At 49.2% G+C, this 274,945-nt stretch overlaps 20 protein-coding genes, 1 long non-coding RNA gene and 1 other non-coding gene across 57 annotated transcripts; 9 read left to right on the forward strand and 13 right to left on the reverse strand.

Annotated features, from left to right (window-relative positions):
• Positions 1-10,620: 10,620 nt before the first annotated feature.
• Sit1 (signaling threshold regulating transmembrane adaptor 1) lies at positions 10,621-12,848 on the reverse strand. Of its 2 annotated transcripts, none has more exons than XM_063288225.1 (5): positions 12,091-12,848; positions 11,830-11,873; positions 11,684-11,742; positions 11,499-11,560; positions 10,621-11,407 (listed from the first exon to the last, which is right to left on the reverse strand). In XM_063288225.1, exons 1-5 carry the CDS (start codon positions 12,093-12,095, stop codon positions 11,059-11,061), a joined length of 519 nt encoding a protein of 172 aa, XP_063144295.1. In that variant the 5' UTR covers positions 12,096-12,848; the 3' UTR covers positions 10,621-11,058. The 2 variants fall into 2 exon arrangements, with proteins under 2 accessions (XP_063144295.1, NP_001019515.1); NM_001024344.1 differs by having other exon boundaries at positions 11,830-11,968; positions 12,091-12,247.
• Positions 12,849-19,890: 7,042 nt separating this feature from the next.
• Positions 19,891-23,329, forward strand: Ccdc107 (coiled-coil domain containing 107). Of its 5 annotated transcripts, XM_039109982.2 has the most exons (7): positions 20,231-20,357; positions 20,484-20,598; positions 21,433-21,695; positions 21,805-21,868; positions 21,949-22,039; positions 22,117-22,229; positions 22,310-23,329. In XM_039109982.2, the coding sequence occupies exons 3-7, from the start codon at positions 21,687-21,689 to the stop codon at positions 22,510-22,512; spliced, it is 480 nt and encodes a 159-aa protein (XP_038965910.1). In that variant the 5' UTR covers positions 20,231-20,357; positions 20,484-20,598; positions 21,433-21,686; the 3' UTR covers positions 22,513-23,329. The 5 variants fall into 5 exon arrangements, with proteins under 5 accessions (XP_006238199.1, XP_006238198.1, XP_006238197.1 ...); XM_006238137.5 differs by lacking the exons at positions 20,484-20,598; positions 21,433-21,695 and adding an exon at positions 19,891-20,134 and having other exon boundaries at positions 20,206-20,357; XM_006238136.5 differs by lacking the exons at positions 20,484-20,598; positions 21,433-21,695 and adding an exon at positions 19,917-20,140 and having other exon boundaries at positions 20,206-20,357; positions 21,808-21,868.
• Positions 22,918-26,488, reverse strand: Arhgef39 (Rho guanine nucleotide exchange factor 39). Its single transcript, NM_001106676.2, has 9 exons — positions 26,334-26,488; positions 26,095-26,189; positions 25,765-25,885; positions 25,453-25,571; positions 24,835-24,905; positions 24,464-24,592; positions 23,951-24,180; positions 23,651-23,739; positions 22,918-23,529 (listed from the first exon to the last, which is right to left on the reverse strand). Exons 1-9 carry the CDS (start codon positions 26,469-26,471, stop codon positions 23,487-23,489), a joined length of 1,035 nt encoding a protein of 344 aa, NP_001100146.2. The 5' UTR covers positions 26,472-26,488; the 3' UTR covers positions 22,918-23,486.
• A 7,153-nt stretch (positions 26,489-33,641) lies between these two features.
• Positions 33,642-40,244, forward strand: Car9 (carbonic anhydrase 9). Its single transcript, NM_001107956.1, has 11 exons — positions 33,642-34,030; positions 34,931-34,960; positions 35,209-35,379; positions 35,483-35,625; positions 35,708-35,800; positions 36,920-36,986; positions 38,263-38,420; positions 38,557-38,692; positions 38,826-38,852; positions 39,272-39,353; positions 39,468-40,244. The coding sequence occupies exons 1-11, from the start codon at positions 33,691-33,693 to the stop codon at positions 39,532-39,534; spliced, it is 1,314 nt and encodes a 437-aa protein (NP_001101426.1). The 5' UTR covers positions 33,642-33,690; the 3' UTR covers positions 39,535-40,244.
• A 1,085-nt stretch (positions 40,245-41,329) lies between these two features.
• Tpm2 (tropomyosin 2) lies at positions 41,330-50,684 on the reverse strand. 4 transcript variants are annotated; one of them, XM_008763680.2, is made up of 9 exons: positions 50,059-50,684; positions 49,457-49,582; positions 46,384-46,517; positions 46,163-46,280; positions 46,001-46,071; positions 45,404-45,479; positions 45,167-45,229; positions 44,977-45,046; positions 41,330-41,484 (listed from the first exon to the last, which is right to left on the reverse strand). In XM_008763680.2, the coding sequence occupies exons 1-9, from the start codon at positions 50,170-50,172 to the stop codon at positions 41,402-41,404; spliced, it is 855 nt and encodes a 284-aa protein (XP_008761902.1). In that variant the 5' UTR covers positions 50,173-50,684; the 3' UTR covers positions 41,330-41,401. The 4 variants fall into 4 exon arrangements, with proteins under 4 accessions (XP_008761902.1, XP_008761903.1, NP_001019516.1 ...); XM_008763681.2 differs by lacking the exon at positions 45,404-45,479 and adding an exon at positions 45,771-45,846 and having other exon boundaries at positions 41,330-42,599; NM_001024345.2 differs by lacking the exon at positions 45,404-45,479 and adding an exon at positions 45,771-45,846 and having other exon boundaries at positions 50,059-50,344.
• A 7,663-nt stretch (positions 50,685-58,347) lies between these two features.
• Tln1 (talin 1) lies at positions 58,348-88,305 on the reverse strand. Of its 2 annotated transcripts, none has more exons than XM_063287730.1 (57): positions 82,302-82,437; positions 82,010-82,107; positions 81,442-81,571; positions 81,192-81,344; positions 80,862-81,004; positions 80,646-80,773; positions 79,916-79,976; positions 79,090-79,194; positions 78,627-78,782; positions 77,044-77,145; positions 76,820-76,896; positions 75,807-75,987; positions 75,545-75,658; positions 75,332-75,440; positions 75,003-75,211; positions 74,768-74,866; positions 74,329-74,379; positions 73,639-73,806; positions 73,172-73,466; positions 72,471-72,637; positions 71,604-71,732; positions 71,333-71,449; positions 71,134-71,247; positions 70,810-70,944; positions 70,553-70,681; positions 70,282-70,384; positions 69,969-70,177; positions 69,513-69,632; positions 69,158-69,355; positions 68,899-69,038; positions 68,648-68,741; positions 68,475-68,564; positions 68,242-68,364; positions 67,268-67,411; positions 66,571-66,732; positions 66,230-66,370; positions 65,960-66,141; positions 65,653-65,785; positions 65,256-65,357; positions 65,008-65,178; positions 64,773-64,922; positions 64,567-64,668; positions 64,368-64,487; positions 63,320-63,466; positions 63,036-63,202; positions 62,763-62,946; positions 62,548-62,673; positions 62,333-62,449; positions 61,402-61,587; positions 61,212-61,319; positions 60,737-60,842; positions 60,438-60,562; positions 60,200-60,325; positions 60,049-60,111; positions 59,757-59,939; positions 59,021-59,149; positions 58,348-58,914 (listed from the first exon to the last, which is right to left on the reverse strand). In XM_063287730.1, exons 1-57 carry the CDS (start codon positions 82,429-82,431, stop codon positions 58,789-58,791), a joined length of 7,677 nt encoding a protein of 2,558 aa, XP_063143800.1. In that variant the 5' UTR covers positions 82,432-82,437; the 3' UTR covers positions 58,348-58,788. The 2 variants fall into 2 exon arrangements, with proteins under 2 accessions (XP_063143800.1, NP_001034114.2); NM_001039025.2 differs by lacking the exon at positions 74,329-74,379 and adding an exon at positions 87,758-88,305 and having other exon boundaries at positions 58,349-58,914; positions 82,302-82,464.
• On the forward strand, positions 59,827-83,815 carry LOC134486933 (uncharacterized). Of its 3 annotated transcripts, XR_010066513.1 has the most exons (4): positions 59,827-59,961; positions 68,865-70,971; positions 82,884-83,002; positions 83,677-83,815. It is a non-coding gene; the product is annotated as an uncharacterized LOC134486933 (long non-coding RNA). The 3 variants fall into 3 exon arrangements; XR_010066511.1 differs by having other exon boundaries at positions 68,865-83,002; XR_010066512.1 differs by having other exon boundaries at positions 82,884-83,704.
• Positions 88,270-93,637, forward strand: Creb3 (cAMP responsive element binding protein 3). Its single transcript, NM_001395632.1, is given in 9 exon segments — positions 88,270-88,603; positions 88,689-88,845; positions 88,920-88,990; positions 89,096-89,185; positions 91,146-91,252; positions 91,351-91,419; positions 92,017-92,101; positions 92,188-92,272; positions 92,348-93,637. Coding segments are annotated over 9 exon segments (1,164 nt in total). The 5' UTR covers positions 88,270-88,426; the 3' UTR covers positions 92,671-93,637.
• Gba2 (glucosylceramidase beta 2) lies at positions 92,794-104,778 on the reverse strand. 5 transcript variants are annotated; one of them, NM_001013091.2, is made up of 17 exons: positions 104,101-104,432; positions 100,320-100,411; positions 100,047-100,162; positions 97,168-97,386; positions 96,657-96,896; positions 96,373-96,475; positions 96,055-96,208; positions 95,854-95,979; positions 95,499-95,671; positions 95,193-95,297; positions 94,896-95,003; positions 94,644-94,795; positions 94,419-94,525; positions 94,158-94,300; positions 93,963-94,078; positions 93,688-93,879; positions 92,794-93,337 (listed from the first exon to the last, which is right to left on the reverse strand). In NM_001013091.2, the coding sequence occupies exons 1-17, from the start codon at positions 104,430-104,432 to the stop codon at positions 93,101-93,103; spliced, it is 2,715 nt and encodes a 904-aa protein (NP_001013109.2). In that variant the 3' UTR covers positions 92,794-93,100. The 5 variants fall into 5 exon arrangements, with proteins under 5 accessions (NP_001013109.2, XP_038965511.1, XP_038965512.1 ...); XM_039109583.2 differs by lacking the exons at positions 100,320-100,411; positions 104,101-104,432 and having other exon boundaries at positions 96,657-96,891; positions 100,047-100,167; XM_039109584.1 differs by lacking the exons at positions 100,320-100,411; positions 104,101-104,432 and having other exon boundaries at positions 96,657-96,891; positions 97,168-97,408.
• Positions 104,779-104,870: 92 nt separating this feature from the next.
• On the forward strand, positions 104,871-113,490 carry Rgp1 (RGP1 homolog, RAB6A GEF complex partner 1). 2 transcript variants are annotated; one of them, NM_001399573.1, is made up of 9 exons: positions 104,871-105,093; positions 105,459-105,593; positions 105,967-106,103; positions 106,355-106,438; positions 106,536-106,685; positions 106,910-107,056; positions 107,242-107,369; positions 107,545-107,734; positions 109,000-113,490. In NM_001399573.1, exons 2-9 carry the CDS (start codon positions 105,478-105,480, stop codon positions 109,221-109,223), a joined length of 1,176 nt encoding a protein of 391 aa, NP_001386502.1. In that variant the 5' UTR covers positions 104,871-105,093; positions 105,459-105,477; the 3' UTR covers positions 109,224-113,490. The 2 variants fall into 2 exon arrangements, with proteins under 2 accessions (NP_001386502.1, XP_038966938.1); XM_039111010.2 differs by having other exon boundaries at positions 105,030-105,112.
• Positions 109,339-110,389, reverse strand: Msmp (microseminoprotein, prostate associated). Its single transcript, NM_001271322.1, has 3 exons — positions 110,260-110,389; positions 109,937-110,045; positions 109,339-109,616 (listed from the first exon to the last, which is right to left on the reverse strand). The coding sequence occupies exons 1-3, from the start codon at positions 110,387-110,389 to the stop codon at positions 109,436-109,438; spliced, it is 420 nt and encodes a 139-aa protein (NP_001258251.1). The 3' UTR covers positions 109,339-109,435.
• A 24,532-nt stretch (positions 113,491-138,022) lies between the features above and the next one.
• Rps20l1 (ribosomal protein S20 like 1) lies at positions 138,023-138,544 on the reverse strand. Its single transcript, NM_001402105.1, has one exon. It carries the CDS (start codon positions 138,428-138,430, stop codon positions 138,071-138,073), a length of 360 nt encoding a protein of 119 aa, NP_001389034.1. The 5' UTR covers positions 138,431-138,544; the 3' UTR covers positions 138,023-138,070.
• A 14,270-nt stretch (positions 138,545-152,814) lies between these two features.
• On the forward strand, positions 152,815-171,978 carry Npr2 (natriuretic peptide receptor 2). Of its 3 annotated transcripts, NM_053838.1 has the most exons (22): positions 153,560-154,298; positions 154,983-155,188; positions 161,588-161,701; positions 161,994-162,129; positions 162,352-162,446; positions 162,617-162,749; positions 162,977-163,061; positions 164,443-164,563; positions 164,728-164,802; positions 165,000-165,077; positions 165,522-165,626; positions 165,744-165,815; positions 167,900-168,059; positions 168,286-168,441; positions 168,521-168,689; positions 168,842-168,988; positions 169,457-169,580; positions 169,727-169,795; positions 170,836-171,010; positions 171,081-171,179; positions 171,445-171,536; positions 171,650-171,968. In NM_053838.1, the coding sequence occupies exons 1-22, from the start codon at positions 153,632-153,634 to the stop codon at positions 171,713-171,715; spliced, it is 3,144 nt and encodes a 1,047-aa protein (NP_446290.1). In that variant the 5' UTR covers positions 153,560-153,631; the 3' UTR covers positions 171,716-171,968. The 3 variants fall into 3 exon arrangements, with proteins under 3 accessions (XP_006238072.1, NP_446290.1, XP_063143136.1); XM_006238010.5 differs by lacking the exon at positions 164,728-164,802 and having other exon boundaries at positions 152,815-154,298; positions 171,650-171,978; XM_063287066.1 differs by lacking the exons at positions 153,560-154,298; positions 154,983-155,188; positions 161,588-161,701; positions 161,994-162,129; positions 162,352-162,446 and having other exon boundaries at positions 162,617-162,753; positions 171,650-171,978.
• Positions 171,979-172,068: 90 nt separating this feature from the next.
• On the reverse strand, positions 172,069-174,282 carry Spag8 (sperm associated antigen 8). Of its 2 annotated transcripts, NM_001173555.1 has the most exons (7): positions 174,224-174,282; positions 173,357-174,131; positions 173,078-173,252; positions 172,851-172,896; positions 172,662-172,776; positions 172,478-172,540; positions 172,069-172,384 (listed from the first exon to the last, which is right to left on the reverse strand). In NM_001173555.1, exons 1-7 carry the CDS (start codon positions 174,259-174,261, stop codon positions 172,193-172,195), a joined length of 1,404 nt encoding a protein of 467 aa, NP_001167026.1. In that variant the 5' UTR covers positions 174,262-174,282; the 3' UTR covers positions 172,069-172,192. The 2 variants fall into 2 exon arrangements, with proteins under 2 accessions (NP_001167026.1, XP_038966155.1); XM_039110227.2 differs by lacking the exons at positions 173,078-173,252; positions 174,224-174,282 and having other exon boundaries at positions 173,357-173,455.
• Positions 174,283-175,000: 718 nt separating this feature from the next.
• Positions 175,001-177,256, reverse strand: Hint2 (histidine triad nucleotide binding protein 2). The gene is made up of 5 exons (NM_001107955.2): positions 177,176-177,256; positions 175,678-175,818; positions 175,468-175,572; positions 175,290-175,362; positions 175,001-175,187 (listed from the first exon to the last, which is right to left on the reverse strand). The coding sequence occupies exons 1-5, from the start codon at positions 177,254-177,256 to the stop codon at positions 175,096-175,098; spliced, it is 492 nt and encodes a 163-aa protein (NP_001101425.2). The 3' UTR covers positions 175,001-175,095.
• A 3,479-nt stretch (positions 177,257-180,735) lies between these two features.
• Positions 180,736-189,957, reverse strand: Fam221b (family with sequence similarity 221, member B). 9 transcript variants are annotated; one of them, XM_008763669.4, is made up of 7 exons: positions 189,549-189,957; positions 186,651-187,563; positions 186,352-186,510; positions 181,777-181,887; positions 181,405-181,602; positions 181,174-181,293; positions 180,736-180,812 (listed from the first exon to the last, which is right to left on the reverse strand). In XM_008763669.4, the coding sequence occupies exons 1-7, from the start codon at positions 189,579-189,581 to the stop codon at positions 180,775-180,777; spliced, it is 1,572 nt and encodes a 523-aa protein (XP_008761891.1). In that variant the 5' UTR covers positions 189,582-189,957; the 3' UTR covers positions 180,736-180,774. The 9 variants fall into 9 exon arrangements, 5 of the variants coding, with proteins under 5 accessions (XP_008761891.1, XP_017448761.1, NP_001013956.2 ...); XM_017593272.3 differs by having other exon boundaries at positions 186,352-186,495; positions 186,645-187,563; NM_001013934.2 differs by having other exon boundaries at positions 186,352-186,495; positions 189,549-189,755.
• On the forward strand, positions 189,856-218,805 carry Tmem8b (transmembrane protein 8B). 9 transcript variants are annotated; one of them, XM_063287726.1, is made up of 14 exons: positions 189,970-190,101; positions 190,864-190,942; positions 195,302-195,491; positions 195,833-196,040; positions 202,160-202,293; positions 202,565-202,833; positions 203,456-203,781; positions 210,015-210,108; positions 210,247-210,370; positions 210,449-210,591; positions 210,761-210,939; positions 215,691-215,837; positions 215,957-216,073; positions 216,297-218,805. In XM_063287726.1, exons 7-14 carry the CDS (start codon positions 203,503-203,505, stop codon positions 216,630-216,632), a joined length of 1,419 nt encoding a protein of 472 aa, XP_063143796.1. In that variant the 5' UTR covers positions 189,970-190,101; positions 190,864-190,942; positions 195,302-195,491; positions 195,833-196,040; positions 202,160-202,293; positions 202,565-202,833; positions 203,456-203,502; the 3' UTR covers positions 216,633-218,805.
• A 3,551-nt stretch (positions 218,806-222,356) lies between these two features.
• Or13e8 (olfactory receptor family 13 subfamily E member 8) lies at positions 222,357-223,307 on the reverse strand. Its single transcript, NM_001000408.1, has one exon. The coding sequence runs from the start codon at positions 223,305-223,307 to the stop codon at positions 222,357-222,359; it is 951 nt and encodes a 316-aa protein (NP_001000408.1).
• An 8,469-nt stretch (positions 223,308-231,776) lies between these two features.
• Positions 231,777-232,715, reverse strand: Or13j1 (olfactory receptor family 13 subfamily J member 1). The gene has a single exon (NM_001000407.1). It carries the CDS (start codon positions 232,713-232,715, stop codon positions 231,777-231,779), a length of 939 nt encoding a protein of 312 aa, NP_001000407.1.
• A 20,014-nt stretch (positions 232,716-252,729) lies between these two features.
• Hrct1 (histidine rich carboxyl terminus 1) lies at positions 252,730-253,572 on the forward strand. The gene has a single exon (NM_001399053.1). The coding sequence runs from the start codon at positions 252,856-252,858 to the stop codon at positions 253,174-253,176; it is 321 nt and encodes a 106-aa protein (NP_001385982.1). The 5' UTR covers positions 252,730-252,855; the 3' UTR covers positions 253,177-253,572.
• A 1,848-nt stretch (positions 253,573-255,420) lies between these two features.
• Positions 255,421-255,527, reverse strand: LOC120103380 (U6 spliceosomal RNA). Its single transcript, XR_005505423.1, has one exon. It is a non-coding gene; the product is annotated as a U6 spliceosomal RNA (small nuclear RNA).
• Positions 255,528-255,808: 281 nt separating this feature from the next.
• Positions 255,809-257,868, forward strand: Spaar (small regulatory polypeptide of amino acid response). Its single transcript, NM_001399632.1, has 2 exons — positions 255,809-255,943; positions 256,542-257,868. Exon 2 carries the CDS (start codon positions 256,811-256,813, stop codon positions 257,036-257,038), a length of 228 nt encoding a protein of 75 aa, NP_001386561.1. The 5' UTR covers positions 255,809-255,943; positions 256,542-256,810; the 3' UTR covers positions 257,039-257,868.
• Positions 257,869-274,945: the final 17,077 nt, after the last annotated feature.

The following is a 274,945-nucleotide window of genomic DNA, read 5'->3' on the forward strand; positions in this document are numbered from 1 at the left end:
GTAACGGACACTACCGTCTAGGGATGCTGCTGCCCACGGTGGGCTGGCCCCACTCACGTCATTCATCAGTCAAGACAATCTCTCACAGACATGGCTCTAGGCCAATCTGATCTGGGAATTTGTCAGTTGAGACTCCCTCAGATGACTCTAGACTGTGTCGAGTTAACAGCAAAACTAACCGGGAGAGCTGACCGCCAGACAGAATGAGATGTTAAGACCCCTTCATGAAGTCACCACGTGCTCTTTTTGCAGTTTCGACTACTACTTGCAATAATAGACCCTTGGGATTGAGACTCCCATGGAAGAATGAGGTGGAACAGCTCATTGAACCCTAATCTGGATTCTAGCCATACCTACACCTCCATCCCAGCCTTGGATAATTCTGTACAAGCTGTTCTCTGGACGTGATGGAGTCTACACAGTGTGGACAGTCAACTGAAGTGGGAGCTCAAGTTTGCGGTTGAGACTTTTCAGTGATGTGGCTGCTTTGGGGTCACTCCTTCTCCTGTAGTGACCCCCACTCATGCTCTGTAAGTAAACCCTATAAACTCAGTTCCCCAACTCGAATATCAAAATAAGGTTGTATTTTGGTTTGTAGTTGATGGCCCCATTGAGTAGAAATTTGTTTACATTCCCCCCCCAAAAAAAATTCACACAAAAACTGATATTTTCTCACTATGTTTTATGGTGCTGGGTATTGAACCCAGGGTTTTTCTGCGCACTAGGCAACCACTCTACCATTGGAATGCACCCCTAGCCCCACTTCAGTAATTTTTTAAAAATAATCTTCATATGTGCACATGTTTGTATGTGTGAGTGTGGGTGTCCCATCTATCTGCAGGAGCCCTGGGGTTATAGATGCTAGCTGTCACTTTACATTCGGTCTGAGGATTCAAACTCAGGCCCTCAGGCTTGCACAAAAAGTGCTTTACCCACCGAGCCATCTCCTCAGCCCTCAGTCAATTTTTCAAATGTTTTTCAAACGTTTCCCTGCCCTTTCTTTAAGATTGGAATTTAAGGTTGGAACTAAGTTAACTATACACTTCGATTTTGGAAAACTGACGTCTTAAAATTATTTTTTGTCCTAGCCAATGAGATGGCTCAGCAGGCAAAGGCACTTGCTACCAAGCCTGAAGACCTGAGTTCTATCCCCCAGTATCCACATGGCAGAAGGCAAGAACCAACCACCAAAAGCTGTCGTCTGACCTCCACATGCACAGGCCTCCCTTCAAAGTAGATAAATAAATGCAATAAATTTTTAAAAAGAAAATGGGGTGATAAGTTAGTTCCATGGTTAAGAGCATTTGTTGTTCTTGTAGAGGACTTAGGTTCAGTTCCCAGGACCTACATGGTGGCTCACAATGGTTCATAACTGCCTTTCCAGGGGATCCAATCTGACCGTGGCAGGATTCGGGTACACATAAGGTGCACATAGCTACATGCATACAGAACACTCAGACCACAGAACAAAGTAAAGTAAAAAGGAAAGCTAAAAAGAAAAAATGAAAAAACATTTAAAGAAAGAAAAGAGAATTCTTATTGCATCTAAATTGCATCCGGTTTCTTGGAAGGCCCTGCCCCGCCCTCATGCCTGGGCTGTAGACTGAATTCTACTGACTTGAAGTCAACAGACATTTGCTTTTGTTGTTGGTTGTTTTTTTTTTTTTTTCCTCCTATCTCTCGCCCATATCTTCATTGGGAAACTTTATCACTTTGCTGTGTGTTACTCTTAGGTAAATATTCATCTGACTTTGATTTATGGAACAACTAGTCTCGCAGCAGCAGAATTCCGTTCACTTGGATTTGCTCTCCTGTGGGATGTGTTTGCTTCTTTGTATCAATTGGTTTCTCTTGTTCCCAGCACTCACAAGGCTGAGGCACAGAAACCAAGAGTTCAAGGTCAGCATGGGATACATACCAAGACTTTGTCTCAAAAAACTAGCAACTACAAAAAAAGTTCAGATAGTACAATCTGGGTGTATGCCGTCGGACACACATGAACTCTTCCAGTGTACAAAGATACAGGCAGCCCCACAATGTTATCATGTTACGATTATCCTCCCACCCCAAGGAAATGAGAACTTTAGATTATGTTCACTTTGCACCTTTCTCTGTCTCCTCACTTTCTCCTCTCTTACACATCTGGGGTGTAGTTTTCTCCCCAGAATCCCAGCCACCTGATCCCAACGTTTAATTGAGATCATTTAGTCTTCGTTAGAATTTCCCCTCCCCCATAGTGAGTTCCACCTGTCTTGAGTTCTTACTTAGCAAGTGTATTACACTTTATAAATAGGTTTAGATACAAATATATAAGTCATGGTTTGCTTCCTCTGCTTCTCTCTTTCCTCTCCATCTTCTGTCTTGACCTCTCTGTTCTGATTCATCCTCTGTTTGCTTAGCATGTTTTCTTTTTTTTTTTTTTTTTTTTGGTTCTTTTTTTTCGGAGCTGGGGACCGAACCCAGGGCCTTGCGCTTCCTAGGCAAGCGCTCTACCACTGAGCTAAATCTCCAACCCCCGCTTAGCATGTTTTCTTAAAACCTCTTCTCAGATGGGATACTTTGTGAAGTCTGCTAAGCCTTTACAGATCTTTCATCCGGTCCTTGGCTGGGTCCATGTTGGAGGCCGTTTCTCTCATTAACCCACATTCAATTTTGGTGAACTGGAACCTGCTTGCTGCCTGCAAGGGTATAAGACTTTGAGTTTTGACACGTGCTTTTTACTTGTACACGGCTGAGTGTGTTTCTTTTTCTATCTGGTCTGGAGTTTCAGCCCAGAGAAACTTCAGCTGTCATTTTTATAACCTTCGTGCTCCTTTCTCTCTGGGAACCCACAGCCTTTGCATGGCGAATTTCCTGGTTCTGTTCCAATCCCATCATTCACCACAGAATTTGCATGTCTATATTTTTGTCTCATGCTTTGAAATAGGCCTTTTTAATTTCCTCCGCTTGTTTAGGGAATTTCAGCAAAGACACTCTGCTGTCTTATCTATGGAAATTGTTAGCTTTGAGATCACTTTCTGTAGTTCACTGAAGGAGTTCCTGTTTGAGCTTCCAAACTCACATAATTTTCTGGCAAGGATTTACCCATCTCTGGTAGGTCCCTCTGCCCTCTGGTTTATTTGCATTCTCCTCATTACAGAGTCTGAGATATTCAACCGGTCAGTAGTTTGGGGGGAAGTCATAGAGACCGAGCCAACGTACTGGTTCTTATTGGAAGCAAGATTCTGTTAAGATGTGCTTTCTTCCAGACAGCCTTGGCTGGGGCTGTCCTCCAGAATTGTCTGCAGGAAATTCTCTCTGCTGGAGCCCGGCAGAGCTGGGTTAACCCTTGGCCTACAGTCCCGTTGTCAAAGTGGGTATAGAAGGGACAGTCTCATCACAGAGATCCACCCACTCTGCCTCCAGCACTGACACTGACGGTGTGCACCACGCTGCGAGGCTCTGTCTTAACTTTGAAACAGCAATGTGTGTCCATGAGCAAAGGAGGAAACACGAGGCTGTTGTGGGGGGGGACAACATTTGGTAAGGGGCAGGTTCATAAACTGGGAAGCAGGATGAACAGAAACACAGAATCAGAGATGGAGAAAGCTCCTGTCTCAAGGGAGGGGCAGGGCAGGAGCCTGAAGGCCTGCGCTACAGGTGCCAGTACCACAGTCACAGGTCTGTTCTATTAGGCCTCCAATTTGCCCAATTATCCTTTCAATGTAAATCCCCTTTATGTAGTCTATTCCTGCAAAGGCCTTTTGTCTGTCGTCTTTGTTCTGAATCAGAGTGTGGGAATGGAACCCCATTCACGTCTTAGACCCACTCTTCAGGAAGGATTCTGATCAAGGGCTCACAGATAACTACGAGGGTTCCATTTTGTTGACTTGGTACATCTGGGAAGAGGGAGTGGCCACTGAGGAATCGCTCCATTTGATTGGCCTATATGCAAGTTGGTGGGGCATTTTCTTGATTAATGATTGATGTGGGAGGGCCCAGATCACTGACGGGCAGTGCCACCCACCATGGCTCTGTGTTGTGTACAAAAGCAGGCTGAACAAGCCAATAAGCAGACTTCTTGGTACCCGCTTCAGTCCCTGCCTCCTGGGTCTTGCTGGACGAGTTTTTGTCTTGGCTTCCCTCGGTGCTTGACAGTGATCAGCACAAGGATGCTGAGCAAATCCTTCCTTTCCCATGATGCTTGTGGTTATGGTCTTTATCACAGCGTTAAAAAGTACCTGAGGTACTAGCCTGTCCCGTGACAGCACCGCCCACCGAACATCACGTTGATCTCTGGAACCCATCCCTGGTGGAAGTACAGAACTGACTCCCCCAGCCAAGCGGTGGTGGTGTACGCCTTTAATCCCAGAACCCAGGAGGCAGAGGTCAGGATCTCTGAGTTCAAGGCCAGCCTGGTCTACAGAGAGAGTTCTAGGACAGCCAGGGCTACACAGAGAAACCCTGTCAAAAACTAAAACAGAGAAAAGAGAGCGCTCTATTTGTGCGCTTGAGCACAAATAGAGCGAAGTTTTAAAATATTTTGTTTTAAAAAACAGAACAGAAAACCATTTAGGAAATTCTCTTTCTAAGAGTGGTTCCTCAGTCCCCCCAGGTTGTTACACACGGGAGGAAAGGAGGAGATTTCTCGGGTGTAGCTCAGCCAGCAGAACAGAAGAAAAGTCACAAGGAGGCAGACTCTAAAGTTCTCTGATTGCAGTGAATGGAAGTAAGTGCCTCATCAGGCAACAAAGTCCCCACCTCAGGAAATGTCGGCAGGAAGGCCTGGAGAGTCGTGCCTGTAAGGTGAGACCAAATCTTCCAACCTCTTTCTAACTCAGTCACTCTAGAAATCGATAAACTAGGCTAGAGAACACGTTACCCAACACATTAAACAAAACTACAATTTCCAGGAGCTGGAGAGACAGCTCAGTGGTTAGAAGCCCTGGCCACCCCTTTGAAGATACAGGTTCAAGTCCCAACCCCACACAGCAGCTCACAACTATCTCTAACTCCAGTCTCAGGGAATCCAATGCCCTCTTCTGGTCTCTTCCAGTACAAATCACACACACACACACACACACACACACACACACACACACACACACACAATTAAATGAAATTAAAATGATGTTACCAGAGTCTGAGGACAATGGGTGAAGAAACAAGCTTTAATCAACACAACCAAGAACAAATAAAGGGGTTCAGTGACTTGCAAGTTCATTTTCTTTTTTTTTTTTTAAAGATTTATTTATTTATTATATACAAGTACACCACAGCTGTCTTCAGACGCACCTGAAGAGGGCATCAGATCTCATTATAGATGGTTGTGAGCCACCATGTGGTTGCTGGGATTTGAACTCAGGACCTCTGAAAGAGAAGTCAGCGCTCTTAACCACTGAGCCATCTCTCCAGCCCGCAAGTTCATTTTCAAGGAGCTGATGGGAACTTTGAACTTTTAAAGGAAACAAGGTAGCCAGGGTTTGCACCTCTGGCATGGGTGGGGTAGGGGATGGTCTGGTTAATCACTGTCTCAGTTATGGCTTTCTAACGGGTTCTGAAGAAGCTGTCACTGGTGTTTTCAATTGAAGTCTGTCTCCAGGAGGCAGCCTCAAACTAGGGGTGACTGCCCTTACTCAGGGAGAGGGCCAATCTGCCCTGCAAGTTTTGCTTTTACTTAGGGGGTGTTTAATCCTCTTGTAATAAAGATGTTTACCAGTTAGTCTCTCCTTCCTGCTGTCTGCAGGAGAGGGTAACTCAGGATGTTAGGCCTAGTGATACAGGCCTGTAATCCTAGAAATTTAGGAGGCAGAGGCAAGAAGAACCCAAGTTCAAGGCTGGCCTGGACTTTGTGAGACGCACAAAAAGGGAAGAGACAGACTCAGAAGGAAAAAAAAAAATGCCGAAAGGCAAAGCGAGAGCAGAATGGAACAAAATTATTTTATCTGGTGCCTCTTTCAGTATCTTGCATCTTTCCACATCTTATCAGCTGCCGAGGACACTTGTCACCAAGCCTGGTGACCTAAGTCCTTTCCCCAGGATGCACATGGTAGAGGAGATAACCAACTCGGGCCAAATAGCATGGTAGTACACTTACGCCCAGAGCAGAGTGGCTCGTGGGGGAACAGAGTAAAGGGCAGAGATGTCAGAGGTGCCGCGTCTTTAGCGTTTTTCTCTGCTGCTCTTCCCACAGAGAATTATTCAGAACTCATGTGATCACAGGGTGGAACTCTGAAGCGAAACATGGAATCTATTGGTTTACAACCCCCAAACCCTCCAGAAGGCGGGTCTAGTTCTGCCCTGGTTAGAGCCAATGCATTAAGTGACTATGTCATCAAGACCTGGTCTCACAGGACCATCCTGCTCTGCTTCCCTCCTGGTAAGCAAAACCATCCTGGAGTTTAAACCCACTTGACGGACTGAAAAGGCCAGGCTAACAATGATGAGGCCTAGTACACACAGCGCCTGCCACAGCCTCAGTCCCTTACAGTAAGTGGTAAGGAAGTTCAGAACTTCCTGGTGTTCACGGGTCCAAAACCCTCTCCTTCTACTCCGAAGTTTTTACCTATCATCAAAGATGAGGTCAATAAGAGGGGAGCTGGGGCTGCAGAAGGCTCTGGTGACTTTCCAGAAACATCTGCCCCCTGGCTGAAATGATACACCAGGAGGGCAATAGAATCTCAAAGAAGGGAACTTGGAAGGGTAGACTAACCAGAGAGGTGTGGTTATGTTCCTTGGTTTAGGAACCAGAAAGGGAGTTGCCTTAGTTTGCTTCTCAAGTGGTTAGAATTTGTGCCAGACCAAAAAAAAAAAAAAAAAGGGTGGGGGGTGGGGGTGGGGGGTGGGGAGCCAGACATAGTGGCACACGCCTTTAATCCCAGCACTTGAGAGGAAGAAGCAGGTGGATCTTTTAGTTTAAAGCCTGACTGGTCTACAAAGTTCCAGAACAGCCAGAACTGTACAGAGAAACCCTGTCTTGAAAAACAACAAAACAGAGGGGGGCAGGATGGGAGAGAGGGAGGGAGGGAGAAAGAAGGAAGGAAAGGGAAGGAGCGTGGTTCAGCGGTAGATCATTTGCTTAGCATGAATGAGGTCCCTGGGTTTGATTCCTAGCACTGAGAGGGTATAAGATAAAGAATGCAGAGAAAAAACTGCAGGGATTGGAAGAAAAATTTCAGATCACACGCCACTGGGGCTATACATAAAACAACAACCAACAAACCAAGCAGACAAACAAATAAACAAACAGTTATGAGTGATGTTTGCCCAGCTTCAAACGGTCCTGGGTTAGAGTCATATGCAACTCCAAACCAGGGGACTACAATTCCCAGGATGCTAATGGTCCAAGCCGCATCCCGCCTGCGCAGAGGTGGTAGCGATGCCGATTCATGCCGAAAGGGGTCACTGGAACTTACTTGGTTTTGAGCGCTTTGAGCCCAGGCTGAGCTCAGGCTGGGGTTCTAAATCAGCTTCCTGTGTTGGAGCCTTGGAACACTCAGCCCGGGTTCCTGTTTGTACGTGTGTGCTGTTCCTATCAGCTCCTCTTCGAAGCCTAAACTCTCTCGCGTCCTTCGGGTGCGGACTCTGAACCAGCTTCAGAAGCACAGCCCCCCTCAAAAGCCCACATCCCGATGCTGTGGTTCTCTTCATCCGGTGTCTGCCCCAAAACCACCCTTCCTCCCTCCCACACAATTGCTTGTCCTTGATTGCGACCTACATATCCCTTAGAGAGACCCAAGTCTCTCTAAGAGACTTTGTGGGCTGGAGCGTCCTCAAAGCGCCCCACTACCAACCTTCTCATGGACACCCATGTCTACCAAGCGCATGGTTCCTTGTTCTCTGGTTGCAAATGGAAAGGAGCGAAATGTGGAAATGAAAATCTCTGTTTTCTCTTCTGTCCTTCAAGTCCCAAAACGGTCGGTCCGGCCAGAGCTCAGACTGAAGGCGATTCCTTCCCTCATCCCCCCCCCACCCCCACACTCCTTGTGCTGTGGGAGGCTGGAGATAAGAAGGAGCTCACCAAGTTGGACTTTTCGCCAGAGTGGAATTTGCCATCATAGATGGGCTACAGAAAGTTGGAGGAGAGCAGCCAATGACATGCAAGAATGGGTTAGACGGAGCAATATATTGCCACAGGGAGAACAGCTTAAGCAGTTTAGAACTGGACCATATTTCTGTGATGGCGCTTAGATCACAAAGATGGATGTGTGATGGATGAAACGTTGTTTTAAAACCTAAATATTTCTAATACATCACTTTGTCCCCATCCCTAATGCGACACTTTTTGACGTCTTTTGACGTCTCAGTAAGGGCCCTGCCTAGCTCCATCCTACAGGCCTACAGCGCACAGAGCAATCACTGGAGCTCGTTCCTTGCTTCACTCAGTGACTCTTTTCCACCTCATCAAAAGCAGGAAATCCAATCCTTGGCACGATTGGTTTCTGTCACACCATCAGACTCCTCTTGCTTCTTTCCTTTACCTCTGGGCCCCTCGGCAACTCTACAGAAGCCTCCCTTCCTTAGCCTTGTGGCGCCCCCTGCTGGACTATTTTCTACCTTTCCATTTTTTCTCGGTACCTGTTGAGTTACTTCATCTGTGAGTTCCTCCATAGGACTCCATGTTTTCCTCATTTTAATAATTCCTAGCGTTATTGAACATTCACAGTTTTAGTGATTAACATATGGTAGTTAACTTAAACCACAAAACAAGCTTTCTCTTTTCCTCTTTTCTTTTCTTTTCTTTTTTAGAACAAGGGTCTAGAGAATTGGCTCCGGATTAAGAGCACTCGCTCTTGTAGAGGACCCTGGTTTGGATCCTAGCACCCATATGGTGCTCACAACCATCTGTAACTCTAGTTCCAGGAGAAGCAACGCCCTCTTCTGGCATTTAGGGGACTGCACATACATACATGCAGGCAGAACAACTATAAACATAATAATAAAGATTAAATTGTTTAACAATTCTCGGGGGCTGCAGAGTTGGCTCAGTAATTAAGAGCACTGGCTCAATTCCTAGCATCCACATGGTGGTTCACAACCATCTGTAACTCCAGTTTCATGGGATCTAACATCCTCTTCTGTCCTCCCTGGACTCCAGGAACAAAAGTGGTACACAGGCAGACATGCAAACAGCGCAACCATCCCTACACATGAATGTTAATAAAAATAATAAGAATGTTTAAAGGGCTGAGAAAGGCTGAGACGATAGCTCAGGGAGTAAAGTGCTTGCTTTGCAAGCAGAAGGATCTGAGTGGGATCCGGGCATCCATGTAAAGAGGACACAATGGCAGGTGTTTGTATCCCAGAATGGAGGACTTGGGGACTGATGAATGGCTGGAGCTCCATAGCTGGCCAGCCTAGACTGCATCAGAGCTGAGTAAGGGACCCTGCTTCAAAAAAAAAAAAAAAAAAAAAAAAAAGGTAGGTCACAAAGTGGCTTGGGGGAGGGTAAAGCAGGGATGGGGGGAGGGTGAAGGCATTTCTGAAAACCTGAGCCCAATCCCCAGGTACCTACAAAGTAAAAGGAGAAAAACCAACTCCTGCGCCAATTGTCTCCCATCACCTTCTCCCACAAACACCATCACTACTACTACTAATGTGATATTAAACATTTGAAATCCAAGAAGAGAGACAGCGCCTGGCCTCCACATGTATGCACACACACATACACACGAGTCACATCGGTGCCCTCCCTCATAAACATGTACATACACACAGAAAAATAATAATGAACGACAAGAATATCTTCCCCATCATACAAACTCAGAAACTGAGGCCCAGTTACTAAGGAACACTCAGGCTATGAGTGGAAGGCGTAGACTTTGAACTCAGGCAGTCTGGCTCCCACGCCCACAGTCCTGATCTGTGGCCGACGTGCCAACAACTACAGCAAACCTTACAGAGCGGGAAGCGCAGGTTAAGACTAAAGCACTAGATGGGTGGCTCGCAGGGCAAGCTGGATAGAGGTTTTAAACTAGTGACAAGCAAAGCTATGGCCAGGACTGTGAGTGACAATTAAGAAGGTGGATTGGGGGCTGGAGAGATGGCTCAGCGGTTCAGAGCACTGACTGCTCTTCTAGAGGTCCTGAGTTCAATTCCCAGCAACTACATAGGGGCTCACAACCATCTGAGATCTGGTGCCCTCTTCTGGTGTGTCTGAAGACAGCTATAGTGCGGGGGAGGGGAGGGAACACTGGACCATTGCCATAGTGATGGGGAGACAAGAGACCAATAGAGGAATTTGGTAGACAGAATAAAACCATATCAACTGAAGTCAGTATAGGCATGGGTAGCCCCCATATGGGATGTGAGAGAACGGTTGCAGAAGCCGATGAAAGAGCTAGGCCAGAAGGTAGGGGCACAGTAATGGATAGAGTAGTTCAGGACTGGTGAGTTTTCAGACCCCACTAGCAATGGGGCAGCTCAGAGTATGAGTGCTGCAAATGTCTAGAATCAGGAATAGCACCTAGGTAAGGAGGTCTCCAGCCCTTCACCATCAGCATCTACCTCTTCAATCTTTTCCCAGCTAGGTACCCTCAGAAATGCTAGACACAATGCCAAACGAAGCTCACCCCCCTCACACACACACACACCCTGTAGAAGTCTGTTACAGACCTGCAGCTTCTGGTTAAAAGACAAACATGTTTTGAGATGCTTTATTCGAAAACCAGGAGACGCCAGAGGCCACAGCATGAAGGCTATTCTCTGTCCAGGGTTTTCGGGTCAGAAACCAAACCTGGGACCTTAGGAGCCTTCCAGCTGTGGGCTCCCATGCATGACAACCACCCACATCCTCCCTGGCGTTTACCCACTCCTCCCTGCCCACTTCCTGTGTCTGAGGAGACAATGAGGTATCTGGGTAAGCTTAGAGAGAACATGGGGAACCTTGTTAAACCCTAAAAGGAGCGAAAGGTGTGAACCAACGACTTTGGGGGCTTACAGGAGCCCATAGGAAAGGTAAGTGCGGAGGGGATCTCCCTTTGCAAATCTGTCCTCAGAAAACCCGGAGCATTCCTACTCTGAGATGTATGTATGTCGTCATCCAACTTAGGAAGTTCAGAGTAGGCCATCACCTGTCACTCAGCAAAGTCTCAATGTCCTGGAGATGGTTAGAAACCAGGCATACCCTAGCCATGGCAGCAGGAGTCCCTGACCCAGCAGCTGAGCCATGGGCGCCCACGGTTCCAGGTCCTCCTCAGCTGGGTGCAGGCTGGCTGTTGGCATAGGCTTGATCTGGGAATGAAGCACGGGCTCTGCGTGTCTGGGCACACACGGAGGCATAAAGTTCTGGCTCAGGGCCTGAGGCCTGGGGCTTTGGCTCAGAGTCCAGCACCACCTCGCAGTACTTGATGGGGGTCCCAGAGCTGGGGATCCGACCTTGGGCTGGTCGCAGCTGCAGACTCGTGTAACACGTGGCCTCCTCTGCTCCCTGGAGATGCGAGGCTGTTAGCTGGTCTCTACACCCTCGGGGATCATCCCTGTTTCCTTCCCTCCCCTTTTCTTCAGCCCGGCTGACTCACCCTGGCAAGGCCTCCGGAGGATGGGTCCTGCTCTTCTGACCTTGATTCTTCCGACAGCCGTCCTGGGACAAGGGCACAGGAATCTCGTCAACTTCTGATTGCCCCAGGCGTCTCCATTCCCATCTTCATCCCATGAACTAGGAGCCGGCCCTTGAGCCCTGTTCCTCCCCGACCGCATTGCCTACCTGTCTGTAAATAGTGCAGGTTCCCATACAGGGGAACTTCTTCCACGGACCTTCCAGAGCTGCAGCACAGAGTTTGGGAGTGAGTGGAGGACTTTTTAGTTAAGAGGGAGCTCTCAGTTAACCCATCCCCGTTATTCTTCACTCACGGTGGTCCCTGTTCCTCCTGGGTCCTTCTCCGACCACGGGTCCACTGGGACAAGAGTGCAGCCAATGAGATGAGAAGCAGCATTGTCACAACCCCAAAGAGGGCCCACAGTCCCCACGCCTGGGTGATGGAGGGAATCCCTGTGGATGCGAGTGGATGTGGGCTGTTACTACCCTACACAAACCCCTTCCCCAGCCAGTATCAGATGGAATGCGGAACCACATAACCCCTCCCCCAGGAGTCCCTGCCCCGCCCAGCTTACCCCATGCTAGATCAGCTGTGGTACAGTTGTTCTCTCTGCTCATGACTGCTGCTGGTGTGAGAGTCGGGGGTCAGTCCCACTTATGGCCTGACAGTTGTCACAGCCCCGACAACCCCAATGTCTCCTTAAACTGGGCCTCCACAGCTCAGCATCACCAACACTCACAGTGTTGCTGGTTTCCGGAGAGGAAGGCACAGAGGAGGGATGAGCAAAAGAACAAAGACCCCGCCCTGCGCCTGCACCTGCATCACCCTGAGCTCTCAAATCTCTGAAAGTCCCATGGCCCTGCGTCCCCTTCGCCAGGGAGCAGGCGCGGGCCTGAGTGTTCCGTACCGCCTGCAGCTGAGTCCATGGAGACTCTGAAGAGCAGCGGTTACTGAGACAGGACTAACGAGGACAGGAGCCCTTAGCCATGGGATGACCACCATTTCTCTCTGGCTCACATTGTCAAGAAGGAGATGTATGCCTCGGAGGGCGTGGCTTTAGAATTCACAGTTCCACTACCGGAAATGGTTGTGTTTGTTTCTGTAGCCCAGGCTGGCTTCAAACTCATTATGAACCTGAACTCCTGACCTCCCTCCACCAAGTTCTGGAATTACAGCCAATGGAGGACCATTATGCCCAGCTGAGAAATAGCTGTGTGTGTTGTTGTTGTTGCTAGTGTTGTAATCCGGAGTTGGAAGGTAGAGGAGGCTAGAGACCTTCCTTTGCAGTTATTCACTAGCTAGAGAGACTAGTAGAGGGCTCCAGGGCTCTGTTTCAGGGGTGGGGCTGGGGCTGAGTAGGGGCTAGCTCAGTCGGTGAAGGACTTGCCTAGAAATTGTGAAGACCCGAATTTGAGTCTCCAACACCCGCATAAAAACCAAGGTCAGTGGCACACTTCTGGAACTTCAGCCTTTCACGGTGGAGGGGAGACAGAGTGGATCGCTATGGCTCACCGTGGGCCAGCCAGTCTAACTGCATCAGTGAGTTCCCTGTTAGGTTAGAGGCCCTGTCTTAAAGAATAGAGGGTAAGAGAGAAGACATAAGAAGTCAATTTCCAGGACACACACACACACACACACACACACACACAGAGAGAGAGAGCTTTTTAATTGTTTTACAGATCTTGGTTCTAAATTGCTTTGAACAATGATGAGTTTCTATGGTTTGTTTGTTTCAGCTTAGCACTGGGGTGGGAGCAGGGTCTTATGTAACCCAGGTTCAATGTGCAGTGGACACTGGCCTTGAACTGCTCCACCTCCTGAGGGCTGGCACTGAAGACTTACTCAGCTAAATCCAGCTCTGTTGCTTCTCTTTTTTAAAAAATATTGTAAAACAGGTGTGTGGTGGCTTACGTATAATCCCAGGACACTAAATTAGAGACCGGCTGGACTACACATGGAGCTATAAACAAGTGAATAAAACATTGGTTCTATCTAGAACCTGATTTACAGAGCAGCTGGTTATGCAAGGGGCCCTTGGCACAAGCAGATCCCTCTACGTATGTTTGTATCTAGAATCAGGTCTTTGAAGAGTTTGAAATTGTTAAGGTTTGGTTTTGTTTGGTTTTGTTTTGGGCACAGTGCCTTCAACACCACAGATAACTAAATATTTTTACTCTTCAACCAGTCGATTTAAAATAACCAAGTCAAGCTGGACATGATGCCTCACGCCTTTAAACCTAGCATTCAAAAGGCAGAGACAGGACATTCTCTATGAGTGCAGCCTGGTCTGTGATAGAAAGTCCCAGCCCAGACAAGGCTACGAAATGTTTATATAGGAGCATCTATATATCCGTGAAATAAATAGGGATGGGCTAAGGGCAGCAGCTCACTGGTACAGCTCCTCCCGACTGTGTTCAGGACCTTGGGTTCCTCCCCAGCCTCAGCCCCTGGCTCAAAATTTAAGACAAATAAATTTGGGGCTGGCAAGATGGCTCAAAGGTTAAGAGCACTTGCTGCTCTTGCAGAGGACCCAGGTTTGATTCCCAGCAGTCACCTGAAGGCCAACAACCATCTGTAACTCCAGTTCCAGGGGGTCCGACATTCTCTTCGGACTGACAAGGGTACCGGGCAAGCACGTGTCATGCAAGCACCCATGAGGGCAAAAAATCCCAATGGCTCAGCCCTGTTAGGAGTGCCAGTTACTTTTCTAGAGGACCAGAGTCTGATTCCCAGAACCCATACGGTCGTTGACAACCATCTCTAAATCCAGTTCCAGGGGACCTGACGCCCTCTTCAGGCTGCTCTGGGCACCAGGCATGTAAGTGATACACAGACAGATATGCAGGTAAAACACCCATACCATTTATGAAATAAAAATTTTAAAAAATCTTAAAAAACAAAAATATTTGAAAACACTATATAAAATAAATAAATCTAAACAAACAAACAAAAACAGGGAAAAGTGAAGGTTGCAACATACAGGGACCAGGTCCTGGCTTCAATCCCCAGAGTCAGTAAATAAATAAAACTAAAAATTTTGGAATAGTGATTATAAATTTGAGAAAAAAATAAACCTGTTACTTAATTCCTAATTTCTTCATTCGAGGTGACCATTTGGCATTTTAATTTATATTTAAGGTTTTCTGAAATTCATTCTAAAATGTGAATTTTTGGCTAAATTTTTCCTTACATTTAAGACATTTTCTAGTCATTATTTATCTTGCTTCATATAAAAGAAACTTTTTAATAAATTATGTGTATGGGTTTTGTGTGGTGTGTGTGTGTGTGTGTGTGTGTGTGTGTGTGTGTGTGTGTGTGTACATATGCCTTTGGAGGCCAGAGGGCATCAGATCCCTTGAAGCTGGAATTACAAGTAACTTTTAGCCACCAGACCTACATGCTGAGATCCAAACACATATCCTCTGGAAGAACAAGAAATGCTTTTAACTACTGAGCCATCCCTCCAGCCCCTAAGAGAAACTTTTCCCTTTTTTTTTTTTTTTTTTTGTTCTTTTTTTCGGAGCTGGGGACCGAACCCAGGGCCTTGCGCTTCCTAGGCAAGCGCTCTACCACTGAGCTAAATCCCCAACCCCTAAGAAAAACTTTTAAAAGTGAAATTTAAGTGCCTCCAGGTAGCTCAGTAAGATTGTTATAGAGGCATGAGAACTTGGGTTTGAATCCTCAACACTCACCCCTGTGTTAGGAGCTGGGTTCTCTGGCCTGCCAGTCTGGACAAAATGGTAAGGAAGACATTCAGTGACCTTCTTACCTCCACTTGTGTGTGCATGGGTGCACACATCCATATACACTACACACAAAAAGAAATAAACTCTAAAAAAGCAAAACTTAAAACACTGCTCACCACTTCTGTCAACATGAAGATCAGCCTACTTTCTTTAAAATGTAATCATGTAATCACTAAAGTCATTAAGATCCATTACTGTTTCTTGTTCTGTAGTTAATTTAAAATTGCTAACTATATACATCTTTACACTATATGTATCTACAGAGTTCAATACTTTTAAGATTGTGTTTATATAGCTACAGAGTTTTTTATTATGTATACATGTTCGTTCTGCCCATATGCCAGAAGAGGGCATCAGATCCCAGTACAGATGGTCATGAGCCACCGTGTAATTGCTGGGAATTGAACTCAGGACCTCTGGAAGAGCACCCAGTGCTCTTAACCACTGAGCCATCTCTCCAGCCCCAGAGTTCAATATTTTTAAAATTATGTTTCCTATCTGTGTCTTGCCTGGTTTTTATTTTTATTTTATTGAAAATGATATTGCCACTTAGAGAATTTTTTAAAATATCTCCTCAGGACTGGAGATGTAACCCCATTGATAGCATACTTGCCTAATAAGCAGACAGGCTGGCGGTTGACAGCCAGTACCTAATGAATGCACACCTGCCATCCCAGCACTCAGGAGGTAGTAGAACCTAGAGGATCAGAAGTTCAAGGCCAGCTTTGCCTATATAGCATGCTCAAGGCCAGACTGGATTGCATTGACTTTTGCCTGGGTGTCAAATGCACTAAGTATAGCCTTGATTTTCTTATCAGCACTTAAAAGAGCTGATGAGAAAAGGCACTTGGGTGGTGAGATGGTGGGAGAGTGAGTTGGCAGCCAATTTGGGTTATGAGTTCGAATCCAGACTAAACTACATAGCAAGAACTTGTTAAAAAAAAAGGCAGAAGAGGAGGAGGAGAGGAAGAGTAGGAGGAGGAGGAAGAAGAGGAAGAGGAGGAAGAGGAAGAAGAAGAAGAAAGAAGAAGAAAGAAGAAGGAGGAGGAGGAGGAAGGAGAGGAGGAAGAGGAGGGGAGGGAATGAAATTTGAAAGCAAATGGATGGAGCTAGAAAAAATCATCCTGAGTGATGTAACCACACCCAGAAAGACAAACATAGTAACACAAGTGGACCTTAGCTGTTAAGTAAGAGATAATTATGCTACAATCCACAAACCTAGAGAGGCCGAGTAGTTAGGAGAGCTCTAAGCAGGGTACATGGATCTCCCTGGGAAGGGGAACTGGAACAGATGTGTTGGTTCTGTTGCTGAGGGTGGGTGGGGATGGGAGCAGGAGGGATCAGGTGGGAGAGGAATGGAGGGAGAGAGCACTGGGAGAGATGGTGAATTGGGGAGGGAGTGCACATTTCAGGGTGAGGTAGGAACCCAGGACAATGGAAACTCCCTGGAACCCATGTGGAGGGTGACCTTAGGGAGGACTCCTAGTAACTGGAGGATACAGAGCCTGAACTGGCCATCTTCTGTAACCAAGGCTTCCAGTGGAGGGACTGGGACACCAACCCAGCCACAACATCTTTGACCTGCAATCTATCCTGCCTGCAAGATGTGCAGGGGTAGGGGAAAAGCAGGCACAGACTTTGTAACAGTGCCAACCATAACTGGTGTAAATTGAGACCCTCTCATGAGAGGTAGCCCATGCCTGACACTGCCTGGATGACCAGGGACTAGAGGTTGGATAGCCCAGAGACCTAGCATACAGGGGGAGAAATCAATGAAGTCACTCCTAATTGTCACATAGCTAACACAATTGTCCTCTGCGAAGCTTCCTCTGGCATCTGATGGGAGCAGATGCAGAGACCCACAGCCAAACATTAGGCAGAGAGGCTCCAAATCGGAGCTTATCCAGCCCCTCCCCCTTGGAGCTCAGGGAACCCCTGAGGAAGAGGGGGAAGAACTGTATAAGCCAGGGAAGGGTCCAGAACACAAGAACACAGCCCACAGATCATCTAAGCAGGGCTCCCAGGGGCTCCCAGAGACTGAAGTAGAAATCACAGAGCCTGTGCTAGGTCCTTCACATATATGCCATGGTTGCTAACTCGGTGGTTTTGTGGGCTCCTAACAGCAGGAGTGGGGGTGTCTCTGACTCCTTTGCCTGCTCTTGGGACCCTTTTTCTCCTACTGGGTTGCCTCACCCAGTCTTTTTTTTTTTTTTTTTTTGGTTCTTTTTTTTCGGAGCTGGGGACCGAACCCAGGGCCCTGCGCTTCCTAGGTAAGCGCTCTACCACTGAGCTAAATCCTCAGCCCCGGCCTCACCCAGTCTTGATATGAGGGTCTGTGTCTGGTCTTGTTGTATCTTGTTATGCCGTGTTTGGTTGATATTCCTAGGAGGTCTGCTCTTTTCTGAAGGGAAATGGAGGTGATGGCAGAAGAGGGGGAGGGGAAACTGCAACCAGAATGTATTGTATGAGAGAAGACTAAATTTTTAAAATGAATAAGTAAAATTCTCAACTATTAATTTTTTTTTTAAGTTTGGAGACAAGGTTTCTCTGTGTAGCTCTGTCTGTCTTGGAACTTCCCTCTATAGACCATGCGGTCTTCAAACACAGAGAGAGATCCACCTGCCTCTGCCTCCAGAGTGCTGCAGTTAAAGCACGAGCCACTGTGCCCTGACGTTTCATAAAAATCTTGATCGACTGATTCTTTGGGGGTGGAGCCAGAGGTAGAAGATCTGGCAATAGTGGCCAAGAGTTCTCTAAGTAGCCATCTGAGCCAGGCATTGTGACACAGGCCAGAAAGCTAAGGCAGAAGGAGTATGCGTTTGGATCTAGCCTGGGCTAAAGCATGAGACCCTTTCTCAAACTAAAGTAAAACAAAGACAAGCAGCTGGGGCTATAGCCAAGTGGTAGACTATTTGCCTGGCATGTGTGAGGACGTTGGCTAGATGCCTCTGTACCATCAAAATGAAACAACAAAACCTTATTCCGAAGACCAGGCTTGGTGATACACAGTTATAGTCCCCGCACACGGGGAGAAAAAGCAGGGGTTTCAGAAGTCCTAGAGCATGTTTGGCTGTATACATAAGGAGTTCTGAGGCCAACCTGGACTACCTCACTCAAAACTCCGAAAAGAAAAGGCAGCCATCAGGGAGAATCATTTGTACCAGTAGAATGGACCTGAATTTATTCACCCCAAACTGGCAACAACTCCAGGTTTCCATCTCTCTTCTTTCCCATCCAAGCTATCTCGGAGCAATCAGACTTTAACAATTCCTATTGCCCTGCCCTGCCCTGCCCTGCCCTGCCCTGCCCTGCCCTGCCCTTCTGCCCCCCTCTATGGAAAAACAAGACTCCCTGTTTTAGTCATTTAGTCACATGTACCCCTTGCCTGGTGATTGCCGAGTCCTGGAGCCAGAGACGCTAATGGAATGTGTTTATTCCGTCAGAGAACTGTCGATCTAGGTGGGAAGATGGCCCTGTGTAACACAGGAAAACAAGGAAAGAGGGTGTGCCCGCCTCATCTCTAGTAAACCCAGCACTCCAGAGACTGGAGCAGGAGGATCTTGGGTTTTAGGCCAGTGAAGGCTGCTGAGACTGTCTCAAACAACACAGCGTGGAGCAGACAGTGTAACACTCTGTCTTAGTTCTTTGTTCGTTTTTGAGAGAGGGTCTCACTATGTAGACCGGGCCTTAAATTTATAGAGATCTGCCTGCCTTTGTCTCCCCACTGCTGAGATTAGAGAAAGTGGTGCCACATCTGGCAGCTCTGTGAATCTCGTGCTACTACAAAAATCCCAGCATTTGAGAAACAGAAGCACAAGGGTCAGGAGTTCTAGGCCAGCCTTGGCTAAAGGAGACCCAGAAGAACCTAGTTCTATTGACCTTTTGGGTCGTTGTGAACATTTATTCATTGTCAAGTTCTTCTAGCAACAAGTGACTAGGCTCGGACAGTAAAATGGGAAAAAAGACATAGTCCTACTCTCTTTGGACTAACACCCTAAAAAAAGAATTATAGCTATTAAAGAACGAATAAACTAGGTCAGACTTGTTTCCTTTTTCCAGACTTGTTTCCTTTTTCTTTCTTCTTCCTTGATTACTGTCATTTCCATCTGTACGTTGTATAAAAGAGCAGCCGCGCTGAGAATGAGCCCCGTGTGGTTGGTGCGTACAAGGTCGCACTGCCTGCGTCACTAGGAGAACTGACGGATGACACCCCGCCGCACGCCGCTCGGCTCGCCCCGGAGGGGTCGCTTCTTGGCGGGCTAACAGTGACTTGCGGGGGAAGCCTACGCGCGTGTGCACGCGGCACTCTCTGCCCATGGTCCGGGGACTTTCCCCTAGGCGAAAGGATAAGGAACAAGGTCCCCCGTACGTAGCCTAGGAAACAGGCCTTCAGAGCGAGCTTCCTTGTTTTGTTGGCGCGGCCATTTTATGGCTCTACGAGACGCATTATTTTATGTTTGTGGTGAGAAAATTGGTCGTTTTAGGTCTAAAAGCAACGAGCCATTGTTTTTAGGTATACTTTAGGCAGAAAGATCCCGGATACATAATTGTTTAAGAAAACTATAAATAGATAGGGCATTAATTAATGTAGGAAAGTTAGGTGGGTGTGGTTTATGCAAATATAGTTTAACCCACTCTGAGATGGGCGTGGCTACCGTGAGTGATCCAGAACCGGAGTAGTTGTGGTCTCCTGCGCGTGCGCTCTACGACCGGAGGCCCAGCGGTGGAACGCGGGGACCTCCGTGCACTATTCTGGTGGGCCAGGCATGGCGGGCGCTGGCCCGGTGTTGAGTATTCTGGGGCTGCTGCTTGTGTCTGCTCTGTTTGGCGTCCTCGGAGAGCGCCCCAACCCCGATCTGGGGGCACACCCAGGTACCAGCGAGAGCTGCTGGAGGGAGACTGGGACTGCCTGGTAGAGGCTGACCGATGGCTTTAATCCACAGAACGCCGCTCCCAGGTCGGTCCCGGGGCCACCGAACCTCGGCGGCAGCCGCCACCCAAGGACCAGCGCGAGCGGGCCCGGGCCGGATCGCTGTCTTTGGGCGCGCTGTACACCGCAGCCATCGTGGCTTTTGTGCTGTTCAAGTGTTTGCAGGTGCGGTACGGCTGTGGGTTGTGGGATTCCTGGGCCTTAATCTCCTGGGGGCGCCACGGTGCCAAGACACCGCTTCCTGACTACTTGTAAAATGAAGACTAGTTCCTTGGTTTTTCCATATTATAGGGGCATTCAAGGATCCAGAGAGGTAATGGATATAAGGGGGCTGAGAAATTGTAGCTAATAACCGTTACTTTTACTCCTCCCTCCAGTGAAGAGCGATTTTCATACTGGAGCTCATGTAAGTGAGATTTTAACCCAACTTGTATCAATATGCAAAAAATGAAGTTACTGATAAGGCACCAACCTTGGCCCAAGGGGTTAATCACTGCAGGAACAGTGTCTAGTGTACCAGACCACCAAGCGGTTTCGTATTCTCCTTGGGAAGGAAGCCCTGAAATGTGAACTGACAGTACATTCGGCTGGATTTGAAACTGTTGAAATGGTTTTGCCTCTGGTCAATTACTTGCAGTAGGAAATAGAGACTGAACTAATTAGTAACATAAAACTAGATGAGATTAACGAGCCCAAGCAGACTTGACAGGCTAGGATGAAGACTGGAATTTAAAGATAGATTAATAAATACTAGCGGGGCGTAGTGTTGGACGCCTTTAATCCCAGCACTCAGGAGACAGAAGCAGAAAGAGCTTTATGAGTTCGAGGCCAGCCTCTACAGAGCTGGTTCGAGAATACCCAGAGAAACCCTGTATCAAAACCAAAACAAAAATGTCCTATTCTATTCCTGTCTTATGGGGTTAAGCAGCCAGGAAGAAGAAGTTCAGGACCGGTGGAAGAGATCTAGGCATTGCAGCTGACGTTTTCACGGTGTGTTATAATAGCCCACTTTCCAATGAAAGGCTCTGAATGGAGGCTTGTGCTTTATCTACCCATCAGAACACTGGGAGAATTGTATCCTAAAAATAAACCATAGGGCACCGCCTTTAAGAGCAAAGAGCACTATATAGTTGGTTTTTGGGTTTTTTTTGGGGGGGGGCTTTTTGTTTGTTTGTTTGTTGTTTAATCTGTAATGGGGGTAATGCGAATTGAACAGATTGAGAATTTTTTTTTTTACCAGCAAAGACTGCAAGAACAGGACCTGGTGACACAGTCCTGTTATTCCAACTACTCTGGGGGAGGATTGTAAGTTCCAAGGCCTGTCTGGACAATTTAGCAAGACTCTATCTCAAAGACAGCGAAGGGTAGGGATGCTAAATAAGGAGGCAGGGATAGGAGCAGGCTTCAGAGTCCTACTGCAGGAATCTGAAGTTTCACATTCCGGAGCATGCTTCAGCAGTCTGGCCATGTGTGGGCATCCGGACGTGTCACTTCATGCTCTGGGTAAGCAGCTGGGCTAGAAACATCTGTGATTCTCTGTGGTGGGTGCCCAGAGCTCTCTCTATGGCTCCTCTCTCCACTGGCTCTTAGGTGCCTTTATCTGCTTCCACAGCAGGGCCCAGATGAGGCTGCTGTCCCCCGAGAGGAAAAAAACAAGAAGAAATCCTCACAGTCAGGTGAGCGATTAGTGGTGGTTTCTGGGAGTGGAGTAGATGGGAGGCTGCAGGAGTAACCATACCATTTACCTTTCTCCCAGAACAACAGCTGGTGCAGCTGACCCAACAGCTGGCCCAGACAGAAGAGCACCTGAACAACCTGATGACCCAGCTGGATCCCCTCTTTGAGCGGTGAGAATCTGTGGGGTGGGTGAGGTGGGAGCCAGGGAAACCAACTGAGCAGCCCCCCTGAGTGGATGTTTCTACAGGGTGACTACTTTGGTTGGAACCCAGCGGGAACTTCTAAACGCAAAATTAAAGACCATCCACCACCTTCTACAAGACTGCAAGCCTGGCATAGGGGTGGAAGCTCCAGAACCAGGTAAAAGGTTGGGAGGTATCTATCTGATGGCTGGGAGACAATGGCTGTGAAACTGGAGCAAGCTGGTATTTCCCTCACAGAAGCCCCCATACACTTTCCGGAGGACCTGGGGAAAGAAGACCAAGAGGATGCTGGAAACAGTCAGGCCTGGGAAGAACCCATAAACTGGAGCTCAGAGACATGGAACCTAGCTCCTTCCTGGGAAGTGGAGCAGGGGCTGAGGAGAAGGTGGCACAAGACAAAGGGTCCAGCAGTAAATGGGGGACAAGCACTGAAGGTTTAGTAAAAACAGTCGTCTTGGGATTGGGGATTTAGCTCAGTGGTAGAGCACTTCCCTAGAAACTGCAAGGCCCTGGGTTGGGTCCCCAGCTCCGAAAAAAAGAAAAAGGAGGAAAAACAAAACAACAACAAAAAAAAAAACCAGTTGTCTCATACTAGGTCTTCCTCTGTGCTTTTCCCACTCCCAGCTGTACACACACACACACACACACACACACACACACACACACACACACACGGTGCATAAGCCAAGCGGGCTTCCCTTATTAGGAAAAGAGAGACTGCCTTTCAGAATGTGAATGGAGAAGACAGACAGTGGGAGCTACAGTTCCCTTGTGTTCCCGAGGCTACCGATGTGCCAGCCACCGAGGCTCAAACTCGGTTTTCTCATGGTTTAGACAGAAAGGCCTTTGCAAAAACAAAACAGCAGCACTTTATTAAAATCCAGTGAGGAAATAAATTATAGAACTTTTACATCATAGGAGGTAGTTCAAGAGGATCTGGAGTTTAAGGCCACCCTGGGCTACATGAAACTTTGTCTCAAGAAAAACAAAACTATGTACAGTAGCCAGGTACGGCAGCACACACCTATACACCCAACACCTGAGAGGCTGAGGCAGGAGGCATTCAAGTTCACTGTCAGCCTGGGTCACATAGTAAGATCCTTTCTCAAAAATAAAACAAACCATAGGCAACAACAAAATGGCCTCCTTTACAAAGCCGCAAATGTGATAACAGCTGGCCACAGACCACAGGAGCTTTACAGCCCCGCCCCACCCCACCCCCAGTGGCATGGCATTAAAGGGGCTTGTTCAACTGAGGCTCAATTGAAGTGCATTCCCGTTTGTTCTTGGCTCTGCCCTAGCCCTGAGGATCCCGAGTTCTGGAATTGGTAAGATTCTTCGTAGGCATGCCCAGCTGCCACGTGTACCCCAGGATAGCTGTGAATGTGGCCCAGCACATTTGTAGGTGACAAGGTCATGTTGCAGGGACACTTCTGTGGGCTGAGTTCTTCTGGCTTCTGTGGGAAGAAAACAGTCTGGGCACTAGAACACGTGCTGTATTCACAGAGGTGGGGAGGCCCTGCTGTGAGAGAAGCTGCCCCCATCCCCTGCCCTTCACAGCACGCTCCCACGGCTTACCGAATAGCCTGAGTCAGACTGTGGTACCATTGTGACAGCTCCTCCTGGTCAGTAGACATAAGCAATAGCTTCTCGTGGGGAAAGGACAGCTAGGGAGAAACCACTTAGTTCAGAGCAAGTCAGGCCGAGGGCCTCACTGGTTCCATGATACTAACTCAGGGATGAGGCTATGACTACGTATGAAACCTTAGCCCCAACAATCCCCATATCCTCATGAAAAGGGAGCTAGCCCAAGTGATGGGCTGGTCTACAACTACTTCAGGTATATTTGGGGGCCCAGATGTCCCATCTACTACTTACACTGAGCAAACCACCACAAGGTCCTCCCGAATGGCCAAAGACCCTGCTAAGCTGGCACTGGGTCATAGGGTACAGGGCTCTGCAGACAAAGGTGCCACTCTTCAGCAGGTGCAGTGGGGGCCGGGGCTTGGCCATGAGGAGCGCATCAGAGAAAAGGAAGAACATCCGGGGCCGAGGCTCCCCGGTGGGAGGCACTACTAAAAGCCAACCCTGTCGTAGGAACCAGCGTCCTTGAAAAAGAGAGCCATTACTGTACAGCTCAAGAATCCACGGGAACACAAGAGCCAGGAAGTTGGGGCAGCAGTGGGGTGGGGAGAAGAGAGTAATGTTACTGTGTGCCTATGTCGAGGGCAGAGAACAACTGCAGTCAGTTCTCTTCTTCTACCTTTATGTGGGGTCCATATGCATTACCCACTGAGCCATCTTGCCAGCCCAACATGCTGGCATTGTAGAGGAAGAGAAATGAATATCAAGGGGCAACTGAAGACCGAAGGGGCAGAGTCCGTGGCCTACCTGAAGTAAGCCCTTTTGCCTTGCGTCCACTGAGTAGAGCCTGAACACGCAGCAGATGCTGCTCATTCTTCCGATTCTGGCCGATGGCGTGGACCTTCTGGGCAGTCTCACTTACCAGGCGGGCAGCCCCTGGAACAACACCCGGTGCCTCACTTCCAACAGAAAGTTGGCTTTGAGTGGCTCTTGGAGGTAAATGGCAGCTAGTCTGGGTGTGGGGGAGGGGCTCTGAGTCGGATTCTAGCTTCTTGGAGCAGTAAGGGACACTGTACAGTCAATGGGAGATGGGGACATACCAGACACTGTTGGAGGTCAGAACCAGAGAGGCAATCAGGGCAGGCAGCCCCTGCCTGAGTTGAGGAACTAGAACCTACGTGTGAGCTGTTGGTAGTCAGAGCTGTTGGGAACTGTGTTTTCAGCCAAAGCCACCACAAGATTCTCATACCTGAAAGTGAACAGTTGGAAGGGAAGGAAGGGAAGTAGAGTCAGGCAAAAGGCCCTGGCTTCAGATGACCTGAAGGTCAGCTCCCTGACATTCATTTCTTAACTGTGGGTCAGGAAAGGCCCAGCTCCTCTGTTGCCCCTCTTTAACCTGGGACTCCGAGCCTGGGCTCCCATTATACCTCCATCCTACGCTGAAGACTCAGGAGGCTGGGTCAGAGGATGAAACCAAATCAAACCAAGGAGGCTCCCACAGACAACCCCTCATCTCCCTGAGCTTTTCCAGAGAGCCTGTCTCAGACCTTGGTGCAGGTCAGTCCCCGTCCATTACCCCACCCCCCACCCCCGTTCAGGATACAGTCCTACAGCGCTGGACCTGATGCTTCAGACCCTGGATACCCATGGGTCCATGTTCTCTGGTAAAAGCTTCTTAGAAGCAATTTGGCCCAGGAAAGCAGACTTGGGACAGAGCCTACAGCATCTCCACAAAACTGTCGGCCTCAGTGATGCAGCCTGGGGTGGCTAATTCCAGCCTAGAGGGGTTTACTCACTGCTGGAGCCGCTGCAGAGGCAGAGGGAGCAGGTCCTGGAGCTGAAGACCCCTAAATTCAGGGCGACCTTCCTGAAGCCGCACAAACCTCCGAAACCGCTTATTCTTCTTCAGCTGCTCCTGGGTTAAGAGAAAGAGTTCTCATCAGGGAACGAAGTCACTCCTGGTATTACAGCCAGCAAGCTCTGCACTCCCACCGGGAAACCTGGTTCTCCTAGAGATGTTAGCAAGGAGCTGGGTTCTAATGCAAGAAACTAATTAGTTTAGGTCTCTAAAATAAGGGGGAAGGAGGAAGAGACAGATTGCAGATTACCTGAAGGGTAGTCTGAGACCTCTCTGCATTGGCAGCAAATTGGGTGTAGAGCTCTAGGTGGGGGCAGAAGCCTTGTAGCCCAGGCCCCCACTGTCCTTCTTCCAAGTAGGGAAGCAGCTCTCTGTGTGGGCAAAGGGCAGTAAAAGAGCAAGCCAACAACTACTCCACACTCCCTCATTTCCCATAACCCTGCCTCGGAGGGAGTGCTATCCCATTTTACAGCTGGAGATGAGGGCAGGTTAAGGCATTGTGCCAACCCCACAGGTAAGAAAGTTGGCAGATGAACTTGGCCTTTCTACTGCTCCCTCCCCCTGCAACTCTTCCACTCACAGGCTGGCGGCATAGATGAGCTCCCAGGTCCCAAACAGAGTCTGGCGCTCAGGTGGTCGTAGTGTCCCTTTGGCTTTCAGGATCCCCAGGAAGTACTGTGGAGGGAAAGAATACAACTTTCTTGGTTTGTAGCAAGAGGAAGCCAACGTTAGGTGCAGCCAGAAACTGTAGAAGTCATTCTGAATTCCCGACCTCCGGGAAGCAAGGTCTGCGACACCCACACCCGCACCGAGCCCCACCGTGGCCACCAGCCCCAGTTGTTCCTGGTAGCGCCGCTCGGTCTCCAGCAGCTCCCGAGCTGTGCAGACACGTTTCCGTTCCCAACGAGCACGCTGCTGTCGCACCGGGCAGCACTCGGAGGAACCGAGACTCTCCATGCTTGACCCAGGATTTTAGGCTTCCCAGAGCGTCGCGCCGCAGATTCAAATTCCAACCGCTCGGTGGGCGGGGCCGCGGGGGTGAGGCCCAGGAGCCGAGCGCGCAGCAGAGAGCGTGCGCGGGCAGCCGCTAGCGGGGCGGGGCTCCTCTGCCTGTGTCCGCCCCACTCGCCAGGGCGGCGCTATAAGTGCCCGCCGAGGTCGCGCGAGTCCCAGGTGTGGCATCGGTGCCAGGCGCTAAGGTGACACAACGATCTGAACAGGGAGAAAGGAGACTCCAAAATGCAGACATTGACAAGGCTTCAGTGTCTAACTGCAGAATTGGGAAAGTGGGGATAATTAAGGTGCCTACTAGGTCCTGAGCCCATTCCAGACAGTAAAGCGAGTCTTGGCCAGTCATTCCCAGTGCTTTCACTAACTATGAACAAAGCTTTGGACAAAAGTGTGTAAAATTTTTTTCTTCGTTTTATTTTCTTTTTTATCTATTTATCTATTTATCTATTTTATCTTCATTTTATTTTCTGCCATCGTTGAGATAGGGTCCTGTAATGTAGGCTGGTCTTGAACTGTGTTTGAGCATGACCTTGATTATATCTTCCCACCTCCAGCTTCCAAGTGCTGAGATTAGTCTCACACCATCATATCCATCTTATGAAGTGCTGGGATGGAACCCACCCACACGAGGCAAGTACTTTGTGGTCTACATCCCTAGTCGTGATTTTTTTTTTTTCATTTCATACTGATCTAAGCTTGACCACCAAGTAGTTTCCAGTGAGTCAGTGATGTAGTTTGGGTTTCTCTCTCTCTCTCTCTCTCTCTCTCTCTCTCTCAATACATCCCAACCTCAGCTTCCCTCAGTCCCTCTCCCCACCTTTTCCTTCCCCAGTTCCAATACAAGGCAAAGGCTTTGCTGTGCTAATTGCATTACCTTATTAAAAAGAGAATGCTCTAAGTTTTCCTTAGGACTTTGAGGAATGGAGCTGGAGTCATGGACAGTGTGGTCACTTAGTGTGGGTGTTGGGAATCTCCCTGGAGCCAGCAGAGTCACTGGCAGTTGTGGCTACCTGAGGTGGGTGCTGGGAATCAAATCTGGGTCTTCCAGGAAAGCAGGGAGCACTCTTAACTGCCTAGCCATCTCTCATACAGATACACACACAATTCTAAAATAATAAAAGTAAATACGTTTAAATAGGGGTAGGGGCTGAGAAGATAGTTTATTGACTAAGAGTGCTGGCTACTACTCTTCCAGAGGACCCACTTCAGTTCCTATACGGTGGCCTACAGTCATCCCCAACTCCAGTTCCAGGGGATCAGATACCCACTTCTGACCTTGTCCGTAGGCACCAGACATACACATGATACACAAGCTTACACATAGGCAAAACACACACACACACACACACTCACACACTCACACACACATACACACACACTCACACACAATTATAATTATATATAATTTTTAAATATAAAAAAGGTCTAAAAACTATCAAAATGGGAAAACACTGCTAGTGAGTAAAATGCCAAGAGAGAAAGCAAAGGGGACCCACAGAGCTGCTTATGCAATGGGATTCCCCCTGCACAGAAACGAACATAGAAGACTGGAAAGCTAAGCTCTCGAAACCTAATTGTGGTTTTTAATCTCTGGGTGATGTGACTGAAGATAACTGGACAAATGGGTGTCTCCCTGCACCAGACAGTGGAATGCTGACATTAGGGGTCTACAAAAGAACAGGACAAGTGGGGAGATATTTTAAATTCCCCAAGACTCTCGTGCATCTCCCCACATTTCCTGCCTTGAGCATGTGCTATTTTTGTAACTATAAAACACATGTCATATTGGAAAACTAACTGTAAGAAACATTAGACCGAGTTTGGGCTCTTAGGAATCTGGGCCCCCAGCCAAGAAGCAGGGGACTGCCAGGGTTCTAAGCTCCCTCCGGCTCTGACATTCTAAGAATTCTAAAAATGTTAAAATGCTTCACGTAGACAAGAGAAAGACAACCTGAAAGCCTTGGAGAAAAGGGGCATTTGGACCAGACTGTTTCTTCAGTTTGGACTTCAAGAAAACTGGTGACACAGTCTCAGGAGAAATGGAGAAAGCATGGCCTGGTGTCTTACATCTATAATCCCAGTGTATGGAAAGCTGAGGCAGGAGGACTGCTGCAAGTTGGAGGCCAGCCTGGGCCATGTAGTGAGACCCTGTCTCAAAAAATCAAACCAAAGGAGAAGCGAATGAAGGACTGTCTGTAGAGCTCAGGTGTGGACAAGCACGGATAATGACACATGGATCGAGTAAGCCTGAACCGGAAGAACAGAACAGGTCTGGAGACCTGGCTCAGAGGTGAAAGGCACTGACTGCTCCTGCAAAGGACCCGGGACCCCGGCTCAGTTCCTATCACCCACAAAGCCACTTGTGGCGCGCCCACACACACACACACACACACACACACACACACACACACACACAAATGGAAGAATTGAAGAATAAGGGGGAGGTGGTAGTGGTCAACCCCTGGGGCACAATTGGTCTTGGGTATGTTTGAGTATGTCACCAGCTTGTGAGTATTCTCTAGGAGGGTGGGAGAGGAGCTGGGAACAGAGCCCACTGTGAACTGGGCTTGGTAGCACTGTCCATTTGGTAGAAGAGGGTGAGGCTGAGGGGACACCCTGAGGACATCTTGAAATACATCCACTTTAGTTCCTCTACACTGATGGACTAAATGGTGGCTACATAATGACATGTCCATTTCTGTATCCATGGCAACCCCCAGACTTGCAAGTGTAACCTTACCTGGAAAAAGGGTTTTTCACAGGTACAACTGAGAATGATTGCTGTCATCACATTTGTTTATTGTTATTGTTACTGTATTCTGAGACAGGGTTTTACCATGTAACATGGTTACTCATATGTAACCAGGCTGACTTCAAACTCACAGAGATCTGCTTGCCTCTGCACAGCAAATGCTGGAATTAATGGTGTGCACCACCAGAATCCAGAAGTGGCAATGAGAGAGGCTTCCCTAGAGCCTCTGAGGTAACCTGGTCCTACCAGTACACTCTAAACAAAACTTTGAAATAAAATAAAAAATTCCTTTGCAATAAGACGCCTGGTTTATGGTTTGTGGTAATTTTTATGGTAGCCCTAGGAATAAGGGTGAAATGGGCTAGAATTATAGCTATGATGTTTGCTTTCTCTTCCTCCTCTTTTTTTTTTTTTTCCTTTTAATTGCTTTTTTGAGTCAGAGTTTCTCTGTGTAGACTGTCCTGGAACTCACTCTCTGTAGACCAGGCTGGCCTTGAACTCACAGAGTGCTGGGGTTAAAGGAGTGTGCCACCACCATGTGCCACCATCCCCTGCCCTGATTTTTGCTTCCAATCCATGACTAGGGAGAAGGGGGCTTTTCTCCTGCTCTACCAATGAGTAACTGCATCTTCTGCAAACCAAGTTTTAAAAACACAGAACCAAGTGACCAAAGACTTGGCTTTACACAACTGTGGAGGTGCCCTGTGCCAGGCAGGAAGTGTCCCTGTTGGTTAGATTCAGGATACAAGAACCCAGAGCTCTAACTCGTTTTAGGGTTTGGCAGTCTCCCGAGTTATAAAGGTGCGATCCAGGATCAGAGTCCACATCTCCACCCAAACCAGGGAAAAAGCTACATGGGCAGGCAGAAGACTAAGGGACACGGAACTAGAGAGAAGAACGTTTGGAAAGTCAATAAACTATAACCAAATGTTATGCCTATAAGATCTGTGCTCTGAAACACAGAGAAGCTCTGCATAGAGGAGGGAGAGCTGTATCTAGGGGGGCGGGATCATGTGCTGCCAGAGAGCAAACAAAAATCCTGACGAGACTGAAATGCTCTGAAAGGAAAATGAATACAAACTGAGATCAGCGTTGGAGAAAGGTATCCATGCAGCCCCCAAGCACTGGTTAACTGTGTGGTCCTCTTCGTTCCTGTGGCTCTCCCTCCCAGACTAAACTAGCTATTACCACAGGCTGCCTTTGACATGTCCATCCAATTCAGATATTACAATGTTTCTTCCATGGGCCAGAGTCCAAGCAAGGTTCTGAAAACAGCTTACTATTCAGACCAAGTGATGCATCAAAATGTCGTGGATGGCGCTGACCTTAGCTTCAGAAAAGCCAACAGGATTTTGTGCATACTAGGTGACCACATTCTACTCCCAGAAAGGCAGCCTAGACTCCTTGGCTGGCTGCCTTCTAAGGAGAGTACACGGAGGACAGCTTTATTCAGACATAGAAAGTTTGATGTACAGCATGACAGACAGGCAGACAACGTGAAGTACCATGAAGTGTATCATGTTAGCGTGATCACACACACCTGAAATCTCAGTACACAGGAGAAGGGCAAGATTAGTTAGGGTTTGAGGCTACAGAGTGAGTTCCAGGCTTGGACTACATAGTGAGACCATGTCCCAAACAGCAACAAATGGGGCCTTAGGAGGTGTCATTGTGGTTTGTGATTGACAATGATTTATTTATTTATTTTATGTATGTGAGTACACTGTAGCTGTCTTCAGACACACCAGAAGAAGGCATCGGATCAGATCACAGATGATTCTAAGCCACCATGTGGTTGCTGGGAATTGAACTCAGGACCTCTGGAAGAGCAGTCGGTGCTCTTAACCGCTGAGTCATCTCTCCAGCCCCCCTGTCAAGTACTCTTATCTTAGGATACCATTACACACGCACATACACATACACATACACACATGCATACACACACATACATACACACATATATACACACATACACACATACATACACATATACACACGTACACACACATGCAATTAATAATTAAACTCCAAAGAAAAGAAAAAAGCTTCCTGGAAAAATTGCCTGGGAGCTGAGTCAAAGAATAGAAGGGGTTTAGAAAAGTAAGATAATGAAAACTTTTTTTTTTCTTCCTTTTTCTTTTTTTCGGAGCTGGGGACCGAACCCAGGGCCTTGCGCTTCCTAGGCAAGCGCTCTACCACTGAGCTAAATCCCCAACCCCGATAATGAAAACTTTAAACACTAAAAACCAAAGCGAAGGGCTGGGGAGATGACTCAGAGGTTAAGAGCGCTGGCTGTTCCCTGACCCCACACATGGCAGCTCACGACTGTCTGAAACATCAGCTCTGGGGATCTGACACCTTCATATAGATATAATGCAGACTAATGCACATGACATAAAAATAACCAAATTTAAACCTGGTTGAGCCTCTCAAATAAGGTTCCTTGGACCCTTCTATACTAGGCACTACATTTTTTTTTTTTTTTTTTGGTTCTTTTTTTCGGAGCTGGGGACCGAACCCAGGGCCTTGCGCTTCCTAGGCAAGCGCTCTACCACTGAGCTAAATCCCCAGCCCAGCACTACATTTTCTTTAGATCAGGAATCATCTAGAAGGCTCTCAAAGAGAAGCTCGGGTAGCAGGATACCTCAAGCCACGAGCTGGAGCCGTATATGTATGTGACAGGAATAAAAAATAACTCAGTGCTTTCAATTAACTTAGACACCCACACTGGTGCATATTCATTGAATAAAAATCTTAGATAAGGTCGTGCAATGGCCTTATTCTTTTATGACTGTTCGGGCCATTTCCTGGGAATGTGAGCTGCAGAACTGAAGGCCGTCTTGTATTCTATGCTGCATGCTGGGAGACAACAGTAGTATCGGGGAGATTTGGAGAGGTTCGGTAAATGTTCGGACAGATTGGGAGCCCCCTCATTCTCACTCTGTCCTGATTCTTACACCCGGCCTCCCTGTGAAATCCAGGGTCACAGTTGTCTCCCACGTGACCTCATATGAGGACTGGGCTCTGTCACATTCTTCAAAAGATTTCTTTTTATATCTCTTTACTTTGTGTGTGCGTGTGTGTGTGTGTGTGCACATGCATGTGCCATGGCACACATCAAAGGCAGAGGGCAACTTGTAGGAGATTATTCTTTCTTTCTACCATTTTTTTTCTGGGGTTCCAACTCAGATCATCAGATTCTGTGGCAAGTGTCCTGGCCAGCCTCTATTCAAAATGTTCCATGTCTCTTCTTTGTCCAGAACACCATTCTCCTTACTGTAATTATCAACCCCCTCCCCGCCGGGGCTTCTATCTCTGCTTCAAAGACGGAAACAGTTTTTACCCGCTTCCATATTTTCTTGAGGCAGAATTGTATTTGTCCTCAGTCGCTGGAGTGAGAGCTCCTCAGATAGGGAGACTTCATTTTCATTTCTGTATCCCTAATCCACAGTCCAGTGCCTCGCATGCCGTAGGTATTAAACAAATACAGCGTGCAGATACGAATGGCATTCTAGCCACCAAGACTGAGATTAACAAAGTCAGTTCAAAGTTTGGAGAGAAAAACGAATAGTTTAGATCTGGGAGCTTAGCTCAGTGAAGGAGTGCTTACATGGTACCAGGTCACCCTGGATTCAGTCTCCAGCACTGAAAAACAAACAAACAAAGCAAAAAACACGCACGCACACACACACACACACACACACGTACGCACGCACGCACGCACGCACACAATCTGACCAGAACATTAGGGAGGAAAGCAAGAAACAAGACTGATTTCTTGGGTGAGGTTTTGAAAACCTGGGAGTCAGAAAAGAAAGTGGTTGTCCTTTGGCAGGCAGTGGGGGGAGCCCATCAGAGTCTCTCTCCTATGTATACTCAAACATTCATGCTCAAGTTTGCCTTCTACTTAGCTGCAAGTCCCTCAACCATAGGTTCCTCCAGTGTCTTTACCCAAGACCTGACTGGGCCAGGATATATGCATGGATTTCTTGCCACCTCAGCCCAACTCCACGGGGGCCCAGCTTCCTTCTTTCTCCTTCCCTGCCAGGGCCGGGAAACAGGCCAGGCCTAGCAGAGGCTGGCCAGGAGCTGGGTGGTGCCAGGGGGAACCTATACAGTGCCAGGTGGTGCCTTGGGTTCCAAGCTAAGCTGGTGATCCTGATAACCTTCTGCCTATGAACACACCCGCCTCTCACCCCAACCCTACCTAGTACTTGACCAGTGTCCAGGCTTTGGTATCGGGGAGGGGGCATAGGGCCAGACAGAACCTGTGGGACTTTGGCTCCATCTCTACAAAAGGGCACTGTGAGTCAGCCTGCTCCCCTCAAGGCTTGCTCCTCCCCTACCCAGCTCTTATTTCCGATGCACGTACAGCCCGTCCACACCGTGTCCTGGGACACCCCAGTCAGCTGCATGGCTTCCCTGGGCCTGAGCCCCTGGGTCCCTTTGTTGACCCCAGCCCCTACTGTGCAGCTGCTGCTGTTACTGCTGCTCCTAGTGTCCGCTCATCCCCAGAGCCTGTCCGGGATGCAGGGGGTGCCCTCCTTGGGAGAAAGTTCATCTGGGGAGGATGATCTGGGCGTGGAGGATCTGCCCAGCGAAGAGGATACACCTGGAGAGGCGGATCCACCCGGTGGGGAGGATCCACCTGAAGTTAATTCTAAAGCCAGAAAGGAGGATTCCCTCGCCTTAGAGGACCTACCGACTCCTGAGGCTCCTGAGAACAGGCAAGGTTCCCACAGGGATGAAAAAGGTAAGAGGTCATTACCTTCCAAATCTAAGCTCAGGAAAGCTCATGCCTCTCCTCCCCACACCGCAACCCTAGCAGAGATCATTCTGCAATTGGACTCTAATAGGTAGCCTTTCTCCCCTAAAGGGGGAGAAGAAAAAAGCCGAGAATAGTTGGATGGGATAAGGAAGAAAAAAGGGGGAAGCTGGAGAAGAAATAGAACTGAGGAGTGGACAGAGGTTTGAAAATAAGTGTGTGTGTGTGTGTGTGTGTGTGTGTGTGTGTGTGTGTGTGTGTGTATGAGAGAGAGAGAGAGAGAGAGAGAGAGAGAGAGAGAGGAGATGAAAAGGGAAAAGAGAGAAGGGGGGTTCTGGAGAACACACAGGGAGCTCACAGCCATCACTCACCTATGATTTGCAGTGTGGGAAGAAGCAATTGACAAGTGGAGGAACTTTGGTTTGCTTTGGGACCGAGAGTGAGATAGAGTCTTGTTGTGTCGCTCGGATTGGCTTGCCTTGAACTGTTTTCTACCATTTACCTGCCTCTATCTCCGAGTTCTGAGATTACAGGTCCGTGTGCCACTGTGCTTGGGCTCTAAGCCAGGAACTTTAGAAAGGAAAGAGGGATAAGCGGGAAGGTGGGTGAGTAAAGGAAAAGGAAGGATGATTTGAGTTTCAAACTGAAGCCACGCTACAGACTCTAGTTTGCAAACTATCAGTAGGTCCACTGATGGCTCCTCCTCCGGTGGCCGAGTCACGGTTGATGGTAATCCAATGTAGACTTGCTACATTCCTTTGTATTACCTGTAAGACATCCGGGTCTGTGAGACCCCCTTGTCGGAGCGGGAGGGAATCTCTTTCTTTCTGGGCACTCGGTAGGGACTGGGCTGTAAGGGTGGCTTATTAATTCTTCTCATTTATGCAGGGGGTGGCCACAGTCTTTGGAGCTATGGAGGTAAGACACCACCGGCTACACAGACCCTATCTGGGAGCTCAGCCCTGGTGATCCGCCACACCAACATTCCCAGTATTAGCTCTAGACTGGACCCAGGTCCTCGCTCTACCACCACCACCCCTCCCCGCCTTCCTGCCGCCCCCCTTATCCCTAACCCCGCCTCCAAGCGTCCTGACTCCACCCCTCACTCATCCTAACGGTTCCCGGCCAAATCGCCAGACTTCTTGCACCTTTTCCTCTCATCCCAGGCACCCTACTCTGGCCCCAGGTGTCCCCAGCCTGTGCTGGCCGCTTTCAGTCCCCTGTGGACATTCGTCTGGAGCTCACCTCATTCTGCCGCACTCTGCAACCCCTGGAACTACTGGGTTATGAGCTCCAGTCTCTCCCGGAACTGAGCCTGTGCAACAATGGCCACACTGGTGAGGTGTCTGGGGCGGGACCTATGGAGGGGAGTGGCAGTCAAACTATGCTTTGGAGCTGCTCACCGGTAGGTAGACATCTCACTTGCCACTCCCCACGCAGTACAGCTGACTCTGCCGCCCGGGCTGAAGATGGTTCTGGGACCTGGGCAGGAATACCGGGCCCTGCAGTTGCATCTACACTGGGGAACTTCAGATCACCCAGGCTCAGAACACACAGTCAATGGCCACCGGTTCCCTGCTGAGGTGGGCACTGGGCTATCCCAAGAGGAACAAAGAGAGTGTGATCAGAGGTCTGGCGGCTATCTGATCCTTATGTCCTTTCTAGATCCATGTGGTTCACCTCAGTACAGCCTTCTCAGAACTTCATGAAGCCTTGGGACGCCCAGGAGGCCTGGCGGTTTTGGCTGCCTTTCTGCAGGTACCCCACTTTGACATCCACATCCTGTGGGTTCATGCATCTCGCCAGCAGAGACACCATTCCAGTACAAGCTCACGCTGGTCAATTAGCTGTCCGCCCCATTCAAGCCTTTGTCCATTCATCTAAGGCACCAGCCGGGAACCAGGAAGCAGACTACCAGAAAGTTCCCTTTAGGAGGAAGGCTGGCTTGACAGTCATAAGTGAAGAACACTAGGAACAATGGCCACAGACCTTCCCTGGTGGGAAACAAGGAGGAATACTGCACAGAGAGAGGACAGCATGAGCAAAGCTAGAGTGGGGACCAGTCAGGGAGTGCCACATGCACTCATTTCCCCTCCATGAAGTGCAGTATTCAGTGACCTCTTTGTACCTGTAGTAATCAAGAATACCACATGCCACGGTAGGAGGAGGCCAGGAAGTGAGAACACCTATAAGACTCACCAGTGTGACGTTCACAGCACAAAGTTCAGAGGCCTCGGGAGCTGCGTGCACGCATGAGTTATTAAAGTGAACACAGAGGTAACACAAGTACAAAATACATGATGGTTTTCTTCAGGAAACCATGATGCACGCACACCATGACGCACATGCACTCTCTCTCTCTCTCTCTCTCTCTCTCTCTCTCTCTCTGTGTGTGTGTGTGTGTGTGTGTGTGTGTGTGTGTGTGTGTGTGAACAATGAAACTATGGAAATTAGCAGGGCCTAGATGGAGAGGGGCTGGGCAGCCTAGGAGACTTTCTCCTTCAGTTTGCCATTGCTAGTTCATTTGCAAAGCAAAAGTAGGGGCTGGGGATTTAGCTCAGTGGTAGAGGCTTACCTAGGAAGCGCAAGGCCCTGGGTTCGGTCCCCAGCTCCAAAAAAAAAAAAAAAAAGCAAAGCAAAAGTAATAGAATTCGAATAAGATTGTATATTTCCAGGATTGGGGATTTAGCTCAGTGGTAGAGTGCTTGCCTAGCAAGCGCAAGGCCCTGGGTTCGGTCCCCAGCTCCGAAAAAAAGAAAAAAAAAAAGATTGTATATTTCCCAGCATTCTTAGAGGTGAGGAATGGGGAAAGACTATGGGAACCCCTCATGGTGTTCAGGCCTCCGGCTACAGTCCTAGAAATGTCTACCCCTGCAGGAGAGTCCAGAAGAAAACAGTGCCTACGAACAGTTGCTGTCCCACTTGGAAGAAATCGCAGAGGAAGGTTAGTTGGTGGCTTGCCCAGTGGACATATATGGAAGGAGCTGAGGGTGAGCTGGCTCGGAGACTGGTGACAACTAAACTAACGAGAGACACATGGGGGTAGGGAAACCACTGTCCACTGTCCGTGAGAAGTCAAAGCCAAACTGAACATGAAATTATTCAAAGCAAGCTAAGTTGAGCCTGGCCATGGCGGCCTACGAGGTCTACACAGTGAGTTCCAGGCCAGTCAGGGCTAAATAGTAAGACCTGGTCTCAAAAACAAAAACAAACAAAGCAAAATAGAGAAAAACGAGCCAAAGAAAATGTTTAAAACTTTTAGGACTAAGTACGGAAAGCTAAACTTTTTTTTTTTTTTTGGAGAACTTTCTGTCTATCATTTATAAAATATTTTCTATTTATGAGTGTTTTAGAGCAGGGCATGCTGGTGCATGCTGATAATACCATCTTTTGGGAGATTAGCTACTTACCAAGCCAGCATAGGTTACCAGAGATTATGTCTTCATATAGACTAGGGCTAGGGCTGGAGAGATGGCTCAGCGGTTAAGAGCACCGACTGCTCTTCCAGAGGTCTTGAGTTCAAATCCCAGCAACTACATGGTGGCTCACAACCATCTGTAATGGGATCTGATGCCCTCTTCTGGTGTGTCTGAAAAGAGCTACAGTGCACTCATAGTGCACATTAAATAAATAATACTTAAAAAAAAAAAAAAGACAAGGGCTGTAGCTCTGAATAGAGCAAGAACATAGCACGCATGAAGCCTTAGGTCCAGAGTGCACAAACACTTCAGTTGAAAAGCTCGCTCCCTTCCCAGTAACTGAGTCATTTTAAATCTCACTTTACTAGACTTTTAGGTGTGTTGATAAACTGGAACTCATAGAACTTCTGTGTCTGTTTCTTATTGTTGCAAATATTATATATATATATATTTGCAAGTTATTCTACTCATATGTGTACTCACGAGAGTGTGCTCACTAGATAGAATAAAGGCCCCCACCAATATATTGGCTATATCCCAATTCCATTTTATTCCAGTCTGGGCTTAAGTCAGCAGTCCTGCCTGGTATAGTTGTGTATTCGGATGATCAAAGGTGCCAAAGGAGGGCTTACGAGCTTTTTTCTTGAGGCTGGAGAGATGGCCTCCTCTAATGTCCAAAGCCCTTTACTTCCTTTATGCATTAACCACACATAGTGAGAAGCAGCGAAACTATGCTTGTCCCGGAAGCTTCTGAGTTGGGGGTGATCTAGGTGAGACCCCAACAGAGACCCTGTCCTGTAGGCTCCAAGATTGAGATCCCAGGTTTGGATGTATCTGCACTGTTGCCCTCGGACCTCAGTCGCTACTACCGATATGAAGGGTCTCTGACCACACCTCCCTGCAGCCAGGGTGTCATCTGGACTGTGTTCAATGAGACAGTGAAGCTGAGTGCTAAGCAGGTAAGAGTGGGCGTTGGAAAACAGGAATGTGGAAAGAAATGAGGGAAGAGGCCATGCAGTAAAGATAGACAGAGGGTCGGGGACCCCTGTTTCTTTTTGTCTTGAGCCTGTATTATCTATTAACCCCCTTCCCCAGCTCCATACGCTCTCCGTTTCCCTGTGGGGACTTCGTGATTCTCGACTACAACTGAACTTCCGAGCCACACAACCTTTGAATGGGCGAACGATTGAGGCTTCCTTCCCTGCTGTAGCGGACAGCAGCCCTGAGCCAGGTGCCCAGTTATCTCATAGCCCATGTTGTCACAACCCAGCTATGGGTCCCACCTCTTCCTGTGTCTTCCTTTGTACCAGTCTGTCACAGGTACTCATGGGCCCCGGTTCTAAAGACTTCTTTTATCTTTTCAGTTCATGTGAATTCCTGCCTCTCTGCTGGTGAGTCTGGGTCCCTCTTGTTCCCGATGCCGGTGCGGGGAGCGGGCATGGGAGCACACCCTTTTAGTATTTTAGCGCAGGAGCTAGTCTTTACTATCTTATAGAATAAATTTCATCCTCAAATCAGTGTGATAGGTCAGGTAAGAGACCTGTACCTCTCTGGCTTAGCTGTCAGAATGAGACTCCAGAAATCTGCGAGCCCCTCCCCCAGCACGCCTGTCACCTAGCTGCTAGGAGTGAGAACAGTGCTTGCTTTCCCCTTCTCCCTGCCGGTGTCATCCTCCAGATGGCCTGTTCTGGAGACCAAAGCCCTGAGGGCCGCCTGCACACTCACTGGGGAAAGGGTCAGGCAGGAGTATGGGAAGCCAGCTTGGAGGAGACCCCTGGCATCCTCTCAGGCAGCCCCTTTTCCCTTCCAGGTGACATCCTAGCCTTGGTGTTTGGCCTTCTCTTTGCTGCCACCAGCATCGCCTTCCTCCTACAGCTGAGGAGGCAGCACAGGTATCTGTGGCCCTCCCTTGGCACAGCCTTTTTTCGTATAACCCAGAATTCCAGGACTGCGAATGAGCTCTCATTCGGAGTTGGTTTTTCTGATTCTCGTTCCTTGTTCTACAGGCACAGAAGTGGGACCAAAGATGGAGTTACCTACAGCCCTGCGGAAATGACAGAAACTGGGGCCTAATGAGGAGAAGCCAGCTAAAGGAGTCTGGGAACCTTTATACAGCGGCTTCTCCGTAACCACGTAACCACGAAGAACTCATTTCCATCTTTTTTTTTTTTTTCTTTTTTTTCTGGAGCTGGGGACCGAACCCAGGGCCTCGAGCTTGCTAAGCAAGTGCTCTACCGCTGAGCTAAATCCCCAACCCCTCATTTCCATCTTTTTAACTTTCTTCCTTTCCTTAAACGATGGCGATAAGAACTTAACAGTGAAAACAGCCAAGATTGGACTCAATTCTCACTGGGTTTTGAGGATTTTTTAAGACAGAGTTTTTCCGTGTAGCCCTGGCTGTCCTCAAACTCACTCTGTAGCCTAGGCTGGCTTTGAACTTGCCTGTGCCTTCTTAGTGCTGGGATAGAGGGTATCTACCACTACCACCACCCCACAACTCTTGCTCTTACTATGCTCTACCACTGAGGCATACACACCCCTTGATCTTAACTGTGGAGTCAGGCTGGCCTTGAACTGTGTGTGTCTAGTGGTGGAGTTTGAACCCAGGGTCTTGTTCCTACTAGACAAGTGCTCTATCACTGACCTAAACTTCCAGTCCCTTCCCTAGAGCCCTATTCTCCTGTCCCAGCCTCTTGAATGCTGGGATTACGGGCATGCGTCATCATGCCTGGCTCATCCCAATTATTTAAAGAAATATATATATATAAATCTTCCTAATAAAACTCGTGTAGTTGCCTTTATTCCTCAGATCAAAAGGATGTTATATTAATTTCTTATGGCTGCTGGGAAAACAAAACAACTTCCACAAGCTCAGGGGTGTCATGCTCCTATAACTTTTACAGTCCCAGAGCCACAGGTCTGGATGAACTTTATGACTAGGCCAGGTGGCATGGGCTGTATTCTTCCATTTTAGATGTTGCCTGTGTTCCTCCCTCCTGGCCCCTTCCCAGCATTCCTCGCTCCTGGCCCCTTCCCAGCATTCCTCGCTCCTGGCCCCTTCCCAGCATTCCTCGCTCCTGGCCCCTTCCCAGCATTCCTCACTCCTGGCCCCTTCCCAGCATCCCTCGCTCCTGGCCCCTTCCCAGCATTCCTCACTCCTGGCCCCTTCCCTACATTACGCTAAGTCCTTGCTTCCATTGTCACATCTCCCCCTACTGCCTCTGACCTTATCCCTACCCCCACAATCGTTTCTTTCCTCTATAGCCTCACTCTGTAGCCTGCACTGGATCAAGACTCAGTCCTTCCTAGCCTTAGTCTCCATTGTGCTGGGATTACAGGTCTGCACCATCACGCTCACTCTTCTAACCCTTGAGGACCTTGTGAATATTCTGAGCCTGACCCGTTAACCTAAGATAGCCTCCTCCATTTCAAATTCTTTGCTCAGCCAAATAAGTTCCTCTTTCTGGCTAATGTGGCATTTCCCAGGATTCCAATATGAACCTTTTTGGGACAAGCACACCTAGCAGTGTGTGTTAGGAGGTTGGCATGGCCACACCTCTAGACTTCGATTCACACTGTGTGAGTCTTTCTGGCTTTTACCCTGTTGGAGGCAAATCTGTCCATTCTTGTAGTTTTGCCTTTAGAGGTGTGTCGTGGATGGTGGCTCTGCCCTGTGGGGACTAAAGGCCGGGAGAGTTCCCACACCCTTAGAAAACCCCTTCGTGCAGCTCACTTGTTGAGCCCGGTACCCGTGCCTCACAGCTCCCATTGAAAATGGGACCCCACTACAGGAATGGAGTCAGGGTTTGCTCAGTCAGGGTCCTTCCAGCTCCACTGCCAACAAAGAAAGGCTGAAAGGGCCCTAGCATGCCAGAGACATCCGTTTATTGGCCTGAGGAGGCATCTATGTAGTCTGGTCGGCAGGTAGCAGGGCCAGCCCTTACAGGTTGTTGAGTTCCAGAAGGGTCTGGTCCAAGGTCTGGTGAATCTCCACGTTCTCTTCCTTGGCACTAGCCAAAGTCTCTGTGAGGGGAAGCAGCAGGTGAGGTGGGGGAGGGTAAACATGGACAGGTTCAGGTGACACAGACAAAAAACATGTTAGAGACACTTTATGGACCTGGGACGTGTTAGGAGACCTGGGGTGTGTTAGGAGACCTGGGGTATGTTAGGAGACCTGGGGCCTGTGGTTTATGGACCTGGGGCCTATGGTAGGGGCAGATGGGTGGATTGCCTAGACGCAAATCTTGCTCCAGGCTTCTTTTGCTCCAGGCTTCGGCTGGGGTAGTAACAATGGGATGGGGAGACCTGTATTGTAAATGGGGTGCCTTCTTTTAGAAGGTTAGGACAGTTGGAAACAAAAGGAAACACAAAGGTTCAGCCAGGAAAGGGAAGGTCAGACAGACAGAATTGGGACAGAAAACAGACCTGCAGCTGCTGTGAAAGCCCCTCTTGAAGCGATCCAATATTTTAACGACCTTCACTCCAGACCTTTCCTGACCTTCTGGCCCCCTCCCCTGACCCAGCACCCCACTTCCCTTTCAGCCATTCCCTCAGATCCTGGAACCCCAGGTTGGTGTGCAAAGGCTTGTGATGGACTGCTGAGAGGGGAGGGAAGGTGTGTACAGCTACATGCAGTGATTATCAAAGCGACAGGCTGGGAGTGCCATGCAGAAGGGTCTGTGTGAGCCACCGTGTGCTGAGGGAGGAGGGCTGACTGCGAAGCGCTGAGCAGCACAGATTGAGGGTGGCAGTAAAAGCCAGGGCCTCAGGAGTGAGCCAGTGCTTCGAGAGTGAGGAAGAGCTCTCTGGAGGAAAACAGCATGGAGACCAAGTTCAGAGTTTATTAAGTAGAGGAGGGGTGGAAGTCAGTGGACGGTGGATAGATGACAGGAGAAAGCCAGTGCCAGAGTGGGTGGCAGGGGTGGCAGGCGTGTTCCTCAGGCTGCCCTCAGACTGGCTGTGCAACATGGCCAGTTTGTGCTCCTCCTGGCTGCCCCCTCCCCTCAGAGAGAATGGAAAAAGAAGAAAGGGGCCTGCGATGGCCACAGTGGGAACTCAGAGGGAAGTGATGTCATTGAGCGCGTTGTCCAGCTCCTCGCTGATGGCCTTGTACTTCATCTTCTGTGCATAGACTTCATCTGGGGAGTCCGAAGGGGGGAGGAGGGGAGGGAGCACGGGGAGAGGAAATGGAGGAGGGAGGAGGAGAGGAAGGAGAAGATGATGAAATGGAAAACAGAATCAGAGGGGTGGACAGAGGAGAGAGGCTGGAGGACAGGCTAGAAGGCAATCAGGGCTTCCTCTCCCCGGCTCTATGCTGGCTTCTTTGTCCTCTGTACCACAACTTCTCACTCCCCCCCACCCCCTGCAGTCTCCCAGGAGCCTGTGGCAGTGCTCTGTGCAGGCAGGCCAGCATGCATAAGAGGGAAGGAAGGGTGCTGACCAGGAGGCTAAAGTCCTAACGCTGGAGATAAGATGCCTGCCTGCCTGAGAAGTTAGAAAACAGGAGACACGAGAAATAAGGAAAGTAAACGTCTATCAGAGCGAAAGGGAAAGTCCACCTTTGATAATAGGAATTATAATCCTACCACAGGCCAGAAAAATCCTGCACTGCTGATTTGCCGGGTGTAACTCAAAGCAGTATCTCCCAAGAACAGTATTGTGTAAACCCCCACATCTGATCAAATAGCGGTTGGGGATATAGCTCAGTGGCAGAGAGCTCGCCTAGCACGTGTGAGGCCTTAGGTCTTGGGTTCAATCGCCGCACTCAATTAAAAAAAAAAAAAAAAAAGATCAGGGCTGGAGAGATGACTCAGTGGTTAAGAGCATTGACTGTTCTAGAGGTCCTGAGTTCAAATCCCAGCAACCACATGGTGGCTTACAATCATCTGTAATGGGATCTGATGCCCTCTTCTGGTGTGTCTGAAGACAGCCACAATGTACTCATATACAAAATAAATAAATAGACCTTTAAAAAAAATTGAAAATCAAATAGTTTGGTGTAAGTCTTGGGGCTACAGACAGTTCAGTGGTAGAGCACTTGTCAAAACATGTGAGGCCTTCGGTTCCATCCCCAGCACTGGGGCGGTGTTCTCTCTAATATCACTATTGCTTTGTGCTTAGAGATGGTAATTACTACATTAGTTTATGCAAGGCCAGCAACACCAGCATTAAGGAGCTTGTGGCCTGATCCTGTAATCCCAGCATACTGGAGCCAGTATCTGCCACAAATCTGAGGCCAGCCTGGTCTACACAGTAAGACCATGCCCAGTCAAAGTCAGCAAGAACTTGGAGAGGAATCTAGAGTATGTGGGCTCTTGCTTTGTTTTGTTTTTAAACCAGGGCCTCCTGTGTGATCTACCACTGGAGCCCTCAGGAATTCAACTCAATTTTGTAGATATGTATGGTGGTGTGTGTGTGGGGTGTGTGTGTGTGTGTGTGTGTGTGTGTGTGTGTGTGTGTATGCTATGGTGTCTGTGTGAAGGTCAGAGGTCAGCTTTGTATTTTGGTCCTTAACTTCTACCTTGTTTGAGGCAGAGTCTTATCACCACTTCAAATGTCAGGCCAGTTGAGCTTCTAGCCATTCTCCTGTCTCCACCACCCAGTTTCTATCCTATGGTGATAGGAGTTGTTGCTGGAATTGCAGACACAGACTACTGTATCCAGCTTTTATATGACTTCTGGGTATCAGAATTCATGTCCTCAGCTTGTGGGACAAGTGCTTTACCTACTAAGATACTTCCAAGTCCAGGAATATGTTGTCTTCCCATCCCCCGACCTCTGATTTGAAAAAAAAAAAGTCAGGTGAGGCTGGAGAGATGGCTCAGTGGTTAAGAGCACTGACTGTTCTTCCAGAGGTCCTGAGTTCAATTCCCAGCAACCACATGGTGGCTCACAACCATCTGTAAGGGGATTCGATGCCCTCTTCTGGTGTGTCTGAGGACAGCTACAGTGTACTCATATGCATAAAATAAATCTTAAAAAATGTCAGGTGATGGTGACGCACACCTTTAGTCCCAGCACTCAGGAGGCAGAGGCAGGTGGATCTCTGTGAATTTGAGGACAGCCAGGTCTGTCTATACACTGAGCTTCAGGGCAACCAGGGCTACACAGAGAACCCGTCTTGAAAAAATGTATAGGTGTTTTGTCTGCATGTCTGTTCACTGTGTGCATGCCTGGCTCCCACAGAAGCCAGAAGAGTGTGTGAGATCCCTTAAAACTGGAGTTACAGAATGTGAACCACCATGTAGAATCTGGGACTTAAGCCGGGGCCCTCTGGAAGAACAGCCAGTGCTCTTAACCACTGAGCCGTCTCTGTAGCCCCCTGCTCTCTGTTTTTAACTCCAGATAATCCTCACTATTGCAAACCGAGACGCAATGTGTGGCCTTACATAACTAACTGCTTGGGCTGTGGGCTGCTCCGCCAGTCTGCAGAGCCCTGGATAACCCAACTCACTTAACAGACACTGAGATAAGGGACAGGCTGACTTGACAGGTGCTGAGGAGCATCCTTTTTACCTTCCAGGTCATCGATGGTTTTCTCCAACTTTGCCACAGATCTTTCAGCAAACTCTGCTCGGGTCTCAGCCTGAAATAAAGAAGGGATAGGAGACACAGCCAAGAAAGAGGCCTCCCCAGAGAGAGTCTCCCCTAAGTCACCCTTCTGCCTCATCCCTACCCCTCAGTTTCCCGCCGCAAGTAGTCTCACCTCCTTCAGCTTCTCCTCCAGAAGTTTGATCTCTTCTTCGTATTTGTCCTCTTTGGTGGAATACTTTAAGAGACAAACACGTGCCGTCAGTGAACCGCTTCAGTGATCCTGAAACCTTCGCAGACACTGAACCCCTCAGGCTCCGGTTGATCTTCATTAAGCACCTAGCCCTCCCTACCTAAGCCCTCCCCTCCTCTCGGCACAGCCCCTTCCTCACACGGCCCCTCCCCCCTATACCTTGTCCGCTTGGGCTTCCAGAGATTTCAAGTTGTTGGTAACAATTTTCAGCTCCTCCTCTAGGTCCCCACATTTACTGCAGGGGCGTGTGGCAGGATGGAGCGTGAGGGCACAGTGAGGTGAGACAGTGGGGTGGCGCGAGCACGGGGTGAGGGGGTGGGGTTGGGGGGAGGGGTGGCACAGTGGAGGAGGGGAGGAGGAGAAAAGAGAAGAGCAAAGTGATGAGAGTGACAGCAGGCTGTTTGGAAGCTCCGCCCCCGCCCCCTCCTACCGCAGGAGAGAGACAGTAGCCTGAGATGCTGAGCTGGGGAGGGACGTGAAGTGAGAAAAGGTGCCATTGCCTAGAAAGGCCTAGAGAGGCTACTACCTCCTCCTCTGAGGCTATCAGCGACTTGAGAGCCTGGTCCATGGTTCGAAGCTCCTCCTCCAGCTGCCTGGCTCGGCTGGGGGCAGGGGGCAGCGGGCATATATCAGAGGACAAAGCCTATTCCTGTGGCCTCTGGCCTGGGGAACTGCCTGTGCCCAGGGTCCCACCGCTGAGCCCTCAGGCCGAGTTCTATCATCCCATTCGTTCCATTCACACCCGGGTATCCCTACCTCTCAGCCACCTCGGCTCTCTCTTCAGAGCGCTCCAGCTCTCCTTCCAGGATCACCAGCTTCCTGGCCACCTGAGGGGAAGCGGGAGGGAGAAGTAGGTCAGTGGTGACCACCTGGAACTTTGGGGATTGCTGGTGACAGTGAGTGGGACAAGGCTGTCACCTCCTCGTATTTGCGGTCTGAGTCCTCAGCGATGTGCTTGGCTTCTTTCAGCTGCATCTCCTGCAGCTCCATCTTCTCCTCATCCTTCATGGCCCGGTTCTCAATGACCTTCATTCCTCTGAGAAGCAGGGACAGAAGTGCGTGTGGGACCAGTGCCACCAGAGACGGAGCCCTCCCTCTGCAGTCCCTAACCTGCCTTACTTCAGGGCCCCCTTCCCCACCTCTCGCTCTCATCAGCGGCTTTCTCAGCCTCCTCCAGCTTTTGCAAGGCTGTAGCCAGGCGCTCCTGTGCCCGATCCAACTCCTCCTCTACGAGCTGAATGCGTCGATTCAGAGAAGCCACATCTGCTTCAGCCTGTGGGTCAGAGGGTAGAGGTCAAAGGACTTTTTATGCCTTAGGATCTGTTAAAATCCAAGAACAGTACATTTCTTCTCCAGAATCTTAGCTTTCTGCTTTCTAGGTCTTCAACTTATTTTCCATATGTAAACAATCCTCTACCTTTTTACCTAGGTAAAAACCTGCTTTCCCCCACAAGCTCCATTCTCCTGAGGTGGTGCCTCTACCGGCATGATGATGGGTCGGTGGGGGTGGGGGCTAGCGATTAGGTGATTGGTCCAGGTTGCTCCCCTGAGAGCACTTCAAACGGTAACACCTCAGTTTGAGGTAGATCTGATTTCCACAAAGCAGAGTCTGATTCAGGTAAAGTGGGGAATGGGGAAAAAAATCAAGACTGTGCCGCTACTAAAAAGCAGCCAATCACAAAATCAAGTTCTGCGGTATCACCAGTTGCTAGGCAGACTTCCCAGCCAGGGACTTCAGAGGCAAGCCAGGCCTGTAAGGAACTGTGGCTGTGTGGCAAGCGGCTCCCTGCCAAGGTGACAGTGGGGTGGGGGAAGGGAGAACAACTGATGATACTCAGACTCTGAATATAGAAAGAACTTTTGGAGAAGGTCCACAGAGACCCAGGCTACCCTGAGAAAGAGATATGGGGAGGAGCAGGATTGCCCATAAAGGAAAATAACAACAGCAGTGTGGGTTTTTTTTTACGTGCATTGGCTCAGAGTCAGACTGTCTGTCGTCTTAGAGCCATGGCTCAGTTACTCCACACTTGTTACATGACCTTGGGCAACACTTTTGGCCTCCCGGAGCCTCAGTTTCCTCCTTCATAAATCAGAGTTAACAGCTTCTTAGGACACGTCTGAGATAATGCACTATTAATCCACAGGACCACAGGGGAGGCCAATAACTAAACAGGTTTTCTACTCCATGCTAGACTCGCTCAACTGAGCTCTCCAAGGAGGGGTCTGGGACTCTTGTGCTATTTATTTTTATTTTAGGTGTATCAGTGTTTTGCTTGCCCGTGTGTACACTGCATGTATGCCCAGTGCCCATACGGTTGTGAGACACTGGGAACTGAACCCAGGTATTCTTCAAGAGCAGCAAGTGCTCTTAGCCCTTGAACCTCCTCTCTAGCCCCCAACCACTTTTTTTTTAAGCTGCAGTTTGTTCTAATGATAAGCCACCTATGGGAAGAGTGACACACTCTGCAGATATAACATTCCGAATACATTGCCTGCTCAGAGTCCTCCCCGCATAAATGTCAGGTCTTGTTCTCCAAGACAAAAATGTAGAGACTCCTGTAGAGGTTTAAGACCAAAAAGAAGTACTAGACTGGGGGGGGGGGTTGCAGGGGAGGAGCCGGGCGGTAGCGCTGGGGGGTGGGGCTGGCAGAGATGGCAGCCGCTGGGCAACACTGCAGAGCAGGAGAACACATCACCATATATAGAAAGCGGTTTACAGCTTGTCCTCCAGGTGCCTTCGGTACCTGGAGTTTGGCCACCTAGAACAAGAGGCCATCACGGGCACAGGGCCCAGTGACTCAATGTGGAAACACTCTGGGGATGGCATAGGGGAGAATGGTTTTGGGGGACATTGGGGGATTGGTAGGGCAACATGTGCCAAGCCCTGGAAGTCTTGGGGTCATTATAAGACTGATACCTGCCATGTCTGTTCTTCTAAGCTATGGTTGCTGGCTGCTCTCCCACCACAGGGGGATGCCACTGTTCCCAGTAGATGAAGGGCAAACAAAAGAGAGGAGAGGAATCAAGGCATCGCCTAAATTAACGGCTGTGTTCACCACTATAAACTTGGTCCGCGTTTCCTATTTATGACTGGCAGGGCTGCCGCTTCCCCAACTGCCCCCCCCCTCGCTCCAAGCTCCTTGGGTTTCCAGTCTTGCCTCCAGCTGCACTGAGCCTAGGTTATTTATAGAGTATCAGATGCCCAGGGTCAGCTCTGCTAGCAGCTGCAGGTCAATTCCCTCCCAAGTGCCCGAGCTCGTGGGGAACCAAAACTGGAGACTAGAGGTGAAGGAAGCCCAGCCCTGTCGGGTACGGAGAGTGGAGGATGACCAATACAAACATCCGTCTCAGGTGTTCACACCGTGGCTTACGCCGCTCACCCACTAGGCCCTCCTGACAGAGGCATCTTACATTTAAAACGAGAAACTGAGGCGAGGAATGGTGAGAGTGCAGCATCTAAAGTCACATGACCAGGCCGCATCTGAAGTCACATGGCCCGGCCGCCTGAAGATGTGAGTTGGGAATGTTGGGAAGTAGCAAAGTCTGGTTGGGGATGGGCAGAGAAACCTCAGGGTAAGCAGAGCCTGCCAGGGTGGCTGCTTTGGCAACTGTGGCCCTGTCCCTCTGCCCTGTGGCCTGGCCTGGGTTTGAGGTTGACAGCTTAATGAGGGTAAATGAGGAGCCATTAGAACCTGAGCTGAGGCTCCAGGGCAGCAGTCCTGCTGGTGCCAGAGGTCAGGGGTGGGGACTTCCTGAAGGCCCCTTAGCGCTGCAACTCAAATCAGAGGCTCATCTTTGGAGCACCTCACCTCTCCTGCCAGCTGGTTCCTCATGCTCAACCCCAGCCCCCATACACACCAAACTCAGATGCAGCCCCTCCTCTTCTTTCTCAGAGGATTAACTAAGGGGGAGGGTAAACTCTCACCTCCCACCCTTACAGTGACTCTACAATGACTCACCACTCCATCACTGCACATTCTAAGGGCTGGAACCCAAAGGAATTACAAGGCTGAGTCCTAGCGGGAAGTAGTAGGTGGTTTTGATTTACCTAGTGTCTTGGGTTACTTGTGTAAACCTGCCCTCGGTGGTGTTACAGAGAGGAAACCTGTCTGTTCTGTTGCTAAGACCTGGTCCCTTTCTCCCTTCTCAACCATGCCTGGGGCTCCTCCCCAGCGTCCTAGCGCCTTTAAACCTCCCCAAGCCCACACTCACATCGGTGGCCTTCTTCTCGGCCTGCTCCAGTTTCTCCTGGGCATCCTTCACAGACTCGGAATACTTTTCCACCTCATCCTCTGTCCCCTTCAGTTTCTTCTGGAGGGCCTGCTGCTCTTCCTCCAGCTGTGGAAGAAGGGGATTTGATCAGCCGGCTCTGGGTCAGGGCCCAGAGGAAAGGAAAGGAGACAGAAGGTCTGGAAGGCTCTGTGTGTGTGTGTGTGTGTGTGTGTGTGTGTGTGTGTGTGTGTGTGTGTGTGTGTGTGTCTGTATGTCTTGGGCCGGGGTGGGTAGGGTGGGTTCTAGGAGATACTTGGAGATTGTTGGGGGAGAATCAGGGTAAACGGGACAACCCAGTCAGTAGTGTTAGGAGGCTCTGGGAGGAGAAGGTGACAAGCCACAAAGCGCTGAGACCCATTGTAGCTTTGTAATGACAGGAGTGGTAACTGGGCACTCCCTAGGTCATGGTGGGTGGGGTGAAGGCTCTACTTAGGGCTGAGCTCTGGAGGGTCCTGTGAAGCTCAGCCCTCACACTGATGAATAGGCATTGGAGAGCCGACTCAAGGCTGGTGGTGGGCAGGGGAGGTTACACTGGGCCCCACCTGCTTGCATCGGTCTTCAGCTTGCTTCTTGTCGGCTTCGGCCTGCTCTGCGCGGTCGATGGCATTCTCCTTGTCCAGTTTCAGCATCTGCATCTTCTTCTTGATGGCGTCCATGGCTGCGGTGGGGAGTGGGCCGGCGGGCGAGCGGTGAAGAGTAGGTAGACCGGGCTAGCCGAGAGCACTGATGCACCCGGGACAGGTTAGGAGGATCAAGAGGGACTGTGATGTCCCAGCAGCGCGGGCGCCTAAAAGGCGGGGAGAAGCCGGGCGGAGCCGGGGGACCAGGACCCTCCCCCACCAAGGCCCAAACCTTGTAGGGGCAGACGCACTGCCCGGTCTTGGGGCGCGGCCGCCCTTTGCGCCCACCCCTCGGGTCCGCCCCCTCGGATCCCGGCCCCGCCTCCTTCTTCCCCAGCCAGCCGTCGGAAGCAAAACTGGCTCACTGCGGGCTGTAAAAACCTTGGTCAGCAGAGGCTACAAGACCCTTGGGCCGGGGGCTCAGCGCTTCCTCTGAGTGACAGGCGGGCCCAGCGGCAGCTGCGGCTGGGGCCCCCGGGGCTATTTCAGGGCGTGAGCTCACGGCAGCTGCCTGGGCACAGAGACCGCGTGCCCTCCCTCAGCTAGCAGCAGCCGCTACCCTTAATTTAGAAGTTTCCTGTAAATCCCCCCAGATTAAATGTCTCTTGGGAGGCGGATCTCCTGCACGCCTCGAGTGCCTCAGTTTACCCCGGGTCCCAGACTCCAGGTTTGCGCTACGGACGTGGAGGTGGTGGCAAAGTCTTTCTACGTCTTTTCGTGTGCTTGGGGAAACTGAGGCAGGAGGACTGTTGCCCCCGAGGGCGGGCCTGGCATCTATTAACCTAGTGTTCCTTCCCAGTCTCAGTGCCTAAAGCCAGGTCCTCAGCGCCTGCCCGCCCCGCCCCCCACGTGCCCCGCATATTTTCCACGAGGCTGAGGCCGGGCTGGCCAGGGCGCTCTCCCCACCCCCACTCCCACCCGGGACAAGGCGCTCCCGCCCCCTCGGGCTCTGACTGCTCCCCCTTTCGTCTCTCTGTCTTTCCCTAGCGCCCGCTCTCCTCCTCCTTTCTCCCAGCGGACTCGGCGGTCTTCCCCAACGGGCTAGTTTGACTCCAAATTTTCTTTTCTTCCCTTTTTTGGGATGTTTCCCGTGGGGGGCGGGGCCGGGCCACGGAGAGCCTAAGGCAAAGCGGGGAAGAATTACGCAGCCACCAGGCATAGGGAGCAGGGAGTGGGCGGTAAGAGGTCCCCTCCTCCGAGGCTTCCTACAAACAGCTGTGGAGCTGGGCGAAGGTGGCGGGGCTCTCTTGGGTAGGCGAGGGAAGGGAGCGCTGCGGCGTCCCAGGCAGATGGGGGTTGGGGGGGTGGGGAGAGGCATCTCTCCCGGACCAGCGGATGCAGAGGGGTTTGGAGGCCTTAGATTGGCTGGTGGGCTGGGAACCAGCATGGGAATCCTGGGAAAGGGGGACTGGCGGTGTGAAGGGGACGTGGAGCGAATCCCCATCTGGTTCGCTGTCTACGAACTAGACCCACAGTGACTAGAGCACGTCTGACTTGACCTCTCCGTTGACTCTAGCCCACTGCTGTGTGTTCCCTAAACTCAGTGCAACACAAAGATGTTTCATCCATCCAATAAGACTGTGCTAGACAGCTAGGGTTTAGCTTTCTCCCCCTCCCTTCGCTTTTCATACACACAAGCCCCTGGAGATCCTTCTAGTCACTAATCAGATGGCTCCCTGAAGTCGATGTGGGCTCTGGGCTTGTTTTTCTTGCACAGTTCCTGTCACGTTCTGGGTTGGCCGGCGGGGCCATGGCCTTCCTTGTTCCTGGTTCTCTAATTCGCCTGGCTTTTGTTGCCAAAATTAGTGTGTGTGTGTGTGTGTGTGTGTGTGTGTGTGTGTGTGTGTGTGTTCGCCTGCGTGCGCGCCCGCGTGTGTGCTGTTTTTTTTTTTTAACTTAGTGGAATAGAAAATCCTCTAATTTTCCATGTGTCCCCTCCCTATTCCTTTTGTGCCTTCAAGATTAAAAAAAAGAAGAAGAAACGCACTCATATTTCTAAATATGGTAGAACACTCTTGTTTGGGTCCCTGCCTACTTCGTTAGCCTCATCTACAGTTCCCAGCCTCATTCCTATACTCAGACTTACATTCATACTGAGCAATGGACAAGGGCTGGAAATAGCCACCCATACCTTTCTTAACAGCGTCCACATTTTATGCATTCTGTTCCTTCTCTCTAAAACACCCTTCCCCGAAGCTAATTCCTAGTGGCCTTTAAGGCTCAGATCAAGTGTCAGCTCTTCTGGGAAGTCTTCCTTGGCTGCTTCGCTCCTGGCCCTCCCATCTACTAGGTGCTTGTTTTCCTGTGCGAGCTTTCTCAGCCCAGTCTCCTCCTCCAAATGCTCATACCTGTTTGTCTTGTGGGGCCTGCAGAGAAAGATCTATTATTCTCGGTGAGTCCTCAGTGATAAACATTTGGCAGATGTGTGTGTGTGTGTATTAATTGTTAATGTAACAATTAATATGGAGAATTTAGAGAACAAGACAGCCTAGTGCTGAACTTCTCAAATATTTTTGGTATTAGACCTCCTTATGCTCTTATTGAAGATTCCTCAATAGCTTTCATTAAAGTGGATGTTACTGTATTATGCTGGAAGCCCAGGAAATATAATGATATTTATGAATTCATTAAAAATCACAGAAGTTAAAGCCAGAGATGCAGCTTGGCCTAACATGCACCAGACTCTAGGTTCCACCCTAGCACAGCATGTACTAATCAGGGCGGTTCAAGTCTGTAATCCCAGCACTCAGGAGATGGGGATTCGAGGACCGAAAGTTCTAGATTACCTTCTACTACACATCCAGATTGAGGCCAATCTGGACTATAGTTAGACATATCTCAGACAAAAGACACACACACACACACCCATTACACACTATCATGTTAATATAAATAACACTTGAGTTAAACAAGTATATCCTCCTTCCTCAAATTAGTGAAGCTTGGCAAATGTACATATATTTGTTTTGTTTTGTTTTGTTTTGAGACAGGGTTTTTCTATGTAGCCCTGGCTGTCCTGGAACTTACTCTGTAGACCAGGCTGGCCTCAAACTCACGTATATCTGCCTACCTCTGCCTCCCAAGTGCTGAGATTAAAAGCATGCACCACCACCACTTGGCAAGAAATTATTATATTTTCGTTATTTGGGAAAAGGTTGGGACAGGGTCTCATGGGTCTACCTACACTGCCTGGTCTTGAATTTTGTGTCTGTCTGTCTGTCTGTCTGTCTGTCTTTTTTTTTCTTTTTTGGAGCTGAGGACCAAACCCAGGGCCTTGCGCTTGCTAGGCAAGCGCTCTACCACTGAGCTAAATCCCCAACCCCCTGTCTGTCTATTTTTAAGGCAGGGTCTCTCTATGTAGCCCTGGATAACCTGGAACTTGCTATGTAGACTGGGCTAGCCTGGAACTCTTTGCTACCTTTCTCTGCCTGGGACCAAAGGCGTGTGCCACCATGTCCACCTTGAACTTCTTATCCTGTCTTTTTAGGTAATCATTTACTCATACATAATTTTGTTATGTCATTAATTGGTCATTTGGAAAATACTGATTCATTGAGCCACACATATGTTCCAAATGTTGACACATCTCAATAAATGTACTATATCAAAATATCACATTCTTTAATATCTTGACTTGTTTCATTGGAGAGTATACAAATATGTTTTAAGTTTGGGTAAGCTGTGAAGTCATAGTGTCAGAGAAAAGTTACTCAAAATTAGAATTTTCACTTGAAATTTTGAATTGTATAATTGGTAACAAATACTGTCAGATTTTTTTTGAGAACAGGTCTACCAGTTCTCCAAGTCCGAGAGCCACACTTTGTCAGATACTCAAGTAAACATGCTATTACACACACACTTACTCATGATCAGACCAAATGGATCACACTTAAAAGTGGGCTGCTTTTTCTCAGGAAAGCCATCACTTCAGTATGTAGAACTGCTCCAAGCATATTTCAGAGTTTATCAGAATGATTGCAGAAAAGGAGTAGTTAGTGTGGTCATAATTCTAGCACTTGGAAAGTAGAGACAGAAAGTTGAGGAGTTCAAGGCCAGCCTTGGTTACATAGTGAATTTGAGGCCAGCCTGGTCTACATGAGACCGTGTTTCAAATGACTATAACAACAATAACACACACACAGAGAAAAGAAAAGTCTTTGTTTACAAATTAAGATCCAGGGACTGGAGAGCTAGCTCAGTGGTTAAAAGTCCTGGCTACAATTCCAAAGGACTTAGGTTCAATTCCCAGCACCCACATGGCAGCTCACGACTGTCTATAACTCTGGTTCCAGGATCTGACTTCCTTACATAGACATACATGCAAGCAAACACCAGCAATGCACATAGAAAGTTTAGGGGGGGGGGCTGGAGAGATGGCTCAGCGGTTAAGAGCACCGACTGCTCTTCCAGAGTCCTGAGTTCAAATCCCAGCAACCACATGGTGGCTCACAACCATCTGTAATGAGATCTGATGCCCTCTTCTGGTGTGTCTGAAGGCAGCTACAGTGTACTCATATATAATAAATAAATTTAAAAAAAAAAGAAAATTTAAGGGGAGAAAATAATTTAAGATTCAGGGCTGGAGAGCTGGCTCCTCAGTTAAGAGCACTTGCTGCTCTTGTAAAGGACTCAGGTTTGGTTCCCATAAGGGCTCACCATTGCCTGTAACTTCAGTTCCAGAGAACACAGCGCCCTCTTCTGACCTATGCAGGTACTTCACACATGTGAAGTGTGCACATGTATACACTGAAGTGCAGCACATGTGGGTAAATGCACATAAACGTCAAATAAAAGTCTTCAGCGCCTGAAAGGGAGAGGCTGGTGGATCTCTAGGAGTTCAAGGCCAGCATGATATACATAGCAAGTTGCAGTCAACCCAGAGCCACATAGTGAGACCCTTCTTAAAAAAACAAAAACAAGCATGATTCAGGGCTGAAGATGTAGTTCACTTGGCAGAGTACTTGACTATCATGCGTGAAGCAGGAGGCATTGAGTTCAATCTCCAGAACCAAATAAACAGGGTACGATGCTACACAGCACTTTAACCCCAGTACTTTAAAAATGGAGAACATCAGATTCACAGTCATCCTTGGCTCTACAGTGAGGGCCAGGGCAGCCTGGGTTTCATGATCTCCTAAGCGACCCTGCTTATCCGGATGTGTGTCCTCGCCTGTGCATGGAGTGTGGAGCTGGAGGTGGACGCCAGGTGTCTTCACTTACTGCCCTCTACCTTATTTCTATTGCGCATTTTATTTTCAAGACAGGATCTTGCAATGAGTGAGAAGCTTGCCGGTTAGGCTAGGCTGGCCGGCCACTGAGGCCTTAGTACCTGACAGCCCCTCCCAGCAATAGGGTACACACATCCAGCTCTGGGTGTCTACAGATCCCAAATTCAGGTCTTCAGGTTTGAGGCATCTCCCCATCCCTGAGAATGGAGTGATGGCTTAGTGGGTAAGAACTCACAGAACCAGCGTGAGGTTTGGCATTCATATTCCAGCACCAACATAAAAATCTAGGTGTGGCCAGCCCTTCAATGCACCGTTAAGCCCAGCATTGTGAGTGGTGGAGATACCATCCTAGGCCAGGATCAGTGACAGAGTCAGTCTCTGGGGGATAAGATGGAGAGGAATAGGGCAGAACACTTAATGTCCTCTGGCCCCTCACATGCACATACTTCTGTTATGTACATGTACATGCATGCATGCACATACAACATTAAGTGCATAAACACCAAAAATCTAGAAGACAGTAAAATCAGTTTTTCTTTCTTTTTTTCTTTTTTTTTTTTTTCGGAGCTGGGGACCGAACCCAGGGCCTTGCGCTTCCTAGGTAAGCGCTCTACCACTGAGCTAAATCCCCAGCCCCAAAATCAGTTTTTATAATGTATTCAGGACTCCTTTCTTCTGAGGGAAGGTCTCATATGGTATATAGTTTATGTTGGCTTTGGACTCTTGACTCTTCTGCCTCATACTGGAATTCCAGAGAGTGTCAACATGTCTACAGTACTCAAGAACTTTTCTTTTTCCAAGATGAGACTTCTCTGTGTAGCCCTGGCTGTCCTGGAACTTTGCTCTGTAGAACAGGCTGGCCTCGAACTCACAGAGGTCTGCCTGCCTCTGCCTCCTGAGTGCTGGAATTAAAGGTGTGTTGCCACTGCTCGGCTCAAGAACTCTTTTTTTTTTTTTTTTAAGATTTATTCATTTATTAATGTCTTCAGATACACCAGAAGAGGGCATCGGATCTCCTTACAGATGGTTGTGAGCCACCATGTGGTTGCTGGGAATTGAACTCAGGACCTCTGGAAGAGCAGTCGGGGCTCTTAACCGCTGAGCCATCTCTCCAGCCCGAACTCTTAAATAAGGATGTGGCAGTTCACATCATTAATCCCAGCACTCCGGTGGCAGAGGCAGGTGGATCTTTATGTGTTTTGGGCCAGCCAAAGTCATCTTCTTAAATGAAGTTGCATTTATGTCTTACATGACCATTGGTGTGATTTGGGGACATTGCCTTGTTCTGTGCTGAGATGGCTTTACTCAATAGTGGTTTTGTGCTGTGTGATGGCGAAGACTGTGAAAACGGAAGTTCTTTTCAGAGCTTCATTATGAAACTAATGTTGACATCTGGATAGCTCAAAGGGTCTTGGAGAGTCTCTAGAGAGTGGCCCTCACTGAGAACAGCTGGAGCATGCCCCCAGGTCTCCAAGCTATAGCTGTGGAAATGCACAATTTGTGGCTCTTCCTGAGAACACCACCAGGAAGTGCTGGCTGGAGCGAGCAGCTGTCCTGGGCTTGTAGCTGGAGCTCAGTCTAGATTACGGTCCGTCCATGTGGGAGAGACTTGATCTCCAAGGCCCTTGAGTCACAGTATTATGACATTGAATCTGGGATCCAGGGCCCGCAGCAGTGTGCAGTGGAGTGACCAGTCTGTGCGTCAGAGAAGTGATAATGCATCTTGATTTCCCAGTGCTTAGCACAGGCCTGGCTTAGTAAATATTGAATGAATGAATCACGGGGGACAGGAGTGATGGTAGCAAGTTGGCACTGTCCCTAAGGGGCTTCCATCCACTTTACTGGGGAGGGAGCTGATGGTGATGGGTACCCAGAGCAGCAGCATATGAGAAATGTTTTCTACTTGGAGGGAGAAATACTGAAATACGCTGGGCAGCGGGACAAACAAACCTCACACATAAAAACACTCCTAACATAAGAGGACTGTCATGCTTTGAGCAGAGGTAGTGAGTGCAGAGAAAAGCGGGAGACTGTGTATATACCTCCTTGACTAGCTTCCTCCCTGGAACCTCCAGGTAAGTCAGGCAGCTATAATCAGTAACCAAGTCTTGCCTGGCCTCTAGGCGGCGCTCTGCCCCTCTAACTAGAAAGTCTCAGACATGATCAAGTTCACCTGTTTTTTAACAAACATACTCCAACCCAATCAACAATTATACCAACGGAGAAGCCAGAATCTGGATTTTTTGCTTGATAACTGCATCAGCTAATCTTACCCATACAAGTGCATGCGTATGCACACAGACATACACACACACACACAATTTTTTTTTCTTTTTTTCGGAGCTGGGGACCGAACCCAGGGCCTTGTGCTTGCTAGGCAAGCGCTCTACCACTGAGCTAAATCCCCAACCCCTCACACAATTTTTTAAAAAAGGATCTGTGTGTACTCTAGGAGCCAGAAGTGGGCATTTATATTCCAGCTTTCCTTTACTTAATGTGTATGTGTCTAAGTGAGTTTATGTGAAGGAGCACAAGGTCAGAAGTGGGCACTGAGTTCCCTGGAAATGGAGTAGTTGTGAGCTGCTGTGTGGGTGCAGGGAACGGAACCGTATCCTCTGCAAGAGCAGCCAGTGCTGCTGAGCTCTCTCCGGTCCTTTAGTCCTATTATTTTAGGTACAGTTGCTTTTGAAAAATGGAATTTGACCACGGACTACATCTGCACTCTTTTTATGTACTCTCTCCTGGTTATGAAGAATAAAGTGTACTGCTAGCCACAGAGAACAGCGACAGGTGCTGTCCCAGAGCACATGGAGCTTAAGTGTGGCCAGTGAGATGGGACAATGGAAAGCGGCTTTGCAGGCAGCTTCCCAAGTAGGGTGACTGACTCGTGGGTGCAGGCAGAAGGTGCTGATGGGCAGCCTGCTCTCAGCAACTCACCCCAGTGCCCCTGAGGAAGATCTCCCACCTCCTCACAAAGCCAGGCTGTAGCCATAGAGTCACCTTTATTGGAGCTTGACCTGTTGGGTTTGTAACCCTCAGGCTCCACAGGTAGCTGGGGCAGGGATAGAGTATCAAAAAGGGATGAGTTGAGCTGCTGTGGCTGTGGGGATTGGCTGGAAGCTGCTGGCAGGTTGGAGCAGCTGGAGCCCTGGCAGGGTAAAACTGAGGTATGGCAGCGTTAATAATACTCTTGGAGCGTTAATACTCTGGAGGGGACAGGCACTTGGGGCCCTAGGGTGCGAAGGCACTTGGAGTCAGGGAGAGGACACGGCTTGCAGTGGGACTGGGCAGGACCAGGCCCGGGGTTTGGCAGGCACTTTGGGGAGTGCTGGGGTTGGCAGCTTGGGCCCTGAGCAGCCCAGAAGGCTTTGGTAGTGGCAGGCACAGTCTCTGGGCTGGGTCTGCATTAAATACAGGGGTTTCCTCAGTGCTCGTCTCGAAGCTCTGAAGGCAAGAACTTGTACTGCTGCTGCCGGATCTGGGCAAGCTTTTTCCGAGCCTCTTCCAGCTCTCGTTCCTTCCGAAGCATCTCTTCCTGTGCTGCGATAATCTGAGGGATGGAGGGCCGAGGGACTCAGGAAGATGTGCATTAGGGGCAGAGGCAGGGGGATAGTGCAGGCAACAGTGTCCCCAAAAGTGTCCTCTGGGAGGCTCACCTGGGCAATGCCCCCAACCATTTTCTCCTTCACCACCACCGTCTCATTCTCCTGGTCTTCGAAGGCTGCAGCTTTCTGGGCCGCCTTTACCAGGTTATCTGAAGCCCTCTTCACTGCATTGCCAGCAGCCTGCCGAGAGAGCCAACAGCAACTCCTGAGAACTCAGGGTTCTAGTTCAGAGACCGTTATCACGGGTACACAGTGCTAACCATCAACCTTCCACAGCCTAGGACACCCGACTGGATTAGGTTGGCCTGTGGTTGTACCTGTGAGAACTGTCTTGACAGCATTAACTAAGGGGGCAGAACTATCACCTGTGGGCAGCACTACTGCTTGGGCAGGGGACTCTGGATTCTATGACTGGGAAAAGCTGAACACTAGCATGAAGCCAGGAACTCATGGCTCTCGCTCTTGCCTGTGAATGCAATTTAATGAGCTGCCTCAAGTTTTGCTACCTTGAGTTCCCAGCATTGATGGTCTACAACCCAGAATTGTGAGCCAAACACTTTCTCCCTTAAACTGCTCGTTAAGGTATTTACCGTTAGTGTCAAGAGATGAGAAGACCTCAGCACGGCAGTTTAAAGCAGTGCGGCAGACAGGACAGTGGGTCATCACTTTCTTTTTTTTTTTTGGTTCTTTTTTTCAGAGCTGGGGACCGAACCCAGGGCCTTGCGCTTCCTAGGCAAGCGCTCTGCCACTGAGCCAAATCCCCAATCCCGGGTCATCACTTTCTTACCTGAAGCCTCTTCATTGCCTCTGAGTCCTGATCTGCTTTGACCTTGCAAGCGACCAGGAGCTGGGCTGTGGAGGCAGCTACTTGCTTGGCTGAAGAAATGAGTTTCTCCTGGCTAGCATGGCCCTGGACAGCTGCATTGGCTGCTTCACACAGATTGTTGGTGGCCGCAGCCACCATACGGGCCTAGTGGGGACAAAGAGTTAAGGTAAGAATATGCCTCCCGCTTTGGTCCATTCTACTCCAGCCTCTGGGTCTACCCAACTCAGAAAGACACAGTCGGTGTTACACTCACAGCGGAAATGAGGCCCTGCGACCACTGCCCATCGTCCAGTGCATTGGCTGGAATGGCGCCCACCTGCAGGAGGAAGAAGTGAGTTCCCTTAGCCTAGGCCGTCCTTACTTCAGAGCGCCTTGTCCTGTTCTTCTGGCGCTAAGGTACTGACCTTTCCCTGAGCCACCAGCTCCCTCTGGGCTGCTGAGGCCGCCTTTACTAGTGCACTGGTGGCTGCGGCGATGGACTTGGCAGCTTCCAGGATTTGCTCCTCAAAGTTCAAGGACTCATCTGCCTCCTGTAGGGAGAAGGTTACAGAGCGGTGGGGAGTGGGGGAGGCAGAGAGAAAAGGGACAAAGGTGGAGACCTCTCGGCCCTGTGACAGGTGAAAGGGAGGGAGCAGCCCTGACCTTGGGCTTGGCCCGGGGCTTCAGTTGCTCTAGCTTTTTGGCCGCAGCCTCAATGGCAGCTGCGGCTCCCAGAAGCTCGTTCTCGGCAATAACAGTAGGGTCCTCGGGGTCCACCCACTCTGTTCCTGTGGGAAGGAGACAGGAGAGGAGGCTGAGGCAGGGCAGGGAGGTGGGGGCACTGGGGAGTTGGTTTAGCCTCACCTCACCCATGAGGACTGGAGACACAGGCTAGCTCACAGCCAACCAGGAAGCAGAGACCGTACCCTGACAAGAATTTGTCTTCCCTCGCTGTCTCTTACCTTTCATGGCTTCAGCAGCTTGGATAAGCTCAGTCACCGAGCCAGCAACTCGCTTTGAGTGTCCTGTCAGCTGCTGCTTTAGTTCTGGGTTTGGCTTCTGGAGGGTCTGTGTGGGGACAGAGCTCATGACACAGAGTGTCAGGTCTAGGTTTCACACTCATCTGTCAAACAGGGCAGCCCATGCTCCCGACCCCAGTCGCTAGAGCACAGCACCGCACGCCCTTTCCACTTCAGCCTGTTCAGGCACACACGGTGCACCATGCGCCACACAGTGAAGGGTGGTGTGCCACTCACCGGCTGACAAGCAAAAGCAGTGATGAGAAGGTGAAGGTAGAGAGGGGAGGCCAGGGGAAAGAAGACAAGAGAAGAGGAAGAGGTAAGTGGGAGGAGTGAAGACCGTCACAACAGTGGGGTCCCACAGACAGTTTGAAGTGAGAGTGGCTGGGTTGGGGTATGAGGAGCAGCGCCTCCTTACCAGCAGCACGTGGTCCAGCAGCTCCAGGTAGCCATTGGCACACTCCCGGCCAAAGTGTAGGGCTCGAAGCCGCACATCAGGTGCCACTTCTGGGTGGAAAGCTGCTTCCTGTCCACAGAGTGCAGATTAGCCTTAGAGCTTCAGGCCCCCGAACCCCTTGGTCTCACCACCTCACCAGCAGCGTTTCTACCTTGCAAGCCCGAAGCATGTCTGCAATAGCACGTCGGCTCAGATTGGCTGTGGCAATGACATCTTCCTGCCGACAGGAATTGCCAGCAGCAACAGCTTTGGCTGTTGCCATAGTAATACCCTTGGTCATTCGGATGAAATCTTCAGGGGTGGAGGTCTTGGCAGGGGGCTCTGGGGAACAGAAGACCTGTTGGAAAAAAAGAAAGACTATACAGTGTCCAAGATGGGAAGGCAACACAGCCAGGGTCTAATTTCCACATCCATGTGTTCAAAAAGCATTTTTCCTTTTCTTTTTTCTTTTCTCATATATTACATCTTAACAGAAGTTTCCTCTCCCTCCTCTCCTCCCTGTCCCTCCCCTACACTTCCCCCTCCTCCAGATCTGGAGGGCGGGCCTCCCAGGGATATCAACCAAATTCAAATTCGGCATATCAAGTTATAGCAAGACTAGGCACATATTCTCACAGTGAGGCTGGATGAGGTGACCCAGTAGAAGGAAAAGGGTCTCCCAAAACAGGCCAAAGAGCCAAGGCAGCCCCCACTTCCCAACTGTTAGGAATCCCAAAAGATCAGTAAGCTACACAACCAGAGCATGTACACAGAGGAACTAGGTCAGACTGGTTCAACCTGTGAGCCCCGAGGGGTCCTGGTTAGTTGATTCTGTGAGATGCAAACAGCTTTTCTAGAGTAGGCACTGTGGGTCAAGTCCCTGCAGATATTCCTATATCAAAGCTCATAGAGAGCAGTGCTGGTCACGGTTCTGACTGGAGAGAGACTGTTGAAATTTAAGTAGTGCCTTTTGGCCGGGATGCAGCGCAGCAGAGACATGACGGGATCATGTGGGAAGTACAGTATTAAGCAAGCAGAGTGCTGAGGAATGCAGGAGAGGCCCAACTCACAGTCTATCACCCAGTGCCCCGGGCTGTGCTCACCGCCAGTTCCTGACGTATGTGCTCTGTGGTTGCCTCTAGGGCCCGGGTGCCTTTGGTGGCCTCATCTTCCACAGCCTTCACAGTCTTGAGCAACGATGTCACATTAGTCACCATCACCTGAGGGCAGCAGAGAGTGGGGAGGAGACCATGTTTTAGAAGCAGGAGGAAGTGCGCTAACCATCCCTCCTCCTGCTGTTGCTCCTACTGCTTCCAACCTTAGCAGAGTTCTTGAGCTGCCACACTGCAGGGTCATCCCCAACTTTGCCCGCTGCAGCCTTCGTTGCACTGATGAGGTCTCCCAGGGCCTTGGCTACGTCCTTTACTGCATTGATCAGCACCACCTGTGAGGGAGAGGTTACTCTGCTTTGTGAGGGGGGAAGGGCAACAGGAAGTGAGGCTTAGGGCAGAATTAGAGATGTTAGGTAGATACCTGAGTTTCGGGGTCCTCAGCTCCTAGGCTGGCTGCACCAAGCTTGACTACATCAGCGAGGCGGGTAATGGTGGCCACTGAGGACTGGGCAGCTTGTGCCAACTTCTCCTGGCTCCCAGCTGCATTTTGTACCAGGACCTTGGTGTCCTCCACAAGAACCTTTGCTGTCTTTAAGATACCCTCCCTGGGGAGGCCCCACCAGTCAGCTTTCCTCAGAGTCCCAACCTTCCAGCCCATGCCAACCTGCCTCCCTCTGGGCACTTCCCTCCTCACCGGTGGTCTGCAAAAGTTTCGGCACCCTCACGGTTAAGTGTGCCAGCAGTAGCAAACATGATGGTGGTGTCAAGGTCAGCAATGATACCAGACACAGCACTGGCTGCTGTGATGCAGGCCTGGGTACCACGATTCCCAGCCTGGAGTGCAGCCAGAACATGGGAGACCTGTAGGCAAAGGGAAAGGGAAAGTCAAAGCTGCCTATGCTTGAGAGAACAAGGAAACAGGCTGGAGAGGTACACGGAGATGGGAAAGCCACGCCGCCCCAGGAGATCAGTAGTCACCTTCTCTGATACTCTGCGGGCGCACTCTATGAGCTCCTTCTTGGTGTAGACATCACTGGGGCTACACTGCAAGGCGCCTGCCTTGGTGACCAGAGCAGAACAGCCATGGCCCAGCTCCTGTACTCGGTGCTTGATATGCGCACCTATCTGTGAATAGCAGAGGGGACATTGATCATTTTATAAGAGTGCTCAGGAGCCTCCAATGCACCTAGAGGAACCACTGAGGATGCTTAAAAACCTAGAGCAGTGGGATGGATAAACACTTGTGTGAGCCTGGCCACCGGAGTTTGGTTCCTGGAACTCACAGTGGAAGGAGAGAACTGACTTCCCAGTTGTCCCCTGACCTCTACACGTGCATTATGACATGTGCACAGCTGCACTCACACACACACTGCAAACACACACACTAATAATGATAAACAAACACAGCTTAAAAAGAACCATGTCCCACAGACTAAGGGAGCTCTATGAAAAGTCCCCACACAGTCTTTTCTGGTTTCATATCCAAGCAGGAGTCACCTCCTACACATTCAATAGTGAGAAGGCACCATGTGGTAAGGACTGTGCTAAGCACCGTGGGGAGGAGGGAGACGCACTTGTGTTTGGGTATTTGAACCAGAGCCTGTTTGGGTTTACGGAGGGTTTGGGGATTAGGCATGTCCTACTTAGATCCAGTCACTCACTTTCTTGGGAGGAGAGCCAAGAGCTTAAGCAAGGACAAGCTGTGTGGATTTGCCACACAGAAGCACCAGGAGACTCTCGGCCCAGCAGCGGTACCATAGGTCTTACTAGGGTTGACAGAGGCTGGAGAAGCAGAACCCAGAAGCCTCTGGATCCTGAGCTGTCCCTTTCACCCTGTGACTGAAGGCTTGAATCCTTTATGTCTACACACAGCCTGCTTGCCCTTTATGGAGCAGCCTTGATGGTGTGCTGCCTTCTGTCTGACTAGCTAGAGTAAGGGAGTGTGGGACACCCCTGAGGCTGCCATGGGAAGAAGCACCATGAACTGCAATCTCCTGAGAGAAGGCAGTGTGGCCGCCATGGTTACCTCCTCATTCTCAGCAGCCACAGCTGCAGGCTTGGCTTGTGAGGCCAGTCGGCCATAGTCACTGGTCAGCTGGTTGGCAAGAGGGCCCAGCTCTTCAGGGCTGGTGTTCGACTTGGTTACCTAGTGATAAGGAAAAAAGTGAAGTTCTGACCAAGCTCAGCTCTCCCAAGGCAATTAGTCCCTTCTGTCCCAAACTTACCATTTCTTGAACAGTGACAGCTATGGCCTTGGCTGTCCTCACCATGGTTGTCTGATAATCTACGAACGAACCTTCTGGTTCACCCATAGGTCCTTCATCTAGCTGAGGGAGGAGGATGAAGCAGAGAAAGACTGTCACAGTCACTGCTTCTGTACCCAGAATCCCTCTGGTAAGCCTGTGTGTCCCCAGGTACCCAAGGCTCTAACCTGGTTGATAGCCTGGGTGATGGAGTCCACCATGCCACCAACGACCCCTGCAGCACTAGCTGCTTCGTTGAGGGTTGTTGTCAGGTCTTCTACAGCTTCTGTCATCATCTGCACAGCTTCCTCCAGGGCTTCCTGGGTGTGTGCTGCTTGCTATGGGGACAAGAGGAAGAGAGCCTGTAGCTCCTGCTTTTCCAGATTGTGCTAAAGCCTTCCCCACTCCCAGCCCCCGTCCTACCTTAGGGTTACCACCGGCCTCCTTGGCAGTGTATAGCAACTGCAAGGCAGACTCTGCCAATGTTTTCGTCTGGTCCAGAAGTGCCATCTGCTGTGGGTGGCTCAGGGTCTTAGATGCAGCACCCACTGCGGCCAGGGTGAGTGGCTCAAAGTACTGGGCCATTTGGGACACCTGAAACAAGAAACTGGGTTTAGCATCATGTACTCTTAACCTATGCCCTTAGACTCCTCACATGACTCCTTACATACCTTGTGTCCCAGCTGGGAGGCTTCAGCTCGAGCAGCACTGGCCAGTGGCTCAATGAGATGGGAAATTTCCTGCACTGCAGTGAGCATCTGGGTGTGCAGAGCCTGGAGAGGAAGCAGACATCGGTTTTGAGTGTAACTGTAACAGTGCCCATTCTTCCTTCCAACTGTTTGCATATGTGATGGTAGTGGGGACAGAACCGGGAGCTCTGGATGTGCTTCACACACTATCATTGAGTTATAACCTAGCCGCAAGCTTCCTTCCGTATCTAACTCCTTACCTGGCCCCAGAAGATTCCGGCCCTCGGATGTCTTTGTCAAGATATCTCTGAACTCCTTCTCCCCCTACATACCCTTCCCTGAACCTGAAATCTCTACTCTTGAATACATTTCTCCTCACCTCTTGGGAGATTCCTTCACGGGGAGCCAGCTGTTGGCTGACAGCAGCAAGAGAAGCCTGGTCCAGGTCCCGCAAGCAGCTGTTCAGAGCTGCAATGGCTGTCTCACACTCCAACTGTCCCGGGGCTTTGTCTCTGCAGACACATCACAGGTTCCACATAAACACTACCTCTTTACAAGCTGCTATTTATCCCCCCTCCCCCCCCCAATCTGCAGTAAATGTTCTCTGACAGTGCGCCATCTCATTCCAACTCAGTCATTTGCCACGGTTTTGTCCCTAGCCACGCATGCTTTCTAACCCTTAGTACCTCATGCTTGTAATAAGTTTCTTGATGGAATCTGAGACAGTCCGAGAGTGGCCAGCTAGCACCGACCAACGTGGAGGATCCCGTGGATTGACTGCTAATGCCCGAGCTGTCTGGATGAGCCCTCCAGCACTCTCTAACATTGTCTTAGCAGAGATTACAATGGGCTCCATGGCAGCTCGGCCCTGAGGAGAGAGGTGGGACAGAGGTGGGTCTCATGACTTAAGCTTCCAAAGATGAAGTGGGTCAGGAGTTTCTGTCCCAGTGCCTTACCTCAGGGCTGATCTGGGCAGGAACGCTAGAGAACTCAGGGTTGGATGCAAAGGCACTCAGGTTATCCACAGCTTCCAGCAGAGGGGCTGTGGCCGCTCGGCACTGGGCCCGGTTCTCTTCTGTGAAGGCCCCATCTAGTGCCTGGAAGCCAACAGGGAGCCTTAGGACTAAGTAAGCAGGCGCACAAGTGAACCCAGGCTACCCACAAGGGCTCAAAGGACTGAAGAATCTGGATAGGCAAGGATAAGAGAATCTTGAAAAAGACCCCAGAAAATGAGTAGGAGATTCAGGCAGAGAAGGTGGCATGGGTCAGGGAACCTGAAAATTCAAACACTCGAAACCTTGATGGTCTTGACAAGATTGGCTGTACTGTTGGCCACCTCCTTGGCTGACTGTACAAACTGGCGCTTGGCAGTGGGATTGGCAGTCCGAGCGGAAGCCAGGCGACAGCTGTTACACAGGGCAGAAGTGTGCTTGGCCACAATAGTGGCTGCAGACAACACCTGAGGAGACAGAGGTGGAAGCGCTGTGACAAGAGCTGGAGGGAGGAATGCAAACCTAAGGGAGCCATGTCAGAGGTGGGAGACAAAGGATGGACCCTTCGGAGGTTGGTATAGGAAGCAAAGTGGATGTGTGGAGAAAAAAGTGCTCAAAGATGAACTGGGGGGTTGAGGATTTGGCTCAGTGGTAGAGCACTTGCCTAGCAAGCGCAAGGCCCTGGGTTCGGTCCCCAGCTCCGAAAAAAAGAAAAGGAAAAAAAAAAGATGAACTGGACATGAGATGGGAGAAGCGGACAACAGATAGATCCATTAATGGAGGGAAATCAAAATGGGACAAGTGGGAGAAGGGGCTCAGGCATCTCTAGAGAAGATGTTTCCTCAGTGTTATGCAGAAGTACATCAAGACTCAGAAACAAGCACTGTGTGGAAGGTGAGGGATGTGTCCCGGCCTCCTCCTCCCTCACAGGTGCTTCTGATCCCTCTTTCCTCTTGAAGTCCTTTCTCAGCCTTGCCCATGGTACCTGTCCTCTTGCATTACCTGGGCCTGGGTACAGCCAGGCTCCCCCAGACTCTGACAGGCCATCTGAATTGCCTGGTTTGCGCGGGCAAACTGTGTGGGTTCCACCAGTCCTTGCTGTCCAGCTTGGCTATTGGGGTCAGAGACACCAACCAGATATGCTGCCTGGGGAGAAGTGAACAGTGGTGGAGGGATGGGGTTAGAGAACAGACTTCTCTTTCTCTTCTGTGCGGAGAGAAGCAGTTATAAGAAACCACAGTTAACCTGCCTAAAACAAACTTTCCTCTTGTTAAACCGACCCAAACTTTTCAGAAAATTAAAAGGCAAATAGGCTGGGTATGGTGGCGCTTTCCCATAATCCCATGCCGAGGAGACAAAGGGGATGGTGAGTTTGCCAGGAGTAGTAAGTCCCCATCTCAAACAAACAATTTTTATTGAGGTTCATTAGAAGTATGTGTGTTTATGGATCACAGAATGAACAAAACAAAGTACAGAGAGGGAGAGGGAGGGAGGGAGGGAGGGAGAGAGAGAGAGAGAGAGAGAGAGAGAGAGAGAGAGAGAGAGCGTGCACGCGCATATGCACGCAGTGCTCAGTTGAACTCTAGCTCAATCCTCAGCAGTGTTAATAAAAGTCTCACAGCTGGTCAGTGTGATCAAAACAGAGTCCCAGCAACCTGGGCTTCCGATAGCTTCTGATGACCATGCCCCAGGAGGGAGAGCACCCCCCCACAGGAGGGAGACCGCCCTCCTACAGGAAGGAGAGCACCCCCCCACAGGAGGGAGGCCGCCCTCCTACAGGAAGGAGAGCACCCCCCACAGGAGAGAGACCACCTTCCTACAGGAAGGAGAGCACCCCCCACAGGAGGGAGACCGCCCTCCCACAGGAAGGAGACCCTGATCCATCTCACACTAGCTTCTTGATTGACAGCCGTGAAAGGGAGAAGCAGCACGCATGGGAAACAAGAGCTGCTCTCTGGTACACCTTAGGACATTACCTGTGCGGCTGCCTCAGTGAAGCCGCAGAGAGCCTTGGAGGCTGTGGCAATGGCATCTCCAAACTCTGGCAGATTTCCATTCTTGGCATTCTGGGAGATGCCAGTCATGGCTTCACCTAGGACCTAAGGAAGAGTGGGTATCAGGAGGTTCTGATCATGTCTACTGAGCAGAAATGTACCAGTGTTAAGTCACCTTCCCTCCCTGCCTCTCTGGAGCTCCCTGGCCCACTAACCTTAGAGTTCTCCATGACACTGTCCAAGCAACCGAAGTAGGACATGTCGTTGATGGGCTGCACTGGGTTCTCCAGGAGCTCTCGGACCGTCTGTGCAGGGAGAGCAACATGACATTCAACTGACCCTCCCTCAGCCCCGGCTCCTCCGCCCCAGCTCCCATGCGAAGGCTCACCTCTAGCTGCCGAAGTGCGTTGTCACACTCCTTCTGGCCAGGGGCTTGCTGGGTGCACATGGTGATGAGCTGGTTGATGCTGTCTGTCACTGCCCTGATTGGGAAGGGGAGTGTGGAACTGAGTCCTAGGTGCATGGGGTTGTATATATTTCTCTTTTGTTTTACTACTGCTAAGCTGGGGGTGTCTCATGAAATATCTCCTCTGGCCGTCTCATAGGTCCCCAGAGCTGAGATTCCCAGGTCCAGCTTACCGGGCAGCTGCAGCCAGCTGACTCTTGAGGTTGGGAGCAGCAGGGTCTGTGGACAAGGCCTTAGCAGCCAGAAGAAGTTTGCTCGAAGACATGGATATGCCCTTCAAGTTGGACACCACCTGGGCTCGGTCCTCCTGGCTCTGTTGAAGGGAAGGCATACATTATTCTGTTCTACTAGACTAGAGATGAAGGAACTAGGAGCAGACCCAGATTCTGAACACCCTACTTTGCTCTCAACTAGACCCTCTGCCCTTCGTACCGGGGCCTGTCCAGCCATCTCCACACCAGCTTCCAGGAAGGTGCTGAAGTCCTGTCCGAATCGACCTGAGGCCCGAGCCAGGTCCTGTGGGGTTCCTCGGGAGGCCTGCACCAGCTCTGTGGCCGCCTGATTTAACCCAGCAGCAGCTTCATTCAGTCGGCTCTGTGCTTCCTGAAACGTCCCGGTGCTTGGAGGAAGCTGCAGGGTCCGAGGGGAAGTCAGACAGATGAGTGGGGATGATGGGAAGAGAGTTTAGGAAGGGAAGGCAGGCTAGGGAGGATGGCGCAAAGCCTGGGCTTGTAAGAAGCTACAGACGGCAGGGTCAAAGGACAGGTCATGAGACAGACAGTCCTACCGAGTCACTCAGGAGTCGCTTGCTGGCATCTCCAACAGCTCTTAGGGCGTTATCCACATCTCTCTGGCCAGGCAGGCAGCTGACACAGCGGTTCAGGGCCTGCGTCACTGCTTTAGCCACCTGAGGTGGGAAAGAAACAGGGTTGCCAAAGGGAGTGATTTGGGAGAGCCCCTTTTACTCTGGGACATAGGAGTTAACCAGAGGTCCTGGCACTAAAACAGGCAGAAAGGAACTTCTGTAGCTGAACAAACTGAGGCTAGGGTCACAGACAATAATCACACATCCCAAAATACCCACAAACATCCCAAACCCACTGCTCAGCCAGGTTTGTGCCTCAGGCTAACAGATGCTTCTGTGAGCTGGACTGAAAACACGTGCAGTAGAAGAGCGTGCGCCCTGTTGGGCAGGCCTTGTGAAGAGACCTAAGCAAGGGGTGGGCCCCTTCCCAACACTGACCTGGGCAAGCCTTTGCTGGCTCTCCGGGTCCCCTGGATGGCCGGATGCTTTCTTTGCCTCCTCAATGAGGCTGCTGGCCTTGTCCAGAGCGTCACTGGCTGTGTCAAGCACAATGGCCTGCACTGCAGGATCTGTTGTCAGTGCAGCTACACCCCGTGCAGCCTGGGCAAGTGACCTTAGTCCACCTGCTACATCCCGAGCTGCAATACCTGGGCACACAGAGAAAGGTTTGCTCTATCAGCCTCTTCCCCACAAGTTCCCCGTCTCCAGGCGGCATCCCTCGTCCCATTCCCAGCCCTGGATACCTACACACCTGCATAGTTCTCGTTGCCCTGGGCAATCTCCCCCAGCAGCTTGGCGATGGCAGAGCTCACCGCTTTGGTGCTGTTGCCAAGATCTTGGGTACACTTCTCCATCTGCAGATAAGGGGATGAAGGCTCAGGTGGAGGAGGGGAAGGAAGAGGGGGGAGGGCACCTGAGAAGGTCCTTGGGGAAGGAAGGCTGGCAGTTGCATGAAGGCTCTACAGCGGGGCTGAGCAGACTCTGTGGGTAAGCGAGGGCATGCATGAAGGCCGAATCCTCACCGTCTCCCCGGGTAACGGTTTAAGTTTGCCCTCGCGAGCGGCTGCTTTTATCTCCTGCAGGTCCTTCTCTAGATTCTGTACGACGCTCAGTGCGGAGTCCATCTCCAAAGGTCCACATGCCTCCTGAGCCTGTGGCGGTGAGCAGCACAGGGAGGCTGTATTCCTGGGCCGCAGATTAGGCTACTCTACGACTTCTCCCCATCCCAGCCGTCTATGTGCTGCGCCTTATGTTCCACAGCTAGAAATGGCTGCCCTACCTTCTGGGCAGCAGTGCGGAGCTCGGCCAGGGCAGTGCCTAGGTTCTTTGCACACTGACTCAGCTGCATCGCTGAAGCCTGGTCCTGAATTGTTGGCACTGAGGCCTTTGCTGCTGCCACCATCTTCCCACCTGGCTGTTGGAGAACACATATGCAAATGAGGTATGTCACCCTCCCTCTAGCCTTTGAATATACATTGGTCAGGATGTAGTAAGCACTCTGTCGGGTTTGGTCTTGGCTAATAGCAGATATTCAGGTTGTGGGGAATGTAAGGTTAGGGAAACATAGGAGGGAGGCTCTGGTCTTAGGAGTGGAGTGTCTTGCCTGCAGGAAGCTCTGGCTGGCAGCAATGAGGGCGAGCTGAGCACTAGGGCTGTCAGGTTGAGCTTGGCTTCCTCGGACACCCTGCACCAGCAATGGAATCTGCTCTGCCACAGCCTGAAGGACAGAAGGTCATGAATACCTCCTTCTGGAACCCCTCTTCTCACCCCTCCCCACTCCCACATACCTCTTGGAGACTTACCTTACAGCTCTGTACCAGTAGTGGCTGGGGGCCTGCAGAGGCCTTGGGGGCAGAGGCTGCATGCTGTGCTGCAGCGATGGTCTGTGTAGCAGAGGCTGCAGCTTGTTTGGCTGCATGCTGGGAAGACAGAGTAATCAGAAGGCCAGGCACTCCCAGGCCCTGGCCTACCAGGCCCTCAGTGTACCCTAAGGAAACACTGGCTTGACCCATCCATCCCTGGCACCCCTCCCTCTGTCTCCATGCCGGCCCCTGCCCAGATCACCAGCCTTACCTCCAGACGCTGCACCAACTTCTTCTTGATGGCATTCTGTGCAGCTGCATTGGTGGCCATGCGGAGCCCCTCAGCCGCTTCACGTAGTCGCTGCTGCTGCTCCTCACTGTCGGGGTGGGCGGCTGCTCCCTGAGAGGAGACACAACCATTATCCATCATTATTTTGATTTCAAAACGCACTCTTTTCTGACTTCTCTAAATCCAGTTTAAAGCTAATCTGTTTTCCTGGTCTAATTTCGAATTACCTTCACTGAGGCTTTAACTGCCGAGAGCTGAAAACTGTTTCAGAAAGGACATGTTGTTGGAAGTCCCGGGGTACTTAATTCCCACTAGGATGTGAATCTTTCAGTGGAACTCTTGCCTGTCCTACAGAATCTTCAGAATTCTGTACTAACCAGTGTGAGCAGGAGGGCCTGGGAAGGGGAAGAAGACTCTCTGGAGAAGGGACCTCGGGGGACCTTGGTGATGCCTTCTGATGGTCTTTATACCTAGTGTGTCAATGTCTAATGTGACCTGACTCTGTATGGCTACTGGAGACCCTTGGACCAAAAGGCTATCCGCCTTCACAGGGGACCAAGAGCAGATACAAGCAGATGTGGTAGCAACACAAGGGAAGTGGGAACAGCAGAACTTCAACATGAAAGAAAAACAGAATGTGGACCCTTATGGTCAGAGTCCACCGGAGTCACAGGGCTAGATGCCTGGCTGGTGGCCCAGCTGCGGGCTGGGAGCCAGGACCTTCCTTGGGAGTTGTTTCCTTATCTAGTCTCTTCTACTTCCCACTCTCCTTGGTCAGCCCATCAGACAAGGTCCTCGCTACTTCCCTTCAGGGTCCAGTTTAGGGTCTGTACAGAAAACTATTCCTACCTTGGCCGCCTCCACCATCTTGGCGGTGGCATCAGCAAGGATCTTGGCAGCACTCAGGAGCTTCCTAGAGTTCTCCAGATCACTCTCCCCCTCAGCATCGGCCTTGATAGCATTGACCAGGTCTGAGGTGGCTTGGGCCAGGATGCGGGCCTGTCGCACCATCTCCCCTGGAACACAGGATAGCCTCAATAAGAAAGCCAGAGATACTGAAAGAGACAGACGATGTAGTCTGGGCTTTCAGGGACAGAGAAGAGATGGGCAAAGGTCTCAAACGATTTCCTGAGAGGAAGGGCAGTTTCCAGCTAGTATTTCTAGTACATGTCTTGAGAGGATGAGGCAGTCTTCTTTGAATGATTTGAGGTAGGTGAAGTGGAGAAGCTACTGTCCCTCCTTTTCTTCCTTGTTTTCAAGCCTAGTGAGCTCTCAACCATGCAACGTGCCACCTACTGCTGGGCATAACCTGGTATCTTTTTGTAAATACTCTAAGGAAGATAGCACAAGTCTTGTGCTTCTTTCTGCTTTACCAATGGGAAGTGGAGGCTCTCCATTCAACAATGAGCCTAGAGATACACAGCTAGAGTAACTAAAGGCCACTGTGCTGATCCTCAGAGGCTGGGTGGCCAGGTCTGTAAGGTAAATGTCCAGTGGTCTTGGGGTACCCACCCTGGGACTTTTGTCTTCCTGGAGGTGAGTACTCTTACCAGCATCACCCATGGAGCTGAAGATATTTTCAGTGACAGTGAGGATGGTATCAGTGGCTTGGTCGTATCGACCAGCAGGCCCAGCCCCTGTGGCATGGGCCTTCACATGCTGCAGCAGCTCATTGAGGGCCTGGGTGACAGCTGTGGCTGCTGCTCCTACCCCTCGCAACAGTTGTCCGTCTTCTGTAGCTGCTTGGGAGGCAGACACACAGCCCTCCACAGCCTTGGCCACCAGTCGTCCCGCCTCTACCAGCTGTTCCTGGCAGACAGGTGAGCTGATCGTAGGAGCTACCACCTGTGGGAAAAGGATTTCAGATGTGCAGGTAAGAGAAGGAGGCTGTGAGATAGGTCTTTGTGGTTTTCACAGTAGTCACTGGGATGGGGGTGAGGCCTTAGAGTCAGAGATAAAACGAGCAGTTTGTATGCATATTATCCAGAGGCAAAGGACACGGCAAATCTGGGCTCACCTTGGTGCAGGCCACTAGTTGGGAAGTGGACAGGGCACACTGTGTAGCTGCAGCAATAACTTGGGTCTGAAGCCCTGAATCCTCTGTGCGCTGGGCCACACTCTTGGCCTTGAGGACCAGGGCGGCTGCAGCACTAGCCACTGCCTTTGCTAGCTGCATCAGAATATCCTGGGAGAGAAAGCAGCCAGTCAGGTCTGAGACTGAGCCTGCGGTCATGGACACTTCTCATTGGCTTAAGCTGCTTCATTATTCCCATTGACTCCAATCAGAGGACAGTATATGCACAAGCAGTTAGAACCTCTCCCAAGCCCCTCTACCTTGAGCACCCAGAAGGAGAGACACTCACCGAGAACAAACCCTCACCAATAGAAACAGAATCTATACCAAAGGGAGAGATGCATGAGGCGGATACACTCGGACAGTGACGGGGAAGGAGGAATAGGTGGTTCAATGAGGGGGGTGCTTCATGTCTCCATGCTGCTCAATCTCAGTGTGCAAGGAGTCATCTGCAGTTTTTGGAGCAAGACCCTGTCCTACCCTATCTGATCTCTTTTCTTCAATCCTGTCAGTCTAGGCCTCCCCAACTCCCATCATGTCTGCTCCCCTAGGGGGTTGAGGAAGAGGCATGGAAGCGAGTGTATGCGGCTCAGAGAGGACCAAGCTGGGAAGGCCCAGGCCAGAGACCGTTACCGTAGGGGAATCGGGGGGAGATGGAGCCCCAGCCCCTCTGGGTACAAACATCTGTATGGGAAATTCAGGGTGAAAAGTCAGCTGAGGCAACTTGCCTAGGGTAGGGGAAAGGAAGGGGGCAGCTAGAGGGACATCACCTTCAATGTGGCGAGGGTGTCTTGAGAGAGCTTAAAGCTGGGGCCATGACTATGTACAGGGAAGTCGGGGCTAAGGACATCATCGATAAGTGCCAAATTGAACCAGGAGATTATATCTGTATTTAGGAGTTCTGAATTCTTACACCCGAGAGAACAGGCGCTTTCAGTACTGTATCTGGAAGCATGATCGGGCTGGTCTGGATGGGTTACCTCACAGAAAAAGGGGCTAAGTAAGGTCTAGATTTCGGATCAGAGATCACCTCCTAGGAGTGGGGGCTCTGGGAGCTGGGTTTATCACCAACCTGGAAGTGGGGGTCAGTGTCACTCTCCCCAATTTGCTGCAACAGCTCCCCACTGGCCTGGCCCACGTTCCCAGCCGCCTGCAGCAGGTTCTGACGGGGCTGTGGAGAATGGACACCTGTCAGAAGCTGCGTGACGCTGGCCATGTGCCCACAGGTCTCACTAGCTCCTGGGCAGCACTTCCTTCTTGGGGTGGAACCCTGTGTCCACCCTCACCACAGCCCTGTGGCCTCTGACCTCAGCACTGGCGGGCTGAGCGCTGCGAAGCAGTTCTGACACTGCCCCTGCAAGGCCCTTTGCTGCTTGCAGAAGGGGCCGGCCATTGCCACCTTCATCCTCCAGCAGGGCAGCCAACAACTTCACTCCACGGGACATCTCCGTCAGGTTGGAAGAGATGGTGGTGACTGCACAGCCCACTGCGGTATAGTCTGTCTCTGCAGGGTCTCCTAAAGACAGAGAGCAGAGGAAGACGCTGAGATGGAATGGGGAGGCACCATTGCAACTAGAGGTGGACACACCCACAACCTGCCACAGCGCGTCACGGCAGTCACACATTCGCAGCCTACCTGCTGTCAGGTTTACCACGGAGGCAGTGCCAGCTGTGATGGCATCTACCTGGGAGTGGATCTCATGCTTTGATTCATCCATCTTGTTCTTACGCCAAGCTTTGGAGGCCTGAGGGAAAAGGCAGACCCTTAGGCCTATTCTGGTTTAATCCCCCCTCTCCTCCTTACAGTCCCAGCTGGAACCACTTGGCTTCTTCTCTACCGCATACTCACAGCATCCTGGCCCAGAGGGGGCAGAGCATCAAAGTCATCAAGAGCAGCTTGGGCGGCCTGCACAGCCTGCATGCTGGAGTTAATGGTTCCAGTGAGCGCCTGCTGGGCTGAAGTCTAAAAGACAGAGAAGAGGAAGAGACAGAATGGGGCATCCAAGAAAGCAAAGATCAAGTAAAGGTTGGGGGAGGAGTATAAGGGCTGCTTACTCGTGACACTTAGGATAGGGACCTGTGTGCCATGACACAGGTGGGAGCGTTCTTACCAAAGGTGGCATGTGTCCGCGGTGCATCTGGCCACTGGTAACCTGCTGCTGGGCAGGCGGCATGCTCCCCACTTGGAAATTCTCAGGGCCAGAGGCTCCAGAGCGCATGATGGCTGGTAGGGCCACAGAGCCATGCTCTGCTTTCCCCACTCGGTTGTATTGCTGCTGAAGGACTGTTGACCTGGGGACATGATGAGCAGTTACAATGCCTCTGCAGTGTAGGATCTAGGGCAGGGCTTCTCAACCTTCCTAATTCTACCACCCTTTAATACAGCTCCTCATGCTGTGGTTACCATACCAAAACCATATCCCCAACCATAACCCCAATACCCAACCATAAAATTATTACATTGCTAGTTCCTAACTGAAATATTACTACAAACTGTTATACTGTAATATTATTAATTGAAATACTGCAATAAATTGAAATGTCTTTTACATTTGATATGCAGGTTATAGGATATGTGACTCCCCCTAAAGGGGTCAGGACCCACAGGTTGGGAACAGTTGATCTAGGGATTAATGAACTCTTGTTAATAAAGCCTGAGCCGGGGCTGGGGATTTAGCTCAGTGGTAGAACGCTTACCTAGGAAGCGCAAGGCCCTGGGTTCGGTCCCCAGCTCCGAAAAAAAGAACCAAAAAAAAAATAAAATAAAATAAAGCCTGAGCCAAGGGAAGAACCATGTGCTGGAGCAATGGCTCAGCAGTTAACAGGACCTGCTGGGTTGGGGATTTAGTTCAGTGGTAAGGCCCTGGGTTCGGTACCCAGCTCCGAAAAAAAGAAAAGAGGAAAACAAAAAAAAAAAAAAACAGGACCTGCTGTTCTTGCAAGGACCAGAACCCACATCAGACAGCTTACAACCACTGTTCCAGGACACAGGGACTCCAGTTCCAAGGGACCCAACACCTGTTCTGGCCTGCAAGCACCTAAGTGTGCCCAAACTGTTCAAAGGATGTAGTCAAGCCGTACTTTCCCTACTCAAGGAACGACATCAGCCCAACTCCCTTCCTACTTTTTGGGAGAAACTGAGTCCTCCAACATAGTAGACTCTTCATCTCCCTCCAGCCCAAAATGGTCCTTGCTTTTTTTCTGTAAGAAGGAAAAAGGAAGAAGAGTTGAGGCCATTAAATAAGAGGCAGTCAGCCATTTTCTAGAACTTGGGTCCTGTTTGTAGAGGACTGGCTCAGGGAGCAGAGGGCCTGAGAATGCTCTGTCAGGCTGGGTGGAGGCACTCACCTTCTTAAGGATGATGTCGATGTAGCCAGCAATGAGCTGTGCAATCTGCTCCCCTTCAGTCGTCTGTACTGAGTAGTAGCCATCCTGGTAGTCTCCAAAGTCCTACAGTGACAAGGTGGGGACTGAGCAGCATGGAAATGGGGAGGAGGAAAGGTGCCACGTGCACTTGATATAGACACTGTCTGTGCCGCCGACCCTGTAGGAACCCGGCCCATCATCCTTCAACCATTAGATTGATTTATTTATATATGTGAGTACACTGTAGCTGTCTTCAGACACACCAGAAGAGGGCATCTGATCCCATTACAGATGGCTGTGAGCCACCATGTGGTTGCTGGGAATTGAACTCAGGACCTCTGGGAGAGCAGTCAGTGCTCTTAACCTCTGGACCACCTCTCCAGCCCCACCATTGGTTTATCTCCCTCTTGAGGGGATATTTTGCGCGGGCAGTGGCCTTTCTGCTACAGTTTCATACACATGTCATTTAGACTCTTCACTCCTCCCCAGAGGATACAATTGGGAAAACATCAGCGAGTTTATTAAATCACCGTCCTTGAAGACTGGCAAAAACATCCAAAGTAGAAAACAGCATCGATCATTTCTATTTTCATTATGTGGTACTCTATCAAATTGGTATCAGTTTTAATTCATAACCTCAGAACTAGAAAACCGGAGGGAAAGAACAACTGTAAACAGCTGGTGCTGAAGAAGGGAGGCTTGTCTTTCTATTAGCTTGTCCTTACACGTCATGAAACCTCAGCTTGCTGGCTACAGCTATGTTCTGTCAACTTCCTTTTATTTGCCTTTTTGACACTGGCTGGTCTGATCCTCACTATTTAGTCCAGCCTAGTCTCAAATGCACAGCAAACCCCTTTGCCTTGGAGTGCTAAGTGCTGGGGTTATACACATAACCACGCCCAACTTGCTTTTCTTCTCTTTCCCTTTTTTAAAAAATAGTTTTACGTATGTTGTGGTACTAGGGACTGAAGTCCCTTTACATATGCTAGGCAAGTGCTTTATCACTGAGGACACAACCCCTGTGGTAGTTTGAATGAGATACCTCCCCGTCCTCACCCCTCCCCCAGTCTCAGGCATTTGATCAGTTGGCTGTACTGTTTAGGGAAGATGAGAAGGCAGGTCCTTGCTGGATAAAGTATGCCATAGGGGGCAGGCTTTCCCCAGTTTGCTCTCTGCTTCCTACCTGCAGTTTAAAATGGGCGTCCTCAGTTCTTCCTGCCTCTATGCCTGCCTGCTGCCCCACCTCCCACACTGTGATGGTGATGGGCTCTCAACCCACTATGATCATAAACCCTCCTCTGTAAGCTGCCATAGTCATGTTGTTTTATCATAGCAATAGAAGGTAACTCTCCAAGCTCTGCTGAATTTAAAGAGTGCATCGGTCACCTAGCCATCAACACACTTCATTCTCTAAGAGCTTCTCCACCTCCTCTAACCTCCACGTCCCACAACTCTGTTCTGGAGTCATATTCAACGCACTCTGCCCTAAAGGAGGGGGAAAGACCTTTGTACTTGCGCTTCTTGAACAACCCCAAGGCCTTTCCCACTGGAATCCTAGCACCCACCAAAGTGAAGCTCTTGGGAGAGGCAGCCCAGCGTTTGATGTTGGTGAGGCTCCATTCCTGGATCACCTCCTTGGTCTTCTCATCCACACGCATCACACATTCCTTGGTGATGCCCAACAGCCTGGGCACTAGTTTATTCTTCCCCTTCATCTTTTCCTGTGAGACAGAGGTTGGAATTGGTGTTATAGGTTAAAGGTCAAATGTGATCAGCTCTAGACCACAAGGGGATGCTGCCGTGGCCAGGAGGGCTAAGCTACTGTGTTCACAGGCAGGCTCAGGACAAGGGACAGAGGCATAGCCTAGGGAAAGGAGGGAGTGACAGCAATGGAGGAGTGACAAGAGACAAGATGTACATGGTCAGAGGACGTCACGATGGGAAAGAATGAAGCCAAGTCAAGGAGTTCAGGGAGACAGGAAAGGGAAGAATGACATAAGGCAGGCAGGAAGAAGGGTCAGAACTCACCTTCACTAGGAAGAAGGAGACACCGTAAGTCTTGAGGGAACGGGCCAGCTTCACATAGCGTACCTTGGCCTCAATTTCACTCATCTGCCCACAATTTTTGTGCGCCTTCAAGTAGGAAAGGGGGAAAAGTTAGCCGTATGGGGCTAATGTCACAATGCAGGAGACAAGCTAGGATGTTAACTGTAATGGCAGAGGATTATGGGCACACAGAAGGGTTTAGGAAGGCACGAGATGAGGAGATGCAACGTGGGCTGGCTAAGGAGCAGAAGCAACAATGTAAGAAATGCGGTTAAGGAACTTGCAGACGGTCTGCAGACGGTACTAGAGAGTTAAGGAGTAGGAGAGTCCAGGATCATCAGAGCTCAAAGGAGAAGGCCTTTGGGGCTGAGTATTCAGTCGGGTAAGACTTTACATTCACAGTAGTTTCAGGTGAAATAGCTCAGTGATGCTCCTATCCGGCTTCCACAGAGAAAACGCAAGGAAAATACCAGGCTGAGCCAAGCATGGTAACTCATATTCACAATCCCAATTCTCAGGGGGCTGACGTAAGAGGATTGCTGTGCACTAGAGGCCAGCCTGGGCCTCAAAGTGAGACCCAGTCTCAAACAAAAAGCAAAACCCAAAATGGAAATTCCCCAGCAAAATTGCTGATGAGCTGGGACTAAAATCCACATCTTCTGCTTTCTTTGCATAAGACAGGTAGGAGAACAGCTCGGAGGGTAGAAGCGAGGTGAGCAGAGATGGAGAAGGTAGGGTCCACTTAGCCAGGAGAGTCAAGCAGCCAAGCTCCCAGGTCATCCCAGACACTTTCCCCTACCCCATTCACCTGAAAGATCTTACGCTCTCCCTTCTGCTTCACATACTCCTTGGGCAGGAAGTCCTTCAGGCTACACCAGAAAAGGGAGGGTCAGCATGGAGTGGATAGCATCAGGGGCATGTGGGCCATGAACTGTGGGCCTAGAGGTTTGAGGAAATGTCTAGGACAGTATCATCTCTGAGAAAGACTGAGGAGACTGGTCTGCACTGGCTTCTGCAAGACTGGGGACTCAACATGAGCTCCTGAGTGAACTGTGCTTTCTGTGGGAAGGGAACTGAGGAAACTTAAATTGAAGGCTTAGTTTTCTGAGAAAGAGGGAGCCAAGAAGAGAGAAAGCTCCCTACAAGGATGACCATGCACTTAGGAAACTAAGAAAGTCTCATTAAAGTCTTTGGATCCTGAGAAATACCAGTGAATGTGATTTGGGGACCCTTTTAATTTAATGTTTCCTGCAAGGAAAATGTCCTATTTTACTTTGGCTGATAGAACAAATTCCCAGAGAATCTAAAACAAACAAAAGCCAGTTCCGGGGGAAAGGGCAGAGACACTGAACATTCCCACTTTGATGGGGTCAGTGAGGAGACAAAGGACGGTGGTGGCTGAGAGGGTGATGATCTGCGGGTGTCAACCCTCAGACCTTGAAAGAGGAAATCAGGGAAGAAGGCTTGGGGTGCAGACAGGTCATTGGGTCACAGTGGTAAGGGAGTCTCAAGCCATAACATGGACGTGGCTCACTTACTCAAGGAAGCCAGCCTTGTGCTTCTGTTCATTGTGAGGTCCAAACTGGATCTGGCATTGGAAGCCTGCAAACTCACAGGCCTTGTCAAAGGAGACAGGGTGGGAGCCGTTCAGGATGTCATCTCGTGCCTGGAGATCATAGAATGCCAGTGTATGGGCAGGGATTTCCCTGTTAACTCTGCCCAACCCCACCTCACCAGCCAACTCTTCTCCACACCTGCACATAAAGAAGGTTCAGCTGTACAGGGTCGCGGGAGTCCACATTCTGGTCTGAGTAGAAGAACTTTCTCCGCAGCAGCAACGTCTCATGCTCTTCCACTCCCTGTTCCCTCAGTGTCCGCCCATGGTCCAGCCAGTTCACTGGAACACAGAGCATAGGACCCTTTGCACCAACCCCACATAGTCCCTTGTTGCCCAGTGCCTGAGTTTTTACTTCTTCAGTGCCGGCCTTTCCTCATAGAAGTGTAAGTTGCATGACTCAGGGTAAATAGGAAATAAATGGCTGCCCTTCCTCTCCCTACATTTCCCAGGACGCGTCTCTGCTTACACTCATCGTCTGTGTGCAACTTCTGCTTTAGTTTCTCCATCTTCTTTTCATCTCGCAACAGGGTCTTGTCTTTTCTTAGGGTCCCTGTCCCCTCATCCTTCTTTTCTTCCATCAGCTCTCGAACCAGTGAATATTCGTCATGGTTGGTGATACCTAGGGAAAAGGGAAGGTTTGGTTAACTCCCCAACCATAGGTCTTTTGACAGAGTGGGAACCTCCTGGCCCAGGCTGTCACTACCAAGACCCCTTACCAATTCGGGCACAGATAGTCATGAGCATGTCTGTGACAGTCTTGGAGTCATCCACCATGATAGTCTTCACAGTTCCATCTAACATCCGGATCTTCAGGGGTCTCTGTTTTTTTCTGTACTCCATGGTGTCCTGTTGGGGCAGGGAGAGGTGGTCAGGGCCTATTTAAACTGGTTCTCTTTCCCCAGCCAAGGAGAAGGAAAGGAAAGTAAATTACTAAGTGGAAGACTACTCCAAAAGGAGGCCATTTTGACTGCCTGTGTCAGAAAGCCACATGTGCTGGCCCGGTATGTGAAAAGCCCAGGGTTCAGGGAAGGAGCTGGTATGTGAAAAGCCCAGGGTTCAGGGAAGGAGCTGGTATGTGAAAAGCCCAGGGTTCAGGGAAGGAGCTGGTATGTGAAAAGCCCAGGGTTCAGGGAAGGAGCTGGTATGTGAAAAGCCCAGGGTTCAGGGAAGGAGCTGGTTTGAGGAAGGAAGAGAGAGGAGGAGCAGACACAACATGGGTGCTGGGAACAAGTGAGACAGCAGGTAGAGAGCACGTGGGTGGCCAATGATGATGGAGTTACTCACCCCATTTCGGAGCATGTAGTAGTCCAGAGCTTTCCCAGCCTCGAGCCAGATACCTTTTTTGGGGTCATCATCTGACAGAAATAGCCCAAAGTCGCTGGCTAAAAGAGATGGTAGATCACCTTAGACTTACAAAAACTTCACTGTGGCCAAACAGCCAGACCTCTCTCTCCCATGATCTTGGAGCACAGGTCTGAGGGGTGAGGAACTTAGAACACAATGGGGACACTGCTCAAGACCAAGAGAGTAAGGGATGAAGGATTCCTGCCCCCACCACCTCAGTAGTCAGACTCACGAGGGCCAGCCAGGGCCTCTGGGATCCGCTCACGAATCATGCGGCAGGCATCGTACACCATGGTAGACGGCTCAAACTGCATCGTCTTCACCACGTTCCCAATGCTGATCCTCAGCGAAAGCGCAACCATGGTGGCAGCTTCTGCTCTTCGGCCTGGCGATACCTGGCCAGCAGCACCAGAGCATTAGAACACACCCTCAGTGGAGTGACTCAGAGTCCCAGAGAGACTTTTAAGGGAATCACCATGACAGAAAACAATAGTAAGTTCTTTTGTCCTATGAATTTCAAAAGGTGAAGACCACTTAAGACATCCCAGAGAGAAGCTGGTCGGTCTCTATAGAGACAATAGCAGGCCTGAGATGCAGTGTCAGCTGAGGACACTGTCCTGCCTGCACCACTGGAATTCGTGCCTCTCTGGTTCCAAGTGCCTTCCTCGGCCTCTTGTTTCTGTTCACGTCTTTCCCCAACCCGCCTCTGCCTTGTCTTTTCCTTTTCCAGGGTCAGTTTTTTCCTTTTCCCTGCCCTGGGATTTCAGGGATTTCAGAGCGCGACGCTGACCTCATGTGGCCTTCCCTCTTACAGGTTCGCCTTCTTCTTGGCAAAGTGCAGCATCCCGGGGGCTCCTGAGTCCTGCAAACTTCCTGTGGCAGCATGCCAGGGAGACCTACTTGTATCCCTGCTTTCTTCCAACCTGAATCACGGTACAATTATGACTCTCTGTCCAGAGACCTCGGAAATGACCTAGTCAATACTTCTTGGAGAGGAGAAAGTTTCAGGGCCAACAGCCCAGACACTGAGACTCAAGCCTTACCGCAGTCTCTTGTACTCTTCTCCATCACACTGTCACCATCTTAACTAGGAACCCAGGTGATGCTTTCAGCGCAGCTCAGTGTTTGCAAGGCCAAATTCCCTCTACCTTTCAGCACCATGAGCAGCAGGTGGCACGCAGCCCCAAGATGACAGGTCTGCCCTGATGCTTGACCCAGTGTGCAATGGGACTAGGTGCCTCTTAACTAAAAAAGGAGGGAATGTGGCCTCCCCACTCCTCACCTGACAAACGGCTAGTCCAAGGGGGAAAGCAGGACTAAGGGAAAGACTAGGAAGCAGGCAGGTACCACAATACAGAATCAGGTACATTAGGAGGGGCGGGGCAGAGGAAAAAGACACTAGGAAAGGTGGAGTGGGAGAGTTGACAGCCTTAAGAGAAACCAGATCCAGATGTAGGAAACACCAGGGTCACTGACTAGGAGGACATTCCTGACCACATACACAGTTCAGGATTACAAAGAAAAGCAGCATAGCCTGCACTCCATCTTTACCCCAATGAAAGCACCTCCCAACCTCCTCAGCCTCTCTGCCCTCTCCTTGCTCCTAGGGGAACCTTTCCAGCAGTGGGACAGACCTGGCTGTGGAGAGTGAGGGCTGGTCAGAGAAGCAGAGTCCAAGGAACCAGAGCAGGACTGAAGGACTTCAGCCTAAGCTGAAAGTGCATGTGTGCCCCTCCGCCCCCATTTCCTCCGGACATATGGATACCCACTTCTTCCTCTGGTAAGGTCCCGATAAGAGAGTTGAGTCATGCCTGTCCTCCTCCAGGCTGAGTAGCTATCTATACAACTAATTGAGTGTGAAGGAAGTCAAGGAATTGGACATTGAGTTGGGACCAGCAGTGGCAAAGAACAAGAACCCTGGGACTAGGAGTAGAAAGTACCTGCTTCCTGTCTGGATCTGAGAGCCCTGATCCCTCTCTATCATGTTTTATCAAGAGCAACAACACCCTCCTCATGTCCCCCTTCCCAGAGACTCCTCCCCTCAATACATTCCTCAGATGCATTCCAGACGCGTTGGGCAATTGGAGGGGGGTGTGGAGGACAGGAGGTCAAATCCCAGCAAGGAATGGAATGCAAGTATACTAGGGCTAAGGAATTTTGGGGTACATGGAGAATATCACTAGTGTAGGTACCTACAAGGGGTTCTACAGAAAGATAGGGAGTTACAGGGGACAAAGGGAGAGAGAAAGCTGAAGACAGAGTCAGAATGTAAGAGGGTTGGGGGAATAACACTCAGTCTGTTACCAAATTTGGCCTCTGAGTCCTCAACCGCCGGGAGGGGAGGGGAGGGGGGAGGAGCTTGTGGGTGAGACTGACATATCCGGCCCCAGGCTGCTGGAGGCTCATTTTGGGCTGGACCGGGCAGCTGAAGGGCTGGGTCTGACTTCCTTCAACACAGGGTCTGTGTTCATATCCACACATGCATTCTCATTCTCGCCAAGGCCCCTCAGCTTATACACAGGACTGACTCCTTCCCACAAACTGCCTGTGCAGTCTACACGGATCTTGTCTGGTTTCACAGCCCCTACAAAGATCTATCTTTTTGTAGGTAGCACATGCACACACAGTTTCCCCACCAGTGCACCAGGCCCACTGCCCAGCTCCCAGTGTCTTGCCTTCCATTATGTGCCTTTTCCCCCATGCATTCTGCACGGCCCACGGTGGGAAGGCCCGAGGCCAAACTTTCAGTGGCCAGGAAGCTCGTTGAGATGAGTAAGATCTAGACTCTGCTTTCTGTAGGTTGCCAGCCTTCCAGGTGGGTGGAAAAGCTAAATACAGAGCTACTGAGAAGGCAGGCTGTTAAAGGAGCCAAAATGTGTACATTCGGAAAAGGGATCCGTAGGCTAGGGAAGGGGGAGTGAAGGATCCATGAAAGCTATCATTTGAAGTTAGAATTTTAAGAACATGAAGATAGTAAGAAGTAACAGCGATGTGTCATTTATTGACTATACGTTAATTGCAGTATACACATAATTTCAGTTAACCCTTACAACAACCCTGCAAGGTAGGTGTCATTATCTCCGTTTTTACAGATTAGGAAACCGAGGGAGGCTCCAGAATGTTAAATGCTTTTCCAAAGTACTTGTCCAAGTAATAAGGGTGAAGCCAAAATCCAAACCCAGGTCTCTCTGCCTCCAGAGCCCCAGCTCTCTCCATTAGGTCAGTCGAAGATGAGTCAAAGGTATCGTCCCAGGCACAGAGAATAGCATTAGCAAAGGTGGAGAGGCAGGAAATCGTGGAGGAGCGCCCAGGAAAGTGAGTAGGCAAGCTGGCTGAAGAACGGGGCACCTGCAAGGGAGCAGCGGTGGGGAAGTCAGGGTTAAGACGGAAAGGCAAAAGCAGAGAGAAGAATATGAGGAACCTAACTGACTAGAGGGGAACAGGAGGCCAAGGAAGCTTTAAACAGCGACACCCCCAGAACTGGGTTTTAGGGCAACTTTGGGGCCAAGTTAGGAGGACAATGTATTAGTACAAGAGATAATAAAGCCAGAGTTAAAGTTGCATCGGGAGGAAGTTGCCATTCAGAAGAAAAGTGGAACTGACATATGAGACTCTTCTGTCAAATCCCAGAAAACTGAGGCCCACGTTAGCTTTCTATGACCAGTACCCATTTACTGACAGCTTCAGTTTAACATAACCAGGGAAGGGGGTGGGATTAAGTTAGGATGTGGGAATGAAGCTGTGAGGGAAAGGGATGTGATATGAAGTATTCACAGGCAGGGGCACAGAGGTGGGGTTACTGACAATGTCAGGCTGACTGGGGATGACAGGGTGATGGTAGGAAACTGACACATGATGAGCGACTGAGCCAGGAGGGGAGGGAGAAGCATGAGTCCATGCATGCTGACTAAACTGGGGATGACAGAGTGGGTTCGGAGGCCAGGTCAGGAGCTTCAGGAGAGCTGGGGATGTGGTAAGCAGCTAAATTAGGCTACGGTGTGAGAGTGAGAAGACTCTGACAGCGTCTAAACAATGCTGGAGGAGAGGCAGCAAGGGGCAGAGCCAGCGGCTGAAACAGGCTGGGGAAGGGACAGTGTTGTGGTCAGTGGCAGGGTCAAGCTGGGAGTGACATGGGGGTGTGGTCAGCGGCCTGGCTGGGCGTGGGATCAGTAAGACCAAGTTTCCTCTTTGGGTATCATTTCCTCTTTTCTGTTGGGGAGTGGGGGAAGGGGATCTACAACTGGACCTAGAAGTTAAAGGAGGCTCAGAAACCAGGGGGTACACATAGGAGGAGCGTTGGGGAGGGGGGTATTTAGCAGCTGACCAGGTGGTGTGCAAGCATGAGAAAGTGCTTCCCAATGATGGGGAAGCTCAGGTTTGAGTGATGGGGAAGGAGGATGGTAAGTGGCTCAGATGAACAGCAGGGGGAGAGCAAGCTAAAGACCATGGAAATATCTATAAGGAAGCATAAAGGTGTGCAATGTAGAGACAGAGAAGGCAGTGTGTGGAGAATGAGGGAGGCTGTGGAGTAAAACTGTCACCATTCAGTGGGCAGTGTTTTCTTGGTCAGCTTCCCCTCAGTCACAGGCCTCATCTTCCCATTCCCCACTCAGGACCTTGTTTGAGTCTCTTTGCATTTTCCACTTCCCACCTAGCAAACAACAGAGTCCAGAAACCCTGTCTCCCAGTGATGGTGGCCCCTGGAAGTCTTGGGCTTAGGCAGGAGAGTAAAGAAAGTGGAGTCCCAGATGCTGGCAGTTCTAGCTGACATCCAGAGCTCTGTCATCTCTTTGGATAAAAGGAGCCTCTGTGATCACACAGGAATAAGAGAGCTCACTACAAAACAAAGGCAGCTACTTGCTGCCCAACTTCTTACATTTTACCTGTTCAGCTGTAGCTGCAGCCTTGACTCTGATGCTATCACTAATTCCTAACATTAATCCTGACTTTATTTTGTATCCTAATTCCCTATATTTTGACACTTACCCCTTTCCTAGCACACAACCATACTAATCTGGCTTTTATTTTTAGGCCCAAATCCCCTAACTTTAACCCTAAATACTGCCCCTCTCCCCAGTCCTAAAGCTCATTTCTACCTTGATTCTTAATTCACCTTCTCACTGTTTATTCTTAATACTGACCATGACAATGGCCTTTAATCCCTGAAACGAGCTTCTAAGCCAATTCCTGTTGTTGATCCTTAACCCGATCCTGTACACTGACTTATGCTGGTCATTCCAGAAAATAATGACCTCAGTTTAAATGTCACAAACACGAAAGAGACTTGACTCATGCATGTTTAAAATGTAGTCCAGCTTCTTAACTTCTAATGGGATCCTTGCTTCCTAAACCCGACGCACCTAACTCAAACTCACCCAAAGTTTTCCTAACCACATACTCACTATCGGCTAACACCAAAGCCCATCCCCGCCCAATGCCTCACTGCCACCCCATTTCTACCCGTCCCAAAAACTATCCGAGACAGAGAACTGTCTACTCCCGCGAAAAGGGCCTGTCTCTCGCAACACGGCTGGCTTAATTTCAAACCTAAACTGAAACGTACTGTACCCTGACCTCCCCAACCGGACACAGGATATGCAAGAGGATTGGGGGCCCCGCCCGCCGCTTCCCGGGCCGGCCTGATCCCGCAGCCCCACCTAGAACCTCAGCCCAGCCCGTCCGGCCTACCTGCGCTGCCCAGCTCTGCGCCCCGCCCTGGGCCCGCTACCCGCTCGTTCTCCCGGTCGCTTTGGGGCTCCGGCCTCGCCCTCCCTTCGACACACTCTCGTCCACTTCCGTCCTGGAAACGTCCCCCACCCGCCGGCGGTCCGCTCTATGGTCGCAGAGACTGCAGGAAGCTGCTCTGGCCGCAGCTCTCGATGCTCGGGCTCCCGCGAAGCCTGGCCGCCCCTCCCCGGCAGGAAGCGAGGGTGCAGAGCACTGGAGAGAACGCCCGAACTAAACGGGAGTTCCCTTTTAGACTCTTAGGGTTTTTTTAATAGCTCGCGGCGAAGGCGGATCCGGATCCTCAGAATCCCCGCCCTGGGGCGTGGGAAGCTGAAGGGACATCCCCATAATTTGCATAGCCCCTGGGACGTGGCGCACTACACAAGCCACTTCCGAGTTGGAGGGAACTCCAAGTCCCAGGATTCCACGGGACTATGTGCATCACTTCCGTTATGTTGGACGCTGAGGGGAATAGAAGCTGAGAGGCGGGTGTGGCATATAGAGTAACAGCTAGGCCCTGGTCCGGGAGTGACTAAGGTTAAGTCGATGCGACTTGACAGACTGAGGGGTCGTGCCTAAGGTTCGGAGATTGGATCTGCGCAGAGGAGTTTCTATCCATAAATATTCCAAATGGATCCTGGTGGTCAGGACCTGCTAGCTTTGGATCCTGGTGATCAGGACCTGCTAGCTTTGGATCCTGGTGATCAGGACCTGCTGGGCTTCCTGCTAGAGGAAAGTGGAGATTTGTGGGCTGCGACTGAGCAGGACATAGAGACTCCCCTGGACTTGGAGCTGTCGCCTTCCGAGGTGGGTGGGTGTTCTGAGTGGGGAAGCTAGCGATGTCCCTGAGACCCAAGGTACAGAGATAAAACAAGGCCTTTGATTTTGTTAGAACTCCGTGCAAGAATTGAGCGACTGGGAGGTAGAGGATTTACTGAGCTCTCTGCTCAGTCCCTCGTCATCGCCGGATGTTCTCAACTCTTCTAGTTCTTCTATTCTCCATGATCACAACTATTCCCTTCCACAGGAGCACGTCTCCATAGATCTAGGTGAGTGTGAAATGTTAAGTTATGGGGAAAGAGAGAGCTCACTGAACTTGCTAGCCCTACTTTCGCTTTTGCAGATCCTGGGAGCTTTGAAAAGGAGGGGTTCCGCATGAATCCATTGCGTGTGGAGGAGACAGCAGCAGAGCAGGTACTGGGCTTGGTGTTTCAGGATTACCTCACTTTGCAGCGGCCAAGAATCCCCCATACTGCTCTGACATCACCATGCAACTCTGCTCTCTTCCTCCAACCTTAGGAACTTTCTACACTGATACTGACGGAGGAAGAGAAAAGGCTTTTGGAGAAGGAGGGGCTCACTCTGCCCTCAACACTTCCTCTCACTAAGGTAAGGCTTCTGGTAGTAGAGCAAAAGCTGGAGGGGGATTGTATAACCCAAGTAGGCAAACTCAGTTTATTTCATATCGATCACTTACAAAAGGACTGAGGTCAGAATGGAAGCTGATAGTGGGAACCTGGGACGAGCAGATACCAGGGTAGATCCTGGTCTTGTGGCGCTGATATACATTTTGGCGTTCCTTTCAAAATTATCAGTGTATGGCTTTGTAGGAAAAGGCCTTGCTTAACTCCCAGGACCCACGTGATGGAAGGAGAGACCCCCATGTACAAAAGATAATTTTTTTTTTTTGTTCTTTTTTTCGGAGCTGGGGACCGAACCCAGGGCCTTGCGCTTCCTAGGTAAGCACTCTACCACTGAGCTAAATCCCCAGCCCCAAGATAATTTTTTAAATGTAGAGTAACTTTAGAACAGAGCCTTGAAAGGGCCTTCAAATGATGGCCTTGACAGATTTCGTTGCTATCTTGGGACTTCGCCTTTTGCTCAGTGGTAGAGTAGATATGCTGGAGAGGCTGAAGCAGTCTAACAACAATAGTTGTTACAAAGCTGTAACAAAGTTGTAACAAAGCTGGACTTGAGGGGCTCACACTGCCATAACCCTAGAGGCAGAGGCAGGAAGGTCCTCCCACGCTCAAGGTCACTTCCCAAGTGAAAGCATACTGCATCTAGTTTTTGTGCCCCTTTTATTGTCTTACTTCTTTTGTTATGTATGTACTGACTTATTTGGGACAGGTGGATCAGGAGTTAAAGGCCAGACTTCGCTTCATGTTGAGTTTAAGCAAGCCTGGCCCACATGATAAACCCTCTCCTATCCCTCTCCTGCCATTACGAGATGAATGAGCAGTATAGTAGTTAATAGGAAAGAAAATGGAGTTTTGGAATTATCAATAGTGGCTCCGTCCCTAGGACAGTAACTGTCTTGTCCTCCTTTACACTGGCCAAAGCATACCATAATTCTCCTACCCCTGGGATTGGAATATAGCACCTCTGGAATACTCACCAAGTGCTCTACCACTGGCTACGCCCTCCAGCCCTGGTTTGTAAGGCAGGGTCTTGTAAGCCCAGGCTGGGCTGGCCTCACACTGTGTCGTAGGTAAAGAATGCCTTTGAATTCCTGGTTCTCCTGCTTCTAGCTTCCTAGGACCAGATTACAAGTGTATGACATCACTCCTGGCTACTGTCCAGGTTTGACAAGCATTATCAGAGACTATGAGAGTTAACTTTATTCAGTTTTAATTTCTGAAAAAAAAAGAGTTTAAAGTACTTAAGATAAAGATGTTCTATATCATTCTAGAGAGCCTAGGAAAATCCAATGGGTGGAAACTAGAAGATTGATGTGGGTTTAGGATAAGGATGGTGGTAGTTGTTAGTTCTGAGACATAGTCTTCTGTAGTTCACTCAGTCTGTCCTGAAAACTACCCTAACCAAGGATGGTCTTGAAATCCTGACCTCCTTCCTCTTCCTCCCAAGTGCCGATATTACAGGCATGTACAACCACACCTAGCTTAGGAGGAACTTTTTAAATTAATTGGCAGCTGTAAAGATGGCTTAGTGGTTTAGAGCACTTTCTGCTCTTCCGTGGGGCGTGAGTTCCAGTCCCAGCACCCACATGGCAGCTCACAATTATCTGTAACTTCAGTCCCAGGAGATCTGTCATTGTCCTCTAGCCTGTGTGGGCACCAGGCACACACATTATACATATACATTATACAGACATGCAGGCAAAACACCTATACACATAAAAATAAGAAAACTCTGGCTTTTAAGTGCTGGACACGTGTCCTGTGGAGATGTCCACACAGAAGGTGAATGCCTATTGGCAGAAAAGCTGTGGAGAGAATTTCATTGGGAAGGTTAGCTGCCATCCAACACACCTATGTAATATGTAAAGGTATGACATACAGGCATATAATGATATCCCATGGGTGACCTTTTCCCTATCTTCTCTTAGGTGGAGGAACAAGTTCTAAAACGAGTACGGAGGAAGATTCGTAACAAGAGAGCAGCTCAAGAAAGCCGCAAGAAGAAGAAGGTGTATGTAGTGGGGCTAGAGAGCAGGTAAATGGGCATGGGGGAAGCTAGAAACCTAAGGTTTCGAAGGGAGGACACACAATATTTGGATATCCATGTGTCCTTGTATCCATGTTGTCCTCCAGGGTCTTGAAATACACAGCCCAGAATCAGGAGCTTCAGAACAAGGTGCAGCATCTGGAGGAACAGAATCTGTAAGTGGCCATTTGAAGCCATTCATGTTTTTAATGCTTTTTTACTCTTTCCCCTGGTCCACGCGACTTCTAAATGCAGACATCAGAGTGATGGAGAATAAACTTAAAGGTAGCTAAGGAGCAGTAAGTACCAAGTTAAAGAAGTAAGAAAAGGCTGAATGCAGGTCATCAACATCAGAGCGGTTGCAGTCATGGGCATGGGACTCGGAGAAGACACATATTGTGCTTGGCTGGACACTAGCTCTGGGGGGTTGGCCCAGGGGTAGAGAACACAGTGCTGGGTGAGGCATGCAGAGTTTAAGGCATTAGAGAGCTTAAAATAAGAAAACTCTGGCTTTTAAGTGCTGGACACTTGTCCTGTGGAGATGTCCACACAGGAGGTGGAGTTTGTTTAAGTCAGGGCAGAGAAGTTTTACTTTTTGTCTCACTAAGGGATCACAGGCATTTGTGCACAATAAAGTCATTTGGGGAAAAAGGAGCAAGGAAGCGGAGGCTGGGTCCACAGCACCAGTGGAGAGGGTGGCTTAAACAGGAGGGTTTCACTGTGACTTGGACACTAGGCCGGAGCATGCCCACCAGTTTCCTCTCTTCTCTTAGGTCCCTTCTAGATCAGCTGAGGAAACTTCAGGCCATGGTGACTGAGATAGCAAACAAAACCAGCAGTGGCAGCACTTGCGTTCTGGTGAGGAGGGGGACAAGAGACACTTTCCTTGGCAGGGCTGGGGTGTATGACCCAGAGCCCATCACCTCCCTTTCCCTGTGTTCTAGGTCCTCCTGCTGTCCTTCTGCCTTCTTCTGGTACCTGCTATGTACTCCTCTGATGTGAGGGGGAGTGTGCCCGCTGAGTATGTTGGTAAGAGGCTTGAGGCGTGGGCTGTGGTAGAGGGCTTCTTCTGTGTTGTCTCCTGACAAGTCTCTTTCTCTTCAGTGTTGCACCGCAAGCTTCGTGCCCTGCCCAGCGAGGACCAGCATCAGCCGAAGCTGTCTGCCCTACAGCCAGAGCTACCAATGGGCAGCACAAACCAGTTGGAGAGCTCAGAACATACATTCCTGGCCCCCAGCAATGTTTCCTGCCTGAACCACATGGCTCAAACAGAGCAACCCCCGCACTGGCCACTCCTTGATCTTTCTTCAGAGATGCCCTTCTCAGGCTCCGACCTTCTCCTGCAAGCAAATCTTACAGAAAGTGGAGGATGGCTCTCTACCCACAGCCCTTCTTCGATCATCTTACAGGGCAGGTATTCAGGTTAGGTGTGAGGATATGGGGTGTCCTCAGCCCAAGGACTCCTGTCTGTATTCACATAAAAAGGAGTAGGGGAGAGCCAGCCTTTGCTCACGGGCCTGTTAGGATGCCCAGGAACTCACCACACTAACTAGTTGTATGAGCATTTTATTTATACCCATGTGTATCTGTTGTCCCATGAATAGATTTGGAGAAATTTACTGGCCTTGAATACTTCATCCACAGAAGGAATGGGAAGGATAAGAAATAAATAAGTGGTTCCTCAGCCCCTTCTTACTGGCACAGCGGGGTAGGAAGAGGAGGGGCATGATTGTCCTATTGGCTCAGGGCTGCAGGACTTGTGGGAAGAGGCAGGGAAGCCCCGTGCGGAGGCTGGGCCTCCACAGCTCAGTGGGATCGCTCTGGACGTAGGTTTACAGTGATCTCTTTGGTCCGCATTCAGGCTGTGCTGGGTGCTGTGCCTTGTGTGACTGCTGGCCGGCTGCTGTTCTTTTTATGCTGCTGCTGTTGAAGGGCCAGCTGCATGGCCCAGATGCTCAGGGGCCGCATGTAGGCCAGGGAGCGGAACACTCGCTGCTGGCAGTATGCCTCTGGGGTCTGGAAAGCCAGGCCCAGGCGTTCCCATACAGTGCGGTAACAGCCTTCAGCTGTCCGGAAACCTTCCCAAGTCAGGCCCTGTAGGGAGAGGTAGAAGCCACACATAATAGCTAGTTCTCAGCACAATTTCCTTAGCAGATAAGGCAGTAAGCTGTTTGCCCTAAAGGCAAGAACTTAAAAGGCAAGAGGTGGAAGGCATATCCGGGAAGAGGGAGCTCTGTGGATGGGTAAGATGGCATTAGGTGGGGTTGGGGATTTAGCTCAGCGGTAGAGCACTTGCCTAGCAAGCGCAAGGCCCTGGGTTCGGTCCCCAGCTCCGGAGGGGGGGGGGGGAGATGGCATTAGGTGTTCTTGGAATAAACTGAATGGCTGAGGAAGTCTTCTGGACTAAGGTACAATGGTGAGGGGATGGGAAGAGAGTACATTACCTCTTGGATCATGGTGGCTGCCAGCCCATAGACCACGCCCACCCAAACTTCATCAGACTGCACACTGGACCTATCAGGGACACCATGAGGCTGCATCCCATTCACAGCCCCCATGGCTCCTCCTGCGAAGGCTTGGACATTGAGCTCAAAGATGGTTTTGAGAGCACGGACAACATGCAGGGTAGGGAATACCTGGAGGAACGGCAAAGGCGGAGTCAGACTTGCCTCCCACCTCCAGGGAAACCCACACTTCTCTGGGTCTTCTACTCGCTCACTTCAGTGTCTCCTTCTCCCAGGCCGCAGGCCCTCAGGAACCACTGCCCAGCACACTGGTCAGACATGACGCTGCGGGACTGTGGCTGGGAGCTGCTGTCGTAGTTGTAATAGCGTCCTGGAATAGAGAGGGAGCAGAGTAAAGTTGCTGTATCCTGAGGTTGGGTTTTAAGATGCCCCAGGTTGCTTTTACTCACCGTTCCAGAGCAATCTCTCATAAGCTTCCCGGCCTCGGCAGAGAATGGAAGAAAACTTATCCTGGACATCCTGGGCCCCACACAGAACGGCCATCTGGACCATCACAGCCACAGCTGCCAGCCACAGCCCTCCGCAGTAAGCACTGGTCAGGGACAGCAGCTGGGGTGAGACTGGCAGCTCCAGTCCCTCCCACACATGAGCACTACCATCCTAACATGCCCGGGCCCCCACCTCAGACCTGGAGATCCCTATCCCCAAACCTGGGGCCTGTGGTGACCCATCCATCGTAGGTCTGGTCTGCATAGCCTCCATTCTCAATGAGTCCATCTTGGTCCTTATCAAACTTCATTTCGGACTCCATCACAGCCTAGAGAGGGATGAAGACACTGAAGACCTGGGTTCTAAGAAAGATACTAGCCATCTGGGTTCTCCCAAGACTCCAGCCATGCCCCTGGTATACTGGAAACTATGTACCCGTTCCTTACCAGACACACAGGCCACATGTCCTTCAGGAAGCCTTGATCGCCTGTCAGGTAATAGTCCCGATAAACTTGCAACACAAACTTCAGGTTCAGGTCCTTCCAGTCAGCAGTATCATGGATCAAATATGCGTTGACCCGGAGCCATGGCTCATCATCTGTTGGAGGGGAGGGGACCTGCTTAACTGCATCAGTGGATAGGACAGAGGGTACAGGGACTGACAGACGGAAGTTGGCCTTGGGGGAGTGGAATCTTACCTGGATCCCCAATATCATGAGGGATAACGTTCCTCCTTTTCACAGGCGCCACTACTCCACTCATCAGGTACCGTCGCCGTGTCAGGTCCTCCTTGAAAGTTGCCAGAGCTGAGGGAGCAGAGACGCGAGTACGTGAGGGAAAGCAGGGAATGGGCAGGCTTGGGGTGGGGCACAGTGCTTCGCTTGTGACCCCAAAGAACTAACGAGCAAAATGCAGGCCTGCTCAGGAGGAAGGGGAGGACATATTATCTGAGAGACGGTAAAGGTTCAAGGGTAGAGAAAGCTAAGAGAAGTTACCCATATCATACTGAAGACTGAGCTCAAGTTTGGGCCACAGCATGACGAGAGCAAAAGAAGCGTAGAAGTGGACATCGTATGTGTTGTACATGCGGTACTCCTGGCCTGGAAGGGTGAGAGACACACTGTTGCCAGAATCCCAGCTTTGGTAGTTCTTCAAAAGTTGCAAGTAGGGCACAGTCATCTTTCCGTATTACTATTTCATCCCTTATCCTGTCGGCATCTCAGGATAGGCAAAATCTGTCATCTCGAGTTATGTGGAACAGCAGCTAGCCTGACGCGTGCCAATCCACCATCACTCCATACCTTCGAGATAGCCAAATCGCCCATAGTCCTGCAGAATAGGGCGCAGCTGGTACATACTCCCTCCCAGCTCCTCTGGTAGGGAGTCTTCAGGAACTTCCAGCCACACCGTGCCTCCATCAGCCAGGAAGTATAGTTCATTGAACAGTGCAGATTTGTACCAGGCAGGCAAGGATCTGGGAAGCCGAGAGGAGGGAATAGCTGTTAATGAGCCTCCCAGGACAGAAGGGATGGTAGAGTTGAGAGGAGTGGAGCACTAGGTGAAGCCCAGCACAGCCCTACTGACTGCTGGGGAAACACATCAGGTCCTATTTGGAGCAAATGCCTGGGAAAACCTACAAGAGGGCGCTGTTGGTACCTGTCGTCCAGTACTGGGTTCTGCCACGCTGAGATGCTGTTCTCCCAACCTGCATACTGGCACAGGGCATAGTGGCTCAGGGCAGGCGCCACATCACCATCTGAACCAAAGAACCGTGTATACCGCCTGGGATGGAAAGAAAGACATGAGAACAGATGCCCTAGGCCAGAGCCCCCTGTGCCTTTGGATCCCGGCATTTACCTGTAGTGGACTTGGCCTTTGGCTCCAAACATGATCCTAGGCATATCCCAAGCCAGTGAGAACTCCAAGCAGCACCGGCCTCGTGGCAGCAGCTTGCTGGAGGCACATACAGCCCCAGCGACACCCTCTCCTCTCTGTGTCGGGGTGCTCTGGCCTAAGGAGCACAGAAGAGTCAGCACAGGTACCACCGCCTTGAGCCCCAAAGCTAGGGACTCCTAATTTGAAGAGAAGGCCTATTTATTTTCAGGTCTTCCACCCTGGTCCTAAGACAGGACAGAGCCTTTCTTCCCAACCCCTCCCAGTCAAGCCCCCCGTCACCAGCAGGGGAGTCCAGCTGTCCATCTTGAAGTAGGTCCTGCCACACCTGCTGCCCAGTGCTGTCGGGGTCAAAGGCTGTGGTGTAGGTTACTGTGGTATCTGCCTGTTAAGAAGCCAAAGACTGTAAAGGAAGTCCAAGCACACTGGATCCTGACTAGCTCATCTACCCCTTACACACTGTCACCTCCAAGTCCTAGGAGCAGACCATGAGAAGTAAAGTAGGTTTGGCTCAGGCTGTGAGGGCAGGGGCTCATGGGGAGAGGTATAGAGCAGGCTTCCCTTACCGTGTGTCGCGCAGCCACAGCCATGGTGTAGGGGTTCGGAGGGGTTGGATGATGCAGGAGTAGCCCCTGTACAGTCGTCCCATCCTGTTCCAGACGGAAGGGCTCGTTCCACAAACCTCCGGCAGCATCATCTTCACCTCCTAGTCCATTCCGCATGGAGAACATGATGGACACATCCAGAGTCTCATCTCCTTCATTCTCTACATCCCACACAAACACTCCTACGGGGAGGCTGCTGTCCTGGGGATAAGAGATCGGACTCAGTCTCAGTGTATCCATGCTTGGCTCTGAGCCTCCGGGTTGGCCAGAGAGAACTTCCTCAAACATTCCCTACTACACTAGACATTCCCAGGAAGGCAGCCTACCAGGGGGTCTAGACAGCTAGGATGAACTGGTCTGGGAAGCAGCGTGCTGTTCACAGCTCTAGCCCCTCCCTTCACAAGTCTAACATTTCTAGCAGCACTGGATCTGGGGAAGGGAGTGGAGTGGAGGAAGCCAGAGGACTCCTCACCTGGTAATCATGAGGCAAGATAGGTGTGATCTGGCGACAGGTGAGGGTGACATTCTGGCCAGGAAGCTGATAGACTGTCCAGGCTCGGGGATAGAGGGCGTGGTAGAAAGCAAAATAACCACACAGGCCCCAGTTCCAGCTGCGCAGGACACTCGGAAGCTCCAAGGACAGGACTTGCTGATACACAGTCCGCCCATCTCGACGCAAGCATACTATAAACTTGATCAAGAGAGCAGACAGGCTGGAACAAGTAATCCACAAGCAACACACACTTGGTCCCCTCCCCCACAGCACTCCTTTTCAGACCCTGTCACCACCAGCCCTTAGGTTGTCTCCAGGCCTTCCTCCCAGCTCAGTGAGCCAGCACCTTGACCTACTTCCTCCCACTCCAGCCAGCTCCGAGCCCTCCTCCCTTCATGCCTGATCTGAGTACCTTAGTCAGGCTTACAGTATCCCTGCCTCTTAGCTTGGTAGCAGAAAAATGACGTAACAAGTCAATATGTGCTAACCCCTGCCTAGCGTGTTTTAGTGACTCCTATAGCATTCAGGCTGAACGCTAAACTCTAACCTGGTCACACAAATACAGATATTCTCCAGCCTATGAACATCCTTCGCTTCCTCTTCATGCGCTTGCCCATCTCCATCCAGTCAGATCCCCTCATCCTTCAGGGCCTGAGTCAGACACTTCCTCTTCAGCAGGGCACCATGCTGTTATGCTCTATTCCTCTTTAGTATTTGGTGAATTATGTCACCGTATTTGTATTTTCTGTCCCATGTCTCCAGTTGTCCATGGATCACTCTGAAGGCAGGGGTCCTTTCTAGCTTACTAAAGTGGACCTCCCAGAGCTGGATGTGTGTAAAGCCTCTGTAGTACTGTCTGCTCCTTCAGTATACTCTGTGCCCACCTCATGGTGGCAGACTCCATTTTCTCCAAGTCTTATTTCTCCAGTAAAACCCTAGGCTCCAGGGAGGAGGAATGCTGAGGGCTTAATCTCTTCCCTTACTCCAAACTACACTCAGTACTTTTACTGATAAAGTTCTCTTTCCTTTCCTTCTATCTCTTTTGAGATAGGGTCTTGCTTTATAGCTCAGGCTGGTCTTGAGCTGGTGATCCTCCTACCTCAGTGCTGGGATTACAAATATGGGCCCAGCCATAAAATAATTTTTCATGTTGCTGGTAAAATATAAATGGTTAAGACTACCAACTCAGGGTTGGGGATTTAGTTCAGTGGTAGGCGCTTGCCTAGTAAGCGCAAGGCCCTGGGTTCAGTCCCCAGCTCCAAAAAAAAAAAAAAGAAGACCACCAACTCTCTGTCACAGAGAACACTGGCTACCATGCAGCTGTGAGCAGGTTACTAATGCCCTCTGCACCCTGTTTCCTCATCTGTAAAATACGATAATAGTACTTTGTAGGACTTTTTTTTTTTTTTTTTTTGGTTCTTTTTTTCGGAGCTGGGGACCGAACCCAGGGCCTTGCGCTTCCTAGGTAAGCGCTCTACCACTGAGCTAAATCCCCAGCCCCCTTTGTAGGACTTTTAAATGTAAACATCTCCAACGCCTGCCACCCTGTACTAACATAGTATATGCAGGCAAGAACTACCACAGACCCATGTTTCCAAGCAGAAGAGACAAGGCTGGGCCTGGGGTGGAGACTGGACAGTGACTTGAATTGAGAAGGGTACTGTCATCAGGGGTTTGAGATTTGCCAGTCGTCTCTCCTTTGGAGATAAGCTAGAGGTACCCTCAGGAAAGGGGAACTTGCTAACTCAGGAGGGGAGGTCATCTGAGAGCTGGGGTGAAGCAGGTCATATACTGTCAATTAAGGCCCTGACATGATGTGGAAACAGAAATGAAAACCCTGAAGCTTTAGAAGAGTGAGGAAGGCTGGAGAGAAGGGCTAAAGGGAGTCCTGGGCAGACGGTCAGAGATCTGCGCGGGGAGCTACCACTGGCTACAGTGGTAATCTAGGCAAGGAGACTCAGCACAGTGCTCCTTTCTCCTCCATGACTTTATAGGTTTTACTTTTTCTCTCCCAGCCTTTTCAAATGTTCTTTTTTTTTTTTCTTTTTCTTTTTAAATTGAGGGCCAGCCCAGATGGCTCTTGTCACCAGCAAGTGTAGGCACTTGTCACCAAGCCTAACAACCTGAGTTTAATCTCCCAAACCCACATGTAGGTGAGAGCCCACTCCTTCCTACAGGCTGTCTCTGACCTCCACACCGATGCTACAGCATGCAGATGCCGCAGTGAACAGTGAAGTTATGCATGAAGAAGCATTGAAGATAATTTTTTTTTTTTTTTGGTTCTTTTTTTCGGAGCTGGGGACCGAACCCAGGGCCTTGTGCTTCCTAGGCAAGCGCTCTACCACTGAGCTAAATCCCCAACCCCGAAGATAATTTTTAGGGCCTGGTTCTCTCCTCCTACCCTGGGGGTCCAGGGATGGAATGCAGGCTGTCAGACCTGTGTGGCTTTACCTATTGAGCCATCTCACTGCCCACCACCTTTGTTTTGCCTGAAGTAGCCCAGGCTAGCCTTGAACTCCTGATCCTTTTACATCTGCCTCTCAAACACTAGGACTCTAGTGATGGTACCACCCCACGCAGTACCAAATGTTTTTAGCCAGTTTAAACGATTTAGGAATTTCTAGTCTTTGGTGGGTAGCGGCTGAGCCAGTGCTCAGAATATTAGGCAGGAGACTTCCGAGAGACTTAGCAGGGCTGTTTGTTTATTCTTTCAAGGAATATGGGTTATTGTCTATCCTGGTCCTGGGCAGGGCACAGCCTCCTGTAAGCATTTATTGAATTGGACCATGTGGATGTCTAACTGTCACATCCTACGCTAGCCAAGAGTCACTCCTCCGCCTGCCAGCCCCCTTCCTTACTTGGTCTGCAATGACTGTCTGGTGCTGGTACATTCCAGGATTAAGCTGCCAACGACAGAACTGGCCTCTCCAGCCCCGGGTGATGGTGCCTCCTCCAATGCCACCCAAGGGGCAACCTAGAAGAAAATCTGGACAGTTGGTAGAGAACTGGAAGAAGAAAGCGAGGCCACATCTCCTGTCCAGGCTCAAAAACCCTAGGGGATGGAGCCAGGCATAAACTAGAACCACAGCAGTCGGACCCTCTCTGAGAAGGGCGGCTGGGCTGAGACTCACCGTAGATCTGTCTCAGGGGTACAGAATTGAACATGTCGATGAAAGGGGTCTTCTTTTCCACCTGCGTCTTCCGGTACCACCACTTCAAGTACCTGAGGAACAAGTGTCGGTGTGAGTGTAAGGTGAGTGGACTGTTTCTTATAAAGCACTCCCTTGTCACCTCACCGTGATCTCCAACTCAGTGTCCCCAGGATGTCGGGCTCCATGAACATTCCTATAATCTTAGTATTCTGAAAGCTGAGACAGAGGGATTACAAGTTTGAGGCCAGCATGGGCTATATGGTGAGACTGTGTGAGACAACAACCTAGGACACATCACTATTATCTTCCAAACCGTCTTCCTGATTACGCCAGTTCAAGGTCCCTTACTGTCCCAGTGGTCCAAGTACTAGTGTAGGATGCCCTTGTTTCTCTATTCTGAGAGAGGTGATTCTTTAACTCCACTACCGCTGTTTTAGCTCCAACCTCAGGAGCTTTTGTCTGTGTTGAGAGGGCCAGTTGCCTTCCCTAGCCACACCCTCCTCCACACATCCACCCAACTTCCAAACAAGCGGAGGCTGCCAAAAGGACTTCCTCTTTTAAAAAATGATCCCGGGGTTGGGGATTTAGCTCAGTGGTAGAGCGCTTGCCTAGCAAGCGCAAGGCCCTGGGTTCGGTCCCCAGCTCCGAAAAAAAGAAAAGGGAAAAAAAAAATGATCCCATTTATGATTATGAGAGGTGAAAAATTGGAAAATGTGTGAGGTAGAAGGGAGACCACCTCAGCGGAAGATAACTGGTGTTTATATATCCTGGACCATTTCCTCTTAAGCCTCGTCCTTGCTTCAGCATTTAATTTTCAGTTTTCAGACTTTGTTCTTCCAAATGAACCCAATAAATGAACTGGTTATGATGGTTCATACCTGTCACACCAACATTTGGGGTTGAGGCTAGCCTGGGCTAGGTAATGAGTTCCAGGACAACCTAGGCATCAAAGTGAGAGCCCTCCTCAACAAAACAAAGTCAGAATATGCATTAGAGTAAATCTTTCTTAAAAGGCAGTGTTCTCCTGTTCTTGCTCCTTGCTCTGTAGCCAACAGGAAAATGACCAGGACTGTCATACTGGAGTAATGTCTGTATTTTCAAGGCTAGGACACCTGCCTCAGCCTGCCTTCTAATCTTATTCCTTATTCTCATTCAGGATGGGTCACTAGGCAAGCCCTGCCCACCAGTCTTTCCCACCGTCCTCTCTAACCAATCATTTTATGCCCAACACTCAGTCACATCTAAACAAGTAATTAGGTTACGTCAGCCAAGCTTTTGTTTCCTCATCTACAAAATTGGAATAACTTCTGCCGTAGCTGCCTCATGTAATCATGGAAAGATCAAATAACCTAACAGATATGAAAGCCGTAAAGTGGGATATGTGTGCCAGGTATGACTATTGCCTTGTTATGTCAGTGTTTCTTACGTGAGAGGGACAATGACCAAGACTAGTTGAATGTTACCCACAGCTCTAAGCACAGGCCAAGGCACAGGGCCTGCAGCCCACAGTATTTGATGAATTATGTGTGAATGGATGTACGAACAGTAGACACAGAAAGAGCAATGCAAGACAGACTGCATCGGGAACTGGGAGGGAGAAATACATTAAAAAGAATAGGAATGGCACATTCTGGGGGTGGGGCAAAAGGTATGGAAGGCAAGGGTGGGGTGGGAGCAAGGCTGAAGGCCCTCTGCCAGTTTAGAGGAAGTAGGAGAGCAATGGGAAGTCAGAAAGGATCAGAGACCAATTACAAGATTCAAAAATGGGCAGAGCAAAGGACTCTCTGGTAGTAAACATTTATTAAGTAAACTAACTCTGGCAAAAGGAAGAACAATCAAAACTGAACTCAAGCTAAGAGTCCAACAGCTATCCTGCTAGCACCCCTATCATGGCGCCCCTCAGTTCAACTCTTGAGGGGTTCCTCCTCTAGTTTGGCTGCTGGTCATTCCTGATACATTCAGTTTTTTTCAACAGTATCAATTCCAGCTCAAAAATGATCATTCTGAATCCTCGCCTCTGCTTTCTCCGCAGTGTAGGGCCTCATCCCATTTCCAAAGCTCTGAGTGGTGATTCCCACCCTATCCTAGTATGGGAAGCCGAGGTCCAAGGGGCTGAGCAAGAGCTTGAAGCCTCTGTGACTCAGCTCATACTTGGTGGCTCAGAGGCTGGGATGAATGCATACCTGTTCTTGACCTTATCCTGATCACATGCAATCCACCGTGCCCATCTCGGCAGTGTAGACCCCACTCTGACACGAAGGCTTGTGGAGTTAGAGTTTGGCTGGAACAATATGATTGTTAACTCTGACAACTTGGCCAGGTCTAGAATCACCAAAGACACAAGCCTTTGGGCCCGCCTATGAGGAATGCTTACTTAATGAACTGAAATGGAAGATGCACCTGACTGTGGGTGACGCCATGCCATGGGCTGGAGCCCTGGACTGGACAGAAAGGAGAAAGAGCGCCAAGTTCTAGCATTCGTTGCTCTCTGCTCCTGGCTGTGATACCATGAGCCTACCACCATTACTTCTCTATCATGGTCTATCATGGGATAGACCGTACCCTCAAACTGTGCGCCAAAATAAACTCTTCCTTATCTTACTTTTGTCTGGTTTTGACAGCTAGTTTCATAAAGACCTTGGAGGGACGGATCTCTGAGATGGGCCACCCACAGGAGCCAAATGTCCAGGCAGCACCAGGCCCTCTTCATTGGCTAGGGCTAGGGTTATGTAAGTGGCCTTCCCACCACCGGACCACAGCACTGACTGAGGCAGAGAAGGGTGCCTTACTTTGGAAGCTTTGGGGGCTGAGTTTGGCAACTCTTATGCTTCCCTCCCCGGTGCTGTGTTTACATGTGAAGTGACTCAGAATGATGCTCTGCCTTTATATCGGTCTGTTCCTGTTAATACGAATGGTTCTTCATCACTAGTCATTCAGCTCAGTGGGGAATCCAGAAGCTTCTATAGTACCTGCTCTGGTGTGTCTGTAACCTCTGAGATAGGGGGAAAAGCTAAGGCTGGCTCTGGATGACCGGAAAAAGCACTGCTGGCTAGAAGTCATCTTTAGAGGTCCGGGAACATATTTCAGTGGTAGAACGCATGCTCAGTATATCCCTAGCTAAGTTTGCTCTGAACTCTTAGGCTCAAATTATCCTCCTGCCTCAGCCTCCCAAGTAGGTGGCACTCTAGGACCTTGACCAATTCCAACTTTGCTTTTTTGTATCAAAGCCATCTGTCACAGAACAGAGCGAACTTCTCACTCTCTCTTAAGGGTTGACAACAGCCAGACACAATCAACTATTCCTGAAAGCCGAAGCACGCGCTTAAATAAGGTACACATAATGTTTCAGCTGCTGAGGGTAAGGTAGACCAGAGAACCTCCTCCTCAAAAAAGAAAACACTGTATCAAGCACAACAGAGACTGGACTTCTCCTACCTTGTCACAAAGTATTGCTAATCTCAAAGGGAAGGCTGGGAAAGAGGAAGTGCACGGGGTGGTGGTGGTGTGTGCCTAAATAGGAAAAACTGACTTCAGAACTAAATGCTCTTTTTCCTGCGAAGAAGACAAGATGCTAGGAAAGAAGCGATGGGGGAAAAAGTTCTTCAGTTCCACCCTCAAAAACTGCAGGGCTAAAGAATGCAGGAGATATGGCATACTTGACTGGAACCAGGCGCCCACCTGCTTGCCTACCCTTTCTCACTTAGGGAGTCTGAATGGGAACAAAGGAATCAAGGCATTCTAGGCAACGGAATCTACTCACCTCAAGCCCATACCGAAATGCTTTACCAAATTACTGAGAGAGACGTTGTTAGCCTGAAAAGGTTTCCTCTTCTCTGCAAACTCGTGAGCCAAGCAAATCCGCCAGCCAAAAGGAGGCACCTGGTAGCCCCTAGCTTTACCCTCGTAGGAGGCCATCAGCTGCCCAGAGTCCTCTGAATTGCAGTAGCCTGGCTCATTCTGGGGTCCACTGTCCTCCGGGCTCCGGCAGTCTGTAACCCGCACAGCCTCAGTGCCTCCAGTATCTTCACTATAAATTTGTGAATCTCTTTCCGCACAGCCGATCTGCTCGGAGGCAGGTACGCAGGTTACCATGTTCACGGGATCCTGGGTCCTCACGACCCCGGTAGCCTCGGTCCCCTCTGACAAGTTTCTGACGTTTCGAAACGCCAGCGCCAGTTGCAGTTAGATGCGGTCCGGGAGGGCCCGATGATGGGGTCAAGCCGTCGGAAGTTTGTATCTGAGTAAAGTCAGAGAGCTCTTGCTGCAGCGGCAGCGGCTACAGCAATAAAGTCGCCGCGGGCTCTCCTTGGGTCGCGTCTCTAGATCCTAGGCGGGAAGGGTTGGGCCTTGTTGTCATTGGGCCGCGGTGATTAGCACGCCCGGCTGTAGGCCGACCAGCTCCACGAACAGAGGCGGAGCCGCGCTACCTGCCCGCAAAGCACCGCCCCTGGGACCCGCCCGGGAGCTCGCCGCAACCCTCGGCCCCGCCCCGGGCCGCGGCTCTAGGGTCTCCAGGGCTGGGTACCGGGTCCCTCCAGCCGGGATCCCCAGCTCCCGCGCTCAGGTGCCACCTCTGGGAAGGTGACCCGCAGCCCTGGTACCACCCGATCCCTTTCCGGCCGGAAGCACCCCGCAGGTCGGACCGGAAGAGGCGCCTCAACTCTGAGATGTGACAAAGGAAGTCCCGCCTCTGCCGCGCGACAGACTCCGTGGATGCCACCGAGCTCTGAGCCGGTCTCGCAGGGGCGGGCAGGTGAGGACGACCTCCATGTGTAAGAGTCTGAGTTTGGATTCAGATACGAGGCGCGTGACGCTGTCCTGGACTAGGACGTGGAGCCTCGAGGGAAGCGGGGACAGAGGCAGGCCTGGGAGGAGGCGCAAGGGGCCCTAACCCTGGGCGCAGCGAGGTCTAGAGCTAAAGCGACGCCTTCCCGTAGGCAGTACAGAGTCAGTGTCCAGGTCCCCAAACCCTAGTGTTCCCACCCTCACTGAAACTTGAAAAAAAAAAAAAAACCCACTTCTTGACCCCTGGGACTCAGGTCTAGACATTACCCTAGTTTTTAAACACTCTTTCCTCCATTCCCCTGTACTGACTTCTGGCACTCTGTTTCCTTCTAGATTTGGTTCTGGAGCTGCCATGATTGAAGTGGTAGCTGAGCTGAGCCGAGGTCCTGTATTTCTGGCCGGGGAGGCTCTGGAATGTGTGGTGACTGTTACTAATCCCCTGCCCCCGACCGCCACTTCTGCATCCAGGTGGGGATGCTGGTACTGAAGGTGACCCCCTCCAGGAGGAAGCCTGGTATCACTACTTCTAAATCAGAGCTTTGGTTGTTCTGTAACTACACGACCATCACCACCTTGTTCATTGTCCTCTCATTGTAATGAAGGGCATTTTAACAAAAGATGTGGATGACAAGACCCCTTACCCTCCTTTGCTCCTCCCTTTGTCGCGCCTTTTTGAACTCAGTGTATTTTTCCGTGTGTAATGGTTTTATTTCGGGGTCCCGGATTCCCTGGTCACTAAGATAGTCGCCTAACCTCAGTGATCTTGTCAGACAATATTCTAGAGAAAGCATTGGTAAAGTCAGGAACTAGCTCCTTATTCCTTCGTTTCCCTTTTCCACAGTGAGGCTCTGGCCTGGGCCAGTGCCCAGATCCACTGCCAGTTCCATGCCAGCGAGAGTCGAGTAGCACTGCCACCCCCTGACTCTAGTCAGCCAGATGTCCAGCCTGACAGCCAGACTGTCTTCCTGCCGCACCGAGGTTAGAGAGTGTGTTTGTTTGTCATGGAAGGAGGCGATGTCATTGTCACCCAAGGGTAAACTTAAGTCGTTCTTGTATGACATGCTCACCAACTTATCAGTGGTGGAGGGGAAGATGACTTGATTTACCGCTATAAGACTTCCCATATTACAGCAGGAGTTGGCGGTTTCCCTTGTCTCCACTTGCTGTGTGACCCTGGTCAGTAATGCATAATGGAGTCATCTCATTGCAGTCTTTCTGACTTGTCATAGGTGAGAGGGGCCAGTGTATCCTGTCTACTCCACCAAAAATTCTGTTCTGTGACCTGAGGCTAGACCCTGGAGAGTCCAAATCATGTGAGTGATTGTCTCCTCACCCCAGATTGCCTTCTGAGTCTCCTGGAGGGAGGACCCTGGCTGCCTCTAGCTGCCCTGACTACTGTTTCCCAACCAGACTCCTACAGTGAAGTGCTGCCCACAGAGGGGCCACCTTCCTTTCGGGGTCAGTCAGTCAAGTATGTCTACAAATTGACCATTGGCTGCCAGCGTGTCAACTCACCCATCACTTTACTCCGAGTCCCTTTGAGAGTTCTCGTGCTGACTGGTAAGTTAGGTTCCTGGAGAGATGAGTGGGGGAGGGTTACTAAGCATGTTGTGGGGGGACCTCGGAGACTCCTGGTTTTAGGGACAGTGCTGGGGATGAGAGGTAAGTTAAGATGCAGCGCTCAGTCACAGCTCCCCTTCAGCCTTCTCAGGGAGGAGACTAAAACCAGTTGTCTGTTTACATCTCTGATTCCTCCCAACATTACCCCTGCTTGTTCATTCTAGGTCTTCAAGATGTCCACTTTCCCCAGGATGAGGCTGTGGCTCCATCCAGTCCATTCTTAGAGGAGGACGACAGTGGGAAGAAGGATTCATGGCTGGCTGAGCTAGCGGGCGAGCGCCTCATGGCCGCTACATCCTGCCGCAGCCTCCGTGAGAACCCTTTCAAATTACCCCACACCAACCTTCCCTCTGTGTATCCCTGTCTGAGAAGTCTTACCACATCTCTTCAGGGGTCCACTAACATTTTACCCCATCACAAAGAAAAGCCTTGTTTTTTGCCTCTGAGACTCAGTCCTACTTGTTCCCCAGTATGAACTATATCTCGTTCTCCCTAGATCTGTATAATATCAGCGATGGCCGAGGGAAAGTTGGGACATTTGGTATCTTCAAATCTGTGTACAGACTCGGCGAGGACGTGGTGGGGACCTTAAACTTAGGGGAAGGAACTGTAGCTTGTCTGCAGGTGAGAAAGGAGCAGCTTCTATTGTGTTCGGCCTGAGGGAGAGGGTGGAAAAGGGACCTGCATAAAGACGTGTGCATTGTAGAAGTGGAAACTGGGGCTCCTCAGGGCTACCTCTAACCTGCAGTCTGCATTTCCAAATGTCTGCTGGTTTACATCTCTCCCTGCCTGCTCCCAGTTTTCAGTAAGCTTGCAAACTGAAGAGCGGGTACAGCCTGAATACCAGCGACGCCGTGGGACCGGAGTTGCCCCTTCTGTGTCTCATGTGACTCATGCCCGGCACCAGGAGTCCTGCCTACATACAACCAGAACCAGCTTCTCTCTCCCCATCCCTCTATGCTCTACCCCTGGCTTCTGCACTGCCATTGGTGAGAACCTGACCACTACTGGAGAAAGAAGTAGGGGAAGTCAATGCTGGGCCTTGGTAGGGTGTAGTGGGCCTTGATCCCTAAAGCATCCACATCTAGTCCACCCTCTGCATTTTCTCACATCTTTCCACTCACCCCCACCCCCGTGTCTTAGATGTGCTGACCTCTAAATACAGTTCCTTACCCCTGTGTTGCACTGATCTCTGGTCCCTTAGCACATTTGCTTCAGGTTACCTAGTCGTGCCCATCCCCATCCTGGGTTACTAGGTAGTTAAACTAGTATCCTTAGTAGCATCTCTGGTTAGCACCAGGTTTCTTAAAGGATTTGATCAAAGCTCTCTGACCTGTGTCTTCTCTTCTGTATGGATACAATCTATTCTTCTAGGAAGTATTTTTGGTTTGTCTGTTTGTTTGTTTGTTTTCTTTTCTTTCTTTCGGAGCTGGGGACCGAACCCAGGGCCTTGTGCTTGCTAAGCAAGTGCTCTACCACTGAGCTAAATCCCCAACCCCTGTTTGTTTGTTTTAAAGGCAGGCTCTCTCACGGTGAATGTAGCCCTGGCTGGCCTGGAGTTCCTATGTAAACCAGGCTGGATTCAAACTCACAGAGACCCACCTTTTCCTGAGCTCTGGTCAGAGAATTTACAATGCACATAATCATTTTATCCCATGTGGATCCTGGCACATGCATTGCCACATGTGTTCAGGTCAGAGAACAGCCCACTGAAGGTGGTTCTTTCTACCATATCATATGGGTCCAGATTCAGATCATCTGCTTGGTGGCAAGTCCTTTAACCTGCAGAGCTGTCTTGATGGTTCTGCGTTTTCTGTTTTTTAGTTTAGTTTCCTGTCACTGGCTTTTACTGCCTTCCAGCTGATGGTCTTTTGTTCGTTTGGTTTTTGACATTAGGGATATATTTGATATGTAGTCTCACCCCCCTCCCCGCAGCTGGCATCAAACTGACCTTGAACTTGTGGTCCTGCCTTCAGCCAGTCCTAGGATAGGTGTGAGCCACCAAACCTGACCTTTTCTGGCTTTTAGAGCGGTGGTTCTTAACCTTCCTAACGCTGTGACCCTTTAATACCTCCTATTGTGCTGACCCCAACCATAAAATTATTTTGTAGCTGCTTCATAACTGTAATTTTGCTACTGTTATGAATCATAATGTAAATATCTCTGTTTTCTGATGTTGGTTGACTGCCAGGGGTTACGACCCACAGGTGAGAACCCCAGTTTTAGAGCATCTACCTGTCTTTTTCTTTCACAGTGTCCTTGAAGTGGCGATTACATTTTGAATTTGTAACATCCCGAGAACCAGGATTGGTGCTTCTGCCTCCATTGGAGCAGCCCGAGCCTGCAACCTGGACAGGACCTGAACAGGTGCCTGTAGACACCTTCAGCTGGGACCTCCCCATCAAAGTGCTTCCTACAAGCCCCACCCTGGTCTCATATGCTGCCCCAGGCCCTAGCACCAGCAGTATAACTATCTGAAACTGGCTCGCATGCCCACCATGGCAAGAAACTGAGAACTCGACACCTGGACTCCAGTGGGGCCACTTTCCCACCTGGGGCCCTGTAGCAAGGCAGTGGGGAACGGACTTACAGCTGTAGCATTAATTTATTTATTTGGAGGAAGTAGGCAGCTGCTAGTGGTTTCCCTGGAAGTGGCAGCAGCAGTGAGCTTTCAGCAGATGGGTGAGCCTTTAGCTGGAGTGGGGGGCAGGAGCCCCACGAGCAGGGGTGTTAGCCGAGCCCCATTCTAAGTCAGGTCCTCCCCCTTTGCAGGGCAGCCGAGGGTCAGCTTTTTGCACCAGGGAAAACTGACAGGTTCCGGCCTCCTGTTGCAGTTCACACCCAGCAGGGAAGTCAATGGGATGCTGAGACCTAGTGAACCAAAGACTGGAAGTCAGTACAGTAAAAAGCCACCTTTAGGGGCCTGCCCTTCCCACTCAGCCATCCTCCCACACCCTCTTTTAGTGTCCCAGCATCCCTAGCTAAGCTCTCTACTCCCACATAAGGACCCTCTAGTGTTCCCAAGCAGGACTTTTTCCCTGCGGATCTACCTCGACTCCCCTCTTGGTGCCTTCACATTTGCATCTCGTGATGCCCTTCTGTTTACTCTCGCCTCACAGAAATCTAAGGACTCCCTGGCCATCCCTTAGGCACACCAGAGGTGTTCCCTCTGGCCACTCTTGGCTACTCACGTGTCACAGCAGCCCACACCAACAGGATGCAGACAGGTACAATGGAAGCAGTCCTTGCGGAGCCAAGATTCACCCAGAGTGAAATATTTACCCTCGTACTGGCAGGGAGCTAGGGAAGGATGAGAACTGTGTTAGCAGATGAGAACTGGAGTGTTGGCAGAAGTCTCTTCTGGTCTGGGGTAGAGGATAATCCATGCATACTACCCCTCCATACAGCCTTCCTGTTTCACAGGTTGAAGGCCTGAATGTTCTAACCCAAGGTTGGGCATCTCTAAGCCTTCACCACTGCCCTTCCCTTTCCCTTTAGCATCAGCCCACCTTACCTTGAGCTTGGAAGTAGCACTTGCTGTTGACTCCTGGGTGCTGCAGGACCAGGGACACCACCAAGCAGATGACCCTCCAGCCTCCCAGGATCCCCTTGGCCTGTCCAGCCCAGAGTATCCTTAGAGCCATTCCTGCAGCTCAGCTCTCAGACCCGCCTTGGCTTCTGTTCAGATTCCTCTGGTTTTATCCCCTCGCTCTTCTTGCCTTGCTCCTGGCCTCCTGAGTTTCTCTCTCCTTGGACTCCTGACTCACACCATGGCAGTGCCCTCTGCTCTTACAGGCTGGGAATGTTTATAAAGTGGGGACCCTGGTCCCCTGCTGAGTAGAGCCGGACAGGCTGTAACTCTGTTTCCTGAGGTGAGGGCATGAAAACAAGAGGTCCGGCTTTTAACAAGCTGTGAGAGCTGATTCATGCCCCCACACAGCTAGGAGGAGGGAGGCAGCCATGCAAGGGGCACTGGACTGGGCACTAATACAGCCAGGAGGGGAGGGGTGAAGGCCCCAGGTGGTCCCCAGATCTCCTTGACCTGCAGAGAGGAAGCATTCCATCAACCCTCCTTCCACCAGCAACAGGGGTGTGTGTGCTGGGATCCCTGCCTGAACCGGAGGGAGGCATTTCCTGGGGATGGCGAATCCTGTGCCCCAGCCAAACCAAGGAGCTGCAGAAGGGTGCAACTGCCAGTCTCCAGGAGAGCAGGCAGGCATCTGGAATGGAGAGTTTCCTTCACATCCCAGGGCAGGGTTTCCCTGGTGCACTGTGAGGAAAGGGGTTCATCCATAGGCACCCCAAATTTTGCATTTTTACCCCAAGTGGACAACAGATGCAAGATCGTCCCATTCCTGACAGTGCTTCTGCACCCCCCCAAGAGAAGTATCTCCAAATACCTTAATGGATGTCACCCCACTTCACAGAGATGCCCCCTCTTTCCTCATGATGGGAGCTTTCTAACGTCCGAGTTTCCACAGGCTCTGCAGGAGTGCTGGGCTTCAGTGCCTGCCCACTGGCTGTCTGGCCATGCACAGGGCACTTCACCTGCCACCCCGCTTCCTCACCGTATTGAGAGTAGACGTGCCAGCTCTTGGGCTTGTGAGATAGATAGCATGTGGGATGTTCTTAACACCATTGCTGGCCCATGGCCCTCAGAAAATAGCCGCTGACGGAGGCTAAAGCTCAGGCAAAAACGATGTTCTTTCCTCTGGATGGCAGTAAGTAGCTCTGTACAGCTGAGGGCTTCTGGTGTGGGCTCCCGGGTCCAGCTTCTGCCTTCACATGTATGCTTCAAGGTATCCCTACTGCCTCCTTCAAAGACCTGTGTGGTCCTGGGAGCATTTTAGATCCAGTCTTTGACATGTGGGTTGAAAGGTGGTGTTGACAAATCTGTGTTTCCATACCTTGGGAAGAGGGATCATGCCGTACCCTCCCTTCAGCTAACTTTAGGACTCTTTTTCTTATTTGGATTCTGACTTCCTTCTCATCCCCTCATGTGCACTCCAAGTCTCCTTTGTGACTACTTTGTGACCCTGGACTTTTGTTCTACCTTCCGGAGTCCCCAGTGTTGTTCGGTTCTTCCTTTCCTACTCCTAGGACGTTTACTGCGGTTTTCCATCCATGCCTGCGGTCCCGTTCACCCCTCGTTCACCCCTCGCTTTACTCATCTAGCACAGCAGATACATCTTACTAATGGCAGACCTTTTCAGGAGCCCCCTGCTTGTCACCTCTTCATTCAGCTGCTACTGTCACGTCAGCCCACCTCTGGGATGCCTTTTGCATTGGCTAGGGATGTAGTTGGGTGACAGTGTTTACCATCTAGTGTCCCAGGTTCCACCCCTAACACCCTCCCCCCCATTAAGTGGAAGAAAACAAGTGTTTTTTCAGATTGATATCAAGATAAGAACAAAGGAAAACTTAGGACACCTAGGTAGGCTCCTGGGAGCCTGGAGGGGAGAACACAGCTTCGACTCCTTGCTGTCTTGGCTGGAGAAGGGATTAGCAGTCTGCTTAGTAGTGAGCTCTGCCACTGCCTTGGGGGAACCCACCTGAAGGCCGAGCATAGACCATTTTCTGCAGTAGCTCGACACAATGCACGTGAGGCTAGAGATCCCGGAGGCAGAAGAGGCACTGGAAGTGAGACCTGGTAGGCATTAGTGTCTGAGAGGTGCGGGTGAAGGCGTGTAGCTGTGGGGACTTCTGGAAGGAGGCAGAGGCCGAGCAGAATTCCTCTCTGAGGTCATAGGGCAGTGGGGAACTGGCTGATGACCTGGCAGTGGTGTGTGCAGAGGCATCAGTGGTTAGAGCCCAGCCCACTGAGTCCCAGGGGAGTAGCCTTTGGGGCAAGGGGCAGGACAGGGTCAGGGTGAGGGTTGGCACAGGCCACCTATGCAGGGACAAGGAAAACATCCGCCAGCGCTGGGCCAGACTGTTCCAGCAGTGCAGGCAGGTGCGCACGCAGGGCAAGGAAGTGAGCACATTCCGGGGCTGAGTCAGCCCAACCCGGCTTGCTTTGCCCAAATGGGACAGAGCACTGTGTTTGGAGATGGTGGCTCAGGGAGGTTTGGGGACAAGAGCCCAAAGAAATCATGAGAGGGACTGCTTTCTGCCCAGCTGGCAACAAACTGCAGAGCCCCTAAATTCATAGCTCGAGACTGAGTAGGCAGTGAGGCAGGCAGGTTAGAGCTGAGAGGCTTGAGAGGAAGGGCAGAGGAAAGGCCCTCCAGAGTCTTGCTGGAGTGGAGGATCCAGGGAAGCCGAGGCAGGTGGTGAGGCCTCTGAGAATAAGGAGTTCACCATCCATGCAAGTCAGAGGGTATGACAGCCCAGCTAGGTCTGCCAGGGGCCGGTGTGAAGGAAGGGCTCCAGGGAGTGTCAGGGGTTAGATTATTTGGATCTTTGCAGTACTTCCTGGGTCTAAAGAGGCTTTCTGTGCTGGAATAGTTGTTCGGGTTTCTCAGGTAAACTGGAGCCATGTTGGTCTATGACCACAAAGATAGTGGATGGTGTAGTAACAAAGTCCTGTGTCTCCCATTACCCAACCTGCCACCCACTACCCCTCGCCCAAGCCCCCAAAGGAAGGCTATCACTGATAGGGCTGTGTCCATATACCTATCCCAACAGAGAAGCAGGAGTGTTGCCCCAAGTATGAGGACCAGGTGGGGCTATAGAGTGAGACCCTATTTTAAAAACAATTTGCTCTTACTAAACCTTAAAATTTTGAATAAAGATTGAAAAATCAGTGTTAAGTGTTTGATTTACAACCCAAAGTTAGGTCACTATGGTTAGTTTTATGGGGGTTGGAAAGAAGACTTTGGGTCTAAGAGCACTCGTGTTTGCAGAAGGCTTGGGTTTGATTCCCAGCAGTGCCCCTGGAACTACAAACTCGTGCTTGTCCCTAACCATCCATCCGGTACCAGGACGTCTTGATACCTTTCCTGACTTCAGGCACCAAGCACACACATGGTACACAGATAGATACACAGATGTAAGCACTTAGACACCTGGGTAAACCTTAAGACATTTTAGAGATTGGTTATATGGCCAAAATAGTGGCTCATTCGTGTACACTCAGCATGTGGGGTGGGAGGCTGAGGTGGGAAGCTCATCTGAAACGGAGCAGACTGTCAGAGAGTGAGAGCTGGCTCTGTGGTGTGGAGTGTTTCCCTTTGCTGATTTGAGCTCCTGGGCTTTGGTCTGCACTGGTGTCGGTCTCGGTTCTTATCAGCAGGACATTTCTGCTTCCCCTTCCTTTATTTGTCTTTATTTTTAACCTTAACTTTTGCTCCACAAGCCTTTAGCCTGTCCTGTGTATCCTGACCTAAGTAAAAGGTTTCTTGGGATGGGAGGCATTGGGTTCCCGTCTGCAAAGGAAAGCAGGTCCTGCTGTGTCTGCTAGCTTCCCGACTGTCTAATGTGGGCTGGTGTGGAACCATGTACTCCTGTTTGTTCTGTGGTTGGTAAGAGAGGAAGGTGAGCTGAGTAACTCAAACGGTACATCCACAGCATGGCCACTCACTCTGATTTCTAAGTCGGGATTTGTTCTGTCTCGGGAACGGACACAAATTCTACCTCGAGCCTTATGACTTGTGCTTTCTTACACCAAAGGCAATTGCAAGGCTTAAGATCTTTGTGATTTAGTTTAAAGAGCTTTAAATTCTGCAGTTGTCTTTGGTTCCAAACAAGAAAATCTGGGTCAGCTAATGAAAAAAAGAAAATGCCTGCTTTGGGCCCTGTGGCTTTGTTCGTGATGGTCCAGCCCCAACCCTGCCTCCTTCCCAGTGGCCTGCGCTTTTATTTCTCCTTTGCTCTGCTGGACTTCTTGAGAGGAAAACTCCACACCAACTTCCTCTGCTATAAATTTTCTCCTTCCTCATCTCTTCACTTCTTTCTGCCAACATACACCACTACTTATTACCCCCTCCTTCCTCAAAGCCCTGGGCCCTCTTTGGCTCCTGTCCATCTTTAACACCCTCATTGAAATGCTGTTTTTCCTTGATGTGTCCTTTGGTCTCCAAAAGGCTACGCTTTGGTTATTTATTCTGCATGGTCCATTTCTGCCTTCCTTCCTCTCCGATCGCCCTTTTTTCCTTTTCATGCTAGACCATTTCTAAACTACTTTTTACCACAGCTGTTACCTTCTCCTTGCGATTAAAATTCCTCCTCCAGATACCGTAAAAGGTGTTGGTGTTTCTTTCATTTTTTTATTATTATTTTTAAAAGTTCTCAGCGGGTGGAGACACAGTTCAGTTGCTAACAACGTGCTTGCCTAACACGCACGAGGCCCGGTTCAGGCTCCTCCAGTCATCTGGGCCTGATGGTGCTTGTCTGTAGTTCAGCACTCCGGAGGCGGAGGCCGGTGGTCAGGCGTTTCAAGTTCATCCTCATCTCCGTAGGGCTGCTTAGGTTAGTAAAGCCTTGTCTCAAGAGAAAAAAGACATTTTAAGAGCCCCATTTCCTCTACAAACTGTCCTGTCAACACCGCGTGTCCATCCAGAATTATAGCAAAGCTCATGAGTGACAGTTAAAAGATGGGCCTTGGTGGTCGGCACTGTGTAGAGAATCCATAATCATGGTGTTAGATCCTAAATGCCTTCCTATATGTGCATGAATGCTGCTATATGCACATACACAACAGCCTCAAAGCAAATACATAAAAATTTATTTAATATATCACATTAGAGTCAAACAAAATGTGTCTGGGCATGGGAGATGACACTGGGTAAATCTATAGTTACAAGTTTGGCAGCGAGCCTCTTGGTACTGTGAGAGGACGAATGGTGAGAGGAGTGTGAACGTCCCTGAGGAGGCTGAGTTTCAGGGTGAGGACGGCTGCTAAGGCTGTGGTGGAGGAAGCACCCTGGAGGTGGGTGCAGACTTGTGAGGATGGATGCCGCTATCTGCAAACAGCCCGCTGTTCTGACAGACTGCAAAAGCTGGGCATGGAGTAGGCTAAGACAGGAGGATTGCTCTGAGTCTGAAGCCAGCCCGAGCTGTTTTCATGAGATCCTGTCTCATGAAAATTTCCCTCCTGTCTCTGAGCCATTGGAGCCCTTCTTATCAGAATTTACATTATTTTTAGCTTGTAAGTTATTACATTTGTGTTAGTCCCTACCTCGGTAATTAATCACCATTTATGATGATTATTATAATTATAACTAATAACTAACCAGCATTAACCCTTACTAGCTTCTCTGCTTATCTCTGCTCTCTCTTTCTACCCTGCTGCATGATCTGAGTGTAATAATAAAGTCTTAAAATTCCACTTGTGGCTCTTTATCATCATCATCACCACCACCACCACCATCACCATCATCATCATCATGATCATCACCACCACCACCACCATCATGATCACCATTATCATCACTACCACCATGATCACCATCGCCACCACCATTACCACTACCATCACCATCATCATCATGATCACCATCATCATCACCACCACCATCATCACCATCATTATCATCATGATCACCACCACCATCACCATCATCATCACCACCACCACCACCATCATCATCATTACTTTTATCTCTTTTACTGTCCAGTTATTGTCCCCCTCCCAGTCCGCCCTCTTCTCATCCCTTTTCCCCCATCTCCAAGAGGATGCTCCCCGAGGCTGCCCCACTCCATGGGGCCTTGAGTCTCTCAAGGGTTAGGTGCATCTTCTCTCACTGAGGCCAGACCAGGCAGTTCTCCACTGTATATGTATCAGGACCTCAGACCAGCTCCTGTAACCTGTCTGGTTGGTGGCTCAGTGTCTAAGAGATCTCAGGGATCAGTGTTAGTTGAGGCTGCTGGTCTTCCTATGGGGTTGCCCTCCTCCTCAGCTTCTTCCAGCTTTTCCCTAATTCAGCCTCAGGGGACCCCAACTTCAATCCTATGGTTGGGTGTAAGTATCTGCGTCTGTCTCAGTCAGCTGCTTGTTGGGCCTCTTGAGGACAGCCATGCTAGGCTCGCTTCTGTAAGTACACCATAGTATCAGTAATAGTGTCAGGCCTTGGAGCCTCCCCTTGAGCTGGATCCCAATTTGGGCCTGTCATTGGACTGCCTTTCCCTCAGCCTCTTCTCCATTTTTGTCCCTGCAGTTCTTTTAGACAGAAACAATTTTGGGCCAGAGTTTTTGATTGTGGGATGGGAACCCCATCCCTCCACTTGATGCCCTGTTTATCTACTGGAGGTGGGCTCTACAAGTTCCCTCTCCCCACTGTAGGGCAATTATCTAAGGCTCTTCCCTGTGAGTCCTGAGAGTCTCTTATTCCCAGGTCTCTGGGACATTCTAGAGGTTCCCCAGCTCCTACCTCCCAAGGTGGTCTGTTTCCATTCTTTCTGCTGGTCCTCAGGGCTTCAGCCCTATTCTCATTCTCTTTGTCTCTCTGTCTCACTGTCTCTGTCTCTCTGTCTCTATCTCCCCAACACACACACAAACTATCTGGTCATGTTCTCCCTTTCCCTTCCCTGTCTCCTCTCCCCCCAGATCCCTCCCTCCCTCTACCCTCAGTGATTGCTTTCTTCTCCCTCCCAAGTAGGATTGAAACGTCCTCATTTGGGCCCTTTGACTTACAAATCTTTCTTGAGTTCTGTGGATTGTATCCTGTGTATTCTGTACTTTTTTGGCTAATATCCACTTGTCAGTGAGTATATACCATGCATATCATTTTAGGTCTGAGTTACCTCACTCAGGATATTTTCTAGTTCCATCCATTCGCCTGCAAAACTTATGATGTCCTAGTTCTCAATTGCTGAGTAGTACTCCATTGTGTAAATGAACCATATTCTCTGTATCCATTCTTCTGTTGTGGGACATCTGGGCTGTTTCCAGCTTCTGGCTACCACAGATAAGGCCGCTATGAACATAGTAGAACATGTGCCCCTGTGGTATGGTGGGGCATCTTTTGGGTATATGCCCAAGAGTGGTATAGCTAGGTCTTCAGATAGATGTATTTCCAGTCTAACTTTTCTTTCTTTCTTTCTTTCTTTCTTTCTTTCTTTCTTTCTTTCTTTCTTTCTTTCTTTCTTGTGGTTTTTTCTCTCTCCCCCTCTCTCCCTGGTTATTTTATTTATTTACACTTCAAATGTTATCCCCCTTCCCAGTCTCCCCTCCCCCTTATTCCCCCCCCTGCCTCTATGAGGATGTTCCCTCACCTGCCCACCCAAACCTGCCTCAGCACCCTAGCATTCCCTTATGCTGGGTAATCCAGCCTCCACAGGACCAAGGGGCTCCCCTACCAATGATGCCAGATAAGGCCATCCTCTACTGGAGTCAAGGGTCTTTCTGTGTGTACTCTTTGGTTGGTAGTTTACTCCCTGGGAGCTTTGGGGGAGTCAAGTTGGTTGATAATGTTGTTCTTCCTATGGGGTTGCAAACCCCTTCAGCTCCTTCAGTCCTTGCCCTAACTCCTCCATTGGGGTCCCCACACTCAGTCTGATGTTTGGCTGCGTGCGTCCACATCTGTATTGGTCAGGTTCTGGCAGAGCCTCTCAGGGGACAGCTATACCAGGCTCCTGTCAGCAAGCACTTCTTGTCATCAGCAATAGTGACTGTGTTTGGTGTCTGAAGATGAGATGGATTCCCAGGTGGGGCAGTCTCTGGACGGCCTTTCCTTCAGTCTCTACTCATTATTCTCCTGACAGGAGGAATTCTGGATTATTATTTTTTAGGTGGGTGGTGGTGCCATCCCTCAACTGGGAGCCGTGCCTATCCACTGGATAAGGTCTCCAGGTTCTCTCTCCCCTTTGTTGGGTATTTTAGCTAATGTCCTCCCTGTTGGGTCCTGGGAACTTCTTGGGTCCCTGGCATCTGGGACTTTCTAGTGGCTACTCCTAGTTCCTCCCCGACTGCTACCCACCTCCTTTCAAATTCCTGACTCTCTGTATTTCTCCCCTATCTCCTCCCATATCTGAACCAGCCTCCTTTTTCCCTCTCCCTCCTCTCTCCCTCCCAGATCCCTCTCTCCCTCTACTTCCTGGCATTATTTTCTTTCCCCTTCAGAGTAGGACTAGAGCATCCACATTTTGGTGTGGTCTACCTTCTTCTTGGTTTCATATGGTTTGTGAGTTGTATTGTGGGTATTCAGAGCTTTTTTTGGGGGGGGGCTAACATCCACTTATCAATGAGTGCATACCATGTGTGTTCTTCTGTGACTTGGTTACCTCACTCAGGATATTTTCTAGATCCATCCATTTGCCTGCAAAGTCATTGTTAATATCTGAGTAGCACTCCATTGTGTAGATGTACCACATTTTCTGTATCCATTCCTCTGTTGAAGGACATCTGGGTTCTTTCCAGCTTCTGGCTATTATAAATAAGGCTGCTATGAACATAGTGGAGCACGTGTCTTTGTTATATGTTGGAGCATCTTTTGGGTATATGCCCAAGACAGGTATAGCTGGATACTTAGGTAGAACTATTTCCAATTTTCTGAGGAACTACCTGAGTTTTTGATCTTATCCATTCTGATTGGTGTAAGGTGAAATCTCAGGGTTGTTTTGATTTGCATTTCCCTGATGTCTAAGGACTTTGAACATTTCTTTGAGTGCTTCTCAGACATTCGAGAGCCCTCTGTTGTGAATTCTGTTTAGCTCTATACCCCATTTTTAAAATTGGGTTGTTTGGTTTTTTTGGAGATTAGCTTCTTGAGTTCTTTATATATTTTGGATATTAGCCCTCTATCAGAGGCAGGGTTAGTGAAGATTTTTTTTCCCCCAATCTGTAGTTTGCAGATCACACTTGTAAATTGATTATATTTTTATTCTTTGAGAATTTCACACATGCATACAATGTATTTCCCTCCACTCCTCCCCTAACTCCTCCCATATCTACCCCACTCCCATTTCTTTTTTTTTTTCTTTTTCTTTTTTCTTTTTTCTGTTTTTCGGAGCTGGCCCACTCCCATTTCTTAAAAAAGATATAAAACTAGATTCCTAAGAAGGCTTCCAGTCTTTTGTTTGATTTATAATTCTCTTCATTGCTGGTAACAGTTCACTGGGCTGTCTTCTACACGGGACGGGCTGCTTCCTGATGCACGGAGGAGCCGGTCTGTCTGGTTTTGCTCATCTCTGCATTTTTCTCTTAGTTCTTTTGGAAACAATTCAGGAGAATTCTTTTTACAACATGACTGCTTCTGTGGTTGTTTTTGTTTTTGTGGTAATTTTTTGTTGTGTTTTGAGACAGTCCCACAGTGTAGGCTGTGATCTCTCTATATAGACAGGCCAGACTGGCCTTGAACTCACAGGCCTCCAACTCGTCCCTGCCTCCCCAGTGCTGGGGTCATAGTTACAGGTGCACACTATGCCAGGCCTCTATCTCACTTTTGAGACAGTGTCTCTCAGCTGAAGTGCTTCTGCGAGACCGGCTGGATCCATTCACCTGTTCCCATCCCCCCAGGGCTGGGGTTACAGATGCACACCATCAATCTGGCTTTTACAAGGGTCCTGGGGAGCTGAACGTGGTTCCCCACACTTGTTTAGCAAGCACTTTACCCACTAAGCTGTCTTCCCAATTCAGAGACTACTTCTCGAAGCTAAATTTTTAAGTTTTTATTTCATATGTTTAGGTGGTTTTTTTTCTTGCCTGACTGTATAACTGTGCACCACACTCAGGTCTGGTGTCCACTGAGACCAGAAGAGGGCATGGGACACCTTGGGACTGGGTTAGAGACTGCCATGACTGTCAGGTGGGTGCTGGGAATCAAATTTGAGTTCTCTGGCAGAGCAGCCAGAACCCTTAGCCATTAAGTCATCTCTCCAACTTCCCGGAAACGACTGTTTGTGAATTTCATCAAAGGGATGGGGAAGCAGATAGGAGGGACAGACAGTGGGGGACGGGAGTCGGACAATGACAGTGACACAAAAAGAATCAAGGGAGGGGGGGTTGGGGATTTAGTTCAGCGGTAGAGCGCTTGCCTAGCAAGCGCAAGGCCCTGGGTTCGGTCCTCAGCTCCGGAAAAAAAAGAAAGAAAAAAAAAAATCAAGGGAGGACGAGACACTAGGTGACACATAGGGGCACTACTGCTGTGTCCTCAGTGGGTGGAGCACACTTATACTCAGAAGACCAGCAATGAGATGATGGGCCTCTAACAGACTTGAAGAATGCAAGCGTAGGGGCCAAAGAGACGACAGCTCAGCAGTCAGGAGCACCGGGTGCTCTTGCAAGGACCCAGACTTGGTTCCCAGCCCCACGTGGTAGCTCACAGCCATCTGTAACTCCAGTTCCAGGGGATCAGATCCCCTCTTGGACTCCATGTGCACTGCACAGAGACGAGGCGTATGCATACACACAGGTAAACATTCAAGCGTACGAGATAAAAAGAAATATTAAAAAAAAAAAGATGCACAATCCCAAAACAGACTAAAAACTGTCTACAGAAGTAGCTTCAGGGTGTGTCTAAGCTTTAGGATCTGGAATGAAAAGAAATTGCTAGAGATTTTTTTTTTCAAGAGAATGCTTTAATAATCTCCAGGCCAGCGACGGACACTGTCTGTAATCCCGGAGCTTGGAAGACTGAGGCAGGAGAGTTGCCTCAGTTTAACCCAGCCTGGGCTATATAATAAGTACCTGTCACGGTTATATAGTCAAACACTGTCTAAAATAAGACAAAACAAACAGTGTCTTTGACATACTTGGTATGAATCAAATGCTAGAGGTGAAATCCACAGGTCTGAATTTTATACGACACCCCCTTTGACCCTCAACCAAGTACTTTTGTCCTAGGCTTGACCCTCCTGTGGCATAACTGTTACATTGCCTACATTTTTTTTTCCCTGCACATCTTCCTGGTACTCCAGCTTTGCTTCCGCTCTTGGCCTCCGGTGCCAATGCAAATAGGGAGGCCTATTGGGTTACCAAGACAACCAAAGCACAGGAAACCATAAAGGTTCCCACCCCCACAGGCATCAAGCCCAATGACCGAGCTGCTTGCTTTTTTTTTTTTTTTTTAAGAGACTAAGCCATGCCTCCTACACCTTATCTCCGTAAGTCCAGAGGCTAGAAGGTACCGCAGCCCTCACCACACCCTGCCTTCCTCAGGTGGTGGGACTTAACTGGTTTGGTGAAGGACGGTGATGGATTTCATTGGACCTTGGGTCTTGAACATTTTTTCAGCGCCCCCCGCCCCAGATGTCTTCATAATTTGCTTTGGACACAAGAGTTAACTTCCTACTTCTGATACACAGAGAAGCTAAGGCTCAGCCAGCAAAGAATAGTTGGCAGATAATAAAATGTGACTTCCGTTTACGTATCATTATCAGAGCCAGTCATTTAAGCTCAGGTTCTTTCAAAGCCTCGAGTAAATGAAAATCTGCTTGCGCTTAAATACTTGAAAATGCTGAAGTCAAGCCGGGTTTGGTAGCTCATGCGTGGAATTCCAGCTCTCACTCAGGAGGCTGAGGCAGAAGAATCATGATGTCTTCAAAACCAGTGAATCCCAGTACAGCTGGACTAGAGCAAAACCCTAGTGTGTGTAGGGGAGGGGAGAGTTGTAAGATCTGAAATGAAGAAACGAGGGTGATCCTCATGGACTGTTCATGGCAGGAGGGGGCAAGGGAGAAGAGAAGTAGTGAGGCAGACTTGACAGCTCTCTTCTGGAGAAGATGTGTGGGGTGGATTGGATTCCCTTGTTTTAGCTCCAGACAGTAGAACAAGAGAGCCGTGTGTGTGTGTGTGTGTGTGTGTGTGTGTGTGTGTGTGTGTACATATATATGTATGTATATATGTATGTATATGTATATGTATGTGTATGTGTATGTGTTTGTGTATGTGTATGTGTTTGTGTATGCATATGTATATGTATATGTATATGAATGACAGTGATGGGGAGGAATTTTGGCTTGCTAAGGAAGACTTTCTGAATAAGGATGCTAGGTTAACGGGGTTGGGGATTTAGCTCAGTGGTAGAGCGCTTGCCTAGGAAGCCCAAGGCCCTGGGTTCGGTCCCCAGCTCCGGAAAAAAAAAATTAAAAAAAAAAGGATGCTAGGTTAAAATGAGTAAAAATTGGGGTTGGGGATTTAGCTCAGTGGTAGAGCGCTTGCCTAGCAAGCGCAAGGCCCTGGGTTCAGTCTCCAGCTCAGAAAAAAAGAAAAAAAATGAGTAAAAATTACTAGGAAGTGATTATGTGGACCACATATGCTGGTTAGATCATGGCTTATATAGAAGTTACCATTTGCACAGGTTCAGACATTTGGAGGGCATTAAATTGTTACAAGGGGAGTCATGTAAATTTAACAAAACTCAGTCTTTTCTATTACATGACTTTTTATCAACTATTCAAATTTATTTATTTATTTATTTATTTATTTATTTATTTATTTATTTATTTATTTAGACAGGGTCTCACTATGTAGCCCTGGCTGCCCTGGAATTCACTCTGTAGACCAGGCTGGCCTCCAACTCAGAGATCCCCCTGCCTCTGCCTCTGCTGAGATTATGTAGAGACTAAAGCCATGCGCTCTCACGTCCAGCTTCAATTCGAGATTTTCAAGCATTCCAGTGCAAGTAGCATTCAAATAAATTTTTTTTCTAGGTATCCCTGTCAAATTTACTCCTTGGGCCATTGAATGATAGAGCTGGAAAGATCTTTAGAGATTTCTTAAGCTTTGCCCCTGGCCGCCTGGAGGTTCAAGTGTGCCTTAGACATGCCAGAGAGGAGAGGCGTGGGAGAAAGCTCTGGGGCGTTTACCCTCGTTCCAACTGGAACAATCTTGCTTTTATTTTATTTTTTATTGTGTACTTCTGTGCATGCTGTATGGGTGTGGAAACCACAGTGGAGGTCAGAGGACAACTTTATATAGTCAGTTCTTTCCCGCCCTTTGTGGGTCTGGGGATCAAATTTAGGGAGCCAAACTTGCATCTCACCGTGCCTATTAGTTTTACAAATTAGATTTTTTTCAAGACTTTTTTTTTTTCCAAAAAGGGGGGGGGGGGCTGTTAAAATACAAGTCAAAGCCTCTGATATTGTAATATAATTTTATTGACAAACTGAGATAGGAACAGGGACACTCTGTCTCAAAAGCCACACAACCAATAAATTTTAGAAGTGGCCTTCGAGTCTCACCATATTTTTTTTTCTTGGTGGTGCTGAGGATTGTGGGATTGTGTAGGTGATAGCTAGTCACGTGTTCTGCCACTAAACTATGTCCCCATGTCTTCAACTCTTCTAATTAGAGATTGCCTCCTTCATTTTACTAGTTTACCTTATGACTCATGAGTTTGCTGGCCACCACTGTAATCTAGAATAGCACTCCTTCTGATCTATCGTATGTTTAGCCCGTCTCCTTGCTATCCAACCTCGGTCTTGTTCTGTACTACATATGCCACTGCTATCTTTGTTTGCATGCTTTGAAGCAGCTCCTTACTCTGCTACTGTTGCAGCTCTTGAAACATTGCCTCACCTGGGAGTACTTTGCTTCCCATACCCACTGTACATTGTGTCCCTGTCATGCACCCATGCAATTCACAGTAATAGAAATAACAATACAATGTAACAAAACTGTCTACTGTCTATAGTGAGGCAGAATAGAAAGGGAAGGAAGAGCAGTCAATGCTCTTAACCACTGAGCCATCTCTCCAGCCCTCTTTAAAAAGTTTTAAAGTCACATGAATTTGTTTAGAGTGTGTGAGTGTGTGTGTGTGTGTGTGTGTGTGTGTGTGTGTGTGTGTCTTATGTGTGCAGGCATTCGTGTGCATTCTCAAGTCACAGCACATGTGGAGGTCAGAAGACAACTTGGAGGAGTCAGTTCTTTCCTTTTATCATGTGGGTTCCAGGATCAAACTCATGGTGTCAGGCTTAGAGACAAGTGTCTTTACACACTAAGCCATCTTACCAGCCAAAATTTAATTTTAAATTGGCAATGAATCAAGCTTAAGGTCTCTATCTGATCTGGGCCTCAGTCTTTTCCCCCAGACATTTTCTGGTCATCTCAAACAAAAGTGTTACCTTTGTTTACAGTGCAGATGGCCTACCTTCCTCTAACCCTGAGAACTAGAATTTGTCTTATCAATTGTAATACTGACAGGTACCCCCCACCCAGGAAGCACCCCTTGATGTCATTTATGTTTCTCAATGACCCATGGGAGATGTTAACTTCAAACCTCACCAATACCCTATATACGACTGTTGTAGGAAATAGTGCTTGACCCAGCACAGCCTGTACCTATTTGAACAGCTCTGTCTTACCTTTCTACGTTCTCTTCTTTCCTCTTAACCCTCTGATTAAATCAATATTGAAATATCTTTATTAAGGCCAGGCATGGTGTTGCATGCAGATATCTAAATTTGAGGCCATCCTGGTCTAGAGAGCAAGTTCCGGGACAGCCAGGACTACACAGAGAAACCTTCATCAATATCTATATGTAGCTATGGACATTTCAATATAGACATTGATATTTGATGCTTATATTCATGTAGATGTAGATATAGATTGGTTATAGATAGATATAGATATAGATACAGATATCTACCCCCAGCTCTACTATTAGCTGGTCCTGAGCTTTCTGTCTGCATTGAAGCCACACATCCCAGTTTGCCCTGAGTCCAGGCCCCTCAGCATCAAGTGTAACTCCTTAGGCTGTTGAAGGAGGCAGTGGGGTCCTGTGCTTCCTGACTGTCCCCCTAAACACTGACATATAGGAATTCATTTTACTTTAGGATCACGTAGTATTTCCTTTTTTTTTTTTTTTTTTTTTTTTTTTTCGGAGCTGGGGACCAAACCCAGGGCCTTGCGCTTGCTAGACAAGTGCTCTACCACTGAGCTAAATCCCAACCCCACGTAGTATTTCTTAGTATTGAAAATGATCTTTTATACAATATAGTCTGATGACTGTTTCCTCTACCTCGTCTCCTACTTAGCATTCTTTAGGATGCTGCTTGTTGGCTGAGTGTGAGCCCAAATTCGTCCTGGTATGAGTCATCAATGGGCTGTGTAGTAGTGATATTAACTAGGGCAGGCCTCACACATGCTAGACAAGTACTTTATCACTGACCTCTAACCCCAGAGCCATGTGTGCAATGTGCAGTTTTTGTTAACATGATAGGAAGATAGGACATGGGCCAGATCTGATGGTACATGACCGTGATCCCAGAATGCAAAGGGCAGAGGCAGCCTGATCTAAGTAAGGAGGCCAGCAAAGGCTTACCTAGCAAGACCTTGCCTTAACCCCCAACCGAGCAAATGAATATCATGGCTTGTAAAAGGCTGCATACCAACATGTATAAATAACCCTACTTATGTCAAACATACATCATTTCAAAACACAAGAATGAGGCATAAAATTATCTGGAAGAAAACACATTAAACCGAATACAGATATTAATTCTGAAGAGAGAAAATGTGTGTGCATGTGGTGGGGGCAGATACTAGATGGAGATTTGGAGAGTATTTTATTAGTGTTACTGTGTGTAAGGTGGCCCATGTTATTTACAGGGGACGGTTGTATGCCAGAGTGCCATGTGGAGTTGGTTTCAGGAATGGCACTTGGGTGGCCAGTCTCACAGGGTGAACCTGCTGGGCATCTCTCAGGGCCCTCAGGTCATTGTCTTTCCAGACTACAAGTTGAACCCAGTGCCTGGCAAGCACTCCACTTTTGAGCCATGTCTTCAGCCCTAAAGTATTCATGATACTATCCTAAAGCATGAAGGAGAGGACCCAAGGAACCAGGCATAGAACTGACGGGGAGGCTGGACAGCAGGACTACTTAGTGGCCTGCCAGGCTCCTGCCACTGTTGACTTTCACCTCGATCCTTCCATCATAGGGAAACCTGAAATGCCAGTGGGTAATTTGGTCAGATGCCACCCTTGTGGGAGGGCTGGCAAGTGGTGAAGATGTGCTGCTTTTACGGAGTTCCCAGCACCCACATCTGGCAGCTGTGACCAGCTGCTCACATTTGTCTGTAGCTCCAGCTCCAGTTCCAGGGGATCCAACACCCTCTTCAAGCATCTGTGGGCACCAGCACACACATACTCGCCACCCACCCATAAATAAAAATACTAGATGTTTTTAAAAGCAGCTAACTGAAGGGAGGAACCCCAGGGAGTCCCCATGTTCCTATGGCGGGAGATAGCTGAGGATTTTATTCTTCCAAGAAGGTTAGTACATAGAAGGTGGAGACTTCCGGGGAGGGCACAGAAAGGTGGCCTGTATGTTGTGACACAAAATGGCAGGTGTGTCCAGTGCACTGAATTCCATCAGCTCCCCTTTCTAATCTCAATGCCTTGGCCCTAGGCCTTTCTATTTTAAACCTTTGTCGAGCTGAAACCCCCCTGGTGTGGTGGTAAGACCCGCTGGTGGCTGAGAGCAGCTTGGGAAGGGACAACAGGAGGAGCAGGTAGGGGAGCGAGTGGGTTTAACCTTGGTTTTTGCTTTCCTGGGTCTTCTCGGTGTCAGGCAGTCAAAGTTGGCTAAGTTACAAAGAAATCCCACGTCTATCCAGCTGTTCTAACAACTGCATGTCCAATGGCAAACCTCTCCTACCTGTGTTGTGTTGACTGTGCAGAGACAAGTCTGTCTCCTGCCTTAACATCTAGCAGGTGATTCTCTAGGAAGGTTCAGGATCCAGGGAGATTACACAGTCAACAATGCTCTGCTTGCCATAATGGAGTCTTTATTTTGGAAGCATCAACCTTCTGATGATGCCTTCCTGCCACTCACTGAAGCTTGGAGACGGTCTTTACTTTAAAAATCCCGATGTGGGGGCTGGGGATTTAGCTCAGTGGTAGAGCGCTTGCCTAGGAAGCGCAAGGCCCTGGGTTTGGTCCCCAGCTCCGAAAAAAAAGAACCAAAAAAAAAAAAAATCCCGATGTGATGGCTTAAACCGGTGGTCCCAGCAGTCTGGAAGATGAACCATGGGATCTGAGTTCAGAGCAAGCCTGGACTATGTAGGAAGTCCCAGGAAAGCCTGAACTACAGAGTGAAACTCTGTCTAAATAAGTAAGTAAATGAATAAAGTTTAGGTTAACTCATAAGAGGTTGTACGACTCCCCTCACCTATTGTGCACTGAACAGAGAATCAAAGCAACAAGCCAACCATGTTCTAATTACCTGATAAACCTTTGCCAGTGGTTTCCTTGGCCAGTCACGACTGATAACGGCAATGACTTAAAAGTAACTTTTACTGCTTCAGAATAATTTTTTAAAATATTTATTTAATATACGTATACTGTAGTTGTCTTCAGACACACCAGAAGAAGGCATCAGATCTCATTACAGATGGTTGTGAGCCACCATGTGGTTGTTGGCATTTGAACTCAGGAAGAGCAGTCAGTGCTCTTAACCACTGAGTCATCTCTCCAGTCCCAGAATGATTTTTCTAAAAACTGTATCAATACACAATTTACACTTTGCCAGTTGTGGGAGGCTTGAGGCAAAATCTCGTTCTGTCATCCAGGCTGGCCTGGAACTCACTATGTCTTGGCTGGTCTCAAACTCAGCAATCCTTCTGTCTTAGCCTCCTGTGTGCTGGGATTGCAGGGATGAGCCACCATGACCAGTACTATAAAATATGATGTGACAAACTGACAGATATGCATGCCTATGTGCCTATGTAGCCATCTAGCTCCCATAGAGGCACAGAATAGTCCTCTTCCTCCTTTTCCTTTTTCTTTTTTTTTAAATTAAAATATATATTTGGTCTTTCAAGACTTTTACTGTGTAACCCTGGCAGTCCTGGAACTCACTCTGTAGACCAGGCTGGCCTTGAACTCAGAGATTCTCTTGCCTCTGCATACTGGGATTAAAGGCCTGTGCCACCACTGTCCAGCTCTCCTGCTCTTTAGAAGATTAATTTATCTTTAATTATGTGTGCACCTGTGTGTGGGTATGAGCACGTGGGTTCAGGTTTTTATGGAGGCCTGAAGAAGGTATCATATGCCCTGGAGTGACAAGCAGTTGGGAACTGTCCAACGTGAGTGTTTGAAACTGAACTTGTGCTCTGTAAGAACAGTCCCAGCCTTCCCTTTTGTGTGTGTGATTGGATCTTGATATGTTGCCCAAACTCAGGCATTCCTCCTGCCTCAACCTTTATCATGTCTAGGACTACAGGTGTGTGCCACTGTGCCAGCTCCATACTCACCTGCAGGGTCATCCTCTTCCATTGGAACCCAGACATCGGCTCACCCCCACTCTCCTGATTTACATTCCTACGGTTGTTCTTCCTGTTGTTGACCTTCATATCCAAGGAGTCACGCTGATCTAACCTGCTTTTGGCTTCTTTAACTCAGAACACTATGTTTTCATGTTTCCTCAAGGCTTTGTGAATATCAGTAGCTTCTCTTCATGTTGATGGGCAGTGTTAGATTGTGAGAATGTACTTCTCCATGATTTGTTTTTCCTCTCATCTCTCTGTGGTGGTTTGGATCATTTCCACTCTCTGGAAGCTGCTTTCGACATTTGCAGAAGAGTCTTTGTGTGTACACATTCTTGTAGAAAGTGTTGGAGGTGTTTTATTTGAAAAAGAATAGAGGATTCCAGCACTTGGGATAGCCTAGGATAGTAAGATGCAGAAGGGCCAGCCTTGGCTATATCACATGCTTGAAAGACAGTCTAGGCTATATGAGACCCTGTTGTGTGTGTGTGTGTGTGTGTGTGTGTGTGTGTGTGTGTGTGTGTGTGTGACAGAATTATTGGTGGTACACACACATGATCCCAGCACTCAGGAGACAGAGGCAAGAGGCTCTCCACAAACTCATGGTCAACCTGGTCTGTATATCAGTTTCCAGGCCAGCCAGGGCTACATGGAGAGTCTGCTTTTCAAAAACAGAACAAAACAAACAGAATAGCTTGCTGTTCTTTTGGGGTGGCTGTGCAACCCAGTGCTTGGTAGGGTCGTCACTCTGCGCCTCAACACAGTGTTAATCAGGTTTGTCTGTTTGTTAAACGTTGTTTTAGCAAGGGACTGGACACACTGCAGGCATTGCTTCCCACATGCCTATTAACTACCAGAACCTTATACTTGAGAAACTCAAGCCTGAGTATTTCCCCCGTTATAAACATGAATGTTTAGTCCTTATTATTGACTGTTAATGGTTTTTCATTAAAATTCACTTTATATCCTGATCACAGCCCCCCTCCTCCCAGACCTATGCTCACATACTCTTCCCCTCACTGCCCCCTCTCCTGCTCCTCAGAGAAGGGGAAGCCCCATCCCCGTGGGTACCAAAGCTCCCTGACACATCAAGTCACAGCAGGATATGCCACACCTTCTCCCACTGAGGCCAGACCAGGCAGTCCAGCTCGGGGAAAGGGATCCAGTGGCAGGCAACAGAGTCAGAGACAGACCCTGCTTCAATTGTCTGGGGACCCATGAAGGCCAAACTGCACATCTGCTGAAATGTGTAGGGGCCTAGGTTCAGTCCCTGCATGCTCTTTGGTTGGTGATTCAGTCTCTGCAAGCCCCATGGACCCAGGTTGACTCCATAGGTCTTCTTGTGGTGTCCTTGACCCCTCCAGCTCGCTCAATCCTATTCCACTCTTCCACAAGATTCCCTGAGCTCTGCCTGATGTTTGGCTGTGGGTCTCTGCATCTGTTTCCATCAGATACTGGATGAAGCCTCTCAGAAGACATGCTAGATTCCTGTCTGCAAGCATAGCAGAGTCTCATTAATAGTGTCAGGGGTTGGCTCTCTCCAACTGGGATGAGTCTCAAGTTGGGCCAGTCATTGGTCAGCCATTCCCTCAATCTCTGCTCAGTCTTGATCCCTGCACATCTTGTAGGCAGGACACATTTTGGATTGAAGGTTTTGTGAGTGGAGTGGTGTCCCCTCCCTCCACTGGAACTCCCTCCTGCCTACAGGATATGGCCACTTAAGTCTCCATATCCTCAGCTGATAAGAGTCTCAGGTAGGGTCACCCCATAGACTTCCAGGAGCCTCCCCTGTCCTAGGTCTCCCGATCATCCCAGAGATGCCCCCTCCACACATTTCCACTCCCTCTATTACCACCTGTGCCCCTCACTGACCCCCATCTCTCCCTTCTCCCTCTCACACCCAGTTCCCTCCCTCCACCCACTATTTTTATCCCCACTTCTGAGTGAGATTAAAGCATCCTTCCTTGGGTCCTTTCAGCTTCTTTGGGTCTGTGGATTGTACATGACTATCCTATGGCTAATATCCACTTCTCAGTGAGTACCATGCATGTCTTCCTGGGTCTGGGTCACCTCCCTTAGGATATTCTCTGGATCCATCCGTTTGAGTGCAAAATTCACGATATGCTTGCTTTTAATATCTGAATAGTTATTCTATTGTGTAAACGAACCACATTTGCTTCATCCATTCTTCAGGTGAGGGACGCCTGGGTTGTTTCCAGTTTCTGGCTATTATGAATAAAGCTGCTATTATCATAGGTGAGTAAGTGTCCTTGTGGTATGGTAGAACGTTTTTTGAGTATATGTCCAGGAATGGTATAGCTGGGTCTTGAGGTAGAAATATTCCCAATTTTTTGGGAAACGACCAAAGTGGTTTCCAAAGTGGTTGTGTAAGTTTGCACTCCTGCCAACAGTGGAAGGGAGTTTCTCTTGCTCCACATCCTCACCAGCACGTGCTGTCACTTGAGTTTTTGATCTTAGCCATTCTGTGTAAGACGGAGTCACAGAGTTGTTTTGATTTGCATTTCCCCGATGACTAAGGACAGTGGACATTTTTTAAGTGTTTCTCAGCCATTAGAGATTCCTCTGTTGAGAATTCTGTTTATCTCTGTACCCCATTTTTAATTGGGTTATTTGGTTTGTTGGTGTCTCGAGTTCTTTATATGTTTTGGATATTAGTCCTTTGTTGAATTAGGGTTGGCGAAGATTTTTACCCTTTATGTAAGCCAAAAAAAAAAGAAAGACATTAAGAAAGACATCAGAAGATGGAAAAATCTCCTGTGCTCATGGGTCAGTAGGATTAACATAGTAAAATGGCCATCATACCAAAAGCAATCTGCAGATTCAATGCAATGCCCATTAAAATTCCAACACAGTTTTTTTTAGAGTTTGAAAGAGCAATTCCAACTTCATATGGCAAAACAAAAAAACCCAAGATAGCTAAATCGATCCTGTGCAATAAAAGAACTTCTGGAGGTGGCACCATCCCTGATGTCAAGCTGTACTGTAGAGCAACAGTAGTAAGAACTGTATGGCACTGGCATAAAAACAGAGAGGTTGATCCATGGGATAGAATCGAAGACCGAGGAATAAACCCACACACCTATGGACACTTGATTTTTGACAAAGAAGTCAAAACCATACAATGGAAAAAGGAAAGCATCTTCAACAAAGGGTGCTGTACTAACTGGATGTCATCAGGTAGAATATTTATCACCCCGCACAAAACTCAAGTCCAAGTAGATCAGAGACCTCAACATAAAACCGGATACAGCAATCTACACTAATCTATTAGAAGAGAAAGTGGGGGCTGCTTTGAACATTTTAGTACAGGAGACACCAACAGCTTAGACACTGAGATCAACAATTAATAAATGGGACCTCATGAAGCTGTAAAGCTTCTGTAAAATATCTTTAATCCCAGCACTCAGGAGGCAGAGGCAGGCGGATCTCTGAGTTCAAGGCCAGCCTGGTCTACAGAGTGAGTTCCAAGACAGCCAGGACTACACAGAGAAACCTTGTCTCCACCCCCCTCCCCAAAAGAATATTTCCTCAGCTTTTACTCTTTTGGGTTTTTTTTTTTTTTTTTGGAGACAGGGTCTCCCATGTGGTCTAGGCTAGCCCCAGAACTCACTATTCTCCTGCTTCAGCCGCCTGTGTTTTGGGATTACAGGTGTGAGCCACCTTGCCCAGCTTTAAAATTTTTTAAAAAAATTATATTTAATGGCATCTTTTGAAGAGCCAAAGTTTTAAAATTCTGAAGTCTAATTTATTGCTTCCTTTGGCTAATTATTAAGCTTACTTATTTTTTTCTGACCCAAACAAAGTATGACACATCTTTAGCCCTTTTAACCCAAGAATTTTAAAAGCACACTTTGCTGACTTCTTCTATTTATGTCTTATTTTTGTTTGGTTTGCTTCATGGGGAGGGAAGAAACAAGTTCATTGCTGTTGACGTCAGCTTTTCCTCACACCCTCAGGCAGCCTTTTCTTTGTGGAGTCAGACTGTAAAACCGAACCCTTTGTTGTGCGGCTTTTTCTGGGGGCTATGTGGACAAACATTTGTTCCTCCCGGAGAAGACCGGAGAAACGATTCCACACAGGTGCAGCTAGATAAACAGCTAGAGAATTTCCTGGGGTTGCGTGGAGTCTAGGTGAGGGGTTAGTTACAGGACTGCAGGTGTCACTCAGGTGAGTCAGAGTCCCACATTATCAAAAGCTCTACCTCAATGACTCCTGTCAACTGCACCTTGCCAGCGACTCATGCATGCTGAGAGTGTCCTCTCCGAAGCAGTTGTCACCATAAGCTCAGGGAGGGGCCTCTGGAATCTTAAGGTTAAGCACTTTGTAAGCCTTGAAAGTCCCCAGACTTCCGAGTCTCAGGAGGCTGCCCCTTCCCTCCAGGAGGAAGTGGCTAAACCACATGGCTATTCAGCTATCCTGAAATACCTTATTGGTGTAGCAACTGCAGCAGCCTGCTCACACCCAGTGAGGCAAGTCATGGTGGAAGGTATGTGTGAGGTGACGGGTGATACCGTGACTGTGAGTGAACTCACCAAGGAAGTAAGTCTGGGCACAAGGATGTAGGAAGCCAAGCACAGAGGCCTTGTGGGAGAAGCCCACACATGTCTGAGGAGGAGGAAGCGTTCGGTAGTGACAGATAAGTTGGACTTGGGGTGGAGAGGTGAGCAGGGGTATGAGCTACTGGGACAGCCATGATAAGAGTCTCGGGAAGGAAATGACTACCAAGGCCAATTGTGATTTCAGTGTGACAGACACACTGTCATCTGTAACCTGGCAACTCAGAAGTCTTCACCTAGATCAGGGCTTTTCAACAGGTGGGTTGTGACCCCTATCACAGGGGTTCTCTAAGACCATCAGAAAATACAGACATTGACATTATGGCGTATAACAGTAACAAAGTCACTGTCATGAGGTAAAAATAATTCTGTGGTAGAACATGAGGAACTGCATTAAAGGGTCACGGCTAGGAAGGTTGAGAACCACTGACCTAGATCATTTGTTTAAAAAGTACATTAGACGAACCAATCCTTGTCAAGTATTTAATTATTTATCTATTTTACTTGACTTTTTGAAAAGAGGTCTTACTCTGTAGCTTGGGCTGGCTTTGAACTTGTGGGTAATCCTCCTGCCTTGGCCTTCCATGCCCTGAAATTACAAGCGTGAGCCACCACACCGGCTCCTTCAGAACATTTTCTTAAAAGCTTGAGACAGAACCACTCTACATTGCCCTGATTATCCCTACACTTGCTGTGTAGTCCAGGCTGACTTCGAACCTCAGGATCTCCTGCCTCAACCACTGGAGGAGCTTGGGTTACAGACCGGCACGGTTTGCACCCATCCTGAGCAAGTATCTACTGAGTGAATATAGACACTGGTGGCATTCCATCAAAAGCCATGAAGTTGTACCACGAAGCACTGCCTGTCTGTAAATAAGAACACGGACCTGGCCTTAAGAGAACCATCAGGGGGCTGGGGATTTAGCTCAGTGGTAGAGCGCTTACCTAGGAAGCGCAAGGCCCTGGGTTCGGTCCCCAGCTCCGAAAAAAAGAACCAAAAAAAAAAAAAAAAAAAAAAAAAAAAAAAAGAGAACCATCAGGGTTTGTTGTTGCTTTGTCTGTGTCTGAGGGAACTCACTGAGGTCAGGAGCTCCCTTAGAGCTGGAGTCACGAGCCATTGTGAACTGCTCCATGTATGTTCTGGGATCTGAACTCCAGTCCTCTGGAAGAGCATGGAGTACTTTTAATCACCATGCCAACTCTCCATCCCCCCATATCGTATTTTTTTTTAAACTGGTTAGATTTTAGTTCTCTTTCTCGATGTTTATAAAGAGCTACAGTTTCAAAAGTTGGGAAGTCAGAGGTCAAAGGGTCAAAGGTCTAACAAGAGCCTGGCTGCATCATCTCATGGCACAGTATCAGAAGAAGAAGAAGAAGAAGAGAGAGAGAGAGGGGGAGAGAGAGACAGAGAGGCAGAAACAGAGACAGAGAGAGACAGAGACAGAGAGAGAGACAGAGAGGCAGAGAGGCAGAAACAGAGAGACAGAGAGAGACAGAGACAGAGAGAGACAAGAGAGAGACAGACACAGAGAGACACAGAGAGACAGAGAGAGACAGAGAGATAGAAAGAGAGTGAGAGGGGGGCAGGGAAATAAAATGGAGAGAGACAGAGACACACAGAGAGACACAGAGACACAGACAGAGAGAGACATGCAGAGAGAGACAGAGAGAGAGAATGAGAACAGAGATAAGGAACCAAGCTTACGATTTTATCAGAGCCCACCCAGCAGTAATCATCTTGGACAATTCATTATGGAACAATCTTTTTGGCATTATTAGCTCTTATTAAAGGTTCCCCCTCCCTTTCCCCTTCTTCTTCATCTCTTTTTTTAGACAGGGACCCCACCGCATAATCTTGGCTAACTTGGAACTCACTATGTAGACCAGAATGACCTTAAACTCAGAGGTCTGCCTCCGAGGGCCGAGTAAGGAGTGCAGAGAGCAGAAGGAGGAGGCGCTGGCTCTCCTGGAGCTGTGAGCCATGCTGTGTGAGTACTGGGAATGGAACTTGGGTCCTGGGCCGGAGAAGCACTCTTAAAGCTTAAGTTCAAACTTTCCTTTTCCTCCCTCTCCCTCCCCATTTCCTCCCTCCTTCCTTCCTTCTTTCTTTTCTTCCTTATAATCTTGAGACAAGCTCTCACTATATAGCCCCAACTGAACTGGAACTTGCTATAAGACAGGCTAGATTTGAACTCACAGAGATCTGCCTGTTTCTGCCTCCAAATGCTGGGATTCAACTTGTGTACCTCTACATCGGGCTCTCAAAAATTTGCATTTTTCTATTTGAGGAGTACTTGAACACACACACACACACACACACACACACACACACACACACACACACATTCTGTCTCCAAGAGGATGCCCCTTCAACCGCCCACCCAAGTTCCAACCCCCCCTCATCAAACCTCTCCAGTCCCTGGGTCCTCAAATCTCTCAAGGGTTAGGTGCATCTTCTCCTACTGAGTCCAGACCCGGCAGTCCTCTGCTGTGTATGTGTTGGGGGCCTCATATCAGCTGTTGTATGCTGCCTGGTTGGTGGCTCAGCGTCTGAGAGATTTCGGGGGTCCAGATTAGTTGAGACTGCTGGTCTTCCTATAGGGTCACCCTCTTCCTCAGCTTCTTCCAGATTTTCCCTAATTCAACCACAGGGGTCAGCAGCTTCTGTCCATTGGTTGGGTGCAAATATCTGCATGTGACTCTTTTAGCTGCTTGTTGGGCCTTTCAGAGGGCAGTCATGATAGGCCTCTTTTTGTGAGCACTCCATAACCTCAGTAATAGTGTCAGGCCTTGGGGCCTCCTCTTGAGCTGAGTTGTCACTGGGCCAGTCTCTGGACCTCCTTTCCCTCAGGCTCTTCTCCATTTTTGTCCCTGCAGTTCTTTCAGACAGGCTCAATCCTGGGTCCGAGTTTTTGACTATGGAATGGCAACCCCATCCCTCTACTTGATGCCCTGTCTTTCTACTGGAAGTGAACCCTACAAGTTCCCTCTCCCCATTGTAGGGCATTTCATCTAAGGTCCCTCCCTTAGAGTCCTGAGAGTCTCTCACCTCCTAGGTCTCTGGGACATTTTGGAGGGTCTCCCTTGCCTCCTACATCTGGAGGTTGCCTGTTTCCATTCTTTCTGCTGGTGCTCAGGGCTTCTGTCCTGTTTTTCCCACCCAACACCTGATAATGTTCCCTCCTCCTCTCCCTGTCCCCTTTTAACCTAACCAATCTTACTGTTTTAGTTTTTTGGGGGAGGGGGTTGTTGTTTTGTTTTATTTTAAATGCTCTGCCAAGATTTATTTTTAAAATTTTTTTTTAAATTTATTTTATGTTCTTGGGTGTTTTGCCTGCAGAGGTCAGAAGAGGGTGTCCCAATCATCTGGAACTGGAGTTACAGACAAGTGTGAGCTACCATGTGGGTGCTGGGATCAGACCAGTGTGTGCTCTTAACCGCTGAGCCATCTCTCCAGCTGTTATTACTCCGATATATGAGTCTTACTGTGCAGTCATAGCTGGCCGGGAACTCAACCTCTAGACCAGGCTGGCCTCAAACTCAGAAAAGTGTGCACCACAATACTTGGCTGCAGTTTTGTTTTTATGATATTGTATATGAAACTGTGTAAACCATGTTTAGTGACTTCTGGGGATACCTATTCATATAGAATATTTTGGTCCTGTATCTTCTTTAGATCTACTGATTTTGGATTACACTCTGTGATGTTTCTTAGTATCTTTTGCCCCAAATGATTGGTCTTCAGAAAAGCCCCTTTAGTTTTGATATCAACCAAACCCATAACGGGTCTAATCTCCCTGGAAGAGCTTTTGTTTCTGAACTAGGCTCATCTTGCCCACCCCAGAGTGCCACACAGTATGCCAGTCACTGAAAGATGAAAGGTTGTTCTTAAAGAACCAAATATAGACGTGTCCAGTCCACTTCTCTGACCACAGGTTTAGATCTCTGTGGGGTGGAGAAGTAGAGTCTGTAAAATGCAGAAAAAGGAGGTCAGAGGTCACACAATTGTGGGAAATGCATGCATAAGCAGTTTTTAGGGCTCTTCACAGGAAGCATGTCCAGAAAATAGGGCCTTTAGTATGTTTTAAGAATAGCATATGGGGGGCTGGGGATTTAGCTCAGTGGTAGAGCGCTTACCTAGGAAGCGCAAGGCCCTGGGTTCGGTCCCCAGCTCTGAAAAAAAGAACAACAACAACAAAAAAAAAGAATAGCATATGGGGGTTGGGGATTTAGCTCAGTGGTAGAGCGCTTGCCTAGCAAGCACAAGGCCCTGGGTTCGGTCCCCAGCTCTGAAAAAAAAGAAAAGAAAAAAAAAAAAAAAAGAAAGAAAAGCATATGATCTTCTGGTGTCAAACACCTGAGCTGACCCAAATGTGATGGCTCCCTCAAAAAAAAAATGGCCTCCAAGTCACTGAAAAGTAACCTAGGTAATTATTGCCATGACATATGGATCCAGGAAGCTTAATCCTGTTTGGGAGGCAGGATCAGGAGAATGCAGAGGTCAAGGCTAGCCTGGGCTACACAGGGATTTTGAGGCCAGCTTGGGGTAGGAGGTGAGACCATGTCTCCAGGACAAAATCTGCACTTCGGATCCATTTCTCAGGTACCGTCTACTTTTTTTTTTTTTTTTAACAATTAAGTCAATTTATTTAAACAGTTGACTTAGGCATCTGCAATGGTGACTTCAATCTCCACTCCAAGCTCAATACTGATGGAAGTAATCTGCTTAACAATCTCTGAAGGACTGTGTAAGTCAATGAGTCGCTTGTGGATTCTCATCTGGAAACGATCCCATGTCCTGGAACCTTCACCACAAGCTGTTTTTCTGGTAGTGATTCTCAGTGTCTTGGTAGGCATGCGCACTGGTCCTTTCACTTTCAGATTCTTCTCCTTTGCGCCTCTGATCAAGTCCGCACAAACCTTTTCCAGCGACTTCACGTTGCGGCTGGTGAGCGTGATTTGAATCCGGTGAATCGCCACTTCGGGCTCCACGGGAGTCTTCCCGGTATCTTTAAATGCCATGGCTGAGGCGTGGCTTCCTGACCGACTTGTTCCTCAGCAGGAGCGAACAGCGGTGAGTCGGGACAGAGCAGACTGGACAAGGCTCCACAGCACGCACCACAGGTCTCGGAAAGGCCGTCTACTTTTTTTAAAATGTAGGGTCTGTCACTGCCCTAGAGTTTCCCAAGTAGGTTGGTTTGGCTGCCCATCAGCCATTCTCACTGCTGGGGTTGCAAGTGTGTGCTGCCAGGCATGAGTCTTTATGCTTACGTGCCTTCTAAGGTTCAGGACTCACACTCACCCACATATAGCATGCACGGTACAAACTGAGCCATTTCTCCAGGCTTCCCCCACACCCGCCCCTCCAGACGGTTAAAGCTGGATTTGAACCCCTGATCTTCCTCACTCCACCTTATTAGTGCTGGAATTGAAGGTATGTGTGCCTTTGCGCTCAGCTAGAAATGGTGCTTAAAAAAAAAAAAAACAACAACAACAATGGCACCGAATCGTGGTTAATCCGAAGCCAGCCAGGCCTCTGGCTCAGAAGCAAAACAAAGACAAGCACAGTGGCTTGTGTCTGTAAGCCCAGCATTTGGAAGGTTGAGTTAGCAGACGGCCATGAGTTTGAGGTCAGCTGTACTACATGATTAGTTGGAGGCGGACTTGGGCTACAGAGAGAGACAGTCTCAAAATGAAACAAGGCAAAATTTAAAGAAAGATAGGGTGGGGGAGGATGCAGTTCAGTGACAGAGCACTTGCCTTGCAATGCAGCAGGCCATGGGGTCAGTCGCCTACAGCCTTGGGGGCACACACACATACACACACATATACACACATACACATACACACATGCACACACATACACACACACGCACACACACATACACATACACATACACAAACACACATATACACATACACACACAAACACACATACATACACATATACACACACATACACATATACACACACACATATATACACATACACACATACATACACATATACACACATACACACATTCACACATACACACAGATACACATACATACACACATATATACACATACATACATACACACACGAAGTTGGATCAAGATTGTTTATATAGGGCACAATGCAGTGAAGAGCCCCCCCCCAACCCCTTACCTCCTGAAGAAGCTGTGATTGCCCAGAAGAGCCAGCATTTTGACATCTGTCATACGAGCTGAGGTTGTTTTTCATGCCTAGCAATTTGCAGGCTGCAGTTTGCCTTGGTCTGGGCTACATGAGGAGGCAGTTGTCCCCATTCCCACCCCTGTTATCCTTGAAATTTCCAGCTGCTTAAAACTAAGCATCCTTCTAGAGAACCTTCCAGAGGACTAGGTAGAGGCTTCTTAAGCTAAGTCTCCAGTCTGATCTGGATGAGGAAAGGAAGCGAATTCTGCATTGAACCTGAGAATGGAGCTTGTCTTCTGACTGGGCTGGGGCTGTGGACAGACACACCAGGCCACAGTGTGATGGCTCCTGTTTGTAAGGCCTTGAAGAGATGCGTTTGAGACTTTAGTCATTGCATAGGTGAAGTCTACGGTGGTATGGGAGCTGTACTTATACAGACTGAGTTTAATGTTCAATACATACATTTACTTACCACACGTTGTCCCCATGTTGCCCTGCTATCTGAGGAGAGTTACTGCTTTTCCCTTTAAAGATTTATTTATTTATTTATTTATTTATTTATTTATTTATTTAATGTATACGAGTACACTGTAGCTGTCTTCAGACACACCAGACCTCATTACAGATGGTTGTGAGCCACCATGTGGTTGCTGGGAATTGAACTCAAGACCTCTGGAAGAGCAGTCGGAACTCTTAACCGCTGAGCCATTTCTCCAGCCCATGCTTTTCCCTTTAATGTGAATCCCTTCATCTGCACCCTGTTTATCCCACAGAAACTGTTATCTGACATCTAAAAAAGTACACAAGTGCTGACATGCACTGGTCAGATTCTCCCAGTCACTGAAGTGCACTTGATGAGGGAGACAAGAGTACCTACTGTGCCTTAGCCTCCCAAGCGCTGGGATGACAGGTCTGAGCCCCCTGCCCGCTGAAACTGACGTAAGGGGTGCCACAGGCATTTTAGTAGTTGGGACTCTGAATGAGAGCCTTCATAATTCAGAGTTATCACATGGGGCTGGAGCGATGTCTCAGATGACAGCACTTTCTGCTCTTCCAGAGGACCAGGGTGGGTTCCCAGCACTAACACTGGTCTGGAGAAATGTCCAGTTCCGGGGGACCTGATGCCCTCTTTTTTGCCTCTGAGGGTACAGATGTGCATACACACAAACAAATGAATCTTTTAAAGAACGTATCAAAGGGAGAAATGTTATTTTGTTGACCTTTTAGATATTAAAAAAATTCTGTATGATTAGCTGAGTTTTGCAAAATCTTTGCCTGTTCCACCAAACAGTTATCTAGGGCTTTATCTATGAATAACTCTCCTCCGCTATCCTAACACGAGTGTCAATCTAGTAGCCTTTGATATGGACTGGCTTTTCATCTTAAGTCTCTTAGATTCTATCTTATTTATTTCTTAAGGTGAAAGCGGTTCGGTTCTCAACCTTCCTAACGCTGTGTCCCTTTAATTCCTCATGCTGTGCCGACCCTAACCATAAAATGATTCTCATTGCTGCTTCACAAATGTAATTTTGCTATTGTTATGAATCATAATTTTAATATCTGTGTTTTCTGGTGGTCTTAGGCAACCCCTGTGCAAGGGTCATTCAACCCCCAGTGGATGGAGACCCACAGGTTGAGAATCGCTGTCCTGTCTGCTGCTTCTTTCTTTCATGGTCTAACTGTGTAGACACTGCAATATCCATCATTTTATGATGTCTTTATTTCTCTGTCTTACTTGTTGTTTGTTTTTGCAGTGCTGAGGATCAGATGGAGAACCTTGCATGGGCTAGGAGAGTGCTCTTGCCCTGCACTATCTCCCCAGCCCCATTTCTTTCATATCGCATTTAAGGTCATCTTATTGAAATTATATTTATTGATAGGTTGTGTCATCTCTTAATTTTATTTTAGGTTAGTAAATCTGCTTGTGGAGAGGAAGCACTGAGGATTACTATGTATCACTGGATTACTAATTAACACTGGTTAGTGTTATTTTTGAGCCTCAGGCAAGTGCCTGGGTCAGAAGCTGGTTTTGTTTTTGTTGTTCTGTCCCTTTCTTTTTGGTGCATAGGTCAAACCTAGGGCTTTCCACATGCTAGCCAAGACTCTGAACTTGATAGCCAGGGCTCTGAACATGCTTGCCAGGGCTCTGAACATGCTAGCCAGGGCTCTGAGCATGCTTGCCAGGGCTCTGAGCATGCTTGCCAGGACTCTGATCATGCTAGCCAGGGCCCTGAGCATGCTAGCCAGGGCTCTGAGCATGCTAGGCCGGGGCTCTGAACATGCTAGCCAGGGCTCTGAGTATGCTTGCCAGGACTCTGATCATGCTAGCCAGGGCTCTGTGCATGCTAGCCAGGTGCTGCACTACTGACCTATAACCTGCTGTGCTCTAGAGTTAGAAGAAAATGTGTCACATTCTCTTTTGCTCCATTCATTTTAGACATCTCAGTGAGGTCAGGTGTATTAGTGAGGCCGGCCATCCTGGCTAACCAAGAAGCAGAGGCAGAAGGTCACCTGTAAGTTACAGGCCAGGCAGGACTGCATAATGAGACCTTGTCTTAGAAGAGGAGGAAGAGGAAGAAGAAGAGGAGGTGGAGGAGGAGGAGGAGGTGGAGGAGGAGGAGGAGGAGGAAGAGACTGGAGAGATGGCTTATTAGTGAAGAGTGCTTGTTTCCCTTATCAAAGACCCATGTCTGGTTCCCAGCAACTATGTGATGGCTCACAACCTGTGACTTCAGGTCTCGGGACCCAGTGCCAGCTCCTGACACCTGAGGGCACTCAGCACACATGTGGTGCACATCATACTTGCAGTAAAACATTTATGCACATATAATTAAATAAATGTTAATTAAAGATTCAAACAAAACAAGGCTGCAGGCAATTATTTTGTTACTGCCCAGCTTGAGTCTCTTGCAGTGTACTAAATGGACTTTTCTTTCTAAAAACAAGTGATCAAGTAACAGTAAAACCCAAATAGAAACAAAAATAAAACCACACCAAAATATACACGTTAACTTTTTAAGTAAAACAGAGCTAAGGAAGGACATGGTATCCCAATTCTGTAGTCCCAAAATTTGGGGAGCAGAGGCAGGCAGATCTCTGTGAGTTTGAGGATGCTTTTCTCCCATTTTTGGGGGGCTGGGGACTGGGATGGAGTGGGAGTGGAGGGGCTGGAGAGGTGGGGTGGGGTAGGTGGGTAGAGTGGAGGGGCAGATTGGGGGCGGTCAGCCTTTTCAACTTGTTTTTCACTTTGGCTCGTTTTTAGATGATATCTTCTCTGCACTGAGTAAAGTTAGCAAACTTATTTACTTCCCAAAACAGAATTTATTATAAAGACTGTCCTATCACAGACCTTAAACAGCCATTTTGGGGAACTTGGACTATGTATCAAGACCATGGCCTTTTCTTTAAAGCTATCTTTTTTTTTTTTTTGGTTCTTTTTTTCGGAGCTGGGGACCGAACCCAGGGCCTTGCGCTTCCTAGGCAAACGCTCTACTAAAGCTATCTTTGTGTCTGTTTTTGGACACACTGGTCCGTCCTAAAGAGATGCCTCTTCCTGTCCTCACACTACACTGTTTTAACTGCTGTGGTCATCTTACAGTAAATGAACAGCTCTAAGCTGCTATGACCCAGCCCTAAGCCCTGTCAGCCCCTTTAACAATTCTTTGGCTATTCTTGAACATTTCTGTCCCACACAGATTTTGCAATCAGCTTGTCAGATTTCATGAAAGGTCTTCTGGGACCTTACTGGTAATTGATTGTCTGGTTTGGGGTGGGACTTGATATCTTTACAAAAATCAAGTTTTCGGGCTGGAGAAATGGCTCAGCGGTTAAGAGTTCCGACTGCTCTTCTAGAGGTCCTGAGTTCAATTCCCAGCAGCCACATGGTGGCTCACAACCATCTGTAATGAGGTCTGGTGTGTCTGAAGACAGCTACAGTGTACTCGTATACATTAAATAAATAAATAAATAAATAAATAAATAAATAAATCTTTTTAAAAAAATCAAGTTTTCTCATGCATGAACATTGTCCCTCCGTTAATATATGTCTTTGGCTTTGTTCTGATCACACGATTCTTCTTATATGTCAACAGCATGATTTACAGCAATATTTGTGTGTGTGAAATGAATTCTCTATTTCCTCCTGCTTAGTTTATTCTCAAACTAATGATAATTGTCCTGCTTCAGCCTTCCAACTGTTGGGTGGGGTGGGTGATGGTGGAGGGGTAGAGCGGGGGTGTTGTACTGGAACTTGCTATGTAAAGCAGTCTAGCTGTGAATTTACCATGAATTTCCCGAGTACTGGGATTACGGGTATGTGCCCTCACGGCCTAGATCATCATCATCATCATCATCTTCTTCTTCTTCTTCTTCTTCTCCTCCTCCTCCTCCTCCTCCTCCCCTCCTCCTTCTCTTCCTCCTCCTCCTCCTCCTCCTCCTCCTCCTCCTCCCCTCCTCCTTCTCTTCCTCCTCCTCCTCCTCCTCCTCCTCCTCCCCTCCTCCTTCTCTTCCTCCTCCTCCTCCTCCTCCTCCTCCTCCTCCTCCTCCTCCTCCTCCTCCTCCTCCTCCTCCTCCTCCTCCTTCTTCTTAGATTTATTTTATGTGAGTACACTGTCGCTGTCTTCAGACACACCAGAAGACGGCACTGGATCCCATTATAGATGGTTGTGAGCCACCATGTCGCTGCTGGGATTTGAACTCAGGACCTCTGGAAGAGCAGTCAGTGCTCTTAACCACTGAGCCATCTCTCCAAACCTCCCCCTGCCCCCTTTTTTAAAGGAATGATAAAGAAAGTGTGGATTCAGTCCATTCTCAGGCAGATCATTTTGGGAAGTATACAGAAGAAGCTCTGGAAGCATTCATTAAAACCATCTTTACACACTCTTTGGCAAAGCTTTCTGTGCCATCTCTGTTTACACAATGTTCCTGGAGAGGCTTGAGAGTCCTTGAGTGAGAAGGTTGTAAGGGCAAGGGGTTCTGGGCTATTGTTGCCCATCTTGAGTTCTTGGGCTTGCTGATTTAGTTATCTATTTTCTTTTTTTGTTTGTTTGGTTTTTGTTTCGTTTGTTTCATTTAAAGGCAGGGTTTTGCTACTATAAACAATAGTCTGAAAAACAGCTTCCTTGGGGAGCCATGGAAAGATTTGAAACAGGGAAATGGCATAATTGACTTTTGTTTCAAAGACTGCTTTGACATGTGGACACACTTCTGTGTGTCAAAAATGGTGGTGTCAGGCTTTCTGGGTTACAATCCCAGTGGCCCCTCTACTCACGCTTCTTGTGTTACAGTCCCTGTGGCTCCTCCAACCATACTTCCTGTGTTACAATCCCAGTGGCCCCTCCACCCACACTTCCTGAGGATTTTTGCTTTGGGAACCCTGTCTGTAGCCATCTTTGGCTCCTTTCTTTCTGTCTTACAAAAATTTTTTTCATCTTTATTAACTTGAGTATTTCTTATTTACATTTCAATTGTTATTCCCCTTCCCGGTTTCCCGGCCAACATCCCCCTAGCCCTTCCCCCTCCCCTTCTCTATGGGTGCTCCCCTCCCCATTACCGCCCTCCCCCCAACAATCACGTTCACTGGGGGTTCAGTCTTGGCAGGACCAAGGGCTTCCCCTTCCACTGGTGCTCTTACTAGGCTATTCATTGCTACATATGCAGTTGGAGCCCAGGGTCAGTCCATGTATAGTCTTTGGGTAGTGGCTTAGTCCCTGGAATCTGTCTTACAAATTTAAGCAGCTACCAAGCCCATTGTTTCTTTCTTCAAGTTCGTTTCTCTGTCTATTTTTATCTTGCCGTCTACATTAGTTTGGTTTTGTTTGTTCACGACAGGGTCTTGCTATATAACCTTAGCTGCCCTGGAACTCACTGTGTATACCAGGCTGGCCTGACACTTGAAGTGGTTCTGCTGCTTGTGTGTCTCGAGCACCACATGCCACCGTTGTCTTGCACCAGGTACTTAGGATTTCCTTCTTGGAGTCTCTTAACTTGCCTTCTGGATTTGCTCTGTCCTGGCCAATCACTCATTGTCACCCCTTGACACTTTGTTTTTTGTGGAGTAATGCAGCACAAACAAGAGAGTGACTTTGTCCAATATTTCTTCAGCTCCTTTTTCCTAGACAGAGTCTTTGGCTTTAGAAAATTGTAAGTAGAACAGAAGGTTGAGCTAGCTTCTGTTTTCTTTGCTTCTTTCTCTATGTGCTGTTTGTAAACTTAACATGGCTCAGTGTGAGGAAGCTCCCTCTGTTTGGCAGTTACCACTTCTTCTCAGGGAAAGACTTTTGTGAAGAAAGTGGAATTTTAAATGGTGTAGAGTAGACATTATAATAGAATATTTTGTGTGAGGCTCTCTGTTATCAGCTGCTCCCTAAGGGTGAGCACAGCTGAGCAGTGTATGGACCTGAGAGAAGGTAAGCCAAGTATGGAGGAGTAATGGGACTTTCTTGCACACTCACAGTGGTATCTGTCAGGACAAATGTGAAATTTGACTCATTAAGAATATAAATGTGAGGGGCTGGGGATTTAGCTCAGTGGTAGAGCGCTTGCCTAGCAAGCGCAAGGCCCTGGGTTCGGTCCCCAGCTCCAAAAAATAGAAAAGAAAAAAAAAAGAATATAAACGTGAATATAAATGCAGCAGGGCACTCCCAGCAAACAGGAGGCAGAGACAGGAGGAATTTCTGTGAATTCCAGGCCATCCTGGTCTACAGAAAGTCTCTGCCCCAGAGTGGCCATCCTGTCTCTTTCCACAGCAGGGGATCCCAGCATCTCTGGGCTGAGGCTCTCCCTTGGAGAGCCCTGGAGCCATGTGACTCACTCTGTCCCCCTTGCTGAGAAACAAATTCTTCCTTCCTCCTAGACTTCTTTTGATTTATTTATTTTATGTATATGAGTACCTAGTAGCTGTCTTCAGGCACAACAGAAGAGGGCATCAGACCTCATTACAGATGGTTGTGAGCCACCATGTGGTTGCTGGGAATTGAACTCAGGACCTCTTGAAGAACAGTCAGTGCTCTTAACCACTGAGCCATCTCTCCAGCCCCCCTTCCTAGATTTTTATCACAGTGTGTGTGTAATTCATCCAAAAGTCCATTCCTAATTTAATAGTGGATTCTTGTTCCCTCGTTAGGCACCATATATTGCATGTAGCTTTTGTTACCCTGCCTAAGCTCTGGGAAGGGGCTGCACTATCAACCCCCACCCAGATTCCCTTGAATCCCCAGATGAAACACACACACACACACACACACACACACACACACACTCTCTCTCTCTCTCTCTCTCTCTCTCTCTCTCTCTCTCTCTCACACACACACACACACACACACACACACACACACACACACACACACACCAGTTAATCTTAAAATGCTTTTGCTAACTCAATGACTGAGCATGGCTAAACCTCTCCTACCACCCCAGGCATAATCCAATAGAGCAGCCATTGGCCGCTCAAAACCTAAAACTCACATGGACGGTTGGCTCTATCTCCTGCAGCTTCTTTCCCTCTCTTCAGAGTCTGCCTGCGTTTCCCATGCAATTCTAAGTGTCCTGCCCCATCCTCAGTCATTGGTTGCTGGTGTCTTTAAGAACCAGTGGGAGAACGGGACATTAGCATCAGAACTAATCCCTACACAAAACAAAAGGATATAAATGTATGGCTAACCGCTACTGTTCTATAATTGTTTAAAATAACAATGATGATGTTGATAATGATAATGTGTGTGTGTGTGTGTGTGTGTCTGTGTGTGTCGGCTCATGCATGTGTGAATGTCATTACACTTTAAGGCAGAATCTGGCAAACATTTGAATATGCACACTTTAGAAAACTGAAAACACTGCCCCCTGTTGCTAGGTGCCCATCTACAGCACTTTAACAATGGCGAAGTTTCTTTCTGTGTTGCTGTTAGACTCTCAGGAGCTCTTTATTGTTGAAAGATGGCTATGCTCATGACTTCAACTTCTGAGTTTGAGTTGTTGGCCCAAGTTTATATATATATATATATATATATATATATATATATATATATATATAGAGAGAGAGAGAGAGAGAGAGAGAGAGAATATGGCCATGTTCATTACCTTTCTCACTGCTGATGATCTACCTGACAGAAGCAATTTCGAGTTGAGTGTACTGGGACATGCCTTTAATCCCAGCACTTGTGAGGCAGAGAACCGTGGATCTCTGTGAGATCAAGGGCAACCTGTCTACATAAAGGGTGCTGGGACAGCCAGAACTGCAGAGAGAGATGCTGTCTCAACAAACAAACAAACAAACAAACAATAAAAACTTTTTTAAAGGATGGGCTTAATTTTGACCCATAGTTTGAGGGTGCAGTCCACTGTGGTGGGGAAGGTAGTGGTCACAATTTGTTTGCTTCTTTTATTCAGTCCGGTGCATGGGGTGGTTCTGATGCTTTGATCAGGAGTCTGCTGGTGTACACTGAAGGTCCTGTTCTCCAATTGGTTCTCGATCAATCAATAAGGATGCTAGCAGCCAATGAACTTGACGGAATAGGCGGGTCTTCCAGTTTTCCTGAAGGCAGGCTAGCAGACACAAGGGAGGAGAAAAAGATTCGCCACGCTTCAGAGAGAAAAAGAGCCACCAGCCATGTGAGATCTATGGTGGAACGGCCATTGGCTTCTTCCCTGACTGGGCCTGAGGTAGCAGGCAGGAGATTAGAGACCAACTGAGCTGAGGGCAGATTTCCAGTGCTGAGCTAGGGTAACTGAGCAACAAAAGTTGGGGGCAGATTTAGACTGAGCTGGGAGTGAAAAGAAGGCTGGAATAGCTGAGGAAGGCTTAGGAGAGGCTGGCCACTGAGCTCAAGCATATCAAAAATAAGCCAGTGTGTGTGTGTGTGTGTTTGTGTGTGTATGTTTGTGTGTTTGTATGTGTGAGTTATATGTGTATGTTTGTGTGTGTGTGTTTGTGTGTTTGTATGTGTGTGTTTATATATGTGTGTTTGTATGTGTGTGTTTATATGTGTGTGTGTGTGTGTGTGTGTGTGTGTGTTTGTGTATGTCTTTTATTTGTGGATCTGAAGAATCCTGGGTGGGGCTGGTAGTGCTGTCTGCCCAGAGCTTAAGCTGGGTAGGAGGGATTGCGTGCTACAGTCCAGAATCCTGCTCATTGAACGGTGTTACTCAACATTAGGTTGGGTTTTCCCTCCTCAGTTAAATCTCTCTGGAAAGTCCTCACACACACACTTCTCAGGCAAGTCACAGTCTAGTAGAGTGCAGAGTCCAGATTAAGCTACCACGGGGATCTGTGTGAATGTGACTCTCACGTGGTCTGCCAGGCCTTTGAGGCTCCTTTGACCAAGCGTGAGTGGGGTTAGGATTTCTTCTTGCTAAGGAACATAGCTGCTTGGAACCCATAAGTACTTCTAGCATCTAGCAGACTGACGATGTTCTGTGGCTTACTTCTGAACTGATATGACGGGCTATCTGTGGAAGAGTGGGAAACCATGGCGACAACAGAGGGGGGACACTTAGATCAGTAGAACTGAGATTTCTCAGGCTTTGCAAGCATTGGAGCATGGTCACTACACACTACCCAGCCCTTACTGTCTGCAGCAACAGCAGAAGCGGTACTTTGAATATATTAAATAATCACAGTCCTCATTTATGATACTTTTTAAACGTCCATTTATTTTTCTCTCATATATTCCATCCCTACTGCAGTCTTCCCTTCCTTCTCTGTTCCCAGTCCCTTCTTCCCAACCTCCCTTCTCCTCCAGATCTACTCCTAATGGGATTCAGAAAAGGGCAGGCCTCCCAGGGATAGCAACCAAACCCAGCATATCAGATTACAATAAGACTAAGCTGGACAAGGCAATCTAGTAGGAGGAAAAGGGTCCCAGAAGCAGGCCAAAGAGTTGGAGACAGTTCTACAACCATAACATACATGTGGAGGACCTAGGTCAGTCCTGTGCAGGCTCCCGGATAGTTGGTTTACTCCGTGAGCCTCTATGAGCCTTGGTTAGTTGATTCTGTGGGTTTTCTTGTGGTATTCTTGACCCTCTTGGTTCCTACAATCCTTCCTCCCCCTTCCTCTTCCACAGAATCCCTCAAGCTCTGCCTAATGTTTGGCTGTGGTCTTTGCATCTGCTTCTAGATGAATCTGAATGAAGCCTCTCTGATGATGGCTATCCTGGGTTCCAGTCTTCGAGTACAGCAGACTTTTGGGTTTTGTTTGTTTTTTGTTTTTGTTTTTACCAGTCAGGTTTTTTTTTTTTTTGTTTCTATCCTAGGTCTCTGGGCTTTCCAGTCTCTGGTTCCTGTCACTCCAGGTAGTGTCAGGAGTGGATCCCTCTCAAGTACAGGCCTCAAGTTGGATCAGTCACTGGTTGGCAATGCCCACAAGTTCTGAACCACCTTTTCCCTAGCACATCCTGCAGGCAGGACAAGCTGTAGGTGGAAGGTTTTGTGGCTGGGTTGGTGTGCCGTTCCCTTTGCTGGAAGCCTTGCTTGGTTACAGGAGATAGCCCATTTAGGTTCCATATCCATTGTTACTTTGCTAGGGTAACTCTTGTCACTCCTTAGCTGCCAGGCTAGCTCAGTCAGTAGAGCGTGGGACTCTCAGTCATGAGATGTTTTGCCTTCCTTTCAAAATTACAGAAAGACAAAATCCCAGCGCTCTGAGGAGGCAGAAGCAGAAGGATTGCTTTGGTATGGCAGACTCTCTGAGCGTCATATTCAGTCAGAGATTCTGCCTTGAAAAGTAAGGTGAAGAATGATAGAGTGTGGGCTGTTTGTTGTTTTTTTTTTTGTATGCATACATGCATTGCACATACCTGTGAAAACACACCACACATGTACATGATAAATAAATAAATTTCAACCATTTAACGTGTATGTCTGGCCCCTTCTATCTAGACACACAGCTAATTGGAAGGAAGGAAGAGCACTGGATGATGCTTGGAATCTTTTTTAAGATTTATTTATTATATATAAGTACACTGTCGCTGTCTTCAGACAAACCAGAAGAGGGCATCAGATCCCATTATAGATGGTTGTGAGCCACCATATGGTAGCTGGGATTTGAACTCAGGACCTCTGGAAGAGCAGTCAGTGCCCTTAACCACCGAGTCACCTCTCCAGCCCGATGCTTGGCATGTTTAATCCTTAAGATATTGTCTAGTCCTGAATACTGAGACCAATGACATAGTTGTACTTTCTGGGTAACTGTGATGCCTGTTTCTCACGGGGATCTGCAGGCATCCCTGAAAGACTTGTCTGGGCCTTCGTGGCCAAGACACTGTGAGTTCATGAATCAGCAGAATATCTGCAGAGAGCCCCACCTTAGTAATCAGGGAACCCGGGTTCCAGTTTCTGTCCCACTACTGAAAAGCCATTTGGGATGAGAGGGTTGGAGAGGGCAGCCTTGTGACCTCTCTCTTGGAGACTGTTTTTGATTATTTCTGAATAGGAGGACTGGAATGATTGTACCTTTGGCATTCTGTGAGTTGTCAAAGTTATGTCATTTTGACCTGCTTTTCTTACGAGAATAGGGATTCAGTTGACCGGTCTGGAGTTAGAGAACGGCATTGTGTGGTTCATGCCTGCCACCCCATTCAGGAGACCGAGGCAAGGAGCACTGGGAGTTGGAGAGCAGCATGAACTGCATCGAGATCCTGTTTCTAGACAAATAAGTAAGTATATAAGAATATATACATAAATAATAAAATAAATGAAGTAAAATTATATATGCGAGAGTTAGGAGCCATTTTCTTTGAGACATTTGCTATTTAGCTCAGGCTATCTCTGAACTCTATGTAGCCCGGACTACTCAAATTCATGATCATTCCCAAGATGATTGGCCTGAGAGTTGTGTGTTTTTCGTATTGTCCATCCCCCTGTGAGTGCTATTCCTTTTCTTGCCCACATAGAGCAGAATTTCTTTTCACCAGCAGGGTTGACAGCCTGGAGCAAGAGCCCACTTCCCTGGGTGTTAAAAGAAGGGGCTGCCCATAATCTTCTATTTGCATTGAGCATCCAGTAGGGCCATCAGTCACTGGGGCTTTCTTATGGACTCGCGTTCACTCCGTGGACCGGGGTTTTCAGCTGTACGCCCCTCTAAGGTAAGGGCTGAAACACTTAGCTTCATTCATGTTTCTGCCTATAGCAGCCAGAGCTCATGCCTTTGAATAAAATGACACGGTCCTTAATTTCTCCTCAAGCCACTAGGTGTCGCCTTCATCTCAGAGAAAGAGTGTCCGTCCTCAGCGTCCGAGCACTCCCTCTCTGCTGGGGAGCTTTTAGCTTCTTGGTGCTGTGATTTCTGGAGAAGTGGCTTTAAGGGGGGCCGGGGGGCGGGGATGGGGGGGGGAGAGACTGGCTGTCTGCACGGAGGACAGTGTGTTTATGTGCGAGTTCTTTATGACAATTTGAGAACTCCCCAAGGTGCCATAGCTGTCCCCTTTGCAATGATGTCATCTCTCACAAGCTGTTCCTCCAGATGGGGTCAGCCCTCCAGATGTGGGGTACCTGGATGAACTTTCTAGCCTGGAATTTTAGGAATGAGGTGGAACCCTAGGTGGGGTACAATAGGCTTTGATTGCCGAAGCCTCTTGGGTTTAGTCAGTCCTTAAGCTTCTACCAAGTGTGGCTCAGGAAGACAAAAGGACAAGGCCTTGGAACAGATGGTTGGTAGATCCAATAGACATGTCTCCAGGCCATGGAGACTGAAACAGAGTGGAGAGTTGAGTCCCGGGAAGAGGGGGGACTCATGGACTTCGTAGAGTCCAGAAGAATGGAGTCCTTTGGTGCCATGAGGGTCCTGGTTTCCTCCTGACTGAGGAAAAAGGTCCCTGGCATTGAGGAGATGGGTAGAGTTTTCCCTACCCAGGAATACATAAATGGATACCCAGTGTTTGTGGGTTTCGGACAGTTTCCTGGAGACCGGAGCATCTGCGAAAATCTGATCGAGTGAATGGATCCTAAGAAAAGTGGGGTGTCCCGGGAGAAGACAGGCCTAGGGGGTCCCAGGCATGAGTGAGATGGAAGCGGTCCTGTGGACAAGGGGCTTAGGGGAAGCAGAGGAAGGCCCTTCAGGGTGGGGACGCCCAGGAACCTCGCTGGCCTAGAGGCCCGGGTGCTGAGCCCCTGGGGCGCTCACCGGGTGGTTCGGGGACTGGAAGGTTTCTGGGCGCCGGGCAGGGGTGGGGGGAGGCAGCAGCAGCCGGAGGGTGGGGCCGGGCGGGGAAGGGAGAGGAGGGGAGGGGGAGGGGCGGGGTCGGGCGGCCTGCCGGGGAAGTCACACTCGGCCGCCGCCGCGGGCGCAGCGAGCGGAGACGCGCCGGGCCGAGGCGACCTGACCTGGACGAGCGGCGCGCGCGGGGGCCCAGGCGGGGGGCGGGAGGCAGCGCCGGGCAGCGCGGGCCGCGGGGCCCGGGAGAAGCGGAGCCGAGAGGAGCGGGGTACACGGGCGGGGCTGCCGCAGCTCCGGATAGGACCAGCGCCCCGGCCCGTTAGCCCAGGCAGGAGCTTCAGGAGAAGCCGTCACTGGGAGAGTCACCCCTGCCTTTCCCTCCCCTCTGGCCCAGGCCTCGCTTCGCTCCCTGCCTGCCCATGTCCCAGTCCTTCCGCGCCGGGCGCCCTCCCACCTCAGCCCGGGGCTTTGGCTTTTCGCAGCTCTTTGCCCTCCAGGCCGGGTCAGCTGTGAGGTGTCCCCAGGCCGTTTCTTTGTACCAGCCTCCCCCAAGTCCCTACCCCATCCCAGGCTCATATCCCCCCCTTCTTGGCTTGGGATTGTCAGGCTACTTCACCTCTCACTGTCCTCATCCCCGTCGCAGGCCCCCTTGGTCCCTTCCTCCCTCTGCCACCCTATCCTTAGTCCTTGGACCTTGCTGTAGGCTGGTAGCCCACTCCTTCCCGTCCCAGGCTTCCCCCCATCCTCTTCTTTCGTGGTCCCCAGCACTTTCCGTATCCAGGCCGACTAAGCTTGTCCCCACTTCTCTTCCTGGCCCTCTTCCCCAGACTCCAGGCTGGGTGGCGCTTGTGCCTGCCCAGTAGGCCAGAGCAGCCCCTGGTTCGGGGGACCGTGGGTCAGCTGCTCTATCCCCATGGCACTGCCATCCCTGCTACTGGTGGTGGCAGCCCTGGCAGGTGGGGTGCGTCCTCCGGGGGCACGGAACCTGACGCTGGCGGTGGTGCTGCCAGAACACAACCTGAGCTATGCCTGGGCCTGGCCACGGGTGGGTCCTGCTGTGGCACTGGCTGTGGAGGCGCTGGGCCGGGCACTGCCCGTGGACCTGCGGTTTGTCAGCTCCGAACTAGACGGCGCCTGCTCTGAGTACCTGGCACCACTGCGCGCTGTGGATCTCAAGCTGTACCATGACCCCGACCTTCTGTTGGGCCCTGGTTGTGTGTACCCTGCTGCCTCTGTGGCTCGCTTTGCCTCGCACTGGCACCTTCCCCTCCTGACTGCGGGTGCAGTGGCCTCTGGCTTTGCAGCTAAGAATGAGCATTATCGTACCCTGGTTCGCACTGGCCCCTCTGCGCCCAAGCTGGGTGAGTTCGTAGTGACATTACACGGGCACTTCAATTGGACTGCTCGGGCTGCTTTGCTGTATCTGGATGCTCGCACAGATGACCGGCCCCACTACTTCACCATCGAGGGGGTGTTTGAGGCCCTGCAGGGCAGCAACCTCAGTGTGCAACACCAGGTGTATACCCGAGAGCCAGGTGGCCCTGAGCAAGCCACCCACTTCATCAGAGCCAACGGGCGCAGTAAGTGTGGCCCGGAACAGGGGAGGTGGGCCACTATGTCCCTGGAGTGCAGCACAGAAAGTAGACGGAGATAGGAATGGGAAAGCTCTATGTAATGATTGGGATGGAGGAACTTAATGAGAACAGAGCTCCTGGGAGAGAGCCTAGGTTAGGAGGAAGTCTTAGCGTCCAAATCAGAGGTAGGCAAGGCTGAGACAGGGACTGGGGTTTGAGTAGGGGATATGGGTGATGTCTGCTCTGAAATGTGCACCTGTCTGTGAGCGGAGACCCCTTAGATTGGAACACAAGGTCTCTTGGTAACAGAGGGATGACTCTATGAGTTCAGGTTTGGTGGTGGAGAGCAGGTAAAGCTCATACAAAAATTGCGAGCACAAGTGCTTGTGAGTCTAGGGAAAGGTAGGCAGGAGGGGGCCATGGGGGCTGGGAAGTATACCAAACACAGCTCTGGGGGAGGGGGCTTGAGACATCACTCTTATCTCTGGGGTCTGGAGTCAGGCTCTGACTTGGACCAGATGGTCTATCTGGCCCAATGGCACTTACAACATGAGCTGTAAGTGGGGGATGATGGGAACATCTGTTGGGTGGTTGATGGGTAGAGCACTCTCTTGTAATAGGATGACTGGGGTGGGGGGTAGGCTGGATGCTGTCTTAGGGTGCCCTTCTGTCTGTCCTGTGCACTCCCAGTTGTGTATATCTGCGGCCCGCTGGAGATGCTTCATGAGATCCTGCTTCAGGCCCAGAGGGAGAACCTGACCAATGGGGACTATGTCTTCTTTTACCTTGATGTCTTTGGGGAGAGTCTACGAGCAGGCCCCACACGTGCGACAGGCCGGCCATGGCAGGACAATCGAACCCAGGAACAAGCTCAGGCCCTCAGAGAGGCCTTTCAGGTATCTTTGGAACCCAAGCTAGAGATGGGAAGACCTAGTGTTTGGAGGGTCTGTTTCTGACCCCCCTGAAACCACTCCCTACCCCCAAACGTGGTGTGCTATGGAAGTGAAATGGTCAAAACTTTCTGTGTCTGGTCTCATGCTTCCTTCCCAAGATTTGTGACTGTTACTTGGTGTGCTTGCCAAGACTGACTTTGGCCACCAACAGAGATTTTAGGGTGCTTCTCTAAGGGTCAGCAGTGAGCTAGAAGGCAGGAAGGGAAAGACCTAAGTCTTGTCCTGGAAAGGGCTGCCATCCTCGTCAGAGAGGCGAGGTGAGATTATAGTACAGTGCTCGAGGAAAGGAGACCAGTTTGTTCATGAGCAGGTCCCAAGAGACAGTGGTTCTGGAGGGATGGTGGATCTGGGCTTTTGTAAATGAAATGAGTCTGTTGTCATTGTCATGGTGCATGCCACATTCACAGATAGGACAGGGATCCAGAATCCTGTGCAGGGGACAGATGGTTTACATGAGTGACCTGGTAAGAAAGCTTGTTTTTTGTTTTTTGTTTAAGTATTTTTGAGTCAGCGTCTCAGACTGGCCTTGAACAAATACTGGCATTGTAGACATGGGCTTTAAGAAGGGTTCACCTAAAGCACATCTGGGAAACAAAGTGACAAAGATACACTCAGATTAAGAGAACTGGGATTAAGTGTTAAGGGCTGGGATTTGAGTTTAGAGCTTAGTGTCCTTGACTTTTTTTTTTTGTATGATAAGACATGTATATCATAATTCAGTCTGCGTTAGAAGAGGAGATCAGCTTGTAGTTCAGCAAAGGGTGAGGTCATAGGGCTTGAGCTAAGATGATGTTAGGAAGAATGGAAGGGAATTAATATATGAAAGGCCTTGGAGAAGAAAGTCAGTGCTACCGTGCACTTCCCGTCTGTACCCAAGCTTTCAGAGACCTGCTCCCAGAAGAAGAAAATCCCCTCTTAAGACCTTGGGAGTTAGCTCTCTGCCTGTAACTTCAGGAGTATTTCTTGATGTTCCCATGCAGAGAAGTTCAGCACACTTACTCCTTGTAGCCCAGGCCCCCTACCCTCTTGTCTGTGTCACTTTTTGATCCTTCAATGTGTATTTTTTGGTCCTTTTGTGTGCAATTTTTGATCCTTCAGTGTGCATCTTTTGATCCTTTACTGTGCACCTTTTGATCCTTCAGTGTTCCCTTTTTGATCCTTCAGTGTGCACTTTTTGATCCTTCAGTGTGCACTTTTTGATCCTTCAGTGTGCACCTTTTGATCCTTCAGTGTGCACTTTTTGATCCTTCAGTGTACACTTTTCGATTATTTTGTGTGCATTTTCTTTTCTTCCCTCATTTTAAACCTCCCTCTTGAGATCAGACCTCTGAATCTCCATCTGGTTTCCTCACCGGTCTTCACTGACTTGTGTATGTAAATGTTTCCTATTTATTTATCCACGGCCCTCAAAAAGTATTTGAGGTGGCTTACGGGATGAGGTAAGATTCTTCCCACTCAGAGATTCTTTGGTTCTAAGGAGAGTATACATGGCCTGGACCTGGGTGGCCATTCTTCTCCAGTGAGTAAGTTTTATGCGGCTGTGATTATATATTAGGTTGTGAATGGTGACCGTGTCTGACTGTGAATGACGTATCTGTTTGCATGCCTGCCTATTAGTCTGTGACCGTCATTCTTGAGCACGGGGCAGTGACGGGACAGGTTTTGTTTACGTTGTAACCTTTTCCTGAAACAACCAGCTTACCTGTGTCTATATAATGATTCTATGTTCTGTAAGATTCCGAAATCTGAGCTGCATCTCTCATTCTGGTGCTTAACTCTGCTTGTTAGAGAGCACACTGTTGAGTTCATATTTGAGTCCCTCAGAGGCCAACTAATTGTTAGTATTTACTGAATACCTGTTATGGTCTCATAACCTTTCTTGGTACTGATATGTACACAGCCCACTAGAAATGCACTCCGTCTTTTTTGGAGTTTACAGTTCGTAGGCGAGACAGACCAGAGAGAAGCTTACTCAGTGGTGATAAGGATTTCCAGAAAAAGAAAAACAGTTGAGTGGCATGGGAAGGAAAGGGGGCTGAACCTTAGCTGGTTCAGGCAAGGCACGTCGGTACCTTTCCTGGGTCACAGGGCTCCATAGCCCTCTGGGTAGGAATTTCTGTTTTGTTTTTTTTCTCTATGTTCAGGAATTCAACCTAGGGCCTTGTGCCTGCCAGACAGGTGCCCCTGCCTCACTATGCTACATATATGGTTGTCATCTTTAAGCAGAAGAAAAAACGATCTTCCTTGTGTGAGAATTACCAGCAAGCAAGAGACCCCAACACTTAGACCAGGGAAGAGAACGATCTGGTCAGCTGACAGCTCTATCAATCAGTTCATTCTCGGTTCCTCCCCTCACTGTAGGCCTCATTTGGACAGGAAAAAAGAAGATTTTGTTGTTACAACTTACAAGAAACAGGCAGTGGGGGATAAGCTGGAGAGAGATGAGGCTTGGGGTGGGTGGGAGTGAGGCATCTTGGGAAAAGCTTCTCTCTTTCATTGCCAGAGGGGAAGGCAGCATGGAGGTCAGTAGTCAGCACTGGCCAGAACAAAGGAGCAGCAAGCCCTTCCTCCAGAGATGCTTGCTGGTCCCCTTAGGTCTCAACCAGGCCAACCCAAGGCAAGGAGGCCGTAGATACCCAGAACCTTCGTAAGGGGCTGGAACATCAAGTTAAAGGTGCCAGCGGGCTCTGGGTACCAGCTGCGGAGGGGAGGGAAAGAGCTGAAGTTACGTGTATTGATAGGTTTCTACTTTCTTGTTCCGTTGTCACGGCCCGGCACAGATTGCATTCACCTTTGCACTCCTTGTATCTAGCGCGTGGTAGATGTTCAATGCATGTGTTTTGAGTCAGATTAAAATGTACGTGTAGGGGGAGGGGCTAGATCTAGGAATTGTTTTAGAGAGCCGACCTTCCAGGCACCATAAACCAAGATGATCAACTAGGACGGACGGGTAAGAGAAGTCAATAAAGTGGATGTGAGAACGCAAGCAACCAGGCTGAGAGGTTTCAGGTTTGCACTGAGCAACTGAGAATGCAGGTTAGAAATCCTGAGCCACTCGTGCGCACAGTGGGAAACACTCCCACAAGAAACACTCCCACAAGAAGGGAGGAAAGGAGCTGTGTGTGCTCTGTGTGTGTGTGTGTGTGTGTGTGTGTGTGTGGTGTGTGTGTGTGTGTGTGTGTGTGCTGTGGTGTGTGTGTGTTATGTGTGGTGTATGTGTGTGGTGTGTGTGTGTGGTGTTATGTGTGGTGTATGTGTGTGGTGTGTGTGTGTGTTATGTGTGGTGTATGTGTGTAGTGTGTGTGTGTGTGTGTGTGTGTGTGTGTGTATGTGTGTTTGGGGCACTTATCTGTAATCTCAGCATTTGGGAGACTAAGGCAGGAAGGTTGCTGAGAATTTGAGGCCAGCCTGGGCTACCAGGTAAAATCTTATCTCAGAAGAGACAGCAACAAAATAGATAGTAGAATGGGCCATGGAAGGCAGGCTCGTTCCTGGAGACCAGTCATGGTTTCTTGGGGCCATGGCTGGCATCACCTTCTGCTGTGCTCAGAGCAGGTCTCAAGGTGGGTGGCACACTCCTGGCTTCCTCCTATTGAACTCCTCTGTTTTGGCAGCGTCCCTTGTTTGATTTCCACTTGGGGCCACTATGAACTGGGACTCCATAGCTACCGTTACCTTTTTAGTCCCCGAGTAAGTGCCCGGGTTGTTTTTGTTTTAGGGTTGGTTTTCTTTCTTCTTCTTCTTCTTCTTCTTCTTCTTCTTCTTCTTCTTCTTCTTCTTCTTCTTCTTCTTCTTCTTCTTCTTCTTCTTCTTCTTCTTCTTCGTAGCTAGTTAGTAACCACAGCAAAACATACTGGAATAGCCATTTTTTAAGCACAGCCTTGGGATCCTGGGGGCCCCCAGAAATCCCTTTAGGGGACTGTGAAGTGAAAGCTGTTTAAAAATAATGTCAAGATGTCACTGGCCTTCACCGATGCTCTCCTATGATTGCACAGTTGGATTTTTCTAGAGGCCACACCACGCGGGGTGATGTCACCTCTCTGACAGCCATGGAAAACACGCTTGTGCATTCTTGCTTTTTCATAATTTTTCAGGCTCTGTTTTAATTTTAACTTCTAATTTGGTAACTATTGGTAGATATAAAATTTCTTTGCAGTTCTCAATAAGTTTTAAGAGGGGAAAAGACTTGTGCACGGCTAGCTTGTGATCCCAGCACTTAGGGCTTGAAGCAGGAGGATTGGGAACTTTAGGCCAACAGCAAAACAAGGAGAGACACCAAAACAAGGACCAGAGAGATGTCTCCGCAGTTAAGGGCACTTACTGCTCTTGCTGAGGACCCAAGTTCAAATCCCAGCACCCACATCAGGTGGCTCACAACCTCCCATCACTCCAGCCCCAGGAACTTCCAATGCCTGAGGGTGTGTACAAACACACACACCACATCACAGACCACACACACACACACACACACACACACACACACACACACACACACACACACCACACCACAAACACACACAAAAGGGATTCAGAGATTATGAAAATTTTTGTTTTTAAGATAGGGCCTGCTGTGTAACCCAAATTGGCCTTGAACTCTCAATCTCTCTGCCTCAGCCTCCAGAATTCTGGAACCCATGGCAAAAAAAGTGATTCCTGCCAGCTTAGGGGTGAATCTTCAACCTGCAGAGTTAGGGTGTCTAGAAATGTTAAAGCGGACTATCAGTCTTTGTTGAAGTACAAATTGTGCTACTCTGATGTTTTTTCGACTCTTGGCTTGACCATGTCACTTGTCAACACTACCATACATCTCTATTGGAACAGGTGTTAGTGAAGGAACCCTTTTAGCCTGACCCCAGGGGCACTTCCTGTCTTCCCTCCCCCTAGGGCTTCCCTTCTCTTTTTCTCCTTTCCTTTCTCTTGCCTGGGTGTGAATATTAAAAGGGTACCATCAAGCATGCCAGTCCCATAGTAAGAAAACTCCGGTTTAATATGACGACTGCATGCTAGAAATGGATTTTATGATTTCTTTCCTGGAACAAATTGATAGATCACAGGTGATATATTGAGTATGTCTGTGTGGTCCACATGTGCTTTCTGTGCTGAGAAGAAGCAAAGCTGGTAGAAATGGCCAGATTTTGAGATGGGGGTCTTGCTATGGAGCAGTGATTGGTCTGGAACTCACTGTGTAGACAAGGCTGGCCTTGTTCTTTTTTTTTTTTTTTTTGGTTCTTCCCCCCCCCCCCAAGCTGGGGACCGAACCCAGGGCCTTGCGCTTCCTAGGCAAGCGCTCTACCACTGAGCTAAATCCCCAACCCGCTGGCCTTGTTCTTATAGCCTAACTTCTGCCTCAGCCTCTTGAGTTCTGAGATAACAGATGTGAGCCAGCATACCCAGCTTGAAATGGCGGATTTTGATCTATTGATTTACACAGAGTCGTATGTCACAAAGGATATTGAATTGATCTCTTACACTGAGTTGCAAGTCCAGTTTCCTGTCAGAGCAGTCTCATTTAGCTGCGTGGTCCCAGGTTGGATACCCCTTACAGCTACGGAAGGGGGTATATGAGACTCAAAGGAGCTAGTCAGGCAGTTTAATGAGGGACAGGGATGTGGTGATTCGTGTCAGTCAAGTGCATGTGTGGCTGAAACCATCATTTGTGTGTCTGTGCAGTGTGTGTGGGCACGTGGCTCACATGACACACGTGCCTCTCGGTGAGCATGCTGTCTACAGTGGATGTTTCCTGTGTGCACAGTAAGTTAAATTCATGTTTCTCAGAGATGGAATCACCTTCTCAAAGCATTTCTCTCAGGGTTTGAAATCTAATTCACTGAGAGAGTCACTCTGAACCGGTGACCCGCTGTGGGAAAAGCCAACTTTTAGTGGATGACACCATCAGCATTTAATGCTGCTGGGACGGAACTGTAGCCCTGGCTGGGATGGAACTCACCAGATCTGCCCACCTCTGCCGCCTGAGTGCTGGCATCAAGGGCGTGTGTCACCAACGCCTGGCCACAGAGTGGTGGTTGTTCTTGATAGTGGTGGGTACCTTGAAAGTGTGGGGCAGAGGAGTGCCCATGAGAGTGACAGCCTGGCAGGAGGCCTGATGCTGGAAGGGAGGCAGGGAGGTCGATGGACTGAGTTTGTAGATGGAGTTGGTTTCATCCTACGGACACGTTTCCAGAGCCAGCCCTACCTGTCTTTCATAGAGGGGCGCCACTACTCATTTTCATACGCACCCCAGAGTTTGGCGCGCTCCAGAACCCCTCCCTCGTGCATGTGTTACCCGCGTGTGGTTTTAGCCAGTTCTCCTATGCGATCTCTTCCCCGTGTACTGTGGTGCAGACTGTCCTGGTGATCACGTACCGAGAGCCCCCGAATCCCGAGTATCAGGAGTTCCAGAACCGCCTGCTGATCAGAGCCCGGGAAGACTTCGGCGTGGAGCTGGCCCCATCCCTGGTGAGTAGATCTCTGAGAGTCACAACAGGCTGTGAGGAAGGGATTTCTCCTGGAGTCCTTGATCATGGAGCAAGCCCCATTTCAGGCTGTCATTTCCATCCAGGATTTTACCCTTCCAACCGTGGGACTGACCCTTGGACCAACCCTGGGTCCGGGTGGATGGGGAGGGCATGGTAGGGGTGGGAGGAGGGCGGTAAGCTGAGAAAGTGGGGAGGCACTGGGACAGGGCAGGAGTAGAAGAGAGAACGGGAAGGGGGCATTTGGAGAGCGCTGCTGAAGTTGCTGTCCTCAGATGAACCTCATTGCGGGCTGCTTCTATGATGGAATCCTGCTCTATGCCCAAGTCCTGAATGAGACAATACAGGAAGGGGGCACCCGGGAAGATGGACTTCGAATTGTGGAGAAGATGCAGGGACGAAGATACCATGGTAATGAAGGGCAGGGAGTGGAGGCCTGGGGACTGACAGCAGGCTTAGGAGTGCGGTGGGCAGAAGAAATACTCCAGGGTGCTGCAGGGAGAGTCAGTGAGGGTGGACACTTACGAAGAACCAGTGTGGGGAGAGACTCTGAGACAACGAGATGGTAGGACAGGAGGAGAGAGTGGGCCAGGGTTAGATCTCAAAAGTGAGGGGCACCCTCTTTTATCTTAGGTGTAACTGGACTGGTTGTTATGGACAAGAACAATGACAGAGAGACTGATTTCGTCCTGTGGGCCATGGGAGACTTGGAGTCTGGCGACTTTCAGGTGACGGGGGAGAGGACAGGGAGGAGGGATTGGCCCTAAGATCCAGTGGGGACAGAATCATCGGCTCTGGGGGACAGGAGCTTGCTTCCTGGGCTGGGCCTTCCGGACGGTGGGGTGTCAGGGAGAAGGCTGGGGCAGGCCTGTGGGCCCAGCGCTCTGCTTCCTCACAGCCTGCAGCCCATTACTCAGGAGCTGAGAAGCAGATTTGGTGGACAGGCCGGCCAATTCCCTGGGTGAAGGGGGCCCCACCTTTGGACAACCCCCCCTGTGCCTTTGACTTGGACGACCCATCCTGTGATAAAAGTGGGTGTGTGCAGGGACTGGGAGCAGTCCCCCCTCTTACCCCGCCCCCGCGCTCTGCCCCTTCCTCACTGACACCCATTCCCACTCCTGGCTGTGTATTATCTGTGTCTGCCGCTCTCTTCTCTGTCCCTCAGGAAAGCTCTGTACCTCCTGCACCTGTCTCTTTGCCCTTGGGCCCCCTCCAGTCTTTCTCAGGGTCTCTCTGTCTCTCTCTCCTTCTCCCTCAGCTCCACTTTCCACTCTGGCAATTGTGGCCCTGGGCACGGGAATCACTTTCATCATGTTTGGTGTTTCCAGCTTCCTAATTTTCCGGTGAGTTCTGGGTTTTCCTACTCCGTGTGTCCCTCTTGCTACATGGCCTCTGGCTGAGGCAGGTGTCCCTGTTGTGTGGCTGGCAAGTCTCCCAACCTGGTGTGGGATTCTGGGACTAGCAGCTTTCTCTCTGGCCTTTGGATTTGGTTGCCCTTCATCCTAGGGATTTATTTTGCTTTGGTTTGTAACCTGGGTAAATGAATTGTTTTGTTCTTGTTGCCGTTGTGTTTGTTTTGAGATAAGGTCTTGCTAAATAGCCTAGACTGGCCATGCACTCAAGATTCTACTTCCCCACACTCACGGACGTGCGTCATGGTGCCTTGCTTGAATACTGGGATTTTGTTTGAGATAAAGTTTCACTGTAGAACTGGCCTGTCTGGAAACCACTGTGGAGACCAGGCTGCCCCTGAAATTCTCAGGGATTTGCCTACCTCTGTCTTTGAAGTGCTGGGATTAAAAATCTCCTCTACCGTGCCTAGCTCTGAATTCGAATTTTTAAAAAAATTGTTTCTATTTATATCTCTCCTGTGTAAATGTATGCCACCCACACACATGTATGGGTGCCTATAGAGGCCAGAAGAAACCCATCAGCTCTTCTGGAGCCTAAGTTACAGGTGGTTGTGAGCTGTCCCAGGATGGGTGCTTGAAATTGAACTTAGGTCTCCTGGAAGAGCAACAGGTGCCCCTGACCACTTAGGCTCGTTTCAGCCCTGGAGTACTGATTTTGGGTAGAGTTAGGGTCAAAGGTGAATTTCTATGCACTGGTTGTGTGTCGTCTCCCCCCCCCCTTCTCCTTCCTCACCTCATTCCCACTGAAGTGCAAGGCATTTTCACTTGGGAAATCTGAGACCAAGTCACCAAAAAATTCTATGTGTGGTGAGGGTGCACGTCCTGATTTGTGGAAAGAAATGTTTCACTGTGTCGTCACAGACTGGATGTCCTGACTTAGCTGTAGGCTGGGGTCAGAGCAGCTCCCTGGAAGAGTACTTGCCTAGCATGTTCCAGGCCATAGGTTTAACCCCTAGACCAGAAGAGAGGAATGAAGAAAGAGGAGAGGGGAGGGAAAGAAGGGAGAGAGAGAGAGAGAGAGAGAGAGAGAGAGAGAGAGAGAGAGCTGCGTGTGGTGGTACACATCTATAATCCCAACATTTGGAAGGCTGAAGCAGGGAGATCATTATTAGTTCAAGGCCTAACTGTACCCTGTCTCCAAACCAAACCAAACCAAACCAAATCAAACCAAACCAAACCAAACGGAACCAAACGACTTTGCCGTTGACACTGAGTGTCCATGTCCCAGTCCTGTAACTGTTGAAGCTTCCCTGCAGCTTGGTGGGTGGCAAGACAGGGTTTGGCAGTCGCCTGAGGTACGCAGTCCTTACAGAAAACTGATGCTGGAGAAGGAGCTGGCTAGCATGCTGTGGCGCATTCGCTGGGAAGAACTGCAGTTCGGCAACTCGGATCGATATCACAAAGGTGCAGGCAGTCGCCTGACGCTGTCGCTGGTGAGCCCTTGGCCCTGCACCTTCCTCTGACTTCCTGTTCCCTGTTCTCTCTCACCCTGGACCTTTCCCAGCACATTGGCTTGTAATGATAGACCCGAGCACCACCACCACCACCATCTAATGTTCCTTTCATCCTTCCGCCTCCATGTTGCCCTTGGCCCCAGCGGGGATCCAGTTACGGCTCGCTCATGACAGCCCATGGGAAATACCAGATCTTTGCCAACACCGGTCACTTCAAGGTGAAGAGTCATCTGCTTGTTCTGGTTCCCGACCATTTCATTGTGTCTCATCCCCATCTGCCACCTCTGCCCCTGAACCTCTGACCCTCATAGTCCCCGCTCTGTTCCCAGCTAAGTTCCGGGGTGTTCTCAGTTCTCCAGCATTTCTCGGATACTCCCGAGGCTCAGTTTCTTTTTCTATTTCCACCCCACCTTAGGGAAATGTCGTTGCCATCAAACATGTGAATAAGAAGCGCATTGAGCTGACCCGGCAAGTTCTGTTTGAACTCAAACACGTACGTACTTAGGGCTGAGTGGAAGGTGAGGGGAAACAGGAAGAGGAAATGAGGGAACCATGGTCCCCTGCCTAACAGGGTCGGGGCTTATTTACCACTGATTCTCAGTTGCAGTCATGAGTAAGAGGAAGATCGTTGCTCACATTGGTGCTTCTGTAGTTACAGGGTTTTTTGTGAGACAGGTTCTCTCTGTGAAACAGCTGTCCTGGAACTTACTATGTAGACCAGGCTGGCCCCGAACTCACAGAGATCTGACTGCTTCTGCTTCCCCAGTGCTGGGACTAAAGATGTGCGTTACCATGCTGGCCTCTGCATTTAAATTTTTTTTCTTTTTTTCTTTTTTTCCGGAGCTGGGGACCAAACCAGGCCTTGCGCTTGCTAGGCAAGCGCTCTGCATTTAAATTTTAGAGCTGTCAATTCTCTTGTTTTTTTGTTTTTTCCTAGATGAGAGATGTTCAGTTCAACCATCTTACTCGATTCATCGGAGCTTGCATAGACCCTCCCAACATCTGCATCGTCACCGAGTATTGTCCTCGGGGGAGCTTACAAGTGAGGGACAGGTGTAGGAGACTGTGGTGGGGTAGGGGAGATCCCAAAGTCACCCTGTGCCAAGGGGCAGCCGTTGAGACTGGGGACAGATGCTGATCTCTTCTGTGTCACTGTCAGGATATTCTAGAAAATGACAGCATCAATTTGGACTGGATGTTTCGCTACTCGCTCATTAATGACCTTGTGAAGGTGAGTCTTCTCCATCCTTTAGAACGCGTCAGTTGTTTGGTCTTTGCTGTAGTTTCTCTCCCGGACCTCTAACAGCCGTGCTCTTTCCAAGTTCTCTCTTCCTGTGGTTGAGTGACACAGGGGTCCTATACCCTGCGAGGTTCTCGTCCTTCTCTCCCAGATATCTTAAATGTTTCTCTAGTGTCTTTTTACCTCAAGAGGAACATTAAATATTATATTAATATTTAAATATTAAATATATTAGCTATATATAGCTGGGCCTGCCGTCATATGGGAGGTTGAGGCAGAGAGGCTGCTCTTTGAGCTTGGCCAAGGCTTCATAGTGAGTTTCAGGTATTGCATAACAAGATCCTATCCAGAAAAAGAAGACAGGCAATACAACCAAACCAAACGGTGAAAAGACATCCTATAGTTGGATGTGGCTGGTGCACATGTATAATCCCAGCACTCACAGAGACAGGAGGATTGGGTGTTCGAGAACAGCCTGAGCATCATAGTATATCTGTCTCAAAACGAGCAAATGAAGAAGTCAAGTGAGGTCTCCATGCATTTGTCTCCAGTTATTTTCCACTTTAACCAATATTCGCCGTGCCTATAGCTAACTGCAGGAGAGGTGTCTATTTGACTATAATTTCTAAATTTAATCGATTGTTTCTAGAGACTGGGTCTCTCTGTGTAGCCCTGGCTGACCTGGAACTGTCTCCGTAGACCAGGCTGACCTTGAACTCGAGATGTGCCTGCCTCTGGCTCCTCTGTAAGGGGATTAATGGCGTGTGACAATGTTTGTAGCTCTGACTTCTTTTGGAGACAGGGTTTCATGTTGCCTAGACTGGCTTCAAACTTACTATGTAGCCAGAAATTGCTTTGAACTCTGACTCTTCCACCTCTATGTCCCAAATGTGTGCACCACCACGCCTGGATGCCTGGTTAGAGACTGAAATCTCACACACACACACACACACACACACACACACACACACACACACACACACACACACACTTCGTTAAACTAAGAGAAAGGAAGGAAAATTGCACTAAATCTTTATTCTATTCCAATAGTCAGCTTTTTTAAATGACCCGGAGGCCCACGGATGGTGGGAGGAGGACACAGGTGAATCTTGCGTGGGTTAGACGGTGTTCAGAAGACGATGGTCTAACGAGATCACATGACTGTGCCTGACGCTGGCTCTGATTTTCTGCCGAATTCTCAGAAAGTTTTCTAGAATTAATTTATGCATATGAAAGTTTGCCGTCAAGTGAGAGAGGGAAATATTAGGGAAAGCCAATGCAGATTTCCACAGGAGGTGTGAGGGTAAACGTGAGCTCCAGGGGTGCTTTACACTTTCCGCTGCAGTAGAGTCACTGGCTTAGGCATTCCTTCCTAAACGTCTTGAGGTACTCAAAGAATACCTCGGACTGTTTAAGGCCAGAGCTTAATTTACTCTTGTGATTCTGCTCACCACACAAGAGCTTCTGTCCTTGGCTTGGCCGTTGTTGTCCACCTCTGTCTAATTTTTCAAATTTTGCTGACTTACTGTAGCCTTCTTCACTACTGTGTGGTCTAGCATTCCTGTAATAGACCCATTCTGCTCCCACTGTGACCTGCATCCTACATGCAGCTACACACCAGAGTCACAACTGCCTGGTTTTCTATGGTGCATCTAGAGACGAGCTATGTCTTGATCTGTGATATCAATGGTAGCTAGGGGTGTGAAGCCGATTAAGGTCCCATAGTTGTTTGGCTGCTCCCTCCACTGTTCAGCAAGCTGCCATTTTCAGGGAAGTTACTGGTGGCTCTCTTTGTCCCTCACATGCATTTCCTCCTATCCCTGGAGCCTGATGCTTCTATGCTATTTACATTGCTAAGGAATGGCTCTCCCACTCTGCCTGCTTCCTCCAGTAGAGGCACCGCAAGAGGCATCATCCCAACTCAGCTTGTTTTCGACGGTCTCAATCAAGATCCTTTAATTTCTAATGCTTTGGGGTTGGCGGTCTGAGTATCTTTACGCAGTGAGCCGGATCATGCCATGGGCTGGGGTTGCCTAAGCCAGATATGATCCAGGCCCTTCCTCTGAATCCTGCAGGGTATGGCCTTTCTCCACAACAGCATTATTTCATCTCATGGAAGCCTCAAGTCCTCTAACTGCGTGGTGGATAGTCGATTTGTGCTCAAAATAACGGATTACGGGCTGGCTAGCTTCCGATCAACTGCTGAACCAGATGACAGTCATGCCCTCTATGCCAGTGAGACTGCTCCCTGTGCCACCCCACACGTACCATCCCCTCCCCCACACTATCCCCTCCCCCAACACATCCCCTCCCCCAACACCAACCCCTCCCCCACACCTCCTCCCCCTGCCACCTACCTTTTATGTCACTTCCTCCCGGGGAGGATGTAGGAGGTCGAGCAGTAGCAGTAACATGAGGAAGAGCCAAGGTGGAACCTAGCCAGCCTATTCCCTCATTGCAGAGAAGCTGTGGACTGCTCCAGAACTTCTTAGTGGGAACCCCCTGCCAACCACGGGCATGCAGAAGGCGGATGTCTATAGCTTTGCCATCATTCTGCAGGAAATAGCGCTCCGCAGTGGTCCTTTCTACTTGGAAGGCCTGGACCTCAGTCCCAAAGGTGAGGGAGTGGGTTGCCATGCACCGTCCCTTCTGCTAGGGGAGCCTGAGTCTTCATTCAAACTTTCTGTCGCCCTTAGAGATTGTCCAGAAGGTGCGAAATGGTCAGAGGCCGTATTTCCGGCCAAGCATTGACCGGACACAACTGAACGAAGAGTTAGTTTTGCTGATGGAGAGGTGCTGGGCCCAGGACCCAACAGAACGTCCAGACTTTGGGCAAATCAAGGGCTTCATTCGCCGGTTTAACAAGTGAGAGGGACGGAGGCTCAGAGGCTCCCGGGGACAGAAACCTTAGCGTTCTTAGTGGATGAGGCTGGTGTGCCCCCAAGGGTGGGTTGGATAGGAAGCCCTGTTAGTCTTGAGGACCTTGGAGCAGGTGTGATATCCTGGCCTCCCTGCAGGGAGGGTGGTACCAGCATATTGGACAACCTCTTGCTTCGCATGGAACAGTATGCCAATAACCTGGAAAAACTGGTGGAGGAGCGCACACAGGCCTACCTAGAGGAGAAGCGCAAGGCTGAGGCTCTGCTGTACCAAATTCTACCCCAGTAAGACCTTCGTCCCCCTTCTCCAGAAATTGCCTTGTGTTTTCTTATCAACCTTCTGAAAATGTGCATGCAACCCTGGGAACCCTGCTATGTGACTTCATGCCACAGTAAGCCCTCCTGGCTACAGGCTAAATGCTCTCGCTTTGTCTCCTAATGGGCTGAGCTGTCTTTCAGCTTCCAGTCCCTCCTTCTTGGGGGCGCTGTTCTTCCTCACCTCTGTCTGAGCAAGTGTATGCAAAACTATTTCAACTGGAACTGCTTAGTCCCATGTGGATCCTCTTACAACACCTTACCACTTTCGCATCCCAATGTGCACTAGGCTAGGTGACATCTTCTCGGCCACTTTCCTTTTCTTCCACCAAAGCCGACTTTCACTCTATAGCTTGGCAGTGCAGTAGCCATGCACCCTGCCCTCTCCCTGCCACTCTTTCCTGGAGCTGGGCTGAGGGGTACCCTCTTGCTTCCTAGCTCTGTGGCAGAGCAGTTAAAACGGGGAGAGACGGTTCAGGCGGAGGCCTTTGACAGTGTCACTATCTACTTCAGTGACATCGTGGGCTTCACAGCGCTGTCAGCTGAGAGCACCCCCATGCAGGTGAGAGCTGTGAGCAGGTGTGGGTGGTGCTGGGTCCTGGGAGCCTCCCTGGACTAGTTTGCTCTAGAGTTCTTTTGTCTTTTGTCTTGAGAATTATTAGGAACTTGGGCACAAATTTCAGAGCCTCTGCTTTCCCATCCTGTTAGGTGGTGACACTTCTTAATGACCTTTATACCTGCTTTGATGCCATAATCGACAACTTTGATGTCTACAAGGTGAGAGCTGGAGCCGGCCTCCTTCTAAGACCCATTTGAAACCCAGTTTCCTGAGCCCCACGTGCCATATCCACTCCATAGTCAGCGCTCCCCATGTTTCTCCAGCATCCTAGTGTTCTCTAGTGGGTGTGATTCTAGCAAACGTGGACACTGGTATAACGCCCGTGGTTCCCAGGCTTCCCTGATCACAGTCACATGCTTTAGTCCCCCTCTCTCTGGGGTATTAGTGATATAGACAACTGGTCTCTCCTTCCAGAACAGTCACAGAGGATGCGGGCACAGACTGACTATGGTGTGTGTGTGTGTGTGTGTGTGTGTGTGTAATATATGAATGCATGTTATAAAGATCTTCGTTAAAGTCGCTGAGTTGGCTTCCTTGCCCTCGGGACTGAATGTGCTGCATTTGAATATTGATTTTACAGCTGCCTGTGCGGCCTCAGGCAGGACCAGGATGTCTCTGAGCTTTGCTTGTTACAGCAATAGCAGCTGATTGCCAACTGGTGGGCTGGGGAGATGGCTTGGTGGGTAAAGGCACCAAGGCTGGTTGGTGACTTAGGGTCAGTCCCTGGAATCAACGCCCACAGGTTGTCTGCTGACTTCCACACTCATCACCTGCCTGTCATTCCCAGTGCTCAGGGGGCTGGGACAGATGGATCGTGAGTTCAAGATCAGCCTTGGCTATGCAACGAGACCCTATGCAAACATAAATGAGGATCTCTTAAAGCTTATTCTACCCTTCCTGATGTGTCTCTAACGAAATTCCCATGAATGCTTTACTCCAGCTCGTCCATTGTTTTTATTTCCTTCTATTTATTTTATGTCTCCCTCCCTCTCTGGAATGTGTGTGTGTGTGTGTATCTGAGTATGTGCCACATGTGTACAGTTGCCCCTGGAGGCCACAAGAGAGTGTCGTATGCCCTAGAACTTGAGTTACAGGAAGTTGGAGCTTCTACGTGGGTGCTGGGAATTGAACTCAGGTCCTCTTGAGGAGCAGTCAAGTGTTCTAACTACTGAGTCCTTTAATCTTCCCTTTAAATCAGGTGGAAACCATTGGGGATGCCTACATGGTGGTATCTGGCCTTCCGGGCCGAAATGGTCAGCGCCATGCACCAGAAATTGCTCGAATGGCTCTAGCATTACTAGATGCAGTTTCTTCCTTCCGCATTCGCCATCGACCCCACGACCAGCTAAGGTTACGCATAGGCGTCCATACTGGTAAGGCTGATTCTCACCTGGCCCTACAGTCTACTTTTCTGGATCTCTCCCAACCAGTTTGTTTTTATAGGGCCAGTCTGTGCTGGGGTTGTTGGCCTGAAGATGCCCCGGTACTGTCTTTTTGGAGACACAGTAAACACTGCTTCTCGAATGGAGTCTAATGGTCAAGGTGAGCTTTTAACAGCTTTTAACTCTGAACTTGACCTGGATCTGTCTTGCTCTTTACTTTCCAGAGTTCCTCCGTCTTTCACTATTGGATAGTTCTGAAGTGCCCCATTCTTGAGCACATGTTTATTCTTATGTGCTCTGGGAGGACTGGGGGCTTTCTGAAGGGTGGCTGGCTGCGTAAAGCACTCTCCAGTACTGACAATTCTTCTTTTGGCTTTGCTTTGACTCTTCCTCCCCCCATCTGCTCCTGGTCTACATCACCCTAGCTCTAAAGATCCATGTCTCCTCGACCACCAAGGATGCCCTGGATGAGCTAGGATGCTTCCAGCTAGAACTCCGTGGGGATGTGGAGATGAAGGTGATGGCGGGCCATGGGGGAGTGGATCATGGGAGGATGAAAGTAGGGGATGAGAGGGAGATAAAAGCACTGACGCAGAAGGGTCTCAACTATGTTCGTTCCCCTGCCTCCAGGGAAAAGGAAAAATGCGAACTTATTGGCTCTTAGGAGAGCGAAAAGGACCTCCTGGACTCCTGTAAATCCCAAGCAGACAATTTCTTGCTGTTGGTACTTGGATGGGCAATGGTCACTGTGTCTCCACTTGACAGAAACAGACGTCATATGAGATGGAAAATATGCATATACACAATCCCCCTGCCTTATCTGGAAGTCATATAAGCCCTCTGCCGCTCAGCCTTGTACATATGCCTGCCCCTCCCTATCTTGGTCCTCTTCCTGCCTTCTGTAAATACCTGTATCTAGACCAGAATATTTTGTCCAAGTATAAAACAACAACAACAAATCATGGTGTCATTGTCTGGGGTCCAGGCCATTCCAAGAGAAGAATACTGAGTGTGGGCACACTTACTCACAGAATCAATGAATTAACAGCTGCAGGATGAGAGTGCTTTATGTAAAACCTACATCAAGGACAGAGAATCAACTCCATCCAAAGTACGTCTGTAGTATAAATAGAAATGGATTCCAAATCCCATGTCTGCTTCCCACCTCAATACTTAGAATGGAGTTGTTCTCTTCCTTCTATCCCCCTGCCCTCCCTGACAGGCAAGGGAAGACATTACCCCCATTTGGTGGGGGCTGTTCTCCAGTTCGTAAGGCAAAGGCTGCCCCAGCGACAAGGATGCTGGTGTTGAGAAGCTGTAGTTCTTCCGGAATGGAGTGTCCAGTGTCCTGATGCTATTGACACCCTGGAGGAGTGCCAGGATCAGGAAAGGTGCCACCCTTCCCCAAGCCAGATTAGAGCCTCTCCTGCACCCCAGTACCTAGTGACCCCCACACACCCGTAGCTGTGCTGCGTGCTGTATCCAGAAGGTTTCAGGCTGTTCCTGGCGGTAATCATGAGGCTGTGAGGGAAGAGATACTGAGTAACTCCTGCCCCTTGGCGCTCTCTAAACATCTGGGCTTGCTGCTTTCCCACTCCTGGGCAGAGCCGAGCTATGCAAGCAGGGCAGGCTGGGTTCTCACCTTTGTTGGGGCAGGAGGCCCTGTTCCTACCAGCTCCACTCTGTAGTCATGGTGTGTTACCGACTCGGTCTCAGAGAGTTTCCTTGTAGGCTCCTGCTCTCTCTGCACCTCTTTACTATGTAGCCATGGGAGAGGTCAAGACCCTTTTCCCAGTTTCTCTCCTCCCCTTCCCCCTTCCCTGGTTCTCACCAGATCTGGTGTTGCAGGAGTATCTCCAGCATGGCTTCACGCTTCCCTGCGGGAGGACAGAAGAGAATCTAGTCAAGTACTAGCTCTAGAAATGAGTTGAGGAAAGAAGGGGAATCTTGGGGTTTGCCCTTATAGCCACCAAACAATCCACGCTCCCACCAGAAAAGTCCTATCTCCTTTTCTGCCTCCTGGGCTCTTTCTGGTCCCCCGTTTCTCATGCTTCACACCTCGAAGTGGATAACAGGTGTGTCTTGGGAGCTGGTATGAGTCTTTCTGGGTGGTGCTAGAAGGCATGGGCAACTGAGGTTGCAAGGTCAGCAGACCCTGGTGTCCGTGTCGGAAGAAATAACTCTCTGAGCCGTCTTGCAATGGTGGGATTTGATCCAGCTGGTTGGTGGCTCTCTGTGGACCCCATGTTAAGTAACTGTGAGTTCCCTTTCTCACACTGACCCTCATCACAAACTACTGGCTTCCCTAGGAAGAGAGAACAGACCAAACCTTCCTACCTCTTCCTGCCAGTTGTAGAGGAGACACTGGCCACGTGGCTGTGCTTTGCAGAGAATTTTCTCATATTCAACCTCTGGACGTTTACGTGGCCCTCTTACTCCAGGTTCCCTGACTTGTACAGGTTCCCAGGTGTGTTGCGGCTTCCAGTGTATGTTCTGACCCCAATTAGGGAACAGATCTATTGGGATGCATTTGAATCCTTGAGGAATGTAGGTCCTGAGCTTAGTTCCAGGTACAGGCTCAGCAGGCTCAGGTCTAGGAGGAAGACCGGGTCCAGGGGCAAGAGCAGTTCCAGAGGAAGAAGAATCGGGTCCAGAGACAGAAGCAGGTCCAGAGACAAGACTAGGTCCAGAGACAGGAACAGGCCCAGAGGTGGGACCCGAGCCCTGGCTAGGCTCAGAGCTAACACCAAAACAAGGGCCAGAGCCAGAGACAGAGCTATGAACAGAGCTATGGCAAGGATAAGAAGTGGCAGGATCAGGGTTTGAGCTGAGGTCTGCGGTATTACAGGGATCCCGAGGAATATAAGAAACATAGAGGGGCTGAAAGCCAAACCTCCCATGGCCCCTCGGATGGGGTGCGGGGCAGGTTGCTTCATAAAGACTGTCAGAGGAGGGATCTGTAAACACACAATACGGCGAAGGAACTCCTCGACATACTGCAGATGATGGGGCAGCTCCGGTCTGTACGGTAGGCTTAGGACTGCTACCCGAAGAAGGAATGGGTTCTGAAGTGGACTCTAGTCCTTCAGAGCTGGGCTGTATATCAAAAGATCTGAAAAAAAACAAAAACCCCGAATTCATCAAGGTTGTCAAAACTGCTGCAAAGTTAGTCCGTTGACCTCCCTTGTTCTCTTTGGCTCTTACCGTGTCAAAGATCCCTCTGTGGAGTCGGTGGTCTCCATTTTCAGACTCCGCCTACCGGGTTGCCATAGAGACGGCAAACAACTTGTTGAGACTGCGCACTAGAGCTGGGCGGACCTGGGGGTGGCCAGTAGGAGAAATAAACAAATACTTTCCACCGGCGGAAGTTTTAGACTTGGTGCTCTCCAATAGTCCCGGCTCCAATCTGCCTCACCTGGGCTTTTAACGTTCCACTAATCTGACCCCTCCCTCGCCTCCATGCCCATCTTGATTAGTTCTAAGGTGACTAGGGGATGCACTGGAGAAAAGCCCAGGATTGCATCAATATGAACTCCGGTTTGGTTCATTCCCTAAGTTGAAAGAGCAGTGTGTATTTTTTTTTTTATTTTAAACAGTTTAAGGATGAAAATATATGAAATAGGAGATGAGAATGCTGCTGTCTTCGGTAGGAGTGCTTGCTTAGCATGCCCAAGGTCCTGGATTCGATCCTTAGCACACATAGAGAGGCAGATAACAGCGAAATGGAAGGGAATATGGTACAATAGACGTGTCTCTGTCTAGTCATCCAGGCAAATTTCTACTGCTATTTTTTTTCCTAGTCGTTTGACCCAGAATGGACCATTAGACACTAGCAGATCTGCGCCATATACTCCTTTAACCACTGACTGGGTCTTACGATCTTTTATTCTGACTATGGTCAAGAGAGCTCATAGGCCCGAATCAATTTTCTTTCACCTTTTTGACATAGATTTGTTACATATTGAAGACAGGGATGCAAAATCGGAGGGGGAAATACGTTTATTAACATCACAGGATCCCTTTTCCGGTTCTCCATCCAAGCATCCAGGCCCGCGGTCCCAGGGCAGCTGGCAGGTTTAACCAGGTGGCCACTGCAGTTGCCGGCCTCCGAGTACGTGAATGTGCAGGTGGTACACAGATTGTGCGCCCATCTTCCCATCGTTAACCACTGAAACAGAGCTTGAGGTTAGGGACCAGGGTCACGGGAGGGCTGGAAACAAAAGAAAGATCACCATCGAGTTATAGGGATTCATGGTCAAAAGCCACTCACCAAGTCGATACCCATCTTTCAGACCCTCCGCCTGTGCTATCTTCTTGGCCACGAGGAGTAAGTGTCCTAGAAGCTAAGGGGAGAGGGCAGAGGCAGAGGTAGCTCTCCCCATAGGAGTCAAACCACTAGCTTCATCCACTGCTCCACCCAGACAAGCCACTGACCCTGTTCGCCTCACCTGTTGGTCGTCTTCTTCAGCCTGGCTAATTCGAGGAATGGGCTTTCTAGGAATGACCAGGAAGTGCACAGGAGCCTGAGGGGCTACATCTCGGAACACTAGGCACTGGGAGCGGTGACAGGTGAGAGATCAGTGTTACTTCCTCAGGCCATCAGGTGCCACTGCACCTGTGACATTCTTAAGAGGGCTGGGCCCTAAGGGGACCCCCACCTGCTGATCTTCATATAGAATGTCAGCTGGGAGGCTCCGGTCCAAAATCCGGGAGAAGATGGTTGGCGCCGCTCCTCCAGGAACTGCTTTCTGGGCCTTGGCCACTTCACTCCCGTCAGACATACCTGCATTTCCTCGGACCTGAGGGTGGGGCAGGTGACCCCAAGGGAGAAAGCTGGCAGTAATTTTCCCACACACTTAATTGGGATTGGAAGAAGCTGGGCTCTGAGAGTGTTAGTAACTTCACTCTTCTATGAACCCATTAGTGCTTCCACTCCAGGGAAAGATTCCTGGGTTTCGGAGCTTGGGCAACAAAGGGTAGGCCAGGTGATGGTGGACATGGTCACAGAGCACGTGGTAATTCCTACCTAGGAAGCAACTGAGTCCTTTAACTGTGCCTAAGAAATCTGTACCATAAAAGTAAAGAGGCCCAGAATGGCAGTTTCAAGAGTGAGGTCTCCATCTGGGTGTGGAGATGTACATCTGGAGCTGTACATCTGTACATCCTGGTGCTAATTCCAGCACCTAGGATAGGGGGCTGGAGGATCAGCTACGTAGAAACTCTAGGCTGATGTGGGATACATAAGACCCTGTCCTCAAAAGCAAGCAAAACAACACTGAGACCTCAGTTGGTAAGCTGTTCTTGAATACATCAGATGAATCCCCTGACAACTTCGAAGCATGGTTTGAGTCCCATTCTAAAAGGGCTTGAAGCTCTCTAGTGTTTCCATTTATTAATACTATGTGTTTTCTGATCTTTAAGCCTCATTACTTAATTTAGGCTTTTAATACATTTGTCCTGACACTGGTTGATCGAAGTTGGGTATCAAATCTTACTGCGCACCTAGCTTTCCTGTTATTGTTGCTCTGCAGGCCAAGCTGGCAAAGTTGTGATAATTCTGCTTGCCTCAGTTTCCCAAATGCCGGGATTATAGGAATGTGCCACCATGCTTGGCTTCTACACTGGATTTTTAATTCCAGTCATGTGAATCCGCAGAGTTACGTAAGAGTTCAGCTAAGTGAACCAGGCTGTAACAGAGGGGATAGGAGGTGGGAATATCCTAGTTTCCCACCGGTTCAGAGGGCTGGAGTCAGTGTGTTACACTGAAGAGAAACGGTGGGGTAAATTAGATCGCGGCTGCGTGTGGTGGTGGGGTGGAAGATGAAGGAACAAAAACTGGTGTACGTTATAGGGCCAGAGTTCGAGGAAGACAGCCGGCTAGCTCCCAGAAGGAAGCGCTCACTTCCTGCAAGGGGCATGGTTGAGGCAGCCTGGAGCAGGCGCCCGGATGGCAGCACCCGCTCCACCTCACTGAGACTCCCCAGCTGTTCCCGGAAGCGGTCGTTTCTCTCGGGGACTGGAGTCGGACCTGCCCACAGAGTCCCTGAATTTGTCCCTTGGTAGAGGCAGTGGCTCCGCCGGGCTGCGCGCCGCGCCTGCGGGCCCCGGAACGCGCCAGTGCCTGCAAGACCCCTCGTCCCTCTGGCTGCTTCTCACCTGCGCCCCCCGGGACCCCGCGGCCGCTAGGGTTCTGTGCGCGGCGCGCATACCCACGGCCAGCAGCACAGCAGCAGCCATCTTCCCGAGTTTGTCGCCTGCAGGTGCAGCCCCATTGGCCGTGACCGCTGGAGGGGCGGGTCCCGTTGTGCATGTCATTGGCTGCCTCTGCGAACGCAGGGCCAATTTTTGTTTGGTAGCGTGAAAATTCTTTTTCCATTGGGTCCCTACGCAGTTTCACTCAGAGATGCGTTCCCATGCCATTGGAAGGACTAAACCTAGGGGTGGGATATTTTCCTAATGGACTCAGGTTCACCACCTTGACCAACCATAGGTTGTGATTCCTGAGTGGGCGGGATTTGCTCGTTCTCCGCCTGTCCCTTTTAGCTCTGACCCCAACTAGTGGGGGAAGAGGGCGGGGCCTTGCCACCTGCGGCACAAAAGTACTGCAGACACATCTCCGCATTGGACAGGAGGGCGGAGTTCTGAGGACATTCGGTATTTATTGGCTCCAGAAGTCACATGGGCGGGGCTCAAAGTGAACTGGGACCCGGTCTTTTTAATCTGTAGGGTAGTTACCTAGTCTTAAGTCCAGCTTTTAGATCACTCCAAAGATTTAAAACATTGTATGAAAATATCTTTTAAAAATTAAGCTGAGGTCCACATCATAAAAAAAAAATTAAGGTAATTTCTTCCTTGTTCTTGCTCTCCCATTAGTATCACGCAGTTTTCAGGGCATTTTTTTTTCTTAAGCGGGTGAGGATGTATGCTATATTATACATTACATTTTTTTCTCCACTTCGTTTAAGTAGTGTGCAGTGACGTCTCTGTATCCGGCATTTTCAGTGAGGCATGTTTGCGCTTGTGTGTGTATGTGTGTGTGTGTGTATTTTTTTTTCTTTTTTCTTTTTTTCGGAGCTGGGGACCGAACCCAGGGCCTTGCGCTTGCTAGGCAAGCGCTCTACCACTGAGCTAAATCCCCAACCCCATGTGTGTGTGTATTTTTTATACAAAAATTGTGTATGTGTGACTGCCTGTGAGTTATGTGCATATGTGTGCAGGTGTTCATGGGTGTATAAGGCATAGGATGTCCTGGAGCTGGAGTTACAGGCTGTTGGGAACCACTTGATGTAGATGTTGGTAGCTGAGTTTCAGTGCTCTCCAAGATCAGTATATATCAACTGCTTAGCCATTTCTCCAGCCCCTAAAGATGTATATGTATGTGTGTAGGTGTTATGCGCATGTTCACATGGGTGGCTGCAGAGGCCAGAAGAGGGTGCTGGGGATTCCCTAGAGCTGGAGTTATATACAGGTGGTGTGAGCCTCCAGATGTGAACCAAGTTTCAGTCCTCTGCAAGAGTAGCAAGCACTCGGGGTTGGGGATTTAGCTCAGTGGTAGAGCGCTTGCCTAGCAAGCGCAAGACCCTGGGTTCGGTCCCCAGCTCCGGAAAAAAAAAAAAAAGAGTAGCAAGCACTCAAGCATTGAACCATCTCCCCATTTCTGCTTCATATTTTGAAATAAGAAGCACAGTATTTCCCTTAAGCAGCAGAGGCAGGAGGATCACTCATGGTTTCCAGTCCAGTCTGGTCTACACAGCAACCCCCTAGGTACACACCACCTGGCGAGGTCTGGACTGGCGCAATAATGTAAGTTAACATTGTATCTGTAGAGGCTGTTTTGTTTTTGCACATGGTCTGATACATAGATGTCCAACAGTTGTTTGCTGAGTATTTGGTGTTCCACTGTTCTGAAGCTCTTTATATACAGTAATAAACGACATGCTTCTTGTTACGTTTTCCAGATTATTGTAGTTTATACACTTTGCAATGGCTACACACTGTGTCCCCAGTGACCTAATCACAGTAACTCTATTAACCAAATTTGTTTTATAGGATTATCACAACAACACATACAACCAACGTTGAGAAACTTCTGGAGTTAGCAAGTCTCTTTTATATAGTTATATTATTAGAAAAACCCTTCTGTCTTCAGAGGGTTGATACTCGACCTTATGATTTTTGCCCTGGGGTCCTAGCAACCTAGGCTGCATCCCTTCCTTTGCAAAGACAAATGACCTTTCTAACTATGTAGGGTCACCTTGCCCTAGATGTGAGACTTGAAAGTCGAGAAGGGCAAGAGATAAGTGGGGCTGGGATGCCAAGAGGGTGGAGATCTGATGAGGGCTGAGCTCTGTAGCTGGATATTTCTTTGGATTTTGACACAGAGCAGACAACACTGATTGTTTTGTAGATGTGGCAAAGGGGAAACCTCGCATCCCCAAACCCACCAGTGTCAGACTATCCTGTGGCCATAAAATCACCTATGGAGTTCTGTCACTCCCTAACAGTCACAATTTTGATCCTGACTCAAACTTGACCCTGACCTGGACTCCTTATTCCAAACACCCGCCATCACCTGCAGCTGCTCTCTGCAATCTGCCTGTTCTGCGAGCCCTGTGCTGCAGCGCATGCCACACACCTGCTCCTGGACCTCAAACAAGATTCCTTATCCCTTTGATGGCCCCCACCACCTAGCAGTTGTTCCCTGATGTCGAATCTGTCCATTTGAGACATCTCCCTTCACTTCCTTAGTCCCATGTCTTTTGCCTTTGTTCCCCCCACTATCCGGACAGAATGCCATGTGCACCCACTAATCAACACTTTTCCTTTCTTCTCTATCAGACTCTCACTTCCATCCACATGAATCCTGGCCTCTGCATGTGCTGCCGTTTCCTCTGGTCCCCCACATTAGCCTTTCCTGATGCTCACCTTTCCTGTTCAGTCTCCCACTGCCCACTGAGCCACCAGTTCCCTTTCACCGGGAATGTAGATATCATCAGAAGGCAACCTCGGAGTTCTACTCCCTGCAGCTCACACTTCCTTTTGTGCTTTAACAAGTGAAGTGTCGAGGTTGGGGATTTAGCTCAGTGGTAGAGCGCTTGCCTAGCAAGCGCAAGACCCTGGGTTCGGTCCCCAGCTCCGAAAAAAGAAAAGAAAAAACAAAAAAACAAAACAAGTGAAGTGTCTCTTCATCAGAGCACAAGCTCTGCCCTAACCTCACTCTCTTTCTTCCACATCTGAGCTCTTGTCTCACCAAGCATCTCTCCTCTCTTCTTCAGCCTTCAGGATCCTTTTGCATAGGGGCCTCCTCCCCTGCTCCTTCTTAAAAAGTCGCTACCTTGATCTACAGCCCACTCAGGGTGTTGTCGGATTTCTTTCCTCTACTTCTTACCCAACCTCCTTGAAGAGACTCCTTCAAATTCGTGGGTATTTGGTGTTTCCTTCCACCATGGCAGCGTCTCCAAAGACCTACTAAGTTCAATGGCTTTGCCTTATGGAACCCAGCCACACAACAAGCCCCTGCCTAGTCTATTCTCTCTGCTTTTGGCTCTCTTGAAGCCAGTCTCCTGGTGTCAAGGCCAGGAGCTTGAATGTGGCCCAGATAGGGGAAGATGGCTGGCGTCAGCCTTCATTCTGCTCGGTGCTATCTCTTGCCTGGAGTTGGAGCTGACTGGAAACTGAGTCTTGATGCTACCTGTTCCATATAGAGCCAGGTCAGATTCTATTGGCTTCCACTTTATTGTTGATCGTGGCCAAGCTCAGAAGGGCCTGTGCCGGTTCTTGGCAGTGTTTGTCCCTGGAGGAAGAAAGAGCAGAGGCGAAAGGGTCAGGTGTGGGGGGACAGACGTAGAGTCAGGATGGAGGTCGCTTGGGCCAGGGAGTGCAAGGAATCTACAGTGGGAACTGGGCAGCCAGAGACCCTGCATCTGGAGGGCCTCAGGGTAAAGTTGGTGCAGATGACATCTTGAAGGGCAGGTATCTCTGCAAAAGGCACCTAGTCTGCCCCTGGGGATGGAAAGCCATGCAGACACAGGTGTGAGGGTGGGCAGGACGTAAGACCTGGCTGGAGAGGATACGGAGAGGGTGGGAGTGGCTTCCTGCCCGGCTGTCTGCTTACAGATGCTGGCATAGCCCCCTGTCCCCTGTTGTTCCCTCACCATAAGGTCTTTTTCCTCTTCGCTTGGTCTCCTCAGTCTCAAAGAAAGTTTCGTGCTCCTCCCAGCGCCGGTCGCAAGCCGCACAGAGGAAATTAGACTCAAAGGAGTTGCAGTAACAGCCTAGGGCAAAAGAATATAAGGAATTACGGTACCTCGCCTCTTCCTTACCACACACCTGTCTTCACCCCATATTCCCTTCACCCCACTGGAACACCCCTTTGCTCAAGTTACCACGGTGCCTGCAGGGATGAGATCCAGTGGCTGCGTGCTCTTCATGAGTGTGTTTACAGCGACATTGGGCCCTCCAGGCCTTGGGGTCGAAGGTGGCTCGTTTCTTGAGCCAGAACTCACCCACCTCCTCCGGGCGTGATGGGATGAAACAAAACATGAGGCACCTGCACTGGCTTACACTGCAGGGCACGGACAGATCTTGGAGAATGGAGATGGGGGAGCATTAGAAACCAGCACCACCAGGCAGGACCTGATCTTTCTATGCAGATCTCTCCCCAGTTCATATTCATCTCTGTCTCTGTCTCTCCCTCCAAGACACAGAATACAGTAGCCCCTCCGTATTTGACAAGAGTCTGGTAACTTCTTTCCTACCTGAGATGATCTGGTGTTCTTTCAACAAATGTCCACAAAAGCACTTAGACTCATCTCCTATCCGGAAACAGTCCCATAAATAATGTGGGCAGCGCCAGCCAATGTAGATACCTACGTATAGAGGGAGTAGTAGGGAAGAGTGAAAAAGGAAAAAGTCCTCAACTCCCTACAAGTGTTCAGATGGGTCCCCTGGAGTGGGGGGTTGGGAACTCACCACCTCACCCTGCCCACCTCTGGTTCTTACTTTCATTATTTTTTTTTAATTTTCTTTTTTTTTTTGGTTCTTTTTTTCGGAGCTGGGGATCGAACCCAGGGCCTTGCGCTTCCTAGGCAAGCGCTCTACCACTGAGCTAAATCCCCAACCCCTTTTTTTTAATTTTCTTATCTCAAAGAATCAACGGTTCCCTTCCCATCCCGGGATCCACTCTGTATCGGCCTATGAGAGATAACTGAAGGCAGGCTTCAGTTTTGAGGCAGGGAAGATTGTAGATAACGTTGGAGGTGAACACGAGGCCCTTGTGACCATAGGGTTTCTTACCTCCTCCCCTCTCCATGCCAGAGTCCAACCTTTCTGAAGTGTCGACGGTGAACAAGAGATAAGCTAACTGGCCAAGGGGGCAGCAGGTGGTGGGAATTGGCTCATGAGGAGGATGGCTAGTGAAGGACCCCGGAGGGAGGTTGCAAGTTGGCCAGACCTAGTGTGAAGAGGAGGTGGGGATACCTGCTCCCTCAGTGGCCAGGGCGACACTTCTGCAATGCCCCTGTGCTCTAGTGTGATGTAACCAATGCCCTCTATGATTCTGAGAGGGGCGGGTGGCCGAGGCCTCTCCAGAGAGCAGGAGAAAGGGGCCCCGTCAGAATTCATGACCGTAAGACCAAAATAATCTAAGCTGTGAGGAACGGAAGGAGCGGCTGGAAAGGAAAGGGAAGCCAGTATCTCTGAATGTGGGCAGTAGCAGGCGGTTACAAGATTCTGGTTTTAGCCGTGGTGTCTGAAAGAGTTCAGCTTCATGGCAAGTCCTATCACAAGTCGAGGACAGGGCTAGGCAGAGGTGACAGGAGAGCTGGACAGCCTCCTGCTTCTTCATGAGAGCAGAAACCATCCCAACTTCTAGTTCAGAGTCTTGCCTGAGTCCCCATGAGGGACTGGTAGCTATAGGACTCATGCCTGTTAGAGGTCTCAACCCAAACGGCAGCTCTTCTAATAGTTGTCACAAGGGAAGGGTCTCTATTTTTTAATCTATATTTCTAATCCTGCTGTGAAAGAGATGCCAGAGAGTATAGACCTCCTGACTGACGGACTGAACAAACTCCTACCATGGCATAATCCACAATTCTGCACCTCAGCCCAGGTGTTCTTAGCTTACCCATAATTCCTAAGGGTCTAAAACCTGCTCAGGTGTGTCTTTTGGCTTGGCCGCTTCTGGATTGATGCAGTCTGTCTGCAGTGCCAGGTCCCTGCTCTACCCGGAATGTTTGGTTGAGAGCAAGGTCACAATGGGTGTGGACAGAACCAGGACTCTACCAGAGACGTTCTGAACTCTACGAAAGCTAAACCTAGCTTGTGGTGTGCCTACATGAGCCTGAGTCCATGCGAAGCTCAAAGCTCGGCCAGTCTAAGCACGAGTGTGGGAATCAGTAACCAGCCAGCGTTCAGATGAAAAGTATGAGGAGAGGCTGGAGAGAATCCCTCAGATTCTAATGCCGTCTTACTCTATTCTATGCCCTAATGTGGGAAAGTTGGGATCCAGCTCTGGGTTCCATTCGCTGGTTCCAAACTCACTTCTGGTCAGAAGTGGACTAGGCAGGCAGAGGAGGCTGTTGGCCCTCAGCTCACGAGCTTTGTGCTCACGCCTGCTGTTTCAGGCACCCTGTTCGTCCAGGCAGACACTTAAGCCAAATGTCACTCCAGGTAGTTCATCTTTCTCAACTCATTCTGCACATCCAGCCATCCAATCATCAGCTCTTCCTTCTCTATCTGTGTCTCTCCCGCTTCACCCAGCAAGGTCCTTGATTACCACTGGTGTTTCAGTGTGGTCTTCCTGTGTCCGGTCTTGCCATCTGCAGTCTATTCTGCTGCCAAAGTGGCCATTTAAAAGCACAGATGTGCGTGTCATTGTCCTATTTAAAGTATTTTGGTGATTCTCAGGTGCCCTTGGGATGTGACAGTGACTCATTCACGTGGGCACAAAGACGCCTGCGCGGTTCTGTATTTCCAGAGCTGAGCTAGGGACCCCACCAACATTTTTTTTTTTTTGGTTCTTTTTTTCGGAGCTGGGGACCGAACCCAGGGCCTTGCGCTTCCTAGGTAAGCGCTCTACCACTGAGCAAAATCCCCAGCCCCCCAACATTCTTACCCCAGGCAAAACACTGCAGCCCTCTAAGATCTCTTGTCTTGTCAAATCCGTTCGTTTTACTTAAATTTCTATTCTGCTAGGCTCTTTTTGCTATGCCATCTAGGCTGGGCCTGGAACTCACCATACAGACAGCGATATCCTCAAAGGTGTGATCCTCCTGCCTCAGCCTTCCAAGTGCAGCACACCCAGCCTGACTGTTCCTTATCCCCTTACAGATATTAACTCTGTCAGTCTTTCTTTCCAATGCTTTTTAGTCTAGCACCAAAAGTAGGTGCCTCTTTCCTCTGTCCCTGCAGAACCCTGAGCATAGCAATTTGTTGGCCTAAATTATAATTGCCATTTTACTTATCGGCCTTGCTTACTAGAGTGCACATTATCTGAGAGATCTTGGTTTTGTTTTTGAGACAGGGTCTCACTGTGCGATTGAGGGACAGTTTTATCCTTGAGGCCTTTCTTGTCCCACTGCTTGCACAACCGAAACTCAGTGCTTGGATATGGTTGGCGTATAATAAGTGTTGAAAGAAGAACTTAGGAAGAGCTCACATTTCACATCTCTCTGCACACCACATAGAGTCTTAGGGAGTCTTGAACCAAGGTCTTCAACATCAGAAGGATACAGACCTCAGACAGCTTAGTGTAGGATTAAGTGCACAAACCATTTGTTTATGCAGGAAAACAGACATTTAAAACCAAGAAGAGAGTTAGAGATGCTAAATAGTAAGGGGTGGACAGGAGGCTCTAAAAGAGCAAAAAAGGGACTGGACAGAACCTGAATTTGCAAAAAACAAAACAAAAACAAAAAAAAAACCACAAAAAAACAAAGAAAGAAGCAGTGTTAGATGCTAACTAAACAGAGATTTCGCTACCCGTGGAAACCCTGAAACAAATGAGACTTTAAAAATAATAGAGACGCCCTTCTCCTTTCCTCCGCCATCCTGTGCACTATGTCCGAGTGGGCTTCTCGCCATGCCGTCTCACAAGACTTTCAGAATCAAGCGATTCCTGCCAAGAAACAAAAGCAAAGTCGTCCTATTCCTCAGTGGATTCGGATGAAAGCTGGTAACATAATCAGGCACACCTCTAGGAGAAGACACCGGAGGGGAACGAAGCTGGGTCTGTAAGGATCCACACAACGGCAAGGCTGAGGGTTTATACTCATTGTGGTCGTCGAGCCATCCTATTGGATGGAGTTCAACATTTTTAACCTGGAGACTTGCTTGTGTCTAAATTAGGGTGTTTGTCCAGTAATAAAGTTGAGAACCTTAAAAAAAATAGGGATGAAGGGGAGAGGATCCATGGGTGGAAGTGGGGCTGGATAAATCACGTGAAGGAAGACAGGATATAGGATGTCCTAGTTGTCTCTGTATCTTAACCTTGTTGACACATTTCCATCGTAACCATGAGCAGAAGTACGAAGGCTCAAGCAGATGTGGTGCTATCTACTGAATTCACCTAGAAAGTCCAGAATCCCAGGGGATCAGAGTGGCCCTCTTACTGAGATTAATAATCCCTATAGATTGTGAAACCCAGGAGCACAGGCAGACATACTTACACATAGTGTGCCCCGTGTTTACATGGCTCATCTACACACCCATTACAGAGATGCTGCTTCCACTCACAAGACTGTAAGGAGTTCTCCTTGCACTGGGGATATAGCTCAGTGGGCAATGTGCTTGTCCAGCACACCCCAAACCCCAGCACCACGTAAAGCCAGCTGTGGGCACACACACGTAACCCCAGCACTCAGGAGGGAGAAGCAGGAGGCTCGGAAGTTCAAGGTTATCCTTATAGAAGATTTGAATAGAAAGGACCCCTCCAGGGTTTAGGGTACTCATGCTCATGAATTTAGCAGTGGAGTGGAATAAAGGACCAAAATCTTTTTGACATATTCATATGGGGACAAGGTTCCTAGAAACTGTCCAAGGTCCTGGGACCTTAGGGTTGCCCTGGTCTAGACTATCAAGGTACTGTATTTGGGGCTGGCCTCCGACTCTTCTGTTGGGAACAACTTTAGTTACTTTAGTACTCCTATCTATTGCTACTCGGACCTCATATGAAATCTCCACTGTTCTTTCCAGGATAGCCCACCTGCTCCCCTTCCAGTTTCCAGGCAGGTGGCATGGCCATTTCCACACTGAAGAGGCAGGTTCCCAAATCTGTTGGATTGGAAGCTGTCCGTGGGCCTGCGATAGGCCTCTAGAAGGCCACCTGGGCTCACCTGTCTGGATGGCCTTCAGGGATGAATTCTTCTCCCATTGGAAAAGATCGTTCACCTGATCATCAAACTGCTTTCTGTGCATTGCCTTAGCCATTTCCACCAGCTCTGCCCGCTTAGCAGGGACCACTGGGCGGCTTTCACAACCTGGGAAGGGAGGGGCTGAGTAACCAGAGGGGAGAGAAAGGGCCTTAAGACTGAGGACTCATACTCGAGAGTAACCCAGTCCCCCACTTCTGGGTAAATCGAAGGTAGTGCCAAAGCCACAGGAACAGGGGAGAGGTAGGAACAGTTACCGCCACCTCTTTTCTCCTTCTTCTTCCTCGCATGATGCTCAGATCCGGCCGCAGCAGTCTTACTAGTGCCCCCTGTCAGCTCTTCTTCCTCTGCTTCCTCTTCGTCTGCAGATGCGGCCTCCTTGGCTTGGGCGGAAGGTTCTGGAACGGAGTGCTTTGGAAAGGGCTCAGATTCAGGGACCTGGGTCTGTGGGACTTTATCAGAGATAAACTCATAGGAGGACTCAGGGATATCAGCTGTTGGTGGGGGCTCAAGAGGTTCTTCGTGGTCATCGGAGATATAATCCTCACTCTCAGGGATATCGGCTGTTGGTGGGGGCTCAAGAGGTTCTTCTTGGACGTCGGAGATAGAATACTCAGTCTCAGAGATATCGGCTGTTGGTGTGTCCTCAAGAGGTTCTTCTTGGACGTCGGAGATAGAATCCTCATACTTAGAGATATTGGTGGTTGGTGAGAGCAGAAGAGGTTCTTCTTGGACGTCGGAGATAGGATACTCATACTTAGAGATATCGGTGGTTGGTGAGAGCGGAAGAGGTTCTTCTTGGACTTCAGAGATAGAATTCTCATAGATGAAATCATCCAAAGGGATCTTAGAGATGGCTCTTTCTAGGGAGATCACAGACTGGGCAGACGATTGAGATGGTGTGGAAGGAAGATTGGCAGTATCCAACTTTAAAGGCGTTTCAGAGACAGAAGGATCCTGGAGGTCCTCAGAGTCCTTGGTGCCAAGATCGAGGGAAGGATATGTTTTAGAGTGGACTTTTGGAGGCTGGAAATACTCCTGTGAGCTCAAAAGGTGCGGGGGACTTTCAGGGGTAGTGGCCTCAGGCAAGTCTTCAGCATGGGGGACTGTTAAAGAAGGGTGTTTCTTTGCATCCTGAGTGGCCGGAGGGCCTTCTGAGGTCTTATCTGCTTCCATCTAGTGGCAGAATAAGGTACAGTCTCCATTAGGCTGGGGCTAAAGGGTCTGCAAGTCAGAGCAGAGCCCCAGGGTTTACAGATGGTACAGGAGAAGGAAAAAATGATTAGTGCACCTAAGGCATTAGAAGGAAGAAAGAAGTCTGACTTTCAGGGTGCAGTGCCAGGAAGGTCTCTCATGTACTACCCCACCCCTCTCCCCGTCCCCCATGGCATACTATTGTAGGTTGGCAGGGAGCTGGAATTTGAAGACAGAACGACAGAAGAGGTCAGAATCTCATCAGGAGATGGTATCAGGGGACCATTCCCCAGGAGGGAGCCCCTTGCACTTTGCCAGTCCAAGTGCAGAGTGTGGCGGAATGCCTGAGTGGGGTTGACGTCCAAGAGCGCAGGGGAATGCCACAGTACACACACTTTTTGCCCAGGGGTACCAGCCTCCTCCCTTAATCTCATCTATGTTCAAGGTTTCAACTACTTCCAACTACCTGCTGTGTCCACTTGCGCTCCCTCCTACCTCTCTCTCCCCTCTCTTTCTTTTGAAGGCCTTATAGCCCGGACCAGGTTTCTATGTAGCCCGGGCTCTTTCTGAACACCTTATAGGACTCCGGCCCCATCCTCACGAGGATGGCATTTTAAACGTGTATCGCCAGGCCTGGCTGCCTCTGGCTTCTACATCTGCATCTCTAACTCAGATCTCATTGTTCCCTTGCGCTTTAGGTACGCCATACTAGGTATTTCCAACGGGAAGTCCCACAGGCTTCAAACTTGGAAATGCATGTATCACTCTAGTCTTCTGTAGTGCCATCTGCAACTAGAACCACTCCCAATCTTCCAAATACTCCCCAAATCTCTCTCTCTCTCTCTCTCTCTCTCTCTCTCTCCCCCCCCCTATCTCTCTCTTTCTCATCCCCCTCCCCCCCAGTTCATTCATGTTCTCATTATCTTCTGCCTGGCTGTATAGTACCGTCGACCCTCCCGCCCTCTCCCCCAGCATATTCATGCACTCAGCCTTTCATTCAGGACACATTTTATAAACAGCCGGAACTAAGCCTTACTCAGGCACCATGTGCTCATTGGATCCAGATGAGCTTGGGAGAGAGGTAATGTAACACACTGGGACAGAACGGATGGCTTATCTCCAGGATGCCGTGAAAAGGGAGGATGCAGAATTTACCCTAGAAAGATCCAAGAGGGAAGCTCTCTTTCCTACTCCAGCAAGATCTCTTGAACACACAAAACCTTCTGAACCAGCCTAATGAATTACATCCAAGCCTCTTGGCTCTCGCATGCAAGTCACCGTCCCAGGACCCTTTCGAGTGCTAAGGAATGACCTGAGGGCCTTTATATGCTACTAAGGTGCTCTATCATGGAGCACTATATAGCCCTGGCTGACCTAGAATTTGGACCAAGCTGGGCTTTGAACTGGCAATAATTCTCCTGCCTCTGCTTCCCAAGAACTGGGATTACAGGCCAGTGCCACCACTAGGGCTTCCAAAACAGACTCTGCCATCTGCACATCTGTCATCATTTGTAACTTGAGGGTCCTGTGTTCCACTGATCTGTAGTTTACCCTGCGCTTCAGAGACTGCAGCAGATACCTTAAGATATTGTGTCTTAAGCTTCTTCGAGAGATCTCTTAGCAGAAGACCTGGGTTTAATCCCCAACATCCACATGGCAACTCACAACAGTCTGTTCTAGTCTCAAGGGCTCTGACTCCTCTCTCCTGGCCTCCACAGGCATTGTACACATGTGGTGTACGGATATACACGCAGGCAAACACACCCATACACATAAAATAAAATGAACGTTTTTTTTTTTTAAAGTAATTACTTTCACTGGAGTCTTTGTAAAGAGGACAAATTAGGAAAGGGGCAGAGGTAGGATAATGAGAAAGTGGGTGAAGATGTGTGGGGAAGGACAGACGGTGTTAGGAAAGGGAGTGGAGTAAAGGGTTGGGGTGGAGGGCTATTGGAAAAACTACATACCTCTGGGCTTAGGCCTGGTGGTTCCAAGTCCATAGGTCAGGATCTTTAGCTGGGTTTGAGGGGGAAGTATTGATCCTGACCTAGGGAATGGTTTTGCTGCTGAGCCAGACTGTAGGTGGTAAGTGAGAGACCTTGTTGTGTTATGTTTGTTTGGGGAGACTTGGGCACCTGCAGCAAAGGGACTCTGGCCCGAGTTGACGAAGGGCAGTAAAGGGTAGGAGAGGTCCGGGGCCAAATGAAGGATGTGCTCTAGAACCCAGGGCAGGCTTCGATCACCGGAGCAACAGAAATACCAAGTAGTCTCCCGGGCAACAGAAGTTTTCTGGTCATCTGCGTGGCTGAGGGCTGCTTTGGATCTAGTTGGGATCAGAGTTGAGTGAGTCTCTGTAGGCTGTGCAAACATAGGAATGGGAGGAACATGGCCCGAGAGGAGCCTGGTTTTGTGAATTTCTGGAAGGTTCCTGTATCACGATGTGTGAGCGACGTTCCCGGGACGTTGTAGACCTGAGAGGTCACCCCGGCTGGGTGGTTAGGGTGAGACAGAGGCTCTCAGGTAGGCAGCGCGGCAGGGCTTCAGTTAGAGGCCAATAGAATTGGGTAGGGGCGGGCTTTGCTGAGAGGGACCAATCGATGGGGCGCGGGGCGGAGCGCCAGGAGAACGTCATGCCGAGGCCGCCGCGGGGCCTGCTTATCGCCGGTTCAGCGCAGCCCGGAGTCGCCCAGGCCTGAACTCCTCCCCAGGTCCCGGTCCCAGCCCCGAGCCCGCGAGGACGCCAGAGGCCACCCCCCGGGGGTGGGGAGCGGAGCCGCGGGTCAGCTCTAAGAGCGTCCCGTGCTGGCCTGGCCGGCCCCGCCCCCGCCCCGGGCCATGGCCCAGCCCTTGTCCCGGCCCCTCATCCTATCCCAATCTCAGCCTTGGCCTCCAGCCACGCCCTCGTCCCGCTTCCCAAACCTGTCCAGGCCCAGGCCAGTGTCCCAGCGAATGCCCAGGTCCAGTTCCCCATTCCAACCCCGGTCCCTGTCCCCAGCCTGGCCGCTATCTCCGCCTCGGCCCTTGTTCCACCCCTTGTCACAATTCCCAGCCCAGCATCTGCCCCTGTCCCATTCCCAACGTTTGCTTAAGCCCCTAGCCCAGCCCCAGCCCTTGATTCCGTCTCCATCACACCCACTCCTTCCATCACACCTCCTGCCCTTGTTTGAGCCCCGGTGCTCAGTTCAGCGCCACCCAATAGCTCAGTCTTTGCCCCCCTCTCTGTGTTTGCCCAAGTCTCTTCCACTGGGCCCCCGCCTATCTCATACTCTGCCCCTCTCCCAGCCTCGACTCAGGTCTGGGCTCCAGCTGCCACCAGCCCTATTGCTGCTGTTGCTGTTTTCTGTCCTTGGTCCAGGGGCTGGTGAGTGCAGAAGTGGAAGGGACAGTGTTCCAGGGAGGGTTGGTTTGGAAAGAGTCAGGAGAGGTGGGACTTGGTGAGCTTGGTCACTGAGGAAGAAGTGGCCTCAGCAGTGGTGAGTGGTGGTGGTGGCAGGTGGTGGTGGTGGTGGTGGTGGTGGCAGGTGGTGGTGGTGGTGGTGGTGGTGGTGGTGGTGGTGGTTGTGTGGATAAGGGCGAGAAATGGGCTTAACAGAGATGAATTGGCAGCCTTCAAGAGTGGGTAAGACAGAAGCTCTCAGGTAGTTCAGCAGGTGGCTAATAGACCTCAAGAGACTGGGAGATCTCCTTTCCCGGTGTCTAGTCTGACTCCTTGAACCTGTCTTTCCCTGGGAAGTCTTGGGGGCTCTCTTCCTTTTGTTTTTCCAAAGTTTTATGGAGATGACCTAGTCCCACTTTAGAAGCCTCTATTGTAGCCTGAGACATGGAGACATTGTAGCCTAAACCTTTGAGATAACAAACACATTTTTAAGGGGGGGGGCTAAAAAAGATAATATGTTGCATTAAATAGATGGCCATGGGTTATTTGCCATTATAATGAACGTTCTTCTTGTGCTGGGTCTTTTCCCAGCAAGCATCACTGGGCTAGGGTAGTTCTTGATACTTTTAAAGCATGACTGAACCTGGGCACAATTCTACAGATGGGGAAACTGGCTCAGCGAGGGAGCAGTTTGCTCAAAGTTGCATTATACAAAAATGACTATAGTGGGGCTAGAAACAAGGTTTCCTAATTCCTATGACACATTGGTTGTCTCCTTCCCCTCTTCCTCTGACTACAATACTTGATTGAAGTATCCCTCCGTTGGCCCAAAGCATAATCTCTTTCATAAACTGTTTCCCACTTGCCAGGCGCCAACCTACAGGCATCATCTAGTCCAGGAAGTCACTTGGTTAGGTGGTAGAGTGGTCCAGGCTCTTAATGCTTGGAGTGAGAGAAGCAGAGAGGGTCCTAGCCTAAGGGGCTAATGGCCCTGTCATGAAATGGTTAGTGTTCATGGCCTCAGCCCAAGCCACCTTTGCTGAGTGGCTCTGTAGCAAGAATGGAGATTGTCTCACGGCTTTTGGCCATAACAGCTAGCCACAGCTGTGGGTGGAGGAGGATTTCTGTGATCTCAGTGGGCCTGCTCAATGTCCAGGGCTGAGATCAGTGCCGCCCTAGGGCCACAGTCTGCAGAGATGCGTGGGTACCAAGAACTTGTGTGTGTAGCAGGGACCTGGGAATGGTGCGTGTGTGCCATGTATTCATGGTGACATATTGGTGACATGTATTGTATCTGAATGTACGTGAGCCAATATGTCTTTGGGGTGCGTATATGATTGTGTGAAGGTGAGGAAGCGTTGTATGGCCCACACACTTCTCAGCTTGGCCTGTTCCTCTGGTGAACACATAACCAAAGTGCTACTTTTAGAAGCAGGTAGTTCCTAGGCTGGAAGGAAGTGTTAGGGGTGTGTGTGTGTGTGTGTGTGTGTGTGTGTGTGTGTGTGTGAATGTGTACATCGTGTGTGTATTTACTGAGGCTAGAGGCTACTTTATTCCCTGGAGACTATCATTGAACCCAAAGCTCCTGTCACCCACCTGCCTTTATTGTACATGCACAGGCATGTGTGGTCATGGTAGACAACCTCCTCCTCCCTCCTCTTCCTCCTTCTTCCTCCTCTGTCCTCCTCCTCCCTCTTCCTCCCCCCTCCTTTGTCCTCCTCCCTCCTCCTCTTTTTCCTTCTCCTCTTCCTTCCTCTTCCTTCTTCAAATGTGGGTATTGGGGATTTCAACTCAGGTTCTCATAGCAAATTTTCTTACCCACTGATCATCTCCCTGGACCTTGAGAGCTTCTTACTCATCCGTCCACCCAGTCTTTTGGAAGGAAGGACCCAGGATGAAGGGGACATTTATTTTGTCTACAGGGCAGGTTTGACACTTGCAGAAGCAGCTGGCAGTTAGCTTTTGGTTTTGGTTTTGCTCACACACACACACACACACTCACACACACACACGCACACATACACGCACACACGCACACACACACACACACACGACTTAGGTTGTGAAGAAGCACTTTCACGTTATTGTAGAAGGGACGTCAGGACAGGCTCATTTAGACTTGCATAGACATGCTTTCCCTGGGACATGGTTCTGGTAGGCCCTGTTAAAATTCCAAATCAAGGCATGAGGTGGAGAGGACTGTTTCCCAAGGATCCACCCTGCCTCCAACTCCTTCTACATTTCCCCCAAATTTCTAAGCTGCTCTTCACTCCTTTTCCAGCAAGTAGTACATCTTGTGATCCCCCATAGCCCCTGCTTTGTTGAGGTTGGCTTAGGCAGGTCCAGATTCTCCAGGCCAAAAGCAAACTCTTTGTGCTTGTCTGGTACTAGCTTTAGGAGGAGCATCCCTTCCCTAACCCCAGCAGAGGGCGCTCCAGAGCCCTTATTTTCCACAACAATAGTCTTCAAGGCTATTCAGTGTTGGTCCTCTGCTCCCCGTTGTGAGAGGCAGGCTCCCTAGCTGTCTTCTCCATTACTTAGTCCGCCGCACTTCGTCTGAGTTCAGTTCTGAGCCTCCCTGTGCGCCTGGGCAGTGCTCAGCTTTCAGGGCGGCCCTTTTTCTTGTTGAAATTGATCATCTGGTTGGAACAGCAGTCTTTCCTTTGATGCTGTCATGGCCTTTGAGCCACTCTGGCCAGCGGCTTCCACTCATTTAAGTCCTCACCTCTTGAGTGTGCCTCTTTAGCACACTCCTTCAGCGGCCACCTTTTCCCTGCTGCTCCATCTCTGTTACTTTAAATACCTTGTTTTGGGGGGTCATTGCTCCCATCTCCAGAGGTAGAGATCATCGGATTAGGTAAGCCTTACAGGTGTTTCTTGTGTAGCTGAGGGCCCTCCCTCCAACCTCTCTCTACTCTGTCTTGAAGATGCTTGAGTTTCCCCAGCTTTTTATCCGTTCGGGGATATATTCCTGGGCTTCTTTGGAACTGTTCTGAAGAAGGGAGAGGGGGAGGGAGAGGGGGATGGGGGAGGGAACAGAAAGGGAGAGAGAGAGTACAAGAGAGAGAGCGAACGCACAGCGTATGTGGGGACAGTTTGTCTGCATGTTGGAGCACCCTCTCCTATCATATGAGCTATGGAACAGCCGTCCTTCCTTTGGTGCTGTCATGGCCTTTGAGCCTCTCTGGCCAGTGGCTTCCACTCATCCTCATGTGCTTGTCTGCCTAGGCCTTTCCTGCCCACCCTGGCTCCGCTCCTGACAACAGTGATCAGGGAATCAGCATTTCAGCTAGAGATAACCACCTCCTCCACACCCCTACTCCAAATCGTCCCAAGTGATGTCGGATGCCACTGGGTCCCTTGAATGACTGCCTTCCAGGACCTCCCTCTGGGAGAACATCCCTGGCTACTCATTTTGACTCTAGAGAGTCTGATCACTCTCCTTTCTTGGGCACTGCCAGGGTGGCCTGCCAGCCCCTGTTCTGGACTCTGCCACCCAAGCAGCTCCCTTGCAACCTCGCCACACCTTCCCCTCCCGTCTTCTGCCCCGAGCTGGTATACAGACAGCTCTTGTGAAGCTTCTGAGAATTTTTGCTGCTTCTAACCACTGGGGAATAGAAAAGGGCAGAAAACAAACAAGTTACACAGTTCTGTGCTGACTCCCAAGCCCCACAGGTGGAGTTCTAGCTTGCTCAGTGGCTTAGGAGCCTATGCCAACACACACACACACACACACACACACACAAACACACACAAACACACACACATACACACACATATACACACATAAACACACACATACACACATACACACATAAACGCACACATACATAAACAAACACATACACACATAAACACACACATGCACACATATACACACATACACACATAAACACACGCACACATACACACACATACACACATAAACACACACATACACACATAAACACACGCACACATACACACATGCACACACAGACACACACACATGCACACACACATACACATACACACATGCGTGAATACAGGCACACACACGCACACATGCACACACACACTTGCACACTGTTTTGTTAGGTTTGGTGGGTGAGAACAGTTCCTTCTGAGTGAGTGAGCTGCTGTGAAGTCAAATGCAGAGCGGTAGGTTTAAATCATCAGGGTTTCGTTTTTGCAATATGAGTTTTTTAAGAATGAGGCTTTGTGAGGAATAAGCCAGATGACACTAGGGCAGCACAGGCCACAGCTCCTGGCTGGCAGAAAGTGCTGCTGTTGACTTGGTGGCTGGTGAGACAATGGGCATACCTGCCACCTAACGGACAGGCTCTCCCTCCCTCTGCTTCCCAGGAGGCCTCTTCCTGACTGATTACTCCACCTGCTCACCCCGCAAGCTCAGCCCATTCCGCTCCTTTGCCAGTACTGAGCTCTTCCACTTCCGAGTTCCTGAGGACACGTTCCTGGCTGTTTGGAACCTCATCATCTTCAAGGAGCAAGGAGGAACCTTTGGGGACCACTGCCCAGACCAAAGTGTGACTGTGTGAGTGTTTGAATTACCCTTCTGCAACCCCAATTTCCAACCCTAGTCACATTCCAATTGGATTATGACTTTTGGGGGAATCTAAACATGCCTCTTGACCCTGGCCTTGACCCTTATCCAGGTTAAAGTGTGACTGGAGGCCATGACCTCTGCCACCTGAGCACTTGTAACTACTGTGAGTGTCTCAGCTGCCCTTTGGCCCCTTGACCTGGAGTCATTTTGTGGTATATGTCAGTATAGGGAATCCGTTTGTTTCACTAGTGACAGTTCCTTTTTTTAGCCTGCTTCCCAATTCCTGCCCCACTGTCTGCTTTTCTCTCTTCTTACTTCTTGTCCCCCAGGTATTTCCGATCTGGAGCACCTCCCGTCATCAATCCGCTGCACACACACTTCCCAGCAGACACGGCTGTGCCTGGGGTTTTCTCTCTGACCCTCAGCTGGACACTGCCCAACAGAACCTCAGGCATCTTTAACGTCAGCAGTCCCTTACCTGGGGACTGGTTCTTGGCTGCCCACCTTCCCCAAGCCCATGGCCACATCTCTGTCAAGGTGGGTTGATGCTACCTGGGACAGGAAGGGTCATATCTTCACCCCGTCCCCGCTGAGTGCTCACTGACACCATAGCCTTGTTACCAGAATGAACAGCGGCACCAGAATGGCGGTGATGGGCCACTGCTCCAGGCCAGCGGGTTATTTGATGGGATGGTCTATAGCAGGCAACTGGGACATAGTGATTCCAGGAAGCAAAAGAGATTACGAATTCTGCAACGAGGCCCTAGAACTGGGCAGTTGTATCCCTTCCTGTTGGAGGGCCCTAAGGTTAATGAAGGTGGTCACAGCTCTCTGGGCCTGTGGAATCTGCTGTCCAAGCCCAGCACTGGTTTTACTTTTTATCTTGATGATGACAGCCCTGAAACTTGTCTCAGGCCATATCCTTGTCTCTTGCCCGTGCATCCTGGTTTCTGGTAGGTCTCTCCCTCGCCCTTTGAGAAGCCGTAAGAGAAGCTTTTCCTAATAAAAGAAGCTTTGGATAGCTATATCTTGCCTCCCTTTCTTCTGAATACCAGCACTGATTTTAACACAGCAGAGATAGTGAGTCTAAAGGGCAGGTTCAAAGGTCAGGATGCTTCTTGGTTTCGAGGGAAAGAAAACAGCACACTGCTTTCCCACTGCTCTTGTGTTAGAGAAGTCAGGAGTCCCCCTTGTAATAAGGAAATAGATAGGTCCTATTGTCACCCATTGCTGGCCGTTGTTAATCTGGTAGCCATCTGTGTGGGGCTTTGGTAGGAGTGAAAGACAGAGCATGAACAGAACAGGAATTTTATAGAGAGTCACAAAGCAAGAGCAGCACAAAGCCAGGAAGCCAGTGCTGTGTCTACCGAGAGGGACAGAAATCCCCAACCAGGGGAATACTGGCTCTAATTGGTAAAATGTCTAGAGCAGTTTTAGGCTGAGTTTTGTGAAGTCCAAGGGGACCTGAGAGCCCCTGGATGAGAGCTCACTTGGAAAAGTCTCTGGATTCTTGATTCATGTCAGAAAAAAAAAATAAATTTTCCCCTAGGAGCAATGTCTTCATTGACCTTTGGCTAAATCTCAAAGAGTCTGCCTCTTAACTCAGCCAGGATCTTGCCGCACTTTGTAAGGCTTGATGTTAGAATCCTCTAGGCCCTGTATCCACCTTTCCAAGTGAGCAGGAAGTACCTGGAGCCTAGACCTGGGCAGGGTCACTGAACGGAGGGAGGCCTAGGAAGAAGTGGTCATTGTTGCTTGTGCGTAGCAGTACGGAGCAAAGCTTCCCAGAACCTATTGCATGATTCAAAGTGGCCAGACCACTGGTGGTGAGGAAATAGCCAGGCCTGGCATATATGTTCCTATCTAGAGGGGGCAAACGGTGCTAGGGAGGCTTGGCACTGCAACTGGAGGCCTAGACGGCTGCTCCCAGCAGTGTGCTGAGACCAGAGAGAAAGCGCACAGTTGAGTCTTCCTCAGGATGGACAGGGATCTCAGGGATGGTTCTTCTAAATGTTGATTACATTCTGGAATCTTACATGTGCCTCTGAGGATTCTTCAGCTCTCCAGATCCTGGCTATTTTTCCAGTCTTAAACCTAAGGGTTTTTTTTCTAGAACGTTCTTTTGCATCCCCAACTTGTATCCTCTTTGGATCATGGTTCTTCAGACTTACTGTAAGGCATAGCAAACACAGGAAGTGGTATGGGCTTAGGGATAACTCTGTGTGGGGGCAGGAAGAATTCCAGTGAGAAGAAGGCAGCACTGTTTCTGGAGTCGTCCTGGACTTTGGGGATGAGCTTAGATCTTAAACCCGTTGTCCCTTAGCTGCTTTGCACTAGGCCTTGAGTGGGATGCTGGGAATACTGAGGTAAATAAGAGAGGGTGAGATGTGGGAAATGCTTTAAAAGCACAAAGAGAGGTGGCTAACTTGGTTTGGCATTATGATGCAGTTGTGTTCAGAGACTGTTAGGCAGTGAGGCCTGATGGGGAGGAGACAGGGAAAGTATTTCAGCGGTGGGAGCAGCATGGGCCGGAGTTTGGGGGTTGTACTGAAGGAGGTCAGTGTGAGCTGAAGGGTGGGCAGAAGCCAGACCAAAGAGGGCCTAGCAGTTTGAACTGTTCCCCAAGAGTGACAGGGAGCCCTGAAGGCTGCCCTTCTTTAGTCCTGAGTCTCTCCTGAATTGTGTGTCTTAGCACCCAGCATAGCTGGTACTTTTGTGGTCTTTCTTCCACCTTTGCAAACTCCTGCTGCTCCAGGCTGACCTGATTCCTCTTCTCCTTGTCCCTTCTTCCTGTTAGCCTCTCCTCTCTTCCTAAGGCTCCTATTTACCACTCTGAGCTGGCTTTGGGGTTGTGGGACCAACTAGCACCTAATAGCTCATAGCGAGAAAGTTCTTGAAGACCTTCTCTTTCCAGTCTAAGATCTGGGCATAAATAGGATCGGTAAAGTCATGAAAAGGACACGCAGGACAGTGCAGACACAGATTGTTTATAGGCAGTGCGCCGAGGAGGACCAAGCTCAGCCACAGTAGGTTATATCTCCAATGGCCTCCCCACTTGCTCTCCTCTCTAAGTTATCTTATTTATATTCCAAATAGGTGGCATTTGCACCTGGTACAGCCCTTGACCCACAGTGAAAAGTAAGTCTGCCTTCCCGCCTGTTAGTTTTGCGGTTCTCTCCCTGTAGGCTACTGGTACCCAGATTTCCACTACTTGTGAATATTATTCTTTCCTTCTTGATCGTCTACTTCTTGGCAGTTATGACCACTGTCCACTCCTCTGGCCTTTTTCTGACATCTGTGCTTGATCTGTGTGTGCAGTCATGACCTGATGCTTGGCCCCAGAAGAGCTCCTTTCTGGTTTTTCATTCTCTTGTTTGTTGTCTGTGGCACAATTGTTTTAAATACCATGTATGCATTGATGCCTTGTAAGAGTAGACAGCCGGTGCTGTATTCTTCGAATCTCAAACTTGATGTCTACCGGCTTTCTATTGCTTGTCTAAGAAGTCTCAAGCTCGATACGTTCAAAGCAGAACAGTCCAAGCCTCTTGATTGCAACTTATTTCCAGTCTAGGCCTCTTCTTTCTGGCCGCTTCCTTCCCAATATGTACAACTGCTACCCACCAGTTGCTCAGACCTCAAACCTGTCATCCTTGACCCTTCCTCTTCTCTTACTTCTCAGCACGTAATGCCCATCTGCAGGTGTGTCTCTACTTCTGCAGGAAGCACATCTCCTCTAGAGTTTCCCTAACCACCACAGTAACCTTTAAAGAGTCGCTCTGCTTCCTCTGCCCCCTGCAGTCTGCCCTGTCCCCATTCACTTCCACATTGATAGGTGTTGACGGACTGAGGACAAGAGAGCTGTGCTGGGTACAGAGGAAGCCACACATCTGGGGCATCTTCAGTCTGTAAGCCTGTCTTAGCTCTCCGTTGTGGAGAAAGAACACCATGAGCAAAAGAAGCGCTGGGAGGAATGGTTTCTTTCAGTTTCCAACTCTCGGGCCACACTCCACTGCTGAGGGAAGTGAGGACAGGAGCTCAAACAAACCAGGAAGCTGGAGGCAGGAGCTGATGCAGTGACTATGGAGGGTCCTGCTACCAGTTTGATCGTCATGACTGCTCAGCCTGCTTTCTTAAGAGAACCCAGGTCCGCCAGCCCAGGGCTGACTCCACCCACAAGTGAGCTTAACAGTTCTCCCACATTAATCACCAATCAACACAATGCACCACAGGCTTGCTATAGTAGGGGCATTGTATTAATTGAGATTTCTCTCTTCTAAAATGACTCTCCCCTATATCATGTTTATATAAAACTAGACAGTACAAAGCCCCTCAGGGCCTGGAATTTCTTAAAGGAACTTAGCCCAATGGGGCATGGTGACTCATATCTGTAATCCCATACCTGAGAGACTGGGACAGGAGGACTGGCATGAATTGTCACCAGCCTGGGCCACAAGGTGAGTTCAAGGCTAGCCTAGACTGCAGAGTAAGACTATGTATCCTCTCTAAAGAACAAACAAGAAAGACTTTGTCTGTGTCCCACAAAGTATGAGGAGTTCTCAATAACCCAGAGTCTGGCTACTATGCCTACTACCTTTCTTGGTCTCTGCTTCACGCTGAGGAAGACTCTGGATGTCGAAGGAACACACGCAGAGCAGCATATGTCCTGATATTTCCTGAAGCCAACGGTAAAAAATGGGATCAGTGTTTCTCTCCCTCGACTGTGAGGCAGGGAAATGGGCCACATGCTGTGTGAACTTGCTGCAGATCCCTGCACTGGGATCTGGCCAGAGTATTTCTGATCCGTAGGGGTTTACATCAAAAGCGCAGGACCTCTGCTTTGGATGTCAGAGGTGAAAAATGCTGTACATCAGGTCACTTTGGGAACTGTCTTTTGACACCTGTCTTTCACCTTGATGCAGCTGGCTGCTTTTCTGCACCTCAAACGTGCCCGGTGGTGTGCTGAGCTCTAATCCTGCAACCCTGAGATGGCACAGAAAAGTGTGGCTCTGGGTGCCTGAGTCTTCTGACCTGACATAGACCCAGGCCTCCTTACAGCACCGGGGACGTAGCCCAAAGCGCATGGCTTGGCTGACGTTTTCCATGACATAAAACATGGTGAAAGGCCAGGGCCTGGAACTTCTCCCCAGAACAGGCTTTGGAGGCACAGCTTCATCAGAGTGACCGCCGGAGTGAGCGGTAGTCTCTCGTTCATCGAGCCAACGAAAGGCCATTTATCTCACTTGGGAAGCCTCAATGGGAGTCTGATGGTTTTTAAGGCTCTAAGATTGGATGCTGTGGAAGGAACTCTGACACTAAGTGAAGGGAATGCTGGGAGTATGGCCTCAGGATCACAGGCCAGAAGGGGCTTGGTAGTTTATCCAGTACAAGAGGAGCCTTAGAAAGTAGGGTAGCCGTCCTTCAGTATCTGAAGAAACAGTCTGAGGCCGAGGGTCAGGTCAGAGGGGACAGATTTGGGCTTCATAAAAGGTCAGTGCTGTCCACAGCTGGGCTGATTCATGTGCTTGGCAAACATTCATGGCAAGTCACACACACTTCATTAGGCCTGTGCTGGAGAGCCAAGTCCTGCTCTCAAGTTCCAAACAGTCTGTGGGTTGCTGGGGAAGTAGAGAGCAGTCCTCACTGGTGTGACGAAGCAGAGGACAGACCGGTGCATATCAGGAGGGCAACCTGGCAACAGAAGCAGTTAAAGACTGAGCCTAGGAAAGGTTGGACCGGAGACCTAGAAGTCTTCCCAGTGCCCCTAGCAGAGCCCATGTTAAGTTGTAGTTTGCTGTTATGGTGATGTGGGGGCAGACCAGGAATGTCTAAGGGGAGGATGTGGGATTAGGTGCTGCTGTCAGCTGGGTCTAATCTTGAGTCCTGAGGCTTCATGCAGTGCTGAGACTTTGAAGACCCAGATAGGTCAAAGGTGATGAGTGACTGTGCTGAGGGGATGGTTTAGTAGGCAAAGCACTTGCTTTATAAGCACAAGGACCTGAGTTCAAATCCCCAGAACCCACACAAAGCTGGATACAGTAGCACACATCTGTAATCCTGTTGCTTCTGTGGCAAAGAAGGGGTGGGAACAGGAAAATCTCCAACACCTCATGGGCCAGCTAACCTAGCTCATTCAACTAATGAGAGGCCTGGTGAGCAAGGCGGGAGGTGGAGACTAACATCTGGCTCCCTCTCACAGACACCTGTTTTATGGGCATGTATTTGCACCCAAATACATAAACACACAAATAGAAAAGGCAGTTCTCCCCAGAGGAGCCGGCATCCGTACTCTGTTATGTCTTTCTTCTGAGTGCCTCTTTTCTTTTTTTTTTTTTTTTTTCCGGAGCTGGGGACCGAACCCAGGGCCTTGCGCTTCCTAGGTAAGCGCTCTACCACTGAGCTAAATCCCCAGCCCCCTGAGTGCCTCTTTTCTTAACCCTTTAGTTAAGCCTATTGTTAAATATTTTTAATGTAGCACAATTTTTAATAAAGCAACTACTCAGGTAGGAAAAGTTAGGAGCTTAGAGACCAGAGTAGGAGACCTGGGAGCCACAGGCTAAGGGGTTTCTTCAAGACTTCAAGACCCTGTGGCTTCCGTGAACCTGGTTTGGTAGCTCCCTCACTATCTCTCTTGCGCCTGCTGCTTCTTTCTCTTTCAGGGTCTCCAGGATGAATGCCAGTACCTCCTTCAGCCACAGCTGATTGTTCGACGACTGCTGGATGTGGCTGTCTTGGTTCCTGGCCGTCCCTCAGAGCAAACCCTCTCCTCTCATAATCGTTCAGCCTTGTACAAGTAAGTAAACACTTCAGACCTGGCCCCTGTCCTTTCCTCCTCGGATCCTACACAGGGGCAGTCCTGCTTTCCCTCTAGCCAAAGTAACCCACAGTCCCCAGGGTGGATCCAGGGAGACATCCCAGTCTCCTCTCCCCTAGCACAGAGACACCAGAGCAGACTCCTGTCCCCTGTCCTTTGCCCCCACCCATTCCCTGGCTGCTTCTTGCTTCCCTCCCCCACGTCTCTTACCTCTATGTCTTTTCTTGTCCCCAACCTACTCTCTGCCCAGGGTCTTTGTACCCAGCTTCACTTACAGGGTTTCAGCCCAGCTGGTGTGTGTAGGGGGGCGAGGGGCGTCTGTCTGTCCCCTGACACTGCGCCTACGTCCCAAGGCCCCACCCCTACACAACTCAAGCTCTGTGACCTGTGGAGGGGCCTCCGTATGCCAGCTGGAGCTGGCCCTGCCCCCCTGGGGCCACTGGGTCTATGTACGCGTGGAGACACCATCCCGTGGTCCTGGCAGGACTGTCCGCTTCCAGCTGTGTGTGCGCTTACAAGGTTAGAATCCCTGCCTCAGCTCCCTAACCTATGCAGTGACCCATGACTGGGGATTATGGGGCTGTGTTCTGTGACCCTCAGCCAATTCCTGCAGTTTCCCTTCCCCAACCCAGGTATGTCCATACTCCTGAGGTCCTGAGGTGGCTCTTTGGAGCCTCAGGTCATGGGGCCTCCGTCTAGTGTGTCTGCACCTGACTTGGAACAGCTAAAGGCTGTCATTAGTTTTCTTGACTTAATCTCCTTTTCAGTTTCCTGGGGTGGACACAGACAGCCAGGACTTCTGGAAGTGCCTTTGCACACAGTTGTAAACCATTAGAACAGCATGTCACATTAACTGACATTGCAGTGTTTCCAGTGCCTCAAGGAGGGACACATGACCTTAACTGCTTGTAGTACGACTTTGGGAGGGACAGATGATCGTCATACCCTCCAACTTGGAAGCTGAACTAGGAAACATCTGGGCCCTGTCCTATGACCCTGGGTGCGTCCTTCTCCAGGCCCACCATGTTCTAGTTCACACTCCTTCCTCCCCTTCACCAAGGCCTGTTCAGGCTCCATTCTGGTGTCTGGTGTGCCACTCGCCATGCAGGTCACATGTCATCATTGGTTTCCTGTTTCACAGAGTGTCCACAACCCAGCCTGTCCCGTGCCTTGGTCCCTGGGGCTGCCATGAACATGCCCCAGTCACTGGGCACCCAGCCACTGTCCCTGGAGCCACCGTCCCTGGGGACGCCTATAGAAGGGTCTGGAGCCATGGCACCACCTGAGCACTGCTGGCCAGTGCGTCCGACTCTGCGCAATGAGCTGGACACCTTCTCTGTCCACTTCTACATCTTTTTCGGTCCCAGTGTGGCTCTTCCACCGGAGCGCCCAGCCGTGTTTGCCCTGAGGCTGTTGCCAGTTCTAGACAGTGGGGGCGTCCTTAGTCTGGAGCTCCAGCTCAATGCGGTATGTCCTGGAAGGGTGGCTTCCATGTTGGGGAGTCTGAAGGGGAGGTCGCAGGAGGGTAGGGCCTTTGTCTCTCTCAGGAGGCTCTCAGGAGGCTTTCATGCTTTTCTCAAGTCCCCACACAGCTCTGGCCAACAAGTGTTCTGGAGACTCACTGTCCTGTGATTGCTGCACTAACCTGGGCTCAGTGGCCAGTCCTGTAGGCTGGCCTGCTGGAGGCTGATCTCAGGGGTGCTTCACTCATGTAACAAGAGGCTCATCCCTGCAGGCCGTGCAGCCTGTGTTTAAACAGCTGACGGTATTCCTGATGGTCCACCAGGGTTGCTTTCATGAACTTCTCCCACTGAGCTTTGTTTGGTCTGGAAGCTTTATCTCGCAAATCCACATGTGCCCTTTTTCCTAATAGAGTCTCTTAGAGAAGTTTTACATTTACAGACACGATGAGCAGTAAGTTACTGACTGGGTGTGGGAAACTAGCTCAGTAGGTAAAGTACTTGCCCCTCAAGCACACATTTATAATCTCAGCACTGAGGAGATGGAGCAGGGTGGACCCTGGGCTAGCCTGGCCTACTTGGTGAGTTCCAGGTCAAATGAAAGGCCATGTTTTAAAACCAAGGCGGATAGCATTTGAGGAATGATACTTAGCATTGACCTCTGACCTCCACATGCACATACATGTACCCATACATGTACACACAGATACATACAAAGACAGTAGAGACTCCACATAGTCTCCATGCCCCATGCAATTTAACCAATTACCTTAAAGCTGTGCATGGTTACAACCTTATCCCATTTTAACACCCGTCAGAGATTTCCCATCACGCTCCTAACAGCTGAAACTGCCTCAGCGCCTTGGGTCCCTGTGTTTAGACTTCTCTACACCTGACACTCATTCCTCTGCTTACACTTCAAGTGGCCATCATGGCTCTCTTTTTTTTTTAACTTGAAAAAAATACTTTATTATCCTTAACTTATTTACATATATAACATATATTGTGTTATAATTTATTATATGTTATGCACATATATTAATATATGGTATTTACATATATTGTTAAGTTAATATGATATATAATATAGATATATTTATATAATTTCCAATTTTTACTGGACTCTTTAAATTTACATTTCAAATGTTATCTCCTTTCCCGGTTTCCCCTCCAGAAACCCACTATCTCCCCCTACTTCTATGAGTTTATTCTCCCACCCACCCACTCCCTCTGACCTCTCCACCTTGACATTCCCCTATACTGGGCATCAAGCTTTGACAGGACCAAGGGCTTCTGCCCCCATTGATACCCGACAAGGCCCATCCTCTGCTACATGTGCAGCTGGAGCCATGGGTCTGTACTCTTGGGATGGTGGTTTAGTCCCTGGGAACTCTTGTTGGTTGATATTGTTGTTCTTCCTGTGGAGTTGCAAATCCCTTCAGCTCCTTTAGTTCTTTCTCCTCCATTGGGGACCCTGTTCTCAGTCCAATGGTTGACTGCCAGTATCTGCCTCTGTATTTGTCAGGCTCTGGCAGAGGACCTCAGGAGACAGCTATATCAGGCTCCTGTCAGCAAGCACATCTTGGCATCCCCAATAGTGACTGGGTTTGGTGACTGCATGTGGGATGGATCCCCAGGTGGGGCCGTCTTGGATGGCCTTTCATTAAGTTTCTGCTCCACACTTTGTCTCCATATTTCCTCCAGTATTTTGTTCCCCCTTCTAAGGACTGAAGCATCCACACTTTGTTCTTTCTTCTTCTTGAGCTTTATGTGGTCTGTTATTTATATCTTGGGTATTCCAAGCTTTTGGGCTAATATCCACTTATCAGTGAGTGCATAGTGTTCTTTTGAGATTGGGTTACCTCACTCAGGATGATATTTTCTGGTTCTGTCCACTTGTCTAAGAATTTCATGAAGTCATTGTTTTTGATAGCTGAGTAGTATTCCATTGTGTAGATGTACCACATTTTCTGTATCCATTCTTCTGTTGAAGGGCATCTGGGTTCTTTCCAGCTTCTGACTATTATAAGTAAGGCTGCTATGAACATAGTGAAGTATGTGTCTTTATTGTATGTTGGAGCATCTTTTGGGTATATGCCCAGGAGAGGTATAGCTGGGTTCTCAGTACAATGTCCAATTTTCTGAGGAACTGCCAGACTGATTTCCAGAGTGGTTGTACCAGCTTGCAACCCCACCAACAATGGTGGAGTGTTCCTCTTTCTCCACATCCTCGCCAGCATCTGCTGTCACCTGAGTTTTTAATCTTAGCCATTCTGACTGATGTGAGGTGGAATCTCAGGGTTGTTTTGATTTGCATTTCTATGATGACTAAGGACTTTGAACTTTCTTTATGTGCTTCTCGGCCATTCGATATTCCTCAGCTGAGAATTCTTTGTTTAGCTCTGTACCCCATTTTTAATAGGGTTATTTGGTTCTTTGGAGTCTAACTTCATGAGTTTTGTATATATTGGATATTAGCCTGCTCTAATCAGATGTTGGTAAAGATCTTTTCCCAATCTGTTGGCTGCCATTTTGTCCTATTGACAAATAGGACATTTGTCCTTTGCATTACAGAAGCTTTGCAGTTTTATGAGGTCCCATTGGTTGATTCTTGATCTTAGAGCATAAGCTATTGGTGTTCTCTTCAGGAAATTTTCCCCAGTGCTCATGGGTTCAAGGCTCTTCCCCACTTTCTCTTCTATTAGTTTGAGTGTATCTGGTTTTATGAGGAGGTCTTTGATCCACTTGGACTTGAGCTTTGTACATGGTGATAAAAAGGGTCAACTTGCATTCTTCTACATGCTGACCTCCAGTTGAACCAGCACCATTTGTTGAAAATGCTGTCTTTTTTCCACTGGATGGTTTTAACTCCTTTGTCAAAGATCAAGTGACCATAGGTGTGTGGGTTCATTTCTAGGTCTTCAATTCTATTCCACTGATCCAACTGCCTGTCTCTGTACTAATACCATGCAGTTTTTGTAAGTATTACTCTGCAGTACAGCTCAAGGTCAGGGTTGGTGGTTTCCCCAGAAGTTCTTTTATTGTTGGGAATCGTTTTTGCTATCCTGTTTTTTGTTTTTTGTCTTTGTTTTTGTTTTGTTATTCCAGATGAATTTTGGAACTGCTCTTTCTAACTCAATGAAGATTTGAATTGGAATTTTGATGGGGATTGCATTGACTCTGTAGATTGCTTTCAGCAAGATTGCATTTTTACTATATTAATTCTGCCAATCCATGAGCATGAGAGATCTTTCCATCTTCTGAGATCTTTTTTGATTTCTTTCTTCAGAGACTTGAAGTTTTTGTCATACAGATCTTTCACTTGCTTGGTTAGAGTCACACTGAGGTATTTTATGTTATTTGAGACTATTGTGAAGGGTGTCATTTCCCTCATTTCTTTCTCAGCCTGCTTATCATTTGAATAGAGGAAGGCTACTGATTTGTTTGAGTTAATTTTGTACCCAGCCACTTTGCTGAAGTTGTTTATCAGGCTTAGTAGTTCTCTGGTGGAACTTGTGGGGTCACTGAGGTATACTATCATATCATCTACAAAGAGTGATATTTCTAATTCTTCCTTTCCAATTTGTATCCCTTTGCCCTCCTTTTGTTGTCTGATTGCTCTGGCTAGGACTTCAAGAACTATATTGAATAAGTAGGGAGAGAGTGGGCAGCCTTGTCTAGTCCCTGATTTTAGTGGGATTGCTTCAAGTTTCTCTCCATTTAGTTTAATTTTGGCTACTGGTTTGCTGTATATTGCTTTTACTATGTTTAGGTATGGGCCCTGAATTCCTGATCTTTCCAAGACTTTTTTCTTGAAGGGATGTTGAATTTTGTCAAATGCTTTCTCAGCATCTAATGAGATGATCATGTGGTTTTTCTCTTTGAGTTTGTTTACACAGTGGATTATGTTGCTGGATACCATCCCTGCATCCCTGGGATGAAGCCTACTTGATCATGATGGATGATTGTTTTGATGTGTTCTTGGATTTGATTTGTGAGAATTTTATTGAGTATTTTTGCATTGATACTCATAAGGGAAATTGGTCTGAAGTTCTTTTTTTTTTTTTTTTTTTTTTTGGTTGGGTCTTTGTGTGGTTTAGGTACAAGCATAATTGTGGTTTCATAGAAGGAATTGGAACTGGGTAGTGCTCCCTCTGTTTCTATTTTGTGGAATAGTTTGGATAGTATTAGTATGAGGTCTTCTTTGAAGGTCTGATAGAATTCTGCACTAAACCCATCTGGTCCTGGGCTTTTCTTTTGGTTGGGAGTCTTTAATAACTGCTTCTATTTCTTTAGGAGTTATGGGACTGTTTAGATGGTTTATCTGATCCTGATTTAACTTTGGTACCTGGTATCTGTCTAGAAAATTGTCCATTTCATCCAAGATTTTCCAGTTTTGTTGAGTATAGGCTTTTGTAGTAGGATCTGATAATTTTTTAAATTTCCTCAGTTTCTGTTGTTATGTCTCCATTTTCATTTCTGATTTTGTTAATTTGGTACTGTCTCTGTGCTCTCTGGTTAGTCTGGCTAAGGGTTTATCCATTTTGTTGATTTTGTCAAAGAACTAGCTTCTGGTTTTGTTGATTCTCCATCATGTCTCTGAAATTGATGATCTGAGCTGGTCTGACCAGTGTGGCTGGCAAGTTTGTCTATCTATCATCCATCTATATATCTATCTGTCTTATCTATCTATCTATCTATCTATCTATCTATCTATCTATCTATCTATCATCTATCATCTATCTATCAGGCCGAGGCTCACTATGTAGCCCTGCAGGCCTGGAACTTGCTATATTAACCAGGCCGACCTCAAACTTACAAAGATCTGCTGCTTCTGCCCCTGAGCATTGGGATTGAAGTGTGCAGCCACACCCAGCCAAGTCTTGCATTCAGGTATCGTGATGGCAAGTTTATCCCGGGTTGTTGCATCCCACTGAGCTCGTCTGGGATTGTGGTAGATTATGAACCCTGGGTCGGCTTCCATTCTCTTTTTTCTAAGTATTTATTTATTTCCTCTGGATCAAGGACTATATACCTGGAGACTGCCCTTGGCTAGTCCTATTCTAATGTTTATGGAGTATACCTCTGCATATTGCCCTCCTGGCTTTCCCCTGAAAGAAGTGACAGAGCTGTTGTACGGTGCTCACTCTTGTAGCTGAGGAAGGGCATATGTCATGGTGTAAATACGTAATCCCAGCAGGGGGCAAGAGGATTAGAACCTGGGTACACAGTGATTTCAGGCAATAACAGCCTGGATTACTGAAATGCTAGCTCAGGAACTCCAAAAATAATAGTAAGAATTTAGCTGAAGCCCTCCCTGCCCAGATGCTCCTTCCCTGGAGACTAACAAATTGAGGTGTGCTCACAAATGTGAGCCCTCCCTGAGAGTCCTTCTTCAGTTATTTTTCTATCCTGATTTAAAATTTTCTCATATGCATTTATTCTTACCCTGCTTCCATGTATCGGGTTGCCTCAAGTCCTTCCTTAGATGAGCTAATGGTATCCCATTTCCTGTCTCTTCCTCATAGACAGACCCTTACCCCACACCTGGGGGTGTCTGCTTTTTTTTTAATAAATCCAAGTCAGATTGCTCCATTTAACATTCAATCTCTCTGGCCTCTATTCAGTTTTTGGGGTTTTATTGTTCGTTTGTTTGTCTTTAAAGATTTATTTTAGTCATCAGAATGCTTTGCCAGCACGTCGGTTTGTACACCATATGTATGCCTAATGCCTGAGGAAGTGGTAAGCCTCCACTGGGTGCTGGGAATCACACCTGGGTCCTTCTGCAGAACAGCAAGTGCTCGTAACCACTGAGCCAACTCTCCAGCCCCCAAAGCATTTTCTTAACAAGCCTCTTACCTTCAGCACTAGGGCTAGGCAACTGGGAACTTTAAAATTCCCTTTATCCACAGCTAGTTTCTACATCTGGTACCAAGTGCCCAGTTCCTCCTGTACACTAGCTAGGAGAGCCAAGGTGCCTTCGATTCCGAAGGGGAGATTCAGATTGGGTCTTGCTCTTTCATTAGGCTCTGAAAGAGTCTGGCTGTGAGGATCTCATGGTTTTCATTCTCCTAAGTAAGCGCACAGCTTTGATGGGTTGATCCTGGAGAAGAGGTCCCACTCTCCAGGAGGAGATTTAGGCTGTCTAGCCACAGGGAGTGGGAGAATTGACAGCTGGGTAGTTGTGGCCCACCCATCCCAAGGGTCTGACAGCCTCATTTGCATACACACCCTGCTCAGAGCTCTCTGCGCCAGGAAAATGTAACAGTATTCGGATGCCTGACTCATGAGGTGCCCTTGAGCCTGGGGGATGCCGCTGTGACCTGTTCCAAAGGTGAGGAGGGGACTGGGGAGTAGGGAAGCTGGGTGTCTTCACAACGCGGGGGAGGGGCAATTCAGGTGTTCCCAAAGGTGGGTTCTGACTCCTTGCTGACCACGCCTCCTTCTCTCTCCTGGGCTCTTCTTCCTTTAGAGTCCCTGGCAGGTTTCCTTCTCTCGGTCAGTGTCACCTCCAGAGTGGCCAGACTGCGAATCCCATTCCCACAGACGGGGACCTGGTTCCTGACCCTCCGTTCTCTGTGTGGGGTGGGACCTCGGTGAGCAACATGGAGCACAGTTGGGTCTGGGCTGGGGCGACCCTGGCCTCAAATAACCAGGAGTGTGTCTGCTTGCAGGTTCGTGCGGTGCCGCAACGCAACGGCTGAAGTGCGCCTGCGCACCTTCTTGTCCCCGTGTGTGGATGACTGTGGGCCCTATGGCCAGTGCAAGCTGTTGCGCACCCACAACTACCTGTACGCCGCCTGCGAGTGCAAGGCTGGTGAGCGGGCCGGGGCGGGGAGCAGGCTAGACTGGGGGCTTCTTGGGCATCAGGGTGGCCAGCAAGGGTGCCCTGAGAAACTGGGTATGGGGACAGGGTGAGCACAATTGTCTGTTGAACCCACGGGTGCCTTCTGTCCTCTTCCACCTTTTACCCTCCCCACCGGCAGGGTGGCGGGGCTGGGGTTGCACAGACAGTGCCGACGCGCTCACCTATGGGTTCCAGCTGCTGTCCACACTCCTCCTCTGCCTGAGCAACCTCATGTTTTTGCCACCCGTGGTCCTGGCCATTCGGAGCCGATATGTGCTGGAAGCTGCTGTCTATACCTTCACCATGTTCTTCTCCACGGTATGCAGGGTACCTTTGCTTCAGTGTGTCTTTTTACTACAGGATTTACATTTCTACTAAACTCCCTGATTTCCCAATTTGAAGATGTCTTCTAGAGTCCTGCTTTACTCCCAATGACATATAGAAAGTCAGTGTTTTTAGTGAGGCACCTTATGGGGTAAATGGCCCAAGCTGTTTACAAGTTGACCTAACAAGTGTGGAGCTTCACATCCCCCACACACTACCCACATGGAAGGTAGAAGAGATAGTGGCTGAGCACAAGAGTGAACCTCAGAACTGTGGGCTTGGGTTTTCTCTGTAACCATTATGGAGTCTCTGCATGGAGGCTTCTTCACTCTCAGTGGGTGAGCCTCCCTGCCTGTGGTCTCCCTTGTTCTCTCTCCAACCCCCTCACTCTCCTTTTTTTTTTTTTTGGAGGTTGGGGGAGAATAGTGTTTTAATCTATAGACAAAGGTAGCCCAGGCTAGCCTTAAACACTCAGTACTCCTATCTTAACCTTTTGTGCTAGGATTCCTCCAGTGACTTCTGTCTGTAGATGTTCACTTTTGTGACATCAAGCACGTCCTCCCATCCAGTCACTCTGGCCTTCTGGATTTCCATGAGAACTTTTGGGAGGCAGAGGGGGTCTTTATATTGGGCAGTTTATCAGAAACCTGTTTCAAAGAGTCTTGAGAACTTTGTCCTGAGGCATCATGGGAGGTGCAATGTGATATAAAATCCCAGCTCAAAGGAGGTATAGGGTGTTTGTTTGTTTTGAAAGAAGGTATGAGTGTGTAGCTCTGTCTGGCCTGGAACTCTCTGTGTAGACCAGGCTAGCCTTAAACTCGCAGAGATCCATGTACCTCTGCCTCCCAGTGCTGAGATTAAAGGTACGCCCTGCCACATTCAGTTAGATGTACACACACACACACACATACACACACACACACACACCCCACTATACCACTATAAAATGTAATTTAAAAGCTAGATATTGTAAATTTCACTATGAGCTTCCCTGATCAGATCACAGAAATTGTATTCAAGGCCCCATAGGAAGTAGGGAGCATGTGTGTCCAAGTAAAGGTTGTGGGGTCTTCCTGGGTACTCAGATACAGAGGAGCAGAGGAGGCTGTAGTCATGGCACCAGATGGGGCCAGTGTACCCCAGGTTAGCTGGCTGCTTTTCAGGCCTGGTCTGGTAGCCCTCTCTCTTTAGATGAGATCCTGTCCCCTCTTAGGGCTGCCCTGCCACTGTTGCTCACAGGCTCCTCCCCCAGGGGCTGCTCTGCCCACCCACTCGGCCTCATGGAGAGCTAAAATGACCAGAATTAGTAAGAGCACCTTAGTGCAGCGGGGGCTGCAAGCCAACATAGTCATTCCCTTGTACTTTGTATAAGCATTCTGTCCTGGAATAGTCTAGGCAGGGGGAAGACCTTCCCCCTGGAGGAACTGGTGGGGCCAGTTCATGCCACATGGCCTTTCATGCCACAGGAAGACCACCCACCTTAGTTTTAAAGATTTTTTTTTTCGGAGCTGGGGACCGAGATTTATTGTTTTTATCTGTGTGCATGAATGTTTGTGTACCATGTGTATGCAGTCAGTGCCCATGGAGGCCAGGAGAGGGCATTGAATCTTCTAGAAATGGAGTTACAGGAGGTATTGAGCCACCTTATGGCTCCCGGGTACTGAACTGAGGTCTTTTGCAGGAGTAGCCTATACTCTTAACTGCCAAACTACCTTCTGGCCTAACCCCCACTTTCTTAAAAACAAACAACAAAAAGCAGCAGTGAGTGTGAGGATGGGAGTGAGCCATGGCTTTAAGGCTCTGACAGAAAATCCTTCCTTCACTGTCCTTTCTGGGTACAGGCCCCCTGTTGTCTTTTCTGTCCCATTCTAAACAAGAGTTTGGGCTTACTCACTTCACAGATGTGCCTGTTGGAGGGCTCATTGGTTAGTTTGTAGTTGAGAGTACACGGATGGGCCATGAGCATTCTCTTCCTTGCCTTAAGATCTTCTAGGACAGTTCACCCCAGGAAGTGGGTGCTGGTGCCTATCTGAGGTAGAACAGCAGCAAGTCTACACGTCAGGACTTTTAGATATAAAATATTCCCTTAAACGTAGGCCCAAAGCACAGCACGTGACTCTTTATGTAGTCAAGCAATTCAGATACTGAGACCAGAAACTGACAGCTATTGAACATGTCTGTGATACATCAGTAATTAATTCCCACGACTGCACTAAAATGATAGACACACACTTCATTCTTGTGTCTGTAGCTGAAGGGAAGTTGAATGTGCTACCCCAGGGGAAAGTGAATGGTAGAGCCTAGACTTTCACTTACCTACCGCACTCCCAGGTCTTCAGGCACTGAACATGAGTCCACACACGTCTCAGAACTCCTGGAGACTGTAGAGAAATACAGGACTTAAGTGTAGACTTCTGGCCAGGTTTTTCCAACTGTCCCCATTTTTTCCATCTCTCCCTCCTTCTTTCCTGGAAAGTGAATCTAAGCTCAGTTGAGTCATATCCCACACTCCTCAAAACTCTCAAAAGATAAGGGCCACTTAGGAAATCTGACCAAATTAAAGTAAGTAAGTAAGTAAGAAAGTTAGTTAGTAAGTTAGTTAGAAGTTAGTAAGTTAGTAAGAGAAAGTAAGTTAGTAGTAAGTTAGTAAGTTAGTAAGTAAGTAAGAAAGTAAGTTAGTAAGTTAGTAAGTAAGAAAGTTAGTAAGTAAGTAAGTTAGTAAGTTAGTAAGTAAATAAGTAAGTTAGTAAGTTAGTAAGAGAAAGTAAGTTAGTAAGTAAATAAGTAAGTTAGTAAGTAAGTAAGTTGTTAGTAAGTTAGTAAGTTAGTTAGTTAGTAAGTAAACATTTTAGTACTTGAGCTTCGCAGTCCACACCACATTCTTTCACTGCTACCTGAGTCCTGTGATCAGGTGCCCAAACACCCAGAGAGGGCCCACATCCTGGAGCTGAGGCCAGCCTTCCCTGGTGGTTGCTGACATCCTGGCTTTGGGCTCCATTCCTTGTTACCTCTCCTGTTCCTCAGACCATCACAAGTAATTCTCAGTGACTCTTGATGAGTGGTCTTAGGACAAAATTGACTTAGGAAACAGAAAAATAAGTGAACAGCACTAAATCTCATCCCATCCTGAGTACAACACCCAGGTCTGTGCGTGGGTTAAAGGTGTTTGCTGTTTTAGGTTGATGCCTGAACACCCTAATTTGAATCACTGAATAAGCTGCGTAATTATACTCTGAAAAGGAAAATTTCTACAGTTTAGTTATTTTTCCGGATTACCTCGAGTGTCGCATACAAGGTGAGGAAGTCTGAGTACTCATTAGGATGACGTTAGCAGAGCAAGTCTTTCTTAGTGCCCGCTCCCACCCCAACCCACCCCATGCAGAGAATCGTAGCAGAAAGTCCCTGTGACTCCCTGAGGTGTGTCCCCAGCATCTGTGCCTCTGCTGTGCCCTTGTCTGTGTTGTGTCTTCGCTTGTCTGAGCTGAAGGATTCACTACAAGCTCCACCTTCTGAATCTGCTGAGCTTTCTTCTCTGTGTGTCCCCAAAGCAGGAGCAAGACATTGATTAGGCCTGAACTGTAAAACTGAAGCTTGAAAAGTAAAGCTGAGCCGGAAATCAGTGTCGGTTAGCTTACAGTTTACGTAGTGCCTCATAGCTTTTGCATTTGGTTTTGAAAGAGGAGACTAGCCAAGTAGCTGCCTGTAATCCTAGCACACAGGATGCTAAGACAGGAGGATTGCTGCAAGTTTGAGTGAGCTGCACAGTAACCTCTAGGCCAGCCTGAGCAACAGAGTCAGACGCTCTCTCAGAATGGGTGAGACATTGTTGGGGGACAGATACTTAGGAAGCAATGCCCAATGAATCCATATTCAAGTATTAATTCTTCGTGGTTGAGGAGAGGAGGGTCATGTCCCTTTGCCACATGGTGTCCTAGTGTGAGTGCCACCCTGCTCTTCATGGCCACAGTGCCACTCTTCATAGCCCTACCATGCCACCATTCATGGCCACAGGCCCTGCCTTTTTTGCTTCCTGAGCTTCCAGCCCTTGGCTTTGGGGTGGGGGTGGGGAGTTGTTGAAGATGCTTTCCTGAGGTAAGTTATGAGAGTGAAGCCTAGCTCAGAGTCTGAGGTTGCCTTAGAGACCAGAGCCGGATACATGGAGGCCTGAGGTGGGGGTGTTGACGAGACTCAGTAAGCATGAGGGTAAGGTAGGACTGGCCTCAGCTTGATATCTGAGTCCCATCTGGGTACTTTCCATAGCATACATACCCAAGAAGCAAGGTGAAGATGACAAAGGCCAGTGTCTGAGCTGCCCGACACATTTGGCCAGAAAGCAGACCAGACCTACTTGCCATATTCTTCTCAAGGGTGAGGGGCGTCAGGGCTGGAGAGAGGGCTCAGTGGTCAGAGCACTGGCCTCCCTCGTAGAGGACTGGGGTTTGATTCCTAGCATCCACATGGTGGCTCACAACTGTCTGTACTCCAGTTCCAGTGGATTCTCTGTTCTCTTCTTGTGCTGCTGTATGCGTGCTATACATAGACATACATATAGGCCAATACCACACAAAGAAGGTAAATCTAAAAAAAAAAGAGTGAAAGAATCAGGCATTCTAGTATTGCTCACCTGTGACCTCTGACCTCTGGCTCTCTGACAGAGCAGTAGCCTCCATGGGGTCTGTCTTTGGCCTCATAGCCCTGGACTTGTGACCTCAAGGCCTACTATCACCTGTTACTTCTTCTTGCAGTTCTACCACGCCTGTGACCAGCCAGGCATTGTGGTCTTCTGTATCATGGACTACGATGTGCTTCAGTTCTGTGACTTCCTGGGCTCCCTAATGTCCGTGTGGGTCACTGTCATTGCCATGGCTCGTCTGCAGCCTGTGATCAAGCAGGTCAGTCCAGCGTGTGTCCTGGGAGGCAGGCATAGCTAACCTCTATCTAAATCCACTCGTGCTCAGGCCCTTCCCAGTGCTGCCACAGCTTGGCCCAGCCCTAGATGCTCTCTCTGCAGGTGCTGTATTTGCTCGGGGCTATGTTGCTGTCCATGGCTCTGCAGCTTGACCGCCATGGACTTTGGAACCTGCTTGGACCCAGTCTCTTCGCCCTCGGGATCTTGGCCACAGCTTGGGTAAGAGTGGAGAGGTCTGTGAAGGCCCAAGAGGGAACAGGAGTGAGTACGGGGTGCTGGCTATTTGGTCCCCACTTTAAGGTAGCCTTGCATTCCATCACCGTCACCTGCTGAGTGGCCACAGTGGCCACTCAAGTGTTGGCAGGTGCCACCGGTCTGAACTGGCTCTGGCTTGGATTCCAGGGCCTTGTATTCCTGAACCCCATTTCTCTGCTTCCCACAGACAGTTCGCAGCGTCCGGCGCCGGCACTGTTACCCGCCGACATGGCGCCGCTGGCTCTTCTACCTGTGCCCAGGCAGCCTGATTGCCGGCAGTGCCGTCCTGCTGTACGCCTTCGTGGAGACTCGGGACAACTACTTCTACATTCACAGCATCTGGCACATGCTCATTGCTGGCAGTGTGGGCTTCCTGTTGCCTCCTCGTGCCAAGACTGACCACCGGGTCCCTTCCGGAGCCCGGGCCAGGGGCTGTGGTTACCAGCTGTGCATCAATGAACAGGAGGAGCTGGGCCTTGTGGGCCCAGGAGGGGCCACTGTCAGCAGCATCTGTGCCAGCTGAGGGGGCTTTGGGCCAAGCTCTGAGGGGTATGAACCTGCCTAGGGTTCCTCCGGGGGCTCCGGAACCCACCTAGGTACAAGGGACAAGCTGTGTTTCTTAACAACACACAGTCTTTCTCAAGGATGACTGTTTTCAGGGATCAGGAGGCTTTTCTAAGATATGGAGAACTCCTTAAGAGCCCAGAGTCCTCCTGTGTTTATGGAGTCTTAAGGATGAGCTATGCAGGACACTGGGCCCTTGAGGACCAGGGAGTCCCTAGGGGTGTGGAGCCCTCCCCAGGCATAGGGAGCCTTCCTACAGACGAGAGAACTTCCCAAGGAGACAAACTTTCATCCACAATGTGTCATCAGTACACGGGGAAGCAGGAGTCCATCCTGGAGGAAAGTCACCAGATTTTCCCAGTGGCTCACAGGATTGGCCTTGGGCTGCTGGGCTGGGCTCTAAGAGAGATGGGGCTGGCACTGCCAGGCAGCTGGTGCCCGATGTGGTACAGGTGGAGTCTGGGACGTCTCCAATGAAGTCTGTGCTGAGTCTGTGCTGCCGTTTTTTCCCTTGTGGGGTCAGGGTGTGGGGAAGTGGGGAAGGGGGACACTGAGGAAATCCTGAGAATGACAGGGACCTTCCTGGAGAAGCTGCTGGAGCCACTCACTGCCAGTGGCTTCCGCCCTGTGGCTTGTACACTGGCTTCCCTCTCATGTGTCCCTCCCTGACGCCCGTTTCCCAATTGCTATGGATCCTAGTCTGGAGTCATGAAGAGGGTGTGTGTATCCGTGTGTGTGAGCGTGCTGGCTGTGTATACACAGAGATGAATTAGTGAGACAGACTTCCCCATGCCGCCTACACACACACAGGGAAGCTAAGGTTCCAGGGAATTAGAGTAACAGGTACGAATTTTAGATGTAGAAGGCATCACAAGAATGGAACTACTATTTTAAGCTTCCATTTTTTTCTTGCATGCCAGAAATAATCTTGTATAAATTGAGATTTCATTTCTTTGTGTGTGTGTGTGTGTGTGTGTGTGTGTGTGTGTGTGTGTGTGAGAGAGAGAGAGAGAGAGAGAGAGAGAGAGAGAGAGAGAGAGAGAGAGAATCTCTATGTATATAGTTTGTTTTGGCTTAAATCTCGTGATCCTCTGGGTCCTGGAATCACAGACATGGACACCATACCTGGCAGCTGGACTTGTTCTTTTCTCATGGGTTCATAGCTGAGTTTTGAGGATGTTGTCTTACGCTGAGATACTAGAACATTCTTTCTGGTCCCCAGTATCCATACTTTACCCACTTCCGAGAGTTCAGTCCACTCACCTGGTTCCCAGTCAGCAGTCAGACAGGCTACTAAACGCTGAGAAATTTCTTGTTCTGTCTGCATAGCCCCGAGTTCCTGTACCCCAGTTCTGTGCCACATGAGAAGTTCTTGATTGGCTACTCAGACACAGCGTGACGTCGGTTCTCCTCCGGGGTCCTGTTCTGGGGTTTACTTGATAAGGCAAATGATGGGTGGTTTTCTCTTTTGAGCTCCGTAGATGGAGCCAGGGGCTCTGCTCCTGTCTCTCTAGGCAACCTGGGACAGTGCTCACACTTCTTCCCTCCCCTCACCCCTCCCACTTGTCAGTCTGGAGCAGGAGCCAGTTTCACATTTCTACCAAATCTTCTCTCTGTGCCTTAAGTCCTTCCTATTCTCTTCACAGCCCAGGCCTTTGAAGCTCAAAGCCTAGACAATACCACTTTATTCTTTATTCTCTGTAATAAAATCTCTTCCCTGAGGCACCGAGTACAGAATAAAGTAGCTGGCTGAGTGGCTAGGAGTGCTGGTGTGTGGCCGGGTGTCCGTTCCTGGATTAAAAGTGCTATTCTTGGGCCAGGTATGGTGGTGCATGCCTTCAACCCCAGCATTCTGGGGGCAGGAGCTGTGAGGTAGCGTGAGTGAGAGCCAGCCGAGGTTACATAGATCCTCTCTTAAAGAAAAGTAAAATAAAATGGCTGGACAAATGGCTCAGCAGTTGAGCATGCATTGCTGTTCCAGAGGACCTGAGTTCAAATCCCTGTACCCACAGCTCGAGGGGACACACACTCTGGGCTCCATGGGCACTCTCCACACAAGTGACATACACTCACATGGACACAAACACACATACACATGGTTAAAAATAATAAATTTTTTAAAAAAGAAAAAAGGCTATTCCTTACCTTCTCTGTGGCCGTACCACTCTCAATACACCTGTGCTTGTCTGATCTCAGAGGCTAAGCAGGGCTGGGGCTGATCAGTGCTTGGGTGGGAGATAAGCCATTCTCACCCCGGGATAGGTAGAACTGGTCATGAGGACAGTTGACCCAATAGCCAGGGCTCAGGACTGACTGGACAGAAGGCAGAGGAGGGAAGGGAGTTGGGATACCCTACTCTGTTGGGGGTTGGAAGGGACTTCTCGTGAAGGGGATCTTCAGTGAGAAAGACTTAAGTGGATTGCTACAGTGCCAAGATGTTGTACTAGTCACTAGTGTACTAAGGACACGTGATGTATTGCCCAGCCTGGGGCACACACTGCAGACAAAGGTCAGGGCCTGGTTGGAAAGGGTTACGATGATGGGGAGAGTCAGGGGTAGGAAAGCCTGACAGATATTTAGGAAGGGGGAAGGGGGTGATGAGAGGGAGGCGGTGAGCTCTTTACCTTGAGGGGACAGGGAAATGAAAACATCCCCTTACATACTGGAAGCACTTAAGTGGGGTGGCAGCATGCACAGATGTGTGTTGATGGCTGGTGTGAAGGATGTGTTTGGAAGAGGAGGGTCAGTGACAAAGCACCACAGTATTTGAAAGAGAAATGATGGGGCTTTTTACAGTGGAAGGAGGAGACTGGTTTAAGAGCTCCAGGAAACAGACGTTAGGGCATAAGTTCCCGACAGCAAGTGTGGTGTGTGAGGTATGAAAGTCTAGGATTACCGCTCTCTTTGACATGGATTATGGCTCCATTTCCTGAAATGTTAGCACTCAGAGGATGATGAGAACAGTTTGAGACATTTTAAATTAGAAATATTTGTTGGAGTACTGGGTAGGTAGGTGGGGCAGCAGTAAGACAGGATTGGACACAGCGGCTGAACCATGCCTGAGTCCTTAGTTGTCTGCCGCCTTGGATCATCGGGAACATCTAAGATCCAGCAAGCCTTGTAGACACAGGGCTGTGACCAGTAGCTATTGCTGCTTCCTTGCATGAGTCTGTTCACACAGTCACACCTAGCACCCTGCGTGGGGCATACCTAGTAACACTAGCTCAGCACTGCCAGGTGGTGGAGTGAGAACACCATGTGACAATTCGGTTCCACTGTCTTGTTAGAAAGCCCTGGGAGAGCCAGAGGCATGAGTTGGAGCTGATGGCATCCTGACCCAAAGGAGCTCTCCTGTTGGTGACACGAATGTAAACATGGGCCGGGTCCCAAATGATGGCCCCAGCAAAGGACAACCTCAACACATCAAGAAATGTGTGCATGAGATCATGTCTAAAGTGGCCCGAAAACTTGACCTTGGTGTGGTTCACGAATAGCATGAGCAAAGACCACCACCCCCATGGGTAGCTGACACACTAAACATGACCCCGGAGGACACTGAAATGCATTGACATGGAGTTAAGAAATGCAAAAAAAGGGGTTGGGGATTTAGCTCAGTGGTAGAGCGCTTGCCTAGGAAGCGCAAGGCCCTGGGTTCGGTCCCCAGCTCCGAAAAAAAAAGAACCAAAAAAAAAAAAAAAACCAAAAAAAAAACCAAAACCCCACTTTCTAGTGAATTAAAATTTTTATTTTTTGAGAAAGGGTCTCACTGTGTAGCCCTGGCTGACCCCAAACCCATGGAGATCCTCCCGCCTCTTCTCCCGAGTGCTGAGATTAAAGGAATCACCACCGTGCTTTACTTTCTCGGAGTAATTTGACCAACAATGAGCCAACGTTTGAAGCCTTCACTGTCTTCCTGTGTCTTCTGGCTTGTGGTTACTGGCCTATCTATAGTCTGACTGTGGTATATGTGTGTCTGGTGTCTGACTGTCCTTGTTTCTTATCTGTTCTGTGTCTGAATGTGTGTCTGCTTTCTCCCTGTGTCTGTCTGCTCTCTGGCTGCCCCGTGCCTATCTCTCAAACTGGCTTTGAAGTGTATTTATAGAGCAGCACAGACAATACAGCTCAAGACGCAAATGAGGAATTCCTACCAAAATCTTAGAGTTTTCAAAAGGAAGTAGCTTTATTGCTCCCAACAGACCCAGGATAGTAAACAAAACCACACAGAGGTTATCAACCTATAACCACATGTTACTTTCAACATTTATGTCAGGCATTTGTTTTAAAGTTGCTTCCAACCCGTTAGCTGTTTGTAGCAAATGATTACCTCAACGTACAGTATTCTGGGTCGAGGGCATGGACAGGCACATAAAATTAAATCTATGCATTAGCTTAGGTTGAGAAGCTGATTGCATAGGGAATCACCTCGTAAGACTAATTACATTCTCTTAAAAGTTGTCAAGCAAGCTGAGCACACAGTAGGACAGCAGGTTAAGTACACAGTCTTAAATAATCTCAAGGGATATTCACTATGAGATCTGCCAAAAGTTCAGTCTTTTGGGGGAACTCGTATTTTCTTAAGATTGTATCAGTACAGGATTAAGACTTACACAATCATGGGAGTAGCTCCATCTGTGAAAGCATTTGGCACTGGACCGGAAGCTTTTCCAGGCCTGGTGGTCTGGCAGTCAAGCCACCATTGAGGAAAGAATTAGAGTTGAAGAAACAAAATGGGAAATGTGTCCACCGCTCTCCAAGCCTAACTGCGTGTGTGGCCTGCAAGAGAAGTGGGCTTTTGACACATGGCTGCACTTGGCCCTGAGATCAGCTCAGGGAGGAGATCTGGCTAGAACTGGCTTGGCTACTAACAAGGTTGTGACGTGAGTGCTCCTGAAGGACTGGGTGTTGCTCTCTTTGGCTTCCCAGTTTCTGTGCATGTTTCTCATGGGCAATGCTTCACCAAACCCATGCAGAAGGAAATTCTTAGAAGCACATTTTTAGCCTTGTTTGGCCGTCCTGGTACAAAGCTGCCATTAGTAATTAAGCTAATTTTGTCGGGATCTTGGACCCTGCATGAGTCTGTGAAGGAGAGATGAGGGCAGAGGAAACCAAGTCTCTACGTCCCCTTGGGCTGACTCCTCACCTTTTTTTTGTTAACCCCCCCACCCCCATCTTTTATTGATCATTAAGGTTTTCAAAAACCTCAAGTCCTCTCCTTTCTTCTAGGCATGTGCCAGCCTGGGCTTCCCCGTCTCCCTTGTGTTAGTTGTGGTCCTGTGTTGTCCACAGAGACCCAAGAGTGGAAGTGGCCCATGTGATGCGAGCCACTTCTAGGCGCAGGCCTGTTTACCTCCCTTTTCCCTGGCCATGGTGATCGGCAGCATTCTGGATTATAACTATATTATCCTGAGTCCCAGAAGGGTGCTACAGAGCTGAACCCCAGCCAAGCTCAAATAAAACCAAAGCACGAGTGAGAAGCAGGCCTTAATGGTTTTTAAGCTGCTGAAAAATTGAAGCCATTACCACCATAGAACTTAGCCTCTGAGGCTGACAAAGATAGAGGCTAAGAGTTAAAAGTGGAGGGCTGGGGATTTAGCTCAGTGGTAGAGCGCTTACCTAGGAAGCGCAAGGCCCTGGGTTCGGTCCCCAGCTCCGAAAAAAAAAGAACAAAAAAAAAAAAAAAGAGTTAAAAGTGGGACGTTTTCCTGGTGAGGAGTCCTCCCCACACCAGGGCTGTGACAGCAGCCCTCACCTCTGTGTTCCTCAGACTGTAGATGAAGGCGTTCAGTGAGGGCGCCACAATTGCATAGAGTAACGTGATAATCTTACCCACACTGGGGTCTTGGTCTTTGGGCTTGAAGTACATGAAGGAGATGGTTCCGTAGAAAATCACCACCACCGTGAGGTGGGCAGAGCAGGTGGAGAAGGCCTTGCTCCGGCCTGTAGCAGAGGGGATCCTCAGGATGGCAGTCAGGATGAAAATGTACGACAGGCATATGAGCAGGAGAGGAGTCACTGTCAGGACAACCGTGGCCACCATTAATAGCAGTGCGTTGAGGGAAATGTCCCCACAGGCCAGTTTCAGCACTGCCAAGATCTCACAGAAGAAATGGTTGATGATGTGATGACCACAGAAGGGGAGGCGCCAGGCAAGGATGGAGTGCAGGAGTGAGTTGGCAAAGCCTGTCCCCCAGATTGTTGCTGCCATCTGTGTGCACAGCTGCCCGTTCATGAGCTCCAAGTAGCGGAGTGGCTGGCAGATAGCCACGTACCGGTCGTATGCCATCACAACCAGAAGCAGGCACTCCGTAGTACCTAGTGCCAGGGTCAAGTACATCTGCAGGGCACAGCTGGGGAAGGAGATGGTCCTTTGGACATCCAGGAAGTTGAGGAGCATCATAGGTGTGAAGGAAGAGGTACCGCAGATGTCTATGAGAGAGAGGTTGCTGATAAAGAAGTACATGGGGCTGTGCAGGTGGGGGTCCATCACAATCAGCCCCACAAGGAAGGCGTTTCCTAACAGAGTTATACAGTAGATGCCTAGACAGAGCACAAACAGAGCTATCTCTAGGCTGTGGTGGTCCTGGAGTCCCAGGAGGATATACTCTGTCGCAGCTGTGTGGTTTGTCCGATCCATCTCATGTCTTCTTTTGCCACCAGGACCACACAGCTCTGGCTGGATGGAAAATGTGCAAGGCGGGCATGGGACCTGCAGCAGGTCAGCCCCCTTCGCTGGAATTTCGTTCCGCCATCTGTATAATGAGAGAGTTGGACTTTAGGTCTCCAGTTCTATTGACATAGCCAGGGGATAACGTGGCACATTTTGGTCCCCTGCACTCTTCGCTGTTCTCCACAGCGTTGCTCAGAGGAGGCGGGGGACTCATGTGTGATGTCCAAGTCTCCGTCCTCCCGAGTGCTAGTATCACAGGTGTGTGCCGTCACGCCCAGCTTGTCAAGTGTCCTTGGCTGTTCAAAGGAACCCCTTTTCTAAATCATGACTTCCTAGGACAGTGCCGTCCATAGCATTTCTGCTTCATTCATTCACTGGGTGTTTATTGAGCACCTTCTCTGTGTTAGATATTGTTTCAGAGGCGGGGGCTCCAAAAGAAACAAAAAGAGCGAGGGAATTTTTTCCCACACCTGTCATAGGCATTGCCAGAGGCAAGAGGTGCTCCGGAAGTCAGGTGTTTGGTGGCTGCTGTCACCTAGCACAGGACATTTTGGCTCCCCAGGGATGTGTAAATCCGACGGTTGGTCATCTCTCTTTAAGCAGTTGCAGCAGGACAGTCTCTTGATTTTTTTTTTTTTTTTGGTTCTTTTTTTCCGGAGCTGGGGACCGAACCCAGGCAGTCTCTTGATTTTAAAAGGGAGATCCAAGAGCACGCATGCTCAGGAGAGCTGCTGCTGGTTTAACCTGGTTCTGAGAGCCCATGAGCCCGTGCTATGTACCATGGACACAGCAGAGACAGCGGTGGCTTCTGCTACTCTGAAGTTTAGAACCACTTGCCCTCTTGCTCTTGGTGACCTTGGACACAATGCTTCCTTTCCTGGGGTTTTTGTCCCTTGAGAGTCTCTCAAGAAGTCAAATCTGAGCTCCGAAGAGACAGCTTAGTCATCACTGGCTGTGCGGTTACAAAAGGGTCTGGTTCTGTCGTAAATCGGCAAAAGGCGTAAACCGACCTCTCTGCCCTTTCCTTCATTTCCATCCCTCACATAAAACCAAGAGGGATGGCAGAGGCTTTGTGGACACTCTGCTCTGCTCTCCTACCTCATGGGAACCGCACCCGTTCTACACATCTGCTTCAGTCTTGGTAGAGTGTTTCCGCCGTTAGATATAGTCCCTGTAATCCAGGCTCTGGCCTCTACTGTGAGAGATCCTGGGGTGGACCCGCCTTTCTTGCCCACTCTTAGAGGCTCAGCTTGTACACCTTCCTTGGCTGCCCACCCTGACAACTGGCTGTTGGTAGATGGATTTCGCTGTATTGTGTTATGGTCTCTCCTCTCCTCTCCTCTCCTCTCCTCTCCTCTCCTCTCCTCTCCTCTCCTCTCCTCTCCTCTCCTCTCCTCTCCTCTCCTCTCCCCTCCCCTCCCCTCCCCTCCCTTCCCCCCTTCCTCCCTCCCTCCCTCCTCTCTCTTTCTCTGACTAGACTGTTGAATAGTGAGTTATCTAAGTGAAAAGTATACATCCAGTTTGTTACTGTGGCCCGTTCCCAAGAAGGTCAATGATTGTCATTCCGACTGAACCATGTGTTGAGATGGCTGCTATCACTCTGCCCCGTGTAGTGACCTCTGATATGAAGACTCCTCCCACTCCACCAGAAAGATGTAACTGTTGGGAATAGTTGTTTTTCCAGTGGGGAGGGGCACATCAGGAGCATCGTGGGCTTCACTGCGGTTTCAGGGTCTGCTCATGACACATTAGGGCAATGAGAGCTAATCCATTTTAAGTGGAGAAAATACCGGTTGCCAGGCAACCAGCAGCTTCGACTCACAACTTGGGCCCAGGATGGGCCACATCAGTCAGGATATGCTGGGTTGTGCTGCAGTAACACACAACCTCATAATTTTAGCTGTCTTAACATGACAAATGTGTCTTTCTTAGTGTTCACACACTGTGGATTCCGGAGGGTTCTTTCTAGAGACTGGCTAAGAGAGGCCTCTGCCACTTGGGATATGACCAGTTATTGCTGGGGAAGGACACTCTGGAATAGCTCCAGCATCGTTATACGCTCATACCCAAAAGTGCAACATCAACCTGCAGATTACAGGGCCTGTGTAGTCCCGACACACGTTCAGAAGAGAGAGAACCAGGAAGGTTACTGCATATCAGCACTGCATCTGGGCACCTTGGCATCTCATGGCACACTCAGATCCCTTCTAAATCAGGCATGGTGGTACATGCCTATAAAATCACGAGGGAAGGGCTGGAGAGATGGCTCAGTGGTTAAGAGCACTGACTGCTCTTGGTAGCTCATAACCATCTGTAAATGAGATCGGATGCCCTTCTCTGGTGTGTCTGTTGACAGCTACAGTGTGCTCATACATAATAAATAAATAAATAAATAAATAAATAAATAAATCTATCTTTTTTAAAAACCACAAGGGAGACCAAGGCATGAGAATCATAGGTTTGAAGTCAGTCTGGTTTCCATGAAGAGTACCAAGTCAGATCTTTTTTTTTTTCACAAGTGACTCTAGCATCTATCCAGATGACACTCTTATTCCCTGGAAAAGCACCATATTCAAAGAGCTATGAGACATTGACTGTCCCCCAGAACCACATCTCTGCTCTCTTTCTATGGTCTTAGACCTTGTGGAGGCATCGGCAAAGCAGGGCTGAGCCCTGGAGTAGGAAAGAAGAGACCTGGGCCTGCTTTCTGGCTCTTTGTCTTTTAATCTGCGGTGTGACCTTGGCCAAGTTCTTGCAACTCAGAAAATAGAGACATTCACTTAGCTGATCTCTGGTCCTCTGTGACCTCCCAAACATCCCATCATGTTGTTCCAGAAACTTCTAACCCCGAGGCCTGGCAGGCTAGTGTTAGTTTGCAAGGTAATTATGATGTTTCGTTGCTGGTTAGTCTAATGTTAACCACGAAATTCTTAAAAATGCAGGCTTCAGACATTATTTTTATACAAAGGAAGGGTCATAACAACTAGAAAGTTCACTTTCTTTAAAATTCCTGCATCACCATTTGCACCAGCACTGTGTGACAGGGTGGTGAGAGAGACCTTTGAGTCAGTCTGACCTGGGCCCACACACAGCTTTGCTGATTGATAGCATCAGACAGAGAATGTGATGGTTGGGACTTGTTGAAGCTTTGCCCTGTGTATGCCACAGACTCTGGGGGTGAAGTGATCCTTTACTAGGCCTGGGTGCTAGCACAGAAGGAGTTGTCTCCTTTCATAATTGCTGTGTGGTGGCCTTGGGTGGGTCCGTCCATCCATCCATCCATCCATCCATCCACCCTCCCTCTTGCCCTAGCAGGCTTTTTTTGTGTGGTCATTTGAGACAGGGCCATTGACTAGCCTGGCATTTGCTACACAGACCAGGCTGGCCTCAAATTTATAGTGATGCTCCTACCTCTGTCTCCCAAGTGCTGGGACTGCAAGTGTCAACGCCATGTTTAGTTTGCTAACAGCCTTCATTTCCTCACCTGTCATAGGTAGATGGCAGTGTTTCCTTGGAAGTGGCGATATTTTAGGGATGCAGTGTGTGTAAGTGTGTGTGTGTGTGTGTGTGTGTGTGTGTGTGCGCAGAAGCTACTAGTACAGAGCCTGGCTCATGGTAAATATTCAGCCAGTATAGACATTGTCATGTGGTAAACGCTTTACCTTTTAAATATTTTGAAGAAAAGTCACTGAGAATAGCATGCCGAACGATGCTCCTTACCACAGACTTGCTGATGCCCTGGCACGAGAAACTGTGGGGATCTGGAGCCACGCTAGCTGATCTGAAGATTGAGGAGCTGGCCGGGTGGTCCTGAGCTCATAACTAGGAGGTGCAGTGCGCTAAGGTGGGTCAGGCTGAAGGGCCCCAAGGATTAGCGTCCAGGTCCCCCGTCACACAGCCTTCCTGCTCCCTCTCCAGGGACCACATAGTCCCTGCCCAATTTAAAGTTAGACTGCACACTCACAAACTTTCAGGTCTGCCAGCTGAGGAACCTGGGCTCCCGGGAGTCCACAGATTCTGTGTCCTGTCCCCGGAGGCTCCTGCTGATGTGAGAGGGACAGAGAACGTGAAGGTTGGGACTTGTTGTGACCTGGCCCGGTGTACGCCACACGCTCTGGGACAGGGCTGGTCCTTTACTAGGCCTGGACACTTGAGCAGAAGAATGAGTTGTCTCCTTTTATAATCACTGTGTGGCCTTGGATCTGTTCACCCAACTTTGAGAAAGGCTACTCGCTGGGTGGGAGTGTGAGACCCCCCCCCCCAACTTTATATAAAGGTTTTAGAGTCAAAGCTCAACTTGGACATGTGGATTTTATTTATTATTTATTTTTTACAGGTTTTTCTCTTTCCTCTTCCCTTCCTGGCCGTCTACAATAAAGACGGTATTTAGAATTTAGATTACTAAAATGCAGCTATAAATGAGACAGGAGAATTTACAATGTTTCATACTATGCCATAATATATCTTCTGGAATTTTATCAGCGATACAAGTCAAAGCGAAACGTTATAGCAAGATTATCTCTTGTTTTCTATCTGCCTCTGGGATGGCGTTTGCTGCCTGGGGGTTGGGGGGGGGGACACCTGGACCCAAGAAGTCTGAGACTGGATCAGTGTCTCCTCAGCCCCACCCTCCTAGATGCAGGCAACTTCTCTATCCACACCCAACAACAGCAAAACAATTCCCCGAAGCCCACGGCTCTCCCGCTTCCTCGCCCTCACTTCTGTAACGCCAAACTACACGGGCGAATTACAAATATTATCTTACATCGCTCCCCATCCCAGTTGCTCACTCACGGGTGTCAAAGTTCCCAACTCTTTCTGTTCCTCACTCCCTCTCTCTGCTCATGTGGCTAAGGCTGTAGCACCCGCTTCCTTACCACCTCATCCCCAGCCCCAGAGCCCCGTGGAGCAATGAGATCTCCCACTTCTTAAAAAACACACCATCATTTCTTAGATCCAGTGTCATATTTATTTAGAAATATTGAACAAAGGACCAAGGGAACGATACTTATCTGTAACCCCATTGCCCAGAGAGGAAGCAACTGCTAATTAGCATCTCATCAGAGTTTTCCAGAATTTTCTACAGACTTAATCAAATATCCACGAGGCAAATAATTGAAAAATAAGATTAGGGAGGCACTGAATGCACTGTTTTGTGGCCTGCTCCCCCCTCCTGTTTATTACATTGTGATAATTTCCCATCATCCAGTATTTCTCAAGACGTGCTTTCTGGTGGCTGTATTGCATTACACCGTTGAACTCAACCTGAATTTACTTGAACATTCCTTCCCAATTGGACATCAAGATTGGTATATTTTTGTACTGCAGATTAATGTGTTTTGGGCTGTAATTTATATTCTTATATACAGATCTTTAATTGCACCCTTAGGGTTTTTTTTGTTTGTTTGTTTCGTTCGTTTGTTTGTTTGTTTGAAAAGGCATCTTATATAGACCAGGCTGATCTCAAACTTGCTATGTGGTTGAGGACTTCCTTTAACTTCTGTCTCTTTAAGGGCTGAGATTACAGTCATGACCCCTCACTGGCTGCAGCACTTGGGAAAGCAGGCCCTACACCTTGCCTGGGCAGCTTGGTGGAGCTGGCCCTGGTGGCAGCAAACCAAGCAAGGTGAGCAAACCAAGAGCGTGAGCTAGGGAGAGCTGGCCTGCTTCTCATCTGCTGTGGACAAGGGATGTCCACCCTCCTTGCCCCTCAATGCCTGAGGCAAGCAGGAGAGCTGGCCCCCGGGGCCATGAGACCTAGGGAGTTAACCCTGCCTCTCACTGGCTGTGGTGTTCTGGAGATCAGACCCTATATGTCCACCGGGCAGCTAGAGCCTGGTGATGAGGGCGCAGGTGAACTAGCCCCGGGGGCTGGCCCTGGCCCTGGCCAGCTGCTGCATTGGGTGAGGTAGCTGGGGCAGTGCTGGAGAACTCCCCCTGGTGGTGTGGGTGCTGGAGAGCTACTGGGCTGACCAACTCAGCCACCAGCCAGGCCCAGATCCAGGTTTTTGAGTTGGTCCATCCCAACTTCTGATCTTCTGGAGCACGGGAAGGGGCCAGTCCTGCAGGTCCAAAGCTGCAGGACCTCCATGACACAGCACAACAACAGGGTAACTGAGAGGAGGCCCCGTGAGGATCCAGATAGTGCAGCAGAAGCCTTGAACCAGACCAAGGACTCATTGCAATGAACAGTAAAGGGGTGGACAGAAGGGGAATACGCTGGGGCGCACTGGGACACGTCACAGCTTCCATGATGAGATTTGATTTTCATCACCACGATGAGGGGTGGTTTTGTCTTTATGCATACGAAGGCTCGCCAGCTTGTGTGTGTGCGCACCATGTGTGCAGTGTCCATGGAAGTCGGAGGAGGGCTGGAACCCTGGACCTGGAGTGACAGGAGACAGTGTGAGCTGCTTTGTGGGTGTGGATCTACTGCAAGGACACAGAGCACTCTCACCTGCTGGGCCATCCCTCCAGCGCTCAGTTCTCATCCTCAAATCTTTCTTTTGTAAATGGAATTGTCAGATGCATTACTTAAGTTAGAGGTAAGAAGGGAGTGCTAGGACGGTTATTTAACCCAGGGCATGGACCTTCTGCCCCTAAGTAAGCAGAATTCTTGGTTGTTTTGAACATCCTGTTTGAGATGTCTGTAGGAAAACAAGCACCTCCTCTGTGGGCAGTCTGGGTTTTATTACTTGTGTTGATGTCTCTTGGCTCTTGGCCAGCCGGACATGCAGACTAGGTCCCAGCGGGAGCGGCTTCTGTCCCCTGCCCTGCCTCTTAATGCCCTTTCTCTTATGCCTGACTCCCTGAGAGTCCCAGAGGAAGGAGGCAGGCCCAATAGAGGAATGGAAGGCTTGTGTGGGACTGTGGTGGCCTGCAGCCAGCTAGCAGGAGGGCAGGATTGCTGCTTGGAGGTCAGACTCATTATGGTGTAGATGATGCTGGGCACTGAAGCCAGAGTGGGTGGGGCCTGCATGGCCTCTGTGGCTCTGGATTTGTGTGCTTATAAGCTTCTCAGACAAGGTAACTGTGCAGCCAGAAGTGTCAGTCGTGGAGAGCCCAGGGGTGGGGTGATGAGGGACACAGCAAGCACCCCCAAATCAGATAAAGCAGGAGTACTGGAAGCTGCTGCTACTATAGGGTGGGGATTGGAGGGGGACCCCAACTTGAGGTTGCTCTGGGTGGTCAGTGCCCTGTGACCAGACAGGTCTGGGCTCTTGTGCTTGGACCTAACTCCTGTCTCTGCTGTAAACTCTCAGAGCTCTAGGCCTCGTCTAACCTCTATGGAATTCATCCCACCTCTGTTCAGATTTGGGAAGGAAGAGTATACTACCATACGTGTCTCTACATTTTCTTTTAAAGATTTATTTATTTTACACATAGGCGTACACCTTAACTGTCTTCAAACATCTTCAGACACACCAGAAAAGAACATGAGATCCCATTACAGATGGTTGTGAGCCACCATATAGTTGCTGGGATTTGAACTCAGGACCTCTGGAAGAGCAATCAGTGTTCTTTACCTCCGAGTCATCTCTCCAGGCCCTGTGTCTCTACATTTTCATGTTCATGCATGCACTTCCTAAACAAGTCCTGGGCTTGCACTTGGGCCTGGCTGAATTTGGGACAGAGTAGGAGGAAGTGATGCTTTCTGCCCTTGGTATAGTGTTGGAAACCTAGGACACAGGAGAGGAGCACATGGCTGTGAGCCTGAAGGGGCAGGAAGTCCTTCTGCACATGTGTTGTGTGCTGTGTAGCACTGCTTCATAGGGAGAACACAGAACTTGATGGTGGGCAGTGTGGGAAATGGGGAAGGCTCATGCTTGGCTGGTGTGTGGGGCTATGAGGTAGGAAAGGGTGGGAGAAGGCTGGAAGCTAGGCAGGCGGGCGGGCAGTACCTAAAAGGCCCTGAAAAGCATCTGCTGGGTCCTGAGAGCAGTGAGGAGCTACTTATGGATGTCAGTCAGGAGAGTGATGCCATCTTAAGTGCTTCTTAAAATGGTCCTCCTGATGCCCGGCCAGGGAGAGACTGAAGCAGGCAATTTCAGTGACTATTACCTATTTGTTTATTTTTCAGATTGGGTTTTACTATCCCAGGCTGACATCAAACTCACCGACCTCCTGCCTCAGTTTCACAGATGCTGGTATTGTAGGTGTGAGCCACTGCACTAGCCAAAGACTCATTAGTCTTGAGATCAGCCCAGAGGCTACCGTGGAGGCCCAGGGACAGGTGCTGGGCCCTAGCCTGGTCCAGGCCAGGGCAGGAGCAGAAGGTGACTTGTGAGTGATTCTGTGTCAGAATTACTGGGATTTGGTGCTGTGTCTCTGGAGTGTCGATCCCCACAGCTCCACCTTCTGTCCCACAGTGGTATTGGCATAGGATGACTCACACAAGGCAAGACCCCCCCAACCCATGCACAGCCCTGCCCTCCCTCACCTACAGACCCATCTGCTGCCCCAAGCTTTCCTGGCAGCCTCCTTTACCTCCTTGTTCCTCAGGCTGTAGATAATGGGGTTCAGCATGGGGGTCACCACAGCGTAGAGGACTGTAAAGACCTGGTCTGAGATACGAGCCTCTTTGCTCTTGGGTTTCATGTACATGAAGATGATGGTACTGTAGAAAAGCAGAACCACAGCCAGGTGTGCCGAGCAGGTGGAGAAGGCTTTGCGGCGCCCGGTGGCTGAGGGCACCCTCAGGATGGTGGCCAGGATTAGCATGTAGGACAGGCAGATGAGGGTCAGGGGTACGGGCAGCAGGAGGATGGCTCCCACCAGCAGAAAGGCATCGCTGACTGATGTATCCCCACAGGCCAACTTCAGCACAGCCAGGATCTCACAGGTGAAGTGTCTGATCACGTGGCGGCCGCAGAAGGGCAGCCTCATGGCGATGACCGTCTCTGTCACTGACTTGAAGAGGCAGAGCACCCAGGAGGTTCCCGCTAGCATCAGGCAGAGCCTGTGGCTCATGAGCACGGGGTACCTGAGCGGCTGGCAGATGGCCAAGTAGCGGTCGTAGGCCATGACCGCTAGCAGCAGGCACTCGGTGGAGCCCGTAGAGAGGCTCAGACACATCTGGATGGCACAGCCACTAAAGGAGATGGTCTTCCGGGATGACAGGAGGTGGACCAGCATCAGGGGCACAAAGGTAGACGTGTAGCAGATGTCCAAGATGGAAAGGTTACCCAGGAAAAAGTACATGGGCGTGTGTAGGCGAGCATCCAAGATGCTCACCACCACGATGGCCGTGTTCCCCAGCAGGGTCACCAGGTACATAACTGAACACAGAGGAAAGAGTAGGTGCTCCAGGGCTGGGTAGCCAGAAAATCCCTTCAAGATGAACTCAGAGAATGCTGTTCTGTTGCTGGGCTCCATAATGGAGGGTTCTGGTTGGATACACAGATGGAGGAAAGGACAGAGGGTGCAGCTCGTGGGACCACAGAGATTGTCAAGGCCTTTTCCAGCGTGGCGACACTTTCTGTGACCTTGGGACAGACTCCTCGCCCTCTGTAGGCTTCAGTTCATCCGTGTGAGAAGGGTGGGCGGTTTAGAGCAGTGTTTCCCTAAAAGGCTGTTCTTGGCAGTCTGAAGAATCACTGTGAGCCAATGCTGACTGAAGCACAGGCTTTACTAGAGGACTTGTCTTACGTTTATTAGTAGCTCTCCAAAAGCAATGCAGACCATGTGCTCCCGAAGTCCTTTGACCCTAGATCCCCTTCCCACACGTAACCTATCACAGACAAGGAGCCTATGGACAGTTTGGGAGCTGATGAGTAGGATCGGAGATCCACACACTGGATTCATTTGGAAGGCTGTCGAAACACACCTTGTTTTCCTCGCAGCGTTTCTGGCTCAGTGGGTCTGTATGCGGCTGCAGTGCTACTGGCCCAGGCGGGCACCACACTTAAAGCTAGAACGTCTCTGGAGGGCCTCGTGTCTTTCAGGCAGTCTCTGAGCCATTACTTGGTTCCCACTGTCTGGAACTCATTTATCCCTCAGAGTCGGGGTCTGGCTTGTCTCTTCAGGTCAGCTCTGGTCCCCACACACCCTATACTTTGTGTCTCTAAGCCTGTGAGTGGGAACGCCCCCCTCCCCACCACAGAGATGCTCGGTCAGCAGCTTTGTGTGGGCTGAAGCTTTAGAAGTTGCTTCTTTTTGTGAGCTCTCTAGTGACAGGCAAGAAAAAACAGACCCTGAGACACAGTCCCCAGTCTTATTTTCTCCCGGCCAGAACAAAGGATGCTTTGGCTTCCAAACCTCCAAGGTTGTTAACACAGGAGGTTTCCTGACAGCTTCATTGGCGAGATCTCTTGTGGCGGGTGGGGAAACTGAGCTCACACAGTAGCTGCCAGGGAAGTAAATCTCCTGGAGGGCTCTTCACAGCATTGTAACATCGAACCACACGGAGCTGACATTTGCCTCCAACAAGCCCCATATCTGCTGCCCTAGATGGGCACCCCCCTGCTTCCTCCCCACAATCCTCTCACCAGCAAAAAACAGACAAGCAAACAAAACCACCCTCCCCCCAAAACAAACAACCTAACAAAATAAAACAAACAAACAAACAAACAAAAGACAGGTTTAAACCCTTTTTCAGTGTCGGAGTACCTGAGACGATGCTACCATAGCATGAACCACAGTGCCCAAATCCAGCTCCTCTCTGTCTCTCCAGCTGGAGACTCCTCCCCCATTTATTTGCTGCTTGTCTAATCTTTCCAGAAAGCAAGAAGTGACTTAGGACCACCAAACACCGTGCTAGGCATCAGGGGAACAACTGAGCACGTGGTTGCCTCCAGGGCTGACTCCAAACCCTTCAACCATGCCGGACCTCTCCTCCCTACGAGGCACACAAACTTCTTTTTGGTGAGGGGGCTCTTGAAGCGTCTCTCTGTGCTTCTAACATACCTCAGTGTCAAGGCTGGGTGGTCCTGCTGGATATTCCTCCTTCTTACACAGTATTAACAGAGAGTCAAGAGCTTAGTCCTACACCGAGCCCCACCTTGGGAAATCAAGGCCCCTTCTGTAGCAAGGAGAGCTCTGATCTAGTCCCAGGGATTCAAGTAGAAGCTTTGGTCTCAACGTGACTGTGCCCACATCACTGTGAGGTCAGGAGGAGTATGAGCTGAGAGTTCCCCACCAAAGCTCAGTGGGGATTCTCTGAGGCTGGGTGTTTGGGTGGGGCCTCTCTGGGATCAGGGCTCCATCCGAGACAAGCACTGTGTCAGGATTGAGGCAAGGCACAGTCTTCTCTTGAAGCTCCAGTGACAGGATTAAGTCTTGCCCTCCTCTTCGAGTAGTCGCACAGGCACCCGAGGTCCTGGGCTATGTGCTGGAACACACAGACACATACATGCAACTGAGTGCACAAACGCCTGTCTACCACACCATATGCATGAGTGTCCACCCTACCCATGGGCTCGTATGTGTATGTGTGTCATTCCTAAACTCACGTGAATGCATGTAAACAGATCTCTCTCTCTCTCTCTCTCTCTCTCTCTCTCTCTCTCTCTCTCTCTCGTGTCACACACACACACACACACACACACACACACACACACACACCAGGACTGGCAGACTTTTGGTCCTATGGCCAAAGTGCTTTACTGAGCTAGGCAGAATGGCCCAATTTCTAGAGGAGGTACATAAAGACCTCAGCTTGTTGAGAGGTGAAGGGGAGTCCATTAGGAAGGAACAACCCCGAGGGTGGGGGTTACAGAGAAGCCTGGGATAAGCTGACAAAATGGACTGCATGTTCTGTCTGCTTCCCAGCCTTCATGCCAAAGCAGAGTCTCCCCAGCTCTGCCTTTTCTCCTACAACCAGGGAGACGCAGGCCAGGGAGCCCTTTCTGTCTTCTCCACTCTCCTGACCCACTGCTCCCTAAAACTCAGTTCACTCAGTAAGCCTTTCCTCACCTCTTAAGCCAGTCCGCTTCCTACCTTGGTGTTCTTCAGCCTTGGGTGAGCCACCTCTCTCACTTCTTGTCTGCTGTGTCCCCTCCCAGGCCACAGGGATGTCATCTCCTTTCCTCTCCCCCCTTGGGTTCTGAAGGCCAAGTATGTGAGACTAGGTAGTGTCTTGCTGTCTTCCTGCAATAGTTGGACTAACGTAAACGGAAGGGCCAATTGGCCAATTCTGGACTGCTTTCAGCCTAAAGAGTCACTCTTGCAGAACCTGCTCATTAACAGGATCCTTACATTTGGGGAAACTGAGGCTCAGAGATCGTCAGTATCACAGGAATGAGAGTGGGAAGCCAAAGCCTTGGTTGTTCCTCAGGGCTCTCCACCCTTCATTTCCTCTGCACAAACCTGTCTCACCTTCGGCCTCCTCCAGATCTGGGCTCTGGCTCCTGGGGGGAGAAGTTTCATTCCAGCCTGACTTTCCAAACCATGGGAACACGCCAAGCTTTTCTTGTGTGGGGTTGTTGTCGTCGTCGTTGTTATTGTTTTGAGGAATTCATGAAGAGTTTGCAACTTGATAAAATTAAGTGTAACATTTAGAACTTGGCAGGATTATTGTTCGGGCTGAGACTCAGCAGGAGTCTCTGAGGCGGAGGGTTAGGACATTCTGGTGAGATCAAGGCTGGATAGATCTCAGTAGCTTACTGCAGGCAGGAGGGGGCCTCTCCATTCTGGGCAGATCTCAGTGCTCTCCTGGCCAACACTCTTCTAGGGAGCAAGCAGGCCAAATGAAAGTAGCACCATTCCAAGTGCCCTGTGTACCAAGGGATCGCACAATCCCCAAGACAACTTAAAGAGAGGAGAGGAAGTGTGCCCAGCTAACAAACTTTGGGATGCTTCAGGGAGGATGTCCCAAAGACCCAATTACACTAGTAAGTTTCCAGTCTAGTTAGAGAGCTTAATTGGTGTAAAAAAAATTGGAGAAAGTGACTCGAGGTTCAGGAATCCATGCAGGTCAGTCCCCAGCCAGAATCGGCCCAGGGACACTTACAAGTCAATCAATGAATGGGTAGGTGCTTAATGAGTGAATTCATAATTAATGAATACATAGACAATTTTAATAAGTTCACAAATTAAACCGGAGAACAAGTGAGCAGAAAATAAGCACTGTGGCCTCCCAGGTAGGGGTGAGAGGTCTTGGGTCAGCACTCATCAAGAGTTCACAAAATTATAAAATCTGAGGTGTGACAAGGGAGGCACAGGGTAGAGAAACAAGTAAAACTGCCTTGGTTTGACTATTTCGATGAGTCAGTGCTTGAAAACCATTTTGACCAAGACCTATTGTATGGACAAGAGATTGCTGTACAGAGGTCCAGTGGCAGCTCAGTGCCATTTAGTGAGGCAGAAGGATGGCTATGGTTGGTTCACTGTGTCATTTGTCCCCAGTCAATACAGAACAGGTGTGCCCAGGTGGCTAGTGACAGCCCAGGTGTAGTGACAGCCCAGGTGGTTAGTGACTGCCCAGGTGGTTAGTGATTGCCCAGGTGGTTAGTGACCAGGTGACTAGTGACTGTCCAGGTGGCTAATGACCACCCAGGTGGCTAGTGACCGATATCCGCTGCCTCCCCTGGGTCCCTTTTCCCTGTACTCAAGGCATCCGTGTGATGCCTCTTCACTGAAGTTCCTAGCTTCCAGGGTCCATACCTCTGATGACTTAGGGATCTCTTTAAGCAGTGTTCTAAGGTGTGAGGGAGGGTGTAGCTTAAAGCTCCTCTCCTAGACACAGGGCTTGTCTTGACAAAACCACCCTTGCTACCATTTCATTTTGGAGCTGGATGTTGTCATTGTCATTGCTGAACTTTTTTTAAAAGCTTGGTTTCCTTTTTATTTTATGTGCATTGGTGTTTTGCCTGTGTGCACGTGTCTGTGCATCCATGCTCTTAACCTCTTCACCCCTTTTTTTAACCTTTTACTGCTGTGTTTTGTTACGTTGACATTCAGTTATTTGGAGTCCATAGCTTTCTCTCTCTCTCTCTCTCTCTCTCTCTCTCTCTCTCTCTCTCTTGTCTGTTCATGTTCCCAAGTTATAAATACATTTTAAAAATATTTTTTCCTGATAACTTACATTTTTTGTTGTGACTCTTTTGAGACAGGATCTCACTCTGTAGCTAGCCCGGGCTAGCCTGGAACTCATGGCCATCTTCATTCCTCAGTCTTTTCAACTTGTTTTTCGCTTTGGCTCATTTTTAGACGATATCTTCTCTGCACCGAGTGAATTTGGCAAACTTATTTACTTCCCATAACAGAATTTATTATAAAGACTGTCCTTCACAGACCTTAAACAGCCACTTTGGGGAAGTTTGAAGCCAGCCTGGGCTCTATGGCAAGAACATGCTTTTTTTTTTTTAAGTTACGTAGGTCATACACTAATCTCACAGGTACTCGTGTGTCTGTTTTTGGACACCCTGGTCTGTCCTAAAGAGATGCCTCTTCCTGTCCTCACACTACACTGTTTTGTTTTGTTTTTTTCTTTTCTTTTATTTTTTCGGAGCTGGGGACCGAACCCAGGGCCTTGTGCTTGCTAGGCAACTGATCTACCACTGAGCTAAATCCCCAACCCCTTCACACTACACTGTTTTAACTGCTGTGGTCACCTTACAGTAAATGAACATCTCTAAGCTGCTGTGACCCAGCCCTAAGCCCTGTCAGCCCCTTCAACAATTCTTTGGCCATCCTTGAACATTTCTTTCCCACACGGATTTTGCAATCAACTTGTCAGATTTCATGAAAGGTCTTCTGGAACCCTGCAGGTGATTGATTGTCTGGTTTGGGGTGGGACTTGATATCTTTACAAAAATCAAGTTTTCTCATGCATGAACATTGTCCCTCCATTAATACATGTCTTTGGCTTTGTTCTGATCACACGATTCTTCTTATATGTCAACAGCGTGATTTACAGCAATATTTGTGCGGTATGGTGTGTGTGCATGTGTGTGTGTGTGTGCGCGTGTGTGCGTGTGTGAATTGAATTTTCTATTTCCTCCTGCTGTTTGTTTTTGTTTTTGTTTTTCTGCTGTTTGTTCTTATCCTGCAGATTAGTCTGAGAGGGAAGGAGAGTTGACCAGCTCCCAGGCTCCCCCTGGTGGCCATCAAGCCAATGCTCATGACCTTTGAAGATGGGGCTGGGATCCCAGTAAAATCCTGAACTGGGGCGCTCAGGCCTGACAGATTACTAGGGCAGCAGGAATCTTGAATCTAGGAACAAGGCAGATATAAAATCTGGGTATCCTTGGGTGATTGTCCACATGGTCTCTGGGGCTCTACTACTGTCAATACTGTGAAACCCCTAAGAAAGAGGTATCTGCAATCTGCATCTGAAGAATCCAGCCTTCTAGGACGAGCTAGGGGATGTAAAATGTTGTCTTCTAGAAATGTCGTGGCTGTTGCACTCATGAACTTGCTGTGGTTGTTACCTGCTCAAGACCCGTGCAAGATCAAGCCAAATAGATCAGTCAGCATTCCAGTAGAGAAGGGGGGAGGGGGAGAATCAGAAGGGAGAGTGAAGGAGAGAGAGAGAGGGGGTAGGGAACGCTCCCATAAGAAGGGTGGGAAGGGGATGTGATCAAGACATGTTGTACAGATAAATATAAGATAAAAATATCTAGGTTCCCCAAACCCCTCACCAACAGATCTTGTTCTCTAAACTTGATGATGATTTCACACCATTTTTTCCCGTTTTCCCTTTCCTTTGTGGGACTGATGGTGAGCCAGGCCCCAGGCACAACAGGCAAGTGCCCCATCCCTGAGCTGAACAGCCAGCCACATCAGAGGTCACTTTCAATAAAGCAAACCCTCAAATATAATTTCACTTTATGAACCAGGATGGCTTTTCCTATGAATGAACTGACAAGTTAGAAAACTACGTCCTGACCTCGGGTTCAGAAGACAAGCTCTTGTGTCTGCTGCCCCAGACTGTTTGGAAACCTTTCTGAAAAGCGGTAGAAGGTAGAATTTGTACCTAGTTAAACAAAGAGATTTCCAAGGAGTCTGAAAAACAAGAGACAGTGCCACCAACTGGCCAGAAATACTGAGGAATTCTGGGGAGACAGCAAGCGGATGAGTTGGGGTGAAGCACAGCCAAGGAAGGAGGGAGCTGCTGTGGGTGGCATCAGCTCAGGGAAGCGGGCAAGGGAGGGCCTCAGTGGGCATTGTCATCTGAGACAGAAGGGTCTCTGGGGGAAGGATGAGCTCAGATGATGGCCCCACCCCCAGTAGCTCCTCCAGCCTGAGACAATGTGTGCCTGCGAATCACAGTCACAAAGAAGCACAAAGTCAGACAGAGGTGGGGAATCCTAGATAAGAAAACGCCAGTAAGAAGTAGAACGCACTCAGGAAAGTCAGCACCGGAGGAGGAAAACCAGACCCAACAAAGAATCAGCACTAAAGAAGACAAAACAAGCAGAAGAGGAGGTCCTGTGATTGACACGCCACAGGGATAAGAATAGATTTTTATTACTGTTCCACAGAACAGTAATAAATCAGCATGAAAGGAAAGCCAGCTAAGGAATGAGAGTCGGGCTCACTCCTTTAGTCTCAGCACTCGGGAGGCAGAGGCAGGTGGATCTCTGAGAGTTCAAGGCCAGCCTCGTCTACACAGCGAGTTCAGGGGTAGCCAGGGCAAATGAATGAATGCATGAATGAATGAATGAATGAATGAATGAATATATAGGAAAAGAAAAGAAGATCTATTCTGCCGATCGTTAAAGGCTTATGTTAAAAGCAAGTCACCAAGTCAGAAAGCATAGTTGAGGAGTACTCCCTAATAACCAGGTCTGTAATCTCTGTACTTGGGAGGTGAGGCAGGAGGATTGCCAGGCATTCTAGGCCAACCTTACAATATGAAATGAAGAGAAAGGAGCGGTGGCATGCTTGGCTAAACTACAGAAAAGAATTTCAGGATATGCTGTCTGACTGGTTAGTTTGGACTGTGCCCGTCTTCTGTCTTCTGTCCGTTATAAACAATACTCTGTGAACCTTGAACTTAATGGGTGGCAGTGCTTCCTTTCCTGGGCTTCCTTCTAGGAGCAGAGCCACAGTCACATGGAAATTCTCTTTCTCGTGTTGAGGAGCTACTGGGCTCTTCTCAAGGCAGCTGCCTAATTTTGCACCCCTGCAGCTGTGCACAAGGCTTCTAGCTCCTTGGAATTCTTGCTAATATTTGACTTTTTCTTTCTTCCCCTTTCTCCTCCCCCTCTTCTTTTTTTACTGTAGCTGTGCAAAAATAGAGGATGAAGTGGTCTCTCCTGGATTTTATTTCCACCCCAGTGAGTAATGACATTGGACCTCTTTTCTGTGTTTATTGGTGATTTTTATCTTTGAGAAACTAGTTCTTCAAACTTTATCTTAAAGTCGTGGTATCTATCTTTCTGTGAGTTCTTCACGTCTCCTGAGTGTGAGTCCCTCGTCAGATGGACTCTTCACAACACCTTCACGCATCCTGTGAGTTGCCTTTAAATCCCCCGTCCCTAATATTTTGAGCAGGTTATGAGGAATTGCTATTTTTCTTTAAATGTTTAGTTCATTGGCCAGAAAAGCCACCACTCTTGTGCTTTTTCTGTTTACCAATTCAACCTCTTTACTGAGCAGAAGTTGTTCAGGTCTGCTTTCTACTTCAGTGATAGGATGTCATGACCAAACACTACCTGGGGAAGAGAGGGCTTATTTCACCTTACAACTCATGAAGAGAAGTCAGGACAGGAATTTGAACAGGGCAGGAACCTGGAGGCAGGAGCTGATGCAGAGACTTGCAGGGTGCTGCTGACTGGCTTGCTTCCTGAGGCTTTCCTATAGAACCCAGGACCACCAGCCCAGAGCTGGCCCCACCTACGATGGGGTGGGCCCTCCGGCGAGAATCATTAGTCAAGCAAATGCCCTCCAGACTTGTCTACAATCAGTCATTGGAGGTGTTCCCTCCATTGATGTTCCTCTTCTAGCTTGTATCAAATTGACAATAAGGACAAAAGTCTACTCAGGTTTTTCTATTTTTGGGGGGAGGGTGAATTTGGGTTTGTGCAACATGTACACACACACACACACACACACATCCATGAGCTTTTTCATTTGCCTGTGTGAATGCTGATGTGTGTGCACCGTGACACAAGTGTGGAGGTCAAAGGACAACCTCAGGTGTCTTAACCTTCCACCACATTTGAGACGGGGCTTCTAGATTGTTCTTCTGCTACGTGTGCCAGGCCGGCTGGCTGACAAGCCTCCAGGGACCCTCCTGTGTCCATTCCTAATCTCCCCGTAGGATTGCTGGGATTGGAACACCTTCTTCCCGGGTATTCTGAGAAGAGACTTGGGATCCTCCTGCAGGCTGGCGTCTCTCCTGGGCTCCCCGATGCTCATACCCTGACCTGTGCTTCAGCCCAGGCTTTCTAAGATCTGATAAGTTTGGGGACCTCCAAGTTTATCATAATCCCAAACCCCCACAGCTCCTGCCCCTGAGATTCAACCAGAAGGACTTGTCACTTCCCCCGGGTGCTGTTCCTGAAAGTTCTCTGCTGTGGCATCCTGTGCTGAACTCCAGGGACAACCTCCCAGAAGGTCAAATTAGACTGAAGGTCAATTAGAAAGGGCTAATTGAACACTGCTTTGGGTGATTTTCACGATCACACGGGTGTCCTGATGGGAGCCAAGCTCTCGGGGATGCTGACTGCCCTGGGTGCTCCTCCTTCCCCCCCAGGGAGACTTGGATGAGTCGGATTCCTGGGGGTTCCTCTTCTTACTACAAACAAACAAACAAACAAACAAACGCTGATTACTCAGTGGAATTGGCTCTCAAGCAGGAGACAGAAACAAATACACAGGCCTCCACTACCTTCCAGTTTCTCACCAGGAGCATCAGGGATACTTTGGCGAGGGACCACACCGGTTCCCTTCTGCTGCACCGTCACACCACTGGAGGACATTTACCCATTTCTGGTTCTTGCGCACCAAGTGCAGGCTCCGTCCTCCTGACATGTCTAGATGTAGCTCATGTTTCCAAACGTTCTCTAGGAAAGTGGCTACGCCCAGGCTGGATCCAAAGGCGTCAAAGGACATCCTCAGCCAGGCAGCCACCGAGATGCCCAGTGATAAAGATCACCAGCTGTTGTCAGGTCCACTTGGCTTGGTCCTGGACTTCGGCTCTCTGACTTCAGTGACTGTGCAGGACTCACCTTTGTTTCCCTCAGAACAGGACACGGCTTGGAACGCCTAGGCTACTGTGAAGTGCGACAGCCCTCAGCAGGCAAGTCAGTAAACAACACTCCTCCACGTCTCTGCTTCAGTTCCTGTCCTGAGCTCCTCAATGATGGTTGTGGCGGGGAGCTGTAAGTCAAACCAACCCTTCCTCCCCAGGTTGCTTTGGGGCATGGCCTTTTATCACAGCAATAGAAGGCAATTTGGGGCAAGTAGAAATGCAATGAAAGCCACACTTCGAACTTTTTGGCAGCCATACCAGAGAGGCTAATGTATGAACGTGGTCAGAATAGTTAGTAACGATGTATTTGCATCCTTTTCTGTTCTAAGTCTTTGGAATACTGAGTGTGTACAACACACACAGCATCTCAACTCAGACTAGCTGTGTCTCCTCACTGACCAAGCAGGTAGTGGCTGCCATATTGGGCAACACCCGAAGGTTTTACTTACCTACCAACCCCACAACAGTTGCCTACTTTTCTTGCAATTTTTGCCTTTCCTTCCTTCCATCCTTTCTTCCTCCCTCCCTCTTTCTTTCTTTCTTTCTTTCTTTCTTTCTTTCTTTCTTTCTTCCTTCCTTCCTTCCTTCCTTCCTTCCTTCCTTCCTCCTTCCTTCCTTCCTTCCTTTCTTTCTTTCTTTCTTTCTTTCTTTCTTTCTTTCTTTCTTTCTTTCTTTCTTGTCATGTGTAGTTTTATGCTCTATTATCTCCAGGAAGTGACCACACTACCAGCCCCCACCGAGCTTCCCTTGAATCCTTGGACAAAAGACTCATACACAGTTTGTTCCTTTTCAACCTGCCTTGGACACATTGCTGAGTGTTACTATCTCCTGCCTAGAAAAGTGCCCCCTTAATAACAGACTTATCTCCGCTCCTCCCACCTGCTAGTCCTGCCTAGCCCCTGCCAAACATCCATGACCATCTTGCCGGTAGCAATGGCCGCAGGCCCCAGCTGCTCCCAAGACCTCGAATGGCTGCTGGCTTCTTCCCCTCCAAATCATGATAAGATCTCTTCCTCTCCTTCCTTGTGCCTGCCTTTTCCTCCCGGGACCCAGAAGTCCAGCCTATACCTTCTACCCAGCAATTGGCCCATGGCTTCCTTTACTGACAGATAAAGAACCAATAGGGGAACAGAACCTTAGCATTGGAGCTGCCCCCCTACACGTCCTTCCTCCTTCCGTTCGCTCATTCGTTCGTTAGTTAGTTCGTTCGTTTGTTCCTTCCTTCCTTCCTTGAAAAATTTCAGATATATAAAGAATACGAGATAAAGCTACAATAAATAACTGTGTTGGTTGGGTTCCAGTAGCTGTAACAAAAACAACTCAAGGACAGAAAGAGATCAGAGTTTCAGAGGGTCCGGTCAATGGTTATGCCAATGCAAAAACACAGCTCCCACCGCAGCCTGTATCACCCCAACCCCTCCACAACAATGACATTCTACTCCATTAATCAGTCTTGCAGAACGCCCAGTTCAAGTGTGGCTTCCTTCCAGGAACTTCTGTTCACCGTTGCTTAGGCCAGTGTCCTTGGGTTCATGATGATGGCTGGAGTGAGTGCCAAGGAGCTTCTGTATGACATGGTGTCCAGAAAGCAGAGGAAAGGAATATGGGAAAGATATAACTCCTAAGGACACATCTGCAGTGACCTACTTCTCCAACAAGGCCCTACACCGCAAAGATTCCACAGCCTCCCCAAACAGTGCCACCATCTGGAACCAAGCATTAAGTTCGTGAGCCTCACATTAAACCAGAACAATGGCCATACACTCAACGCCGAGTCTCTACAGTCAGTAACCATTTAATAAGTTTGTCTTATCACATTCAATCTGTTTATCCAATATCTACCCGTCTGTTCACACTATTTTATTGTCTTTTTAAAAGATGTATTGTCTGTTTAATGTATGTGAGTACACTGTCGCTGTCTTCAGACACACCAGGAGAGGGCATCAGATCCCATTACAGATGGTTGTGAGCCACCATGTGGTTGCTGGGAATTGAACTCAGGACCTCTGGAAGAGCAGTCAGTGCTCTTAACCGCTGAGCCATCTCTCCAGCCATATTGTCTTTTTTTTTTTTTTTTGAGATGTCTGTGGTGCCTGGGGAGATGGCAAACACGGAGACCTGATTTCAGGCACCCACATAAAAGCCGGCTTGTGCCTGTAATCCCAGCTCAGGGGAGATGGAGACGAGATGGACCCTGGGCCTTGTTGACTAGCCAGAGTAGGAGAATCAGAGTTCCAGTGTGAGACCCTATACAAACAAACAGACAAACAGTGGAGAGTGATTGAGAAAGAACTTCATATCAGCCTTTGGCCTCTACACACATGTGAACACACTTACACTCACACCACCACACTACACACATGCCTGCTCTCTCTCTCTCCCTCTCACACACACAGACACACACACACATACAGACACACACACAGACACACACACATACAGACACACACACAGACACACACACACAGACACACACACTCACACACATACAGACACACACACAGACACACACACTCACACACACAGACACACACACACACACTCACACACACAGACACACACACTCACACACACACACTCACACACACATACACACACAGACACACACACACTCACACACATACAGACACACACACACTTACACACAGACACACACACTCACACACACATACACACTCACACACACACTCACACACACACAGACACACACACAGACATACACACTCACACACACTCACACACATACAGACACACAGACACACACACACTTACACACACACTCACACACTCACACACACACACACACACGGCACCATGCCCTGCCAGCTCTGACCCTCAGCCTAGTGCCTCAGCATGTGTATGTCATGTGATGATGGCAGACTTGTTCTGAGGCTTGACTGAGAAGAGATGGTGAAGTAGGGATTTACGTAGCTGGGGCTGGGAGAGCACTTTATTGCTTACAGATGATTTCTCGTATGCTTTTCTTGGGACCACTTTGGTCCTGACGTGCGCTGTGTTGTAATACTTGATATTTCTGTCTTCTGACTCAAGGAAAAGGCTCCCGGGGCAGCAAGGATCATGCCCTTCTTGCTTCCCTCCTCAGCTTTGGCACCACACATATGAACATAATCCTAAGTTACAAAGTTATCTCTAAAAAATGCCTTCTGAAAATCAGAGCCATTTGGAAAGAGAGGGAACAAGGAAGATTAGAGGGTGCAAACGCAAGCAGTCTCCAACCTTCCCCATTGCGCATGAGGGGAAACTGGGGGTCAGGAAAGCTTGCTGCTCACCTGTGTTCATGCTCTATAAGTTCATGGAAGGTAGGGAACGAAGACTCCAGGGATTAAACCATCTCCACCTGACCCCGCTAGCAGTAAGTCTGTTAAAACATTTATATGTGTATATATACATATACACACATATATACATATATATGTTATATATAATCTCTCTCTCTGTGTGTGTGTGTGTGTGTGTGTGTGTGTGCGCGCGCGCGCGCACGTGAATATGTAGCTCAGGCTGGCTTCAAACTTGACATCTTCCCACCTCAGCCTCTTGAGCGCTGGCCACACAGCCCCAGGCACACAGTACTGCTCTTGACAGCTTTTGTCTGAGACTGCGATTCTGTCTTTTGGCTTTGGTGAATGAAGTTGATCCTTGGCTGTGGTATTATATTTGAGTTGGCATTATTCCTGATCATTTTCCTAAATTTGCAATAATTTTTCTTTCATTATTGTACAGGAAAATACTCATTTTTGCAAGTTTAGAAATGCCGAGTATAAGTCATTTGCAGCCAGGGGTGGCAGACACTGAGCTGGATGTCACCGGATGTCACCAGGAGCCTCAGCTACACAGCCCTCTGGAGGCCAGTCTCTAGGCTACATGAAGTTGCCTCCAAAACCCAACGCGCAGCAAAGCAATGGCAACAAAAAACTGGGTGTGCAGGGCCGAGGGAGAGCCGAGGGAGAGCTGAGGGAGAGCAGAGCTTGTTGTCCTTGCCGCGGGAGTCTAAGGACTTCAGTTTGAGCCACAGAATCCACCATGCTAAAAAGGAGGAAGTTAAAAAAGGCATGGTGGTGTGGCCTTGTAATCCCAGCCATGTGACTGGGACATGGAGACGGGGGATCCCTGGGGCTTGCTGGTCAGCTAACCAGCCTGCTCGGTAAGTTCCAGGGCAAGCAGAGACCGTATCTCAAAAAAATAAAAATAAAAAGTGGGTGACACCAGAGGAATGTCCTCTGTCCCCCACATGCATACACACTCACTTACACACACTCACACACATGTGCACACACACTCAATCACATACTCACTCATGTACACTCACTCATTTACACTCACACACTTACACTCAGACACTAACACACACTCGTACACTTTCACACACGTATTCACACTCGCACACTCACACACGTACACATTTTCTCACACACTCACACTCACACACTTGCCTTCAGACACGAACACACACTCATACACATTCACACACACACACACACACACACGGGAACTCACGCTCACACACACATTCACACCCGCAGGCACACACACTGCTGTGTGTTATGTACTGTGGCTTATGTAGCTTTCTAAGTGTGTATCCACGCCTGTTTATATTTGTAACATGAGCACTCCAAGCTAATGAGCAGCATATGTGTAAAAATGAGGTCACAGTTTCACGAGTACCCAGGTTTTGTGCATTTTGTAGACCAAATCCCCTTTTCAAGTTCCGTCTGCGCTCTGGCTGATTCTCTGGAGCCATCTGCCCGCAGCTCCCTGTTTATCTCTGGAGCTCAGAGCAGCTGGCGCACACATTTGCACTTCTCTCTTTCCATCATCCCCTGGGGCCAGAAATAGATCATGGCTTCGGTCTACCTACCCTAGGGATGGCTTTCGACATCATGGGGGAATGTCATGAGGCCTCAGCTTGGTTCTTTATTCTGCAGGCTGAAACGGAGAGAATCAAGAATTTAGAAGCTCCCCAGGGGAGTGGCTTAAGTTAGGCAAAATCTGGGTTTGAAGGTGAAGTCCTCCATTCTGCACAATTCTGAGCTTGACGAACACCCTGGGCTATTTGGGGAAAATGATGTATTTGGAGAGACAAAGCAGAAAAGCACCCCTAGCTTTCAAACTATTACCTTCTGTTACTTGTAACAATCCCTCCAGCAATGCTTGGGGCAAGCTGTTTCTAGTTCCACCGGACCTTTATTGAAGTGAGGCTTGGTTTATAGGCCCTGAGCTTTTCCCATTGAAACTCAAGGTCGGTCACTTCAGTTGCTTGTGTTTTTCTTCATGTCTCTTGACAAAGTATTGGGTCCTATACACAATATTTTGTAGTTTTAAATTTCATATTTACTTATTTATTTTCTTGACATCTGCTTTTGCTCAGCCTGGGCTGGTCTCAGATCCACTGTAGATTTGAAGCTGCTTTTGAATTCCTGGTTGTCCCAAGTCTTCATCTGGCTGGCATCTAGCTATTTAATTTTAAGTGATCTAATTCTGAGTTCGGGCTGTAGTAACCTGGTTGGTAGTGTGCTTACACAATGCAGAAGGCCCTGGGCTTGATCTCTAGCAGGGCATAAGCTGTGCTTCATGGCACATGCCTGTAATCCCCGTACTCGGGAGGCACAGGGAAAAGGATCAGAATTTCCAGGCCCTCCTCTGTTACACAAGTTCAAGGCCAGCGTGTGATGCAAAACATGCCGACTCAAGATAAAGAAAGGAATGAACAGAACCGCAGTTCTTAATGGATTAAAGGCTTTCCAGAACATTCTTCTAAGTTTCGTAGCTATGCAATTACACGTCTTCCTGCCTTTTCTAGTAGTCTCTGACTTAGTAGTTCTAAGCTGAGCAGAAGCAATGGCACTGAACAATTTGTTATTGCTTTTAAAGGAATGGTTATTTCTAAAATAATGATGTTATCTATTTGAGTTAAGATATCTTTCCTTTTAATCACATTAAGAGTGTAGTCTTCTGGGGACTGGAGAGGTAGCTCAGTGGTTAGGAGTGCTGGCTCTTGACCTTGGTTCGATTCCCAACACCCACAGGGCAGCTTACAACATGAAATAAAAATAAGTAAATCATTTAAAAAACCTGTAGTCTTCCTTTTCTTGTTCATTTGTAATACTTATCAGGAATGTACTGCTAATTTTATCAGATGCTTTTTTCGGGCCATCTGTCGGGATACTGATGTGATCTCACTTTTTTTTTTATCCTAGAATTAATTACATCAGTAAATTAAAAAAAAAAAGTCTATCAAACCGCCCTCGCCTTCCTAGAACATGCGTTACTTGCTCGTGGATATTTGTCTTTCTATATTCTAGGGACAGAAAGAAGCATATTTGATGGTTAGGACTCTGCGGTTTGTCTGTGGCGTCTGTGCTGGGCATTGTTAGTCCTGGTCTGAGGGCTTGGTCGACTCATAAACAATGAACACTAAACACTAAGCTGGGGGTGGTAGCTGGCGGTGGTGGTGGTGGCTGGGGGCAGTAGCAGCTGGGGGGGGGTAGTGGTGGCAGCTGGAGGGGTAGTGGTGGCAGCTGGTAGGAGGGAGTGTGGCAGCTGGCAGGGTGTGTGTGTGAGTGTCTGTCTGTCTGTCTGTCTGTCTGTCTGTCTCACACTTGTAATCCCAACACCTAGAAGACTGGAGCAGAAGGATTGCCACAAATTCAAGGCCAGCCAAGGCTATAGAATGAGATTCTGTCAAAAATCAAGAGACCAAGAGACCCACAGACAAGAACTCCATCTCTCTATATTTAGACTGTTTAAAGGCTTTCCTCTCACTGTTCCTGGGCATTCTTCACCCACCCCTCTCCCATTAAAACCAGTTTTTACTTAGAGTAGTGGTGCGAGGATTGCAGAAAATGTATGTGGAGGAAGCAGAGAGTCCCCAACCGTCCTCTTTATGCTCAGCCTTCCCTGCCATCAACCTCACAAACCACAGCAGAGCATCTGTAAACTCGATGAGCCTGCACTGACACAGTGACACTCGAAAGTCACGGCTGTCTGTGTTAGGGCTCATGCTCGGTGGCATGTGCTACACATTTGAACCAATATTTGATGCCACATTCTCACCTTTATAGCATCTTAAATATGGACGCCCTACCTTAAAGGACTTCTGTGGTCCACTTTTCTTCCTTCCACCCCTTAGGGCCGCATTTCCCACAGTGTCACAGAGTTGGGTCCACATGGTGTGGAGTCTTCCTATTGGCTTCTTTTACATAGCGAAAGGTGAGTGTACGTTGTAGAGATCGGCTCATGAGTTGAGAGCCCATTTCTTTTTAACCCTGAACAGCGATGCAGTATCTCCCTGCCCAGGCTCTCCCTGTGTGCTCACCTGCTGGGGGCTGACAGAATGTAATATGCGGGGTTTGGGGCAGGCGTGTTTTGAGCTCACGTAGGTAGATTGTTGGATTGTATGGCGGACTGTGTTTAGTTTTTAATGAAACTGTCAATCTTTTCCCCCTCCGGTGGTTTGACCTTGTCCCTTTAAATATCATTATTATTGTCATGGCGATATTAAGATCTCGTTGGTCCTACCTTTATGGCTTGGCCTCTTTGGTCAGTATCTGAGGATGGCCTGGAAATCCCGATCCTCTTTCCTCAACCTTCTGAGTTGTCCAGGTCACCCAGCTGTTTGCTGCTGCAGCCGGCCTCTGGGCTGTTCCTTGACCCGGATGCCTCTTGCATAGTTCTTGGACAGCCCCACTGGGACTTACCTCAGCTCCTTCCCAGGAATGCCTTTTCTTAGTCAATATGCCCCCTCCCTGGCTCCCATGCACTGCACCCGGAGACATTTACTATAAAGTTCCAGGGCCAAGGGTATGTTGTGGAATAGTATTTCCCCATTTTTAATTCTCTGGCCATGTTACTGATAATTTGGAATGGCGAGTTAGTTAAGTGTATGGCTGTTAAATATGGTCTACAAACCAAAGTCAGGATAATAGACATTTTTGATGGGTCAGGATACAAAAGGGGTTTATTCACTGCCACCACTAGGTGGTGCCACCAATTAGCGAAAACAATGTGGTTGTTCTTGCTGGTTAACCAGGAAACCACACAGCCTCCTGTGGAACATGTATGAACGTGTGGATCGTGTGTGTGTGTGTGTGTGTGTGTGTGTGTGTGTGCGTGCGCGCACGTGCATGCCCCACTGGGTACATTGCTTTAAAAGTGTCTGTGTGCACACAAAGACACTCGTTGAGTTGAGGCATCCTGGGAGGCATAGGACTGAAGTAGGATAGGAAGAATTTTCAAAGGCTTGCCCATCAGCTGGTGGTCTGAAGGCTCTGACTAAGAAGGCTACCTGTGGAGTCCTGCAGGAGAAAGACCCAACTGCAGGGGGGATAGTCAATGACAGGGCCGCAGGACAGCTTTTCTGAGGGTGGCCCTAGTTCATCAGAGTCAGTCCCTCTAAGGTCATCAATCTAGCAGAGCCTTGTCGAGTCGGGCCACTCAAAGTGATCAAGGAAGCAGGCACAGTTTAGAAGTAGGAAGGCAGTATCCCACAGGGGACGTAAGTAGTTACTTCTGAAGCCCTGGAGACTGCAGCCTGTCACCACTAAGTACCCAAAGCAGCTGACAAGATGGCCACTCCAAGGTCCTATCTTCTAACCAAATGGGGAGAAAATCCATACCTCATAAAATAGATGTGTGCTGTGTGCAGATGGGCCTCTCTTCAGCCCTGGTCCTCTAGCTCTCCTCTCATTGCACAACATCGTCTGCTGTCTCTGGAAGGTGCCAGCAGCTGGGACATCCTCAACCCTGCACAGTTCTTCCCACCCCAACCGAAGAGCTGGAGATTGCTTGCAGTACACACTAACCCGCACAGGTGAGAGACTCAGGCAAGTTTCTTCCCTTCTTTGGCCTCAGTTTCCCTAATGTGGGCTGAGGCAGGGTGGTTCCCAGGGGTCCTTAGGAATGACTGAAGGTCTTCAAATCCGCACATTGCAGAACAACATGTTCCCAGCTTGTGTGGGGGTGGGCACCTCCTTGGAGAAGTCCTGTAGAGGAACATTTTCTGCTTCCCTCTCTTCCTCACGCCCTTTTCCTCTCGCCTCCCTTCTCCCTCCTTCCCAGTTCCTGCAGGGCTCTTTCTTCAAGGTGCCTCAAGGGGAGGCAGCTGGCAGAGTCCCAAGAGTCTGCAGGAGGAGTTCTCCATGCAAGCCTCATTAAAAGTTCGAGTGACTTCTCCGGAGGGCCAGGAAGCCTCTGGAGGCCAGCCTCCCTTGACAGCAGCGGCCCAAGGTGATGCTCAGCCCTTTGAGCTGCTGCAGCTTTTCAGGAAAGATGTCAGAGAAAGCAGGCGTGACTGGGAGTAGGGCAGGGGAGTGTCCCTGGAGTTTACTTCAGAGAGGACACAGTGGGCTTGAGGTAGGGCCTTGCCCTACTTTACAGAGTAGTGTTACTGCAGAGCTGTGAGCCAGTCTGAGGTTTCGGGGCTGAGCACTCTCTGGAAGGAGCTTTGAGGAATGGGCTGAAGGACCCCTGAGGGTCCCTGGGCATAGAACAGGGGCTTTTGGGAGCCCAGCTGCATATGAGAGCCTGGTTGGCTTACAGACAACAGAGATGCTAGGGACACCCTGAATCCTAGCCTCATGCTTGGTGACTAGGGGACAGAAGATTCAGAACGAGTAATGAGAGTTGAAGACTGTGCACATTCTGATCACGGAACACGTCCCCAGCCAGGAAGGAACGACCTGAGCTTTGTGACAGGGCAAAGAGACTGCCGTCCACTGAGATTGTTGACCTGGGAGACAAGGGGCTGGCCGATGTGACCTCAAGTGGCTTCCTGTTGACCTGAGGCTGACACCCAGCCTTCTGGCATCCTAGACCCAGCAGGGGAAGCATCCCTGGATGATGAACTGCCTGTGGCCCACGTCAGGCTCCACACATCCCTGACTGACATTCACAGAACTTGGGCTGACTCACTGGACAGACTCTGACCCTCAATTGTGGAGGGTGTTGCAAGCTGCAGTCAACAAGCTAGGGGATTGCTTCCATCCAAAGCCTACTTTTAACCTCCACACAGTGGTTCCTAGGTGAGAAAAACAAGCCCAGAGAGGGCCCTCCTTCTTCCCGGAGGCAGGAATAGATAGGATATTGACCTCTTATCCCTGAATTCAGGCTCTCCCTTCAAGGAAGTCAGTTCCACAGCTCCTTGGTCTCCACCCATTTTCCCTTCGTGGCCTCCCCCTCCCCACCCCAAACAGCCTTCTGGCTGTTGAGAAGCCCGTCCAAACAGGCCTCTCCCACATTCCCTGGCTGTTCTCCAGTCTGCAGGAGCTGAGACACCCTTGAGTTCAGTGACTGTGAGTCCTGAGCAGAGGCTGCTGACGGGGGCCACTGAGTGAAGTGTGGAGAACCTCTGGCTTCCAGATGTTAGGCCTTCTGGGGAACACAACCCTTGTGTGTTGGATCACAGGCACTGTGCTGGCTTTTTTGATGTTGCTGCTGATGCTGGCCCTCTGTCTTTTCCACAGGTCACAGGAACATGATGTGGAGAGAAACCGAATCCGACAAGCCCGGCCTAGACTCTTCTACGGCCGGCGTCTGCGTCTCCCAAGAGTCGTTCACCATCACCATCACCGTGGCCCACATGGGGTGACCAGTGTAGGCGTTCACCAGCACCATCATTCTCCCCATCGTCTCCACCAGCACCGTCACCACCACCACCACGGTCATGGAGCCCGCCGCTGAGGCCAATAGATAGCACCTACTGACTTTGCCCTCCACCCAGCAGCAAAATGAGTGGATCCTGATGCTTCCATAGCAAAGGGTGTATCTCTGGGATGGATGAGGATACTGGGATCCTGGTCCTGCTTGGGTTTCATTTGCATACGAGCCCTTCTTCCTGTGCATGACAAAGACCTGAGAACCCCCTGATTGGCCCTCTGCACAATGGAGGGCTTGAGCTTGGAGCAGGGCTGGTTGAACTTCCTACCTTGTGACTGCCACTCCTGGTGACCCTGGAAGCCTGGGTGGATATGGAGTGCTCTGGTTGGGGGGGCTCTGTGACATGCTTCCAGGGGCAGAATGTGGTCTGGGCATTCTCAGCTGCTTGGCTGTAAGAAATAAAAGCCACTAGAAAGCTTTTTTTGTGAAACTGGTTCTTGACTGTTGGAGGGAGGGAGGGTTGTGTCACGGGGCCCTGGGAACTCTTCTGGAAGGAGAAGCTGAGGTGGGGTCTGGCTGTGGAACGGGGAGAAGCAGGCAGTCCCTACGTAAGCTCTGAGAAAGAATTCAGTGTGGACAGCCTAGAGCTTTGGGAAAGGGCCTGCTGAGACCACCTAGACTGTGTCCTAGCTCTCGGAGCACTCTACTGAGTGCTCTACCTCGCCTGGTCCAGAGCAGGTACCAACACTGGGTTCAGCGGCTGGGGACTGAGTAGGGATTCTTATCCCACCCTTGAGTTTCCAGCCAGCCTGTTTGCGTTTGCAGATGTAAGGTAGTGGCCCGATAAGACCAGAGATAAGGAACAATTAACTGCTTGGCACACCAGGCAGCCTCAGGAGGATGTGCCTGGCCTAGGCCTCAGTTTCTTCCTCCTTAAAATGGAATAGTAGAGACTCCTTCCCCAGTCAACAGGCATGCAAATGACCCTAACACACTATGAATAAACGGTTGGGTCCATGAAGGGGAAGGAAATCTTGTCCCAGCCTGAGCCTGAGAACAAGGGAGAAGCTGGACAAGGCTCAGAGGAGGGAACGCCAGAGAGTCAGTGACTCACTGGGATAGAATGTCCTCTTTCCTTCTATTTCCCAGGGGACTCTGTGAGGACTAGGCGAGGGGTGACCAGTGAGGCAAATTCACACTGACAGCTGCACTAAGGTTTCTGTGCTGGCAAAGTGGACCAGAGAGGTCTGATGGACTAGTTTCTCTCTGAAGTGTGCTTCACACCCATCTCTCCTTCCTCACTGCGGGGCTTGGCCCAGTCCAGCCCTCCACCCTGGCCCCTCTCTAGCTACAGCCACCTGCATTCTGCTTGCTGCAGACTGCCCACTTCAGCTTCACAGGAAGTTTACAGACACACAAAAGATGGGAAAGAGAGAGAAGGCTAGGCAGAAAAGGAAATGGGGCCGGACAAACTTCCTGCATTCCTGTTGAAAATGCTGGCCCATTCTCCCTAGCACACTCAAAGAGCTGGCAAAAGAGAAGCAAGATAAAGGTTTGCAACAGCCTCTTAGGGCCCATCTCCCAGCCCCACCAGGCCATGCTGGGGATTCAACGAGGTACCCTATGGTGCCCATGTGGAGGACGAGCCCAGATTATCAGGGCGTCTTAGAAGAAGGGCTGTGGTAGAACAGGGCAGTGTATTGTTTGCTCGCCTGCCCTGTGAGTGGGCTGTTTGCCCATATTGCTCCTGAAGTTCTCTTGGGCCTGGGAGAAACTGGCTGCATGACCTCGGGCATAGCTCCCCTCCTTCTCTGTCTCTCTCTGTCTGCCTCTGTCTCTCTGTCTCTGCCTCTCTCTGTCTCTCTTGGTCCTCTCTGTGTCTCTGTCTCTCTGTGTCTCTGCCTCTCCTGTCTCTCTCTCTGTGTCTCTGCCTCTGTCTCTCTGTCTCTGCCTCTCTCTGTCTCTCTTTGTTTTCTCTCTGTCCCCCCCCCCCCCACTTTGGGGCCATGGGGTTCTGATCAGGCAAACGGCAGAATCAGGTGATCACTCTGACTGCATTGGTCCCCAGAAGAGAGAGTTGGGGTCGAGAAAGGGAACGATGTTCTGTCACTGGGTGCTGTCCTTTATGGCTCACTAGCAGCAGGTCTGGCCAGGTGTGACCATCTCGACTGTCCCTGTCCTGGTCCTATGACTGGACGGGGGGATGGAGGTCCTATTACTGCACAGGGCTGTGGGATAAATGTTTGTGAGACAGTGTCTGGCTGTGTCCAGTACCCAGAAGTACTATTTCTTTTTTTTTTTTTTTTTTGCAATCAGCAAGAGGGTTTAAAAAATATGGAACGCTTCACGAATTTGCGTGTCATCCTTGCGCAGGGGCCATGCTAATCTTCTCTGTATCGTTCCAATTTTAGTATATGTGCTGCCGAAGCGAGCACTATTTCTTAAGACTCTGCTTTTCATAGTGTGGGTAAAGGGCAGGCTGATACTACACTCCTCTCTGAATGTGGGACAGTTTCAAGAGGAACTGGGTGTGAGCGTGCTTGGGCCGGGCTCCCTTCCCCCATCCTCTCAAGGGTCGGTTAATGAGCCCGCAAGTGTGCGGGGCGGGCTAAGTGCTGGGGCTGAGGAGGTGGTGGCTGTAGGTCAGAGGCCTTCAATCACAATTGGAGGAAGGGATTCAGGAAGTACTCACAGCTGCTCAAGGCATCTCCTAGCCAAATTCCAGGCCAGCGGGCAGCACCAACAAAAACACTGCAGGCTCCCGGGAAGGGTCATGGCCACCTGGGGTGGTCACCAGACAAGGGGTCTACAGCTCCAGAGACAGTCGGGGATGTCACTATTGGAGTCCAGGGTAAGTCTTCACAGCACCCCATGTGAATGGTGGGCCCCGGATGGCAGCAAATGGGGGAGAGGGGTATAGAGAAGAGCAAAAGGGCCCTATGACTCAATGGAAGGGTTGGAGGAAGTCCTTCCCCATATACACAACTCCCAACCCTGCATGGAAAATGAGGTCAAGCACAACCTACTCTCACTCTCCTATCTCCCTTCCTGCAGGCCCCTGTGTGCGCACCCCCTCTCCCCACCCCACCCCCACCCTTCACCTCATCTCCACTTTGCCCGGAGTTGGCATGTGTCTTACTCCACACCCCATTACTCCCCCAACCCCCCACCCCTGGCCTAGGTGCAGGGCCTGGGAAGGCACGCAGAGAGGCCAATTGCTAGCCTTGAGTCCTCCCAGGGAGGAGCCAGGCTCTTCCTGGGTCCTCCTAGGAGGTTGGAATTTTGTACAGTCGCTATTTTTTTTTTCTTTTAATCAGTAACTCTAGAAATCCTGAGGCGTTGTTAGTGGGCCGGGCTTCCCGCCTCGCAACATCTTCTGCCCCTCCTTTCCTTACCCCTTCCGTGTTCAGAGAATCACTTGCTTACATCTTTCCTGATGGTGCTTCTAGCAGCTGCCAGTAGAGTTGACCACAGCTCTTGGAGGTCTGACCTGAGGTTAAAACTAGACCGAAGATTGTCTGATTCCAGCAGAAGGGATTGGTGGCCGACAGTGGCACAGTCCAAGGCCTCAGACCGGAGTCTTAGAAGGCGGCGGAGAAGCAATCCAGCACAGAGCCGCCTGTGGTCGCCAACAGCCCCAGCTTCTGATGGGGCACTAAGGCTCCGAGACCACCCACAGTGTTCGGTGTGTCAAGTGCCACACAAGTGCTCAGAAGTCATGGAGACAGCGGTGATTGGGATGGTGGTAGTGCTGTTTGTCATCACCATGGCCATTACCTGCATCCTCTGCTACTTCAGCTATGACTCACACAACCAAGACGCAGAGAGCGGCCCCAGACGTAGCTTCACTGTGGCCACGTTTCACCAGGAGGCGTCGCTCTTCACGGGGCCGGCTCTCCAATCCCGGCCACTGCCGAGGGCCCAGAACTTCTGGACTGTTGTGTGAGGTTGGCAGTCCCTCAGCATTTGTGCGGCTAGTGGGTCAGGCTCATCTACTCCTTCAATAGGCAGGCCTCCATCCTTCTATGTTCACAAACTTCTTGCCTTTCCCCATTCTGGCTTGCTCTGCCCTCTCTATTCTCGCGGAGCTGAGATGCTGGGACTAGGTGTGAGTTACATCTAAGCTGAGAGGTTATAAGGTCAGCTGGGGCTGAGGAGATGTGGATGGATACTGTGTGTTATTCTACGGGGTAGCTCCAACCAGCCATGAAACCTCACCGGAAGTTAACCCCCTGTCAGCAGGGCGCTGTGACGGAAGTCTATTTGCCACCCAAGGACCCAGAGCCCTCCAGTGGACGTTTTGAAGAACTACACATTTGTTAGTATTTTTGGGATGTTGCACAGTGCCCAAACCTGGGGCTTGCTCCTGTTGCCTGAAATCCGGAAAACAAAGAGCTGTTTTCTGGGAACAAGTGACTTATTTTATAATCGAGGACGTATATCCTTTTATGGTTCTTTCCAAATCTGCTCTGGAAAACCACAAAAGGAAGCAGAATAGAAAAACGAGAGCCGCAGAGAGCACAAGGTGTTTCATTAGCAGGAAGGCCACCAAGAAGACTTTTAAACACATTTTGAACAAGACTTGCTTTATTGCCACAGTCCGACAGGCTGCCTCTATTCTTAGCAAATGTGAGTGATTTGCGTCACTTAGGAATGATAGAAAAATCGTGAACTGAAAGATAATTCCAAAAAAAGTTAAAATGTTGTTACATTTCAGCGCACGAGAAGAAGCTGTTGATTTTAACACAAATAAGGGGACATTTGTTTTTATTAATAGAAAATCTGCTGACGGAATAGATGCCGTGTCGTATTTAAAGACTGTGATCTGAAGGATGGAAAAGTAGCTTCCTGGCTTGTATGTCTGCCTCTAACCTTGAATGGACTCCCTCAGGACCTGCCTGTTGGGGCTGGGGGGACGAGACTGAACAAGGGTCCTTTGGGTTGTAAGGGTGTCCAGACATGTGGCTGCCACAGGAAGGATCCAGAGAGACAGGCTTGGGTCTGGAGATATATGGGGGTGGGAGGCGGGTAGGGAAGGAGCGCAGGAAGAAAGTCGGGCTGCTAGACAGGGTGGAGTGAGTCTGAGGAGGTCAAGGCTCAGGAGATAGAAACTTTTGGAAACATGTCAGTCTGGATACGGAGCCCCTGACTAGGGCTTTTACAGATAGAACAGAAGGGAGGGCAGGGAGTCCTGGGGACTTAGTGAAGGAACTCACAACAGGTCAGAAGAGGCAGTGTGGGTCTGACGCCTGCTGGGAAGAGCACCTGAGAGGGGAGGAAGAAGCAGCACTGCCCAGAGGAAGCAGCCAGTCTGAGGCAGAGCCTGTTGGCCCTCACTGGAGCTCCCCTTGAGTGCTGGCTCACCAGGGGGGGTTTGTCGGCCCCTCAGGCAGAGTTCTGCCCTGAAGCAGACTCTGAAGATCTTCCTTGAAAGGAATCTTGTCAGCATATCTCCACAGGAACTCAGCAGAACCTTCTTCCTGGCAACTCTTAGATTATTCGGGGGTGGGGGGGGTGGGGGGGGTGAGTCCCCAAATACAATGAAGCACCTGAACACAAGGGTGTGTGTGTGTGTGTGTTTGTGTGTGTGTGTGTGTGTGTATACAAAAGCCAGAGGGGGCATCAGGAGTTCTTCGAATGGTAGAGAAGAGCCAAAGCAGAACATGCAGGCAGAATCCTTCCTAAGTTGCTTTTGGTCATGTGCTGCTGCAGGAGACCGACTAGCCAGTGAGGGGTGAAAGGGAGCTTCTGGCTGTTACGATTTTGGGAGAGCAGATCTCTTCCCCAAGCTGCAGTGTCATAGCTCCTATAACAGAAGCTCTCAGACGATGGAATAACTCCTGCACGTCTTTAATTCTGAGCACGACACTTAAATATAGTTTTTTTTTCTGGATGGGTCAGTGTCTGACAGCAGGTGCTTCCTACTGGTTTGGCCTGAGAGCTTGGGAAGACCTCATCTACATATTTGGGGTGTGGTCCTGTTTCTACGACTGATCTGTCTTGAGCCTACATGACCTGTGGTTATCTCCTCACCTGTGGAGGAGGGGCTTGGGGCATTGCTCTATGTGACTGGTCTATTTCAAACCTCTCCGCAGGGGTCTGTGAGGGGCTGCAGTGAGTGAGACCCTGATCTGGGAGGCTGGGAATGCACCTGCTGTCCCTTATAAGGTCTCCTGGGGATTTGACCTGTCTCAACCAGGAATCAGGGTACATTTCACTGCCCACTGCCCCACACCTGTGGAAGCTTCAGTGTGTCACACAGTACACCCCTTTGCCCAAACAGCTTCACTTGCAAATGTTCATTGCAGTAAGTCATTGATCTGCCTTGAGGCTACACTATCAATACTGGCTCCTCACTGGGACTCCTCAGATATCCTCTTGTTGCCCTGTGTCATGGAAAGCCTGCAGCTTTGGATCTGCAGGACTGACCCCTTCAAGTGCTCCAACAGTTTCTAGGTAGTGTCGATGCCGGGTTAGGCCAATTCAAAGCCCTGACTCTGGGCCTGAATGCTCTCCATTATTTATTTAGCCTGGTAGCTCTCCTATGCCCATACCAGCAGGGCCAGTTCTCCCACACTGCCCAGGCAGGGCTGAGGGGTTGGGAGGTGGAGGACATTTCTCCTATGTCCACACCACCACAAGGCCAGTGAGGGTCAGGGCCTCCTCTCCTGCACTCAGGCCCTCAGGGTGGCTCTCTAGAACTCACGCCACCAGGGCCAGCTCTACTGGGATGCCCAGGTGAGATGGAGGCTGCTTACCTCAGTGCTGCAGCTTGCCAGGGGTGGGGCAGGTGGGCATCAATGTGGCCTCAGGCAGCAGCCCAGACCAGGGATGTCCGGATGGCTTTCGGTGGTAACATGGACATGAACCCAGACATGGCCCTCGGTGGCAGCCCAGGCTGGAACCTCACCGTGGCCTCAAGCGGAAGTGAAGGCTCCTCACATCAGGCTGTTCCTCAGTGCAGTCACTTCTTCAGTTCCTCCCTCTACATGGTGCACAAACTGCTTCTCTTTCTCTCCTGTCACATAGATGCTCATTGTAGTGGTGTCTGTCACAGCCCAGTCTTATGGAAGGAATTCCTCAGTTGGGGCTCCCTCCTCTCAGATGATTCTAGCTTGGCTTAGGTTGACACAACGTTTGCTAGCACATGTGATATGTGTATAGTATATGGCTTGTGTACTGAGGGGTGGGAAATGCAGGGTGTACAGGATGTGGGTATGTGGAGTATATTTTGTATATGTGGTATGAGTGTGTGTGTGTGTGTGTGTGTGTGTGTGTGTGTGTCTGCTGTGTTTGGTATGTGGGTGTGGTTTCACTGTGGGTGGTGTGGTGTGTTTGCGTGCTCTGTTGTGTGTGTCTTGTGTGTGTGGTATTTGTATGGTTGGTGTATGAGGGATGTGGTGTGCCATTTTCCCTGGTGTTACCTGTTGTATAAGAAGAGAGACAGGCCCAGCAACTGCCGGCAGGGAGCCCCCTTATTGCCAGAGGCAGTCCTCTGCCCACCATCCCCAAGAGAGGAGGCATCAGTACAAGGAAAAGGGAATGGCACCAAAATACCAGCAAAATAGGAAGTGTTTAGCTGGTGGCAGAGAGGGAGGCATTTGCTTCAGGCCAGCCTGGCAATGTGGGGCCAAGTCACTCTGTCACCCAGTCCTCCCAGTTCCAAATATAGCGCCCTTTCTGCTTGCTCCGTAGCTCCTGCTGCCTTTCGTGCTTCCCCTACTGTTTTGGGGCTCCTTCCTCAGTTCCAGCCTTCATCAAGGGGCAGTATGAATGAGCCACGCAGGTTCCGGGGACTCTGGCCATTTTGTGTTAGTCCTGGCTGGGTTTCTACCACAACATGCTAGGTTGCAGAGATGAGAATCCTGTCTTGCTTGTCTGCAGGATGAAAACTGGAAATCCTTGAGCTCCGAGCTGTAGGAGACATGGGGAAGGGCACCCCCCCCCCCACTGTACCCTCTCTCCACAGCCCCTGGCTCTGAAACCTGGCAGGGGTGTCTCTGTGGGACTCGCTACATTCTGGAATCAAGAGGCCTTGAAATAACATGTTTTCCGGAAAAAGTACCTTCCTTAGAGGAAACCACTGTTCCAAGGAATAGAAAAGACCATTGTGTCTTGCCAGATCCCCATTCCTGAGGTCGTGACACTTGAAAAGGCAGGCACACAGTTGGAGACGTGGAGGTCTACGGTGTTTCCACACTCCCACTCAGACACCCCCCCCCCTGCCCCCATACAGCACATCTGCAGCTAGAAGTGCTTTAAATGCCAACAGGAGTAGCTGACTGGCACGTCCCAGCAGGGCCATCACAATCCATGTTAAGCAGTCTTTAAACAACGAGGTAAATTTAGCTTCTGCACTCCTCCCCACCAATAATTCATCATATACTATCAAGGAAGAAGTAGAGTGATCGTGCAGTTGTATGGTTAAACTTGACTTTCTATAGAACACACTTTCTGCATAGAATGTGGAGAACTCTAGGCCCTGGTGAACTATTGTCTGGGCAAGTGAGACTGCGTGCAGCCCCCAGAGGCCCAGGTGAGAGAAGCTTGCTCCTCAGGGTGGCACTACTGGAAGATGGCGGAACCTTTAAGAGGCTCTTCAGTAGCTGAAGGTACGTTTTTGAAGGACGCGGTGGGACCCCAGCTTTCCTTCATCCCCTCTTTTACCTCCTGACAATAAGGTGAGTGGTTTTGTTCCACCATGATGTAAATCTTAGAGACACCACAGGCCTAAGGGCAATAGTGTTGACAACTCTCAGAGCACTGGACTCTTCAATCCTGTGAGCCTTCTTCTTGAGACTGGGTCTCATTCCGTAGCACAGGCTGGGCCTTGAACTCCTGATTCTCTGCTTCAGCCTCCTGAGTCCTGGGATGTCTGACATCATACCCAGCTCCAAAAAGGTGTGGTTGGGAAGACTGCAGAGAGAATAAAGAATGGTCTGGAGCCCACTGGCCTATGGGAGATGTTTAACTGTGCCTGTCTGGTCCCAGGCCTTCTGAGACAGGCCATTAACCCATTTCCAGGTCTCCCGTTGTAAGACAAACGAACCTGCCAAGACAGCTTTCTGTGTACCCTGGTTGTGGAGGAAGTAACAGAGCCCACAGCTAGGACACTCCTTGTGGCCACTTCTATCTTCCACATACCCTTCCAGATGTCCACTGTGGTGGTTTGAATACGCTTGGCCCAGGGAGTGGCATTATCGAGGGGTGTGGCTTTGTTGGAGGAAGTGTGTCACTCTGGGGGTGGGCTTTGCAACCTTCCTCTTAGCTGCCTGGAAGACAGCAGTGTTCTCCTGTTTGTCTTCCAAAGAAGATGTAGAACTCTCAGCTTCTCCAGTGCCATGTCTGCCTGGATGTTGTCATGCTTCCTGCCTTGATGATAATGGACTGAACCTGTTAACCTGGAAGCGAGACCCAATTAAATGTTGTCCTTTATAAGAGTTGCCTTGGTCATGGTGTCTTTTCATAGCAATGGAAACCCTAAGACACCCATAGACCCTGCCTATGAAGCGGGGGTTGTGGTGTTTCAGAGGTCCTCTGTCCTTCTGAGATCCAGGGGCATTGGCATCCTAACCATAGATAAACACCGGTTGCTTCCTCTTCAGTGTCAGTCAACTTACCTCACCTGTCAGTCACCTCCTTGCAAAGAGCTGGCAGCCCTCCTTCCCTTCCACCCCAGGGCCAGAGAACGTTCCTCATATATAAGCCTGAACTCGGAAGCTGCTGAGAGGCCCCCACCTCCGGACTCCTGGCATCTGCACTTGGTAAGTAATATTTTCCTAAAACGTTCATGGCTTTAACCCCCTAGAACTCGTGTGTATGGTTTATTCAAAAGGAGGATTCAGATCACGGATGACAGATGTTAATTGTTTGACCTCGCAATAACATGATTGTCTTGGTCAACATGGGAGGCTCCATTACAATAAAGATGTATTCTCCAATGTGGAAGGGGGAGGCGGAAGAGTTGGGTGACAGCAATAAGATGTGAGGAGAATGTGAGGGAATGCCAGCCATGTGTGGCAGCTTCTAGAAGCTGAAGGAAAAGGTAAGGGTTCACACTATCCCTGGGGCGTCCAGCTAGGAATGCAGCCTGCCCGTAACCGTACCTCTTTTGTTGTTGTTGAAGTTTTCGTTTGTTTTTAAATCTGAAAAGTGGCTTTTTAGTGCTTGTTATTTTCCAGAAACTATTTAAGCATAGATTCACTAGGGAATGCCCTTTACAAATGTTTCACTCTCATCTGGTATCGACTCACACAGTAGGAACTCCATGGTGGTTTGAAAAGGAACGACCCCTATAGACCCTGTGTTTGAGCACTTGGCCCATAGGGAGTGGCACTACTAGGCACTGTGGCTTTGCTGGAGGAAGTGTGTCACTGTTGGGGGAGGCTTTAAAAGATGTTTTAATAAAAATTATGTCCATTTTAAAACTAATTTTTATATTTATTTGTTTAGTTAGTTAAGATGGAGTCTTGTGACATAGCTCAGGCTGACCTTGATATCGCTGCAATCCCCCTGTCTTAGCCTGAGTGCTGAGATTCTATGCTTGTACCGTCTGAGCAAAGCTGCAGATGTTGAAAAGTACCACCTATTAGCCTAGTGTGCGCCATAGTTTGTCCATACATTTCTCTATTGAAATTCTTGTACTCAATGAGCAACACAAGCCAACATGTCCTTGAACCGGCTCCTTTAGTCAGTCCCATTCTTGGCAGCCGAGAAACAGGTGATGTGGTGTTTGATGCACATAGGTCTGAGAGCTAAGGGGTGGGGGTGCTGTGAGCTTGGGGGATGAGTGGGGATAGGGAGAGAGAAATTGCATTTACACCGAGCAGGACAGGAGCTGGAACAGCAGGTGGTTAGGCCCTGGGCACTGAACACCCCAGCCTTATCTTAGGGAAACAGGGCACACGAGTAAAAGCATATAAAGAGGCGCTCTTGCAGTATTATTTTAATTGTGAAATATTGTATCCAAGTATTGATCAGTAGGAAAATATATGAGCAAATTACAGTCCATCCATAAAGTGAAATAGTGAAGACTTGTGCCGGCTTGGCCACTGGTCAGCAATAAATAGAGAATACAGCAAGTTACCGAATGGCTTCAGGAAAGGAATGGCAGCTTTGGGGTGGGAGCACACGCCTGTCAGGGGTGGGAGCACACGTCTATCAGGGGTGGGAGCACATGCCTGTCAGGGGTGGGAGCACACGCCTGTCAGGGGTGGGAGCACACGTCTATCAGGGGCCTGTCAGGGGTGGGAGCACATGCCTGTCAGGGGTGGGAGCACACGTCTATCAGGGGTGGGAGCACACGCCTGTCAGGGGTGGGAGCACATGCCTGTCAGGGGTGGGAGCACATGCCTGCCAACCCAGCTCTGAGGCAGAAGATTAGGATTTTCAGCTCCTCTGCTGCACCAGTGACTTTGAGGCCGATCTCAAAAACAAATCAAGAGGCCAAGAAACTGTGACAAAAGAGATTTAAAAATGAAAATGAAAAACCCTCCTCCATATAAAATACAAAACTCAAAAACTCCTAATTTAGGAACTGGAGGGATGGCTCAGCAGTTAAGAGCACTGACTACTCTTCCAGAGGTCCTGAGTTCAATTCCCAGCAACCACATGGTGGCTCACAACCATCTGTAATGGGATCTGATGCCCTCTTCTGGTGTGTTTGAAGACAGCTACAGTGTACTCACAGAGACAAAATAAATAAATAAATCTTCAAAAAAAAAAAAAAAGAAAGAAAAGAGAGCTTACTGCTCTTATCCTCTTGCAGAGGATACCAATGTGGTTCCCAGCTCCACGTGTCAGCTCACAACCATGGAACTCCAGTTCCGGGGCAGCCATGCTCTCCTGCACACACATATCACACACACACACACACACACACACACACACACACACACACACACACACGCACACACACACACACACGTAAACATTTTTAAAACTCCTAATTTACATATTATTTATGCATTCGTGTGACTGTGGAATAAAAGTATGGAAAGACTTGACAGCCTCACAGGGATGGGTTTGGATGCAGGAGACTTACTTTTACCTTTTGTACCTTCTGAATGTCTGACACGGAACAAGAGTGTGTGGCTTCTCATCATGTGTAGTAACTAATTTCTGTGTATCTATCTCTTTATTTAAAGAGGGAGCCTCTCTACATATCCTTGGCTGTCCTGGAACTTGCTATGTAGACCAGGCTGGCCTTGAACTTACAGAGATAAGCCAGCTTCTGCCTCCTAAGAGCTGGGATAAAAGGCTTATGTCCCTGTGCCTGGCTGAGTCTTAGCATTATTTTTTTAAGCGTGGCATCAAGGCAACCCTGGCTGTTGTCATTACAGATAAACATTGCTGTTTCCACAAAGAGACTTCCGGCCTAGCAGGCATTCAGAGCTACACTCAGCAAGGACACTCAGGGCACAGATGAACAAAGTCCTTTTCTGCATTCACTCATCAGGGAAATGAGTTGAGGTGGATCTCCCAAGTTAAAAAAAAAATGGAGTCACCCACATCCTCCCCACATTTCAAGCAAAGCGCTCAAGTTCTGACAAGGAAATGGGCATTTTCTGCTACGTCTTATGGCACTTCCAGACTAAATGATGACTTTCTGGGCCCTATTTCCATGACCTTTGACTTTCCTCATACTTCCTATTCCCTCGGACACTCTGTATCCCTCACAATGAGAGTCTTCTGATTTACAGAGCAGTGCTGGCTCCTTACAGAACAGCTACAGTGTAACCCAAGGACGAGGCACATCTGCATCTCAAAGGCTCCATACTTAGGAGAGGTGGACTCAGGCAGAGGGCTGGTCCCAGGATAGCAGTCAGGATGGGCTGCTAGAGTCCTGGCTCCAGTCTCATTCTGGACCATTCTGGCTATTCCTACGAAGTGCTTTAGTTAGCTTTCCTCAGCTGTGACAAGATCCACAAGACCAGTGACTTAAAGTAGGAAGTGTTTATTAGTCCATGGTCACTTGATCCTGTTGCTTTGGTCCTATGATGATGGGAGAGTGTGGCAGAGGAAACAGCTTTCTCCGTGGAAGCCAGGGAACACAAAATGAGAAAAGGGGCTAACATCCTACCTCCCAAGGGGTTCATTGCCTGCTGTGGCACTGTGAGCCTTGAGAGTGCGTGTTAGATCCAGTCTACCATGCAAAGGTTGCGTCTGGTGTGGTTGGCCTCTCCTCAGAAGGACTGCAAAGCCTCCATAGAGCCGGATATCCTCAGAGGTCAGAGGAAGGCCTGGAATCTGCTGGAACTAGGGTTACACACAGATGTGATCTGCCATGTGGGTGCTGGAGATTGAACATGGCTCCTTCAGAAGATCAGTCAGTGCTCTGAGCCACCAAGCCATCTCTCCAGCCTTCTACATAGAGTCTTTTGACAAATGTTTCTAACTCACTTTTTGGTAAGCAGATCCCAGGAAGGCATAGAATGCGTTTTATTCTGTTATGTAGTAGGTGGTATTGTTGTTGCTTTATATATTGGGAAAATCATACAAATTGTCATTAAAAACTAATCGTGGCTGTGGAGTTTGGAAATCTGGTAATCACTGACAACGGAGAAATAAATGACATGGCCGGCTCTGATTCAACTTTCTAAGGAGCTGTAGTTTAGTGATTGACCACTAGAGGCCACTATTGTGTGCGGTTTAGAAAGCTACACAATTGTGCTTGTTTAGAGAAACCAGGAATATGATTCCCTTTAAACATTTTTTGAGATTTATTTTATTCTATTTTTTAACCATAGTAATCCCTATGTCTTTTACAAATTGTTTTTTAGTCATGTGCCACACAACAGTTAATCATTTTAACTGCTTCTCCCTGTAGCAGGGCTCGAACATAGGGCTTGGTGGTTGCTGGGCCACCTACCACTGAGCTGCATCTGTATCTCACATTTCCATCCATTTAAGGGCAGAGTTCGGTGGTACTGGGTACATTTTCAAAGATGCATAAGCGTCACCACTGCCTCCATAACTATGTCTATTCTACTGAACTGAAACTCTGTAACTGATTACAAGGTAATTCTGCCCAAAGCCTCCAGCCATCTTCCTTTCTGTCTCTGAATTTAATTACTTAGTTTTCTCTCCTGTAAGCAGGGTCACTCTCTCTTTCCTTTTGTGACTTGCTTATTTCACTCAAAGTACCATTTTCAAGGTTGATCATGATATAGCAAGTGCCAAAACATTCTCTTTTCGTGGTAATGCACCAGGGTGCTTGTATGTATACAATTAACTTTTGTTTGTTTGTGTCCATGGCAGGATTTCTTCGTGTAGCCCTGGCTGTCCTGGAACTAACTCTGTAGACCAGGGTGGCCTTGAACTCACAGAGATCTGTCTGCCTCTGCCCACCTGGCATAAAATAACTTCTAATGTTTAAATTCACTTTATTTTATTTTTGATAGAGGGCCTCCATAAACTGCCCAAGCTGGCCTGGAATTCACTATGCAACCCAGGCTGACTGTAGACTTGGGTTCTTTCTGCCTCAGCCTCCTGAGGGCAGAGATTGTAAATCTTGTTCTTGAAACTTTTATGGGAACAAAATAATGCTAAAAAGCACTAAAACAAACAAACAAAAACCCCCACGGAATAGTATGATATAGTCACATAAACCTGCTGTTTGGCCACTTTCAACTCAGTTATCTGGTGTAATCTTCCATGAACCTCACTCATAGTTACAAAGTTAATTCCAGAAATTCTATCAACCTGCAAACATTCCGAATAGTTCTAAAAGTGAGGTTATTATCTTAAGTATAACTAAAATATTGTTATCACATCCTAAAACATTTAATTATGAGGTTTTGGTACAATTGACTCTCAAACCAGTGCCCAATTTTCTACATAAATTTTCATGCTTATTTTCCTATATTTAACTGTCTGCTTTAAGCTTGCAAAGATCTGTTGTGCTAGAGGGACCTGGTTCTAAACCAAGAGAAATGGGATTAGAACTGATCAGAAAAACTTCCTGGATATAAATGGATCTTTGCGTTGCTGTCTGCTTATCTGTGGAGGCAAGACCTGGGGCTGCAGAGCAGGGAGCAGCCAGGGACCTTGCGGGGGTGGGGGAGACGGGACTCACTTGTGCTCTCAGTTCCGAGCTCGGTCCTCCCCTCCAGAAACATGTAATAGCTTAGTTGTTTGAGAAGGGTCAGAGGATCAAATCTTGAGTGTTTTGGAGCTTGAAAAGGAAAGGCTTATGAATAAAAGAGAAAGAAAAATTAAATGAATAAGAAATACCTGAGGGCCCTACGACAGGTGCAAGGACATGGGCAAAATAAGCGGCGGGGCTGGAGAGCCCGCTCTGCATTTGCTGTTTTTCCAGAGCTGAGTTCAGTTGCCGGTACCCTGGTCCTGCGGCTCACAACCACTTGCAACCCCACAACTCCAGGGAATAAGACACCCTCTTCTGCCTGCCCCAGCCCATGTGCTTGAGTTCATAGGAATAAAAACGTCTCTCAAATAAAGAGAGAGAGATGTTAGAAAACCAACGTTAAGCAGGGATTCGAGACACTCTAAGGGGTAGATTTTGTCTTTTGCTATTATCGTTGTCATTGATATTTTATATTATATTAGAGCAGCAGAAAAACACAGGATACCCCAGTGTTTTAGGGATTTGTTATTAATCTGAAAATCACGTTAATTTAGGGTATCTATTCTTCTTTGATGCAGCAGGCCTCCCGCTACATTTAATGCTTGGGATTCCACAGGTCAAACTGAGGATTTCTGGCCCCAGATTTCCTTTCACATAAGATAGCTAGGCATTTTTTTTTCTTTCTTATTCAGGTCGCTTGATTTGTGTCACCTAATGATACCAACTACTTTGTAAGACAACTTTAAAAATGTAGTTAAAAAGAGATGCCGTTTGACTAAAGTTTCCAAGTGTATTCTATATAAAGGTAAAATTATCCACTGAAAGGTGATGATTTAGAACACATTTGCTCAAAGGTGCGCAGTAGGTTTCCCATCCGTCTCCAACCAGACTGGCCTTTTCAGTACGGACTACTCGGCCGATGCTCAGATTTTTCAGCTTCGCTTTAGCAAAAGCAAATATTTAGATTTCACAAGTAAACATTTGAATCCAGAGCCCCTTAGATTAAAAAGTTAGCAGACTAAAGCTGCCTTGTTAGTTAATGCCCCTAAAGGTAAAAATCTAAGTCACATGTCTATTGACTTGGAACACTTTTTTTTTTTTTTTGGCTTTATACAATCATGTTTATAATTCTTGCAATACAGGGATTTTTAAAAACTGGTCTCTTTCATCTACATTCTCACAAAAAGCTATTGAAAGTAACAATTTCTGCTCAGTTGTTTTTTCCTTTGCTTAAAAAAAAAAAAAAAGGTGCCAGGAATCCCACCCCACCCTGTGCTGGGTCATAGTCAATCATTTGTGACTCCTGGCTCAAACACAGGCATTCATGCCTAGGAGAGCGCTTTGCAATGAATGGGATCTTGGTCTCCACTAAAAACAAAAAATGGCTAAAAAGAGACTTCAATTTATTTTCAAGTCCTATGACTAAATTCTTTTCATTCCTAACTGGTGAAAATATTGGCAAGCTACCGGGTTTTACTTGGGGTCAGAGTAACTTCTTCGGCATATGGCCAGACGTGCTGGTGGCAGGCTGTTTGAGTCCCACTTCTCAGAAGTTCACGAGATGGAACTCAGAAGGGAGTAAACGGTGACCCTGAAGTGCAGTGTCCAAGGAGATGCAGATGAGAGAACGAGTCCTTCAGCTAATGATATAACTAATGGGATGGGAGATGGCTCAGAAGCTAAGACCATGGGGCTGCCTTTCCGGGATAGGCTTTGATTCCCAGAACCCACATGGAGGCTCAAAACCATCTGGAACACCGGCACAACACCCTCTTCTGCCTCCAAGAACAAACACCAGGCATGTAAGTGTGCACAGACATACACACAGACAAAAGACTCATAGATATAAAATAAGAATGGAGAATTATCTTACAGGTCCTATGGAAGAACGGCAATAACTCTTAGCTACTCACCCCCCAGTTTATTTCTGTAAGAAAAAAAAAAAACAACCAAATCCCGATATTCCAGGTACATAAAGAGTAGATTATTTTCTGATAAATTTTCAGACCAGTTAAAGAAAAACTTTGAATATTACAGGCATGCCTTCAATATCTGAGGGTATAACCTTAAGGGGGTAGGTGGGGGGCTTCAAACATGGTGCTGAAGAGATGGCTCAGCAGTCAGGGCATCTGCTGCTCTTGCGGAGGATCTGCGAAGGTTCTAGAATCCACGTCAGGTGTCTCACAGCATCTGGAACTCCAGCTTCCGAGGATCCAATGCCTCTGGCCTCTGTTGGCACCAGGCATGGATATGATACACAGTATCAGCATGTATACATAAAACAAAGCGCCCAGAAGCATAAAAATAAAAACAGTATTCTGAAATGTATTTAAAATGAAAATAAAACATTAAGTGAGCTTAAAGCAGGTTGCCGCTTGGGGCTTGTTTAAATGAAACCGGTTTGGACCCAGCAGCAGCAGGATGCTAGCCAAAAGCCGGCAAGCCAATGAGGAGCAGCACAGCTCAGATGTTCTTTAAGGGTCTGGGAGTGCTATCCCCGAGATCAGTCCCTGGCAGGATCAAGTCTGCAGGTTACTGATGTTCCGGAATTCTGGCCTTGGAAGCAGCTGTGGGGATATTTGTCTGCAACGGAAGTGCTTAGTCTCAGAGGCAGAGGCAGGAATGACAAGGCCCCTCCCCTTCCGCCAGAGCCTCTGATAGAATCCTAGAGGTTGGTTCACTTTCTGTCCAGGGCAGAAGCCTCATGCACAAGTAGCCTCTGGTGAGTCTGTCCGCAGTAACTCTTGAAGGCAATCTTCCTTCTCCAATGTGTGAATGTGTGGGAAGTTTTGAGATCTGAACTGAAACACTGAATGTGGTGATAGGAATAAGACTGCCTCCCCTGCCCCCCACATAGGCTCATATATTTGAATACTTAGTAATTAGGGGCTGGCACTACTTGAGAAGGATTAGGAAGTGGGGCCTTGTTGGAGTAGGCGTGGTCTTGTTGGAGGGAGTATGTCACTGAGGGTAGGCTTTGAGATTTCAAAAGTTCAAGCAAGGCTCAGTTTCTCTGTCTCTGTCTCCCTCTCCCTCCCTCTCTCCCCGCTCTCTTTCTTTCTCACTTTCTTCCTCTCTTCCTGTAGATCAGGATGTAGCTCTCAGCTACTTCCCCAGCACACATCTGCCTGCAGGGCACCATGCTGTCCTCCATGATGATAATAGACTGAATCCTTTAAACTGTAAGCCAGCCCCAATCAAATGCTTTCTTTCCTAACGCTGCCTTGGTCCTGGTGTCTCTTCACAGCGATAACAGTAACTAAGACTAGAGCTACAGACTCTAGCTTTAAAAAAGGGGATGAAGCCAGCATACTGCCTTTGCTGTGGTACGAGGTGCAGTGTTTTCTCAGGACATTTACTAGCAGAGAAAATTGTCGTTACATCACTCCTAAGCAGGTCTCATCTCTGAGATACCCAAGTGAAGGTTTTATTCCTGAACATTTTGGAAGTGTGTCTCAGAACGTGAAAGACGTCCCTGCTGTCTGGAAGCAGTCAATGAAGCTGGTCTCACATGGTCTCACATGTTCAGATGCACACGGTCAGCTTATAATTCCTGTGCCCACCCCATCAGACCCTGGGCGAGGATTAAGAACAAAGACTGCGTTAGACACTTTATCAAGCCTTCATAATTCACAGGGTCTGAACTGGAAAGGCACAGCCACTAATTCTGTCCTGTGATTGTCATTTCATCGTGACTTAATAGTTGTGTAAGATTGTCCTGGTCACCATGAGAAAAATCAATGCAATGCTTTAATACCTATTTTTATTGACTTCTTTCCCTGATTAGCTGCATGAGTTTCTGCAGGTACAGGATTTTCCTTCGCTTTGTTTGTGGTACTGAGGCCACAAACCTAGAGCCTTCTGAATTCTAGTAACCATCTCCCATTGAGCTGCAGCCCCAAAGCTCCCCCTTTTTCTCTTTTGAAAAAAATGTCTTATTGTGTAGCCCGGGCTAGCCTCCTACTTCAGAACCTCCTGCCTCAACCTCTCCAGTGGTGAGATTCAGGGTGTGCCACCCACCATGCCTGGCCCAGCGGCAGCTCTTACATCAAGAACAAAACAGGTTCTTGACCTGTAGGTCAAGAAGGGCTTGGTATGAAGGGCTGTGGTAATGAACTCATAGAACCTGTCCCTGTAGGAACACACAGGCAGGGATGGACAGGACTCACCAGTTCTACCGTTTACTGCTGGTCTGTTGGCACTCACAGGTTCTGGGAGAGGAAGGCATAGTATCAGGCTGTATCGCCACTGGCGAGCCCACCATATTCTGATGTTAGTTCAAACCCAAGATCAGGTAGACCATCCTCATTAAAAGCTGCAGGACATGGAGCAAGACACAAACTAGTAAATATGAAGGAAAGATTTTTAAGGGAGGAGAGGGATTGTCAGAGGTGTGGGGAAGGATAAGGGAGGGTGTGTGTAGGGGAAGGTAAGTAGAATACATTATTCACGTACGAAATTGTCGAAGAACAGAATTCAATAAGAACAAACCACAATGAGAGACAGAACCCTGATTGTCTCTCCAAGTCTGGTCTCCCGTTCTTCAGTGATCAAAGAATTCTCCATTTTAAACCAGATCACATGATGCTTTAGAAGCTGAATGTTTATATCCCTCCTGTGCTCATCTGTAGCAGGTCTCCCAGCAATAAGATGCTATGTGGAGGAGCTCTTGGGAGGTAAGTAGTTAACATTATGCCCTGATATGAGACCCTAATACCTAAAATTGTCTCCACACACATTCTCTCTCTCTCTTTCGCTCTCTCTCTTTCTACACACACACACACACACACACACACACACACACACACACAGAGAGAGAGAGAATACATAGAGACATTCTCTTTCTTTGTTTTCTCTTTCTACACATACATTCTACCTCTCCATGTATACACACAGATTCTCTCTCCACTCTGTATACACATGTTCTCTCTCTGTCTCTCTGTCTTTGTCTCTGTCTCTGTCTCTCTGTCTCTTTTTGTCTTCCCCCCCTACACACACACACATACACACACACACACACACACACACACACACACACACACACACACACACAAACACGGAAACTATTATCCGTGAGCCAGGAAGACCAGAAGGAGGCCTTCCCGGGAATAGCAACAGGTGCCTGGATGACCTTGAACTCCCCAACCTCCAGAATGGGAAGAACTGAATGTTGTTTAAGCCTATGGTACTCTGCTATACCCCAAGGAGCTAAGAGACTCAGTCACCCAGAATCAAAACTAGCCTTAGCCTAGAGATTCAATTAGCTGTAATGGATGCCTAGTAACAGTCTCAATATTTAACTGTAAGTGGAACTAGAGAATAGGTGTTCTTCATAGACACCTTTCCTAAGGATGGTTGGTATACGGCCTTTGTTTTCTTTTGAGACAGGGTCTCACTGTGCAGCCCTGGCTGACCTGGAAATTGCTATGTAGTCTGGATGGGGCTTGAACTCACAGAGATCTACCTGCTTCCGCCTCCATCACTTCCCATCTTTTTCATCCTGTAGCTGTGCTTTGAGGGGTCACATTACAAACTAGGCTGACTCACACCGTGAGGTAAGGTCTGTACCACAGGGCCAATGAAGCTAGAAGCAGTGCGGATTGGGAGCCTGAAGTATTCCAGGACAAGAGCCCTGGCTCGCCCACCCTGCAGGCCTCTCTACTAGTCAGAGAGCTATGCTGCTGTCTTGTTTAAGCAGTATAACCGGGAGGCTCCACTCTTCTCAGTTAAACCCAACCCTTGCTGGTGAACACCTTTTCCTTGGTCACATGACTCTTCGTGGACTCTCATCAGTGATTCTCTAAGTCTTAACTGTCAGAGGCCAAGCTCGGGTCCCTCAGATCACCAACGCAGAATGTTGAGAAGCTGTCTTCGTGCCTGAAGCAATGAATGAAGACTGTCCCACCCACAGCTACTTCAATCAGTTCCCAAAATAGTTGCCTGAAGCCAAGCTGGGACAATATGACTCAGTTTTCACTCTGCAGGACAATGCTAATTCCAAACCATGACTTTTTATGTAGAGGTACTTCATTGCTGGGATAGGGGATTAGGTGAAGACCACCACCCTTAAAATTAAAGAAGTGTATATATGGGTGTTCTGTATGCATGTGTCTGTGTATCACATGCCTGCCTGGTACCCAGAGAGGCCAGAAGAGAGCATCAGGTGTCCTGGAACTGGAGCGTCAGATGGTTGTGAGCCAGCATGTGGGTGCTGGGAATCAAATTCCAGTCCTCTGGAAGGGTCTCCAGTGCTCTTAACCACTGAGCCATCTCTCCGGCCCTCCCTGCCTCTTGGTTTTAGAAAGTATCTCACGGTAGCCCTGGCTGGCCCTCAGACTTGTGGATACTCAGTCCTCGGCCTGTTAAGCGCTGAGATGGCAGGTGTTCCCTACTCTGAATACCTGGCTTTAGAAATCCATTCTCTCCACCCCCTGAGACAGGGCCTCCTGTTATAGGCCGGATGAGAGCTTGCTCTGAGCTAAACGTGACCTGGAGCCCTTGATCCTCCTGCCTCTACCTCCTTAGTGTGGAGACCATAGGTACATGCCGTCATATTTGGTTATTATACAGTGTTGGGGGATTGAACTCACAGTTTTCTGCATGCCAGGCAAGCACTCTATCAGTTGAGATACACTACTGGCACCAAACACATCTATTTTAATGGGGAAAGTTACACGTTTTCCAGACCTGTGAGATATCAATGATGCAAGTAGGAAAACATAGCCTACTACGGTGTGAACACAATGCATAAGAAACGTTAGAAAG

Source organism: Rattus norvegicus, chromosome 5 (genome assembly GCF_036323735.1).
Source record: "Rattus norvegicus strain BN/NHsdMcwi chromosome 5, GRCr8, whole genome shotgun sequence".
In the NCBI taxonomy this organism is placed as follows: domain Eukaryota; kingdom Metazoa; phylum Chordata; class Mammalia; order Rodentia; family Muridae; genus Rattus; species Rattus norvegicus.

Bases quoted from the DNA above. Each gene is read 5' to 3' on its own strand.
- Msmp (NM_001271322.1), bottom strand. From the start codon at position 110,389: ATGGCTCTAAGGATACTCTGGGCTGGACAGGCCAAGGGGATCCTGGGA. The intron at 110,046-110,259 runs GTAAGGTGGGCT...ATCCTTCCCTAG, and splicing joins GTGCTACTTCCAAGCTCAAG to CTCCCTGCCAGTACGAGGGT. The intron at 109,617-109,936 runs GTGAGTAGCCAA...TTGGTTCACTAG, and splicing joins GGTGTGGGCTGCTGTGACAC to GTCTCAGCATCCCATTGACT.
- Hint2 (NM_001107955.2), bottom strand. From the start codon at position 177,256: ATGGCTGCTGCTGTGCTGCTGGCCGTGGGTATGCGCGCCGCGCACAGA. The intron at 175,363-175,467 runs GTGAGGCGAACA...CTCTCCCCTTAG, and splicing joins CTGAAGAAGACGACCAACAG to CTTCTAGGACACTTACTCCT. The intron at 175,188-175,289 runs GTGAGTGGCTTT...GCTCTGTTTCAG, and splicing joins GAAAGATGGGTATCGACTTG to TGGTTAACGATGGGAAGATG.
- Tpm2 (XM_008763680.2), bottom strand. From the start codon at position 50,172: ATGGACGCCATCAAGAAGAAGATGCAGATGCTGAAACTGGACAAGGAG. The intron at 49,583-50,058 runs GTGGGGCCCAGT...CTTCTTCCACAG, and splicing joins CTGAAGACCGATGCAAGCAG to CTGGAGGAAGAGCAGCAGGC. The intron at 45,480-46,000 runs GTAGGGATACCC...ACGCCCCTGCAG, and splicing joins AGAGCCGAGGTGGCTGAGAG to TAAATGTGGGGACCTAGAGG.
- Tmem8b (XM_039111012.2), top strand. From the start codon at position 190,020: ATGTGTGAGCGACGTTCCCGGGACGTTGTAGACCTGAGAGGTCACCCC. The intron at 190,102-195,301 runs GTAGGCAGCGCG...TCTGCTTCCCAG, and splicing joins GGTGAGACAGAGGCTCTCAG to GAGGCCTCTTCCTGACTGAT. The intron at 210,592-210,760 runs GTGAGCGGGCCG...CCCCACCGGCAG, and splicing joins CGCCTGCGAGTGCAAGGCTG to GGTGGCGGGGCTGGGGTTGC.
- Sit1 (NM_001024344.1), bottom strand. From the start codon at position 12,133: ATGAGCAGAGAGAACAACTGTACCACAGCTGATCTAGCATGGG. The intron at 11,969-12,090 runs GTAAGCTGGGCG...TCGCATCCACAG, and splicing joins CACAGCTGATCTAGCATGGG to GGATTCCCTCCATCACCCAG. The intron at 11,561-11,683 runs GTAGGCAATGCG...CCCTTGTCCCAG, and splicing joins CCTGCACTATTTACAGACAG to GACGGCTGTCGGAAGAATCA.
- Gba2 (NM_001013091.2), bottom strand. From the start codon at position 104,432: ATGGTAACCTGCGTACCTGCCTCCGAGCAGATCGGCTGTGCGGAAAGA. The intron at 100,412-104,100 runs GTGAGTAGATTC...CTTGTTCCTCAG, and splicing joins CATTTCGGTATGGGCTTGAG to GTACTTGAAGTGGTGGTACC. The intron at 96,476-96,656 runs GTAAGGGAAGCC...GCTTCTTAACAG, and splicing joins CTGTGGCTGCGCGACACACG to GCAGATACCACAGTAACCTA.
- Npr2 (NM_053838.1), top strand. From the start codon at position 153,632: ATGGCACTGCCATCCCTGCTACTGGTGGTGGCAGCCCTGGCAGGTGGG. The intron at 161,702-161,993 runs GTGAGTAGATCT...TGCTGTCCTCAG, and splicing joins TGGAGCTGGCCCCATCCCTG to ATGAACCTCATTGCGGGCTG. The intron at 168,442-168,520 runs GTGAGGGAGTGG...TGTCGCCCTTAG, and splicing joins CCTGGACCTCAGTCCCAAAG to AGATTGTCCAGAAGGTGCGA.
- Rps20l1 (NM_001402105.1), bottom strand. From the start codon at position 138,430: ATGGCATTTAAAGATACCGGGAAGACTCCCGTGGAGCCCGAAGTGGCG.
- Hrct1 (NM_001399053.1), top strand. From the start codon at position 252,856: ATGTTAGGCCTTCTGGGGAACACAACCCTTGTGTGTTGGATCACAGGC.
- Fam221b (XM_008763669.4), bottom strand. From the start codon at position 189,581: ATGGACTTGGAACCACCAGGCCTAAGCCCAGAG. The intron at 181,888-186,351 runs GTGAGCCCAGGT...CTCTATACGTAG, and splicing joins CCTGAAGGCCATCCAGACAG to GTATCTACATTGGCTGGCGC. The intron at 181,294-181,404 runs GTAACTTGAGCA...CTTTTGCCCTAG, and splicing joins TCATCCCTGCAGGCACCGTG to GCTGTTACTGCAACTCCTTT.
- Spaar (NM_001399632.1), top strand. From the start codon at position 256,811: ATGGAGACAGCGGTGATTGGGATGGTGGTAGTGCTGTTTGTCATCACC.
- Or13e8 (NM_001000408.1), bottom strand. From the start codon at position 223,307: ATGGATCGGACAAACCACACAGCTGCGACAGAGTATATCCTCCTGGGA.
- Or13j1 (NM_001000407.1), bottom strand. From the start codon at position 232,715: ATGGAGCCCAGCAACAGAACAGCATTCTCTGAGTTCATCTTGAAGGGA.
- Tln1 (XM_063287730.1), bottom strand. From the start codon at position 82,431: ATGGTTGCGCTTTCGCTGAGGATCAGCATTGGGAACGTGGTGAAGACG. The intron at 75,988-76,819 runs GTAGGAAGGGAG...TCATGTCCCCAG, and splicing joins GACTCAGTTTCTCCCAAAAA to GTCAACAGTCCTTCAGCAGC. The intron at 69,039-69,157 runs GTACGAAGGGCA...TCCCTTCAACAG, and splicing joins AGATGGCTGGACAGGCCCCG to AGCCAGGAGGACCGAGCCCA.
- Car9 (NM_001107956.1), top strand. From the start codon at position 33,691: ATGGCTTCCCTGGGCCTGAGCCCCTGGGTCCCTTTGTTGACCCCAGCC. The intron at 35,801-36,919 runs GTACCCCACTTT...CTACCCCTGCAG, and splicing joins TTTTGGCTGCCTTTCTGCAG to GAGAGTCCAGAAGAAAACAG. The intron at 36,987-38,262 runs GTTAGTTGGTGG...CCTGTCCTGTAG, and splicing joins GGAAGAAATCGCAGAGGAAG to GCTCCAAGATTGAGATCCCA.
- Spag8 (NM_001173555.1), bottom strand. From the start codon at position 174,261: ATGGAGACCACCGACTCCACAGAGGGATCTTTGACACG. The intron at 172,897-173,077 runs GTGTGAAGCATG...GTCCTCCCGCAG, and splicing joins CACCTGTTATCCACTTCGAG to GGAAGCGTGAAGCCATGCTG. The intron at 172,385-172,477 runs GTGTGTGGGGGT...GCACTCCTCCAG, and splicing joins AGCACGCAGCACAGCTACGG to GGTGTCAATAGCATCAGGAC.
- Ccdc107 (XM_006238135.5), top strand. From the start codon at position 20,029: ATGGCGGGCGCTGGCCCGGTGTTGAGTATTCTGGGGCTGCTGCTTGTG. The intron at 21,869-21,948 runs GTGAGCGATTAG...CCTTTCTCCCAG, and splicing joins GAAGAAATCCTCACAGTCAG to AACAACAGCTGGTGCAGCTG. The intron at 22,040-22,116 runs GTGAGAATCTGT...ATGTTTCTACAG, and splicing joins CTGGATCCCCTCTTTGAGCG to GGTGACTACTTTGGTTGGAA.
- Rgp1 (XM_039111010.2), top strand. From the start codon at position 105,054: ATGCCACCGAGCTCTGAGCCGGTCTCGCAGGGGCGGGCAGGTGAGGAC. The intron at 106,439-106,535 runs GTGAGTGATTGT...TTTCCCAACCAG, and splicing joins CCCTGGAGAGTCCAAATCAT to ACTCCTACAGTGAAGTGCTG. The intron at 107,370-107,544 runs GTGAGAAAGGAG...GCCTGCTCCCAG, and splicing joins GAACTGTAGCTTGTCTGCAG to TTTTCAGTAAGCTTGCAAAC.
- Arhgef39 (NM_001106676.2), bottom strand. From the start codon at position 26,471: ATGGAGAGTCTCGGTTCCTCCGAGTGCTGCCCGGTGCGACAGCAGCGT. The intron at 26,190-26,333 runs GTGGGGCTCGGT...TTCCCTCCACAG, and splicing joins AACTGGGGCTGGTGGCCACG to TACTTCCTGGGGATCCTGAA. The intron at 23,740-23,950 runs GTAAGTAGTAGA...GTTTCTCCCTAG, and splicing joins CTTGTGGTGGTTTGCTCAGT to CTGTCCTTTCCCCACGAGAA.